Below are 279,576 nucleotides of genomic sequence, written 5' to 3'. Positions count from 1 at the left end.
GGACACAGCACGCTGGTCCAGGCACGTGGGCACAGGAGCGGTGGAGCTGCTGCCGGGCCCGCACGGCACCGCAAGCTGGGGCAACCACGTGCAAGAGGGCACGGTCCCCACCGCCGGCTGAGACATGGGGCACACGGGAGAGCTCAGCCCACGGGCGCCCTGAGGGGCACGGGCAGCAGGCCCAGGCTGCAGGGCCGCCCGCGGCCTCTCCTCGCTGGACACAGGTCATCCGAGAGGGCCCTGCAACCCCATCCATGCTGCGCGATCTGCTCTGATCTGCTCTGGTCACCCTGCGATACCAGGCTGGGCTGGGGACCTCCAGAGGGCCCTTCCAACCCCAACTGCTCTGCGCGCTCTGCTCTGGTCACCCTGCGCTACGCGGGCTGTACTGGGGGATCTACAGAGGGTCTGCAGCCCCAGCAGCCGGGGTGCTGGGATTTGGATGAGGATGCTGCTCGCCAGCGGCTCAGAGTCCCTGGCGTGGGGGGAACTGCCAGGACTCACCAACCCTTGACAACCACGGCTTCCTCCTGCCAGCCACCCCACTGCCAAGGGACATCTCAGCTGTGGCACAAGTAACCACGCTGATGGGCAGCAGCTCATACACAGGAGGGGAGGAACCTCCACAAGATAGAGCAAGGGCCTGGGAGGAACCTCACAAGCTCAAGAAAGGCAAAACACGAAGTCCTGCCCGGGGGCCAGAACAGCCCCAGGCAGGGGGACAGCGCAGGAGCCAACCGGCCAGGATCGGTGCGGGGAAACCCGGGACGGCCCTTGGTGGAGCTGCCACACCAAGAGTCAGCGCTGGACCCTGCAGCAAAGGTCCCACCACATCCCGGCAAGTGCCGCGATGGGTCGAGAGGCATAAGATGCAGCGAGGGAAATTCCAACTGGATATTAGGAAAAAAGAACCCTTCACTTGAGAGGGATCCCAGGATGTCGGGGACTGGAAGGGCCCTGGAAAGCTCATCCAGTGCAATCCCCCCATGGAGCAGGAACACCCAGATGAGGTTACACAGGAAGGTGTCCAGGCGGGTTGGAATGTCTGCACAGAAGGAGACTCCACAACCCCCTGGGCAGCCTGGGCCAGGCTCTGCCACCCTCACCCCAAACAAGTTGCTTCTCAAATTCAAGTGGAACCTCCTGTGTTCCAGTTTGCACCCATTGCCCCTTGTCCTGTCACTGGTTGTCACCAGAAGAGCCTGGCTCCATCCTCCTGACACTGCCCCTTTCCATCTTGATCCCCAGGAATGAGTCCCCCCTCAGTGTCCTCTTGTCCAGCTCCAGAGCCCCAGCTCCCTCAGCCTTTCCTCACACGGGAGATGCTCCACTCCCTGCAGCATCTTGGTGGCTGCGCTGGACTCTCTGCAGCAGTTCCCTGTCCTGCTGGAACTGAGGGGCCACAGCTGGACACAATATTCCAGGTGTGGTCTCACACCGGCAGAGGGCACAGACAGGTCTCTGCTCCTGGAGAAATGGAAAACTCACCGGGCAAGGCCTTGAGCAATCTGCTCCAATGTGACCTACTCTACAGAGGCAACCAGACCTTCTTGGGGCCTTCCAACCTGCACTATGCTACAAACGAATGCTTTAGGTCTTGCACAGCCAGTGCTTAAGAAAGTTTGTTATATTAAGACTTTAACAAAATCGAGTTTTCTAAAACCTGCTGAAAATACACATATTACCAGTGTAACTTCAGCTTGGATGTTCCCAATCAGTCACAGAAAGTTCACGCCTTATTATTTAAGACGGTAGTTGAACCAGAGACTCTGTAACAACGCACAGGGCGAGCTGCCTGATGTTCCACGGATCACACCAGCACGAGTCACTGTGCTGTAGTACTGACACCAAACCTTCCTCGGCTGGGGACTGACCATGCAGTAGGGCAGTTTTTGTTCCAAGACAGAGGTACCTGCGTTAGGCTCATCCACCCCTGGGAGCAACCACTGCTCTGGGGAAAGCCAGCGTGAAGAACAGGCCCTTCTTACCCTTGTCGTTCGTTACCCATGAAAGCAACAGGAAAAAAAAGCAGAAGGACATGCAGGAGGGATTTTCATGGGCTCTGATCACTATTCACATTAGACTGACAAAGAGGCGACACGCGACCCCGGCTGCCGCAGGTGACACGGCAGCAGCAGCCCCAGCACCGGGCTGCGGGGGGCTCTGCGAGCCCACGGCCGCGCTCGCGCCACGGACGTGTCCACAAAACCGTGGCTGCTCCACGGACCCCAGTGCACGCCAGCAACACCACACGTGGGGTCTTCTCCCAGCACTCTTCGCATTTTTCCAGGTAGGATTTTACACTAATAGCGCACAGGTAAAGGACAGACTACTGCGATGCCACTCATCTGTCCTGATGTTAAAAATGTTCCAAGAAGTAACCCATACCTGAGCAGTAAATGATTCAAAGTCAGTATTATCTCTTTCCCAAGTCCACAGAGACATTGCAGATCCAGTGACACCCATCACAGAGAACACGCTGTGATCCGCCTGCACGACGGCACACTTGTCCAAGGATATCGCGGTGCGGGTGCCTGAAGGACCAGGCTGCTGGAAGCACCTCCTCTGGGGCTCCCAAAAGACTCCTGTGGTATTTGCGATGGTGAGAGGCCAGAGCGAGCAGGAGACAGGGCTGCAAGGAGGCAGCGCAGGCAGTGGACCGTTTCACTTACGTCTCCTGCTCCTGGGCTGCTGAACGCGGAGCTTTCCGTGTCCCGTGGCGCTTCCATCCAGCTCGGGACGGAACTGGGAGGCCCCGCCTGTCTGCAAGGGTTCCTCCTGATGTGTGCTCTCCGAAACAACAAATCTGAGCCACATGAACAACGCATTCCTCTGTCGAGCATGAGCAGAAGGAAATGGGTAAAGAATTATCATATGCTCACATTTACTGTAGGCCCCTGATTACAGAGCAAGGAAGACAAAGGGAGAAAACACCACAACCTGTAGCTCTGCAAACAGTTCCAGATGTACAGAATGGCACTGCCACCTTGCCTCTGCTTGTACTCATCTGCTTGTCTTCTGCTGCTTTCTCCTCCCTTACCATGGCAGGAGATGTGCTGGGGGGTCAGTGGAAATGGGGAAAAGGTTCTTCCCCAGAGGGGCTGGACACTGAACAGGCTCCCCAGGGAGGGGTCACAGCCCAACCTGACAGTGTTCAAGAGACTGGACACCGTCCTCAGACACCGGGGTGACCTGTGGGGTGTCCTGGGCAGGGACAGACGTTGGACTCTGATCCATAAGGGTCCCTCCAGCTCAGGACACCCCAGGTGAACCAACAACACTGCACAAGTCCATGTCAAAAATCCCCAAAGCCAACCCAGGGAACCGAGCTGGCTGAGAACAATCCTGGCAAAAAACTACAAATAAAAGTGTTTTCAGCCAGATCAATTCCCTTGTCCACGTCACTTTATGGCCACGTGAACACTTGGATGGCAAGGACTGAAGCGGGGCCTCCCAGTTCCGTCCTGAGCTGGATGGAAGCGCCACGGGACACAGAAAGCTGCGCGTTCAGCAGCCCAGGAGCAGGAGACGTAAGTGAAACGGTCCACTGCCTGCGCTGCCTCCTTGCAGCCCTGTCTCCTGCTCGCTCTGGCCTCTCACCATCGCAAATACCACAGGAGTCTTTTGGGAGCCCCAGAGGAGGTGCTTCCAGCAGCCTGGTCCTTCAGGCACCCGCACCGCGATATCCTTGGACAAGTGTGCCGTCGTGCAGGCGGATCACAGCGTGTTCTCTGTGATGGGTGTCACCGGATCTGCAATGTCTCTGTGGACTTGGGAAAGAGATAATACTGACTTTGAATCATTTACTGCTCAGGTAAAAAAAAACCCAAACCCAACCGAAGGAATCAAGCTGGCTGAAAACAATCCTGCCAAAAAACCTACAGACAGAAAATGGCAAGGACTGACGCGGCTGTGGAGCCAGCAGGACACAGGGAGGGCAGGACCGACTCTTTGAGGCATCACTGGCCCAGCTCCACTCGGCGCTGCCGCCAAACCCGTGACCAGGACACCGAGCAGCCCCGGTAACGCCGTCTGAGCAAGACACGGCGCCTGCGGCACAGGTCCGCCCGGCAGCAGGCAGAGGACGGCGCCAGCAGCACTGCCCAGCTAACGCGGCCTGAGGCTCTCCAGGCTGGAACCACAGAGAATTAAGACTCTTGTGCAATTATCTGTGAGTCTCCGATTTATTGAGTCAAAGCGACAACATGGACATCAAATCCCTAAGGAGAGGTGCTGCGGGACTTGTTACGCTGAATAGAACTGTGTTTCATGTAAAACTTAAGATACCATCTTCATAAATCTGACGCTCCAAAATGTCCTTTCCAGACAGCAAGGAGCACGTACCGAACCGAGGGAAGTCCACAAAAGGACTTTTCCAGCGTAGCAACATCAAGTGGAAACGTGGCCCCTTCACAGCCCCGAGTGACACCCCCAACAGCAGCACCTTCTCATGAAATGCGGTGCTTCTCCAGCTGCACCCGGACAGCAAAGCTTCCAGCTTCCACTAAGTCACACCAACACTACCACTTGATGTCTCACCAATTGAATCGCTCACTTTCCTGCCTAAAAGTGAAGATTTCCCTTCCCAAGTGAGAGCCCACAGGGGTCTGTAAGGCTCGCTTTGTACCTGTACGTTTTCCCCGCTCTGTAGCAGCGTGTTTACTGCACGACGCACCGTCAGCGGCTCCGGGGCCTGGAGCATCGCTCTCCGCAGGCCACGCTGCTCCTCTGCTTTCACGGGAGGGAGCAAAGCGAGGGTTCTCCCCAGTGCTGCTCCTCTGGCCCTGCAGATGAGCCTCACCCAGAGCAGGCTGTGAAGGGAGAAAAACTCGTCCTTCCTGTACAGCAAACTACGCGTCTCGCTGAGATGTGTTACAACGCTGCCGGTGAAAGAGGAGGGGAAGGAGGCGGCACACGGCATCGCCTCCAAACATCACACAGCCCTGAACGCGGCGAGGGATTCAACACGTCACTGTCCCGAACGGTCAGCCTGAACTTCTGAACACCGGGAAGGATTACAGCTTGCCTTTGTCAAAGCTCGGCAGCAAAAGCAGCCCGAGTAAGCAGTGGCTGCTATATGGAAAAGGAGCTGAGAATGCTCTTCTGCTCTGCCCTGTGAGCCACAAACGGGCCGAAGGGCCAGAGGAGCCCACGCGCTGAGAAACGGTTTTCAGAGAGTGGATCCGCTCCCATAGCAAACGACAGAAACAATTCTGTTTCTTCAGGACACAAACAAACCAGCCCCCTTGTTCCCAACCTCGCAAAGGAAAAAGCGGTCAGTTCTCACGTTCAGGACTTCCTGGCGCAGCGTGGCGGGCTCCACGCAGCTGATGAGGCGAAGCAGGAGGTCCATCATCGCCGACGTATCTATGTGCTTTAGCACCAGGCTAATGAACTTCTCCTTTTTCCTTAAGAATGCAATCACCTAGAAGGAAAAGTGTCACCATCAGTGCTAACGCAAGATCCAGACGGGGCGCACGCAGCTTCCCGCACCTCGCGCTCTGCTCTCAACCAACTGAGCTCGATGTAAAACAGCAACGAAGCTGAGAAATTCTCCACATAATAGCATTCTCATATCAAGGCAATACTAAATCGAATATTTCAGGAACCTTTTCTTTCCTCTGTGCCACAAAGAGACCCAAGCCCACAGAAACAGGAGCGTCAAGAAGCTGGTGATGCTGGAGAATTTGTCATTCCACTGAGGCTCTTCACCTAAAATCTCCATTTTGATTTGGAACGTGTGTATTTCTAAAGCACCGTTCAGCTCGTGTTTCCAGCACCCATTTACAGGTGTTTATGCAATGAGAAGATTCTGGGCAACAATCAAAGGATGCAGCAATATGTTGTAGCCCAAAAACTCAAGCGTTAGCCGTGGCACAGGAACATCCTGGCTACCGCGGGTCTGAAAGCAGAACTACACAAAGGTGTCGCCGTGAGCCAGCAACGCCCTCAGCCGAGGAACCCAAGGAAACTTTCCAAGGCTACACCTCAACTGCAAGCTTACAGAGGCTGTATTTCAGCTCCAAGAACACAAGGAGCTCAAGAGGACAGCAACGCGGCGGCCACACCACACAGCCTTAGTGAATTAACTGGGGCGCACGGGGCCAACCCAAGCGTCACCTGTTCGGTCTTTCTGGCGATGAGATTCCCGATGGTCTTGCTGAAGAAGCTGGCGAGCAGGGGGTTCAGGGGGGGCTCGTGATCCAGGAACTCGTAGAGGATGTTGAGCAGAGTCTCGTCCCCGCCGAGCTTGTCGTTGATCTGCGGCACGTCCGAGGTCAGCAGCTCGCAGGCCGTGTTGGGGTATCTGCGCACAGCAAACAAGCGTCACACACCACCCGGCACACGGGAACTCGGCAGGAGCAGGAGCAGGAGGAGCAGGAGGAGGAGGAGGAGGAGGACTGGCCTTCTGGGGACGGGCAACGTCCGCACGACACACGACAAGCAAGGGCAGCACCGGCGCACTGTAAGGCAGCGTTACCTCCTGCGGCACATCACGCGCTTGGTGTTTTTTGTTGGCTCTATTTCTATTTTTCCCGCTGCAGTACACACCTCAGCCGCCCTCTAAACCCAGGGACTGCTGGTTTTTAAAAGTGCTGCTTCATCAGTTTCAATACACTTAAAATCTCAATGATAACCCATCTCCCCAACCAAAACTAACCCCAAAACTGAAGGGTGATTTGCAGAATGCGTATTTTAGAAGGTTTCTGTAATGGTTCTGAACTGTTCCTTCCACTGCTGGTGCAGGATTAGAGATGAGCAGCCCTTGTTCGTCTGCTCCTTTTCAATCAAGAGGACTAGAATTAGAGCATCAGATCTAACACCGAACCCCCAAGGAGGAGCAGACGCCTTGTAAAACAGCAAGAGACTCACACGGACCTCTGGAGCTGCAGGTCTGCAGCCGTGTCTACGATCTGCGGTCAAATTCACCCGCTTCTCAGCAAACGTCACCGTGCCTGCCTCAGAGAGTCCTGCTCGCTTCAACCGCTACCGGACATTAGAGCGGACAGCTAATGAAATGCGTTTTTCCCCTGACCTTGTTTCTTGTTCTTCCGGGTGGTGCTTTTAGCAACAGGTCACATTTTTGATCAGAAAAGGTAATAACGTGTTGGTAACTCATGTTACATTCATAATTAAGCAAAGTCTCAACTGCCAAAAGTGCACACACGCAAACCAACCATTTACAGCCAACGAGCTCAATGGCAGACACAACCCTAGAGCCAAAAGGCAGCTGGGCTTCATTTAAGCCGTGATTTCCTCTGCCCGGGTTCAGAGGCTCCACAGGTTAGAAACAGACCCCATCTTTTACAGCCTCGGCCTCTCCTCTGTGCGCGCACAGCTGGTTATCTCCATCCTCAAAAGCAAAACGCGCTATGTATTCAAAACCCAGCCAATCAAAGTGACATTCAAACCCCTACGGCACAGCCCTGCCGCAAACACGTTGGCTCTCCCAGCAGCGCGTTCGCTTCCCAAACACAAACCCACACAAACCCACACAAACCCCACACAAACCCCACACAAACCCCACACAAACCCCACACAAACCCCACACAAACCCCACACAAACCCCACACAAATCCACATAAACCCACATAAACCCCACACAAACCCACACAAACCCCACACAAACCCCCACAAACCCCCACAAACCCCACACAAACCCCACACAAACCCCACACAAACCCCACACAAACCCCACACAAACCCCACACAAATCCACATAAACCCACATAAACCCCACACAAACCCACACAAACCCCACACAAACCCCCACAAACCCCCACAAACCCCACACAAACCCCACACAAACCCCACACAAACCCCACACAAACCCCACACAAACCCCACACAAACCCCACACAAACCCCACACAAACCCCACACAAACCCACACAAACCCACATAAACCCCACACAAACCCACACAAACCCACACAAACCCCACACAAACCCCACACAAACCCCCACAAACCCCACACAAATCCACATAAACCCACATAAACCCCACACAAACCCACACAAACCCCACACAAACCCCCACAAACCCCCACAAACCCCACACAAACCCCACACAAACCCCACACAAACCCCACACAAACCCACACAAACCCCACACAAACCCCACACAAACCCACACAAACCCCACACAAACCCCACACAAACCCCACACAAACCCCACACAAACCCCACACAAACCCCACACAAACCCCACACAAACCCCACACAAACCCCACACAAACCCCACACAAACCCCACACAAACCCCACACAAACCCCACACAAACCCCACACAAACCCCACACAAACCCCACACAAACCCCACACAAACCCACACAAACCCCACACAAACCCCACACAAACCCCACACAAACCCCACACAAACCCCACACAAACCCCACACAAACCCCACACAAACCCCACACAAACCCCACACAAACCCCACACAAACCCCACACAAACCCCACACAAACCCCACACAAACCCCACACAAACCCCACACAAACCCCACACAAACCCCACACAAACCCACCACGTCGCCCGCTTCTCATCGCCACCCCAGCTCTCCCGCCTTCCGCGGCTTCAGGCACAAGTCAACTCCAAGATCAACAGAAAGCGCTCACAAGAACACGAGTGTTTCCAGGACGCACGGGCACCGTGCTCACTTGTGGAGCACACTGAAGCTGAAACACTTCAACATGCAGCAAGATTTCTTTTTCTAGCTTCAATCTCAGTGTCACGCAGTAAAGATCTGTGGAAATGAGTCGGTGCCTCTCACGTCTCCAGCACCTTTGCGGTTCGACCTGTGAGCGTGTAAGAGAACCTGGATTGCAGCACTTACCTGTTTGGGTTTGGTTTTTCCTTTCTTAGCCAAAATTAGCAGCATAGAATCATTTTGGTTGGAAAAGGCCCTGCAGACCACAGAGTCCAACCATAACCCAGCCTGTCCCTGCCCCGTGTCCTGAGAACCTCATGTCCGTCTGTCCAGCCCTCCAGGGCTGGTGACTCCAGCACTGCCCTGGGCAGCCTGTTCCAATGCCCCACAGCCCTTTGGGGAAGAAATTGTTCCCACATCCAACCTCAACCTCCCCTGGCGCAACTTGAGGCCGTTTCCTCTGCTCCTGGCGCTTGTTCCTGGGGAGCAGAGCCCGACCCCCCTGGCTCCAAGCTCCTTTCAGGCAGTTCAGAGATCAGAAGGTCTCCCCTCAGCCCCTGTTCTCCAGGTTAACATCAGATTTCTGCTCTGAACCTCCTGAACAGAAGATCAAGCAGAACCCTCCCGGCTGGCACGTCCGGCCACGTGCGCCTGAGCGTGTTGTGGTACACAGACAGGGCCATCAGCAGAACAGGAAAGGAAGATCTCTGTGTCTGATCCCACCTGGAACCTCTTCTGCAAAGAGCTCTTGACCCTAATGATTGTTACTGGTTTGGTTATATTCACTGAGCAGAATTTTCACTTAGGAGGGAACTCCACGCCTCGGCGTTGCCCACCCAAGCCCCGCTTTCCTCAGCACGGCTCCGCTTGGCTCTCAGCAAGGACAACGCTTCTTGCCCTGGTCGAACAGAAAGCGTGAAGACAAGTGTTCCGGGACAAGAGCTTTCCCAGTCCATGCACTGAACCGGTTTGTGTAGAGCCTCGTGCTTCCATCACACCCCCCTGCACTGTCAGCCGAGCATCCCCCTGCCCCAAGGTGTCAGAGCCAATTTAAAGCCCATTTATTCACACGTGTACCTCAGGCCACCTGTTATTACACAGCCAGCACTGACTGTATTTGTCGTATCACATCACAAAACCCTCCTTCTACCTTTTAACTAACCTGACTAATTTTGCATTATCTACTTTCTACGTTTGTATTTAATCTCCCGTCTTATTCCCGGTGTGAACGCAGCGAACAGCGCAGGACACGGTGCAAATCCACCGAACTGGAACCGGCCATTTTCCCCCTCATCTACATTTACATTTACTTTCTTTAACCAGCTGTCAGGCGGTGACAGAGCCTTCCCCGCCGTCCACGCCAGCTTTTCTCAGCGCTCTCCCTGTTCCATCAGGAACATCACCATGAGAACCACCCTGTGCTTCGCTGACTCCAAACTCAGGTGCTGAGCCCCAACCCGAGTTCCCTCCCCAGGCGCACGACGGGGTGACGGAATTTGGAGATGGGGCCAGGAATCATGACACCACACCGTCTATTCTTCATTCATTGACTGGCTCACAGACCTTGCTTAAGAAGCGTTGTCCTACCTGCCACTTCCATTCCACTGGTGTTGAGGTTGACCAGGTGAGCGATTTCATGTTCTAACGCCTTTAAATCCCTGGGGTGAGTCCAGTCAGTCCTAACAAGCCCTGATTTTGCTGCCCAGATGTGAGGCAGCTGCTCCAACGACGTCGCTGTAAAGCCCGACACCACCCGGGGATCCCGACGTCCCTGTCCGGAGCACCACCACACAGGTCTAACTGGACTTACTGCTCCAGTCGCACCCTCCTTTACACTCGGACACCCGCCCCACACGGCTGGGACAAGTTTCACAGAACCACAGAATGGACTGGGTTGGAAAAGCCCTCAGAGATCACCCAGTCCAACCCTTGGTCCAACTCCAGTCCATTGACTAGATCACGGCACTAAGTGCCATGTCCAATCTCAGTTTAAAACCTCCAGGGCCGGTGAGTCCAGCACCTCCCTGGGCAGCCATTCCAATGCCTGACCACTCTCTCTGCACAGAATTGCTTTCTCATCTACAGCCTCAATTTCCCCTGGCAGAGTTGAAGCCCATGGCCCCTTGTCCTATTGCTGATGCCTGGGAGAAGAGCCCAATCCCCACCTGGCTAGAACTGCCCTTCAGGTAGTTCTAGAGAGTGCTGAGCTCAGCTCTAAGCCTCCTCTTCTCCAGACTGAACAAGCCCAGCTCCCTCAGCCTCTCCCCATAGGGCTTGTGCTCAAGTCCCTTCCCCAGTCTTGTTTCCTTACTCAGAGGGGCTCAGAGCATTAACGGTTCTGCCTTTAGCAAACTGCTTCTCCTAATCCCCATCCACCCTCACACATGAACTGCCCCCTACATCTCTTTTCCGCACCGGCACACAGCTTCCCTCAGGTGGGGACGGACTCTCACCGCAGTGGGCTATTCGTTGTTAATGAAGTCCATTTACTACATAAGGGATTTTTGGATCTTTGTAATACAAGCTCTGCATTTACCACAAGCCACTAAAATGTTCCAGACCAGCTGTGAGCTTTTCACCCCTTCACAGCACCATTGGCTTCCCAGCTAGCGTCCTCGTATTGATGGAGTCCAGTCCTTGAAGTTAAAAAACAACCCCAGACCCATGATAATGCCATGCATGTCTTTCTTGCACCTGCAAGGATGTTAAATCTGAGTCCATCACGGTTACCATTACAAAGTGATTTTACACCAGGTGCGTTCCGTAGGGCTCCCGAGGGTACACAGAGAGTTCTTTCTCCTTTTCCTGGCTCACTGCAAAGGGCACTGGCGACTCCTCAGAGCCCACGTGCCGGGCGGCCCGGGACGCGTGTGCCGTCGGCAGGGACAGACGCACTGCCCGTCACACACGTTCTGCTCCCGCAGCCCTCGCGGGCTCCGAGTTTCACGCAGCCAGGTGTAATATGAACATGAACACTGGAGGGTTTCTGCCCAGCCGGGGCAGCGGGGCCGCAGGGTGTCCCTCCGCTGCCCCCGTCCCCTCGGAGCGGCGGGGACGCCTCTGCCCTTCCACACGCTCTGTTTTCATCGCCGCCTGGTCTCAACAGGTCTGTGAGACACCCGGGTACGTCGACAAGTTCACTATAAACAGCCATTACAGTTCAAACAGTTTATAGGCTGGTTGTCCCAGGTCTCCATCGGGTTGTTACGCTTACACGGGGATTTACTGCCCAGTTTTCCCCTGCACCGTTTCCTCTCTGAACTTCCATCCTCCTGGCGTTTCAGGGCTAACGCATTCTGATGATTCCATTTCCACAGCACGCCCCATTCCGAGCTGCGCGTCCTTCCAAACCTATCAAGTTTCTCCCCTGTTCCAGTTTTAAAACTTTCATAACCTTTTCTTAAGAGCCAAAAATTGGATTCCATTTGGATTTAGGCAGAGCCCATTCTTCCTGCTTAGCCTTATTTATTCCAAAACCTTCCCCGGTTTCTAATAAGCTTAAACCCTCTTTCCCCTCTCCAGTGCCTCACGAGGCTTTGAAAATGTTTCTGTGCCTGGTCTACGTATGGGACTGGATGCATTTCTAAAACAATACTTCCTAAAGACCAGCTGAACTTGTCCTGGCAAGCAGGTCAGTCCAGAGCTCCTGCTGCCAAAGACTCCGGTGTCCAAGCACCCGTCCCACCGCCAGCCCTGCTGCTCCACAGGCACTTACGGCCCACGCCGAGGAGACAAAGAACCCCAGAGTCCCCGCCCCCCAGCTGTCAGTGCTGCGGGAGCTGTGCAGGTCCCAGCCCCCCCTGCTCACGCAGGGTCCCCGAGCAGATCACACAGGATCCCAGGGGGTGCAATGGCTCACAGAAGGAGACTCCACACCCGCTCTGGGCAGCCTGGGCCAGGCTCTGGCACCTCCCAGCAAACAAGTGTCTGCTCGTGTTCACATGGAGCCTCCTGTGTTTCAGTCTGTGCCCGGTGCCCCTCACCCTGGCCTTGGGCACCACTGAACAGAGTCTGCTCCATCTGACACCACCCTGACATATTGACCATTGATCACATCCCTCTCAGCTTCTCTTCTCCGCTCAGCAGCCCCAGCTCTCTCAGCCTTTCCTGGGCACAAAGATGCTCCAGACCCCTCAGCACCTTCGTGTCCCTCCCTGGACTCTCTGCAGTGACTCCTTGTCCTTCTGGAACTGGGGAGCCCAGCACTGGCCCAGTTCTGCAGATGGGGCCTCCCAGGGCAGAGCAGAGGGGAGGAACAACCTCCCTGACCTGCTGCCCACACTCTTCCTCACACCCCAGGTACCACTGGCCACCGGGCACAGCGCTGGCTCGTGGAAAATACAAAGCCACTGTCTGAGAGAGGGCTCGGTGACTCAGACTAACTGGACGCCTTCCCAACACAAGATGTGTTTTATTTTGTACAGAGGCTGAGCCCCCCCAGCCCGATCTGGAGCCACCTGAAGCACCCGCTGCCTCCAAAACCTGCCGAAAGGGTTCATAATCCTGCACAGGGAACCCAAGAACACCTGGATGCAACCACTTTCATGATGAGCTCCCCCCTTCATCTTGGTTTGCATTAAAGATTTTGCTTCTTGAGAAATGCCTGTTTGTCCCCGCCCGTCCTTGTCCTGAGTCTGGCCGTTTAACGTGAGGAGAGGTTTCCCCTTCCACCCCTCGGCACACGGGATCAGGGATATAAACCCTGCGCTGACAGCATCCCCAGCACCTCAAAAAAGGACTCAAACATAGGGGCTGGCTAACTGTAGCAGTCGAGTGTCCTGCGGGGACAGGGACAGGGCTGAGCCAGCACCGGTGTGGGACTGGGATCCCCCTCCCTCTCCTCCAGCAAAGGCACCTGGATCCCAGCAAAGACCACGAGTCGCACATCACTCAGCACCTCCAGCGCCCATCAGCTCTTAGCGCTAAGGAAAGCGCCGCATGTAACGCCTCATGCCGTACCCGGCGTCGCGCAGGACGTGCACAAAGAGGCTGGAGTGTGCCACGTCCCCGGTTCAAACCTGTACAAATCCACGTTTGTAGGACACTAATATAAGACTAACGCTCCCGATTCCATCTGGTAATTCACCTTTTAGCACCGAAGCCTTGCAAAAGCAGCCACGTCCAGTTCCAAGTTACTGCACAAAGTACTTCCTGGCGCTCACTTACATGGAAACAGTCAGCTAAAGGGGCCGAGCAGCCTGCCCACCTCACAACCAACCTCAGCAGTTCTGCCCCTTCCTCTGGGGTCTCCAGCAACAGCAGCAGCAACCCACGCTGATCGTAACCAACGCTGATCGCTCCCACGCCCACAAACTTGCCTGTTTTCATTTATTTATACGCAGAGCAAGGTTTTATTTTTATATAAACTTAACAAAGACAAACTTCAGATTCCCAAATGTCAATATTTTCAAGTATACATTTAGTTAAAAATGTATAAACACATCTTGCTATGGGAACCAAAGAGGCCTGAAGGGCTGAGCACCATAAGGAAGAGGCTGTTCCACCGAGCTGGCTCTGCAAGGGCAGGGGCGCCGGGACCGGCCGTGTGCCGGTGCAGCACGCTGAAATCACACCTCTGAGCCACGGAACCACCGAATCTGGCTGGAATAGACCCTCAGGATCATCGAGTCCAACCATAACCAACCCTGGCACTGACCCATGTCCCCAAACGCCTTTTCAACCCCACAGGGACGGTGACCCCAGCTGGGCAATCTGTTCCAACACCCCACAGCCCTTTGGGGAAGAATTTCTTCCTGACATCCAATCTCAACCTGTGTACAGCTCATTACATTGTGGGTTTGACTGTTGAAAACCAAGTTCAGCAATTTATAACTCAGAGCAGAAAGCTCTTTGCTTACAATTTGGATAAAAACCTTCTAAAGGTACTTTTGAGATACTGATCATTGCGCTTGCAAAGTCTGGAACAAACAGCAAGAGAATTTTTGGTTTTAGACAAACTCAGTGCTGAATTACTAAAAATAAAGAATCAGCCTTCGGAGAACTCACTAGAAGCAGCGCCACGGGGGGAACGGCTCCCCAGCACCCTGTCCCCCGGGAGCGCAAAGGCCACGCTCGCCGTTTCCAGCCTCCAGGTCTCTCATTCGTACGGACAGAAAGCTGTCCTGGTTTTGTTAAAAACAAGGTTCTCTTTGAGTGAACTTGCCTGTGCGCTAAAGCTTTCTTCTTAAACGCGCTCTCCTGAAAAGCCAGATACAGGTTTTGGTAGACACAGCAATGGAATGCGGGGTCACTGACAGAATGGATGCACATCTCGCGAGAGGGGCAACGAGAAACAGGTGACCAGAAACTGGCCAACGGAGTATAACATCCCATTCACCTCATACTTCACATAAAAGTGCGAGATCACAAGGATCTCGTCCCTTTTCCTTATGGTGACATTAGCAGAGGACCTCGCGAGTCGTCCCTGCGAACCGAGGCCAGTGACAGACGGAATCCAGCTCCGCTTGGCTGCAGAGTCCAGTCCAGGACTTCGGGTGCCGGCTCTGCAGTTGCTGAGACTTTCAACATTAGTTTTGTATATTTTGTATTATTTTCTCTATCCTTATTAGCAGCATTAGTAAAACATTTTGAATGTTTCCAGCTCTCTTCTCTCTGTCCTTCTTTTCCTCCCGATCGCCTGAGTGGGAAGGGGGCAGAGGAAGGGGCTGAAAGGGGAAGGCGGGGAGCGGGGTTAGCAATACATCCGCCCCGGTTTTAGTGTCACCCCGCAATCGAAACCTCGACACAAGGCAGGACCTACTTGAAGCGGATCTTCTCGTCCATGTCCAGGGGCGGCTCGTGCGTGATGAGGGTGACGAGCTGCTCCATGCAGTGCTGCTGGCACAGGAAGTCCAGCAGCTTGCGGTTCTGCGCCTTGCACTCCTGCAGCACGTCATCCTCGTCCATCAGCTCCTGCAGCGTCACATCCTCCTTGTCCAGCAGCTTGTCCACGTGCGACGTCGTGTTCAGGTCGAACTTCCAGAACATGGTGATGGGACACGACGGGCTGCAACGCAGAGCAGGGAGTTAGTTTTCCACCCTCACCTTTTATTCCTCCCTTATAAGTGAGCAGAACACTCAATGGTTTTGCACTATGAGGCGCCACTAAAACAATCAGTTTTTTACCCTGTGCTCATAAGCTGCCTATGGCTGCTGGTGCATGAAGGCATGTGAAACCAATGCTCTGCAGAACATGCTCAATTCCGCTTATGATTAAAAGGGAAAGGATTTTATGACAGTTATTTCCCCCTAGCGCCGTTAACTATGGACGCAGTTAAGGGAATTGCAGTTTTCTTCCGTAGCGTTCTCCAAGATGAAGGGACTGAATACGGCCAGCAGACCGTCTCCTTAAAACACTGTCCTCCCCAAAGCACGGCTGCGTCGGCAGCGCCGCGGTGCCGGGCAGGAGCTCTGCTGAGAAAAGGCAGAACCGGAGCAACGGTTTGACTACAACCCTTCCCCCAGCTCCCCTTCCTCCTGCCCCATCCCCAGCGAACCCCACAACACTCCCAGCGAACCCCACAACACTTCCCAGGAAACCCCACAACACTCCCAGCGAACCCCACAACACTCCCAGTGAACCCCACAACACTTCCCAGTGAACCCCACAACACTTCCCAGTGAACCCCACAACACTTCCCAGGAAACCCCACAACACTTCCAGTGAACCCCACAACACTTCCCAGTGAACCCCACAACACTTCCAGTGAACCCCACAACACTTCCAGCGAACCCCACAACACTTCCAGTGAACCCCACAACACTTCCAGTGAACCCCACACTTCCAGTGAACCCCACAACACTTCCAGTGAACCCCACAGCACTTCCCAGTGAACCCCACAGCACTTCCCAGTGAACCCCACAACACTTCCAGCGAACCCCACAACACTTCCAGTGAACCCCACAACACTTCCCAGAGAACCCCACAACACTTCCAGCGAACCCCACAACACTTCCCAGAGAACCCCACAACACTTCCCAGAGAACCCCACAACACTTCCAGCGAACCCCACAACACTTCCCAGAGAACCCCACAACACTTCCCAGAGAACCCCACAACACTTCCAGCGAACCCCACAACACTTCCCAGAGAACCCCACAACACTTCCCAGCGAACCCCACAACACTCCCAGCGAACCCCACAACACTTCCCAGAGAACCCCACAACACTTCCCAGAGAACCCCACAACACTTCCAGCGAACCCCACAACACTTCCCAGAGAACCCCACAACACTTCCCAGAGAACCCCACAACACTTCCCAGAGAACCCCACAACACTTCCAGCGAACCCCACAACACTTCCCAGAGAACCCCACAACACTTCCCCGGAACGCTGATGCTGAGAATGTGGGAACAGAAGCACCAGGCAGCCTGGAGAGCATCAGCTCAGCCCTGCACACAAAGCGAACAACTGTGCACACCCGAAAACTATCGTGAGGTAGGTTCCAGCTGTGGAATATCAACAACACACAGTATGTGCATCTATGAACCTTAACTGCAAGTAGCTTGAACTAGAGATCAAAGGGCACGTTTGCACGCTGAAATGCTCTGGTCCCGAGCTGAAATGCTCTGGTCCTGAGCCAAAATGCTCTGGTCCCGAGCTGAAACGCTCTGGTCCCGAGCCGAAATGCTCTGGTCCCGAGCTGAAATGCTCTGGTCCCGAGCCGAAATGCTCTGGTCCCAAGGCTGTTCTTGGCCAGTGAAAGAGCAGTTTGCACTGAAGGCTTTCAGGGCTTTTTGGTATTATTTGTATTTGGCTCACAAGCCAAAACTGAACAACCAGTGATTGATGGAAGTAGAGGAAAGGCCTCCAATGTCTACATAACAGCAAGGGATAAATGGTGACATTAATTGGGAAGTACTAAAAAAACCTACGGGGCACAGTGAGCGATAACAACGTGAGCAAACCCAGAGCTGACCCGCTAATAAATATCAACCCTTTGGAATGCTAGATCATGCTATTCATTTCCAAACTCTGAGCTCTAACCTTAGAACACGGCTGAGCGGGCAGAGGCTGCGTTACCTCCGGGGTGGACGGCTGGGCAGGGAAAACGCCGGAACTGCGTTCCTGCCCACGCCGAGGCAGGACTCGTAACCCCGCAGGCCGGGGTGGCGCCCGCTGCTTTCGCTGCGTGCCGGGACTCGCGGGTTCCCACAGAAATGCCCAACGTCCCTAGAAATCCCGGCTGGACACGGAGCCCGCGGACCAGGCTGGGCACGGCCCTGCGAACAAGTGCTGCAGGGGAGGCGCCACACGGAACAGACGCCGAGCTGCCCGGAGCCTGCGCCCACGGAGCCACGGGAAACACCGCCCACCCGCAGCCGGCAACGAGGCCTCGCTACTGTCCTGTGTTTTAACAAGAACGCTCCCTTCAAGCACTGCCTGCTACAGGGAGCCCTGCACTCTGCATCGCCCATCCTCATCCCACTCCGGGAGCCCTGCACTCTGCATCGCCCATCCTCATCCCACTCCCACCCCAGCGCTTGCTCTCCTTTCTTACCCTGGTTTTTCCGAGTGAGCTCTGTCAATGATCTCTTTGCAGTTACTTTCAGAACGGTCACTAACGATGTCAAACAAGACGGCGCTCAGACTGTCCCTAAGAAACTCTTCCAGGGCTGTTTCTCTTGTTTAACAGGTCCCCTTTCCCAGCCCACCTCAGACCTCACCCACCCGGGCTGCTCCGCGAGCCCTTCACAATCCCACCGGGCCAAATACCTCAGTGGTCACCACAAAGAAACAAGGTTTACCGAACTTCTTTTATTTAGAGTATCAGCTGCCAAAGAGCGAGCTCGGATTAGCTCGGTACAGTTTAAATTACTGATTTTCACTTCATTTGGCTTTGTTGTGTTTTTGACTGTTCTCTCCAAGCAAGAAGCAGCCTTCCTTCATCCCCAGTAACGCTTTCTGCATCTTCAGGGAGTACCAGATGCCTCGAGTTCCTCATCAGCACTCGTCTGCACTTCAAAAAGCAGCAAAGCCCTTCAACCAGCTGGGAGTTTGCACACAGCCGCTCATTTCCAGCTCCTGGTTAGCGTTTCAGGTTAAACTGCTCCCCAGACACTGTCCCATCCTCCCAAGCCCCGCGGCTCTGCTCCGTGTACGGGATCCTACGGGAAGGAAACAGTAGCGTCTGAAGGAAGGGGCCGGTGGCACCACGAGGGGACGGATGGTCTTGTGGGTAAGGAATAAAGCGTCACTAATGGGAAAGACAATAAGAGGACAACGGTTATTCCCGCTGACCAAGCCAACGAGCTCAGCTCGGACACCATGAACGCCCCATCTAACAACACCATTCAGCTAAGGCACGTTTCTAACCCGCAGTAAGCCGGACGGGGCTGCCGAGGCGCCGCATCCCCGCATCACTGCGACTGCGATACGAGCGCGTGATCCCACACGCCAGGATCACGACGCTGTTTTTAACCGACCCCACGTTCCCGTTTCCGCAGCATCACTGGCTCCAGCCGTTCACTTCGCTTTCTCCAGCATCCAAAACCGTCACCGCGCCGGAGCTTTGCCAGTCCCGCCCCCAGCGACGACGGGTTTTTGCAGTGATCCTTTGGGAAAAGCCCACAGAAAACACTGCCTTTGTGCTCCAGGAAGGTTTCCTGCAGAAGGGGGAACTGCCTTCCAGCCACCACAGCAGGACAGCTTAACACGTTACGTCGAGACCCACAAGTTTTCAGTCCCATGTTTAAAGATCTGGGTCCCTGGCGGTGTAACTTTCACACTGAGCCTCCAGCTGCAGGGCTCATAGGAACTGCTAGATACAACACTTCAAAAGAAACACTCACTTCTTATTTCCTTTTACCAGTTAAGTCATTGACATGCACTTTCTGCCCTATCTCAGGTCAAGGATTCTTCACCACGTGTCTCCAAAAGAAAGAGGATTTATCCGACGACGCTGGAACAGCTCTGCTCCCGGGATATTTGATAACGAACCCCATGGAGCTCCACTCGGCGCTTCAAAACCCGTCAGCGCTCACCCTCCTGTCCGGAGCTCGCTCCCACCTCAGCCGTCTCCTTTCTCTCCACGACTTTATCTTGGAGATGGAGAAGAAACCAAGAAAACCATTGCGAACCGTTCTCTTCCGTGACCCAGCGCTGCCGATGGGATGAAGCCCTATTTGAGTGTATTGGTGCTGCAGGACTCGATTATAAAGGGAACACGGAAGGTCTGAACGATCACGCCCTGCTGTCCCACAGCCCCCAGCACCACGTTTCTGTATGCGATGGGAAGCGTGTGGTCTCAAGCAGCAGCAGCCGAGCGGGATCCGGATCAAGCGCCGCGTCCAGAAAACCACCTTACAAAGGGCCTTTTAAACCTCGGATGTCAACGCTCCCAGTCGAACCTCCAGCACCTGCTCCTTGTAAACCACCTACGGACAGCGGGGCTGAATCGGGGTGGGCCCGAGCTCAGAGGTACCGGGGGAAATTGGGGAGAAATGGGGGAAAACTGGGGGAAGGCATCCAGAGCAGCAGCCTGCGCAGCCCTCCCCGCGGTCCAGCCACGGCCCAGGTGAACCCCAGTCCCTTGGGAACTAGTCCCCCCAACACAGCATAAAATATGACACAGAAAGAAGTGTTTTCTAATTCAAACTGTTTAAATCAACAATATATCAGAATTTAAAAATACAAATGTTATTTTTTAGCACCAAGCAAGAGCTTCTGCATCCGTCCGCTCGGCGGCTGAAAGCACCCAAGCCACTGAAACTGGGAGCTGGGAACAGACAACCACATCTGAATTTGCGAGCTCGGTGACACGCGGTGATGGTGACACCGTTCGGCTGCGGAGCGTGTTCCTTACAAACTGTGCCTCGGGTATTTTTAACTGACTGTGCTCAGTTATGAATTCATCTAGTGAAAAGCTGCCAACAAAGGCCTTAAAATAAGAATGTCTGGGTGCACAGTTAACCCAAATGCATATAGATTCCATGCATGCATGTGGAATACACATGTAAACCTTGCTTTACAAATTCATACCTGTTATAAACCTGTCAATTTGACATTTTTTCAGAATGTTTTACAGGTGTATAGGAAAGCTGTCTGGTGTACAGGAGCCGGGCTGACAAGCTGTGCTTAGGAAAGGGAGATGACTCCTCTCCCCAGCCTCCTGCTCCAGACACGGGCTGAGGAGAATCACAGAACCACAGGATGTCCTGGGCTGGAGGACCCACAGGGATCAGAGTCCAACGTCTGTCCCTGCACAGGACACCCCACAGGTCACCCCGTGTGTCTGAGGACGGTGTCCAGTCTCTTGAACACTGTCAGGTTGGGCTGTGACCCCTCCCTGGGGAGCCTGTTCAGTGTCCAGCCCCTCTGGGGAAGAACCTTTTCCTCATGTCCACTGACCCCCCCAGCACATCTCCTGCCGTTCCCTGGCTCTGTCCCTGTCACCGAGCAGAGCTCAGCCTGCCCCTCGGCTGCAGCTCCTCCCCTGTCCCCGATCAGTGTCTGCACTGAGGCCGCAGGATGGGCTGGGCTCGGTGTGCCCGTGCTGGAGCTGTTTGCTGCCTGCGACCAGCTCCCTGTCTCCCATGTTCCTGCAGCTTCCAGGCAGATCTGCCCCATGATCTCCCCATGCACACGCGAGGCTGACAGGTCGGTATTGCTCAGGGTCCTCCTTTCCACCCTTTCTGAAAATGGGTGGGATGTGTCCCTTTGTGCCGTCACCGGGACCTCCTCCCCCGAGCGCCAGGCCCCTTCAGCTATGATGGACCGTGGCTTGGCAACTCCATCACCAGTTCCCCTGGGATCCTGGATGGAGCTCGGGACCTCTTGGGGCTGTTTCTCGGGTGGTCTCAACCCTCATCTTCGGACTGCCAGGAGGTTCGGGGCCTCCGGAGGTGTGGGAAGAGGGATCAGCACTGAAAACTGCACAAGAAAGGCTGTTGAGCCCCCCAGCATTCTCCATGTCAGCCATCACCGGTTCTCCTGCCTTATTTATTTGGGGGATAGCTGTGGATTTTCTTTAATCTCCCTTTTCTGGCCGATGGACCTGTAGAAGCCCTTTGCGTTATCCTTTGCATCCCTTCCTGTGGTGCTTTAACCCGAGGGGGCAGCACAACCACGCAGCCGCTCACTCACCCTCCTGCACCCCCCAATGGGAGAGACTCCAAAGGGAAGGGAGGAACTCGGATTGAGAGAAACACAGTTTAATAAAATAACAAAATACTATTAACTACTAGTAAATATATACATAAAATAGAAAGAAAAGAAAAGACGCTCAAGGCAATTCCTCGCGAACTCCGTCCACCCCGAGCAGCCAGTCCCAGGAAAGCGGCACCCGCTGCCCACGGCGAAAAAAGGAGAAAGGCAGAAAGGCCCCGAGGCCTCTGCAAAACGGCAAAAGCCAAACCAAACGTCCTGCACCAAAGACTCCCTGGGACTCGACCAAAACAGAGCGAAGAGGAGAACGGAAGAGCAAACTGAAAGGTCCCAGCTCTCCTTAAATAATTAGCGTGATGCTAATGGGCTGGAACACACTCATTGCTCAGTGTGGCTGTCAGTCAGGCTCTGTCCGTCCATCCCCTCCCTCGCTGCCTCACGCCTGTGGGCAGAGCCCAGAGTGGCCTCGGCTCCCACACCAGAGCAATCCAAGCACCAACTCTGTGCTGGGCTGCTATCTCCTGTTCTCAAACCAAGAGCAAATAACGAGCGTGCGAGCTGCGGAAAGAACGGGTTCTAACTGCGTGGAGAAACCAACCCGTTCTCAGTCAGACCAGCACACCTCCCAAAGCACTGAGACTGCACGCTTGCACGGTCCAGAAGAACTTCCCGCACCAACAGCAACGCCGCCAGCACCAGGACACACCACAACCCGCACCCCGGCGGCACCACCGGACCGAGGAGGCAGCTCCTCCAAAACCAGCAGGGAAGCAGCATGACACATATACACAGTACACCTGTGCACAACACCCGGCGCACCCGTGCACAACACCCGGCGCACCCGTGCACAACACACAGGTACAGCTGTGCACAACACCTGGCGCACCCATACACAACACCAGGCACACAACACCCGGCACACCCGCGTACAACACACAGTACAGCTGTGCACAATAGATGGGACACCCGCATACAACACACAGGACACGTGTACAACATACCTGTGCAGAACACACAGGTACACCCGTGCACAACACACAGGACACAACACGCAGTTACACCTGTGCACAACACACAGGTACACCCGTGCACAACACACAGGACACAACACGCAGTTACACCTGTGCACAACACACAGGTACACCCGTGCACAACACACAGGACACAACACGCAGGTACACCCGTGCACAACACACAGGTACACCCGTGCACAACACACAGGACACAACACGCAGGTACACCCGTGCACAACACACAGGACACAACACGCAGGTACACCCGTGCACAACACACAGGACACAACACGCAGGACACCCGTGCACAACACGCAGGACACCCGTGCACAACACGCAGGACACAACACGCAGGTACACCCGTGCACAACACACAGGACACAACACGCAGGACACCCGTGCACAACGCGCAGGTACACCCGTGCACAACGCGCAGGTACACCCGTGCACAACGCGCAGGTACACCCGTGCACAACGCGCAGGCAGTACACAGATTTCTGCATGAAGCACGCACCCTGTTCTGCAACATCCATCTGCTGAGGCACGTGAGAACGTATTCAGAACAATACAGGACAGAGGGACAGAGAAAAGCTCCACGTGATGGAGTTACACCCCTACGAATGTTCCAGTTTGAGCTGTATCAAGAAACAAACTAGTGTGCCTGTAACATAACTAACAATGTTCATCGCTAACCGAAAAATAATGCACTTCACGTCCTTCCAAAAGGCTGCTGTGAAGAACCACACTGAGTAACAGGACCGGGGCCAAGGGAAGCAGCCAGAGACTCGCTGAGTGCGAGGAGCACAAGACGCTGAACACGGTTTCTCACGTGAGAAGCGACGTCCAAAGATCCAAGACGCTGTTTCCCATATGTGCTGACCCTAAGACACCTACTTCCAAGTCATAAACATTAAACACCAGAAATCACTAATAAAGTTAGGGAATACAAGATAACCGTATGGCAGAAGAGGTGGATGAAAAAACAGCGATATGAAACACACCCTATTTCTCTAGTGATCTGTGGCACTGCACACCCCAATAAAGGAAAAAAAAGAAATTAAATCAGGGGCATCTGATGACGAGAAATTTAACAAATGCAGACTTCCACACAAAAGGCCACAAAGAAGTGACGCTGCCTGCCAACTCCAACCATTTCCCATACCTAACCAGCAAACAGAGTCTGTTCTGGGCTCCGGGCCCTGGGGGTGGTTAATGCCGTTTGATCCAACCCAGGGCTGTCCCAGGCCCCCGCCCGGCAGGAACAAGGGGCTCCCTGAGGCCACAGGGCACGTTCTCCCCCTGCTGCTGCAAAAGCTGCTTCTGGAAACGGGAGCGTTACACAGGATCACAGAACCCCAGAGTGTCAGGGACTGGAAGGGCCCTGGAAAGCTCATCCAGTGCAATCCCCCCATGGAGCAGGAACACCCAGATGAGGTTACACAGGAAGGTGTCCAGGCGGGTTGGAATGTCTGCACAGAAGGAGACTCCACAACCTCCCTGGGCAGCCTGGGCCAGGCTCTGCCACCCTCACCCCAAACAAGTTGCTTCTCATAGTCAAGTGGAACCTCCTGTGTTCCAGTTTGCACCCATTGCCCCTTGTCCTGTCCCTGGTTGTCACCAGAAGAGCCTGGCTCCATCCTCCTGACACTCCCCCTTTCCATATTGATCCCCAGGAATGAGTCCCCCCTCAGTCTCCTCTTGTCCAGCTCCAGAGCCCCAGCTCCCTCAGCCTTTCCTCACACGGGAGATGCTCCACTCCCTCCAGCATCTTGGTGGCTGCGCTGGACTCTCTGCAGCAGTTCCCTGTCCTGCTGGAACTGAGGGGCCACAGCTGGACACAAGATTCCAGATGTGGTCTCCCCAGGGCAGAGCAGAGGGGCAGGAGAACCTCTCTGACCTACTGACCACCCCCTTCTAACCCACCCCAGGTACCATTGGCTTCCTGGCCGCAAGGGCCCAGTGCTGGCTCATGGTCACCCTGCTGTCACAGAACCGCAGGGTGGCTGGGGTTGCAGGGACCTCAGGAGACCATCCAGTCCAACCCCACTGCTAAAGCAGCGTCACCAGAGCAGGTCGCATAGGACCATCTCAGGGGTAGTTTCAATTATTCCGATACAAACTAAACTAATAGGACTCCAGATTCATTACCCTTTGCACTCAAGGGCAGGCTTGCTCTGCAGCTCTAGCGCATTCTACCAAGATTCCAACACGATCTGCCATAGGCATTTCTGCTCAGAAACGCAATACAGCGCGTCCAGAGCTCTGTGACTTCTCCTGCCGTCCTTCCCTGACAACCACCAACCTCCCGCACCCCGTCCCGGCACGAGAACAGTTAAACCAGGAACACAGCAACTGCTTTGTTACCAAGAGGCTCAAGCCGGCACCACCAGGCCACCCTGCTTCCCTCGCTCCTCGACTCTAGCCCATCTCTTTGACCTTCATCTCCAGGTGAAGACGACTTGCCGTCAGGGTTTGAGCAACGTCTGAGCGACACTTTCCACAAAGGCAGGAAATAGGGAGCGAACACAGACACCTAGAAAGCAGCACAAAGAAATCTCTCCCTAAGGTTTATAAAAGTCTGCTGAGCAAACTCAGACCAACTCACCTATGGCCACATCACAGATACTTCATTAAGCCTTCTCGGTATCTAAGGTGATTTATTCTCTGTCCAGCAAAGCACCACAGTATAATTCAACAAGGCTCCGATGTGCTGGGAGTTTCAAGGATGTTACAGGTACTGGGGCCCAACAGGAGAGTCTGAAGCAGCCGCCTGAGCCAGAGCGCTGCAGGGGTGAGAACGCGGGAATGGGCCTTATAAGTACCCTTAATAGGAAAAAAGTCCTTCAGATGGTTACATTTCAACAAATTGCCTTTTCTTCGGTGCGGACGATGAGACAGCCTGTTCTGACATTGCCAGCAGTCTGGCAGTTTCCATTCTCAAAGAGCTTTCCATTCTCCAGTTCAGTCAAAGTCTATCAAATGATGAACGGCCATTTTTCCCCCAGGGTGTCACCAGGTGCCGGTGTGGGGTGGCCTTTCGATGTCACCTCTGACGCGCTCCCAGAACGTGTCCTCAGCGCTGGGAGCATCTCCCAACCACCTCTGCCGCCTCTGCCCATGCGACTTGGAAACTACTTTGCACCAAGTTACCCCAGATACGGACACCGGCATTCCAGGCACACGGGACGCGTTGCTGGCTTGCCCTCCCCTCGAAACAGGGCTGAGAGGGAAGAATTCGTGAAGTGAGCAGGCGGGGAGTCCAACAGGACCCAAGCCTCAGCTCTGGGCTGATGACAATGCCCCGTAAATGAAGAGGCTTTTATGATTTTCTGGAAACGCAGGAACTTGTTTGGTCAGGATTTCTTTGTTTCTCAGATCTTCCTAAGGACAGCGGGCGACACGCGGCGTCCACCGAGGACAACGCACACACCTCCCGCTCAACAGCCCCACTTCTTCACGCAGCATCTTCAGCCGCATCCGGAACCTCCTGTTTGAGAAGGACCAGCGAGCACACCGATGGCTGTGCCGAACCTTTCCAAACCCACAGGGGCTTAAATCCAGAGTGTTCTCCGACCTTCAACCACAGAGCTTCAAATTGTTGGGAAAGGACTAAAAAGCAGGCGGTGTGAATTCACCGAGCACCGTTCCTCCCGCCACCCACGCTGCCTTGTCAACAAAACACGCGGGGCTCGCTCGCTGCTCCAGCGCCCCTCTCGCGGCCACGGACACAACCTCTCCAGCAGCACCGGGCATGCTGAAAACGTGCTGAAAAGCAGAAGGGAATAAAGCTGAAACGCCGCGGTGGATGCCAGGGGCAGCGTGCGGGCTGGCGGCAGATCTCCTTGTGCGCAGTGGAATCATCGCTTCCACTAAAACTGTGTCAGAAGCACATGGGGACGGTACAAGTTCAGGAGCGGGAGAAGTTACAACTTCAAGCTGTGTACAGATAAATTCAAAGAAAGCTGCTCTAAGATGAGTTTTAGGAAATTGGAAAGCTTTTTCTATACATACCAAGTCAGAGCTAAGCCTCAGTCGTTATTTTAACCTGATCTCTACAATGAAATACCCGGTAACTTTATAAAACTTATTGAAAAACAAAAGGGTGCGAACAAAAAGGAGCATTTGGCAGAAGTGATGACCTTTCCTTAAAGATGACAGTTAAGTTCCCTGGATAAACTCAGGGCCGGGAATAGAGACAAGTGCTCTCTGGACCATAACGGAATAGTTACCATTCAAAATGAACGTGAAGTTTCTCGTCTCACCAGCCACCTTGACTATCTGCTTGTCCCCCCTCCACCTCACTCCACCAGAAGCTCACTCCTGCCCTCCACCACTGTTCGCGTGTTCTGCCCCTACTGAAGTTTCCAGTCTTATAAAAGGGAGGAAGCCCTGAGCTGTGCAGGAGATGAACAGCTGCAGGTATCTTGGAATAAGCTTTGCAGAGGGGGAGGACGGGCAGAGCCGCCCCGGAGCCGCCCGGGCCACGGAGATGCTGCCAACAGCCCCGATCCACAGCTCCGGCAGCTCCACCTTCCTTCAACAACAAGTGAAAAGAGAGCTAAATCGGGGTCTGGGAACACGCGGATAAATAAACATGTGAGGGCCAAGGTTCACGTTCCTGCTGCTCAAGAGAACTCCCGCTGGCTTGCTTTTAAAGCTGTTTCTAGCTCTTATATTAGGGGAAAAGAAACAAATGAATGTACTCATTCTAAGTGCTGTAACGATTTCTGTCCATTCCGCAGGTTTTCTGCAGCGGGAACCGCCACGGCCCGGCTGCATCGGCAAACTGGGGATGTTCGGCAGGGCCTGGACCGCTCGGAGGCCCAGCGGGGTGTGGGACGGACAGACGGCCCCATCCGTGGGACGGGACAGGGGGTGATGGGACGGGGGTGACGGGGACACCGCTGGACGTGCTGCTCGTACCGCGCTGCAGGGACTCAGCGCCCTTTCCCGAGTGCTTTATCGAGCTGTGAAGCAATCACTGGTGCTGACCTTGACACTCGTCATTGTCTCCAAATCACAGCCAAGGGTCACTGCTGTTCACACTTTGCTTTTGGTTCAGGAGGGTTTGTATAGATGTCAAACACAAGCTCCACGCTGCTTACCGAAGCCGGGAATTCAGCCGCAGCCACACGGCTGGTGCCCTGGTACAGGTAATTTTAGCTGGTCGACCCGTCTACTGAGCAGCTTCCTTAAGATCATGTTCTGATTTACATGCTAAATAATCCAGGTATACTTTCAATCTTCATGCATAAGGAGCAGCCAGAGCAGCTCCGCCAACACGCGTTTGGGGGCAGGTGAGCGGGAAGAGCCAGCGGGCAGGGCCACGGCCACGCCATCGCACAGAAAGAGAGCACAAGCCTGCCCTAACGCCCGCTGCAAGAAACACGGCACTTTCCAAACGTTTTGTGCACAGGACAGGTGGGATTCACGGGTGAGATGAAGAGCTCTGGAGGCGGGTGGGGGCTCTCCACACGTACAGAGGACGGGCAGCCCAGCTCCAGCTAACGGGGGAGGGAAACAAGGGGGGGAAAGGAGGGAAAGGAAAAAAAAAAATGAGAGAGGAGGAAGAGAGGAGGAAGAGAGGAGGAAGAGAGGAGGAAGAGAGGAGGAAGAGAGGAGGAAGAGAGGAGGAAGAGAGGAGGAAGAGAGGAGGAAGAGAGGAGGAAGAGAGGAGGAAGAGAGGAGGAAGAGAGGAGGAAGAGAGGAGGAAGAGAGGAGGAAGAGAGGAGGAAGAGAGGAGGAAGAGAGGAGGAAGAGAGGAGGAAGAGAGGAGGAAGAGAGGAGGAAGAGAGGAGGAAGAGAGGAGGAAGAGAGGAGGAAGAGAGGAGGAAGAGAGGAGGAAAAAGAGCGAGTGCGCTAAGCAGCTGGAGAGCAAGAGGAAGAACTGCTCCTGGTTTGGGATGAACTGTTGCCCCTTTTAGTGCCCGCATTTGGCGTCCATATTCAAAGCCTGCACGGGTACACTCGGTTGAATCCGGGGAGGCCCACACGTCCCCCCAGGAGCCGCTCCAGCTGCCGTGTGCTGCAACGCCCACCTGGAAAGCGCTCGTGCCTTTCCCAAGCCCTGCAAAGTTGCTCGTGTTATTCCTGAGCTCGAGTACCTAACTAAAGGAAAATGGGAAGAAGCCCTCTGGAACTACGTGCTGCCGGGCTTGGGGATTAACTGCTCTCTGGAGAGTTTGAGCTGGATCCGTGTGAATTAAACACCTGCCATTTGCCAACAACACAGGGCAGGAATGTTTTCACATAGAGAAGGTGCGCGGGGGCTTCACCGAAGAGGCAGAACGCGAGAGCAACCCCTGGCTGCACACAGGTTGAAAAACAAACAGAATACCATTTTCTATGTATGATCCAAAGGAATCGCTACTTTTGGCCTCATTCAAGCAGGATGTCCCAAGCCTCTGCTCTCTGTGAGGTCTGTCACGATTGTTTCACTCTGCCTCCGTCAATCCTCCCACTTCTCAGGGATTTAAGAGCGGGGGGTGTCGTTTCGCGCCCTCCCCAGCACCAGCCGGCTGGGCAGAGGGACCCCCGCCCTCCCAGAAAACACCACGGGAGTCCGGAAAGGTAACGGGCTGAAAACCCACCGACCCAAAGAGGAGCCGTTCTACTTACCACTAAACTTACCCACCTCGCAATGACTCTTCGGTGCCATAAAACAAAAACACACTGTAGCTTCTGCTCCCCCCCAAAAGCTTTGGGTGAACTTGTGTCTTCCTCTGTATGCTCTGAATGCTGTACGTGTATTATTTGGGCCAGGGCCGCGAGCGCACCCCGCTGTGCCGGCAGCAGAGGGCCCCGAGCTGCGCTGGCAATGGCCACAAAGAATCAACCCCAAAACCCTGCCAACCTTTGCCAACCTTTGCCAACCACACGGAGCGTGGAGGGGCAGGAAACAACCCAAGTGACCGAGCTGCCAACTGAAGCCCATTCCTGATAAAAGGAAACCTTTAAGACTTTCCACACAGTCACTAAGTGGAAACACATGGAAATGCTGAGACAAGTGCATTATCCTGCTTGTTTCCACAAAGAAAGTACTTTTGAATCCTTCTGACTTTGCTGTAACATCCTTTGGGCCACAGAACACAACGGACAAGCACCACTCGAGCAGCTGCGCCACCGCGGGGCCCCCCAGCTCCCTTCCATCCAGCCCGGTGCTCCAGTCCTGACAGCCACCGATTCCCAAGGGGAATTTTAAGGCTGTTTTGTGGGGTTTTTTCGCCTAAGCTTTAATAAAAAATCTCCTTTATTACCTCTACAAGCATAAATGACTTTAAGCTTTGTTACACAGACCGAGAGGAAAAATATCTAGATAATTCTCTCAAACTGCAGCATCTGCGGAACTTGTAGAACATACCTGCAAGCCGGACCGTAACGCATCAGCAGGACCGGGCGGCACCTCCACCTTCGGAACAGCTACCAAATAACCCACTGCAGCGAGTGCAGTCCCGCTGGGTGAACCTGGCGAACCTGAAGCCTAGCAGCGGGTTTTTACGTAAACTGCTACACGATCGCAAAAATGCACAACAAAGACCCGCAGAGGGACAAGGACGGCAGGACCCAGGGTTGATCTGAATTCCCATAGATGCGTTTTGCGGGGACAAACAGCAAACCTCGCTTCTCTGTGAATCAGCAGCTGGTTAAAACACGCAAAAATACATCAAAAGCTAAGAAATAATACAAAAAGGCAGTAAAGAGGGTCCCAAAGAACTAGTGCTGCTCAAGGTGCAAGTGATCACAGAAGAAAAGTGAATAGCAAGGTAAAACATTTACTAGTGACAAAAAATGAGTTCGCTTAGACCTACCAAAGGTGTCAGAGACAGCGGCACAACTGCTTCACGTCAATAACCAGCCAGGGGGTGAAGGGGCAGGTTGAACCCAGCGCTGACAAAAGCAAAGCTCTAATCCTGGAGAAAAGCCGCCACTGGACAACAGCACAGAGTTAATGAACAGCAGCCTGGGGGACCTGCGGCCACCCCGCCTGCAGACACACGGGCCAGATCTCCGCTGCAGGCACACCGGGGAACTACACATCACCAGCAGCTGTTGGAGCAGCGTCTGCATCACATTTTGTGAATCCGTCACTTTGCCCACTGTGTCCTGACTGGCAAATCCTTCCCCCCTGGGCCTGGGGCCTCCTGAGCCAGGAGCTTCATGGGACCAACGTTTGCGGTGTCCCGGGGCAGCCCCACCTGCACCGGTGCTGGAGCCAGAACGTCCCTCTGTCCCCAGCTCATCTCACATGTCCAGAGAGGGGAACGGAGCTGGTGAGGGGCTGGAGCACAATGTGATGGAGCGGCTGAGGGACCTGGGGGTTCAGCTGGAGAACAGGAGCTGAGGGGAGACCTTCTGATCTCTGAACTGCCTGAAAGGAGCTTGGAGCCAGGGGGGTCGGGCTCTGCTCCCCAGGAACAAGCGCCAGGAGCAGAGGAAACGGCCTCAAGTTGCGCCAGGGGAGGTTGAGGTTGGATGTGGGAACAATTTCTTCCCCAAAGGGCTGTGGGGCATTGGAACAGGCTGCCCAGGGCAGTGCTGGAGTCACCAGCCCTGGAGGGCTGGACAGACGGACATGAGGTTCTCAGGACACGGGGCAGGGACAGGGCTGGGGGAAGGGGTGGACTCGGTGACCTGGAGGGGCTTTCCCAACCAAAATGGTTCTATGATTCTGTTCTACGGTTCTATGGGACCTATCCCGCACCCTCCCACACCACAAGTCTGCTCCCCGCGCAGCTGTCACACACTCACTCCTCTGCCCGCCCATCCCATGCCCTGGCAACCTCCACCCCCAAATCTGCTCAGAGGACCCCAGCAAAGATCCATCTCCCTCCTCCTGCAGGGCTTGGCCTGACCCGAGTGCCACGGCCAGGACCAGCAGCCCCGCTCGGGGATGCACAGCAAGCCTGGGAAGAAACAGGACACTTTATCACACCAACAGAACCCACGCTGTTTGTTAGAGCTGTTTGGAAACTACCTCTGAGCTACTGTTGAGGATCTCAATACGGAGTAGCAGTCAAAGAGGTAAAAGTAACGTCAAAGGTTCTTACGAGAAGGAACAAGCAAGTAAACAGAAGGCAGGACATGGTTTGAGTATCGCGTGTTTGCATCTCGGGCGCTGGTCTGGTTCCCTTCTCTCTGAAAATACAGTACAGCTGGTCTGATGAGCTTCCCTTAACGAGACGGAGCAGAACGAGAAGCAGCCGAGCTTCTTGGGGAAGATGCATTAAACCTGACGTGATACAAGCCTACAGCTCAGAGAAACCCCAGCAGAAAGGCATGAACGAGGTCAACAACTCAGACTGTTATTTACAGCTTCCTACAAACCCAGGAATGGGGACACCTTAGTGAGTTATCAAGCAGCCAACTCAAAACCAGGCAGAATGAGACACTATGTTCTGCAGGGGAAGAAGAAACCCCGGGGCACTTACTGCCATCGATGGTGACGGAGTCCAAACCTGCGCTGGGCTCAGAAGCACAGCTGGCTGCAGCCGCGCCTGGGGAGCAGGTTCGGAAAGGCCCCGGTGTGTTTTACAGCCACCGCTGCTCCAGAGTCCCTCCGGGTGACGCGGCCAGCGGCGGTGCTGCCCCACACACCAAACCACCATCGGCAGGAGCCCGAGCCAGCCGGACCTCAGGGACAACTGTCATTTGGCTACGCTCCTACTGCCAACCACTGTGTTTTATTTCCATATATCTCACTGGCATAGCTGACTACAAGTGCCTGGGTACCACGCACGTGCTCCAGTCCCTAGATGGCTTCCAGAACAATTTTAAGCAGTTTCAAACCATCAGGTGTGACGTGCAACGTAACTATGGCCAGCTCCACCAGCATGTCCACTTACAGCTCACCCTAAACCTGTGATTTTCTGCAATGAAACTTGGGATCTCCAGCATTCTTCTAGCATCCTCAAGAATGCCTTAATTGGTAACCCATTCCCCCAGGAGACCTTGCTTTACGTGAAATCTCTTGCCTTTGTAGCACGAAGGAAGCTTTTCCCAACTGAATTACCGTCAGGAAAATGAGCGAGCTGCCCAGCACCAGCACTGGTGGGGCGGGCCGGGCTCCCAGCGGCAGCCGGGCCATCCCAAACAGCGCCAAGGCAGCGAACCCCAATGCGATGACGTGCAGTGGGACAGGGCAGCTCCTCCTGCTCGCTTCATACCGCCCGCTTCATAGCTTTGCTGGACGCTTCCCATTCTTGGCCTTACATAAACCAGTGAGTAACCACAGCCTGTTCACTTTCCCTGCCCCAGTGACAGAACCTTGTGCGCGTCGTTTCCATCTGAAACAGCCAGAAGGGTTCCCAGAAGTGTCGACAGCCACCAGAAAGGAAAAGAACTTCCACCTTCTTCCCGTCCATCACACGCATTCAATGAGAGCTCAAGTTTAGAGAAGCACTTCCCAGTTAAACCTGGTTTTAGGGATAACCTGACCAACGTAGCGTGAGTGGGCTGCAGGCTCCACAGCAGCAGAGCGCAGCTTCTCAGCAACACACAGCCAGCTCCAGCCAGCTCGGCAGCACCGTCCAAGTGCCAGCACAGCCCCTCTCACATGGCTCCACGGATCTAACACCAGCAATGTCACTAGCAACCGCCAGCACACAGAACACAGCACTAGAGAGCATGTTGTCATCGCTGAGCGTGAAAAGGCAAGGCGGACGAGCATACCTTCAGTAGGAGTTACTTCAAACGTGAAATCTTCTCCACGGACAGAGAAACATTTGGGTTACAGTTCCAGGAATATATCCAGCTTCAGAAAATTCTTCTCATCCAGTGCGAGTTCTTTCTCAAGCTTTCTATCCTGGAAAAGATGTTCAACAGTTACTACTGACCAAAGGGAACTGAGGGCCAAAGACTTTTCTTTGCCTAAACAACGTCCACACGACCTTTCAGCCCAAAGAAGGGCCTGAGCATGCTGTAGGTGACCAACGCTCTTTGCAAAGCCATCACTGCCCCCACACCAGCCCTGCGCCCTCCCCGGCAAACCCCGGCCCTGTCCCCAAGCTGGGACAGCGCCCACAAACCCCGGCCCTGTCCCCAAGCTGGGACAGCGCCCACAAACCCCGGCCTCGTCCCCAGCCTGGGACAGCGCCCACAAACCCCGGCCCTGTCCCCAAGCTGGGACAGCACCCACAAACCCCGGCCCTGTCCCCAAGCTGGGACAGCGCCCACAAACCCCGGCCCTGTCCCCAAGCCGGGACAGCGCCCACAAACCCCGGCCCTGTCCCCAAGCTGGGACAGCGCCCACAAACCCCGGCCCTGTCCCCAAGCTGGGACAGCGCCCACAAACCCCGGCCCTGTCCCCAAGCTGGGACAGCGCCCACAAACCCCGGCTCTGTCCCCAAGCTGGGACAGCGCCCACAAACCCCGGCCTTGTCCCCAAGCTGGGACAGCGCCCACAAACCCCGGCTCTGTCCCCAAGCTGGGACAGCGCCCACAAACCCCGGCCCTGTCCCCAAGCTGGGACAGCGCCCACAAACCCCGGCCCTGTCCCCAAGCTGGGACAGCGCCCACAAACCCCGGCCTTGTCCCCAGCCTGGGACAGCGCCCACTAACCCCAGCCCTGTCCCCAAGCTGGGACAGCGCCCACAAACCCCGGCCCTGTCCCCAAGCTGGGACAGCGCCCACAAACCCCGGCCCTGTCCCCAGCCTGGGACAGCATTGGGATGAACAGCCCCTGACTCCGCTCCCCAGACCTCGGTCAAGAACACGCGCTTGTTTTCTTGACATGGCTTCAAAAGAAACCTAGAGGTTGTGAAGGAAACCCAGGGGTCGTTTTCATGTCATCCAAGAACAACCACAGGACAATTCCCATGTCTCGGGTTGGTCTGGGCCTGGTCCTTGTCCCCAGGCCGGAGCTCACAGCAGGTTCCCGGTGATTCCCAGGAGGGAGAGCTAAGCCTGGCTTAGCCTGCTGAGCTACCCCAGGTCTGCCCAAGCGGGGTTTTACCCAAGCCTCTCTCCAAATCCAGCCATTCCTTCTGTACGCTGGGCTGAGGACCACCCAGAAAGTAACAGCCCCTCCATGGAACGATAACGTTCCCGCTCCATCCCGATCAAAGCAAATACTCCGTATCCGCAGAGCCCTGCAAGGCCCAGCGTCAGAACCCCGAGCAGGCAGCACGGCCTCACCCGCCCCAGCACAACCAACAAGCCCTTTCCTCATCTTGTCAGTAATTACTTATTTGGAGGTACAATATTCACCCGAACCTGAAGGAATTAGCTCACATGAACAGCGCGCACAATTCCATTGCACATCTTTAAGGTCTGTAAATTTGACGCCTTCCTTTTTCCCAGCGTTTGTCCTGCAAAGTCTTTTGAACATTACAAACGATAAGCTGAGCGTAAAGCAGCGCAGCTCAGCCTGAAGGTCCCAGCGGAGGCGCGAGGACTGAAGTGCTGCTCCCACTCAGGACATCGCCGCCCGGCGCCCGCGCGCAGCCAGAACCAGCACAGCGCCTGCGCCCAGCGCCGCCGGACCCCACCCGGCCCCGGCACCCGCAGCTCTGCGCCACAGGCGCCTCACGTTGTCTTCAACGTCTTCCGTTCCTAAACCGAAATAACTACTGGATACATTTCCAGGTAATAGTGGCAGGATGATGGGATCTGCTGCATTTCAACACAGATGAAAGATCAGGATAACGTGGTTAATCACTTTCTTACATTACGAACACTTACTGCTGACATTTCAGCCTCATTCTCTTCGGAGACAGGTGCTTTATTTTATCTGATAAATGATTTGAAACAAAGCACAATAAAGTAATTAAAGTAAATAAGAGTTTATGTTTTCTACCTTCTCTCCTAGCGGTAGCGATTTTTTTGCTAAGCTCACTGCATGGTCCCAGCTGAACGCACAAACTTGTGTCCCAAACTTCGGCACGCTATACCCGCACGGAAGGGCAGTTTTGAAATCAGACCGCGGACAGGTTTCTATGTTGCTAAAAAGTCTCATTAATAACAGGAGAAATCACCCACCACAAAATAACCACCAGTACCTCCAGTGATCTCCTGAAACAGGGGAGGGAGAATAAACCCAGTACATGAACCATCCCCGTACTCACGGAACTTAGAGGAAACATAAGCTGAGGTGGGCCATGAAATGTAAAAGCACAGCAAACACGGTGTGCCAGGGCAGCAAGGGGCACGCACAGCCACGGCAAATCCTCCTCAAACGCCCCGGCACGGAGCCGGCAGCATTCCCGGGTTCTATAGCAAATCATTAAGCGTGTTGGCTTCAGGAAAGCAGAACCAGCCCAAGTCTCACCGGCGTCCCAGGAGCTTTGGGAAGCCACATCACTCCAGATAAACAGCTCAGTGTGGGCTGGTGCTGCTGTGACCCCACAGGACAACACAGCCTTCCAGCCCAGAGACAGCTCTGAACTGGGCTGGATCGGAGCTGCCCGCCCTGCCCAGCAGCACAGCGCCGATCCTCCGCACGCCCATGTTTGTGCCGGGCTTGCTCCCACTCTTCACATCTCCAGCATACGCACCCGGGATTAAACCTGCAGTGAAATTAGTCCCTGGTAAGGCAACACGCTCAAACCAGTTAATAAGAAGCTCATCATTTGGAATGACAATCAGCACAATTCACTGCTGTGCCATAAGAGTTAAGAGGCTTGTAACATTCTGCAGATCTGGTTTAAACGGATAACCGAGCTTTGGGCAGCTCAAACGTGCAGATGGAAACCATGGGAAGGACCAACCCCAAATCCGCATGGGGTATGAACAGCTGACGGGAGAGAGGGGCCTGGGGTGGGATCTGGGCTTGGGAGAAGTTGTTTTGTTCTTTAAACTTCATTTTGTGCTGCACAAGGAAACGTTTTTCACATGCGCTACACATCAGTACATCACCACCTGAGGCAGGACACGGAACCACGGAATCGGGTCCGGGACACTGATGGTTCCGGGACAGCACAGCCCTGCCGCAAACACGTTGGCTCTTCCAGCAGCGCGTTCGCTTCCCAAACACAAACCCACACAAACCCACCACGTCGCCCGCTTCTCATCGCCACCCCAGCTCTCCCGCCTTCCGCGGCTTCAGGCACAAGTCATCTCCAAGATCAACAGAAAGCGCTCACAAGAACACGAGTGTTTCCAGGACGCACGGGCACCGCGCTCACTTGTGGAGCACACTGAAGCTGAAACACTTCAACATGCAGCAAGATTTCTTTTTCTAGCTTCAATCTCAGTGTCACGCAGTAAAGATCTGTGGAAATGAGTCGGTGCCTCTCACGTCTCCAGCACCTTTGCGGTTCGACCTGTGAGCGTGTAAGAGAACCCGGGTTGCAGCACTTACCTGTTTGGGTTTGGTTTTTCCTTTCTTAGCCAAAATTAGCAGCACAGAATCATTTTGGTTGGAAAAGGCCCTGCAGACCACTGAGTCCAACCATAACCCAGCCTGTCCCTGCCCCGTGTCCTGAGAACCTCATGTCCGTGTGTCCAGCCCTCCAGGGCTGGTGACTCCAGCACTGCCCTGGGCAGCCTGTTCCAATGCCCCACAGCCCTTTGGGGAAGAAATTGTTCCCACATCCAACCTCAACCTCCCCTGGCGCAACTTGAGGCCGTTTCCTCTGCTCCTGGCGCTTGTTCCTGGGGAGCAGAGCCCGACCCCCCTGGCTCCAAGCTCCTTTCAGGCAGTTCAGAGATCAGAAGGTCTCCCCTCAGCCATACGCACCATTCCTGTCCATTAACTGCTACTAGAGGAGGACTGCTTACCTGGGGAAGGCATTGGGAGAGGAAAACGTTATGAAAAATGAGAATTGCTGGACAGAGCTCTTCAAAAGGTCTATTTAACTCTTAAAGAGACAATGTGAAAGAATGTCTCTGGCCGCCTGTCCCACCGGCCTGGACCCAGCTCAGATTCACACTCGTCTTCCCCGGTGTCCCACGGCACTTGCATGTTGATATAGAAAAAATGCCATGCACGTTTTGACACTGCTACGTAAAAAGCAGCTCTTTTTAAACTATTTCAAACTCTTCCCACTGCCTTAGTTACTTTCATATGGCTGATCAGGAACATCAAGCAAGATTAACTAAATTCAACCTCTTACATAAGCTGTAATATCCCTCCAGACGTCACTGATAGAGACCGACTTTTAGTTGCCCGAGCTCAGGAAAGCAGCACTTCTGCAGGGCATCCCCCTGCAGCTCCGCAGGCAAACCAAGCGACACGCGCTGCCCATAACAGCACCAGCCACAAACAAGCCTCTGGTCAAGTTTATCTCACTCGCATATATTCTGGAATCCATTCAGCCGCTTCCCCCTGCTCTAACGGGGGTTACAGAAGAAGTTCCCATAACGTAAGGGGCAAAAAGGCCAGTATAAGGCAGGTCATCCTTTCCATCTGTGCCGCCTGGGCAGCAGTGAGCACGGCCCGGGCTGCGCGGGACACACGCTCGTCCTTTCATGGGGTGTAAACTGCCACCACACCCAGCTCCTGAAGCTGGGCTTTCTGAAACCATCCACTCTTTCCTACCGTTACCTGTGGCAGGACAACAAAACCCCACGGGGAATTCGGGGATAAGGGGTGCGACGGCTGCCAGATCATGGTGAACAACAAAATACCACAGCATTGACCACTTCCAAAAGACGGTGAAGAGTCAGGATACCTTCTGTGGCTTCTCGAAAGCTGTCAGGAGCTCACCCTGCACAAGAGCCAAGAATCTGTCCTTAGGCCTTATTTGGAAATTAATTCATATCCTGTTTCCCCCAAAATAAGACAGGGTCTTTTATTCATTTTTGCTCCAAAATTTATTACTGTTTTTGCACATCTAGCTGCCTGGACACCATTTAAATTGACTTTTTTAATGAACTGTAACTAGGGCTTATTTTTGGGGTAGGGCTTGTATTTCAAGCAACCTCCAAAATCCCGAAAAATCATGCTAGGGCTTATTTTTGGGGTAGGGCTTATTTTTAGGGAAATAGGGTAATATGGATACTTGAAATGAATTCCCAGGCACTAAGGGCAAGGCTGAGCACGGCGACCACACTAATCCCAGCCAGAAGTGCAAGCTAAGGCCAGCGTCAAATGACCAAGATCAGTACTGCAGCTATTCCAGACTAATTTTAGTCCACAAAACCCCCCGGTCTGCTCCCAACCTGCAGGCGGGATCGCTCCCACGACGGCTGCGCTCTGCCGCCTCCTCGCTGCCACTGAAAATGGAGGCAGAACGTAATAAAATAAATAAAATAAAATAAAATAAACCCCTCCACCAACTCTTCTGAGAATCAACCAGAATATGGGAAGATAAATATTGCCACCGTGGCTGGCTATGGGGGCTCGCGCAGATGAAGCAGCGCACGGCTCCCGACCTGCCGGTGGTGACCACCAGCCACTGACCACTATGCACAATGCTGGTATTTCAGGAGAGCTCCGGGGAACCCTCCTTCAACTTCCAGAGCCACTTCTTGTGGTTCTCAGAAGAGAATGTGGCTCCCTGCACATCTTCAGAGCACCTGGAATCTTACGGAAATTGCCAAAAGTAAAAATAAAACACCAAAACTAAAAAAAAAAAAAAAGGAAAAACAAACACACAGAAAAACAAAAAGCAAACCAAGAAGCTTTTCTCCGAGGCCCAGCGCGCCCCCTTCCCGCTGTGCGCGGCCTGCGGCGGCGCGGGGCGCGTTAAGGACTGACCGCCGCCCGCGAGGAACCGGGCGATGGTTTGGAAGGGGATGGACCGAGGCCGTTCCCTCCTCCCGCATGTCCATCTCCACACCGGTCACAGAGACTCCTGGGCTCTCGTGCACAGATTTGGGTTCAATTCGATACTCCCCACACAGAGCAAACCTGCAATGTCAGTGCCACCAACCCTTAGGAAAACCGGCGCTTCTGGGAGCGTTTCTGCAGCACCAGACCAACCTCAGCGATTTCACCTGAGCCCTTCAGTCACACAAAATGTACCAAATACCACTTAAAGGCCAGCAACTAGTTAACCTGAGATTAACATTTTAATATGATTGTCCTTTTCTGACAACAACGGAAGAATTGCTCTTAATAATCAGTGTGGGCACCTACCCCCTCGTTTCCAGAGCCTATAACACATTTGCCTCTTCCTGCCGTCCCCGGCGCCCATCTCCCAGCCCGAGAGCCGGACAGGAGGCTCCTCCGCACCCAGCGCCGGCCCCTGCAGCTCAGCCCTCACACTCCGCACACACACACTCCAACGGCAAATTCCAGCTCAAATCCCATCCTTCGGCAATCCAGGTTCAGAGCGACTGCACATTTCTTTTCGTCTCCACCTGGACGTCTGCAAAATGATATGCAGACCATGAGGTACATGAAATGATCCTGGTAATTAGAGAAGTAACCGAGAGCGGTTGCTATTTTGGACCTTTGGCCGAGCACCCTGAAGGTCTCGCAGAGGCTGACCCGTCCACAAAAGCAGCGTGGCACCAAATCTTTTCTAAACTATTAATTAAGTACAACCCGGGATGAACGTGAAGGCCCGGTGGGTTTCTGAGTCAGACGACAGAGCCGGTAGAAGGGCCCGTCCGCAAGGCCAGGCCTAACCAGGCAACTAAACACAAGCCCAAGGTTATCCAGTGCGGTGATTTATGGCAATTGTGGCGGAGCAGGAGTCGAGGACCGTGTTTAATTGTCCAACGTGCTGGCCGGACAGAAGCGGGAGCCCATGGTGAGTCACCTGCAGCACCCAAACCAACATCCTGCTTTTAATTACCTGCCATTAACAACAGCACAAGGGTCACAGAAAGCCAGCGATTCAGCAGGTGGGGACAGCGGCATTTCAAGCCATTTCCTCCCACTGCCGATGGACGGGCTGCTCTCCCGCACGCCCCAGCAGCTCTAATACCATCATCTGAAGAGCCTGCCAAGCCCCTCGGTAACCGAACAAGCTGAGGAAGTTGCCAGTTCGATCCACACCACCACACTGTCACCTCACGAGAATTCACATGTGCAGGACTTTTATTCACCAAGATCTTCCCAAGAAATTTGATAACTTGGGTTATCAAGATTTTTTGACTGCACGAGTGGCTGAAAAAGGGCCTGAGTTTCCAGAAAAGCAAAGTAAACGCTCTCCAAGAGTCCGAGCAGACCTGGTGTCTCCAGTGATCCCGCCAAAGTCTGCAGACACATCCCAGATCCATGAATCCGGGTGAACAGAGCCCTAACGCCACCGTCTGGACCCGCTCCTCCTCCAAACCCGCACAGAACGCCCCGGAGGAGCACCCTCGGCAGGCAGGTTAAACTCATTCTAGTGAAAAAACACCTTACACTTTTAGTTTTAATATATAAAATCCACAGTGAATTAAAAACTAACCCTTGCTCCAGTTCTGCAAAGCTCAAAGCCCGGCTGGCTGGACCTGTCAGGCCCGGCGCCACACACGCGTGGAAACTGCCAGCAAGCGCACAATGCCTTGCGAGGGCAAAAATCAGAGTCACGTGGGACCAAGACCTGCAACGTGTATTTCTAGAAGACACATAAATATGTAGAAATAGTACCTAGAACTTATCATGGTCCTGACTCAAGGCACAAAAAGAAGTCATTTCAATGCAAGCACACAGTTATACGAAAACGTGGCACCCTGCGCAGTGCAGAGGTCATTCTGACAAAACCCGGACACTTTGAGGCTTCTGTACATTGGCCCATTCTCTTTTCGGCATCACCTCCCTGGGTGCTCTCCCCATATCCCTGGGCTCTCCCCGTCCCTGGGCGCTCTCCCCCCCGTCCCCGGGCGCTCTCCCCCCCGTCCCCGGGCGCTCTCCCCCCCGTCCCCGGGCGCTCTCCCCCCCGTCCCCGGGCGCTCTCCCCCCCGTCCCCGGGCGCTCTCCCCCCCGTCCCCGGGCGCTCTCCCCCCCGTCCCCGGGCGCTCTCCCCCCGTCCCTGGGCGCTCTCCCCCCGTCCCAGGCCCGGCTGCCCGCAGCCACCAGGCTCCTCCGTTTTCACCTCCCCATCATTTGCAAAACAACCAGAGTTGTCAGTGGCTTCCATCTCTTTGTTCAATGGCATGTGCGGTGCCTTAGGTTTGTCACAGAGTGAGGAAAAGGGCACATGAGAGATCATTTAATCCTGCACCGGTGATCTGCCCCAACTTCAGATTTGCTTCTGAATTACAGCTCTACAGCAGCTCCAGCCGGTCTCCGGACTCACACCAAAACGCCTCCTCCCCTAGACCCGCATCCCCGCTCACCTGAGCCCTTGCCGTGGGCAGGAAAAACCCAGCGAGGCAGCAAACAGCCCAGGCTGGGGATCTTGTGACCCATTTAGTACCCAGGACCTCACCAAGGGTTCACAGGAAAAAGCCGTGCCAGAAAGGTGCAAACCGCTGTGGAACCACCTTAAGTCTAATTACATCCATGGGCGACAAATGGTAGGCACATCAATTTTCTATGCTTGCCCACAATCTGAACAGCGTCATTCAACACTGAATTCATAGGGAGCACCCAAATAGCTGGGAACACTGCTCAACTTAACCTTCCCAGTCCGGAAAGACTCAGGGTTGGACTTAGCAAACGTGTGGCCTGTGCCTCCTTAAGCCAGGTCTTGCACCAGTTCAGGGCGCTGGCCCTGCAGCTACGCCCAGAGCTTGGGAGATACTGTCAGCATGCAAGATTCTTCGCTCTTCCCCAGAAGCGCATTTAGAGGACACGGCGTACACTAATCCAGTGATAAAACCCGGAAGCACAGGAGATGAGCCTCAGCGCCGAGGGACGAGCTCGGCCTGCAAAGGCACTCCCAGGCAGCCCCCCGATGAGCTGGGGACGACGTCCCCTCCAGCAGAAGTCAAACACTCCTCAAAGCAAAAAACCCCACAACACGCTGTTCACACCTCTAAAACACCATCCCTGATCTCGCTTGGATTTGTTTCTAACAACTGAATAGGAAGACGCAAGAATGTCTTATTTACTTCTCTATAAGCATTTTAGGATGTCACCTGATGATGGATGCAAGATACGTGCACAGGACCAAGATTACGAAAATCCCATAAAGAATGCGCACAGAAATCATGCTGCAAACAGAACAACGAGCAGGCGCACAGGCTCTTTCCAGAGGTGCTGCGTTTAGGGTGCGTGAGCTGTGCACGGGGCGAGAGCAGCGCTGTGCGGCGCCCCGTCACCCGCCAGCCAGCCCCGGACCTGCGCCACCACCCATCGCACTCAACCAGCTGTTTCAACAGCAGCTTCCCGGTGATACAGATGGCTCTTTGCATGCCGTTTGCCCTGAAATTCAACTTGCATAACCAGAGCTCCGAGGCCATTTCCTTCTGTACTAGCAAAGCAAAAATTCTGCGGAGTAAATGCAAAAAGCACCTGGTTCGAACCCCCCGGGGCGGCTCTGGCAGCGCTGTGCCGACAAGAGCCCAGCCCCAGGCCTCGGGCCGTGGGAACCCGGGAGAGAGAACCCGAGAAAGAGATCAAAAATAAACAGGAACACTGGGAAGTTGTTTGGTACCTATTAAGAGAGTTACTGGCCAACCAGCCAGAAGAAACGCGTCTGGCGAACTCCGACAGCAACATGTTTTGCACCACCACCAAGGCTCCATGTCTCCTGGGCAGTGTTCCACGGGAGCCGGGCTTGCCAGAGGAATCAGCACTAAGGAAATTCACCAACTAAAGGGACACTTGAGCTCATTTTTTCTTCATCCCATGCTTTTATGATGGTTTATTTTAAAGAGCCATTCTCCATTTCAAAAGATCACTGTGTGAACATCACCCACGCCCCGCGCAGCAGCTCTGAAGAACAGAAACTGCCCGGTGACCACAAAGTCTCCTGAAGAGAATCTTCATAGTCCCCAAACGGGCGTTCCAGGTGAAGGGGGAGAGGACAAGGGGACGCAGGGATGGGGCAGGTCCCATTCTGCCTGCAACTCAAACTGAGCCTGTGCCGTGGCACAAGGGGCAGGTAAAGCTTTGCCGAGCTCCCCCAGCGCCTCCTGAACACGCCAAGTTTGGGCAGCAATTGGACATTTTCCCTCGAGCACTCACAGCCGCCTTCAAGCCTCTTTTCCACTCGCTCCCAGCAGTATTTTAAACCGGGTTCTCCTGCTGGAAGCAAGTTGTAGTTATGAACTTTTGTAACATCTCTGAGGCCAGTCTGGAAGCGTGTCCAGGGGCTGCGGCAGCAGCCGGAGCAGTGTCCCTGCCACCCTGCAGAGCCAGGGCCGGCCCACGCTGAGCCCGGCCTTAGAAGGCTGAGAAAGGTGCCCAGCCCAAGCCAACCCGACAAAACATCCCCCACCACCTCAGGACAGGCCTGACAGAGACGCCAGCACCACCGCAGCTATTTGTAGATGCAAAAGCATCCACCACCAACCCAGGACAAACAGCACGTCCATTAGAAGAGGCTGCTGGGTGAAGGGTCTGCCCCGCTTCTTCCCGTTTTCAACATTCTCCTGTTCCTCACCCTCCCTCTGACCATCAGGTGAGGGCATGTGCAGACAGAAAACACAGTTCCCCCTTCTCTGGAAAGAGTATTTCCCACCTGAGGCAGCTTTGACAGAAAATCAGCAAGCATGTGGACTACCATAGAACCAGGCGTTCCCCAGCTGGTGAGGGGCTGGAGCACAAGTGTGATGGAGCGGCTGAGGGACCTGGGGGTTCAGCTGGAGAACAGGAGCTGAGGGGAGACCTTCTGATCTCTGAACTGCCTGAAAGGAGCTTGGAGCCAGGGGGGTCGGGCTCTGCTCCCCAGGAACAAGCGCCAGGAGCAGAGGAAACGGCCTCAAGTTGCGCCAGGGGAGGTTGAGGTTGGATGTGGGAACAATTTCTTCCCCAAAGGGCTGTGGGGCATTGGAACAGGCTGCCCAGGGCAGTGCTGGAGTCACCAGCCCTGGAGGGCTGGACAGACGGACATGAGGTTCTCAGGACAGGAGGCAGGGACAGGCTGGGTTATGGTTGGACTCGGTGATCTGGAGGGGCTTTTCCAACCAAAACGATTCTGTGACTCCATGACCTGCTGGCAACACGGTACAGCCAGAGGCTGCTGGTCCCTTCTGCAGCAAGGGAACAGTGCTGGCTCCTTGTCCCCACCGAGACACCAAGGTCCCTCTCTGCAGAGCTGCTCCCAGCCGCTCAGCCCCGCTGCCAGGGTTTTCCCTCCCGGACAGCACCGGCATCTCCGCTGCCTGAACCTCACGAGCCTGGGCCCCTTCTGAGCCCGCGGAGCTCCCTCCGCACGGCAGCGCAGGTCTGCCCAGCACTCCTCCCCGCCGCGTGTCACACAGTGCGCCCCGCCGCGCTTCACTCCATCCGGCCAGAAGACACACTGTTATTTGCCAAGGTCAGCGCGCAGCATTCGGAAAGGAAAGAAGCTTTTGAAGATGCGAGTCCTTCACAACTGCAGTTCTGCACTGGAGGTGACCAGAAGAGCATTAAGGATTCAAGAGCAGAAACAAGGCAAGACTTGTTAGTGAATCTGCTCAAAACAACTGAAACACATACTCCAGACACACTAACAACCTGTTTGAAACAATTCTTTCTCCAGGTCCCACCACCCACCAGGTGCTGTGTCTGAAGGGAGTTTAGCCTGCTCAGGCTGATGGAAAGCTTGAGGATGGTTTAACCCACACTGCACAGAGCACGGATCAGACATCAGTATCGCCTGAACATATTTTAACACTTCAAGTTCTCTCCTGAATTACACGTTAGCATCTCCTGAACGTATTTTAACACCTCAAGTTCTCTCTTGTTGCTAAGGCCCTGTGCACTAACAGCACTCAACTATTTCTTTTCTTCTGCTGTTGCACACCTCACTTTGGTTTCTTGAGTATTTAACTGCTGTGATCTGTGAAAAGACAAGTGCAATCCAGACTCCCTGTGTTACAGTATTCTGCGTTATACCAGCTCCAGCCTTTGGGTACGGAAGCACCGATGCTGTGCTGCTGCTCTGCACATCCCCGGGTGGACCCCTTCAAACCCCACCAGTCACCAGTCCCCACTACCAGCTTACGGGGTACTACTTAGAATCATCGAATCACAGACGGTTTGGGTTGAAGGGACTGTCCCAGCCCCCCAGCCCCCCTGCCATGACAGGGACATCTTCAGCAGCTCAGGGTGCTCAGAGCCCCGTCCAGCCTGGCCTGGGATGTCTCAGGGATGGTTCATCTACCACCTCTCTGGGAACCTGGGCCAGGCTCTCACCACCCTCAGGGCAACAATTCCTTCCTCATGTCCAGCCTGAATCTCCCTCCTTTAGTTTAAACCATCACCCCTTGTCCTGTCACAACAGGCCCTGCTCAAAAGTCTGTCCCCATCTCTCTTCTCGGCCCCTTTTTAGTCCGGAAAGGCTGCACTAAGGTCTCCCCAGAGCTTCTCTTCTCCAGGCTGACCAACCTGTCACCCCTACCTGCCTCTGCAGCTCATCACAACCGATCCCTCCAGCCCCATGACTGTCCTGCCCTCAGCCCCCAGACCGGTGACCCCATCACTGCCCATTGACCTTCTCCCACCACACCATACAGCCAGAAATCTCCGGTGGTGCCGGCGGTGCTGGGACATGGTCCCGTGCCTGCAGCTGTACAGCCAGCAGGTGCCTGCCCGCCGTCCAGTCTTCTCTGGGTTCAAGGGAAGGGAACCAGGAGCTACTCAATGATTTCCAGAGCTCACCCTCAACCTCTTCAGGATTCTGCTTCGGATTCTTTAGGAATACACTCTCAGTGCTTGTTTCCACAACAAAACAACGATAAAAAAAATTTCCCTCATTCATCTTGTAAGACGGCCAAGATTAAATCAAAGATCTCTAGTGATTCCTTCTGCATTCACAGCATGCTCAAAGAAAGGTGAAATAACCCCAAAGGAGACAAGGAAAAGCTTGGTACATAAATAAACCCTATAGCTCAAGAAGAGAGATTTCTTTTCAGATCATTATGAAATTATACCTGTGGCTCTCCAGCCAAACTACAGCAGCACTGGGGATCTCCTGGTGTACTGGAGCACGGGAGCTGCTGAAGCCACCACTCCACGTGGCAGCCACACTGCTGGGGCAGCCCATGAGCCACGAGAGGGCAAAATCAAACCAGGCAGGGAACACAGAACACCTCTTCACCCACCTCATCTGTCATTTGGAAGCACTAAGGCTTCATTAACACGCACAGCTCCAAATTCAAGTTGGTATCATGGCTGCCCTTGGCAGCCATGCAATCTCCAGCAGTAACAGAAAATTCAACCTTATTACGGAGGAGCTTGTCACCTGAAAGAATGTTCTTCTCTTTAGAATCCTACTTGCAAGCCAAGCCTTGGTGGGCCTTCCATCAGTCCCTCTCCGTGTGCAGGAGCGTCCTACCAACCCACCACCCCCAGAAGCCGGCCCCACCACCCCCAGAAGCCGGCCCCACCACCCCCAGAAGCCGGCCCCACCAAGCCAAACCCCGACGTTCGGGCGTTCTCTGACACGCTCCACACGCTTTCACAAGCAACGTTTACACAACAGGTCTTATTTTCAGTGTGGTCTGCTGCAAGCACCAAAGCCCAAAGAACACAAGTAAAACAGCAAGATACAAACCTGTCTTCTGCAGGTGTCCAGAGCCTCCATCTCCAAATGAGATTTAGGCACATCTGTTCCTACCTTAGTGCCACACTGAAACTGGAGCTTAAAACCACAACGAAGCACTAAGCGCAAAGCCATGAGAAAAACAGGAATCAAAGTCTGGGCTACAGACTGCAAAATAATTAACAGTTTATCAACCATAAAGCCAAGGGACATTATCTATCAAGGATTCTCTACGCAGCTCTGTAAGAGTCATCACTGCAGTTCCAGGACACCTTTAGAAGTTGCAGGACATGAATAAAACAACTATGTAACATCACTATTTTATACATATATATTCTCATTAATCACTGTTCTCTTAGTCCCCATCCCTCACTCATCTGCCTGTTTCACTTTTCTCAACCCTGGACAAAGGCCGAGGGGGCAGAGCAGCGCCCTGGGATGCCGGTCCCAGCAGCCGCCCGCACCCCCGCTTCACACACCCCCGCTGGACACCCAGCCTCCCATGCCATCTCAGCAGTCTCTGCCCAGCTCCGACTCCACACGGACACATCAACGTCTCAAGAACATAAACACCGAAATTAATTACGGCCTTTATTCCCTCCTACAACCGAGCATACTAAATTATAAATTGTCTCTGTTGGACTTAGCTGGCTTTGTAGTTCGCTATTATCATAGTATGGAGATAATTTACACACTTAAAAGAAAACCTGTGAAAACTAATAATTTATACCATGCTTCAGTCTTAGGAAAAAAAATAATGAACTTAGTTTATCATTATTTTATTACTGCATCTTCATACGGACCTCAGTGCCTCGTGACCTTCAGAGCTGACTGGTCAAACAGTCAGAACCTTCCGCTTTGTACAGGTGAAGGACGCACCGCTAGAAAAAAGATCAAACAAAATCAAGAGAAGCTTTTGCCTCCAGGTCACCAGCAGAGCCTGCAAAGCTCCATCTGGCCAGCAGAATGGGTCATCAGGGGCTTCTGCAGGGGAAGGGGCTTCATCCAGCGCGAGCACGCCGGCCTCCAGCCAGAGCACCCGCTGCCGCCCCAGCCGCGCGTCAGGAAAGGCCGGTCCAGAGCGTAATCCTGCCCGACAGCCAAACACCACCAGTGACAGCCACATCTAACAACGGAAACGTTTCTCACTACAGCAACCTGGTGTGCCAGGCCCATGGTGCTGAACAGGCAGAGGTCACAATACAATCTATTAACGGCATTTTTGGGAAAGATTCAGTATCTGAATTTTAATTATAGAATCACAGATGGTTTGTGTTGAAGGGCCCTTCCCAGCCCCCCAGTCCCCCTGCCATGACAGGGACATCTTCAGCAGCTCAGGGTGCTCAGAGCCCCGTCCAGCCTGGCCTGGGGTGTCTCCAGGGATGGTTCAGCCACCACCTCTCTGGGAACCTGGGCCAGGCTCTCACCACCCTCAGGACAACAATTCCTTCCCTGTATCTAATCGAAATCTCCCTCCTTTAGTTTCAAACCACCAGCCCCATCCTATCGCACCAGGCCCTGCTGAAATGACGCTGGTCTGAGGTGCGTCCCCTGCCACGCGGGATGAGGCTGTGGGCACGTCCCCAGCTCCGGCAGGAACAAAGGCGGCTCTGCTGCTGTTACATGGGCCCAACCAGCCCCCAGCAGTGCCAGGACCCCCGGGATGAGCCCGTGGTGCAGCAGTTCCCCGGCCAACCAAAGACCCAGTGGGGCTGGACACGAGGTTTGTCCTCTCCCCGTCCCCTCCCAGGGCCACTTCTCCATCAGAGCTTCCCAGCCCACCCCGTCTCCTCCTGGAAATACCCGCTGGCTCCAGGTCCCCCATGGCCCTGCTGTCCTCCTGCAATGTCCCCCACAGCCTGGCCATCCTGGGGGTGCTGCACGTCCCCCTCCTTCTTTTAATTTAAAACCATCACCCCTTGTCCTGTCACAACAGGCCCTGCTCAAGTCTGTCCCCATCTTTCTTATGGGCCCTTTTCAGTCCGGAAAGGCCACACTAAGGTCTCTCCAGAGCTTCTGTTCTCCATCTGAACAGCCCAGCTCTCTCACCTGTCCCCAGCAGAGCTGTTCCAGCCTCAGTGTCTCAGCACTGCTGAAGCCAGCGCTGCGTGCTCAGCCACAGCCACACCAGCATGGAGAGTCCCGCGTTGCAGGTGGCTGTGCCGAAACCCAGCCCGCAGCACCGCTCTGCCCGTCGCTCCTGCAGCTCCCACCTGTCCTGGCACCGTGTTCTCCTGGCACCGTGTCCTCCCAGCACCGCGTCCTCCTGGCACCGCGTCCGGGCTTTGCCTTGTGCCTCTCCCCGCAGCACCAGCTAACAGGAGGGGACAATCTCCGTCCCTACTCCCCCAGAAACGCTGTCCAGCCTCCCAGGGCCGCTGTACACACACGGCACTTGCTCCGCAGCCACAGCGATCGTGTGGGGAAGATGGGAACACCCAACGGAGGATCCCATGGATCTGCAGATGTCACCATGTCACCAAAGACGCGTTTCAGCCTCCTGAGATCGCATCTATGGGCTGCTGATTTGAAAACACTTCAACGCACATTGCGTTGTTGCATCTTAACCAACACAGTATTGGCCAGCCAGCCAGGAGCCTGCTCGTTTTCCTCTTCTGAGCCGGCGATAGGCATTTCTGCGTGTTCCCCGAACATCCCGCTGCCAAACGGAGCGCCGTGGACGCCGACGCTCCTGGGCACGGGCAGCAGCCGCACGCCCTGCAGGAGCCTCTTCCACCAGCACAGCCGGGGCTCTCTTGGGCTTTTTCGCTTTTCATAAAAAAGTGCTGAAGGAGAAAAAGATGAAGGCTTGTCTGTTGTACAAATGCGCACACTAAATGAAGAGCTACTTCTAATTATTCTGTGCTTCTGAAGCTCCCTAATAGAGAGATGATATCAAGAAGTACTTTGTTTTGATGATCAACTTTATCCTCATCTGGTATCTAGTTAAACAGCCTTCTAATTGATGCCCTACCCCATGCTAAGGACAACATTTGCACAGCTTCTTCATTTAAATGTTACGTTTTTAATTAAATTCAACACACCCAGACACCGAAGAAACTGCGATGTTTCAAGAGATGCAGGGAAAACCCAGTCAGAAAATACACCAAACTCAACCTGAACATAATGGCACAAAAAAGCCTTTTTATCTAGGTTGGTCAAGAGCACTCGCAGCTACATACACCCAGGAGCTGAAGCGCACAGCCACCAGCTTTACACTGTCTACCCGGGCAGAGTCACCCCAGCCCTTCTAACCTGTCTCCTGCTCAGTCGCTGCTCATTTCAGAGTCATGGTCAAACACCTGCAGTGCTCCTCCGGGTCCCTCTCCCAGAGGAACCCTGCGGGGTTTCTGGGCTTCGCTTTACAGATCAACCTTCAAGTGTAACGTTTGCACCTCGCTTTGAATATTCCAAAGCTGACACACAATCATTATTAAAACAAACTGAACCAAATCCTGGGGAGTTTAAGCGCAGGACTCTCAGCTGCTCCGCTCACTGCTCCCATTAAACAGCACTGAGATGCCGGCCAGACTGCTTACTGCACCTTGTTTAAGCAATACATGATTTTTTCCTGGATCACCACAGTTAAACTCTTCAGAAACAATCATTATTATTTAGATTATTACTTGAGGAGCGAGCCGCTGGTGTTCACTGGGGCACACAAACGGCATCTTTCACAAAACCCACTTTGCCATAGTCATTTACCGCATTGATCGCTGGATGCTGCGCACACAGAATAAGGCAATTTTACTAGAGAAACATCATTCCGCTCAGACTATTAGAGAGTGAAGCAGCAACATCTGCAAACTCAAGTTTCCTGTTGTGCTTTACCAGATGAAGAGCTGTAGTTTCAGGTACCCCTGTCTTATCGGCACCGCAATGGCCTCAGATGAGCAAGAACAACTGCCTGCAACCCTTAATGGCCCTTTACAGCAGTTCAAAGCTCCAAACCCACTCCTGTGGCTCCATCTACGCTTCCTGCATGCTGCAGTCCTTACCAGAATATTCCGACATTGTGCCATTCTACCAACCAGACCGTATGGACACAAGGCAGATATTGCTTCACCAAAACCGTGACAAACCAGTGCTCTAAACTGGATATTAAACAACAGATCCCTTTGCATTTTCTTCACCTTTCAGGACATCCTAGAGACACAGTCCAAGAGAAACCTCACATATGCCAAGGCACTGCCAGCCTGTTTGCCTTGCATGGCGCCATTTACACTGGATTTATATCTTGAAGGGAAAACAAGTATGTGGAATTTTCAGACCCACCCTCTGGAGTTCAACAGGAGTTCATCCTGGACAGGTAAACCCTACAGCTCGGGTCGCTCCTGACATCACAGACCAGAATGACGCAATGGTGATGTCAGGCCACAGCGTGCCATGTATTTCAACTTGCACTGCTGGAAAAAAAGGTGGTTTCCGTTTCCGTGTGGTATTAGCAGAAAAAACCAGTCACGTGGATCACCCCACAATGTGGTTGGGAGCAGAGCTGCAGAACTGGCTGAGCCACAGAGCAGGGGGACAGCAGGGCCACGGAACGGGGGCGCGCAGGGCCAGCAGGGCCACGGAACGGGGCGAGCAGGGCCAGCAGGGCCACGGAACGGGGCGCGCAGGGCCACGGAACGGGGGCGCGCAGGGCCACGGAACGGGGGCGCGCAGGGCCAGCAGGAACAGCTTCAATGCATCTCCAACACTGGCGTTAGGCACAAATTCTAAGACACTGTTCACACTGTAACTAAATAGCCTTAATCATAATCCAAAACACAGATAAAAAGCACAGAATCTGTAACAAGAAGGTGAAGATTTCAAATGACTGAAAGGGATGACACTTATTTTCAAAGTTTAATAAAGAAACTTTGGGAAAATAAATGAACACCAAGCTTGCACAACAGATCGCCAGTAAGTGCTGTGGATCTCCAGAAATACCTCAGAGAACACAGGTCCCGATGGTCAAGGGAGCAGAGGATCATCTCAGCAAACACCTCTGATCCCACACAACGCCAGTTCCCGCTTGCTTGGTTGCTACTCAACATTCAGCTCCCAGGAGTCATGGTAAGATATTAATTGGTATAGAACACCCCAAGTCTATTTGAACACTTCCCAAGTCAGAACTCCAGTTCCAAGCCAAGCAGACTCCGAGCAACAGAAACGTCAGCCCCATCACTACAGACACGTTCTCTGCAGTGCTGAGAGCACCGGCACCAACCCCACAGGAACACCCGGCACCAACCCCACGGGAACACCCGGCACCAACCCCACGGGAACACCCGGCACCAACCCCACGGGAACACCCGGCACCAAATCCCTAAGAACACCCGGCACCAAATCCCTAAGAACACCCGGCACCAACCCCACAGGAACACCCGGCACCAAATCCCTAAGAACACCCGGCACCAACCCCACAGGAACACCCGGCACCAAATCCCTAAGAACACCCGGCACCAAATCCCTAAGAACACCCGGCACCAAATCCCTAAGAACACCCGGCACCTCAAGGGCCTCCCAAGCAACTTGGCTGGAGTGAAGTATCTCCCAGCTCATTTCTAACCCGACCTCTCCACCCATGAGGAACACCTTTCTAAGGTGAGTGGTTCTTTTTGCTTCCTATGAAGCCTGCAAGTAAGGTGTGCTTTTTTCTCCTCAGCTGGAAGACGCTATAGTGACATTTTATATAGCATTTCTGTTGCTCCTGTATCCGAAGGGCAGGATAAAGGCCCGTGTGCCATACGGCGCTGTGCAGACACCAGCGCAGGGTCTGCGTGCGGAGCAGAACCACGTACCGAAAGCCAGTGCGGGACTACGGGAATATAACGTGCCGAAGAACAAGAGAAAACGCAGGAAAGGCTTCTCTCCGTTCCACCAACGTACTCCCAGTGCGTTAAGGGGGCGTTAAGCATCACACACGGACAAACCTTTTCCCCTCTTACTTAAACAGGTGAAACACCCACACAAACTCTTGGCCTGATCAACATCCCTAACACCAAGCTTCACAAGTTCTATACACACCAAAAATCATCAACGAGAAATACTTTAGAATTCCACAGGTATCATCAGACTTCCCCTTGCTGTTTTTTATAAAATACACCAGTATGGGGTTTCACCTTTTCTGCCCTGCTATTTTCTTTAATCACATACCTCAGAATTGTCCCTAACGCTAACACACAGAATATTTTGCCATTTTGAGGCACAGCATCCATTCCTATAGCTATATAATCCTGCCCATGTCACTTGGGCTCATGACTGCAGCGAGATGGCTCCAGACAGCCCTTCCAGCAGCACTGCCCGGTCTCCTCCGTCGCTTCCCCAGGACTCTGAACCGCTCACTCCACAGGAACGGCAGCGGCCTCCCTGCAGCAAGACCAGCCCCTCTTCCGCAGCACTTCAACACCCAGCTCACCAGAAGCTGGTTTCTTTTCATCACCGGCCTTTGAGATCCTCCTGTTTCTCCAAACACTAAGTCCGGTGTTTGGTTGTTAGTGATTTGGTGAAGCTTCTGCTTTTCCCAAAATAATATCTCCATGACCGGGGCACAGTCCAGCAGCTCTAACAACAATCCGCGGTTATGCAACCACGTCGCTCTCGCATGACAAAGTTCGCCTGTGACTACCAGGTGATTCAGTTTCACTTCCCAGTTCCTTGTAAAAGCTCCCGCATATATGTAAACCCCAAGCAGACACTCAATATTTTTACTAGCTGCTCTCTTCTAGGACTAAAAACAATTCGACAGTTTTGTTCTTGGGAACTGCACCGCTTCATTACAATGTTTTCTGCCAGGTATTTGAGAAAACAGCCCTTATAAGTTCACTTCAATTAAGTAAAACCATTTCACTCATGCAAACTAAAGTGGAAGCGGTGAGGACTCTGTGCAAAACACGCCACTCTCTACCAGCACTGCTATTGAAAACGGAGGGGAAAAACAGGACAGTGCATGAAAGCGGCCACACTGAAAGCACTACAGATATTGACGCTAATTAACAGTTCTTTTAGAGGGACTACAGTCAGCTAAGAGAGATACGACAGAAGAAACACGAAAAACAGAAGTACTGACATTAGCTGCCTGTTTTGTAAGAGGAAACAGTGGGTACAGTGTAACATCAATGAAATCGAATATGCATTTATTCCTGGCACCGCAGCCCTAAAACATTACGCGCCTTCCTGCAAAATCTGGCATCCCTTTGTGGTTTTGTAAACTACCCTGCTCCTCCGGCCTTGAGTCTTCACAAAACTCAGACACACCAAACAGTCTCTACGCCTGGTCATAATTAAATAGACTTTAGAGACAGCACAAGGAAAAAACTCTATATTTACATTTCCTAGAACAGTGATAAACTCCTTTTCAGCCCAGGATCCTCCCCATGCCAAGCGCTGAGGAAACACGGACAAATCCTGCGTTCTGCAGCAGGAGCAGCGATCTTCCCAACCCAAGCTCGGCAGGCAGCACCCCGAGCAGCTGCCCCTCTGGTGCTGCAGCACAGCCGGGAAAACCAACCTGCTGCTCACGCACACCACTGAAAACTGCAGTCTGCTTGTTGTAGCAGTCTTAAATCGACTACTATATGATTCTGAATCATTTATAGGCACTGCTTTCGAACCTCTCAGCCAGCGATGAAAGAGGGAGAAGATTCATCAAACAGTGCTAAGGGCCCAGCACACTGCAGAACACACCCAGTGGCCTTCACCTGGAATGGAACCAGGGTGAGGAGGGGACACCCCCCCAGAGCAGGAGGGGACACCCCCCCACCCCAGAGCAGGAGGGGACACACCCCCCCAGAGCAGGAGGGGACACACCCCCCCAGAGCAGGAGGGGACACCCCCCCCCCCCCAGAGCAGGAGGGGACACCCCCCCCCCCCCAGAGCAGGAGGGGACACCCCCCCACCCCAGAGCAGGAGGGGACAACCCCCCCCAGAGCAGGAGGGGACACACCCCCCCCCCCCCCCAGAGCAGGACGGGACACACACCCCACCCCCCCCCCCCCCAGAGCAGGAGGGGACACACCCCCCACCCAGAGCAGGAGGTCCCCACAGAACCTCTGCCGAGCGTCCTGCACCAGGAGCTGCCTCCCGGAACGTTCAGGTATTTATGCTCTGGATGACTAATGTGAATTAGTCAGCCAGACTCCCCGTGCAGCAGGAGAGAAATGAGCACTTGTACAGCAAAACTCTGCTCTATTTCAGACTTTTGCACCAAGAGAAAATAAGCATCTGTTTCCCTCCGTTGACTAAAAAAGGAATCCTGAACGGGTTCCTCGGATGTAGGCATGTGCACCAGAGATAACGTGTGTGAACTCTGGGGAGAGGGCTCCAGCCCCTGGAACGTGAAGGCAGGGTCTGAAACACAGTGCTGGGGGCAAAGAAAGGCTTAGAAAGTCATGATGAAAATTAAAAAAAGTGGATATAGCATGGAGCCGGTAATGTTAAAAAGCAATATAAAAGCAGTATAATAAGGACTGGGAGAATGAAGAAGTAGTAAAAAACAACTGAGCACTAAGAAAAACAATATTTCATATTAAAAAAAAAAAGGATGAGATGCAATAGAACTAAGCTGGAATGATCATTTAGTATTTTCTAATTTGTTAAGTAGAGTGCTGACTGAGCATCTGCTGCCCATTAATCGGGTACTCAGGAGCTGAGGTCCTGGGACTGAGCATGACCTGAATATTTCATTCTAGGCTTAGTTTGACTGAATCTAGTGCAGAATCCCGGCTTTTGTCACCAGTACCACCCCTGCAGCCCCACCATTCCCAACCCGGCTCACTGTCCGGCCCAGGCTCCAGCAGCGGAGCTCATCTGTTCCCACCCGCCTGCTCAGCCAAATAAAGCAGCAGCAGATGAAGAGGGGAAGGGGAGGAAGGCCTGGGACCATGGGACAAACCAGCAACACCTTGCGCTGCAAACCTGGATTAGTTAAACTGAACCCCACCCTATTTAAATCCAGCTCTTTTCACTGCTCCCTTCCCGGCTCACACGTTCCCGCGTCCTCCCTTGTGTCACCGCCGCTTGTGCAACTCCACAAGGAGCTGATCCAGCCGAGAACCCCCCGAGCAAGGGACATCCAGGGACTGCACCACATGGTGACACAAATATTAATGCCAACACATGGCAACCTGGAGCGGGGCCCGCGGATGTCGCTGTGGAACTGCAGCCTTGGTCCTCCAGCTCGGGCCGTGAGGAGACAGCTTCAACCTGCTAGTTCAGAGTCTCAATTGTCCTTCTGAAAAAAAGAACTCTGTCTTGCCATAAAATCACCCATCAGGTGGCACACCAGAGGATCTTCTGAGAGAAGAAAAGTAAACAGCTAAAGAAATGTGACCTTTCTCACGCCACCCTGCTGCACATCGAAGGAAGAAGCTGAAACAATCTGGAGGTTCTGCAAGACTATGAGGAATGAAAAGAAAGAAATTGCTACGCAGAAGAGAATCCAAGTCGCTTATCACCAAATGTCAAGGCATACCCGTCACACGTTTTCTCAGCTAACAGGATTCAGTCTAGCAGAAAAAACCAAAGACAAAACCGAAACTGAACTATCTTGTGTTGCATTTCCCTCTTCCTCCCAGCCGGCTGCAGCGCCCAGGAGCTGCTCCGCTCCGCGGCGCCGCGGCTCGCTGTCCTGCTCCCGGCAGCAGCGCCAGGCCCCGCGCTGCTGCTCCTGCTCCTAATTCTGCCAAACAACATCAGATTCAAAGTGACTTCATGGTCATCAGTGCCAGTGCCGGCCACAGCGCTCAACAGCAGCAAACTGCCGAACTGAAACAAAATATATATTAAAAAAAGACAAGTACCATAGGCATTCCGGAAAGAGCAGCAGAGAGATTTGCCAACTGAACACAAACCTTGAATTCAACCGATCAATATTTCTGGAAAGTTTACTTTGCAAACCACGCAATTGCCTACAAGGACAAGAGCTAGTGAAGGGTTCTGAGTTTGCCTCAGTAAGGAAACAGTTCTGAGCTCTGCCCGTTTGGCTGATCTAACTTCTTGAACTTTGCCATTTCACCGCCACGGTATTTTCTCACGCCTTCCGGTTCCCCTGCTGTCCAGATGAGACCGAGTCCTTAAGCGCAGGACACGGACAGAAGGGTAAGAAACGCGGGATCTGCGACATGGTGACACGAAGAGGCCCCCGCAGAGCTCCCAACCCTGCACGGGACACAAAACGGGCAGAAACGGGGAAAAGAGATCCCGAGAGGGAGCATGACCAGCGCGGCTCAAGAGCTGCGGAGCTGCCACGCTGCGTGGCGGTTCTACCTTCCCTCCTGCCCGGCCGCTCAGCTCCCGCTGCCGACAGCCCTTCCCATCCCTCCATCCCGCAGAACCCCCTGCCAAAGACCACGATCCCAGGCAGGCTCCAGGCATTGCCACGCAGCCATTTATTACTGCAGCCACTTGCGCTGCCTCAGTTTATCGAGGGCTAAATGGCATTAACAAGCAAAAAATGGCATTAACAAATGGCATTAACAAGCCAGTGATGTCAAATTTCCCATTTGCAGACCTGACCCGAATTCCACAACAATCCGAGCTTTTTCAGCCTGAGATTTTGAACCTTGGCTATGAAAGCTTAGTCTCCCGAGATAAACAATATTTATTTGCCCCCACACCAGACTTAACACACAGGTAAAAACAGCCAAGGCATGTAATAATAATGTCAATATTGGTTATTGCACCGCTGGCTGGTTGAGCTGCTCAAAACAAGGAGGAGAAAAGTCCATCACGGGGGAGGGGAGGATGGTGGGAGGAACACAGCGAGAGGGAAAGAGAAAATCGCAATTAAAGAAACAAGCGCCCTAGAAACATGACAGCAGCCAGAAAAGACAACAGACTTTTGCTTCTAATAATATTGAATCAAAGAAGACACTTAAGTTCCTTTGTTGCTCCTCCTGGTCACACAGAGGCCACATTCTTTCCCTGAGCCTTATATAAACCCACCGACATCCGCAGATTTTCCATGAAAAGGAGGTAACAAAGTCAAACCCACTCCCGGCCCACAAAGCATAATTGAGACCAGAAACGTGTTACCCTATAAATAGGGCTGGGAGTGAACTGTGGCTCCATATCTGACTGCTTGGCCGACATCGCTCATTAACACAGCCTATTAGCTCTGCTCTCCCCAATCAGCTTCTCAATAATTTCACACCCAGCAAAACAAGATCTCCCACAAACATCCCTCCCTGTAAAGTTCTGAAGTTCTGTCAACCCCTCAGCTGCTGCTTCGCTCTCAACCCACTGACCTCACCCCTTTTCCCCGTGACATTTACACCCCAGTTTCCCAGTTCTTCTTGTCGTTCTACTATTGCCTCAGAAACTTTTACTATAACAAAATACTCTTCCATTTCTTGGCATTCCAGTCTGCCCGTTTTTATGGCTGAGCTTATAACACTGTTGTAGCTCTTGCCCTTCAGGCACCAACACTTCAGACTCCAAGCCGCGGTGTTAAGAAAACATCCTACTCGATGATGTCTCTGAAGTCATTTTCCCCAACATATAATCTACAGCTTTTACACTTACACTTGCGCACACCTTATTATCAGAAACACGGGCTAAGAAAGCTCGTCCCGCTCCTCAACGTCAAGGGATTTGCTGTATCCCCAGCACAGCAAAAGAGGCTGTGCCGCTCCCGACAGCGACCTGGAGCCTTCTGAAAACCATGTACAGACTGATGATGCTCACTAGGAAAAACAACAAACAGACAAACCTCCAAAGGCAAGATTTTACAGACAGCTTTCTCTCTGCTATTCATTTTGACAGCCTCCAACTCCTGACCTATGAACCCAAGGAATCCAGCCCGTCCCTCCGCCAAGACGGGCGGCAGAGGGTTCGGGAGGATGCTCTGGTGCCCCACGCCGCCCCCACAACAAACGCTCCCCGGCCTGAGGTTCGCAGGAGGCTCCCCCTGCCCGGCACCGCTCACCGCAGCCCCAGCTCTTCCCACACACCGCTGCAGCACCACCGATTTCCAGCATTTCCAGACAGGACATTGCCCTCGGTCCCCGAATTTGCAACGCGATACCAAGAAAGTACAAAAGTCACCAGAAATGCGTCTGCAGATCGAACAAAGCAAGCTTTCAATTTCAGAGCATTTTGTTCTTATCCAACCCTCAGTCATCTGCTCCCAAGCACGTTTATTGGGGTCACTCAAACCTGTAGAGATCATTACGTGACACTACCGCCCATTCCAAAACGCAGCTTTGCTTACCGTGCTGTCACCATTGGTTGCTATGGAAATCGCTATACTACCATCCACCAGGTTTTTTTTACCGCTCATGTATTCTGGTGGCCTGTTTGCTTTTAAGTGTCGGAGCAATAAGAGAAACCATCCACGTTTATTCTCCCATCATTCTCAGAACAGCGCTCCATCACAAAAACCTGCCGGGGAGCGCTGACATGTTTGGCCTCAAACGTGCAGCCCCGCGCAGGACCGGAATCACAACTTTCTCGGGTGTTTTGAGGGCAAAAAGAAAGGACATTAAGAAAACAAGCTTCAGTTTTTAAAACACTAACTTTTAAGTGGGAGATGATGTGAAAAATACCTCAGATGCCTTCAAGCTCTCAGTTTCTCTTTTTCACTTCCTAGTTTGTTTTTTGTGAGTGGCGTGAATCGCGGCCTTCCTACGCGGGAGGGAGCCGGCGCTGGCTTGTCAAGCGGGCACTTTGGCGAGGTGACCCGGCGGGGCCACCCAGCAGCTCCCAGCCCCGCTCAGCACAGCGGTGCCCGGACGCCGATCCGCCCCGCCCGCCGGGCCCCCAGCAGCCTGACCCCCGGCCCTGCCACCGCCCCCGCTTCGGCAGCGCAGCCAAACAGCTGCCCAGGCGTGCGGCGCCACAGCCTGGACCCCCGCGAGCCCCCCAAAAACAAACAGAAAAAAGCAAAAAAAAAGAAACCTGTGACACGTGCAGAAAGTCTGATGGAGCCCGGAGAGGCCCGGGGCGGCCCGGCGGCGCAGGGCCGGGACCCGCGAGCGGAGCTCTGCGAGCAGGGGGCGGCACGGCCGGAACCGGCGGCTCCGGGCTGAGGAAAAACGACAAAATAACAAGCTAAAAAACAAGCCCGAGGCCGGCGGCGCGGCCCTGCGGCCCCAGCAGCGCTCCGGGCGCGGCGAGCGGCTCCTCCGGCCGCGGGGAGCGGCTCCTCGGGCGCTCCGGGGCGGGCCGGGGGTGTCGGGGCCGGGGCCGCCGCGGAGGCCGGGCGGGGGGGCGGCCAGGCCTCGCACCGCCCCCGCGGCCCTGGGCCCGCCGCCCCGGCCCCGCGCAGGAAGGCGGAAGCGGCCGCGGGGGACGCAGCCCGCGGCCCGGCCAAGCCCGCTGGCAGCCCCGCTTCGGCCCCGGCGCGGCGGCGGGAGGGCGGGCGGGCGGCGCTGACAGCTCGGCGGCGCGGGCGGCGGGCTCGGCCGCGGGTCTCACCTGCTGACGGTGCGGGGCTGCCCTCCGCCCCGCGGCGGGGCGGCTGGCGCGCTGCCTGGCTGCGAGGGCCGGCGGCCCGGCGGGCATGGGCCGCGGCCGAGGCGGGGCGCGGCGGCCGGGGCTGCGCTGACAGCGGGCGGCGAGGTGCGGGTGCGGAGCTCCGGCTGCCTCCAAAATGGCGGCGGCCCCGCTGCTGCCCAGCGCCGCGCGGGGGGGCGGGAGGGCGGGGCCGGGCGGGGTGGGCGGGGCCGGGGGCGGGAAGGGGCGGGGCAGGTGGGGCGGCCGCAGCCTCGGCGGCGGGGTTGGGGACAAGGGGGCGGGTCGCAGCCTGCGGAGGCTCTGGGCGGCTCTGGGGGGCGGGCGGGCAGGCTCCCGCGGGAGACACAGCCCCAGCAGGCCACCGGGGGGGACATGGGGACAGCGGGAGCTCTTCTGTGGTCGCTGCGTTTAAGTAAATGGACACAGAAGCGGCGGGAGAGGGAACGTCCTTGTGATCCCCGGGCAGCTGCGGTGGGGGCGGCCCTGGGGTCGCCCGGGAGGAACCCCAGAGTCCCGGCCCCCCAGCTGTCACTGCTGCGGGAGCTGTGCAGGTCCCAGCCCCACCTGCTCACGCAGGGTCCCCGAGCAGATCACACAGGATCCCAGGGGGTGCAATGGCTCACAGAAGGAGACTCCACACCCGCTCTGGGCAGCCTGGGCCAGGCTCTGGCACCTCCCAGCAAACAAGTGTCTGCTCATGTTCACATGGAGCCTCCTGTGTTTCAGTCTGTGCCCGGTGCCCCTCACCCTGGCCTTGGGCACCACTGAACAGAGTCTGCTCCATCTGACACCACCCTGACATATTGACCATTGATCACATCCCTCTCAGCTTCTCTTCTCCGCTCAGCAGCCCCAGCTCTCTCAGCCTTTCCTGGGCACAAAGATGCTCCAGACCCCTCAGCACCTTCGTGTCCCTCCCTGGACTCTCTGCAGTGACTCCTTGTCCTTCTGGAACTGGGGAGCCCAGCACTGGCCCAGTTCTGCAGATGGGGCCTCCCAGGGCAGAGCAGCGGGGAGGAACAACCTCCCTGACCTGCTGCCCACACTCTTCCTCACACCCCAGGTACCACTGGCCACCGGGCACAGCGCTGGCTCGTGTCACCCTGTTGTCCCCAGCACTCCAGGTCCTGCTTCCAGCAGCTCAGCCCCGGGCTGTGCTGGAGGCGCTGGAGACCAGCACTGTTGTGGGGCTGGGGGGTGAACGCGGGGGTGACACAGTCCCCCGTGTCCTGGGAGGTGGGGATGGGTGTGGAGGGGAAAGAAGAGGAGGAAAAGAGGAGAAGAAGGAGAAAGGGACAAGCCAAGGGACAGATGGGAATAGTACCGGGATATCTCTTAGTCATGCTGCTGCTGGGTTCAGTAGATTTCCTGATTGCCTTGCCCAGATTTGTCTGCATCCCTCAGTAGACTGCTTTTAATTGCCAGCACCACACAGGAACCCAATAGGAACCCATCCAATTCTGCTCTTAATTCCAAAGTGAGCTCCTGCCCTTAGATTTACCACTGCGTCTTGTCTTCTTCGCTAGGCTTAGTTAGGCCTTGGCTCTGCAAAGAGTAATACACGTGGTTAAAATTTAACGTGGACATCTCTGCTTCAGAACCCGTGGACAGATCTGCCGTTGGAGCGCAAACGCGCCCAGTGGATGGAGCTGAGAACAAGGGAAAATGGGGGAATTTCCACCAAGGCATGGGGAAAAAATCAACGGTTTTATACCACCCTGTATAAACACTATGGGGTTTGGGGGTTTTGCCACAGAAACGCCACCAAAAAATTCACCTGTAACTAAATGGCCCAAAGTTCTAGATTATGCTTGTTTTTTACTATAAGGGCTTGAAGGGAAGGGCTCCAAGACTTTTAATGGTACCCAGGCTGGTAATTAACACTTTGCTGGCCATTAAGAAGGAAAAAATAGTACAACCTCAGAAGTTTCATTTCTCTGTTTTGCCTCCTGGAGGGTAATGAGCTTATAAAGCATTTTTGTGGCATGTTGTGGCTTCTGGGGACACGCCGCCACCTACCCAAGCAAATTCTGCAGCAAGACCTGGACAGGCTGGAGAGCTGGGTGGGCAAAAATTCAATGAAATAGAACAAGGGCAAGTGTAGAGTCTTGAATCTGGGCAGGAACAACCCCAGGTTCCAGTGTAAGTTGGGGAATGACCTATTAGAGAGCAGTGTAGGGGAAAGGGACCTGGGGGTCCTGGGGACAGCAGGATGACCATGAGCCAGCACTGGGCCCTTGTGGCCAGGAAGGCCAATGGTACCTGGGGTGAGTTAGAAGGGGGTGGTCAGTAGGTCAGAGAGGTTCTCCTGCCCCTCTGCTCTGCCCTGGGGAGACCACATCTGGAATATTGTGTCCAGCTGTGGCCCCTCAGTTCCAGCAGGACAGGGAACTGCTGCAGAGAGTCCAGCGCAGCCACCAAGATGCTGGAGGGAGTGGAGCATCTCCCGTGTGAGGAAAGGCTGAGGGAGCTGGGGCTCTGGAGCTGGACAAGAGGAGACTGAGGGGGGACTCATTCCTGGGGATCAATATGGAAAGGGGGAGTGTCAGGAGGATGGAGCCAGGCTCTTCTGGTGACAACCAGGGACAGGACAAGGGGCAATGGGTGCAAACTGGAACACAGGAGGTTCCACTTGACTATGAGAAGCAACTTGTTGGGGGTGAGGGTGGCAGAGCCTGGCCCAGGCTGCCCAGGGGGTTGTGGAGTCTCCTTCTGTGCAGACATTCCAACCCGCCTGGACACCTTCCTGTGTAACCTCATCTGGGTGTTCCTGCTCCATGGGGGGATTGCACTGGGTGAGCTCTCGAGGTCCCTTCCAGTCCCTGACACTGTGATTCGGTGGTTCTGTGTCAGCCCCCCCCATGCGCACCCCGTGCAGAGGGGCCGGGCGCAGGCCCTGCCTTCTCCAGCAGGTTTCCAGAGCACCGCTTCTGGAACAGCCTCCTCTTCTCCAGCTCTACGAAACACACTGAACCCCAGCGTACCGTGGGGGCTGCCAGCTCGCCTCCCCACCAGGACGCAGGACCAGGAACAGGGATTGCTGCTCCAGCGCCCAAAATAACCCACGGGGCCGAGCCCCGGGTTGTTTTACGAGGGCAGGTATATTCTGCGCACAAACCACCCGTCTCTTCTGCGGCTCCTCGTGCTGACATGCAGGTGCTGAATGCAGGTACGACCTCTTGCATGTTCAAACAGAAAAATCAGCGTTTTGCCTACTCATGCACATATGAAAATTTGGTAATTTGGGGTTTCACATCCCCTGCTGTTGTTAAAATCCACACCGGCATGCAAGTACGGAAAAATATTATCATGATATTGTCCTCTCGCCGATGTTTCAGCTTTCCTAAACAGGAAGGAGCGGATAATTTAGTGTCCTTCCTCCAACAGTTTTAGCATTTCCAGGGCAATTGTTTATTGAAATTCATGCTGTCCACATCCAGTCCAATGTGTACTTACAAACACGCATCTCCAGTGATCTTATGATTATTTAGTTTCCAATAGAGTGAAAATCCATTCAGAACAGTACTGCCTCTCTCACAGTTTGACAGTCAATTTCCTAAGGATTTTTTACTGTTTTGTGCCAGTACAGTGGTTTCACCAGGTTACAAAAACGTGACTTGACTTCTAAATCCTAACGCCTGTGAATAAGGAGAAGAAACAGCTTTGCTGTTTACGAAGTGTTTTCTCTCAGCCTGGTTTCCCCACCAATTGCCTTGAACGTCACTCAGAATGAACAGAAAGGAGTAAGGTACAAACGTGCCGGCTCCGCTTGAATTAACAGCAACTCAGGCGCTGGGATGGAGCCGCTGTCCCGGCTGGTGACCTCGGCTCTCCGTGTCTCGGAGTGGGATGAGGCAGCTGAGTGTGACACCTGAAGTCGACCCTCCTGCCATCGCACCCCGTCCAAAAGTCTCGCGGAAGCTCAGCCGCAAGGTCCCCAAGATGGCAAAGTTGTCACCGTGCCAGTTTGTCATGTACGTATTGTTGACACCAACAAGAATGGATACGGACAATTTAGAAACAATCCCGCTTGTGTAACATGTAAAACTCATTCTCACAGGTGCTGGAAGGGCACGGGAAGGTTTCCCAACGCGGTGTTCCCCGCACAGCTGCAGACCCGTCCCGGACGTCGCAGATTCAGACTAACGCTGCAGTTCCAGACTAACACCGTGGATTTAGACTAACGTCACGGTTCCAGACTAACACCGTGGTTTCAGACTAATGCCGCGGTTCCAGACTAACGCCACGCCCCAGCCCAGCGGTTGGCCCGGCTTCCGTGGGGTTTGCACCCCCATCATTAGCGTGTGTAATTGCATCTTCGTCCTGCATATGCAAATTTGCAGCCTTTGGCCTGCCAGGCTGGTGAACACGCTCTCACTTTCTTTCTTAGCATCGAGCATGTGTTTCCCGTCGGTTCCAAATGAACCAAAACGATGTCGTTAACATACGGCTCTGAACTTGAAAAGCTGCTGCTCTTCCACTCCACTCCATTTACACATCAAGCAGCCAGGGCATTAAATCGCGTTTGTTGTGTGACTTGCTGTACTGCCAGCTAGCCAGGGTTCCTTCGTGTCTTTGAAGCGCTGAACCCTGTTCTAAGGAAGTTTTGATTCGGAGCTTGAAGTTTGGCGAAAGAGCATGAAAACCAGAGCTTTTGTCAGACACCCGAGGATCGCTGCAGCGAAGACGTGGGCAGAGCGCGGATCCTCGTGTCTCCAGACCCACCGCCCAACGAGCGTTTCGGGTTTCAGCTCCCCGGCTCTGCAGCCGGAGGAATGAGCCTGAGCCTTACTAAGCCTCACACCTAGAGCGGGCTTAGGTGCACATTTTGCTAGGAGACTGCACGCCCAGAAATAGGATGTGGATGATCAAGAATGCTGGGCTCTATTCTTGGCTTCGAAATGAAGTGTGATCTGGTGCCTGGAGGAGATGTTATATCAGGATCGCCAAGCTGCAGTTTTGACAGTAATTCTGAGAAACACTGACGGGAGGGGGGAAAAGTCTTAGCTCGTCCTACTGGAGTCACAAGCTCTTTTCCTAAATATAATTTGTGTATTGGGCTTTCCAAACCCCGAGAATTATATTTGGCTGCTTTTTGGAGTACGTTATAAGTCCTTGTTCACATAACAAAGCTCTGAAGTGCACGGAATATAAACAGCAACCAGAAGCGAGGCCGGCGAGCTGACATTTCTTGGCTTACAGCATATTGCACGTTCCTCTGGTCTGCAGGGTATTTATGTTTCTCCTCTTGTCTGGGGAATATTATCCTGACTGGCATTGCAAGAGGAAAGGCAGGCGAACTAAAGCCGAATGCAAAATATCCTGCAAAATCTGGTAGGCCGGTTGCTCTTGAGAGCTCTGATGCAGAAGATAATTATAGATGAAAGTGTAGCAACCGCTGTGGTTGAGGTTGCGAAATGCTGTATTTACCGGGGTTGCTTAGGAGCCGTGCAAACGCGCCGCCGTGCCTGCGCAGCGCGGCGGCTCCGGCGGGGCCGCGGCTTCGGGGAGGGTCGGAGCTGCCGCTTGCTCCGGTTCTGCAGGACCTTTGTTGCCCAAATATGGCCCAGCGGCACGGCGGCGCTCCAGCGGCTGCGAATCGCGGGCCTGGGATGAGCCGTTTGGTGAGACGAAGGCTCAGAAGGCCCAGCCCTCCACGCGGAGCACATCTAAATGCTGCTCTTTTGGAGAAAATACCCTCTTGAAGCTTTCCCTGCAGAAATCCGGAGGAGCACAGGACCAGCAGCCCCTCGCAGAAGGGCTGCAGAGCCAGATACCCATCAGGACTCAGAGTCTGCTTTTGTTTCAAGGCAAGCTGAGGAAATTAATTATACAAGCTTTTGTGTTTAGACAACATTAAACCAAAACCACCCTGGGGCATGTCCTCGGCTTGTGTAAATCGTCAGGAGGTATCAAAGTAAAGATCAAATGCCCGGCCTTCCCTCAGATATCCTGTGTGTGTTGTGGCGCGGCAGCCACACGCGGGCAGAAGTTGTTTCCCAAACAACAGCAGCGATACCACGGTTGGGCCAGGGATGCGGTGGGACCATCGCATGCTGTGCTGACCAGCAGCATCCTCTTGGGGTTCATTTCTTTTACACTTGATTACCTTGACATCCTGTTTCTTCACACTTAAGCCGCACACTCCCCTTGTTGGGATGATATTGCACCTTGCTCAGCGTGGCCATGGCCCATTATTAGTGTGCTGAGGCGCTACACCGACACCAATAATAAATTGTAATATTGACTGCTAAGTAATATCGATTATTATTTACTATAGGCTCTCAGCATGCTGTATCTAAAGAGTACGCTCCATGACTTGTTTGATATTAACGTTGTGTCCGGCCATAGAGCTGTTGCAATACGGACACGTGAGGACGAGCTCTTTGGTCTTCCTGTTGTCGAGGACTTTCCTCAGCAGCCAGTTTTGCCACCGCGACCGTGTGAAGCGTTGCTGAGGTCTCTGCAGACGAGACACGTCTGCTTGGGTCCTGCTTACAACCTCAGAAAACCCTAAAGCGGCTTAATTTCTTAATAAATGTGTAGGACAAGTTATCAAAGAAAACAAGCAAAAAATCCAAGCGTTGTCATAGCTGATTCTTGACAGAGAAGGGGCGTGATGAAAACATAAGGAAAATAACCTGAATACAAAATACTGGACCTTTTTCGCCCCATAATCCTTTGTCCCATCATACAAATCACCTTTAATCTGGTTCCAAGGGGTGTATGATACATCTGGTTTCACTGCAGCCACACACACGTTGCTGGCTTGCCAAGCAGAAGAAAATTTACAGGGAATCAAGAGGGTAATAAAAGTATGTACAACATCTGAGAAGTATCAGAACAATAGCTGGCAGACTTAAAACAATATCGAAGCCCACACCTTTCCTCTGAACGGGGATGTCTCGGAGGCACGGGCTCAGCGCACAGCCGAGATCCCAGGTCTCTCTTCTCAGAGACAATTTCCGAGGGTCAAACCACGGGACAGGCAAGTACTGGAATCCTAAAACCAGGTTTCAGTCTATCAGTGTGTTGGACATACAGCCAGAAGACAGAAATTCTATAGTGCTGAAAGGATCTAATCATTAATAAGGCAAATCATAGAAATGTAGACAATTCTGTTGGTTTGGGCAGAATTGCCCCCAGTTTGTACCTTCGTGATGCAGTTTATCTAAGAAGCACACAGAAGCGTGTGCATCTTTTCCCCAAAATCAGGCATCGAATCTTTGCGTTTCGGTCCAACAAAGGGGCTTTATGGCCAAGCTCCCGCGGCTGAGGTGAGGACTGGGGTGACCCCCCATGTGAGCGCGAATGGGGAGTGGGAACGGGGAGTGTGAACAGGGGGTGTGAACGGGCTTCTCCAGCGCAAACTGGGCAGAGACGGCTCTGGCGGGTCAGCGCGAGCCCGGCGAGGTCGGTGCTGCTGGATCCCCCTCCTCCTCACGCCCTCTGTCACTGCAGCCCCGTGGCTGAACCCGCTGACTGGAACACAGGAGGTTCCATTTAAATATGAGGAGAAACTTGTTGGGGTGAGGGTGGCAGAGCCTGGCCCAGGCTGCCCAGGGGGGTTGTGGAGTCTCCTTCTGTGCAGACATTCCAACCCGCCTGGACACCTTCCTGTGTAACCTCATCTGGGTGTTCCTGCTCCATGGGGGATTGCACTGGATGAGCTTTCCAGGGCCCTTCAACCCCTCACATTCTGTGACCCGTAGCCTGGCAATAAATGAGCAAAAAAAGACGAGGAAGCAAGGAAAGTGAACGGGTTTTAGCCAGGAAACCTGCCACAAAACTGTTATTTACTGCTGATATTTTAGCATTTCCGCGATGTCACTGTCCTCTCGCCCCGACCACTGAACAAATGTGAGAGGGAACAGAGTTCATGGGCCGTCAATCTAACAACCCCGAGCAGCTAAGGCCCCGCTTTACCCTTTGCCGTTTGCTTCGGCTGACACCCGTGCGCCGAGCGCGGCTGCGGGACCTCCGCGCCGCCGGGGGGCGCGGCGGGGCGGGGCGGGGCCGGGCGGCGGGGCCGGGCCGGGCCGGGCGGAGCGGGCGCTGCCATGGACGCGCTGTGCCGGGCCGAGCCCCGGCCCCGCCGGCCCGCCGCCGCCTCCCCGCTGCCCTGGGCCCGCTTCTCCGCATGGCTCGACTGTGTCTGCGTGGTCACCTTCGACCTGGAGCTGGGACAGGCCATGGAGGTGCGGGCGGGGCCGGGGGGTGTGAGGGGGTCTGGGCCGGGGAGTGTGTGGACCCGGGGCCCGGGCCGGGCAGGGTGTGGGGAGCAGCGGGCGCTGTGTGGGGCAGCGAGCGGGCAGGGCAGGGTGGGGGCTGAGCAGAGGTGGGGCGAGATGGGGACAGGGCAGAGCTGGGGGAATGGAGACTGGGAGCGGGCAGGGCTGGAGAACGGCCTTGGGGAGGGAAGATGGGGCAGAACCAGCGACAGGGACAGGCAGGGGGTGTGTGGGGCTGGGGGTCTGGGCAGGACAGGGTCGGGCTGTGCAGGGCCGGCGGGAACCAGGACAGCCGGGGCCGGGGAGGGAGATGGAGCGAGACGGGCAGGGGCAGCGGGGAAGGGCTGCGCAGGAAGGGGTTAGGGAGCCTGGTAGAACCCCAGAATGTGAGGGGGTGAAGGGCCCTGGAAAGCTCATCCAGTGCAATCCCCCCATGGAGCAGGAACACCCAGATGAGGTTACACAGGAAGGTGTCCAGGCGGGTTGGAATGTCTGCAGAGAAGGAGACTCCACAACCCCCTGGGCAGCCTGGGCCAGGCTCTGCCACCCTCACCCCCAACAAGTTGCTTCTTATAGTCAAGTGGAACCTCTTGTGTTCCAGTTTGCACCCATTGCCCCTTGTCCTGTCCCTGGTTGTCACCAGAAGAGCCTGGCTCCATCCTCCTGACACTCCCCCTTTCCATATTGATCCCCAGGAATGAGTCCCCCCTCAGTCTCCTCTTGTCCAGCTCCAGAGCCCCAGCTCCCTCAGCCTTTCCTCACACGGGAGATGCTCCACTCCCTCCAGCATCTTGGTGGCTGCGCTGGACTCTCTGCAGCAGTTCCCTGTCCTGCTGGAACTGAGGGGCCACAGCTGGACACAATATTCCAGATGCGGGGGTGAACCTCACTCAGAAACACAGACCTGAGGTGTGGAGTCAGCAGGCGGCAAGAGGGGCTGAGGGGGGTGTCACAGGCCGGGGGTAGGGAAGGAGTGGGGGAGTGCCGGGGAGATTAGGGGATGCGGTGGAGCGGGGGCCGAGGCGGCTCTGTCCTGACCTGCGGTGTCGGGGGCTTCTCAGGAGGTCTGAGGGTCCTGTGGGGGTCACTGGGGGCCAGGGAGCGCGACCTGGGAGCGAAGGGGCTGGAATGCTTTTTCTCTATTCCCAGGCAGACCGCAGTTTGCCTCTGAAAGCGGGTTTGAAGGGAGTGTGATACCCAAGGCTTGTAACGTAACCGAGGGCAAGAGCTGGTTGGTGTTCTGAGAAAATGCAACATAAGGGGACCAGATATGTCTGGATAGTCCTGAACCAAAGGCATTGTCTCAAATTCCTCGGTATTCGTTGTGTAGTTGGGGAAAGGACTCCTCACTTTGCCTTTGTGTAGGGAGGTTGACGCTTTTGCAGAGGGTTGAGGCTTTCAGTCTTTCAAGTCATGCTGAAGCTTCTGGAGGGAAGGGAGAGCGGCAGAGATCACGTTAGCCTGTTGCCCTTCAGTTTCCTTCAATACTGGACTATGTTTCTCTCCATGAAGCCCAAAAATAAATAAAAAGTCTGCTGCAGCGCTAAGTTTCACATGCTCCGTAGTCTTTCCTGCAAAACCAGACCCGATATACCCTGCAAAGGATGTGAATACTGGGATAATAATTAGCATTTACAATTTAATGCTTCATAGGTGTGTTTTAATATGTAGCTACAAAGGTGCTTTCTGGCCAGTTTTACTACCTGTCTGGCATTATGAGGAGAGGACTTTGTGATCAAGGCGTGCAGTAACGTGGTTTGTTAATCCACGGAAAGGTTGGCTTTTTTCTTCATTTTCTCCTTTGCCTTTGTAAGTATTGATGGGAAAATGTTTCTCATGTGACATAAATGACCACGAAGCCTGGGACCACCTCAGCATCTGGAGCCAACGATGACACGGCCACGCCATCGCTGCTCCGTTGGGTGCCCATTGTGGGTTTCTGTCTCTGCGCGAAGGGTTTGGACAAGGAACGGGCTCTGTCCTGGGCGAGACAGCCGGAAGGAAGGCGAGCGGAGGAGAAGCTGTGCGCCAAGGATCCCGTGTTCTGCTCTTCACGGGGCTGCGAAACCAAAAAGGCTCAAGCTGTTGCTGTCTTACAAGGGAATTCCAAGTAAAATCATTTCAGAATTTTGGAAAAGTGTAAATGTCACTGCTGCCAGTAGTCAAACAGCATCATTATCTTCCTGCTAATTCCCTGTTTCCATCTGTTGCCTTGGTTGTTTGGATCCGGATCCTGAGGCTTGTCTCCAAGCAGGCTGATTTCTGCTGCCGGGAAGGGGGAGTTTTAGGATTTGGGCTCTCGACTGCGAGTTTCTGGGGTAAAAAATGCGTCTGTGGCACCCAGCCCCGTGGGACTTCAGTCCTGGCGAGTCTGCACGGGCAGTTTGCCACAGACACCGCCGGATCGGTGTAGCTGCTGAGATTAGATCCCGCGAGAGCTCTCTGCGGTTTGTGCGCACATGTGCATCCCTCCAAAGGGTGGTTTACGCACAGGGGCCGTTCGCACGCCCCGGGATTGCACAGACTGACCGACGCTCGGGGAAACTCGCGCAGCACACTGAGCCAAAGGAGGGAACGCTCCGCTCTGAGCTTGCACCGCACTCGTGCGTCGTCACGTCAGTCAGCGCGTGAAGATGCGGCGTCCCGAGTGCCGTCCGAGCGCAGGATGTCCCGCAGCTCTGCTCGGAGCGCGTCTGTCCCTCGGGCTGCCCTGCCGAGACCTCCTCGTCCTTTCCCGAAGGTGTCTTTTTCCTGGCTTTCGGGTTATTTCCAGATAAAGCGTCTCTTTTCTTCCCTTGCTGCCCGGCCATCCGCAGAGGCCATGTTGTTGATCAGCGTGGTTGTGTGTCCTTGGTGCGGAAGGACAGAATTAGCCCGCACCGGGGTGGACTCTGGATGCAGCTTCACAGCCCGGAGCTCGTTGAGGGCCTGCTCAGGTGTCTGGCCGTTGCGTGACTTGTGTTCTGTGCAGTTGTCTTGCCGCGTGGATGTGCCATTGGCCTGACATTCAGCGAATGCCACTCTGCGGCGATTTAAATACACGGTAGAAAAGGTGTTACAAAGGAAAACATAGGTTAATGCAGAAATGAGGTATAATTACTCTTTCTGACTCATCCACCAATTTACATTTCTTCAAATAGTCGACTACAGATGGCAAAACCACCGGGGAGAGAGAAGAAGTGTTCCTGAGACTGTTGTCTCCGGCGAGCGGTCCATGTCCTGCGGGAGCCGCCCTGCCCACCAGCCGGCTGCCCTACAGACCCGTCCTCCCGGCTCGGCAGCGGCCCTGTGCACCACAGCACCGGCCCCTCCCTGCCCCAGCCCTTCCAAACACAGGCACTTTGTGGAGCTGGGTTACTTCAGAGTCACCAGAAGTCGTGTTCGGGGATGTGCTCCGTGTTGCTATGGCAGCAGCAAGAACTTGGCACCCTCACTGTTATCAACAGCGAAGCTTCAGTGCAAGGATTGGTTTTCAACAACATGTGTCAGCTCCGCGCTCGTTAATTCAGCATTGATGGGAGGGAGAGCTGCAGCACAAGTTGTGACATGAGTTAAGCCCTTTTGGGCTCCTTCTGAGATATCCAGGGGCTTTTACAAATAAAAGTTTCCTTATTATTTACGGACATTTGGCTTTTCAGACGTTCTAGTGACTAGGATTCTAACTGGTTTAGATTGGGTTTTTTAATCTTGGAAATATTTTGTGACTTCACCCCTGCCCCAAACACAGACGTATGTGTCAGAGTGTTAAACTGAAGGGGAAGCAAAGATCACAGAATCGCAGAACAGTTTGTGCTGAAGGGACCGTCCCAGCCCCCCAGTCCCCCTGCCATGACAGGGACATCTTCAGCAGCTCAGGGTGCTCAGAGCCCCGTCCAGCCTGGCCTGGGATGTCTCAGGGATGGTTCATCCACCACCTCTCTGGGAACCTGGGCCAGGCTCTCACCACCCTCAGGGCAACAATTCCTTCCTCATGTCCGGCCTGAATCTCCCTCCTTTAGTTTAAACCATCACCCCTTGTCCTGTCACAACAGGCCCTGCTCAAAAGTCTGTCCCCATCTTTCTTCTCGGCTCCTTTTCAGTCCGGAAAGGCCGCACTAAGGTCTCCTGGAGCTTCTGTTCTCAGCTGAACAGCCCAGCTCTCTCACCTGTCCCCAGCAGAGCTGTTCCAGCCTCGGGTCATTCCTGGGGCTGCTCTGGCCCCTCTCCAGCAGGTCCCTGTGTGTCCTGTGCTGAGGACCCAGAGCTGGACCAGCACTGCAGGGGGGTCTCAGCAGAGCGGGGCAGAGGGGCAGGATCCCCCAAACCTGCTGCCCATGGGGCTGGTGACACAACGAGGACTCTGTTTGTTTCGGGGCTGCGAGTGCACATTGCTGGGTCCCGTTGAGCTTCTCATCAACCAACACCCCAAGTCCTCCTCTGGGCCGCTCTCAACCCGTTCTCCACCCAGCCGGTATGTGTGATTGGGGTTGCCCTGACCCAGGTGCAGGACCTTGCACTTGGCCTTGCTGAACATCCCGAGGTTCGCATGGCCCCACCTCTGCAGCCTGTCCAGGTCCCTTTGAGCTCAACCATCCAGCCAGTTCCTCATTCACGAGTGTCCCATCATCAAATCCATCTCCGCTTTGGAGACAGGGATGTTGTGCGGGGCAGTGGCAGATGCTTTGCACAGCTCCAGGGTGGTGCTGCAGAAGATCAGGCCTATTTTTCAAAACCGTGATAAGTGAATTTTTGCATCCATCTGTGTTTCTGTGCTCAGACAGGAGCGTTTGGGCCCAATCTTTAGTTTCAGTTTTTTCCCCCGGATGCTGAGCACACGTCTCCAGGTGAAACATTCGCTTGGCGTACCTTGAAGTTGGACCCAGGAAGGAGCCATCGGTGTCTGCTTCTGCTCTGATTGATTTGCAGAAAACCCCCTCAGAAGAGGCAGTAGGAGAATGAAAAGTCTGTCTTGACACTTGAACTTGGGTTCCAATAATCAGCAAGCATTGCAGAAAGCACGATGCTGGGAGATTCCCGAGCTTCCCAATGGATCAGCATCACACGTCTCAGTCTCTGTTCCTGCTCTGTCCATTACTACATGAGAATTAACAAAATAAATGTGTACATGATCATTAAATTGGTCATACCGACAAGAATTTATTCAGTCGCCAGATGTGAAAACCCATCAAGCAGAGCCGCGTCTTCTCCCGCGGCGTCGCTGTAATTCATCGTTCACGCTGCGGTGTCGGAGGAGCTTTGGTTCCCTCCTCGTGCCTTCATGTGCTGCCTCATCGCCGTGGCTCCTAAGTGATCATTTTGCTCTTGTGTTTTTGCAGCTTTCATCTTCCAGAGAAGCTCTAAGCGAAGGCTAATCAGCGCCGTTTTCAGTGTTCATTTGGCTCGCTGTCTGAGGCTGATGAGATGACCTTGCCAAGGAATCAGCGGGGAATTGTTGGAGCGAGCTCGCTGAGCTCGCAGCGCTGGCGCGGGGCCACCCTCGCTATTTATACCCGTGTCAGAGGAGCCGGGCGCTGAGCAGAGCCCCCACTCGAGTTCCAGCTGAGCCGGAGCTGCGGCGCTGCCCGCCAGCCGCACACAGCTCCCAGGGGCACATCTCCATTTCTCCAGGCATTTAGCACCAGCTCCTTTCTTATTTAAAGCCACCCGCAATTTCTGCATTTCCCGAGCAGCGAGTGCTCAAAAGGCCGTAGGGATGACTTGTCCAGATTTGTAAGCATTTGGGTTTCTGTCCTCTGCCCGGTGACACGTGAAACTCCGTCTTGCTGGAGCTGTGTCATTTCCCACTTCTCAGGGTGGTGGTTTCTGTTGTAGATCTTGCCAGAGGATCTTGCAGTTCTGCCCTTGGCCCTGACCTGAGAACTTTTGCACTGAGTTCCCTTTTATTGGATCGCCATAAATGCAGGAGCAGCACCACCAGCGTTCGCAGAGCTCGGCTGCGAACCTGGAGTCCTCAGATGCTTTGACATTCTTGACCACGTCTCTTATCTGAAGTGCTGGCTGACCCGTGGGGTGCGACGCGGTTCAGCTGTCACTGCAGTGCTGACCAAGCGTCAGTCTCCCAGCCCGTGCCAGACCCACCTCTTTCTGTACAAAATAAGCCTCAGCTTGTCTTTCTAACAACAGATCAAATCAGGGCAGCTAAACCAGAGCTCCAAATCCTGCCAGGCTTCTCCCGCTGCCCATTTTCTGCTTTTTGGTGACTGTGTCTGTAGCTGACCAGTCACTCAGGACTATTAAATAAGCATTTTCACCCTGGAGACAAGGCTCTATATCCAAGTGAGCGTCCATATAGCTCAATGTACGTAGGATATGTTGTTTGCTGGTCTCTCCACACAGAACCCTTGTCCTGACCGTTGTCTCTTGGTTCTTGCTGCCCCCTTTCCGCGACGGGGGCCGTGATCCCACCCTGCCCGGTCTGTGCTGAGCGCCGTGCAAAGGCCGCGCCGTCCTCCCGCGGCTCTTCCTCCCGCACTCATCGCCGATCTGCGTTACTGCCTTTTCAAAGCCGTTCTTGGTCTGTCCCCACCGTTCTCTTCTCATTTAAAGGCTCTGGAGTCTGTTTCCACCTCTCAGCAGCGCACGGCGCCAGCCTTGCTCGCTCCTTCGGGATATTTGGTGGGGTTGGTGAATTGTAAGCGGCGTTTTAGCAGGATTTAAAAAAATCAAAATAAAAAGTGAGCCTCCGCCGAACAAAAATCAGAAACATACAAGTCAAAAACATTATTTTGGGCAACTTTTAAACTCGTATTTGTGTGCAGAAATGAATATTAGCACTTCCCAGGCGTGGAGTGAGTGTGTCAGCATCGTTTCAAGCGGCACGGCAGTAGGCCTGTCGTGCCTGCCCTGGAGCAAGCGGCTGTTCGCAGCCCAGGAACCACGCGGAGCCGGCGGCTGCAGGTCCCGGGCTGTTTGTTCACTGAGCCATCGACTCGCAACTGGAAATCCCGGTGAAATGGGGCCGTCTGGGCTGTCTCCAGATGCGCTGGAATACCTGCAGATTCTGCACAGGTTCGGTGCGGTGGCTGTCGATGGATTTTGAATGGGTCCGTGGCTCTTGTAGGATGTGTAACTTTGGGGAAAATAAGGCACTTAGTGTATGGAGGCGACGTTCACACATCTGTACAGAACTCATGAGGAACAGCGGCGTTAACTTACTGGCTCTCATCTCTTTTGCAGCTGGTGTATCCTCATGACTTCAGGCTAACAGAGAAAGAGGTAATAACTATGTTTTTGCCCCTGGTTTTAAAGATCCTGCACAGCACCAGTGGAGGTTTCTTACTGTGTGTTTTTCTTTGTTGCAGAAAACCAGTATCTGCTACTTGTCCTTCCCAGACTCCTACTCAGGTAGGTGGCACCGGCCGCGGGATGTGCCTCGGCTGGGGGTGGGTGGCGCCTGAAGGAGCGAGTCACCGCCTCGGTGCAGCGGGACCCATGCGCTGGATCTTCTGCAACTGCAGCATCCCCAAGCACCCGGCCCTTAGGTCACAGCAAAGAGGCTTCTTGTCGTTTCAATTGCTCGCTGGCTGTAGGATCCGCGATCTCGTGGGCGACGGGACAGTTTCCTGAGAACCCTGCGCACTCACGCTTCACCGTGCCAATCAAATGTAAAAAATCGTCAGGAAGGGTGAATTCCCTGAGGTTTGCAGCTGTCGACTGTCAGCGATTCTGTGTTTGTGAGTGAAGTGCTCGGTGAAGAGAAATAGATGGGGACAGGATGCTTTCACAGCAGAAGCATTCCCAAAGGTTTTATTTATAGATCAGAAGGGCGGCAATGAGGAATAAGCACATTAATTCATCCCAGTGCCTGTTTCTTTGAGACCGGGTCCTGACTATTCGTTTTCTGCAGCTTTGCCCAGTTTGGTTTTAAGCGTTTTTAAGGATGTACTTTCACTAGTTTCTCAGACACTCAGGCTAAATGTCCCTTTTATTAAAGTAAATTATTTACTAGTAGCAGTTTCTTCACAACACACAGAGCAGCCTTTACTCTGCTCCGGAGCAGAGTGGCTGCAGACCGTGGCCAGGAACCGCGTCCTCTCCCCCCTCACACCTTGCTGTGTCCAGCCTGGTTTTGCTCAGCGAGCGGAGCGTGTTCAGCTGTTTCCGCGCTGCTGACAGCTTGTACGCCCTCAGCCCTGCTCCTTCTGCCCGGCCGACCGCTGAGAACCCCGAGGACCTGCCGCTGCTGTGATTCCTGCGGCACGCAGCACGCGGGGGGGAGCAGCGCGGTGTGACCTGCGAGGTGCCGGTGCCGTGCCCGTCTGGGTCATTTGCTGGAGCCATCGTGCGGGGATTGTCGGTAAAATCAGCATTTGGATGGTCTCGGACTAAGGCTATTCGTAGGTTTTTAGCGTGGTGGGTGAGAAGCGGTGGCTGCAGGTACTCGGGACGGACGGTACCGGCTGATGTCGGTGAGGTTCCCAGCGGTGGCCTGGCCAGGTTCAGCCTAATGCCTCCGGTTCCTGTGTTCAGCTGCGTGTTCTTCCTGTCTTGCACTGTTTTTTTGGGGATTCTTTATGCTGTTACTCTCCGTTTTCAGTTTTGGATTTTCTTGTAAATCAGCACTGCTGTTGATGTCAGCGTCTCAGATTTAGCCAATTTCCAGCTTTCTCTTGACTGAAACTCCTCCCTGAACGTTTGTGGTCTCCCCTGTCCCAGGTGGCCTGGGGGACACTCAGTTCAGCTTCCGCCTGCGCCAGTCGGGGGGCCAGAGGACCTCGCACTACGAGGATGGTGGCGAGTACAACAGAGAAGCGCCCCTGACGCTGCAGGTCAGTTGCCTCCTGTGCGCTGCTCAGAGCTGCTGAGCAAACCGCAGTGCCGTTGGCTTAAAAGCCAAATATACTCATGGCTGGTTTTCTCTGCAGGAAATACTCATTTTCTCTGGCTGTGGGACTAGTCAGAAAAGGGGAGAGCTTTCAGCACGGGGGCTTATTGCCATGTTAATACTTTGTAGAGGGCCGTGTTGAGAATCTCAGCTACTCCGAGAGACAGAACTGAGTCCGGGGACCTCAGATTAGAACAGTGGTCGTGTCTTCCTACAGCAAAAGGATAACGGTGGGACACAGGTGACATCCAGCAGAGTGCACGGCTACCTGTGCAGGTTTCCACGAGACAAGAATCTCCTTGTCCATGGCAGATCAGATGGTTACCTCTTCTGTTGAGGGACGACAGTTCTTTTCATTTGTTGCAGGACCTGTGTATCTACCACCAGCCAGAATAACTGGCGTGCCGCAGACCCACACTTCGGCTCGCTGTACACGGGCTGGTTTAACCAAACCCCAGCACTAATATCAGGAGTGGCCGTTAGCTGTGGTTTTTCCATCAGTGAACTGTCTGCTTCATGCAGAGGAGGGATGTGCTGAGCACTGTCGCTTCTTTTAACTGAGCAGATGGCCATCGGATCAGCTTGTCCTCTTCTGCTTTCTCCTTCGATGCGATGCTTCCTGTGCATGTGCCTGTTTAACACGTTGCGATCTTTTTGTGATCTGCACTCCAGGAATGCAGTGCTGGTCTGAGAGGGAGTAGGAGGATGTTTTCTTCCTGAATTCTGGTCTAGGGATTTCTCAGCTTACACATCATCTTTACTGCTTTGTAGCAATCGGATGCTGCCTCACAGATTCACCTGGCTTTAAAGAAGTAAGGGAAGTAAAACTGCCGAAGTACTGGATTCTGTTGTGGAAAAATAATATTTGGGAAGAGAAAGGTGACGTGACTTCAACTGTGGGGCCTCTAAAAATGACGTTAGGGATGGTGTTTGTGTCCAGCACTGCCAACTGTCCTTCCTCCCGGGCCTCTGTGGGAACGCAGGAGGCTCAGCATGTTTGAAATGGTCGCTGGGGGCTTGTACTGCATCCCTTAGTTCTCAGGGGTGCTGTGAAGGAAGCACCACTCAGCTTTGTGCTTCGTCCTGGGCAAAGTTTGGCTGGGACTGCTGTAAACGCCCGGCTAAAGAGGAACGGACCGGAGGTGGTGTGTGCCTTCCTCAGCAACAGGTTAGCCTCGAGCTGGCAAAGCAAACTGGCACGTGGAGCCCATCAGTGGCAGCGGGGGATGCCCGGGTGAGCTCAGGGGCTTGACTTAGCTGCTCCTATTAGTGGAAACCTCAATTAACCCTTTAGCTGATGGCCCTGAAGGTAGAATCATAGAATTGTAGAACAGTTTGGGTTAAAAGGACCTTCCCAGCTCCCCAGTCCCCCTGCCATGACAGGGACATCTTCACCAGCTCAGGTTGCTCAGAGCCCCGTCCAGCCTGGCCTGGGATGTCTCAGGGATGGTTCATCTACCACCTCTCTGGGAACCTGGGCCAGGCTCTCACCACCCTCAGGGCAACAATTCCTTCCTCATGTCCGGCCTGAATCTCCCTCCTTTAGTTTAAACCATCACCCCTTGTCCTGTCACAACAGGCCCTGCTCAAAAGTCTGTCCCCATCTTTCTTCTCGGCCCCTTTTCAGTCCGGAAAGGCCGCACTAAGGTCTCCTGGAGCTTCTGTTCTCAGCTGAACAGCCCAGCTCTCTCACCTGTCCCCAGCAGAGCTGTTCCAGCCTCGGGTCACTCCTGGGGCTGCTCTGGCCCCTCTCCAGCAGGTCCATGTGTGTCCTGTGCTGAGGACCCAGAGCTGGACCAGCACTGCAGGGGGGTCTCTGCTGCAGAGAGGGACCGGTGAGAGGTGCTACCCGGGGCCTGGAATTGTGTGTTAGTTCAGCTGTATCTCCTCTCTATCTGCCCGTTCACTAAACTCCGGCAGCCAGCTGAGCGCGGGTGACGTTGGTGAAGCGGAGGGAGGGCTGTCGCTGTGTCCCAGCAGGACTGGCATTGGGTTTTGGTTGGGCTGGAGGGTTTGGTGCCAGCAGCAGCGGGTTTCTCGCTAACAGTGCCGTCGTGTCTCTTGCAGCGGGAGGCAGCTCATTTCTTCGGCTACGTGTACTTCAGGCAAGTCAAGGACAGCTCCATGAAGAGAGGTTATTTTCAGAAGGTGAGCGCTGAAACCAGATAGCTTGCTACTCCTGACTGGTCCGCAGCTGTGAAAAGGCACCTATCCCCAGCAGTAAACCAGCACCGCTTCCTACGTGACACCCACGGTGTTTCTGCAGGAAACAGCAAAGGTCATGGCCAACGGGAATCTGGGGAAAGTGTAATTCCAAACAAACCGGGATGCGGTTGCCATGGTGCGTTCATCACATGAGCAGTGACCTGCTGTCTGAATCATGAGGTATTCAAACATTTGCTTCAGGACGTGCTCCAGTGCGGCAGCCAGCGCGGGGATGTACTTCAGTACTGCACCCCGTGCTCGTTGGGCCTTAACCCCACTCCTGTTATTGCTTTAATCTTTCTTCTTCAGCAGCCGTCTGGGATGGGGCTCCTGCTGGGCCGATGGCTCCCAGCAGCGGCGCCGCCAGCGCTGGTACCTCAGCAGCCTCCTCTTGCCGTACGTTCCATGAGGCAGACGCTGGAGAGAGAATACAAACTGCCTGTTTATTTCAGCACAACAATGCACGGGGCTTTGTGTTATTCCGACAGACGGGTGTGCTGCCCGAGAGCGGGATCCCAGGCTGCTTCCAGAAAGGGAAAATACTTCCATCCTAAGTCCATTTTCCTCTTTGGGTCTGTGGAATGACCCAAAGTAGTTTTTTCTCACATGAGGAGTTAAAATGCCATCCTCTCGAACAAGTTCACTTTGAACATAGGGTTTTTAAAGAGGAACACTTCATTGCAGATCACCTGGGGACCCTGCTGGGAGACGGGGCCGCCGTTCCATCCCAGCTGGGCTTTCTCTTCTCCATCTCTAGGCGGTGACAGAGAGGTTCTTTCAAAGAAAAATGCTAATACAGATGTTAGTTCTTCATCTCCACTAAAGCAGAGGATTGATCACCCCAAAAACTGGAGGATTAGGGAAACTGGCCAAGGTGGGGACCTGCTGAGCAGTTTTCATACCAGGCTGAAGCGCTTGCTCGGTGCTGGACTGACACTAGTGGGCATGCTGGATTCCTCAGCCAAGTACATTGTCACCCTTGGATGCTTTTTATTTCCAATGGCAAAGTTTTGAATTGAAAATGAGGTATTTAAATGACTATTGCAGAAATTTTCACTTAATCAGCGTAGTAATGAAAACCCCCCATGGGGCTGAGGTGGAAAAGTTGTAAAAAACAGTGATATATTTCCCAAAGAAGCATTAGAAAGAAGTCAAAACAATAACAAAAAAAGGCATTGCTGGAAACAAATTATTTCAAGTTACTCTGTTTCAGTTGTGCGCTCCTTTGCGCTTCTGCACCTGCAATAGTTGCGTTGGTCACTTTGAACCTGTTGGCAGTTTAGTTCAATTCTTGCTGCAGACGCTGGTTTGCTGGGTCCCAGCCTCCCCTGGGGCTGCAGGGCCGGACTGCCAGCCTGCTGGCTCATTTAACAGAAATCCCTCCCCTGTGTGGACACCGGGGCTCTCCCGAAGCCCCACAGCTCAACAGCGAGAATTCCACCCCTCAAAGTGCTGATTTTGAGCTCTTTCACATTCTTCAGGTTGTTTTTTCCGAGTATTGCCCTCCAGTAAGCCGTGTGAGTATCGGCAGTGTGAGAAACGATCATGTTGGGGCTCTCTGACTCCTAAATATGCCTTTTTTTCAGTCTTTGGTGCTGGTGTCGCGGCTTCCGTACGTGAACTTGTTCCAGTCGTTGCTGCAGCTGATCGCTCCGGAATACTTCGACAAGCTGGAGCCGTGCCTGGAGGCAGGTGGGCGCTCACACCCGGGCAGGGCTCCAGTGCTGAAATCTCACAGAGGCTTTATCAGGAGGCTCCTGACAGGCAGCTGAAATAACCCAAATGAGTTCCTTCTGGAACAAACTCCAGCCCGGAGAAACTTTCAGCCAAGTGGTTGGCTTGTCAAAATCATAAACAGCTGTAAAGGATGCGGTAATGGGAAGTGTCTGATAGCATTAATAGACGACACTGTCAGTTTTGTGTACAATGTATTCCCAGAGAGAGGAAAAAAACTGCTCATGCTCCATCTCTGTCTAGATCTTTATTGCGCTGTTCAGCTGAATCACGGTTTATCAATGGATAACGCACAGTGCGGTGCTGCAGCTGTCAGTCTGCTGTCGGACCTAAACCTGCACAATTATTTGATGTAGTGCTTGTTTGTAACTAGCCAGGGGGACACATGAACTAGGAACGAGTGATAATTAGGTGGGCAGAACTCACAGACCACCGGGATGAGCTGTGTCAGCCTTGGATTAAACTGTTTCCTGTGTCCCTGCACTAGAAACAAGTGATAATTAAATGGGCAGAACTCACAGGAGCACCGGGATGAGCTGCGTTGGCCTCTGCATTAATCTGCTTTCTTTTCGTGTCCCTGCAGTGTGCAATGAGATCGATCAGTGGCCGCCGCCTGCGCCAGGACAGACTCTGAACCTCCCGGTGATGGGAGTTGTCATTCAGGTACGTGTTGGTGACGGTCCGTACCCAGCAGCAGACCGAGGGAGGTGGGACATGGATTCCCTTTTCCTCTGGATGCTAAAGTTGCTGTCTACTCTAGATTGTTTCCTTTATTCCTAACCTCTGTACAATTAGAATGGGTGATGGGGGAAACTTTCCTTCGTGCGTGGTTGTTAGGGAAGAAAGCAAAGTGTGTGCCCATGCTCACTGATCCAGCCCCTGGATAATCCGTTCTTATCTGTAATGCAGGTGCGGATCCCTTCGCGGGTGGATAAGCCAGGATCAAGCCCAGTGAAGCAGTTCAACCAGGAGGTGAGCTGAGCGCGGCGGGACACAGGCAGTGCCGAGCAGGATCTCGAGTGCTGCGGCCCAGGGGCAGCAGAGCTGGAGCGCTTTGAGCCTCATCCTGCTTGAGGCCACTGCGGCCTGGGATTAGTGGTTCCCGCTGCCCATCTGGTTCGAACTGCACCCTCTCCTGCCTCTGTCTTTCAAAACAGGACTCTCTGCACAGAATTTGTGCTTCGAGTTGTGTGTGTGCATTGTTCTCACAGTTCTTGTTCGTCCTGCCCTGCCCGGGAATTCATACATAGGTGGGTCTCCACGAGACGCTGCCTTAGTCTTGTGTGGTGGTTTGCAGAATTTGCTGGCTGCGCATCTTTACAGCTTTTATCTAGCTTGGACTTTTTATTCTGGTTTATTTGATCTTTTCCCTTGGGCTTTCCTTTGACTAATGTTGTCATATTTCACAACTTTTGTGCCCATATTACCAACACTTCTTGGCTCTGTCTGTACCTTAAGCTCTGCCTTGCACCAGGGGAAACTAGAAAATAAAGGAGCGGATGTGGGAGGTCTTTCACATCTTGAAAAGAAGGGATTCTTGGCTTTCTTCTAGCAAAGGAAATTCATTTGCACCTTGAATATTAATCCAGATCTGGTCCTGGCTCATGCCTCTGTTAACCTTGTTCTTGTCTTTTCGTGCTGCTTGTGGAGGGAGCTGCTTGGTGATGGAAGTGGTGAGTTTAGGTGGCGTTTCAGTCAGGATGCTTTCCTTTACTAACAGTCCTGGCTTTGTTTGCTTGTTTGTGTTCTTCCTCATTTAGAATCTGTTACCAGCCCCAATGGTTCTCCCCAGTATTCACGAACTGGATCTTTTCAGGTGAGAGCCACTGTCCTTGCAGCCTTCCCGTCTCCATCTGCTGTGCCCTCTCCCTGCTCGGGGTATCCTATAAATGACAGGCTTAATGAATCAGAAATTCCTGCTTTGCAGGGAGTCACTGGGCTTGCAGAGCTCGCGCGGTGTTTAAACCTGTGCGCGGTGTTTAAACCTGTGTGCGGTGTTTAAACCTGTGTGCGGTGTTTAAACCTGTGCGCGGTGTTTAAACCTGTGCGCGGTGTTTAAACCTGTGCACGGTGTTTAAACCTGTGCACGGTGTTTAAACCTGTGCGCGGTATTTAAACCTGTGCGCGGTGTTTAAACCTGTGTGCGGTGTTTAAACCTGTGCGCGGTGTTTAAACCTGTGTGCGGTGTTTAAACCTGTGCACGGTGTTTAAACCTGTGCGCGGTGTTTAAACCTGTGCGCGGTGTTTAAACCTGTGCGCGGTGTTTAAACCTGTGCGCGGTGTTTAAACCTGTGCGCGGTGTTTAAACCTGTGCGCGGTGTTTAAACCTGTGCGCGGTGTTTAAACCTGTGCGCGGTGTTTAAACCTGCTCGCGCTGCCCGTAACACAACCCGCTGCATCCTGTGTTCCTTTTGTTGAGCCAAACTTTTCAGCATTATAGGTGCTCTTCTAATAGAAATCTGCTCTAATCCACATGCCTTTCACTTTGCTAGGATGAAAAAGCCTACTGAGAGCAATGTCATCAGCAGGTTGCTTTACATTGCTGAAAGCGTTTCCTTTAGACATGTGTAAAATGGTTGAGAACAGCAGGTGTAAAGACACGTGGGGTACTGTTGTGGGGTGCTCAACGCCAATCCTAGATTGCGAACTCCCCGATAGAAGCGCGTCAGGATAGGTGTACATGCGAGAATTGTGTCTGCTCTGCCCTGAGCCGCCATTCTAAGCTCAGCTGGTCGTTCTTCCCCTCGCTCACAGGTGTTTCCAGCCAGTGCTGATTCACGTCCAGATGCTGTGGGAGCTGATGTTACTGGGAGAGCCGATGGTGGTCATGGCACCGTCCCCTACGGTTTCTTCAGAAATGGTTCTGGCCCTTACCAGGTAACGCCTTCAAATTCCGAGATACGGGTAAGGGTAACGAATTCTGGCGGTATTTCACATCCCCTCTGCTGCGGAGTCGGCTGCGTTGGGTTTAGTTTGCCTGTGAAAGCCTGTAAGACAAATCCCATGGCAAGAGCGTCTTGCACGTATTCCAGCGATGGTAGAGAGGAGTAAAAGCGAATGTCCCGTGTCTGGAGACCCGAGGGTTCGTAGCCCTGAAGAACGTTGTCTCCCCAGCTTCCAACTGTACTTTAGCCAAAAGAAAATTAAGATCCTGGAACTCCTGCACCTCTGGGAGGACAAAACGCTGCTCTGGGACATAAACCTGGCACAAACACACCCTCCTCCTCTGCGAAGTCTATATGGCAACTGTTGTGTGTGTCGTTACAGCTGCCTCGCTCCTCTGCGGTACTGCTGTGACTACCGGCCCTACTTTACCATCCACGACAGCGAATTTAAAGAGTACACCACCAGGACACAGGCCCCGTAAGTAGCCTGGAGCCCCTTGCTGCGCACATGCCGCTGTCTGTGCGGAGGAAAAACCATGGTTAACACCATGCTGCTTTTTTCTTTCCCCTCTTTTTAGGCCAAACATTGTTGTGGGAGTCACAAACCCTTTCTTTATCAAAACCCTCCAGCACTGGCCGCACATTCTTCGGGTTGGGGAGCTCCGAATGTCAGGTGAGGGGGCAACCAAAGTCCTGTGGTGCTGCTCAGCCTCGTGAGAGGTTAGAAGTGATTTTACACGTCTTCGCTCCCGTGAGAGCTGAGAAGCCAAAGGGAAGGCTGGGCTGACTTGGGCGATGTGCAGGATGAGCACAAACAATGGTGAACGCAAACTGCTGAGGGGAGAGCTCACTGCCGTGTTTGTCTGAAGCATTAAGAGAAGGAGAAGTTCTTCCTGGGCAGGAAAGAGAAAGTTCCATAGAGAACAAGAAAGACATGGAGAGACAATCTCCGATTATTACCTATGAAGCCAAGAAAGGTTGAGGCGTTGCTTTTTTGCGATGCCTCCTTAACAGGTTCCCGTTCCAAAATGTCAGCAGGGAAGTGAGCGGGTGAGAAGGCTCGTGTCAGGGCTGAGTTAAGGGAGGACATGACTGAAAATGTACAGGGGTAGGACCGGCTGTTCTTGAGTGTGAAACCTCTGGTGTGCGTGCGGTGGCCGTGAGGGCAGATTCAGAGCCTGAACTCATCATTTGGTGTCGTTCCACAGGAGACCTGCCCAAGCAAGTCAAGGTGAAGAAGCTAGCGAAACTAAGAACTCTAGACACAAAACCAGGTGAGACCTTTCAGCAGCCATTTAGTTTTATTTGCCCTTCCACGCGGGGGATTTTCCAGGCTTTGCAGGCACGTGAATGTTGCATGTGTTATTCTTTGTACCTCAGTAAATCCACATTCTGGTGTTCTCTTCACACGCTTGATCTGCTCCACAGCAGTGGCATTCCCCACCTAATACAGAAAAACTGTACATCTCTACTCTGAGCTTGAAAAAGCCAATATAAATTAATTGAACAAGTTATTTTAGTGTTGGGAGAACAGCTGCTTCGTTTTCTTGCTTTTATGTTATGTATCATACCTGCTTGGTAGATGTGCTGGAAGTCAAGGGAACTTGCTTGGATACAGGCGTCTGCCGTTTGGCACGCCGCTCACCGCAGACCTGGCCCTAAGCTGGCTCCAGTAAGTTGTGTCACCATAAGCGCAGCATCAGAAGGTCCCTGAGATAGTTCAGTGTCCTTTAATCCTGCTGTGAGCAATTCTGTAATTTTGAAATTATTTTTAATACCTTTTTTAATTATCCACCCACAGCTGCCAGTGTTTGTGCTGGGAATTTCGGGTCTTATCCCCACGCTATATAATAGCGCCTCCTCCAGATACCAGGGCCAAGATTTGTTTCTAACGTCTGCTTTTCTTCCTGTTTTTGTTCTTCAATCTAGGAATCTATACGTCTTATAAAACATTCCTTCACAAAGACAAAACCCTGATAAAAAGATTACTGAAGGTAAGCAGTTGCTGCTCTGTCCTACATCCTCTGTGCTATGATGGGCAAACTGTGCTAACAGCTTGGCTTAGACAGACAAAACTCTCCACAAGGAACAGACGTTTTACAGTGTGTAATGATTTGGTCAAGTATACTTGGACATGTTTATCATGCCGGTTTTAAAATGTTTCACTTGATATTATGGAGTAAATGCTGGCGCTGATGATAATAAGCCTTATTACCAAAAGAGTCTAAAAAACCAGATTGCATGTAGTGAAAAGTGAGTGCTATGTTTAACCAGAGAGTGGAATATATCTTTTTGGGCGGTACAGTGTTCCAGGCTACTCTGGACTGGTCACTTAGAGCTGTAGCGTTTGCAAATTCCGCGTCTGTCCGCAGCACAGAGGTTTGTGGACGCTGCTTGTGCTTGCAGGGCATCCAGCGGAAGCGCCCGTCCGAAGTGCAGAGCGCCCTTCTGCGGCGGCACCTCCTGGAGCTCACCCAGAGCTTCATCATCCCCCTGGTGAGTTGAGCAGGGACGCGTCCAGGCTGTAACGGGGGGAGACAAACAGATGCTGGAGTGACAAGTTGGCACTTGCCCTCTTTTAATTGCTGATAGCTGAGCACCTGTAACGGATTCAGAATGTGGCACTTGGTAGAGATGTTTTACTCCGTGGAAAAGAACTAAATGTCTCTTGAATACAAATTGCAGTAATTAGCATAAAAGTCTGCAGGTTGGATATTTATAGAATCATCACAGGATGGTTTGGGTTGGAAGGGACCTTAAAGTTCATCTAATTCCAGCCCCCCTGCCATGACAGGGACATCTTCAGCAGCTCAGGGTGCTCAGAGCCCCGTCCAGCCTGGCCTGGGATGTCTCCAGGGATGGTTCATCCACCACCTCTCTGGGAACCTGGGCCAGGCTCTCACCACCCTCAGGGCAACAATTCCTTCCTCCAACAATCCTTCCTGGATCTCCCTCCTTTAGTTTAAGACCATCACCCCTTGTTCTCTCGCTACCTGCCCTTTTAAAAGTCCCTCTCCAGCTTTTTTTATCATCCCCTTCAGGTGCTGGAGGCCGCACTAAGGTCTCCCCAGAGCTTCTGTTCTCCATCTGAACAGCCCAGCTCTCTCACCTGTCCCCAGCAGAGCTGTTCCAGCCTCGGGTCATTCCTGGGGCTGCTCTGGCCCCTCTCCAGCAGGTCCGTGTGTGTCCTGTGCTGAGGACCCAGAGCTGGACCAGCACTGCAGGGGGGTCTCACCAGAGCGGGGCAGAATCCCCCAAACCTGCTGCCCACGGGGCTGGTGACCCAGCCAGGACTCTGTTGGTTTCCAGGCTGTGAGCGCACGTTACTGGGTCCTGTTGAGCTTCTCGTCAAGCATCATCCCCAAGCCCTCTCCTGGGGGCTGCTCCCCATCCCTGCATCCCCAGCCTGGACTGATACTGGGGGTTGCCCCGACCCATCTGCAGGACCTTGCACTTGGCCTTGCTGAACGTCCTGAGGTTTGCTCAGTCCCACCTCTCCAGCCCGTCCAGGTCCCCCTGGATGGACCCCTTCCCTCCAGCATGTCAAACACACCACACTACTTGGAGTCACTGGCAAAGGTGCTGAGGGTGCCCTTGATCCCACTGTCCATGTCACCAGCAAAGATGTTAAACAGTGCTGGTCTGTACCGACCCCTGAGGAATGGCACTTGCACTGGTCTCACTGGGACATGGAGCCATTGACCACAACTCTTTGAGTGCGACCACCCAGCCAGTTCCTTATCCGCCAAGTGCTCCATCCATCAAATCCACGTCTCTCCGATTTAGAGACAAGGATGTGAGGCAGGACGGTGTCAGGTGCTCTGCACAGCTCCAGGTAGATGACACTGGTTGCTGTTCCCTTATCCCCCAGTGCTGTAACCCCATCGTAGGAGGCCACCACATTTGTCAGGCACCGTTTGCCCTCAGTGAAGCCGTGTTGGCCGTCACCAACCACCTCCTAATTTTGCAGATGCCACACTGCGCATAAAGACAGAACATTGTTTACTGCAATGGAGGAGTAGGTGCTCCTGGTTATTTAATTCTAATGCCAACTCTTTGCTCTTTCCAACAGCAAATAAATAGGGAGGGACAGGAGTCCAAAACATTCCTCTTCCCCTCTGAGGCTGGAATCAAACGCACTGTGGGTGGGAAACGCTCCCTCTGGCGCTGGGACGCTTTGCTGTCACACTCGGGAGGTCTGTCCACGTGGTGATCACCACCCCAAGGCAGAGTTTACGAACACTTTCCTTAAGGCATGCCTGTCCAGTCCCGCTAGAAAGCTGCTGGTGCTCTTCTGGTGACTGTCCAGCGGGCCAGGTTGGGCTCCTCCACTTTCTTTCCTCCGTCCTCTTAGGAGGTGGCAGCTGGGAGGGCAGAGCATCTGCTCAGACCCCAGGCAGCCAGCTGCTTCCTGCCGCACAGCTCTGTGACCTAAACCCTGCTGGGAACCAAGCCGGAACGCTTAGACTGGTGTAAAATCACAGTATCGCAGTATCACAGTGTGTTTGGGATTGGAAAAACAGAGAGTAGGCAGCTGTTGATTGTGCCTGCGATGTACTGGAGGAAACCATCACACTCAGTGACCGCGCAAAAGGCTCCTCAGTTGTTGTAACTTTTGTTTATTGTACTATTTTTGCTTCTTTCTAGGAGCATTATATTGCCAGCCTGATGCCCCTGCAGAGGGCCATTACTCCGTGGAAGGTATGTTCAGCTTTCCAGTCGTTTCTGCTTTCCTGTGCCTGTAGGGATTGGGAATAGTTGTGCCATATGCTGATCACATATTCTAATCCTCTGCGTGAACTTTCCTCATTGAAGGAAGGGGGTTGTTACTCAGTAAATACAAAATAAGTTTGAAAGAGCCATTGGGACAGATGCTGCCTGTTTGCAGTAAGCTCAGCTATTGTGAATTTAATTTGAATTTTACTAGCAAGGCTGGTTAAGGTGTTCACGGACTTTTGGTTCTCATAGTTATTGAGTCTGCCTCGTGCAGCCCGTTCCTTTGTAAATACAGAACCCATTTTCCCCTGGTTTCTTTTGGGTGCTGTGCAATATGGTCCTTCTGTTGTGCAGAATCCTCCCCAGATTCGTCCTTTCCGTCAGGAAGATTTCATGAAGACCCTGGAGCACGCTGGTCCCCAGCTCACCTGTGTGCTTAAGGGGGACTGGTTGGGCCTCTACAGGTAAGAGTTTGGTAGTTACTTCTCTTATCCCCTTAACAGCTGGCGCAGGTTATAATGAACATCATGTTCTGGTAGGAATTCCAGGGCAGAGACTGGTCACCTGAAAAACTTATACCTATGAAGAACTGATTAATTAATGGTCTGGAAGAGGAAATAATAGAATCATAGAATTGTTTTGCTTGGAAAAAACTTTCAAGCTCACCGAGTCCAACCGTTACCCCACCCCTGGCACTGCCCCATGTCCTGAGAACCTCATCCCCATGTCTGCAACTGCCTGAAAGGAGCTTGGAGCCAGGGGGGTCGGGCTCTGCTCCCCAGGAACAAGCGCCAGGAGCAGAGGAAACGGCCTCAAGTTGCGCCAGGGGAGGGTGAGGTTGGATGTGGGGAACAATTTCTTCCCCAAAGGGCTGTGGGGCATTGGAACAGGCTGCCCAGGGCAGTGCTGGAGTCACCAGCCCTGGAGGGCTGGACAGACGGACAGGAGGTTCTCAGGACACGGGGCAAGGACAGGGTTTAACAGTTGGATTCCATGTTCTCAAAGGTCTTTTCCAACCAAACCGATTCTCCCATTCTCAGTGTCACCTCTCTTTCTGCAGGCGTTTCTTCAAGTCTCCCAACTTCGATGGCTGGTATCGTCAGAGGCACAAGGAGATGACCCAGAAGCTGGAGGCGCTGCACTTGGAGGCCATCTGTGAAGCGGTACGTGCCAGCTGCACGTGTCAAAACCAGCACCAGACTTGCCAGGCCTGACGCCTGGTTGCTGAGATCTCTGCTGCCCTGGACGATGATGGTCACGTCTCAACTCTGCGCTGATGGGTGGGGACAGAGCTTTGTGCCCTCGGGAATCACAGCTCTGCCTCATGTCCGTGCACGGGGAAAACGGCACATGTGGGGGACAGGAACATGAGCACCTCAGCTCCCCAGCTTTCTCAGCCCATGCAGGTCCTGCTCCTGCAGCTTTTATCAGCTACTTCTCATTCCTCCAGCCATTCCAAGCCAACAGAGTGCCAGACAAAGCGTCACCTGCTGCTGGCTCCCCTAACGCCTAACGAAAATAGGAGTTGCAGTGGCTGCTGCTACAATTTATTCACCTGAGCCGCTGCTGCCTGGTCCCAGGAGCTCTGACATCCAGCCCAGGTGCATCTTCAGCTGCAGCGCTCGCTGTGCCGTTCAGCGGTGCAGATCCTCCGGCACAGTGTGGGGAATGCCAAAGCTGCCTCCTTCTGTATCAGTAACAGGCCTGATTCTGGCAAATCGATGTAAATTGTGAGCACAGCACAAGGTTCCCGGTGCTGGCTGGAGGGCAGCCCGGCACTGCCCGTGTGTCACTGCGTCTCGCCTCGGCTCCCCTTGCAGGCAGGAGCTGGGTGCTGGCACGGGCAGAGGAGTGGGGAGAGCTCTGCCTTGCTCGTTTAGGCTCAAGCGCTGAGAGCAGAGTTGTGAAAGAGGATGAGAAACCTCCTCCTTGCTTTTATTTCAGGCTTTGCTTAGGGGTGTCTCTTTGGGAAAGGCTTCTGTAAAGAAGAAATGTCCCTGAAGAAAGCTGTTCTCTTTCTTTAGAACATCGTGGCCTGGATGAAGGACAAGTCTGAGGTGGAGATTGTAGACCTGGTGCTAAAACTTCGAGAGAAGCTGGTAAGTTCTCCTCCCTCATTCCTCTGGGTCTGTATCGCTGTGGCAGGGAGAGACCAGGCACAGGGATCACACTTGTTGCTTAGAAGACTTTGCTCTTGCTCCCCAATTTGAAGAAGTGGCAAACAGGGCAGTCACGAAACCTTAGTGTTTGCATAGAAAAGGATTCGAAGTTCTGACTCTTTTCATCTCCCCGAGGCTCAGGTGACAGGTTCCTCTCTCTTGTCTTGTACCCTGAAGTAAAGAGACAACGTGAAGTTTGTTCCATCAAAGGCAAAGAGACCCTGGAAGCGATAGGAACCTCCTCTGTCTCCCTGCAGGTCAGAGCCCGGTGCCAGCACCTGCCCGTGAAGGAGGAGACGCTGCAGCGGGTGGGTCTGTACATCGAGACCATCATCGGGTCCTTGCCGGCGGATCTCCAGGCCGTGCTGCACCACCACTGAGCGCGGCCCGCGGGCCGGTGGAGAAGGAAGCGCCTCGCCCTGCTCCGAGCTCTGGGCAGCTGCAGTTGCGTTTGGAAAGGAAGGTTCTTCACGATGCAGCCAGCGTGCCCTGATCTGGACCTCGCTCACAGCCGCCTGTGGTTTTGAGCATACGTGGGTCAGAACTGTGGCAGAAATGGGGAAGCACGTGCACTATTCTCTGTCTAGTCCTGCTTTGAGGAGCTGGGTTAGGGGACCGTGAAGGACAAAGCGTTCCCTGGTGGCCGCTGGTGGGTCAGAACGCGGCAGCCAGGCTGCTGAAAGCGTGGGGTGGGCTGTGCAAAACGTGAGCTGCCCGTGTATCCACGTCCCTCTTTGGCTAGTGCTTGGGCGCTCAAAATGGCCGTGTCACCGTCCTGCCTGGAAGAAGCGGGACCAGCGCTGTAGGGGGAGTTGTTTCCAGGGGAGCTCCTGATGATAACAGGAGGGACGTTGGTCCCCCCCACACAAACGATGTGAAAAAATAGCCACGACCCATTCAGCAGCCTGACTCACGCTGCAAGAGCCTCCGCGGGGGCGGGAGTGGGAGGACGAGTTGCTGGACGCGGAATGCTGTTGTTGTTTCCCCAAGGCAGAGACAGAGAAGAAGGGGCTGGTGCCTCTGCAGGGAGCAGAGCTCTCCGGAGATCGCGGCGGGGTGCTGTGCGAACGGCTGGAGCTGCTGGAGCTGCGCAGAGAGGAGCTGGCCTCCAAATGTAATTTATTCTGCTTGAAAAATCAAGTTTGCGTGCTCTAATAACGTACGAGGGAGCTGGAGCTCTGCCTTGGGCCACGAGGCATCTGATGCGATCAGCCCACTCACTGATAAAACATGTTGGAGAACCTGATTCTTGCAGCTGGTGTCAGCCCGGCCGGGAGCTGGTGGGGGGACGCGGGTCCCGCTGGGCGCTCGCCCTGCGCTGGGGGCGGTGGGGGCAACTTCTCCAGCCCTCGCCAAGCTTGTTCCCACCACATCCCAGCTTCCAGCTTGGCCATTCCACTCCCATTCACCCCTTGGGAGAGACACGCGTGGGAGACGCGGGGCTGAGCGCAGGGAGGGCTCGGGGTTCTGCCAGCGCCTCCGCGGCCGTTTCCAATGCCTGAGAGCAGATCTGCCCGCTGCCTCGGCATCCCCAGCGGTCCCTGTCCCGGGATGGACACTGTGCTGTGTCCCTGTCCCGGGATGGACACTGTGCTGTGTCCCCAGCGGTCCCTGTCCCGGGATGGACACTGTGCTGTGTCCCCATCCCAGTATGGATGCTGTGCTGTGTCCCTGTGCCAGGATGGACACTGTGCTGTGTCCCCAGCGGTCCCTGTGCCAGGATGGACACTGTGCTGTGTCCCCAGCGGTCCCCAACCCAGGATGGACACTGTGCTGTGTCCCCCGCTGTCCCTGCCTGTTGCTGCCTCGGGGCTGGGGAGGTGACTGAGGCTCAGGTGGCCGAACCCTTCCAGCCGGCCGTGGGGGGCAGCGGGAGGTGCTCGTGTCCCCTCCCCAGTCAGGAGTTCTGTCCCGTTCCCTGGGGCAGCCCTGCGGTCTGTACAGAGCTCGAGGGGCAGAGCTCTCTATAGAGCTCATCGCTGCAGTGCCTCGGGGGCTGAAGCGCTAATGTATGCTAGAAAATAATAGTTAAAAACCAAAAAAAGCAGCCAAGCTGTGTCGTGTTTTCGAGTGTTGGGCGGTTTATGGGGTGAGGCCGGGGTTTCTCACAGAGGAGCTGTGGAGCTCGCTCGCTCCTGGTCCTCAGTCTCCATTAGACATCAGCATGAGGCTCCTCTCCCTTTAGGGGATGTCACTGTAGGGTTCGGTGACCCCAGCGCGGCTGCCGCTGCACGTCCCTCTGCCCCGCGCTGGGGGTCCTGTGGGGGATGCCCTGGGACCTGCTGCCCCCCCGGCCCCTTGGGCAGACAATCCCTTAGGGAGCATCTCACAGAACTGTTTTAGATGTCCAGCATGAATCTCCCTCCTTTAGTTTAAACCATCACCCCTTGTCCTGTCACAACAGGCCCCGCTCAAGAGTCTGTCCCCATCTTTCTTCTCGGCCCCTTTTAAGCACAGAAAGGCCGCTCTAGGGTCTCCTGGAGCTTCTGTTCTCCAGCTGGACACCCAGCTCTCAGCAGCAAAGCCCAGGAGCGCCCCAACCTCGAGACCTTTATTCGCAAGCACCGCGTCCCCAGCCCTGCAGAGGAATTTGGATTGTTCACCAGCAGAAAGTGCAACCCCGAAACAAAACCAAACGCAACAGAAAGAACCACCCCCTCCCCGGGGACGGTCCCAGTCAATGTGCAGTTGCTGAAGCTCTCGGCATTGTCACACTGTCTGTGTGCCACCAACCTCGTCCCACGGCACCTGAGCGCTTCTGAGCCTGCGGAGCCGAGCGGTTCGTGGTGCAGAATGGGGACGTCCCTCTGCCAGAGCTCCTGTCCCATCGCCCGCAGTCCAGCCCCCACGCAGCGGCCACACGTGCTTTTGCTTCTGCGCGGTGCAGGCGGTGGGATGTTGGGGGCTTTGGGGGTCCCACCGGGGTAGCCCCCACCGTTGTGGGAACCATGCCCAGGCACGAGGGGCCGAATCCAGAGAGATCCTGCCTGGCTATGGAGGGGGGTGTGAAAAGGTCCCATCGAGGCTTCGGGCAGAATGGGGGGACTGGGACGAGGTGGCAGCTTAGGGGACAGTCCCCAGGGCCTCGTCGTAGAACGGCTGGAGGCCGCGGCGGGGCTGCGGGGAGGGCGTCTCACCCGCCGCCTCCTGACGGAAGTTCTGCCGCAGCCACCCGTAGACCAGGCTGTGCAGGAAGCCCTGGAGAGGGACGGTCACGGCCTGTGAGGGAGCACGGTGAGCACCACCTGAGCATCGCCTGAGCATCACCTGAGCATCGCCTGAGCATCGCCTGAGCATCACCTGAGCATCGCCTGAGCACCACCTGAGCATCACCTGAGCATCACCTGAGCAACACCTGAGCATCGCCTGAGCATCACCTGAGCATCACCTGAGCAACACCTGAGCATCGCCTGAGCATCACCTGAGCATCACCTGAGCACCACCTGAGCATCACCTGAGCATCGCCTGAGCACCACCTGAGCATCGCCTGAGCATCACCTGAGCATCGCCTGAGCATCACCTGAGCATCACCTGAGCACCACCTGAGCACCACCTGAGCATCGCCTGAGCACCACCTGAGCATCACCTGAGCATCACCTGAGCACCACCTGAGCATCGCCTGAGCAACACCTGAGCATCGCCTGAGCATCACCTGAGCATCGCCTGAGCATCGCCTGAGCATCACCTGAGCATCGCCTGAGCATCACCTGAGCATCACCTGAGCAACACCTGAGCATCGCCTGAGCACCACCTGAGCACCACCTGAGCATCACCTGAGCACCACCTGAGCATCACCTGAGCATCACCTGAGCACCACCTGAGCATCGCCTGAGCAACACCTGAGCATCGCCTGAGCATCACCTGAGCATCACCTGAGCAACACCTGAGCATCACCTGAGCAACACCTGAGCATCGCCTGAGCACCACCTGAGCATCACCTGAGCACCACCTGAGCACCACCTGAGCACCACCTGAGCACCACCTGAGCACCACCTGAGCATCACCTGAGCATCACTTGAGCAACACCTGAGCATCACCTGAGCAACACCTGAGCAACACCTGAGCATCGCCTGAGCATCGCCTGAGCACCACCTGAGCACCACCTGAGCAACACCTGAGCATCGCCTGAGCAACACCTGAGCATCGCCTGAGCATCACCTGAGCACCACCTGAGCAACACCTGAGCATCGCCTGAGCATCACCTGAGCACCACCTAAGCAACACCTGAGCATCGCCTGAGCATCACCTGAGCACCACCTAAGCAACACCTGAGCACCGCCTGAGCAACACCTGAGCATTGCCTGAGCATCGCCTGAGCATCGCCTGAGCATCACCGGAACACCACCCAAGCACCACCTGAGCGCCACCATCACCTGAGCGCCATCTAAGCACCACCTGAGCCTCACCTGAGCACCATCATCACCTGAGTGCCACCTGAGCATTACCTGAGTGCTGAGCATCAGCTGAACATCACCTGAGTGCCACCATCACCTGAGCACCACCTGAGTGTCACCTGAGTGCCACCATCACCTGAGTGCCAGCCGAGCACCACCCAAGCACCACCCAAGCACAACCTGAGTGCCACCGCCACCTGCCCCTGCAACCCCATTGTCCCCCACGCCCACCAGGAGCCACCTGGGATCAGTGCGAGTGCACAGGGTGACACAGGAGCTGGCTTTCCTCCGGCTGTGCTCAACCAAACCAAGGGGAAGAGCTGAGCGGCGAAACACCGACCGCCAAACCGGCAGGAAGAGCCAGGCTGGGACCAGGATGGCGCCAGCAACCCGGTGCCTTTGTCCCATGTCCATCCTGGTGGCACCTGGCTGAGTGTCACCAACATGGGCTGGCAGCACCCAGTAGGGACCCCCACCCAATCACCCCTCACAGGTCTGCTGGGGACAAATGTCCCACCTCTGAAGCCCAGGAAACCGGTTTTTACTTACTGTAGCTACATAGAGGACATAGACGGAGGCGGGTTTGATGCTGGTGAAGGAGAGGAGGGTGAGGAGGAAGGCTGTGGAGGGAAGACAAAGGGACGCTTCTTGGGCTCCCTCCCTCTGATTATGCTTATGGGGCTTTCCCTCCCCAAGTGGCAAATGGCTGTTCCCTGTCACAGCCTGTTGCCCAGGGCACAGAGCTCTACGTGGGACACGAACGTGTGTGTGTGTGTGTGTGTGCGTGTGTGTCTGTGTGTGCGTGTGTGTGTGTGTGTGTTCAACGTTCTTCCCCACACGCTGCCCCGGGGCCTTGGGGAGCTCATTGCCACAGGTTCCCATGAGGTTGGAGCATAAATGGGCCCTCAAAGGGATTGAGATATTGCGAAAAAGCAGGTTGATCAAACCCAATCCACCCTCCAGCTCTGGAAATGCTGCTGGAAGAAACTGGAACTGCAAGAGCAGAGGGAGCTAAACCAGCTGCTGGTTGGACTCGGGCAGCGATGGGGTCACTGTCCCCCCACGGTGGGTCTGCCCAGCCACGGGGTCCTACAGCATCACGGAGTCAGAGAATCACAGAGTCATTTGGGTTGGAAAACACCCTCAAGGTCATCAAGTCCAACAGTTACCGCAGCCCTGGGCGCTTGTTCCTCAGGAGCAGAGCCCGACCCCCCTGGCTCCAAGCTCCTTTCAGGCAGTTCAGAGATCAGAAGGTCTCCCCTCAGCTCCTGTTCTCCAGCTGAACCCCCAGGTCCCTCAGCCGCTCCATCACATTGTGCTCCAGCCCCTCACCAGCTCCGTTCCCTTCTAAACCCAGAGGGTTTGTAGTTACTCAAAGCCTCCTGTCTTGGACCCGGGCGCTGTCTCAGCGCAGAACACGAGCTGGCGCAGGAGCTGCCGTGGTTCTCGCTGCCGGGGCTGCAGGCACTGGGGACACCCCCAACCCCACTTACCTGGCGCCCAGCAGAGCAGGAAAACCAGCTGGAAGTTGTGCGAGACTTGGCTGACGCTGCGGACGCTCCTGCCCGCGAAGCCGTCCCTCTCCAGGCCCAGCAATGGTGCTCCAGCGTTCCTCCGGCACCGGAGCTTCACTCTGCGGTACAGGAGCTGGGCGGGGGGAGATGCCGCGGCCGGACCCTGCGCTCGCCCCGCGGTGCCACTGACTTACCGTGCAGCAGCTGAGCACCAGCAGCAGGTACAAGAAGAAGATGATTTTCCCCTCCAGGCCCACGTCCTTCCTACCGACGTACTGAGAATCAATGGGAAATGAGCAGGGCCATGGGCTGGCTGTGCCCCAAGCGGCTCCCTGCACGGGGCTGAGCCACAAGCCCCACGCATGGGAGCAGCTGGCGCTGGCACTGCCAGGGCTGGGAGCTGCCCCTGCAGGAGCAGGGACACCCCTGTCCCCTCCCCCTGGCAGCACCTGCCCATGCACACGGACCCGCCGCCCTCCCGTGCCCTGGGTGTCTGCGGATGGGGAACGGGACCCTGGCACCGCTCACCTGGTAGCAGATGTCCTGGGCACGGTGGATGAGGAGCAGGCAGCTGAAAGGACAGGGGACAGAATCACAAAATCATGTTGGTTGGAAAAGCCCCTCCAGATCACTGAGGCCAACCATAACCCACCCCAGCACTGCCCCGTGTCCTGAGAACCTCATGTCCGTCTGTCCAACCCTCCAGGGCTGGTGACTCCAGCACTGCCCTGGGCAGCCTGTTCCAATGCCCCACAGCCCTTTGGGGAAGAAATTGTTCCCACATCCAACCTCAACCTCCCCTGGCGCAACTTGAGGCCGTTTCCTCTCCCCTGTGCTGGTGACCATCCCCTGACCCCCCACCCAAAGCCTCTCCCCGGTGTCCCTTGTGTGCCCTGCAGGGCTGCAGCATGCCCAGGCCCCTTGGGAAGGGTGGTGGGTGCCCACCCCAGGCTCAGGGTGAGGACAGTCCGTACCTGGAGCAGTACAGGCTGTAGGTCTCGTTTGAGCTGTTGCCTTTCCCCGGTACAATGGGCTCGATGGGTCTCGGCACAATGTCGGTGACGGAGGTTCCGCGGGCGACCAGCTGCCCCAGGAGCGTCAGCACTGGCACCAGCCTTGCGGGGAGAGGCGGGGGTGAGCGCGGCCGGCCAGGGCAGGGGACGAGCTGCACCAGGGGACGAGCTGGAACAGGGAATGAGCTGGAACAGGGGACGAGCTGGAACAGGGGACGAGCTGGAACAGGGGACGAGCTGGAACAGGGGACGAGCTGGAACAGGGGACGAGCTGGAACAGGGGACGAGCTGGAACAGGGGATGAGCTGGAACAGGGGACGAGCAGGAACAGGGGACGAGCTGGAACAGGGGACGAGCTGCAGCAGGGGACGAGCTGGAACAGGGGATGAGCTGGAACAGGGGACGAGCTGGAACAGGGGATGAGCTGGAACAGGGGATGAGCTGGAACAGGGGACGAGCAGGAACAGGGGACGAGCTGGAACAGGGGATGAGCTGGAACAGGGGATGAGCTGCAGCAGGGGATGAGCTGGAACAGGGGATGAGCTGCAGCAGGGGATGAGCTGGAACAGGGGATGAGCTGGAACAGGGGATGAGCTGCAGCAGGGGATGAGCTGGAACAGGGGACGAGCTGGAACAAGGGACGAGCTGGAACAGGCGACGAGCTGGAACAGGGGACGAGCTGGAACAGGGGATGAGCTGGAACAGGGGACGAGCTGCAGCAGGGGATGAGCTGGAACAGGGGATGAGCAGGAACAGGGGATGAGCAGGAACAGGGGATGAGCAGGAACAGGGGATGAGCTGGAACAGGGAATGAGCTGGAACAGGGGATGAGCAGGAACAGGGGACGAGCTGGAACAGGGGACGAGCTGGAACAGGGGACGAGCTGGAGCAGGGGATGAGCTGGAGCAGGGGATGAGCTGGAGCAGGGGATGAGCTGGAGCAGGGGATGAGCTGGAGCAGGGGATGAGCTGGAACAGGGGATGAGCTGGAGCAGGGGACGAGCTGGAGCAGGGGACGAGCTGCAGTCCTGCTCAGTGTGGCACAGGAGCGAGGGCCACCAGCTGTCACCTACCAGGCCAGGATATAGGGCAGCCCCTGCCACACGCTCTCCAGGCAGCAGCTCCTCTCCTGCAGGGAGAAAACTCCTGGTGACCAGGGGCTGCAGGTGTTGCAGCAGCTCCGCTTCAGCCCCGCTCTGCCGGGATGCAGGGACAGCCACTGGAGCCCCATGGGAAGGGGGCGCTCCTGGATCCCCTGCTGCTCCCCATGTCCCCGCAGGGCTGGAGCAGCCGCGTGTGCGAAGGGCGATGCGGACCGCGGCTGGGGCCACCGACCTGCAGAGCTGCCACGGGCCAGGCTCTCCAGCCGTGGACGGTGCGGTACGCTTCATACGCATAGACAACCACCATCAGGAACGAGACGGCGTAGAAGGTCTGGAGAGAAGAGGAGAGCAGGTTCCTGCTGTGCCCAGCACCCCAACGGCACCTTCCCCATCCCTCATCATCCTCTGTACCCCAACATCCCGCTGTCCCCCGCGGAGCCGTGCTGGGAGCAGCTGCACAACGAGGGAGCAGCTCCATTGAATAGAATCATAGAATCACAGCATCATTTGGGTTGGAAAAGTCCTTGAAGATCATTGAGTCCAACCATAACCCACCCTGTCCCTGCCCCGTGTCCTGAGAACCTCATGTCCGTCTGTCCAGCCCTCCAGGGCTGGTGACTCCAGCACTGCCCTGGGCAGCCTGTTCCAATGCCCCACAGCCCTTTGGGGAAGAAATTGTTCCCACATCCAACCTCAACCTCCCCTGGCACAACTTGAGGCCGTTTCCTCTGCTCCTGGCGCTTGTTCCTGGGGAGCAGAGCCCGACCCCCCTGGCTCCAAGCTCCTTTCAGGCAGTTCAGAGATCAGAAGGTCTCCCCTCAGCTCCTGTTCTCCTCCTTTTCTCACACGAGCAGCTACATTGGAGTTTGTCACCCAGAGCAGGACACAGCGGGCTGAGAGGGACGATGTGTTTGGGGGAAACACTCACCAGGTTACCCCAAGGAACCAGCCTTGGTGGCTCAGGATGGTGACATGGGGAACAGGCGGTGTTTCTCTTTGTGAGGAACAGCTCCCCACGCCGGTATTTCCCCAGGGACACTTCGGCATACGGGTCTGAGCTCTGGTGCGAGCTCTGGTGACCCTCTTACCGTGGCCAGCATCAGGCCGTAGGGACAGGCCGCGTACGCGGGGACGAAGAGCGGGGCCGGCAGCAGCTGGATGGTGGCCGTGCTCAGCACCGCGGCGGCGGCCAGGAGATCGGCCAGGGCCAGGAGGAACAGCGGGCGAAGCTGGGGACAGGACACGGCGTCAGCTCTGGTGGCAGCACCGCCTGGCACAGCGGCAGCGCCCGCTCTGCGGAGCTGCCACGTCCCTCCCGGAGCGGAGCTGGGACCAGCGGCTCCCGGGGCAGCTGGAGCGAGGGTCCTGCATCTCCCGCCCTCCCGGGTCCCGCTGTGCTCTGAGCCCGGCAGCGGCGGCTGACCCGGCTCTGCCCCGAGACAACCAGAGCCAAACCCTGTCCCTGCGCCCCTGGGTGACAGCGGCACTCACCTGGATGTGACAGCATCGCCCCCGCCGGGAGGTGACAGTGAGGACTGAGCTGCTGCCCAGGAGGCTGGAAGAGACAGGGCTGGTGGTTTATGTCCCACAGAGCGGAGCTGTGTCCCAGCACAGGGTTTAATGTCCCACAGAGCGGAGCTGTGTCCCAGCACGGGGGTTAATGTTCTGCACAGCTGAGCTGTGTCCCAGCTGTGTTCCAACTGACCCCGTCCCCATGGGGACCCTGTGCTCACCTCCCCCAGGACAGGCAGGGGCCGCTGGGGGTGATGGGGTGGGGGTCCCTTCCCTGCGAAGGCAGCGGGATGGGGCAGAATCACAGAATCATTTGGGTTGGAAAAGCCCCTCAAACTCATGGAGTCCAACCACAACCCAGCCCTGTCCCTGCCCCACGTCCTGAGAACCTCATGTCCGTCTGTCCAGCCCTCCAGGGCTGGTGACTCCAGCACTGCCCTGGGCAGCCTGTTCCAATGCCCCACAGCCCTTTGGGGAAGAAATTGTTCCCACATCCAACCTCAACCTCCCCTGGCGCAACTTGGGACCTGGGTGGGTGCAAGGGCAGATCCTCAGGGCCCACATCTGGGGACACGTATGGGCAGGGGCCGTGGCTGCCACCTCCCCCCAGCACTATGGGACCCCCCATGGCCAAAGGGCCGGGGGGACAGAACCCACCTGAGCAGTGAGGCCGGCAGGTAGAGCCACGTCAGCACGAGGACCTGAGGGAGGCAGATGGAGGAGGGAGCGATGGAGGACACCGAGCCACAGGCACAGCCGGATTCGTTCCCTCGGGCATCCCCGGCTGGAGCGGCGGCCGGTGCCCGTGTGGCACCTCAGAGCAGGCAGAGCCACGGCAGAAAAAGGCACGTTCCCCAAGGGGCTGTGCCGGGGCTGGTGGTGGGCAGAGCAGAGGGGCCAGTGGCCGGTTCCCCCCAGCCCCGCGGTGCTGCGGCGCAGGACGGGCCCCTCGGCAGCGGCTGTACCAGGGGGGTCTCTGCTGCATCCTCCCAAACAGCACAGCACTGGGTTCCCGCTCCCAGGGCTGGGCAGCACCGAGGAGCCGTGTCCCACTCCAAGTTGTGCTGCCGAGAGGGGCTGCAGTGGAGAATCCCCAGAACCCCGGCCCCCCAGCTGTCAGTGCTGCGGGAGCTGTGCAGGTCCCAGCCCCACCTGCTCACACAGGGTCCCCGAGCAGATCACACAGGATCCCAGGGGTTGCAATGGCTCACAGAAGGAGACTCCACACCCGCTCTGGGCAGCCTGGGCCAGGCTCTGGCACCTCCCAGCAAACAAGTGTCTGCTCGTGTTCACATGGAGCCTCCTGTGTTTCAGTCTGTGCCCGCTGCCCCTCACCCTGGCCTTGGGCACCACTGAACAGAGTCTGCTCCATCTGACACCACCCTGACATATTGACCATTGATCACATCCCTCTCAGCTTCTCTTCTCCAGCCCAACAGCCCCAGCTCTCCCAGTCTCTAAGGAGATGAGGGGCTGTGGTGGAGGAACCGGCATCGCCCTGATCTCCGGTGGGCGGGAAGCCGCTGGGCCAGGGCTCTGACCACGGCTGCCGCGGTGGGCAGCGGTTTCCCCAGGTCTCCGCAGAGGGTTTCCCGCACGCACACGCCGTTACCTGCTTATCCGAGAGAGCCGATGGCTGCTCCTCTTCGCTCGCCATGGCCAGGCAGCTGGGAACTGCGGGTCTCTTCTCCACCATGGGCACAGCCGGGGGTGCAGCCGGTCGCACCGGAGCAGCTCCAGCAGCCAGTCCCGGCTGTGCTTGCTGTACACCAGCGCTGCCGGCGCGGTGCAGCTGGAGGAACCTGCCCGGCCGGAGCTTCCCCATGGCGAGCAGGTACGTGCAAACCCTGCGAGCAGGGAGGGACCAGCCCCTCGCGCTCGGGGGCCCAAACACGCTGCAGCTCCTTTGCACCCCTTTGCACACATGGGGAGCGAGAGCGCAGCAAGAGCCGCAGCTCCGGGGCTGCAGCTGTGGGCACAGCCCTCCCCCGGCCCTGCAGCTGCTGCTGCGGCTGGCAGACGCCGCCTTGCTAACAGGGGAAACTGAGGCACGGGAAAAGGGTCAGAGGAAGCCTGTGCGAGGTGAGCCCTGGTTCCCTGGCCAGTGCCCAGAGGACAGACGGTGCCATTGTGCCATGGCAGGGCTGTTCTGCCAACACCAGGGGCCCGGGCAGGAGCGGTGACAGGGTGACACAGGGCGCTCAGTGCAGCCGCTGCTGCAGGACGTGGCCACAATGTGGCCCCACTGGCTGCAAAAGCACCTGGAGGTGTTTAAAAGACGCATAGATTAGGCTTTTAGGGACATGGGTTAGTGCTAGATTTAGGTTATGTTTGGATTCGATTATGTTAAGGGTCTCTTTAACCAAAATGATTCTATCCTATCCTATCCTATCCTATCCTATCCTATCCTATCCTATCCTATCCTATCCTATCCTATCCTATCGCTATCCTATTCCTATTCCCATTCCATTCCTGTTCTGCTGGAGAGGGGAGAACCGACAGACAGGGCTGCGTGCGGGGGTCTGAGGACACAGCGCTGCGCAGGGAAGGGGCGCAGACCCCCCCGGCCGCGGTGCTGCCTCCCCCTGTTCCCATTGCCACTCTCCACATCCACTCGCAGCCCCAGAAACAGGACTGAAGGTGCAGAAATTGAACATCTGCATTCCCCGTGCTCACACAGGAAATCAAGAGAACTGTCTATTGTTGGATAATTTGGAAATCAGGGTTTTCTGACAAGCAGCAAACGTCCGCCCAGGCCAAGCAACACCCAGAACTGTCCAGGCCCAGCCAAGACCCCTCAGGTCCAAGCAACCACCCCTCTGCCAGAAAATGTGTTTCATCCAAGCGTGCAGACAGGGATCACCAGAAACCTGGAGATCCAACCTTCTCTCCGCTGTTTTCTTTATGCTTGAACACAGCAGCTCTGGCCATCACAAGCTGTCACCCAACACTGTCCCCAGGGCAGAGTGGGCTGTTCTGTATCCCTGGGGGGTTTCAACCCCCCCCCGGGGTGCTTCATACCCTTCTAGGGTTTTTCATGCCCCCCCATGGCGTTTCCTACCTCCCAGGGTGCTGCACATCCCCTCCAGAGATGCTCCGCTTTCCCGTGATCTAACAGCAACAACGGGTCAAACGCACAAGGTGAACAATGGTTTTTAAGGTTTTCACACCCATGCAAGCGCGGTGCTGACACAGCCACGCGTGAGCACCGCACAGCGGCTCCGCTGGCTCCGGCCGAGCCCGGCACCGCGGCAAGGCGCTGCCGACCACAGCTCTGCCGCTGTGCCAGCCCACGCGCTCACTCCTTCAGCCACCGCTCACGGAGCTGCTTTGCTTCAAACAGTTTTTCTTGTAGTTTTATTTAGGAGGGTATTGGCTGCACGAGGAAAGAGGGAGGGATGTGGCGAGGAGCAGGAGAGGGGCTGTGGGGACAGGAATCGCACGGGGAGAGCCGCACGAGGTTACAGCAGCTCTGCGTGGGTCCTGGTTTGTTCCTGCGCTCTCTCCGGCTTGGCTGGAAACTTCTGCTGCAGGAGACCCCAGCGCTGCGGGTGGGAAAAGCCACGTCAGTGTTCCCGGGACAGCAGAGTCTGTCCTGCTGTGCCTACAACACCACAGACCCCCCGGCACGGGGTCTCCCCTGGGGCAGCGCGTCCTCCAGAAGGACACGGGGATCCCTGCTCAGCGTGGGCAGCGAGGCCGAAGCTGGAGGAACCCTCATCCTCCTCAGCCCTTGTAGGAGCCTGGAGCAATCCCTGGGGTCTCAGAGGCGGCACTCCATTCACACTTTCCAAACGGGGGCTCCGAGCCGGGCTCTTCTGCGCGGATCTCTCGTCTGAGCCAACACTCGTATGGTCGAGAAGCATCTCAAAGCTGAGGAGCACGAGACCAAGCTCTCCCTGGAACAAACTCTCCCATTTCCACCCAGTCGCCTCCACCAGAGCCGCACGTGGGTCCCGCAGATGCTCTCAGCCCGCTCTCTGCACAGAGACAACGTTCAGCTGATGGATGGAGTGGGTGACCGCTCGGCTTTGTCACCGCTCCCGGGACCTCCAGCAGACACAGGGGCACGTTTTCCCTGAGGATTTTGCGAGGAGAAATTGGCAGCGGGGGTTGTGTTAGGGGGAGCGCCGCCCTCGCCGCCAGCGAGGCGGGATTTGTGGGGCAGAGTCCAGGAACTCGGCCCCGGGCAGGACAAGGACGGGTGGCACAGCACAGGGATGGAAAGGGCTCCATCTCGCTCAGCCGCTCCAGCTCTCCGTGCGCCCCGGGCACACGAATTGCCTGGGACGTTGTGCTTTACTAAGCCAAGCTTTAATTAAAAACAAAGCAGGGGCACAAAACCAAAACTCAAGTGAGATTTTGCCTACGCAGCTGAGAAAGCTCTAGAAGCTTTGGCAGCAGCTCGGGCGGGAGCAGCCGGTTCCAGCGCTGCAGGCAAGCGCCCGACACCTCTGGAAGCAAAACGTCCCCGTCTGGTTTTGGGAGAGCAGTGACCACGTAAATCCCAGCACTGACGCTTCCCGATGGGCGCCGTTCCAGGAGCCCCGGCCCGCGCAGCTCCGCAGAGACACAGGGACGCTCCTGCCCGTTCCAGAGAGCTCTGTGCTCACAGGACACACAATAGCTGGGAAATGAGTTTTATTTTCCTCCTGACCTTGCGCAGCCTTTGTCACAGAGAGCGTCGGCGCCTGCCCAGGCCTCGGGAGCAGTTTTGCTGCAGCAGAGCACATTTTGGACACAGAAACCCACTCCACTGCCCACACAGAACCCCAAGTCGCCGTGCGAGCTGCCCTCAGCTCCAACATTGTCCCCCTGGCCACAGGGACCAGCCAGGACTCGGCCGTGGCCACCGAGCCCTCCGGGGCCACCGGCCACTTTCCTCAGGCGTCACCCTGCAGAGCCAGGTCCTGTCCCAGGCGCTGGGAGAGATGCTGCAGCCCTGGCTCTGGGCTGGGTGTCCTCGAGTGGCCCCAGCACCCAGGGGCTGGACAGGGGAACCCCAGGGACGCCGTGTCCCTGGTCTCAACCATCGGCAGGGCAGGAGGGAAATGGAAAGTGAAGGGAAGGCAACAAGTTACAGGCTCGATCGGTGAAAACACAGGCTCTGAGGGTGACACAGCGCGTTCCCCGTCTCCAGCCTGCCGGCTCTCAAGGCACAAACACCAAAAGGAAAGTTAGGTTCCTGCCATGGCGGAGGGGACAGTTTTCCCGTGCCAGCGTTGCATTCCCCGCTCACAGCTGCCCGAGGACCCTTCCCATACGCTCCAGTAACATTCAAAACACACGCTCTGGTTTTAGTCTTGTAACCACTCGAACGCCTCATTCCAGCCACCTCCCTGCTGAGCTGCGGCGTTGGGTTCCGGCAACGCGCAGGAACGCGGGCGGGAGGAACCGCAACCAAAGCAGGGCTGCTTCAGACGGTTTGGCTTTCCTCCTCCTGCCTTCACCAGTTTGCAAGGAATGAGGCAAAACCTGGAGGTCCGCGCAGCAGCCGGCCAGGCGCTCAGCACCACCCGGCGCTCACCGCAAACACCAAGAGGAACGTCAGGCTCCGCTTGCCTCCTCTGGCCCAGCAGGAACAACGTCCTGCTTCTAAAAACCACACCGTGGAACGTCCAGAACTTCAGCACAACTCCCAAATGCCTCGAAAACAACTGCTGAAGGGTCAGCATCCCTACTGCAGCCTCTCCTCCGTCTGCTTTCTGCACCAGCCTGGCTCTCAAATGGGGTCAGAAAGCCCCGGTATCCGCTCCAACTGCTGCCCAGCACCTGCTGGTTTGGCACTAGTGGGGAAGAAATACTCACGACATCTTTCCTCCTTCCTGGGAAACCCCGATAAGTGCAGAGAGAACCCTGCTCAGCACTGGTAACGCACCGACACACCTGGTGCCGCGGGACCGGCCCCGGCGCCCCCGGGAGCTGCCCTATCACTGCTGGAAATTGGCTCTAGGTTAAAAATACAAAACCTTTTGAGAAAACGCTCCAGATTTTTGGCGTTTTGATGATGCTGGTGGTCAAGGCTCATCGGTCCTGCAGGCATTCAGCTCTTGCTCCGATGTGATTTGAAATCTTGCAGTCACAAGCCTGCCTGCTGTTTGAAGACAGAAGCGAGTTTCACCCTACACGCGACACGCAGGGACTCCTTAAAAATGGTGTTTAAAAAAGCATCAGGATCTTCAGGTTTTTTTCTTTAATCAAGTTCCAACTGGGAGCAAATTCTCACACCAGCTCCCGCTGTGATCCTACCGGAACAGTTGGCACAATCCCACTTTCAATTAGTACCAAGAGCAGTAGTTTAAGCCCAACTTGTTGCTGGAAGGTCCCTGCTCCATCACACGGTTGGAAACAGGTTCCACCACAAGTGAAGTGGTCTGAGTTAATAACCAGAAACGTGTGGCTCCGGAAAAGCAGCCGGGAATAAAACGCAGCATCTCATCTCTTCCCAGAAAGCCACCAGCTGCCGGAGGCCGACTGTTTGGCGATGGCCTGCTTCTCCTCGGGGCTGAAATGCAGGATAGTCAGTATGGCAGTCAGGGTCTGCTGGCGCCCCAGGGAGTCCGGCAGCGTCAGAAACCTGAACACGATGTTTTTGAGGTACTCCAGGTTGGCCCCCTCCCTGCTCTTATCTCTGAAGTTCTTCTCGATTTCGCTGTGAAGTGTGGAAACCTCCTCCCGGTGCTTCTCCTCCTCAACCAAGATTTTCTCCTGGAGCTGATGAACCTGCATTTCCAGCTTGTGCTTCTGTTTCCTCAGCGCCCCGATCTCCACTTCTTTGCGAGCCAGCTGCTCTGCGTACAAGAAGAAGGTGGGCTCGCTGCTGGCCGAGAGGTGAAGGGCCTGGGGGAGGATCTCTGAGGAATCGCTCCCTGGCGAGTCGCTGCTCGTGGTCCCCGACGCCAGGTAGTTTTTGGATCCCTGGAGCCCGTAGGGCAGCGTGAGGGATCTCAGCTGCTCCAGCTCTTGGTCCTTCTCCGCCAGCACAGCCAGAGCTCGGTCCCGCTGTTTGTGCATCTCCTCCTCCAGCTTCAGCGCCCGCTCCCTGTACTCCAGCTGGCACCGCTCTAATTCCTGCTTGTGAGTCTGCTGCAGCCGGGACAGCTCTTTGCTCTTGGCTTCCATGTCTTGCTGGTGCCGCTTCTCCGTGTCCTCAGCAGCCAGCTGCAGCGCGACATATTTCTCCTTCAGGTCCGCCAGCTGCTCCTGCGCTTCCTCCAGCTCTTTGGCCACGTTGCCGTCTTTGGCCGACTTGTTCTTGAGAACCACTTGCGCCCTCATCTTGTACCGCTCAAACTCCTCCTTCAGCTGCTTCAGCTCCTGCTGGTAGTACAAAGCCGTGGCCTTCTCGCCGTCCCCGGCCTCGCTGCCCTTGGGCAGCTCCAGCTCGCACAGCTTCTCGATGTCCAGAGCCGGCTGACTCTTCTTAGCGGCCGCCTGCAAGAGCTTCTTCAGCTTCTCCATTTTATCCTTTAGAACATTCACGTCGAGGTTGGTTTCTTCGAGGTGAACATCGGCGGGGGCTCGGCTGGAGGCGGCGATGGCCAGGGTTTTGTTCTCCAGGTCCAGCTGCACGATGCGGTCCTTGAGCTTCTGAATCACCGCCTGGTCCTTCTGCTTGGCTTTCTCGTAGGTGCCCAGGAGCTCGGACACCTGGGACACCTGTCCCTCCAGGTCGGCCACGCGCCGCTCCTCGTTCTGGGCATGCAGGCGGAGCTGCTCCTCTGCCTGCGCCGTCTGGGGACAGACACACGGACAGGGTTAGACCAGCGCTCCGGGGCTTCGCTCTGCTCTGCCCAACTCCAGGCCAGGCAGGGCCATCCCGTCCCCCAAATCAGCCACCACGTGGACTTGCCTTTGGGATTTTTGTTTCTTTGGGGGATAAAAGAAACCAAAAGGGTTTTTGCTGCTGCTCCCGGCGTTACCTGCGGCGCTGCAGGAAGCACCAAACTCACAATCTGCCACAGGGTTTCTTCAAAACACGTGTGTGCTCTAGAGCCTTCATCCTTCTAACGGCAATCTACCTAAATGCTACGCCTTGTTGCACTGATTTTAATAGCATTCAGTGGTTTCTGAGTAGCTACAGCAAGCAGCTGGTGTTCAGAGTTTCTAGGGCTATTGAGAACCGACTGACTAATAACTACTAATGACAACTCTGGACAATGGCAGGGGTCTCACCACCCTCAGGGGCAACGATTTCTCCCTCATGTCCAGCCTGAATCCCCCTCCTTCAATTTCAAACCATCACCCCTTGTCCTGTTGCAACAGGCCCTGAGATTGTCTTAAAAAGTCACTATTTTGTAAAGAATAAGCTTTCGGGTTGTTTCTGTTTACTCTTGTCATACCTAGTTTATATTTGCAGGTTGGTTTTGGTTTTGTTTTTTACTCCAAATGTGAGGGCTAAAAAAACCCCACATATTGAGAACTGAAACCTGACAATCAGCATCGTGAACTAAACCACCCGAGCCAGGTCTGCATCACCCGTCAGAGAGCAGGATAGGAAAGCTTCGTGAACTCCGCTTCACGTGTCGTAACAGCAGAGACGCTTAGCAGAGAACAGGCTGCCTGAGCTCATTGAATTATTGGGTACACTGCTCGTTGGAGAACTTGGCTAGAAACTGCTTATATAGAACTTGCTGAGAATTTGTTCAACTTCTGCAGGTTGGGAACCTTTGAACTTTCTGCTTCATTAGGGAAAAAAAGCTTCAGAGTCTTGAATCTGGAAGCTGAGGGAGCTGCGTCCCCAGAGAGGAGCAATGGGACAGAACGCGGCTGTTTTGGCTCTTACCAACAACTTCTGTTCTCCAGCTGCAGGTGCAAAGTAGCAGCTGAAGGTCCAAATTGTAACTGTCAGCCCACCTGACGAAATGAAGAGACTAACGAAGGACAGGGAGACCCCAAACTGTCATTTTGCAGCTGGCCCGGAGTGACGCACGGTGTGGGGCTGGGACTGGGGGGAAGTGGCCAAGGGCTTTTCTGCAGAGGGTTCCTCTCCAGGAGGCACCAGCTCGAGCTGCTCGAGCACCTTGCAAATAAACCAATTACTTTAGAAGAATTCCTGCAATCCACGCCTGAGCCTTTGCTATAGGAAACCTATCAAAAGGCACTTCTCTAGCAGAACAATTCCCACAAAAGAGGCAAATCGCACTAAACAAGCCTGATGATTCAGATTAGAGAGAAGGAAACTTGTTCCGGAGGGCATGGAGGTGAGAGGATCACAGACTGGGGGCTCCAGGTGCAATTTCCTTAACTGGTGCCAACCCCCGAGCACGACCCGCAGAGCTGCGCAGGGCCCTCCTTCCCACCACAGCCCATTCCAGCGCTTCGCTCCCCCCGCACACACGCGTTAGAGCTTTTCTCCTCTACTTATCTTCTTCTTTCTCTAGCGTGCTCTGAGCTTCCCTGAAGAAGGTTGGTTAGAAGAGATTTCCTTTTTATGAGCTCCTGTAATGGTACCTTGTACAGCACTGACACACTTAACGGCCTCAAGTTGCACCAGGAAAGGTTCAGATTAGATATTAGGAACAACTTCTTCCCCAAAGGGCTGTGGGGCATTGGAACAGGCTGCCCAGGGCAGTGCTGGAGTCACCAGCCCTGGAGGGCTGGACAGACGGACATGAGGTTCTCAGGACATGGGGCAGGGACAGGGCTGGGTTAACGGGCTTATTTTTGGGGTAGGTCTTATTTTGGGGGAAACAGGGTTTAAATCCTTTCAGTTTTAGGTCAGTCTGCTCATATAACAAAAAGTGACTTGCAAAACACCAAATCACAAACTACAGACACTGTTGCCCTTGCAGCTTTAGACATTTTGAAGCCCCACAATTACTTGAGTCTTGCTTTAACACAGAACTCAAGACTGTTGGGTAGAGTGTCCTTTAGCTGAACGTTGCTCATTATATGCTAAAAGGATTATGTAATGGAACATGCAAATGTGTAAGAATTGGCTCTTCAGGGTGTGAACGTAGTGATAAGATTTTGTATAGAATGCCTTTCACTTTTCTTGCTGGCGTGCTGGCTTTACTCCAGCATCCAGATTTGCACAGCTCTGTAAACAAGTATCTCGTCTCTGCGCTAATTTGGCTCATTTGCATGCACACCGAGTAAAGAACCACAGAACGTCCTGGGCTGAAGGACCCACCGGGATCAAGTCCAACGTCTGTCCCTGCACAGGACACCCCCCAGGTCACCCCGTGTGTCTGAGGACGGTGTCCAGTCTCTTGAACACTGTCAGGTTGGGCTGTGACCCCTCCCTGGGGAGCCTGTTCAGTGTCCAGCACCTCTGGGGAAGAACCTTTTCCTCATGCCCACTGACCCCCCAGCACATCTCCTGCCGTTCCCCGGGGTTGTGACATTGGTCGCTGAAGAGAAGAGTTTGGTGCCTGCCCCTCCTTCTCCCCTGGTTTTGAACAGAACCCCGGTTTTGGGACAACAGTATCACAATCTGTGCTCCTTCCACCTCAAACCCTGCTCCAACCACTCCCGATCCATCCCGGGGCCCAGCCGGGGAATTATTTACCTTCCTCATCTCCTGCAGCAGCTGTGCTTGGAAGTGGTTCTTCAGGCTGCTCATCTCCTCCTGCAGACCCTGTATCCGCGGGTCTGGCTTCTCGTTCTGCTCCTGAACAGCTTGCAGCTCTCTCTTCAGGTCCTCCACCTCCTGGCTCAGCTGCCTGATCTGCAGCTCGTAGCCCTCGGCGCGGTCGGCCACAGACGCCCTCCCGGCCAAGGCCTCCCGGGTCTCCTCCAGCTTCAGCTCCGTGTCCTGGCGCAACGTCCTCTCGTTCTGCAGCAGCTTCTGGAGCTCACGCAGCATCACAGCGTGGTCGCCCTGCTCCTGGGCTCGGTCATGCTGCTGCGTGATCAGACGGGCTTTGGTCTCGGCCAGTTGTTCCTGGATGGACTTCAGCTCCGTCTCCAACTTCTCGGTCTCATTTTCTGCTTTTTTGATGGCGTCGTCCAGGTCCTGCTTCATCTTCTTCTTGTCAGCTTGGTAGGAGGCTTCCATGCGGGACTTCTCCTGCGTGACCGTGGCCAGGGCGCTGGTCAGGGTGGCCAGCTGGGTCTTCAGCTGGAACACTCTTCTATCAGCCTCGCCGGCAGCAGGCGGCACGTCCCCGCTGCTCGTGCTGACGCCGCTCTCCGAGCCGCTTGTCTCTTCTGATTTAAGAGAGGAACCGGCGGCCGCAGGTTTGTCATCCTCAGGCCCCGGTTCACCCTTCGTACTGGCCAGGCTGGCGGCAGTGTCTGCGCTGGTGGCCGTCCCCGCGCTGTCCTCGCTGTGAACCGAGCTCTGGTCGTCCGCCGAATCGGCAAAGGAAGAGCCGGAGCTGGCCCCGGACACAGGCTGAGCGCCGCTCAAGCCGACATCTGCCTCGTGAGACACGGACAACACCTTCAAACTGGCTTCCAAGGCTTCCTTCTCCTTGAGGAGGCTCTTGTAGGCTCTGACGACATCCTTCAGCCTCATCTGGTACTGAAGAAGCTGCTTCTTCTGCGATTCAATCGTCTCTACAAGATCTTTTTTACTCGGCCCGCCTCCAAAGTTCATGCCAAACTTCTCCATGATTCATGCGATCTGAAAAGAGAAAAAACCAGCACAAAGGCTAAAGGAGCAGCAAAGACACATTTGTGATCAGCAGGAGGAGGCACTTAAGCAGGAGCAACATCCTGACCCCCCAGGACACCACAACACGTCCCTCACCACGCACTTTGCCCAGCAAAGCACCCGCACACCCCAGGGATCCCTCGAGCTTCTCAAACAGAGACAAAGCTTTAATGCCTTGCATGGCGATATCTGCCCTGCAAGCACTCCCTGTCGCGTCGGTCTGGGGGGGGTACGTCTATAAACGGCTCAATTTTTACCGTTCACGAGGAACGGTCCCTCGGGCTGTCCCTTGGCAGCGCGGCCGCCTGTGAAGGCAACTCCAGCGCTGGCAGCTCCGGGTGGGGAGCCCCACAGCACAAGACCATGGCGGGGGGGCTGTTCTGCTGCACAGGACCCCCCCCACAGGGAGGGGGTGTCAGAGGCCGGGGCAGTCACGGGGGGGCAGTGTGGGTGGGTGGGACGGGGACACGGTGGGTCGGGGGTGACAAGCTGTGGGGGAGCAACTGGGGCAGCTGCTGAGGCGGGGTGGAGCGGCAGCGCCGGAGCAGAGCGGCCATGAGGCGGGGGCGCAACGGGGTCCCGTGGGGGCAGAGGAGGCTTTTGGGCAGTGGTGGAGAAGCCAGCGGGGCAGGGATGGCCCATGGGGTTGGGGAAGCCGTGGAGCGGGGCCTGTGGGGGAGCAGAGGCTTTTGGACAGCGGTGGAGAGGCCGGTGGGGCGGGGAAGGCGGCGGGGCAGAGGGCTTGTGGGGCCCTGTGGGGCAGGGGGGGCCGAACAGGCTGCTGGGCAGCGGCGGAAGGACCGGTGGGGCGGCCGAGGCGGCGGAGGGGCCGGTGGGGCGGCTGAGGCGGCGGGGCCGGGGCAGGGGGGAATCCCGAAGGGGTCTCCATAGCAACCGCCCCTTCACCCCGGGCCTTACCTCCGGCCGGCGTCCGGTGCGCATGCGCACAGCGCCACTTCCGCCCGCTGCTGACGCGCACTGCGCATGCGCCTCCGCGGGGCACGGACTGGGCGGCAGCGGAGCGGTCAACGGGGCGGGGGCAGGCGGCACAGAGGGGGCGGGGCTCCGCAAGAGGGCGGGGCGATGCGGGATTCCCGCTCGGCGCAGCGCTCCGGGGGGCGGGGCCTGGCAGCCGCGGGGGCGGGGGAGGGGGCGGGGTCTGGAAGCCGCGGGGGCGGGGCCCGGTGCGCGGGGGCGGGGCCTGCGGAGCGCGGAGGCAGCGGGTGGCAGCGGGGCTGTCCCGTCCCGTCCCGTCCCGTCCCGTCTTGTCCCGACCCTCCGCCGCCGCCATGGGCCTCACGGTCTCCGCCATCTTCTCCCGCATCTTCGGCAAGAAGCAGATGCGGATCCTGATGGGTGAGCGCGGGGGCGGCGGAGCAGGGCTGGGGGATGGGGATGGGGATGGGGATGGGGATGGGGATGGGGATGGGGATGAGGATGGGGATGGGGATGGGGATGGGGATGGGGATGGGGATGGGGATGGGGATGGGGATGGGGCCGGGCCACGTACCGGTACCGGCGCCGGTGACACCGTCTCATCGTTGCAGTGGGGCTGGATGCTGCTGGCAAGACCACCATCCTCTACAAGCTGAAGCTGGGTGAGATTGTCACCACCATCCCCACCATCGGTGAGTGCCTTGACACCGGGCAGGGCCCCCACCGGGTACCGGGCACCAGGCAGGGTCCCCCAGTTTGGCACTGGGTACCAGGCAGGGTCCCCCGCCCTGCCTGTGACAGCTGGCACCAGGCGCGGTCCCCCTGTCACATCCTGCAGGCCGTGCCACCCACCCAGGTACTGCTTCCCTGAGCCAAGCCCTGGTGCTCCCCGATCAGCTGGGGGCTGTGTGGGGTGAGATGTGCCCCATGACACCCTGGTACCCCGTCCCCCCAGCTGTCACCCTCCCGTGATCCTGTGCCTGTCTGGCTGCTGTCCCTGGCATGGCTATCAGCACAGACCAGCGGCATCGACCCGCATGGCACGGCGGGTGTGAACCCCCATGTGCTGCCCCGTGTCCTGCCGGGTCCTGGGTGCAAAACTTCAGAGGGTGCTCAGCACCATCTCCCATAGCTGGGGGTGGGCTGTGAATGGGCTGAGCCGCTGGGTCAGGGAGGCTGGTCACCCGTGGTGTAGAATTAGATTTAGATTGGGTCTTGGGAACAATTTCTTCCCCAAAGGGCTGTGGACATTGGAACAGGCTGCCCAGGGCAGTGCTGGAGTCACCAGCCCTGGAGGGCTGGACAGACGGACATGAGGTTCTCAGGACATGGGGCAGGGACAGGGTGGGTTATGGTTGGACTCCATGATCTGGAGGGGCTTTTCCAACCAAAATGATTCTGTGATTCCTGCCTCCCCGCAGGGTTCAACGTGGAGACAGTGGAGTACAAGAACATCTGCTTCACCGTATGGGATGTGGGTGGCCAGGACAAAATCCGGCCTCTCTGGAGACACTACTTTCAAAACACGCAGGTATGGGGCACACGGCCGGGGGGGCGTGGGCAGGGCAGGGTGACCCCCCAGGCGGCAGCAGTGTCTGGAGGTCCCCAGGGCTTGTGGCCTGAACTGGGCTGTGGGTGACAGCAGGGAGCGTGTCCTGGTCTCCGGGGTGCACCCATTGGGATGGCATGTGGCTGTTTGCTCTGGCTCTGTGGAGGGCGCATGGGGGCACTTGGGGGGCATTTGGGCCGCACCCCCCATTGGTTTGGGGGTGCCTGCAGCCCGCCTGGATGTCCCCCTCTCCTCCACGCAAGCTGCCTGGTTCTCCCGCAGGGTCTCATCTTCGTGGTGGACAGCAACGACCGCGAGCGGGTGCAGGAGTCTGCCGAGGAGCTGCAGAAGATGGTGGGTGCTGGGGGGGGTTGGTCTGGTGGGGAGGGGGGTGTCCCCCAGCCCTCTGCCTGCAACGTGGAGCCAGGGGCATCCGTCTGGGTACGGGCTTGGGGACCCGAGAGTAATCCACTGGCAGGAGAGGCTGGACCTGCAGGGACCAGGAGCGATTGCAAGGGGTGAAAGAAATGGCTGAGAAAATGCCGGTTTAGGTTTTACTTGGTCAGGGCTTTGCTAGCCAAGCACCCAGGGCACATGGGGAGTGTCCAGAAATGTCGTCCAAAAGCCAGCCTGTGAGGTGGGGGGTGTTTGCTCCTTGTGTGGCTGCCTGGGGGGGACAGAGCGTCCCTGGGCAGGGATGTGGCACTGAGAGGGGACAAGGGACGGGCAGGTGCCCACTGCCTACTAGTTGTTGTTCGGAGAGCATGGTGCCCACTCTCTTGTGCTGTCCCCATGGCGGTCCCCGTGTCCCTGGTGCCCTTCTCTCCAATGTATCCCCTCTGTGAAGCACATCCTGGTGCCACCAAGACCTCTGGGCAGTGATGGGGACGGCAGGGCAGCGATGGGGCTGGCAGGGCAGCGATGGGGATGGCAGGGCAGTGATGGGGCTGGCAGGGCAGCGATGGGGATGGCAGGGCAGTGATGGGGACAGCAGGACAGCGATGGGGCTGGCAGGGCAGTGATGGGGACAGCAGGGCAGCGATGGGGCTGGCAGGGCAGCGATGGGGCTGGCAGGGCAGTGATGAGGACAGCAGGGCAGTGATGGGGACAGCAGGGCAGCTGAGATACCAGGTGGCAGCAGAACTGCTCTTTGCAGTCGTGTGTCCATGCAATGTGTGTTTGTGTGCTTATACACACCTATCTCCAAGATAAAGGAATTCTGGAGATCTTATGATATGGAACACATGCAACTTTTGCACAGATCCATGTTCTATTATTCAGGGGAGTATAGTAGTAATAGTATTTGTTTAAATCCAACCAACTTAAGGAAACCATGACAAGTATGTGCATAACTGTGGGAAAAAAACAACAGAACTTCAAAATGCCCAACGACGAGCAGAACATTAAAAATATAGAATCACAGACTGGTTTGTGTTGAAGGGACCTTCCCAGCCCCCCAGTCCCCCTGCCATGACAGGGACATCTTCAGCAGCTCAGGGTGCTCAGAGCCCCGTCCAGCCTGGCCTGGGATGTCTCAGGGATGGTTCAGCCACCACCTCTCTGGGAACCTGGGCCAGGCTCTCACCACCCTCAGGACAACAATTCCTTCCTCCAACAATCCTTCCTGGATCTCCCTCCTTTAGTTTCAAACCATCACCCCTTGTCCTGTTGCAACAGGCCCTGAGATTGTCTTAAAAAGTCATAATTTTGTAAAGGTTAAGCTTTTCGGTTGTTTCTGTTCGCTCTTTTAATATCTAGTTTATATTTTCAAGTTGTTGGGTGTTTTTTTAATCCGAATGTGAGGGCTAAGGAAAAAGTGTCTTGGGAACCGCAACCTGCTGCTCTGCAGTATTTAAGCTCCCGTCCCCTCTCTCTCGGCAGCTGCAGGAGGACGAGCTGCGCGACGCCGTCCTGCTGGTGTTCGCCAACAAGCAGGACATGCCCAACGCCATGGCGGTGAGCGAGCTGACCGACAAGCTGGGGCTGCAGGCGCTGCGCAGCCGCACCGTGAGTGCTGGGGGGACGTCCCCATCCCCGTCCCCGCGGGAGGGACCCGTGGGGTCGCTCCTGGGGGGCACGGGGCTGCAGAACCCGATGCCTTTTCCTCCGTCTCTTTCGCAGTGGTACGTGCAGGCGACGTGCGCGACGCAGGGCACGGGGCTGTACGACGGGCTGGACTGGCTGTCGCACGAGCTCTCCAAGCGCTAGCAGAGCCGGATGAGCGGGGACATCTCTCCCAACTGCTGTTTTGTTTTGTTTTCTTTGGTTTATTATGGGGGGGGGGGGTGTTTTTTTCCATTCTCCCCAGCGTGGCCTCGTCTCTGTGTGTTTATCTGGTAGGACGTGAGCTCAAGGACTCTGCAAGCAGCTCCGTTGCAAGCAGCTCCGTTTTGAGCGTCCTGCCTTTGCTGCGTGCCGGCCGCCCTCCCCACCTGCATGTGCCGTCTGCCAGAGCTTGCAGGGACCTGCCGGGGTGGCATGTCCCCAAGTGTCCCTGCTTCTCGCCCGGAGCGGTGACGGGGGCTGAGCGGGACCGGGAGGCAGCAGGATGGGAAGGATCATCCTTTTTATCCTTCGATCGACTCGATAGCTCTCTTTCTCTCGGGGAGGGGGGCTGCATAACGTGCTGTTGTATATCGAGTTATTAAACGCCACCACTTTGTACCCTGCACCCGGCGTTGCTGCCTGTGGGTGCCACCGAGAGGCCCCACGCCCCAACCTGCATCTTCCACCAGTGTCACAGGGATTTGCACCTGAATAAAACCCCGTGAGCTGTGCAGGAGCACAGGCGGTGGGCAGAGGCGCCGAGGTGCGGTTGTGAGCTCGTGTCCTCATCCCCGGGTGCCAGGAGGCGTCTGAGCTGGTTGATCCCCACCCTGGGGTGCTCTCAGGGTGGATGCTGGGGCCGCACTGGGGAAAGCCCTGCGGGGTCGGCTCAGGCTGCGTGCTGCAGCAGCACTAATTGGGTTGTTAATTAGTGGCACGGGGCACAGCCAAGTGCTGGGCAGTGAAGGGCTGAGCTGCGGGCACCAGGAGAAGGGGGAGCAGACCGGGCTGGGTGCTGCCTCCAGAAAGCCCAGAGGTGCTGGGGGAGGCAGCAGGGATGGAGCATCGTGGGGACAGGCAGTGGCAATGTCACGCGTGGCTGGGGCAACGGGGCGTCTCCCGGTGAGGTGCATTGGCAGTGTGCCCTGCGGGGTCACACTGGTTGTGTCCTCAAACCTGTCCTTGCAGGGTCACACTGACTGTGTCCCCAGAGCTGTCCCTGCGGGGTCACACTGACTGTGTCCCCAGAGCTGTCCCTGCGGGGTCACACTGACTGTGTCCCCAAAGCTGTCCCTGCGGGGTCACACTGACTGTGCCCCAAAGCTGTCCCTGCGGGGTCACACTGGCTGTGTTCCCAAAGCTGTCCCTGCGGGGTCACACTGGCTGTGTCCCCAAAGCTGTCCCTGCGGGGTCACACTGGCTGTGTTCCCAAAGCTGTCCTTGCAGGGTCACACTGACTGTGTTCCCAAAGCTGTCCCTGCAGGGTCACACTGGCTGTGTCCCCAAAGCTGTCCCTGCAGGGTCACACTGGCTGTGTCCCCAGAGCTGTCCTTGCAGGGTCACACTGACTGTGTTCCCAAAGCTGTCCCTGCAGGGTCACACTGGCTGTGTCCCCAGAGCTGTCCATGCAGGGTCACACTGACTGTGTTCCCAAAGCTGTCCCTGCCGGGTCACACTGACTGTGTTCCCAAAGCTGTCCCTGCCGGGTCACACTGACTGTGTCCCCAGAGCTGGCTATGCAGGGTCACACTGGATGTGTTCCCTCCAGACTGTCCTTATGGGGTCACACTGGCTGTGTCCCCAAAGCTGTCCCTGCAGGGTTACACTGACTGTGTCCCCAAGGCTGTCCCCGTGGGGTTACACTGTTTGCCCCCCCAGGCTGTCCCTGCAGGGATGCCCCAGCTGTCACCCAGGCTGTCCCCATGGGGATGTCCTGGCTGGCCCCTGCAATGGGTCAGGGGGGTGCTCAGAGCACCAGCACCCATCCTGCTGGGGGGCCCCATGGGGCAGACTCTGCTCGTCCTGCTCCAAAAGGGCTGGGGAACAAAACACAGCCACTCGCTTCAAGTATTCATAATTTAATGCCCCATTTAGCAGCAGTTCCTCCAGCCTGGCCTGGGTGTCACCGTCGAAGTGCCGTGAAAACACCAGTGGAAAAGCTGGGGGGTGTCCCTTTGGCACCGGCTGATGCCACCTCCCAGCCGACAACCCAGGAGCACACGTGCCATGATGCGTTTTGCAGCCCTGATGGTTTTGCTGCTCACTCTGCCCTGGTTGCTGCCAGCCTGGTGGCTTTGCCACTGGCACCGGCAGGTGACGGCTGTGCCAGGGTCCCCTCTCCTCCAGTGGTGTGGCCAGGACACGTCCCCTTGGCCACACTGAGCTCTGCTCAGAGCTGTCAGTGCTGCAGGAGCCCGGAGGCAGATGAGCAGGCAGGGAGCAGGCAAGAGAGCTTGCTGCCTGCTCGCTTCTCCAGGAGGGGGGGTTGCGAAACTTAGTGTCACAGAATCATTTTGGTTGGAAAAGACTCTCCAGATCATAGAGTCCAACCATTCTCCATCCCTGTTCCTGCCCCATGTCCTGAGAACCTCGGCGTGCAGCTGCTGCCGGATCTCCCAGGCAAAGAGTGACGGCCGCTCCCGCTTCAGCTGGGCGATCCTGGCCACCACCGCGGGGGTGGCCATGCGGGGCTTGCTGCCCCCAATGGCCTTGGGCTCCACAGCCCCCGTCCGGTAGTAGCGGCCCAGAATTTTGCTGACGCAGCCATTGGACACCTGCGGAGGATGGGGATGGGTAGATGGGGGGGGCTCCATGGGATAAAGGATTTTTGGAGGAGCACCCCCGCCCCGGGCGCACCTTGAGGCTGCGGGAGATGTCGGAGATGTCCTCACATAGAATCACAGAATCTTTTGGGTTGGAAAAGCCCCTCAAGCTCATGGAGTCCAACCATAACCCACCCTGTCCCTGCCCCATGTCCTGAGAACCTCATGTCCGTCTGTCCAGCCCTCCAGGGCTGGTGACTCCAGCACTGCCCTGGGCAGCCTGTTCCAATGCCCCACAGCCCTTTGGGGAAGAAATTGTTCCCACATCCAACCTCAACCTCCCCTGGTGCAACTTGAGGCCGTTTCCTCTGCTCCTGGCGCTTGTTCCTGGGGAGCAGAGCCCGACCCCCCTGGCTCCAAGCTCCTTTCAGGCAGTTCAGAGATCAGAAGGTCTCCCCTCAGCTCCTGTTCTTCAGCTGAACCCCCAGGTCCCTCAGCCGCTCCATCACACTTGTGCTCCAGCCCCTCACCAGCTCCGGTCCCTTCTCTCCACTCGCTCCAGCACCTCAAGGCCTCTCCTCGCGTGAGGGGCCCAGAACTGCCCCAGGATTGGCGGTGTGAACTCGTCGGTGCTCAGGACACTGCACAGAGTCACAGCATTTTAAATTTTTGTAACATCTGGGTGAGAATCGCAGCTTTTTTGCTGAGTGGTGCCGTAAGGTCCAGGTGCTGGTGCGAGTGGCAACTGGTCTGCAACCACTGATAAATACACCCAAATCTGGCTGGGTGACTCCATCTTTCTGGAAGGAAAAGTCTCCTTGGGAGCTGCTGTGGAGCATTTGGAGGTCCTGGACTCAAGTGGGTGTCTCATAGCCCATGCTGATCGCAGCCTGGAGCACCTGCAGAATTTGGGTATTGCCAGAGCACAGTGGTGTCTGCTGTGCACAGTCCTGCTCTGCCACCAGTGCCACCGTCCTGTCCCTGCCCCCAGGGCTCAGCCCCACAGGGCTGCGGGACACAGACAGAGGGACCCGCAGATAGAGCTGCAGCCCCAGGGTGCCAGGGGGTGGCCCGGGGACTTAGGGTGGCCTGCAACATCCTTACTCCCTTCTGTCTGATGAGCGTGCTTGGACATTGGAAGTGTCCCTGTTCCCCAAAGGCTTCTCCTGCAAGCTGGTTGGTAATTCATGCCCTGAGTTTTGCAGGTCTCAGCCCACCTGCTCCGAGAGCAGCAGCCCGGGATCCTGCTGTGGCTCAGCCCAGGACAGACAGCCACGGCCAGACAGACAGACAGCCACGGCGGGGCTGGGGTTGTCACTGTGTTGTGGGTGCAGGTGAGAAAAGCCATAAGTGGCATCCTCAGACCTGAGGTTTCTGCAAGACTGAATGATCGAAATAACGTGGCTCCACGATGCCAGGATGGTTTTTCACTCCGAGAAGCCCACAGGACATTTTCCTCTTACAGAAATTATTTTTTCTTGCTTAAAAAGACACAAACTCCGCTGGATCCCGACATTGTCGGGAGGAGGGGAGGGAACCCCGGGGCTGCCCAGCCATCGGGAGGGGGCCGGGGACCATGGGGACAGTGACGGCGGGGCAGTGTCCCCCTGGGCTGCGAACGGGGACAGCCGTCGCCTCGGGCTGAGCCCCCGCTGGCTCTTTCCTTTGGCTGAAGGGAACAGTGATTTTCCTCCAGATGAAGCCGTTTCTCCGGCCCGCAGCGATGCTCCGCGCCAGCGCTGGGCGCCTGTACCCGGCTCCGCCGCCAAACTCAACTGCTCAACAAGCAGAAACCCAAAACTCTTTATTTAGAGCCCGGATCGGCTGTGCGGGCGGGGCCCGTCGGCTCTGCGGGGTCTGGAGTCGGGGGGGACAGCGGGGGACAGCCACCCGGGGTGGCTGGAGCTGGTCCTGGATGTGCCATAGTCCTGCCCGCCGACGTCCCCTCTGCCCATGTCCCCTCCGCCGATGTCGCCTCCGCATGCCAGCGCTAGTGGCGCGGTGGATGGGAGTGCGGGCGTTGAACACCCCTCTTCACACGCCGTTAATTAACTTTTCTCGGGGTAATTTAACGCTATTGTAACTGGGAGGGAGGGGGGGATGCTGACTGGGGGATGCAGCAGCGAACTGGGGCGGGGTTGACGCTGCAGCATCCCAGGCGCTGGGACGGGGACAGGGACAAAGCACTGGGGTGACAAGGGCGTCCCCAAGGCGCTCGGCTCGCACTGCCCGGCCCCAGCCACAGCCCCCAGGGACGTGTTTGCGGTCCTGGTCCCCGTAAGCCACCCGAGGCAGCTGAGGAAGAGGCCGGTGGCCGGGTGCAGCCGGGCATGAAGCTTTCCTGCCTTGGGAGGGGGCAGTTTGGGGCTGTCCCAGCCGCGCGTTGCGGGCTGGCAGGGCCGTGCCGCAGCCGCTGGCACCGGGACAACCCCCCCGCCCAACCGGGAAGGGACACGCTCATCCCCCGTGTGCCAGCGAGGCTTTGAGCCAGCATCACCCCCACCTGGGGGGCACAGCGGGATGTTCCCCCCAGCACCCGCCCCCTCTGCCCCGCTGGACCCAGGGGAGGGTGATGGGGGAGTCCCGGTTTGGAGGGGACAGGCGATGAGGTGACAGTAGTGTCATCGGCACGCCCCGGTGCAGGGACATCTGTGACTCACTGCGCTTGATGGGGGTCGGACCCCCAGTCTCGCCGGGGACCCTCAGAGCCAGGAGTACCCCGGGGCGTGCAGGCGGGCGAGGGGCTCCGGTGAGGGGGCGTGGAGCGGTGGCACCGGGGGGCTCAGCGGGGGTCCGGGCAGCAGGCTGGCAGCGGGGTGCAGGGCAGCCCGGGGGGGCAGCAGGGCGAAGGGGGGGGGCTGCCAGGGAGGGGGACTGCCGGCGGCCAGGCCTGCGGGGTGGAAACGGGGCTCAGCATCGCCTGAGCCCCCAGCCCCGCTCCGCCGTGGGACTGGGGACACCCACCCCACAGCAGCCACCCCATGGGGACACGCAGGGTGGGGAACCGGCCCCTCGCACCCTCCAGCACCCACGGCGTCCAGCACCAACCCTGGTCGTGCCCGGGGGGTTCCAGCCCCACTCCCCACCCTTGTACCGCAGCAAGTGTCGTCCCAGGCGCAGGGACCGGAGGTGCAGAGGTGCAGCGGGGCCGGGGGGCCGGGGTAGCCGGCGAGGCCGTGACCGTGACCGTGGCCGTGGCCATGGAGGGGCTGCGGCGAGCCGGTGGGGATGGCCGGGAGGTGCTGCGCGGGGAGCAGAGAGCGGGATGTCACAGGGCATCCCTGGGGATGCTTTGGGACCCGGCCACCCTATTGGGGACCTGGGAAGTGTCACCCTCCAGGGTGGCTCCAGAAACGGCTTCCTGGAGGGGGCAGAGCCCAGAACAGCCAGGCAATGGGGGCTCCAGAGGGTGCTCGGAGCCTGTTGAGGTGCTGGGGTGGACCCTCAATGGCCCCCGGCTGTCTCCTACCTGTGCGGAGCCAGCGGCTGTCGTGGAGGGGGGGCGGAAAGCGGCCACGGCCGCCCGGGGGGGCAGGAGCCAGTCACACCAGGAGCCTGTGTGGGAACACACGGGGAGGGCAGCGTGAGGGCTCGGGGACCCCGCTGACCCCAGCCCTGCTCTTGTGAGGGGACAGCTGCATTTTGTCATCGGGGGCTCTGGAGCTGGGAAGCAAACCCAGTCGTCCCAGTGCTCAGTGACAGATTTCAGCCACGTGCCCTCCTGGGGTGGCCCCTGCACCCCAGCCCCCTCCCCGGGCATCAGGTCCCTTGTCGCATCCCCTCCACCCCTGGGTTGTCACCTGCACTTCCAGCCTCCAGCTTCTGCTTGGCCTCGCGTCTCCATTTGGCCCTTCGGTTGGAGAACCAGACCTGGGGAGGCGGGAGGGGGCTGAGGCTGCTGGCCCCCACCTGGGCACCGCACCCCGCGCAGCAGCTCCCTGCCACTGCTCTGCCCCAGGACACGGGCTTGTCACCCATCGGGTGCTGGCGTGGGCAAAGGACGGGGGCTGATCCTGCAGCTTCCCCACGCTGGCAGGCTGCAGGGACATGCCAGGCTCCAGCACAGGGCATGGGGGACACGTGTGTGTGACTTGCTATGGCGCGGGTGACACGCATGGGCAGCCCTGCTCTGGCAGAGGTGGGGACGTGCTGCTGTCACTGCCCAGGCACCGAGATGGCCGGTGATGGGCTGTGGTTGTGGTGGAGTGGCCAGGACCCTGGGGGAGGTTTGGCTGCAGCACAGGGACGTCTGCCCGGAGCGACTGAATGTGACACACACACACTGCGTGTCTGAGCCCATTCCCTCCTCTGCCACCACCAGCAGCAGTGACACGGTTTGGAGATATCCCTGCCAGTGAGCAGCAGCATGGCGGGTCCCCTCTTACCCTGATGGTTGTGTCAGGGAGCTGGGTGGCCACGGCCAGTCTCTCCCGGGTGACGGTGTCTGGGTACTGTCCCCTCTGAAACTCTACAAAAGGGGACTGGGGTGAGATCAGCCTGTCTGGCATGGCCACCCCCCAGCACTGTCATTCACAGCTGCAGCCAGCCCATTACCCAACCCCAGTGCCCACCATTTGGAGGGGTTTGGGATATGGCAAGGAGGGACGTGCCTTTTGAAGGGGCAAGGAAGTGACAATGCTGTCCCCTGGGAATGGCCCTGCTCCATCCCATTCCAGACATGAGGGAGAAATTGTTGGCCCTGAGGGTGGTGAGAGCCTAGCCCAGGTTCCCAGAGAGGTGGTGGCTGAACCATCCCTGGAGACATCCCAGGCCAGGCTGGACGGGGCTCTGAGCACCCTGAGCTGCTGAAGATGTCCCTGCTCATGGCAGGGGGACTGGGGAGCTGGGAAGGTCCCTTCAACATAAACTGTTCCGTGATTCTATGATTCTATGAACATCTCAACCTCCTCAACCCAGCCTCAACCTCAACCTCAACCTCAACCTCAACCTCACCTCAACCTCAACCTCAACCTCAACCTCAACCTCAACCTCAACCTCAACCTCAACCTCAACCTCATCCTCATCCTCAACCTCAACCTCATCCTCATCCTCAACCTCAACTTCTTCAACCTGATCTAGTTGAAGATGCCCATGCTCATGGCAGTGGGTTGGATTAGATGAGCTTTGAATCATAGAATCATAGAATCATTCCAGTTGGAAGAGACCCTCAAGGTCATGGAGTCCAACCATAACTTAAGCCCAAACCATCCTGTGATTCCATGATCCTGTGGTCCCAGCACCCTGCAGCAGCCTGGGGCTGGCATGCCGAACACCCCGGTGTCCCATGGGATCCACACCTTGCTCCAGGGCCTGGGACTGCTGGCTGGAGAAGACCGTCCTGTTCCGGGGCTGGATGCTCAGCTGGAGCCGCTGGCCGGATGCGGAGCCCTCAGGAGGGTGCTGGGTCCCCAGGGAGACAGTGGCACCTTTGGCAGGCGAGCGACAGCCAGGAGTGTGTGGGGCGGAGGGGGCGGTGAGAGGGGACGCTATGGGGACAGAGAAGGAGAAGGTGGGGGGGACCTGGCCCTGGGGGCTCCCTGGGTGGGGCTGGGGGAGGGTAAGAGGTGTCAAGGAGCCCCTTGGGTTTTGCATCAGTGCAGGAGTGAGCAGAGGAGCCGTGCACGTGTGTGTCTGCAGGTGTGTGCATGTGCGTGCATGTGCATGTTTGTGTGTGTATGCATGTGCGTGTGTACATGTGTGTGCACACAGTGTGTTTGCAGACGGCAGGACGCTGATGCCAGGAGCTCTTTCTCCACTCACAGCAGCTCTCTCCCCTCGGGGTGCCCCCTGCCCAGCCTGTGACCCCCCAGGCTCACCCCACACCAGGGGCTCCCATCACCACCCCCAGGCTCACCCTGTGCCAGCGGGTCCCTCTCAGGTCCCCGCTCCGTCACCAGCCGCAGGTCGCTGGGCAGGATCCGCAGCACCCGGTTGATGGAGGAAACCTGGGCAGGGGGAGAGGGGCTGAGCTGGGGCGGGGGGGTACTGGCCTGCGCCGAGGTGGGAGCGATCGAGGGTGACATTGCCAAAGCTCATCCCCAAGGTGTTCTCCCACAGCACAGGCTCCCAGAGAGGTGGTGGATGAACCATCCCTGGAGACATCCCAGGCCAGGCTGGACGGGGCTCTGAGCAACCTGAGCTGCTGAAGATGTCCCTGCTCATGGCAGGGGGACTGGGGGGCTGGGAAGGTCCTTCAACACAAACTATTCTGCGATTCTACGATTCTACACACCGGCGCTGTGCTCTTCTGCTCTGCTCATTGTTGATACCAGCAACCCTTTAATTTCAGGTGCTGACCAGTGGGACTTGTGAGAACCCCACCAAGAGTGTCCCAGCACCCGAGATGACATCCAGGCTTGGTAGAGCTGGCTGGTGGGGGTTCTGCTTTAGCTGGGAGTGTTGATTTCATAGAATCATAGAATCATTTGGCTGGAAAAGACCCTTAAGATCATGGAGTCCAACCATAACTCAACCCCTGTTCCTGCCCCATGTCCTGAGAACCTCATGTCCGTCTGTCCAACCCTCCAGGGCTGGTGACTCCAGCACTGCCCTGGGCAGCCTGTTCCAAGGCCCCACAGCCCTTTGGGAAGAAATTGTTCCCACATCCAACCTCAACCTCCCCTGGCGCAACTTGAGGCCGTTTCCTCTGCTCCTGGCGCTTGTTCCTGGGGAGCAGAGCCCGACCCCCCTGGCTCCAAGCTCCTTTCAGGCAGTTCAGAGATCAGAAGGTCTCCCCTCAGCTCCTGTTCTCCAGCTGAACCCCCCAGGTCCCTCAGCCGCTCCATCACACTTGTGCTCCAGCCCCTCACCAGCTCCGTTCCTTCCTCTGAATCCTCTCCAGTACCTCCATGTACCCAATGCGATTTTCCTCCCCCCTGACATCCTTCTCCCTGCCCCATTTCATCCTTGCACATCCATCCCCGCCTCCCTCAGCCATGGGGGTCGATATCCCCACAGTGCCTGTCCCTGGTGTCCCCAATCCCCCCCATCCCACCCTTGCAGGGCCTCACGCTGGGGGTCCCGGTGCTGGCACAGATGCCCTCGGCGTGCAGCTGCTGCTGGATCTCCCAGGCAAAGAGTGACGGCCGCTCCCGCTTCAGCTGGGCGATCCTGGCCACCACCGCGGGGGTGGCCATGCGGGGCTTGCTGCCCCCAATGGCCTTGGGCTCCACAGCCCCCGTCCGGTAGTAGCGGTCCAGGATTTTGCTGACGCAGCCGTTGGACACCTGCGGAGGATGGGGATGGGTGGATGGGGAGGGGCTCCGCGGGATAAAGGATTTTTGGAGGAGCACCCCCGCCCCGGGCGCACCTTGAGGCTGCGGGAGATGTCGGAGGTGCGGGCGCCGCGCACCGCCAGCTCGATGATCCTCGTCCTCTTGCAGGCGGGGAGGGGGCGACCGTTCACAAAGAGACCCCCCAGCTGGTTCACGCTGCTGGGCCCTGGGGACAAGGGACAGGGGACAGGCCTTGCTGTGGGGAGCAGACACCGCCTGCCCTTCCTGCCCCAGCTCTCCAGGAGAGCACCAGGGTCTGAAGCTTTGCAGGGTGAAGGACCGGTGACATTGGGGACCCCTGTTCATTGAGTGGGGTCACGTTGGGGACCCCTGTGCACTTACGGTGGCATGGGGGACTCCTCTGTATTGAGTTGGGGTGACATTGGAGGCCCCTGTGCACTGAGTTGAGGTGGGGTCCCCTGTGCCTTGAGGGGGGTCGTGCTGTGGACCCCTGTGCACTTAGGTTAGCATGGGAGACCCTTGTGCATTGAGTTGGAGTGGCATTGGGGACTCCTGCGCATTTCGGGGGGTGGGTTTGGGAACCCCTGTGCATTGCGGAGAAGGTGGCTTTGGGGACCCCTGTGCACTGAGTCGGGGTGACATTGGGGACTCCTGTGCACTGAGTTGGGGTGGCATTGGGGACCCCTGTGCACTGAGGGGGGGTGGAATTAGGGACCCCTGTGTGCTGAGGCTGTTTGGAGGGGCCAGAGCAGGCAGGGAATGGGGAGACCACCCCAGGTGATGCTGGCAGGAACGGGGACAAGGGGGTTCCTGCAGGCAGGGACAGCAGGGACAGCAGCTGCAAAGGGAGGTGACAGGCTGTGGTGGGCAGGGAAGTGGTGAACATTCCGGGGGCGCTGGGTGGACCCTCCAGAGCCACATCTGTATCAGCTACCATCATTAAATTTGGGTTTTCTGGGGGAAAATCCTCATTTGTGATGGACACAGCACCTCCCCGATGCCCCTGCACTCTGGGGTCCCCAAGCCACTGCGGTGCAGCAGCATCGCTCACCTCGGTGTTGCATGGTGAGGCTTCACGGGGCTTTGGGTGCCCTTGAATCGCCAGGAGTAGGCGGCTGCTGTCGTGAGGCTGGATAAATCCGTGATGGTGCCCAGGGCTCAGCCACGGCCCCTGCGAGAAGATGGGGAGCAAGGGCAGAAATACCCAGCAGAGGATGGAAACGCTCAAGGGCACCTTCATGCTTGGGAATTGCACTCCAGGCACAGGGGACCAAAGGGACCTGGGCTTTAAAGTGCTCACATGGCTTTGAGAGGTACCTGGGCTGTGGGGTCGCTGGGGAGACACCGGGAACCTCGGCCCCCCAGCTGTTAGTGCTGCGGGAGCTGTGCAGGTCCCAGCCCCACCTGCTCACGCAGGGTCCCCGAGCAGATCACACAGGATCCCAGGGGTTGCAATGGCTCACAGAAGGAGACTCCACACCCGCTCTGGGCAGCCTGGGCCAGGCTCTGGCACCTCCCAGCAAACAAGTGTCTGCTCATGTTCACATGGAGCCTCCTGTGTTTCAGTCTGTGCCCGGTGCCCCTCACCCTGGCCTTGGGCACCACTGAACAGAGTCTGGTCCATCTGACACCCACCCTGACACATTGATCATTGATCACATCCATGCTGCCTGTACCCATCAGCCACCAGCATCATCCCAACACCCGCGTGTGTTCCCTTGGACAGCTCCTGGAGACAGAAGGTTTCCCCGTGCCCACCACCAGGGTCCTGCTGGGTCTCAGGGACAGGAGGTGGCAGGAGCTGAGGGGACACCAGGACCAGAGCGCTGGGTTTGTGTGCACAAGCTTCCCTGCTGGTTCATAAAGTGGTTTATCACCCACTTTAACCCTTCCCTGCCACCTGCCCACAAGCACAAGCTCCTGTGTGTGGTATCACTGCTCCCCCAGCATGTTCTCACCAGTAGCATCACTCTCATGGCACATTTATTTATTTCAGAGGGGGGCCTGCCCCGCTCTCCCATTGTCCCCCTATAAACCCTGAGCGGCTCAGCTGGGATGGTGTGGGGCTGGGTCTGCAGCACTGAGGGTGGAACCCAGCCCTGGAGAGGCTGGTGAGAGATAACCAGGCTAAGAGGAGCCCCCCTCTTGCTCGGGGACACCACTGCTCTGGCGCCTCCTCCGCCAGCTCAGAAGGTCAAGGCTGGTATCCCCACACCCACACACCCCCCAGAGTTCCTGCGCTTTCCCTCATCTCCAGCACTTCTGTTCACCCCTCATGCACTTTCCCTCGCTCCACATCCCAACCTAGAGCAGCCCCATGGGTTTGGACACCCATACCCCAGCTGTGAAACATCACCACCAAACCCAGCACATCTGGAGCAAGTGTCGCCCCCAGCCCTCCTGCCCGCATCCCTCCTGCGCACATCCCTCCTGCGCACATCCCTCCTGCGCACATCCCTCCTGCCCGCATCCCTCCTGCCCGCATCCCTCCTGCCCGCATCCCTCCTGCCCACATCCCTCCTGCCCACATCCCTCCTGCCCGCATCCCTCCTGCCCGCATCCCTCCCGTGCACATCCCTCCTGCCCACATTCCTCCTGCCCGCATCCCTCCTGCCCACATCCCTCCCGTGCACATCCCTCCTGCCCACATTCCTCCTGCCCGCATCCCTCCTGCCCGCATCCCTGCTGCCCCCATCCCTGCTGCCCCCATCCCTGCTCCCCATTCCTGTTGCCCCCCCATCCCTGCTCCCCCATTCCTGCTGCCCCCTCATGCCTTCTGCCCCATCCCTGCTGTTTCCATATCTGCCACCCCCATCCTTGCCACCCCCCATCCCTGCTCCCCCACCCCTGCTGCCCCCATCCCTGCTCTCATACCCCTGCTGCCCCCATCCCTGCTCTCCTATCCCTGCTGCCTCCATCCCCGCTCCCCATCTCTGCTGCCACCCATCCCTGCTCCCCCATTCCTGCTGCCCCCTCATCCCTTCTGCCCCATCACTGCTGCTTCCATATCTGCCGCCCCCATTCTTGCCGCCCCCGTCCTTTCCACCCCCATCCCTGCTCCCCTATCCCTGCTGCCCTATCTCTGCCACCCCCATCCCTGCTGCCTCCATCCCTGCTCCCCCATCCCTGTCACCCCATCCCTGCTGCCCCATCCCTGCTGTCCTCCCCATCCTGCCCCACACCTCTGCTGCCTCCTCTGGGGTCCGCAGGGTGAATTCCACCTCCCCCCGCATTGAGGATTCACCAGCAGCCAGGGACACAAAACCAGCAGGTCCCACAGGACACCCACAGGGACACTTTGCCAGGTCCCGGTAGTGCCGCTGAGAGCACAACAGGCAGAGCAGCTGTTTGTCCTGGTGGGAACCAGAGCAGGAGGGGACGGTCACCACCGACTCATCCCTGGTGTCACCAGAGACATGGGAGGTTTCAGCCCCATGGCAGCCCAGCTCTGAGCTCCAGGCATCATTGGGACACAGGGGACATTTCCACAGGGACACTGGTACCAGCCCTTCTCTTCAGAAAAACCCCGCTGCCAGTGCCTGCCCAGGCTCAAGCACACGTGGTAATTAACTAATGAGCAGCGTGCTGAGCCACTGAGGTGCCACGCAGACCAACGGTTGCTGCTGCCACCGCTGCTCTGCCAAACCCCGGCAACCTGTCCGGCACCCCTGGTTAACCTGCCGTTTAACCTGAAACACCCCACAAATGCCTGGACACCTGAGTGCAGGGCAGTCCCTGCTACAGCCCCCAAACCCCATGGCAGCCGTGGCACTGCTGCCCTGCACGGCTTGGGAATGTCGTTTGGAGACACTGACCCTGATTAGGAAATTGAGCAAATCAAAATAAATCCAGCAAGGGGGACGATTCAGCAGATTTCTCGCTGGTGAGAAGCAAACGTGTGGTGCACCTGACCTTCTTGTTAGAAAGGGATGGATCATCCCCGAACAAAGCACAGGAGGCAGCTCCAGGAGGGAGGGGACAAGCGGTACTGGCAGGACATGTGTCCCCTCGGGGGCCAGCGCAGCCCGGTCAGTGTTCCCCAGCCTTGCCCCAGCCAGCAGCTGGGCCCGTGTTGTGCCAGGAGGTGACACAGGGATTTTTTTCCCCATGGAGAAACCAGGGGCACTGGGAAAGCCTGAGGAGATGTGACCCATGGTCATGTCAAGGGATCTCAGAGGGATGCTGAGCTCAGTCTTTGTGCAGCATGTGGAGGGAAGAAGAGGGATAAGTAAGACAGGACTTGGCTAGGCTAGACCAGAGCACAGCATTCCTGGAGGAAACCCAAAACCTTCTCAGCGTTAAGGCACCTTCCCCACCCAATTCCTACTGGGAACTGCTTCCCATGGCTGCACTGGATGAGGAATCACAGCCCCCCTGCCCCAGAGCAGCCCTCCCGCTGCCCAACTTGCCCCGTGCTACCCCCTGTGTGCGTGCAAGCACGAGGGGGTGTCTGTGCACACGTATGCATGTGTGCACACTCATCTGAGTGCATCTATATCATAGAATGGCTTTGGTTGGAAGAGAAACTTGAGACCATCGAGTCCAACCATTCCCCCAGCCCTGTCCCTGCCCCATGTCCTGAGAACCTCATGTCCGTCTGTCCAGCCCTCCAGGGCTGGTGACTCCAGCACTGCCCTGGGCAGCCTGTTCCAATGCCCCACAGCCCTTTGGGGAAGAAATTGTTCCCACATCCAACCTCAACCTCCCCTGGCGCAACTCGAGGCCGTTTCCTCTGCTCCTGGCGCTTGTTCCTGGGGAACAGAGACCAACACCCTCCATGCTACAACCTCCTTCCAGGTTGTTGCAAAGAGAGTGCACACGCTCCTTTTTGTGCACACCCAGCTGTGTGTGCACATATACATTCATATATTTATGCCCACACATATATATATATACATGTGAAGGAGAGCAGGGATGCCCAGAGGGATTCAAGTGGGTACCTGTGGAGCCTCGAAGGAGCTGATCCGAATCGTCCTCAGAGCCAACCGGGTGCTGCTGTCCTTGTGTCGTGCGAGTCGCTTGATGAGGGAGTGGGGCCGTGATGTCATGGGGCAGGAGGAAGAGGAGGATGGGGAGGAAGGGGCGGCCCCATGGGGAATGAGCAGCCGCGCCCAACACATGCCCGGCCCGAGGGGGCTCCTTGGGGGCAGCGGGGCCGGATCGGGGCCATTGGCCCCGATCCGGCCCCGCTGCCTCCAAGGAGCCCCCTCGGGCCGGGCAGTGAGTCGGTACCGGTGTGAGCTCCGGGATTTCAGCACCAGCAGCCGGTGGACAGCACAGCCCCGCCGCCCCGAGCATCCCCGGGCACCCCCGGCGGAGCCTCCCTGAGGGGGCTTCTCTCCCTCTTCTCCCGCAAAACAAACAGGGACAGACAAAGCTGCCATATGGTAAAGCGCTTGGGATTCAATCATCAATCCAGATTGGGTTTTATTACACTTATTTAATTTTTTTTTTTTTTTTGGTGTTGAACAAATAAAGGGCGGCCCCGGGGGTGGATGGGCACGGTGGGGATTGCTCCGGTGTGCAACCCGAGGGCTCGGCACAGATGGCCCCCCTCTCCGGAGATTAAAAAACAAAATAAAACACGTTGTAAACCTTTCAAGTAAAATATTTGAAGAGCAAATATTAGCCGGCGAGGAGCCCTGCACCGCGGCCCTCCGCGCCAGGCCCCGCGAGTCATTGAGCGTTATTAGCACCCCGCTCCCGGCCCCCGTGCTCCGCGCACCCCCGCCCGCCCTTGCAAAATACCATATGCTCCGAATTACACATTAACCACAGCCCTGCGGGGCCCGGGCCCGGCCCCGGCCCCCGAGGAGCCGCCGCGCCACCCCCCGCCACCCCCGGGGCACCCCAGGCATCCCCCCCCTTGCCCGCTCCTGGGAGCCGGGCCCGGGTGTCCCGTGTCCCGGTGAGAGCTGGCAGTCTAGCCCGGGCCCCCCCGCCTCGGCCCGGCCGCCGGAGACCCCTGGGCAACCCCCGCAAGACGGGACACCCCGTGCGTAACGCAGCGCCGGGAGCGCGGCGCGGGGCTCAGCCCGGTGCGGGGGCCCAGCGGCGGCTGAGCGGCGCCGGGGTTTCCTGCCTCGGGCTGGGCTGAACCGGGCGGCGGTCGGTGCCGGGGGGGCAAGCGGTGTGGGGCCGGGCGCGCCCGGGAGCGGCGGGCGCGGTTCCCCGGGGCTGTGCGCACCGGCCGGGCGCGCCGGCGGCGGGCGGGGAGCGGCGGGCGCACGGGCCGCCGCGGCGGCGGGGAGCGGGACCCGGTGCTGGCCCGGCGGCCGGACGAGCCCCCGGAACCACCCACAGCCCGTGGAGCCCGGCGGAGCCCCGGGAAAGCGGGAGCAGCGGGTACCGGGCGGTGCGTCCTTGGCGCGGCTCGGGCGCAGCGGCCGGAGCGGCAGCGGAGAGCGGGGAACGGGCAGGGCTGGGCCGGCGGGGGAACGTCGGGGGAGGCGAGGAGTGATGGGGAGACGGAGAAATGGAGAGACAGGGAGGTGGAGAGATGGAGAGGTGAAGAAATAGGCAGGTGGAGAGATGATGGAGAGTTGGAGAGATGGAGAGATGGAGAGGTGCAGCGAGACGGAGAAATGGGGAGATGGAGAGGTGGAGATGTGGAGAGACAGGAGATGGGGAGTGATGGAGAGGTAGAGAGGTGGGGAGATGAAGACATGGACAGATGGAGAGGTGGGAAAATAGGGAGATGGGAGATAGAAAAATGAGGACATGGAGTGGTGGAGAGATTGGCAGATGGAGAGGTGGAGAGATGAGGAGGTGGAGAAATAAGGAGATGGATAAATGGGGAGATGGAGAGATGGAGAAATGGATACATGGGGAGAAAGAGCGATAGATGGAGAGGTGGAGACATGGAAACATGGGGACATGGAGAGAGAGAGACAGAGATGTAGAAGGTTGGAGATGTGGAAAGGTGGAGTCTTAGAGAGATGGAGAGATGCTCCAGGCCTCACTGTATCTCTGCGTTTTGTACTTTCCCCCACATCTTCTCCTGTCCATCTTCCTCCACAGCTCAGGGAAGAGGTTTTTGCAACCATTTCTCTCGTGGTGGGAAGAGCAGCCGGTGCTGGTGCCCAGCACAACGGGGCAGCCTGGGGCAGGATAGGACACTGGAATGGGATCAGGTGGGAGCTGGGTGAGATAATGTCCACCCCTGATGTCCTGCCTTCCCCTGGGCCTGGGCACCCACCTCCTGTGCTGGGACCTGACAGGGTGCAGGGGCCCTGGGCCGGGCTCTCCCCACCCCCTGCTCCAGGACCCCACGGGCCTCTCTACACTGTGACCAGGGCTCCAAAAGTGCCAACAAACACCCAGCGCTGCCCCACGCCTCGGGGACCCACTGCAGACAGCCTGGGGTGGCTTTATCATCTCCATGCACCTGTGTCAGCTGGGGGTGCTGGGATGAAGGACGGTTATTCCCGGTGAGTCTGGCTGTGTTTTGGGCTCTGCTGTTCATCAGCATGGTGTAATTAGTGTTTCTCAGAGCCAGCACTTAATTTCAGAGAACATGTCTCGCTTTAGCCTGGCTCCCAACACTGATCCCGCAGCCTTGGCTTTGGTTTGGATTCAGCCGGCCCAGGGCAGTGACCGTCCCTGTGCTGGGACCTGGGGAGGCCAAACCGCCAATCCTGGGGCAGTTCTGGGCCCCTCACACCAAGAAAGGCCTTGAGGTGCTGGAGCGAGTGGAGAGAAGGGAACGGAGCTGGTGAGGGGCTGGAGCACAAGTGTGATGGAGACTGAGGGACCTGGGGGTTCAGCTGGAGAACAGGAGCTGAGGGGAGACCTTCTGATCTCTGAACTGCCTGAAAGGAGCTTGGAGCCAGGGGGGTCGGGCTCTGCTCCCCAGGAACAAGCGCCAGGAGCAGAGGAAACGGCCTCAAGTTGCGCCAGGGGAGGTTGAGGTTGGATGTGGGAACAATTTCTTCCCCAAAGGGCTGTGGGGCATTGGAACAGGCTGCCCAGGGCAGTGCTGGAGTCACCAGCCCTGGAGGGCTGGACAGACGGACATGAGGTTCTCAGGACATGGGGCAGTGCCAGTTGGACTCCATGATCTTGAGCGTCTCTCTCAAACAAAATGATCCTTTGATTCTGTGATCCCACTTCACGCATTTGCTCCTGCATGGTGGGCAGGGAGCGCCTGTGGAGGGAGAGGGTTTGAGGGTGCTGTCTGTGGGTGCTCAGTGGTGACACCTGTGCCAGCACGGGTGACGGAGGCACAGCAGCACAGTGGGAGCTCACCCCTGCCCACCCTCACCTGCTGCGCTGCCACGACCATGTCTCCCCAGTGGACGTGGGCAGGGCCCCTGTTACAGGCAGCGCCAGCAGCTTTTGGGCAGCACCTTCACACCATGGGAGTGTAAATGCAAGTGCCTGGGGAGGGGCTGGAGGAGGGAGGGCTGCCTGGGGAAAGTGGGGGCTGCGGGGTGACCTGGGGAAGGCTGGGAACGCTGTGCTGCCCTCAGGCGGGAGAGGGATCAAGTGCTGTTTTGGAACAGGTCTGGGGTGCTGAGCATCCTGGGCACAGGATGGGGATGCTGTGTTTCCCAGGGAAGGAAAGACAAGGATGTTCGGCATCCCAGGGGCAGGATGGGGATGCTGAGCTTCCCAGGGCAGGATGGAGATGCTGAACATCCCAGGAGCAGGATGACGATGATGCTGAGCATCTCAGGGAAGAAAATACAAGGATGCTGAGCTTCCCAGGGCAGGATGCGGTTGCTGAGCATCCCGGGGAAGAAAAGACAAGGATGCTGAGCTTCTCATGGCAGGACAAGGATGCTGAGCATCTCAGGGAAGAAAAGACAAGGATCCTGAGCTTCCCAGGGCAAGGCAAGGATGCTGAGCACCCCAGGGGCAGGATGGGGATGCTGAGCTTTCCAGGGCAGGATGGAGATGCTGAGCTTCCCAGGGCAGGATGCAGATACTGAGCATCCCAGGGAAGAAAAGAAAAGGATGCTGAGCTTCCCAGGGCAGAACAAGGATGTTGAGCATCCCAGGGGCAGGATGGGGATGCTGAGTATCCCAGGGGCAGGATGGGGATGTTGATCTTTCCGGGGAAGGACAAGGGGACACCCCCCAGCCTCCTGCCCCGCGGCTGGGCAGTGGGGGGCACAGTGATGCTGAGGATGGCCCGTGCTCTGCAGCAGACAACTAAACCCAAACACATGAAAAGGTATCCAATGACACACCTGGCCCAGGTGAAGCCTTCCTTTGCCAGGGGTAGATTTTTCCCCACCTCCCTGATAATGGGCAATTTTCCACCTGGAGCATTTGCCCGGAATGGAGGTTTTGGTGCAGGAGGCTCCTGGAGCCGCATCTGAAGATGCCCAGAGGTGGCTGGCAGGGTCACCAGTGAGGCAGGCAGTCTGCGGCACAAAGGGACTTTCTACAGGGGCACGTAGGGACAGGACAAGGGGTGATGCCTTTGAACTGAAAGAGGGGAGATGTAGGTCAGATATATGGAAGAAATTCTTCCCCATGAGGGTGGTGAGGCCCTGGAACCTGTTGCCCCGAGAGGTGGTGGATGCCCCGGGGCGCTCAGAGCCTTGGGGCTGCCATGTCCCTAGGGATCCCCCCATGGAGGTGACATCGGGCACATCTCAGATGTCCCAAAGCGGGGATGTGGCCCAGGGATGGTGCTGAGGTCTCGGTTTGGCACCAGCTCAGAAGCCAGGTGGTTTCTGCCATGGCTGCTGGCACGTCGGGGTGTTAGCATGGCACAGGGGTCCAGCCAAATGGATCCGTCACCTTCACCATCTTCATCTTCTTCTACATCTCCATCTCTATCTTCATTTCACCTTCATCATCTTTATCATCATATTCTTCATCTCCATCTTCATTTCATCCACATTTTCATTTTCAACTTCATAATCTTCATCTCCATTCTCATTTCATCTTCTTCCTCATCTTCATCTTCTTCCTCATCTTCATCTTCTTCCTCATCTTCATCATCTCTACCTCCTTTTTAGAGCGGATTTCAGGTCTGGCTGATGCAGACACCCATGTCGATACAGGGTAATTGCATTTCCGCAACACGTAGGACTTAGTACAGCAAGATGTTTGATTAAAACCCTCTCGTTACCCAAAATGAAGCGAGCACACGTTATGCAGATGAGAAGCTGTTTGTGGGGAGCCAGCAGAGCGGTGCAGCAGGACCCAGGGGACCTGGTGGTGGCATCTCCAGGTGACACTGGTGTGCCAAGGGGGAGGAGAAGAGGTGGGCGCACCTGGGACCGGGCTGTTGGTGACAGTCACGGGCCAGGGGACAGCGGGGGAAGCAGAGTCCCTGAGATCGCCGCAGAGACTGAGCTCTGAGGATGCACGCAAGCTCTGACAAGCCTTCATTAACCCATAATTGCAATCAAACATAATTGCAGGCGGCTGGGGGTTGCTGAGCAATTCCTACCTAGGAAAAGTCTTCCTCTGTGTCTCTGCCAGCTGGATTTGGGGGGCTGCTCAGCAGCTGGACCTGCGGCCAGGGACACATCTGGGCTTGGAGAGCTCCCCAGGGACATGCGGCCCCAGAGCAAAGTGGGTGACAGTGGCACCTTGAGGATGTGCTTTTGTGACACTCCTGTCCCCGTGTCTCCTGTGCTGTGTCAGGGGGAGGAACCAGGGTGGACAACCCTGCCCAGGAGGTCCCAGCCCCTGCCGGTGCCCCCCGGGCCGAACGGGAGCTCAGGGACCAGCTCCCTTTCCCAATTCCCATCCGTGGTCCCAGCGGGGATTCCCTGCCCAGGAGCAGGAGCGATGCTCATCAGCGCTAACGAGTTGTGGGGGGACCACTGGCCCCTTGGCCTCAGGCTGGGGGGTTCGCGGTGGCATCAGGTCCCCAGGTTTGCAGCGAGGAACCGGGAACGTGCCGGGGGTTGGGGTCTCAGAACGTGCGGCTGGGAAGGGACACGGGAGGGTAAAAGTGACACACAGGGACAAGGGATGAGGAGCTGGGGGAATGGAGGGGACCAGCTCTCTGTGGGCAGAGCTTGCAGTCATTTGTTGTCCTGTTGGCACGGGGACAGGGACACGGAGAGGGACAGGGGATGCAATTAGTGCAGCAGGTTTCTAGCAGGAAGGTGTTCACTCGCTGCCGAACGGCCATCGCTCATGCCAGGGGTTTTGTCCGGCATTCTGCAAGCGGCGTCAGCCCGGGGTACCACCGGTGGCTGAACCTCCGTGCTGGTCCCCAATGACATCGCTACGAGGGGACAAGTGTCACCGACCACGGGTGGGTGCTCTCTGACCAGGGAGGGGGTGGCACCCATGGGGTCCTGAGCAAAAGCACCAGGATGCCCGAGATGGGGACAGAGGGGCAGGAGGGGGACGTGCAGCACCCCCAGGATGGCCAGGCTGTGGGGGACATTGCCGGGGGACAGCAGGGCCATGGGGGACCTGGAGCCAGCGGGTATTTCCAGGAGGAGACGGGGTGGGCTGGGAAGCTCTGATGGAGAAGTGGCCCTGGGAGGGGACGGGGAGAGGACAAACCTCGTGTCCAGCCCCGCTGGGTCTTTGGTTGGCCGGGGAACTGCTGCACCACGGGCTCATCCCGGGGGTCCTGGCGCTGCTGGGGGCTGGGGGGGCCCATGTAACAGCAGCAGAGCCGCCTTTGTTCCTGCCGGAGCTGGGGACGTGCCCACAGCCTCATCCCGCGTGGCAGGGGACGCACCTCAGACCAGCGTCATTTCAGCAGGGCCTGGTGCGATAGGATGGGGCTGGTGGTTTGAAACTAAAGGAGGGAGATTTCGATTAGATACAGGGAAGGAATTGTTGTCCTGAGGGTGGTGAGAGCCTGGCCCAGGTTCCCAGAGAGGTGGTGGCTGAACCATCCCTGGAGACATCCCAGGCCAGGCTGGACGGGGCTCTGAGCACCCTGAGCTGCTGAAGATGTCCCTGTCATGGCAGGGGACTGGGGGGCTGGGAAGGGCCCTTCAACACAAACCATCTGTGATTCCATGACCACCATGTTCACCCAGAAGGCTGGAAACCCTGGGAGCTCCTCATGGTGCTCACACCCCGTACTCACCCCACACGGCCGCACCGTCCCCAGCCAGGTCCCCTCTGTCCCCCGCTGTCACAGTGATACTCCAGCCCCTGCACTGCTGGGGGTCCCCAGGGGGCTCAGCCCCAGGGGCAGCGACCGGCCCCTTCCCGCATCCCCACGCCCCCACACACCCCAGCACTGCTCCAGCATCCGCAGTGCCGCCCCGGGCTTGGTGCCTCTGCGCCGCCCCCACCCCAATTACTTGCAAACTGCATCACTCCGCTTTGTATTAAAATGTCAGCGCTTGACAGGAAATATTTATGGGCTCTGAGTTGAAATACAGCCTGGGCGCAGTCCGGCACACCAAGGATGCGGTGTCAGCCCTGGGGCACGGAGCGGGACCGTGACATTGGTGCTGCGGCAGCGTTGGGGTGCCCGGGCAGCAGTGACAAGAGCAGGTCCCTCCCTGGGGACTCCAATTTCCACCCAGGCTGAGCGCTGGTGTGACCAGCTCCCTGGAGTCCCCCGACCGCGGTGGCACCAGCGAGGTGGCACAGGGACGCGGCTGCGACCTCACGTCCCACGGCGGGACCGACGCCGGGAGCTGCGGGGGCCAGTTTGGTTCCCCTCGGCATGGGGAAGAGCTTTTCCTCTCCACAGCTCCTTTGGACGTGTCCGTGGCTGCTGTGCCTCTCGCCGGGCTCCCTGTGCAGCTGGTGACCTTGTTCCTCACCAAGCACCGGGGACGGCTGGAAAAAAAACCCTTTCTTTTCTCCTCCAGAAAGCACACGTGAAAGTTAAAAGCCCAGATGAGTCAGCCAACCAAGGAAACCTACTTTGTCTAAGAGTTTCCACCTACCTTTTAACTTTTCTTTTGATGAAAAAGATGATTATTAAAACATTCTGGCTAAAAGAGGCAATTTCAGGGCTCCAAGATGCCTTCTTGGGAGCTGGAGTAACACTGGGTCCCTTCTCCCCCCGGGCACGGTGGGACGTGGCACAGTGAGGAGGGCACCCAGGAATGCCACAAATGGGGGGAACAGAGCAGTTTTGCCGGGCTGTTGGGCAGAGGAAATAATTTCCTGCTCTTCATGTGCAAGCTCTCGCCCCGGTGCTTGTGAGTCACGGTGCAAAACCGTTAAAAGCAAAAGGAGAAAACAAATGAAGAAATAAATTATCATAAAACGGGCTGGAGGAAGAAAATGAAACCCAGTGGAGGGCAAGGTGGGGGGAGGATGCCCCCAAAGCAGCCCTGGGGCAGGGGGCTTGGCAAGGGCAGCGGGGTCAGGGTGACACCCTGGCAGTGGGACCCTGGGGACACCCCGCCAAGGGGCCAAAGGCTGCGCTGCCGCCGGGCTTCGCGTGTTGAAAACAAACCCGCGTTAAATGAACGTCACCAACATCAGGGCTGTGCCCTGGCAAGGGAGACGATGGAACAGGGCGGCACAGCCAGTGGGGTGGCCCTAAAATCCAGGCAGGAGCAGCCACTGCCCTGCAGATTCCTGATGTAGCCGGTGCACTCGCTTCCCCGGGGTGGGGGACACCGGGGCCAGCAGACGCTGCCGCCGGTCACCCCGTAGCCACCACGCCTGGCAGCGGTGTCTGTGCCATCCAGCATCGCTTGCCCGGCACATCCCAGCTCCTGTCACCTCTGCTGGGGGTTCCCCACAGCACCAATGCTGCCCTGGGGTACCCAGGGGCCGGTGCCGCTCTCCAGGGCTGGGAGATGCTCCCAAAGAGCAGCTCTGCATCCCGGTAGGATGCACCCCACACCCGAGGGGTTTGACAATGGGTGCAATAGGGTCCAGCTGCCCCGCGGGACATGGGACCGTGGCGAGAGCTCTGCAGGCATGCCAGCCTGGCGAGGGGAGCTGGTGTCGCTCTGTTCCATTCCCCAGCGCAGGGAATGCGGAGAGATGCAATTACCCGCTTCCCTACGTGACCACTCAAGAAGAGGATAATCGTTTTCTGCCACCCACAAATGACACGACTCAGCACCGGGCTGGCAGCTGCCGCGCTGGCAGAGGCGAGCGCCGAGCCGAGCGCCGGCTGCGCTGGGGTGCCAGGAGCCCACCCTGCCCCACGCCGAGCCCCACGCGCCCCGGCACCGCGGCGAGGGGCACGGCACGGGGCTGCCACCCAACGCTGCTGGGGACAGAGCCGCCACGGCGAACGGCCACGGACGGCGTCTCCAACCCGGTAAGCACCATTGGCATCTCCAAATCACCTCCCGAACGCTTGGCCATGCGTGACCCGCCAGCCGGGTGGTCGCTGCCCATTTGGTGCCGTGTCTGCGGTAGCATGGCCACCTGGGGGGACCCAGGTCCCTGACCCCTCTGCTCTGGCTGGGGGGTTTTGGGGTCACCTGAAGATGTGAGGGCTGGACCCACCGCCCTGGTTGGGCTGACGGCTGCGCCATCCGGGCATCCCTGGTGGGACAATATCCTGGAGCCGCTGCCAGGACACGGTGACAAGGGGTGACCTCAGGTGGCTGAGGCCATGGGGCTGGTGGGCTCCTGGTCACCTCAGGGCCGTGGATGCCGCTGGTAGGGTGGGGGTGTCTGTGGGGTGTGGGAGGGCACAGGGTGACCCTGGGGAGGGGACGCAGGGTGGGTATGAGCCACCAGGCTGCTGGTGGCCCATGGTCACAGCCAACACGTGGGGCGGCGGGGACCCGCTGTGCACCCTGAAACTGGCCCAGCGCCCCCATGCAGGAGTGGCTGAGCAGGGGTGAGGGTCCCCGTTCTCCTCCCCTTTTTCCCCAAAACCGCTGCCTGGGAGGTGGCAGGAGCTGCTGGACCCCCGGCAGCCCTGTGATTCTGCCTCAGCACAGGGGGTGCAACAAGGGGGGGGTGACCCTGCACTCCCCCAAGCGTGGCTGGTGGCACTGGGGGAGCTGGGGGGATGCCAGGAGAGACAGAGCTGCTGACGGGGAAGGTAGGGGGGCAGCACGGGGAGCCCACACTCCACTAACATACTGGGGGACCCCCATCTCCTAAAGCCCATGGGGCTGTGCTGGGGCGCCCCTGACCTCTCCATGAGACCGTGCTGGGAGAGCCTGGACCCCCTCTGGAGAGACCCACAACCCCCCATGAGGCCGTGCTGGGGGAACCCCTGCCCCCATGGGGCTGACCTGTGGGACCCCTGGGCCCTGACCCATTCGTGGGACCGTGCTGAGGGACCCCCTGCCCCGCAATGGGGCTGCGCTGTGGGACCCCCGGACCCTTCGTGGCACTGCACTCGTGGGACCCCCGGACCCGACCACGCCGTGGGGCCGTGCTGGGGGAAGCCCTGTCCTGCCATGGAGCTGAACTGTGGGACCCCCTGCCGCATGGGGGACTCCCGGTGCCCCTCTCTGCCCCGGTCGGTCGGTCCCAGTTCTCCCCGGTTCCTCTTTCCCCGCCCCAGTCGGTGGGTCCCGGTTCCCCTTTCCCCGTCCCGGTCGGTGGGCTCCGGTTCCCCTTTCCCCGCCCCGGTCGGTGGGTCCCGGTTCCTCTTTCCCCGTCCCGGTCGGTGGGCTCCGGTTCCCCTTTCCCCGTCCCGGTCGGTGGGTCCCGGTTCCCCTTTCCCCGCCCCGGTCGGTGGGTCCCGGTTCCCCTTTCCCCGCCCCGGTCGGTGGGTCCCGGTTCCCCTTTCCCCGCCCCGGTCGGTGGGTCCCGGTCCCTCTTTCCCCGTCCCGGTCGGTGGGCTCCGGTTCCCCTTTCCCCGCCCCGGTCGGTGGGTCCCGGTTCCCCTTTCCCCGCCCCGGTCGGTGGGTCCCGGTTCCCCTTTCCCCGCCCCGGTCGGTGGGTCCCGGTTCCCGGTTCCCCTTTCCCGCCGGCGGGGCGCTGCGCGCACGCGGGGCAGGCGGTGCCGCCCAGGGGGCGTGTCCCCGTCCTGGCCCCGCCCTCCGGCGGGAGGCCACGTGGGAGCCCGGGCGGCCCTTTGCCGACGTGTCCCTGGCGCCGCGTGCCCCGGAAGTCCCGCCCTTCGGCGCGGGGCGGGGCCTCCCGTGACGTCACTCCCCATCGCGGCTTCTCGGGCCGGTGCGGCAGCGCCGCGTGTCGCCATTGGCCGGGCCGCGAGGGGGCGGGGCGGGGCGCGCGGCGGAACGGGCCTCCCGTTGGCCGTTGGCCGCGCGGCGGGGCGGGGGCGCCGGGGAGGCCCCGCCCACCCGTACCGCGGTGCCGCTCCGCCCATCGCTCCGCCCCGCGGCTCCTTCCGCGCTCGCCCCGGGCCCGTCCGCTCCGTCCGCGCTCGCCCCGTCCGCCGCCCCCACCCCGCCATGGCCTCCGCGGCCGCTCCCGGGCAGGGCGGCTCCGCGCCGCCGCTCACCGTCCAGCGCGGCATCGTCAAGATGGTGAGAGCTCTGCCGCCCGCCGCGACCGCCGCTCCCCGCGGGCCTCCCGCCGCCCCGTGTGCCCGCCGGTGCCCGGGACCCCGCAGCCCCCGCCGGTGCCCGGGACCCCGCAGCCCCCTCCAGTACCTCTTCCCGCTCCTGTTTCCCGTGCCGGTAACTGGGACCCCCACCCCCCCCGCAGCCCTGTCCGGTGCCCGGGACTCCCCTCCGCTCCCCGGAACCTCGTGCTCTGTCCCCGGCGCCCCCCCGCGCTTTCCGGTGCACCGTGCGCGGGGCCCATGTGCTGCCCGCGGCCCCGGTGCTGCTTTTCCCCACGGCCGGTAGCCCGGGGACCCCCCGCTGCACCCCGGGACCCCCCCAGGCGGGGGTGCTGGAGGGGGCAGTGCCCGGGGCCCCGCACCCCGTCCCGGGGCCAGGGCTGGCCCGGGGGGCCCTACAGTCCCACCGCCCCGGTGTTCCCCCATGTACCGGGGGTGGCCCCGGGGGCCAGTGGTCCCGCTGTGCCCCCAGCCCAGAGGAGGCTCCGGGATTCCCGTGACCAGGGACATTCCCTGGGGTCCCCACCTGCTGCTCTCCCTCCTCTTCCCCAGCCCACGGTGTCTCCACAGGAAGGACCCAGGGTCCCCAAGACCCCTGTGTCAGGTCCCCACGTGTGCTGGGAGACCTGGGGGTGAAGGTCGGGGTCCCCGTGTACCCTTGTGGTGCCCCGGTGAGGATTTGGTGGCAGGTGCTGCTCCCCGGTCGCCTACAACTGCGGTCGCTGGTTGTGTCACTCGTGTCGGTGGCATCTGGTCCCGCTCTCCACGTGTCTGCATCGAGCCGGGCTCTTGTGCCAGCGCCGTCCCAGCTCCTGTCATCGTCCCCGTGGCCCAGCACTGCTGTTGTCACCTCTTTGCCCAAACACAGGGAGTTTTGTCCCCAAATACAGGTTTTTCCCAAGGTTACAGGTGACCCCTCAGGCTGTGAATACCCCCGCTGCCACCGGAGTGGGACCCTCGCTCGGGCCGTCACTTCACCCCAGAGCCCTTTGGGGACACTGGAGCTTTGGGGACACTGATTTGGGGATGCTGGAGCTTTGGGGACGCTGATTTGGGGACACTGCCTTCCCCCTGCTTTAGCTCACTGGTGGCATGGGGACCCCTTCCCATCACCTCCTGCCACCTCATGCCCGAGCAGCAGATTTTGGGACGCTTGGGGACAGACCTCGCCAGCTGCTTGTGCCAGCTCCGTCCGAGGGGACGCGGCTCCGCTGCATGACTTTGGGCAGGGTGGTTGGTGCTGCCGGCTGTGAGGGCCACATGCCACCCTGGTGTCCCCTTCCAGGGCCAAAATCTTTGCCCGGGGGCACCCTGGAGAGCTGCGGGTCCCCGGCTCCCCGTGGTCACTGTGCCTTGCTTCCCATTCCTGGCACTGCTGTTGTCCCTTTGTGTCCCCAGGCTGCAGCTCTGGCGCTGGCCGTGCTGGCAGGACCCTGGTGCCACCCCCTCCTGCGCCCAGGGCACGTCTCTGCCGCAGGAGCCGGGTCTGTGTGCCCCATGTCCCTGTGCTGTGCCCCAGCCTTGGCACATCCACCGCGCTCTGGGCTCAGCCTGCACTAAGTACAGCTTTTAGAGCCGGGTTTAAGCCTGGTTTAAGCCCAGCTGTCTCTGACTGGGGCACTAGGCAGCACTTTGTCAGCTAGGGGTGCTTTGGGGGGATGAACCCCGGGTTCTGGGACCATCTCCCGCTCCTGTTGCTGCCCGAGCTCGGCCAGAAGCTGCTGCCATAGAGGTGCGTGTGGTCCCCTGCCTGGGGAGCGGTGACACGTGCTGTGGCCGCTCTGTGAGCAGCGACAGGGGACACAGGGGCCACACGCCCACCCCGAAGCGCTCCGTGCACCCCTGGAGCGCAGAGCAGCGCTGCTAACAAACCCATCCCGGGACCCAGGGTTCGTACCAGTAACGGGAATAAATCAGTTACAGCACCTGGCGTGGTTCCCCACGCCCTATAAATTTAAGATTAAGGTTAATTACAGCGATGGAACCTCTAAGTCCTTAAGTAGGGAGCACTGAGCCTTTGCTGTGGGATCTCTCTGTGCGCGGCTCAAGTTTAATTTAAGCTCGATTCCCAGTGGCTTGCGCGGCGTGCCGGTCTGTGCCGCGGTGCAACCAGAGCCTTGGTGTCGGTGTCTCGGGGCTCGTTTTGGCGCAGCTCGGCGTCCCTGGCGCTGGGACAGGGGACGGATCCTCTGGCTTTGGGACGCGCTGGGAGCACCCCGGGGATTTCGGTGGGCGCCCAGCCAGGGCACGTGCTGCAGTCCAAGCCGGAGGTGTTTCCGCGAGCGCTCGGGCGGCAGCGATCCCGCGCGCGGGGAGCCAGCGCCGATCAGAACGGGAACAGGGCGATCCCCGGCACGCTCGTTGGGCCTGGCCCAGAGCCCGGCTTGGCAGCTGGAGCTGGAGCCGGTCCTGCTGATGCTGTGGTTTGCGTGTGGGTGACCTGGGGTCTCGTAGGGGGACAGAAACCCGAAATCCGGTGCGTTTTGCAGGGTGGGATGATGCCGGTTGCTGTAATTGAGGTGGGTGCAAGGTGGAGAGGTGCAGTTGTTTTTGGGGATTCTCCCAGCAGTTTTCTCCATAGGGGTTGATTTATCTGAGCTCGGTGCTGTCACTCGCCCTGTGTCCGCCCCGAAGGAGGGGACGGTGTGTTTGGCGGATGCCGCTGTGACGATGCTGGTGCAGAGCTCAGCTCCATCCTGCATCTCCGAGGAGGAGACCTGGGCAACTCCGGACCCTGCCAGCCCAGGAGGAGTTGTGCCGAGTTTCCCGTGCCTGGGGAACGATCCATCCCTGGAAGTCTGTCTGTCTGTCCGCTCAGCATCGCCTCTTGCCAGGGCTGGGGACCCCCCTGTGACCCCTCTTTCTCCCCGCAGGTGCTGTCGGGCTGTGCCATCATTGTGCGCGGGCAGCCCCGGGGTGGGCCCCCCCCCGAGCGCCAGATCAACCTCAGCAACATCCGCGCCGGGAACCTCGCCCGCCGCGCTGGCGCGGGGCAGCCGGACGCCAAGGACACCCCGGACGAGGTGGGTACCCCGGGAGCGGTGCCGCGCAGCCCCCTGCCCCGGGGGCCGTGGGGGGAGCAGGACGGGGGTGTCCAGGCTACTGGCCCAGCCCTGCAGACGCTGCAGTCTCGGCTCGGCCATTGCAAGTGGCATTGCCCATTCCCAACCTGCTGCTGCCGTCCCGGGGGGCGCAGGCGGCTCCTTCCCCACCAGTGCTGCCCGGCTCAGGGACACGGGGGTGCTGCAGGGGCAGGAGGAAAAACAGTCCCTTCAATAGTCCTGTGAGAGATCTGGCCTTTTGGGACAAATTTGGGACAATTTTGGGACAAATTGCATAGAATCACAGAATCTTTTAGGTTGGAAAAGCCCCTCAAGCTCATGGAGTCCAACCATAACCCACCCTGTCCCTGCCCCATGTCCTGAGAACCTCATGTCCGTCTGTCCAGCCCTCCAGGGCTGGTGAGTCCAGCACTGCCCTGGGCAGCCTGTTCCAATGCCCCACAGCCCTTTGGGGAAGAAATTGTTCCCACATCCAACCTCAACCTCCCCTGGCGCAACTTGAGGCCGTTTCCTCTGCTCCTGGCGCTTGTTCCTGGGGAGCAGAGCCCGACCCCCCTGGCTCCAAGCTCCTTTCAGGCAGTTCAGAGATCAGAAGGTCTCCCCTCAGCTCCTGTTCTCCAGCTGAACCCCCAGGTCCCTCAGCCGCTCCATCACACTTGTGCTCCAGCCCCTCACCAGCTCCGTTCCCTTCTCTCCACTCGCTCCAGCACCTCAAGCTCTTTCTTGGCGTGAGGGGCCCAGAACTGCCCCCAGGATTGGCGGTTTGTCCTCCCCAGGTCCCAGCACAGGGACGGTCACTGCCCTGGGCCTGCTGGCCACACCAGTGCTGGTCCCAGCCAGGATGCTGGTGGCGTCTTGGCCACCTGGGCACATGCTGGCTCATGTTCAGCCGCTGGCACCAACATCCCCAGGTCCGTTTCTCCATCCTCACACACGTGCCCAGGGCAGTGTGGCATCCCCTGCCATCGAGGAGCCGGCAGCCTGGGCAGGTTCTGCAGCACCCGAGGAGGCTGCCGGTCCCTCCAGGCTCCCTCTGCCCAGCTCTGCTTGCCCAGAGGGGTGATGGGGGGTTGGTTTGTCAGGGCGGTTGCAGGCAGGGCGGTTGCAGGCAGGACAGTTGCGGGCAGGGCGGTTGCAGGCAGGGCTGCCTGCACCAGCAGCAGGTGCAGCGGTTTGTGTCGGAGGGAGCCCAGCCCCGGCCACCCATCCTCCCAGCCCCGGGGGTGGTGCTGAGCGCTGGCGGCTAATTGCTCTCCTTGGGGAGTTTGTCTATTCTAAACGCTGCTTCAGCCTTTAAATGTCACTCTTTTATAAAAAAAATTACGCCTGTCAGGTTTGCTAATTGTTTATGAGCACGTCGTGTTCTCTCCTCCGGACCGCGTTCCCCACCCACCCGCTGCAGCGGAGCGGGCTGAGCTCGCCGGGGCCCCGGCGGTTCCTGCCGCGGTGCGGGGAGGTGCCGGGGGGTGCTGGAACCCCATTACCCAGCCAGGCACAGTCACCACAGCCGGTCCTGCTCTGCTCCTTTGCCACGGGCACCCCCGCAGCCGTGGGCAGGAGTTGGGGGCACCTCCATGTGTCCTGGGGAGCTGGGGCTGCTCCAGCCCCCACCTCACTGCTGCCCCGGAGCCTTTCCCGGGCTGGCGGGGCTCGCTGTGCTCACAACCGGCTGGGAATCCAACCATGAGCCGTTTGGGGGGGCAGAGGGAGAGGGAGGGGGTGTTTGTCCTGCAGGGTGACAGGGTGGGTTCCTGTGCCAGCTCCTGGGCTGCAAATAGACTCCTGGGCTAGAGCAGCGCATGGGGAGGATACAAGTCCCCAAGGTGGGGGGCTCTGGGCGTCCTTGGCTGCGTTTGACCCATCGGCTCATCTCGGCTTCTCTCCCTCCAGCCCTGGGGGTTCCCGGCTCGCGAGTTCCTGCGGAAGAAGCTGATCGGGAAGGAGGTTTGCTTTACCGTGGAGTACAAGACGCCACAGGGCCGGGAGTACGGGATGGTGTATTTGGGGAAAGGTGAGTGCAAAGGGGGCGGTCGGGCTCCTCAGCGCGCGGTGGGGAGCGTGCGGTGCTCGCAGCCGCGGCACTGCCTGCGCGGGTGGGCTGGGGTGCGCTGTCAGCAGCAGAAGGATGCGCTTGGGTGAAGCACCAGTTTTTGGAGGGGAGTGATGTCCTGGTGATGCCGGGGCACGGCCGCGCTCTCCGGAGCTGCAGCCGCTGTGCTGCATGCAGCACGTGGATACGAGTTACAGCATGGAGTGAATTCCCCCAGGTTTTCCTCACCGCCCCTTTTGTTGTTATAAATCCCTTGCCCGTCTCTGGCTGGTTGAAAGCCCCAAAGGACCCGGCTCACCAATGGCCCCTGTGGACGTGCCGGAGCGCCGGGAGCCACCCGGCCCAGACGCTGCGCGGTGCGCGCAGACAGCACCGTCCCCGGCTCAGAGCAGCGTGGCCTGTACGGTGCTGGCACAGGTGGCCTTTGGCTGCGGTTAAGTCCCCTCTCGTGACAAGCACGACACCGCGTTGTGCTCTGCCAGGTGCTGCGTCCCCTCTGCCGCCAGCCCTGGCTGGTTTCGGTTCCAGCTGTGCTGGCTGATGCGTTTTTGGGCTCTCACTCCTCGTTGTTAGTCCCCAGCATCACCTGGTCTGTTGAGAGTAACAGGGAGATGAAGTGGGTTATAGAGTCACAGAATAGTTTGGGTTGGAAGGGACCTTCAGGGGTCACTTAGTGCCGCATCCTGCTGCCGGCTGCACCACTGTGCTGGCCTTAGCTCTGGATCAGCCTCCCGTGCCCTCGGGTTTCGGGAAGGGGGACTGGACCCACTGGATGTGGGTTTGCTCCTGGGAGGTGGGTGCTGCTCACCAGGACCCAGCTTGTCCTCCAGTGTCACCTGGCTTAGGGTCACTGGGACAGATAGAGTCACAGAATCATTTCGGTTGGAAGAGACTCTCAGGATCACCGAGTCCAACCATAACCTAACCAAACACTGGTACTAAACCATGTCCTTAACAACCTCGTCTAAACCCCTTTTAAGCCCCTCCAGGGATGGTGACTCCACCCCTGCGCTGGGCAGCCTGTTCCAATGCCCCACAGCCCTTTCTGGAGAGGATTGTTTCTTCACGGGTGCACCGGCACGGGGCAGGGGATGTGCTGAGCGAACCGTCACCTCGGTGCTCACCAGAGAGCTGCTGCAGAGCGGGGACAGCCCTGGGACTGGCATAGCTGGGCTAGGCCCGGGCTGTAGGCCGGGCTCAGGCAGAGCAGCCGCTCTCCTGTGGGGGCTCAGGGGGTGTCTCCTCGCAGCTGAGACGGGGGGAAGGACCAGGTGTGTGCAAGGGGCTGCCGGTTTCGGGTGTGCATCCCCTGGGGTAGCTCTGGGACAGATCTGGGGCTCGGGTGCCCTCATCCCTGTGTCCCTGCAGACTCTGCTGCTGGCAGCTGGGCTGTGTGGGGCCAGGCTGGGGGTGAGCGGGTGCTGTGGGGCAGTTCTGGGCTCCAGATGCTCCCTGGCATCGCTGGGACACTCGGGACCTTTCCTGCGGTGGCAGTGGGAGGTTGGCTCAGGTGACAAACAGCTGGGACGTGCTCACTGCTGCGGATGGGGTTTGTCCTGCAGTCACAGAATCACAGATGGTTTGGGTTAGGGGACCGTCCCAGCCCCCCAGTCCCCCTGCCATGAGCAGGGACATCTTCAGCAGCTCAGGGTGCTCAGAGCCCCGTCCAGCCTGGCCTGGGATGTCTCCGGGGATGGTTCAGCCACCACCTCTCTGGGAACCTGGGCCAGGCTCTCACCACCCTCAGGGCAACAATTCCTTCCTCATGTCCAGCCTGAATCTCCCTCCTTTAGTTTAAAACCATCACCCCTTGTCCTATCACTCCTTGCCCTTGTAAAAAGTCCCTTTCCAGTTTTCCTGTAGGACCCTTTAGGTGCTGGAGGCCGCACTAAGGTCTCCTGGAGCTTCTGTTCTCAGCTGAACAGCCCAGCTCTCTCCCTTGTCCCCAGCAGAGCTGTTCCAGCCTCGGGTCATTCCTGGGGCTGCTCTGGCCCCTGAGGCTGAAAGGCACAAATGAACAATGGCCCAGGGTGCAGGAGGCTCCTCTGGGTCTGTGAGGGGAGCTGCTGGTGACAGTAGCTCTACCTGGAGCCCCTTCCCACCACCAGCCCCTTGTCACTGGTGTGAGGTGACCCAGGGCTGGCTGTATCCCAGCACACCCCAGCCAGCATGTCCCGAACACAACACCCCCACAGTCCCCAGGCTGCCAGAAAGGGGGACGGGGCCCTATGTGCTACCAGATGAGCCTGTACCCCAAGACCATGAGTAACTGGATATCGAAGTTACCCCTGTGCTCATTCCCGAGCTCCCAGTTTGCTTATGGGCTGGGAGACTGGGAAGCCTTTTGGGATGGGGATCCGCTCCTGCAGATTGGAATTTTGGAGAGGTTTTCCCCCCCCAGCAGGAGCCTGGCAGGTCCCCATGGTGCAGCTGGCAGCAAATACACCTCAAAAAGGGGTTTTGTTCAGTGTCACTGCGATCGGCGAAGCCCTCCCTCCCCGTCACCCGCAGCCTCGTCTGCCGCGTTAAGGACTCTCCCGCGTAGGTGTCGTCCTCATTGTTCAATCCCCAACCTGTCACGCCGCGGAGGTGAGAAATGAAGCAGAAAATGTTTCCTGATGAAGTTTGTCAAGGTTTAAACACGATTAATATGGAAGCGCTGCGGCAGCTTCCCTGGTGGCGCTGCGGCAGCTGCTGCGGCCCGGGGCTCCACAGGGGTGCCCGGTTTGGAACGGTGGGTGTTCTGGAGCAGGGGGTGCTCGCCATAGCTTGTGCTGCCAGCTGAGCCAGCGTGGAGCGTTTGGGGAAGGGTGGCGGGCCCTGGCAGCACCCGACACCCCCTCCCCAGCCACCCCCGCTGCTGCTTGGGGCCGTGTAACCCTGTGCTCTCCCATCCGCGGGGGCAGCCGGGCGTCTCTCCTGGGGATTCTACCCAAATCCCTGTGGCCTGGGATCCCCCCGGATTTGTCCTTTGGCTCCTGGTAGCTGTGAACCCCCGCGTTTTCTGCGGAGGTGCCCGTCGCAGGTCGTGCTGACGGCACAGCCTTTGCTGGAAATGCAGAGAGCTGCTTTGGTGATGGGGGGGGATGTCCCCTTCCCATGAAGGTGGCCCTAGGTGACAGCCAGCCTGGCAGCCCAGCAGTGCATCAGGGCAACATGCCACTAACTGAGCCCTGCGATGGGGGACATGGTGTCCCCGGGAGAGCCCTGGGTTTGGGGACACGGTGTCCCCAGGAGAGCCCTGGGTTTGGGGACACGGTGTCCCCAGGAGAGCCCTGGGTTTGGGGACACGGTGTCCCTGGGAGAGCCCTGGGTTTGGGGACACGGTGTCCCCAGGAGAGCCCTTGGTATGGGGACACGGTGTCCCCAGGAGAGCCATGGGCTGTGTCACTCCATTCATCGTGAAGGCCACATGCTGCTGGGACATGGCGCTGGTGACAGGAGCCTTTCTCTCCCGGGTTGCTCCATCTGGAATCGCCTTGGGAATCCTTTCCCAGCCCCAGGTCTGTGTGTCCCCAGGTGTCCCACGCGCCGATGGCTCCTCTCGCTGACTCCTCTCCTCCTCTCTCCACAGACACGAGTGGTGAGAACATCGCTGAGTCGCTGGTGGCCGAAGGGCTGGCGTCGCGCCGGGAAGGGATCCGAGCCAACAAGTACGTATGCGGCTGCGTTCCTGCGCGGCCACGCGGATTCTCTGCGGTTATTTACCTGGCGTGGAGCTGGTTGGGTTCCTTGGCTTGGCCTGGGCACCAGCCCCTCTCCTCAGCTCCAGGTTTCGCAGCGACCGCTGTCCCGGCACGGTGACACCGTGCCTTTCAGGTGGGGTCGTGGATGGGGGCCCAGGTGTCTCCTCTCCCTGGACGCAGAAGCACCAGAGCTGTGGCCCTGGGCTGCAGCAGAAAACCTTCTGAAGCTCTTGGTTGCTGGATAGTAACGCCCGGTGTAGGGTTGAGGTGCTTTAATTCACGCCGGAGAGGTGATGTTGGGGTGTTCCTGCCCCTCATCCTACGTCTGGGTGGTGCGATGCTCATGCTGGTGCTTTGCCACAGCCCTGTCAGGAAGAGAAGCCTGGCCCCGGCGTGCCGGTGTCCCCGGTACCCGCCGTCCCATTCCAGGGGTGCGAGTTGTTTCTGTGCCACTGCTATAAATACCAGCGGGACGCGATTTCCATGCCGGCGCCTGCTGGGCTGGAAGCTCGCCCGTGTCGCTTCCTAACGCTGCTCCTGGCACACTTGGACGCTTTCCACCCCGCGTTTTGGGTACTGCAGCCTGTGCACAGGTACGGTGAGTGTTGCCAGGGGCTTGCGTGGGTTATTTTATGCCTGGACTGGCTGCTGCTGAAGCGCCAAGTCCTGCATACTGCCTGCCCAGGGACACTGTCCCTGTCCTGACCCCTTGGGGAACGTGCTCCCTGCGCGGTGCTGTGTGATCTGGGTGCTGTTGGTAGGTTCAGTAGCTCTGCTGTGGCACGGTTGGGGACACTGCAGGACAGGGACACCCGGGGGAGGTGTGACAGCCCCGGTGCTGGTGCTGGAGGGGCTGCAGGAGCCTCCAGGCTGTGGTGCAGCCGGCAGAGGGGAGCAGCACCGGCAGGGGGGCCTGGCGAGGACCGGTGGTGTTTGTGGGGTGAAGGGGGTTCGGCTGGAGTCGGCTCCCACCAGCCTGTCCTGGTTCTGCGACTCCTGCAGCGAGGGGGAGGGAAGGAGGAAAGTCTCCCCTGGATGGTCACTGGGGTTTGTGCGCTGACCTGTCCTACTGCCTGCTGCAAATGTCATAGAATCACAGAATCGTTTGGGTTGGAAAAGCCCCTCAAGATCATGGAGTCCAACCATAACCCACCCTGTCCCTGCCCCGTGTCCTGAGAACCTCATGTCCGTCTGTCCAGCCCTCCAGGGCTGGTGACTCCAGCACTGCCCTGGGCAGCCTGTTCCAATGCCCCACAGCCCTTTGGGGAAGAAATTGTTCCCACATCCAACCTCAACCTCCCCTGGCGCAACTTGAGGCCGTTTCCTCTGCTCCTGGCGCTTGTTCCTGGGGAGCAGAGCCCGACCCCCCTGGCTCCAAGCTCCTTTCAGGCAGTTCAGAGATCAGAAGGTCTCCCCTCAGCTCCTGTTCTCCAGCTGAACCCCCAGGTCCCTCAGCCGCTCCATCACACTTGTGCTCCAGCCCCTCACCAGCTCCGTTCCCTTCTCTCCACTCGCTCCAGCACCTCAAGCTCTTTCTTGGCGTGAGGGGCCCAGAACTGCCCCAGGATTGGCGGTTTGGCCTCCCCAGGTCCCAGCACAGGGACGGTCACTGCCCTGGCCCTGCTGGCCACACCAGTGCTGGTCCCAGCCAGGATGCTGGTGGCCTCTTGGCCACCTGGGCACACGCTGGCTCATGTTCAGCCGTTGGCACCAACACCCCCAGGGCCTTTTCCAGCCGCTCGTCCCCAGCTGCAGTGTCCACGGGGTTGTTGTGACCCAAGTGCAGGACCTGGCACTCGGCCTTGGTGACCCTCAGACAATTGGTCTCAGCCCATCGATCCAGCCAGGCCAGATTTCTCTGTGGAGCCTCCTGCCATCCAGCACATCAACACTCCACCCAACTTGGTGTTACCTGCAAACTTAAAATCACAGAATCACAGCTGGTTTGTGTTGAAGGGCCCTTCACAGCTCCCCCAGTCCCCCTGCCATGACAGGGACATCTTCAGCAGCTCAGGGTGCTCAGAGCCCCGTCCAGCCTGGCCTGGGATGTCTCAGGGATGGTTCATCCACCACCTCTCTGGGAACCTGGGCCAGGCTCTCACCACCCTCAGGGCAACAATTCCTTCCTCATGTCCAGCCTGAATCTCCCTCCTTTAGTTTAAACCATCACCCCTTGTCCTGTCACAACAGGCCATGCTCAGAAGTCTGTCCCCATCTTTCTTTTTGGCCGCTTTGACGTCTGGAAATGCTGCAATGATGTCTCCCTGGAGCTTCTCTTCTTCAAGCTGAACACCCCAGATTTCCTGAGGGTGTGCTCACTCCCCTTGCCCAGATCACTGATCAAGATATTATCTTCACATAATGTCTCCTGGGACTGTGGTGGCCAGGCAGGACCTCGGTTCCTCTCCACTTGTCGCTGCTTTGAGGCCATCTGTCCCCCCAGAGTCCCCTCCCTGGCCATCCCTCATGCAGACGGTTCCGCGGTGGCTCCAGCCCCCCACCTGCTGTCGCGTGTCCCCTGGGGCAACCTGGGCATCCCCATGGGGACCTTCTGGTGGCTTCATGCTCCTGGGGTTCAGCTGTTCACTCCTGTGAGTGCACCCATGGGGAGCCACCTGGTCACCCGAGACCTGCGGTGACAATGTGGCAGCTGGAGCGCGACGTGGGGCCCCCAGGGTGGCGATGCCACTGCCACCGGTTCTGTCACCAGCGCAGTGAGTGTAGGGTGGACCTTCTGCCGTTAAATAGCACCTGGAGCGCATTGCTGTGCCACATTTGCTCTCCTAATTAAGAGGGTGTGTTAATTAATGGGTGCGTGAGGTGACTCTCAGCTGCTGGAGTTGGGTGTTTCTGCCGGGAATTCAGGAGTCGTCGGGTTGCGGCTTTTCCCTGAGCTGGAGGGTGTGAAAGCACAAACGTCACCAGATCTGTTGAAGTGGTTGTGACAGCGTGTGGCAGGGCTGGGTGTCGGTGCTGGGGGCAGCTGGCGCTCTCTGCCCTTGGCAAGGACTGTCTGCGGTTCGGTACGGCACAGGAGCCGCGTACCTGGCTCGCCCTCTTCTCCCTGGGGCTGCTTTTCCATCACGGTGCACAAAACCATCCTCTGAAACGGGGGCGGGTATCCGGACATCCATGGTGCCAGAGAAACTTAATTTGATTTGCGGCGCGTCGCTGTCAGCAGCACAAACATCGCTCAGCAGCTCACCCAGGCGGTGCCTTGTGGAGACGTGAGCGGTTAAATCACTACAGCGTCCAGAAAAGCACCCGGGAGGTGGATGTTCCCGGCAATAAAACCCGTGGGAGCCGGCGGCGTCCTGCCCGGTCTCACCGCTGCCTCTGCCCCTGCAGCCCCGAGCAGAGCCGGCTGGCCGAGCTGGAGGAACAAGCCAAGAGTGCCAAGAAAGGGATGTGGAGCGAGGGGACGGGCTCCCACACCATCCGGGACCTCAAGTACACCATCGAAAACCCCCGGCACTTCGTGGATTCCATGCACCAGAAGCCTGTCAACGGTAAGGTGTCACCAACACCGTGGCTGTGGTCACCCCATCCTCATCCTCAGCTGCTGGGGGGCTGTTCCCGGCACAGAGCCGCTCTGGCTCCCACCAAATCCTCCGCAGCGGGACCAACCTCTGCTTTTGCTCCGCAGCCATCATAGAGCACGTGCGGGATGGCAGCGTGGTGAGAGCCCTCCTGCTCCCCGATTACTACCTGGTCACCGTCATGCTGTCCGGGATCAAGGTGAGGTTTGGCCACTGGCTCAGCAGCTGTCTTTGCAGCGGGTTCCCTCTTGAATTTCCACCGTCATTCGCTGTGTGTCCTTCTCGGTGCCATTCGGCCCTGGGGCAAGTGTGCAGAGCTTGGGTTAAGGGATGTTCCCAGCTCCCCCAGTCCCCTGCCATGACAGGGACATCTTCAGCAGCTCAGGGTGCTCAGAGCCCCATCCAGCCTGGCCTGGGATGTCTCCAGGGATGGTTCATCTACCACCTCTCTGGGAACCTGGGCCAGGCTCTCACCACCCTCAGGGCAACAATTTCTTCCTCATGTCTGGCCTGAATCTCCCTCCTGTAGTTTAAAACCATCACCCCTTGTCCTGTCACTACCTACCCATGTAAAAGTCCCTCTCCAGTTTTCTTATCAGTCCCTTCAGGTGCTGGAGGCCGCACTAAGGTCTCCTGGAGCTTCTGTTCTCCAGCTGAACAGCCCAGCTCTCTCACCTGTCCCCAGCAGAGCTGTTCCAGCCTCGGGTCATTCCTGTGGCTCCTCTGGCCCCTCTCCAGCAGGTCCATGTGTGTCCTGTGCTGAGGACCCAGAGCTGGACCAGCACTGCAGGGGGGTCTCAGCAGAGCGGGGCAGAGGGGTGGGATCTCCCCAAACCTGCTGCCCCGTGTTGCTGAGGATGCAGCTCAGGGTAGAATTGGCTTCTGGGTTACAAGTGCATGTTGACGGATCATGTCCCATCTTGCACCCCAAGCCCTCTCCTGGGGGCTGCTCCCCATCCCTGCATCCCCAGCCTGGACTGATACCAGGGGTTGCCCTGACCCACATGCAAGACCTTGCACTTGGCCTTGCTGAACATCCTGAGGTTCGCATGGTTGCACCTCTCCATCCTGTCCAGGTCCCTCTGGATCTGGATGGATCCCTTCCCTCGGGACTGTCACCTGTACCACTCAGCTTGGTGTCACCTGCAAACTTGCTGAGCGTGCACTCAATCCCACTGTCGGTGTCATTGATGAAGACGTTAAACAGTACTGGCCCCAGTATGGACCCCGGAGGGACCCCACTTGTCACTGGTGTCCATCCAGACATTGTGCCATTGACCACGACCCTCTGAGTGAGACCATCCAGCCAATTCCTCATCCACTGAACAGTTCACCCATCAAATCCATACCTCTCCAATTTACAGCGAAGGATTTTGTAGGCGACTGTGCCAAAAGCTTTTCAGAAGCCCAGACAGATGCCATCTGTCACTCTTCCTTTGTCCCCTGGCACCCAGACCTGCCCGCTGCCTCCTGTTCTCCAGCTGATCCCCCAGGTCCCTCAGCCGCTCCATCACACTTGTGCTCCAGCCCCTCACCAGCTCCGTTCCCTTCTCTCCACTCGCTCCAGCACCTCAAGGCCTTTCTTGGTGTGAGGGGCCCAGAACTGCCCCAGGATTGGCGGTTTGGCTTCCCCAGGTCCCAGCACAGGGACGGTCACTTCCTTGGTCCCACTGGCCACACTGATGCTGATGCTGATATTCCATCTGGTCCCAGTTGGATGCACCCAGTGCAGGATTACACTGGGAGCTGCTCTCCATTCCCAGTTTGCTCCCGGCTGCGTTTACCAGGGCAGGTAGCGGGCTGTGCCAGTGCAATACGACACGAAAGCCTCGGTGTGCCCTGACTGTCCCCTCCTCTGCCGCAGTGCCCCACGTTCAAGCGGGAGGCGGATGCCACCGAAGTCCCCGAGCCGTTTGCAGCCGAAGCCAAGTTCTTCACGGAGTCGCGGCTGCTGCAGAGGGACGTGCAGATCGTCCTGGAGAGCTGCCACAACCAGAACATCCTGGGCACCATCCTGCACCCGGCAAGTGGGGCATGGGCTGGGAGGGGGGTCCCAGTGGGCTGTCACACTCTTGGTCATCTCTTGGTGGAGATGCTGAAGGTGGCTGCAAGGTCCAGGTGCCTCTGGTGGGGTCTGAGGGCAACTGGGAGTCGTGGGCTCTTTACTGGTGGATGTGGGAGCCCACGGTCCATCTGGGCAGCCCATGGGTATCGCTGGGGTGGTGTCTGGTAGCCCTGGGGACACCAGTTGCTGTAGCCAGGCCTCGCAGGGGTTCTGGGGAGCTGTGACATCCGAGGGGCTGGGCAGGGCAGGTGAGGTCCCGCCTTGCAGCAGGGGGTGCAGGGCTCGGTGTTGATGCCGCGTCCTGAGCGTGTCCCTTCCCGGCAGAATGGGAACATCACCGAGCTCCTGCTGAAGGAGGGCTTCGCCCGCTGCGTGGACTGGTCCATCGCCGTCTACACCCGCGGTGCCGACAAGCTGCGTGCGGCTGAAAGGTTGGTCGGACACCGGGAGCCGCGGGGCTATGGTGGGCACGGGGTGCTGGGCTGACTCCAGCCCCCCATCCCCGTTTGGGTGCTCCCGGTGCTCTCTGCATGGGAGGAGGATGCAATCTGTCCTTGAAAGGCTGTGCCAGCCCCACCGCCTCTGCCAGCGCTTTGCTGGATGATTTATCGCATGTCACATCCGTCCCTGCGGGGACACCGGCCCGGGCGTCACGCCTGTGTGTCCCCCCTTGCCAGGTTCGCCAAAGAGCGCAAGCTGAGGATCTGGAGGGACTACGTGGCCCCCACGGCAAACCTGGATCAGAAGGACAAGCAGTTTGTAGCGAAGGTGAGTGGCGAGCAGGGGAGGGGACAGATCGGGGAGGGGACAGAGCTGTGAGGGGACAGAGGGCTGGGCACCCGGCTGCCCTTGCTGGTCTGTACATGCATTTGGAGAAACCCTGGAGGGTCTTGACATCCCCTCCTGGGCTGTCACCAGCCCCATGGGCAGCAGATCTGGGGGGATCCTGCCCCTCTGTCCCGCTCTGCTGAGACCCCCCTGCAGCGCTGGTCCAGCTCTGGGTCCTCAGCACAGGAGACACACGGACCTGCTGGAGAGGGGCCAGAGCAGCCCCAGCAGTGTCTGTGTCCCTGTCACACGGTTCCGTGCCTCCCCCTGTGCTGGCACGGGTCAGGGAGCGGGGCCAAGGCACAAGGGAGGATACAGCAGCCCCATGTAACAGCACATGAACGCTGCAGGCTGGGGAAGAGCAGCTGGGAAGTGCCTGTTGGAAAAGGCCCTGGGGGTGTTGGTGCCAGCGGCTGAACATGAGCCAGCGTGTGCCCAGGTGGCAAAGAGGCCGCCAGCATCCTGGCTGGGACCAGCACTGGTGTGGCCAGCAGGCCCAGGGCAGTGACCGTCCCTGTGCTGGGACCTGGGGGGACAAACCGCCAATCCTGGGGCAGTTCTGGGCCCCTCACGCCAAGAAAGGCCTTGAGGTGCTGGAGCGAGTGGAGAGAAGGGAACGGAGCTGGTGAGGGGCTGGAGCACAAGTGTGATGGAGCGGCTGAGGGAGCTGGGGGTTCAGCTGGAGAACAGGAGCTGAGGGGAGACCTTCTGATCTCTGAACTGCCTGAAAGGAGCTTGGAGCCAGGGGGGTCGGGCTCTGCTCCCCAGGAACAAGCGCCAGGAGCAGAGGAAACGGCCTCAAGTTGCCCAGGGGAGATTGAGGTTGGATGTGGGAACAATTTCTTCCCCAAAGGGCTGTGGGGCATTGGAACAGGCTGCCCAGGGCAGTGCTGGAGTCACCAGCCCTGGAGGGCTGGACAGACGGACATGAGGTTCTCAGGACACGGGGCAGGGACAGGCTGGGTTATGGTTGGACTCCATGAGCTTGAGGGGCTTTTCCAACCCAAATGATTCTGTGATTCTATGTGAGGACGTGTCCCAGGGGCCCATTCCTGTGGAGGAGCGTCTCACCGGGGCAGGGCTGGCTGCGGTGATGTGCAGTGGGGTGCAGTGGGCTGGGGGGACCAGGCACAGCTCAGGGGGGGCACACCCCACTAGATGGTGCTGCCGGCTCGCCTGGCGCAGCAGCCGAGGGCTTGGGTTCCGCTGGCTTCCTGGGAAATGTGCAGCACAGCCGGATTTCTTGGAAAGTCAGATTAACCCCTACGCTTCCCCTCGCCCCCGTGTCAGATCCTGCCCTGGTGTATCCATCCTGCTGCTTCAGCCCTGCTTTGGAGGAAGGGGCTGCTCCTTCCCTGCTCCTTCCCTGCTCCTTCCCTGCTCCTTCCCTGCTCCTTCCCTGCTCCTTCCCTGCTCCTTCCCTGCTCCTTCCCTGCTCCTTCCCTGCTCCTTCCCTGCTCCTTCCCTGCTCCTTCCCTGCTCCTTCCCTGCTCCTTCCCTGCTCCTTCCCTGCTCCTTCCCTGCTCCTTCCCTGCTCCTTCCCTGCTCCTTCGCTCCTTGCCTTGAGCCACCAGCTGCAGCAGCAGCCTCAGGGCTTGGGGACAATCAGGTGGTGTGTCCCTGGGGTCTGGGCGGCAGCTCCTGTCCTGCGGGGTGAGGCTGGGGAGGTGCTGCTGGTGCTTTAATTCTGAGACATCGCTCCCACCCTTCTGTGCAACCAGCCCCTTGTCAGCTCAGGCTTGGCCGATGGTAGCGGACGTCCCCAAAAATGTCCCACCAGTGTCCCCAAAAACATCCCTGAGTGGTGAAGCATTTGCTGGGCTTTTTCTCTTGGTTTGGCCCTAATACCAAACCTGGGGGTTTCCGAGGGGTGCCCATCCCTGGGGGGAAGGACCGCGTGTGCTCCCTCCCCAAGACACTGCAATGAGAAATACCCCCCGGCAAACATCCCCGTGGGGATGGTGACGGCTGTGCCAAGGCGCTGGTGTGTGGGAACCGCTGGCAGGAGCTGCCGGCGCGGGGGCCGTGAGTCAGGCTGCGCTCAGCGGTTGCTGGGGGGGCGGTGGGATGCTCCACCATTGTGGCAGATGCTCTGCCGTGGCGGCGGGGTGCTCTGCCGTGGCGGCGGGGTGCTCTGCCGTGGCGGCGGGGCGCTCTGCCGTGGCGGCGGGGCGCTCTGCCGTGGCGGCGGGGCGCTCTGCCGTGGCGGCGGGGCGCTCTGCCGTGGCGGCGGGGTGCTCTGCCATCGCCCCGGCGCTCAGCGTTTTGGCAAAGAGCCGCTGTGCCGCTGCAACCAGGAGTCGCTCCTCCCGAGCCAGGAGCAAAGGGACCCACTTTCATAGACGCTTTTTCACTACACTTGATTCATGATAACCAAGGAGCATCACAAAATATACCCCCCTAACTTAATCCCTGCATCCGTATTGTGCCGTTAGCACGAAGTCCCCATTAGTCTCTTTTAATTCCAGCTTGAATATCTATCACTGTAGCAGTTTCACCTGTGCTGAAGTTCTTATTAATGAGTATACTCGCTTCTAAATATTCTCTTTAAATTGGCTTCTAAATATTCTCTTCAAATTGCTAAAAGCAATTTAAATACCCTGCGAAACAGAGGCTCTAAAATTTCATACTAGTGGGCATGTGAGCGTTGAACGTAAATTTGTGGGGGATGTTATTAAAACACAGACAAAAGCTGCTATTTGAGATCAGGCATCACCCTTCTATAATAGCGGCTGTTTGTCAGCACTGTTAGCGGTTGGACTCGATCTTAAAGGTCTTTTCCGATCAAAATGGTTTCATGGCTCTATGTGTTTGGGGCTCAGTGGCGTGTCTGGCGCGGTTCGGCTGCCCCGGCTCTGCGCTGGGTGTCCCGCTCACAGAATTCCTCCGCTTTCGGTTAAAAGCTGCTCTTTCCGCAGGGCCGTGCGAATCAGCACTTACGGAGCCGGCAGCCGAATCCCCCCGGGTGCCGCCGCTTTGGCCGCGTCAGCTTCGGTTCTTTTTCCCCGTCCCAGGAATTGGAAGTGACAGGGAAAATCAGGACAAATGCCCACGCGCCTCCGAGTGCCGGTGCTGAACCCAGAGCTGGGGACACGCCTGGTGCCCCCCAGGGACCCCGTGAGCCCCGCGTGTCCCCCAGCACCCTGCGTGGGGTCCCAGCACCCGATGGCTCCGGTGCTGCGGCTGCCTCCGCGCTCGGCACGACGCCGAGGTGCCGGTTTGCGGTGGCAGAGCTGACGTAGGAGCTGCTTGGGGGGAGGAGGAGGAGGAGGAAGATCCCAACCTGTCTTTGCACCGGCGAGTGACCGTGGCAAATCGGCTCCGGCTAATTTAGGATCCGGTCGGCGCGGCGGTCAGCTGCCGCTGCTCGGAGGGGTTGGGGGAGAAATTAAGGCTTGGCCTCGATTGTGGGTTTGATGCCTGTGAGCGGCAAGAAGAAAGGAGCAGAATGGAAGCGCAAAGAGGCTGGAGGCGCTTTCCTGAATTCCCTGCGTCAGCTCGTCTTGGAGCAGCGGGAATTTGGGCCGGCGCCGCTCGGAGCTGCGCACGCGGTGCTGAGAGCCGTCCCCTGCCAAAAGCTGTTTGTAATGTGGTTGTGTACGTGGGCTCGGGGGCCACAGGGAAGGATCGGCCCCCGGGCTCGGGGGGATGTCGGGGGGCAGAGCAGCGCTGGGTGCGCTGGGTCCCTGGGCAGCCCCCCGGCCGCATCCAGGCTCGCTGGGGGCTGAGTGCCGCTCGGCAGGAGGGGCGGCTGGGGATGAGCTGTGCCGCTGGCTTTTTTATTTTCTTTTATATATATATATATATATATGTATTCTTTTTCTCTCCCCTTTGCAAAACGTGTGGAGCCAAACCATCTCAGATCTCGGTGGGATCTGCCAGCACCAGCTCTGGAGCTGTTCTCTGGCTGAGCTGAGCGCCGGGCCTTGCCAAAACCCCTCCTAAAACAGTTTTCCTGCTTGAGGGGGGGGCAGCACCATCCCCTCTCTCAGAGCTGAGCTCCAGCTCTCTGGGTTCCCCAAGTGCCACCGTCCCTGTCCCACCAGCTCAGGGTGCAGGAGGTCGCTGTTGGCTTTGGGGACACTCCCTGTGCCTGCGCCCCCTCCCAGGACAGCTAACGAGCTGCCCTCGTTAGCGCGGTGCAGGCGGGAGCAGGGAGCCGTGGGGAGCTGCAGGGCACGGTGGCACCTGGGGAATTGTCCCCAGGGTCCCCTGCGAACACCCAGGGGAGCAGTGGGGGCAAAACTGGTGGCGGGGACAGGGACACAGGGTGAGCAAAGCCCTGGGGTGAGAAGTGGGAAGGTTTCTGTGGCCGCGGTGCCGGAGCACGCGGGCTCTGCAGGGAGAGCTGCGGAGATTGGAAAAAGGAAACAAAAATCCTCTCAATCCCTTTATCTAAGTGCCTTTCTGAGGCAGGTGAGGCCACAATAAATATTGGATAAAGGAAGAGGCAGCCCCAGCGAGCCGAGGAATTGTCAGCAAGAAAAATAGCCTGGCCGTGCAGGCTGCGCTGAGGAGGTGGCTCTGCTGCCACTGTCACCCCATCACCGCGTCCTCCTCCTGCCCGTGGGGTCCCGGGGGACGGGGGCTGAAAAATGTAATGAAATAGAACAAGGGCAAGTGTAGAGTCTTGAATCTGGGCAGGAACAACCCCAGGTTCCAGTGTAAGTTGGGGAATGACCTATTAGAGAGCAGTGTAGGGGAAAGGGACCTGGGGGTCCTGGGGACAGCAGGGTGACCATGAGCCAGCACTGGGCCCTTGGGGCCAGGAAGCCAATGGTACCTGGGGTGGGTTAGAAGGGGGTGGTCAGTAGGTCAGAGAGGTTCTCCTGCCCCTCTGCTCTGCCCTGGGGAGACCACACCTGGAATATTGTGTCCAGTTGTGGCCCCTCAGTTCCAGCAGGACAGGGAACTGCTGCAGAGAGTCCAGCGCAGCCACCAAGATGCTGGAGGGAGTGGAGCATCTCCCGTGTGAGGAAAGGCTGAGGGAGCTGGGGCTCTGGAGCTGGACAAGAGGACACTGAGGGGGGACTCATTCCTGGGGATCAATATGGAAAGGGGGAGTGTCAGGAGGATGGAGCCAGGCTCTTCTGGTGACAACCAGTGACAGGACAAGGGGCAATGGGTGCAAACAGGAACACATGAAGTTCCACTGCAAGAGGAGAAGCAACTTGTTGGGGGTGAGGGTGGCAGAGCCTGGCCCAGGCTGCCCATGGGGGTTGTGGAGTCTCCTTCTGTGCAGACATTCCAACCCGCCTGGACACCTTCCTGTGTAACCTCATCTGGGTGTTCCTGCTCCATGGGGGGATTGGACTGGATGAGCTTTCCAGGGCCCTTCAACCCCTGACACTCCGTGCTTCTGTGATTCTGTGTGGGACACTGCTGCCAAACCGGGCTGGGGGCCTGGGGTCACCCCCTGCTCCTGCCGTGCAGCCACAGGGTGCAGTGTCCTGTGTCCCTGCCGAGACCTGTTGCAGCCGGGCGATGGTCCCCGCGAGTTAATTGCTACCAGGAAGGGGATGTTCAGGGCCAGGGGAGCTGGTCCCCAGTGTCCATCCCGGCTCTGGCGCAGAACCGGGACCGTGCCGGGGGACAAATGAGCTGCGGTGGCAGCTCCACCGTGGGCTTGTGGAGCTGGTGTGATGGATGTTTGCAGATTCACCCCGGAGCTGCCCTGCAGCTCCCTCAGCTGTGGGATCTGCTTCATGACCTCTTGTTTTGCTAAGAGGGGAGGGCCGGACGCCACCGCGCTGCTGGGGTCCTGTCCTCACCCCTCCAGCCCTGAGCACGCCCTGAAGCAGGAGATTTGCTGATTCCATTTGGCACGGACGCTGCTCTGGGCTTGGTTCTGCCCATGAAAAATCCCGGATCTGGGTCTGGGGACAGGGGTGTCCCCGGGGGGTTTGCCATGCCGAGAGCAGCCCGGGTGACACTCAGTGTCTGCTTGAATTTTGATTCCTCTGTTATCCCTTTGGCTAAGCACGTTTTGAGGGACTGATGCGCTTGCTGAGGCAAAAAGCACTGCAAGGGGGGCAGATCTGTGCCCCCTCCCTCCGCACCCCCAGCTCTGCCCCCGCGGGGCTGCTGGTGTGACGGGGGCACTGGGTTGTGCTGGGAGCAGGAATGCCCAGGTGCCTTGCTGCTTGGTCTGGGCTGGAGGGTGGTGTTTAATGAAAGCTGAGGGGATGGAAGCCACGTGCCTCACCTAGCCGTCCCCCCCCCCCCGCCTTTGCCACCAGTTTGGATGATTAATTTACTCGTTGAGTGTATGGAGAACCACCAGCTGGGACGGGCTGTTGGGCAGTGGAAGAGTCTCTGCCATGGGCTGTGCCTGCTGCCTCCTTCACGTGCTCTCGTCCATCGTCCCCTATCGCTGCCCACGGTCCTGTCCCCTCCCCGGTTTTGTTTATGGGGTGAAACCCTGGGGGGCTGAGCCCTGGTGCAGAACGGTGGTCGGTGATGTGCTGGCGTGCCATGGCATTGCCAGGTGGGGATCTTAGAATCATCGAATCGTTTCAGTTGGAAAAGACCCTCAGGAGCATCAAGTCCAACCATAACCCAACTCTGGCACTAAATCATGTCCCTGAGAACCTCATCTAAATGCTTTCTAAACCCCTCCAGGGCTGGTGACTCCAGCACTGCCCTGGGCAGCCTGTTCCAATGCCCCACAGCCCTTTGGGGAAGAAATTGTTCCCACATCCAACCTCAACCTCCCCTGGCGCAACTTGAGGCCGTTTCCTCTGCTCCTGGCGCTTGTTCCTGGGGAGCAGAGCCTGACCCCCCTGGCTCCAAGCTCCTTTCAGGCAGTTCAGAGATCAGAAGGTCTCCCCTCAGCTCCTGTTCTCCAGCTGAACCCCCAGGTCCCTCAGCCGCTCCATCACACTTGTGCTCCAGCCCCTCACCAGCTCTGTTCCCTTCTCTCCACTCACTCCAGCACCTCAAGGTCTCTCCTCTTGTGAGCTCCTTGGGCTTGGAGAGCAGAACCACGGATGTTCCAGCAGGTTGTGTTGGCTCCAGTGAGGAACAGGCTGCCCAGGGGGGTTGTGGAGTCTCCTTCTGTGCAGACATTCCAACCCGCCTGGACACCTTCTTGTGTAACCTCATCTGGGTGTTCCTGCTCCATGGGGGGATTGCACTGGATGAGCTTTCTGGGTCCCTTCCAACCCCTGACATTCTGTGTGACCCCCGGCACCCCGGGCTCGCGCTGCCGCAGTGCCGGTGCTCACCTCGGCCTCTCTCCCTCCCCAGGTGATGCAGGTGCTGAACGCCGACGCCATCGTGGTGAAGCTGAACTCGGGGGACCACAAAACCATTCACCTCTCTAGCATCCGACCCCCGCGGCTGGAAGGGGACAGCATGCAGGTGACCGTGGGGACACACGGCGGGGAGGTGACCGCGCGGTGAGATGGGGGGTTGTGCTCCGCGCCCCCGCGGTGCAGCGTCTCTGCAGGGCAGCCATCGCTGGCGTCCGTGACCATCCCTGGATGGCACCCCCTCCCTCTGAGGCTCCTTTTCAATCTGCCATGACCCTCCCTGCTCAACACCCCCTTTTCCACGCTGGGGAGCCCCGTCTCACAGGGCGCAGGAGCCCTTGGGAGGGTTTGAGCGTGCACTCTGATGGCTGCAGCGAGACCGATGCCTCCTCGGCCCTGCCTCAGTTTCCCTTTTGTATCATGGGCACCATTGCGGTTCTCAGCGCCGGGGGGCTGGGAGAGCCCCATTTGCAGGACGTGGGGCTGTGGGGCGAGTCGTGGATGGGCAGCAGGGTCCGGCTGCTCCGCACCCTCGGGTGCTTTGCCTTTGGTGCTTTGCTGTTCCTGTGCTCTGCCCATCGCCCGGGGCAGAACCAGGCGGCTGTGGGGCTGCTGGAGACAGTGCAGAATGTGCAAAACCCTCTGGTCTTATTTTCCTATGTATGAGGTGCTGTGCTGAGCATCTCTCCCCTCCGTGCGGGGCTGGCTGGGGTGGGGGAGCGGTTCCCTCCTTCCCGTGTCTGGGAGGAGCGGGACCCTCCATCCTCTGCCTCGCAGGGATGCTGGGGTCTGACTTGTATGACCCGCAGCCTCAGGATCTGATGGGGAATTTGCAGACGCTGAAGCCGTCGGCGAACGCCGCATTGTTCCCGCACAGTTCGGGCTCTGTTGACCTCGTCACGGCATCTCACAAGCCGGTGATGCTCTGCACCTCGAGCCCCGCGCTCGGTGACATGAAAGTGCCCCAAATAAGCTCTGCCACGTGGCCGACGGTCACACGCCGCATCCCCTCCACCCCCACAAAGCCCCGCAGCCGTGCCGGCAGCCGGGACGCTGGTTTGCTCCCCGTGCCCTTCTTTTGGTGCGGAGCTGGCGGCGGCAGGGACACGGGAGCCCGGCACCGCGCGGCCTCGCCTGGCACCAGCCCATCCAAACCCATCCGAGAGCTCCCTGGGGCAGGGATTTCTCTGCTGCCTGCTTTTGGCTTTCTTTCCCTTTTGCCCTCCCCCCTGATGGTTGATGCACTCGAGAGCTGCCGAGGCCCCGCCGTGCACCCGCGTGGTTCTGAGCAAACCCTCATCCAGCCCGCTCGAGATGGCGGGCGGGAGGAGGGCTTCCCAAACGCAGCCAACCTTCCCCCGGGATTATGTAAACCGTGCCTTTTGCAGGGCTGTTTTTCCCCGAACGGCACGGCACGCTGAGCGCTGGCTTGGCTGCGGCTCCCGGGTTGTTGGTGTGCGCAGGGCAGAGCCTGGGTCGCTGCGGGAACGGTGCTTTGGCAATTCCTCCCTCCTGGGATGCCGCCTTGTTTTGCACACGCTGAATTATGAATAACTCCCCAGATGAGCCTGTTCCTCCCGCTGTTTCTCTGCACTCCGGGGAGGAAGAAGAGCGGCTGCGAAGCGGCCACTGGTGCCGGTGGGGGGGTCCTGCCCTGGCCTGCCCCACCGGCACCGTGCGGTGCTGCCGGGAGGAGCGTGGTTTCTTGGCGGTCTCCAAGGAGACTGCGGAAAGGCGGCTGCCCCCCGCTGCGCTGCCGCCTCCCCGGCAAAATCCTTGGCAGCCGCGGCCCCGGCGCGCGGGCGGTCGCCTTTCCCTTGCCTGCTGGGAGCTGCTGGGCTCGCCGCCGGCACCGCTGCCGCGCATGGTGCTGCCGGGGGATGCCCTGAATGTGGGCTGGTCCCCATTGACTCTGGGGTCCGGCTGCAGGTGTCCCCGCACCCCGACATCGCCAGATCGCAGCCGAGGCGCTGGTTGGTGTCCAGCTTCTTGTGTGCGGAGTGCGCTCGGTGTTTGGAATCGTCTGCAGGTTTGGGTTGCATCCAGGGTTTGCAGGCGCTGGGTGCTGCTGCCAGCCCCTCCGGTGATGTGGAGTTACCCGTCCCCACGAGCGCAGCCTGGCCAGCGCCACCCCGGGACATCCAGCACCGCTGCGGAGCAAGAGCTGCTTCCATCTGCCTCCTCTGCTTCCATCTTCCTCCTCTCCTTCCATCTGCCTCCTCTGCTTTCGGCTTCCTCCTTTAATCTTCTTCCTCTTGTTCCATCTTCCTCCTCTCCTTCCATCTATCTTCCTCTCCTTCCTCCTTCCTCTCCTTCCCTCTTCCTCCTCTCCTTCCCTCTTCCTCCTCTCCTTCCCTCTTGCTCCTCTCTTTCTGTCTTCCTCTTCTTCTATCTTTTCTTCTATCTTCCTCCTCTCCTTCATCTTCCCGCACTGCACGGGAGCGAGTTTGGCCACCGCAGCTTGTGGGTGCCCCACTTCAACCCCATTTTTCTTTCTGGGTTTTACCCACTTTAAACCCTTCTGTATTTTTATCCTTTGCTCTGCTTATGTGGTTGCTTCATTACCTGGAAGTGCAATTAACAAAATGTTGGCCCCCCTCCCCTTCCAAATCATTGACCAATTGACCAAAAAAGCCCCAACCAAAGCAACCAGGCACCTTGTCAGCTGGATGCCCCGCTCCCCCATCCCTCGGTGCTTTGCTCTTTGGAGGGGGATGATTTCGGGACTGGACCCGGCCGCACCGTAGTAGGTATCATGTAGATATTGCGGCTCCGCCGGGGAGATCCATCTCCACCCCGCTGAGCGCAAATTGGTCCCAAGGCACCTGACAGAGCCGATGGGAAATGACAAACGGAAAATTCAGCGTCGTAAAGCTCTGCAGCTTTTCATCTCCCGCCTTCATCACCCGGCGCGAAATGAATGCGGAGAGCAGGAGCGGGGAGCGTTTCATCTCTCCATCGCTCGTCTCTGTCGAGGAACGTAACGTGTTCAGATGAGGACGCGTCTCCCGCCGCTGCCGGCGTGCCGGGTCTGCGCTGCCGTGACGGTGCCGTGGGGGATGTTGGAGCTGATAGGAAAGATGGGGTAGACTTTTGAGCAGGGACTGTTGCGACAGGACAAGGGGTGATGGTTTAAACTAAAGGAGGGGAGATTTCCGTTCAATATAGTTGTTGGCCCTGAGGGTGGTGAGAGCCTGGCCCAGGTTCCCAGAGAGGTGGTGGCTGAACCATCCCTGGAGACATCCCAGGCCAGGCTGGGCGGGGCTCTGAGCACCCTGAGCTGCTGAAGATGTCCCTGTCATGGCAGGGGGACTGGGGGGCTGGGAAGGTCCCTTCAACACAAACCATCAGTGTTTCTGTGAAGCTGCCTGGTCCGTCTCTGCCCAGGCTGGAGCCAGCGCTGGTTTCTGCCACATTTAAACCCACAGCTCTGAAATATAAGCTTGTTTTGCAGCAGGACCTAACTTCACAGCTGTGCTCCACATCTGGGGCTCCAGACATTTGGGTGCTCCAGTCTTTGGGGTGAGTGAGGTGCCCCTGAGCACCCTGGCTGGGACCAGCACTGGTGTGGCCAGCAGGCCCAGGGCAGTGACCGTCCCTGTGCTGGGACCTGGGGAGGACAAACTGCCAATCCTGGGGGCAGTTCTGGGCCCCTCACGCCAAGAAAGGCCTTGAGGTGCTGGAGCGAGTGGAGAGAAGGGAACGGAGCTGGTGAGGGGCTGGAGCACAATGTGATGGGAGCGGCTGAGGGACCTGGGGGTTCAGCTGGAGAACAGGAGCTGAGGGGAGACCTTCTGATCTCTGAACTGCCTGAAAGGAGCTTGGAGCCAGGGGGGTCGGGCTCTGCTCCCCAGGAACAAGCGCCAGGAGCAGAGGAAACGGCCTCAAGTTGCGCCAGGGGAGGTTGAGGTTGGATGTGGGAACAATTTCTCCCCAAAGGGCTGTGGGGCATTGGAACAGGCTGCCCAGGGCAGTGCTGGAGTCACCAGCCCTGGAGGGCTGGACAGACGGACATGAGGTTCTCAGGATGTAGGGCAGGGACAGGGTGGGTTGTGGTTGGACTCCATGATCTTTAAGATCGTTTCCCACCAAAACAATTCTTTGATTTTAAGTTTCAGCTTCACTTTTTTAATCAGAAATTCACTCCCTCGGACAGCTAAATTACAGAATCTCGTTAGCGGCTCTGTGCTCTTGCAAGCTATATTTGCCTAATTGATGCGACGGCAGTACAAATCTGCTCCAATCCTCCAATTTATCTAAATTGATATCTTAATTGGTCATACTCTCGGAGTGGGGGAGTCAAACGCATGGCCCCTGATTCAGAGGGAAAAGCCAGCCGTCCTGCTGGTGCTGCGCTGGCATTTTGGGAAGTCTGGAAGCGGGGCGGGGGCTGGAGCGGGGCTGGGGGGATGCGATCGCTGCTGGGGGCCTCATGGTTTTGGGGCGGGAGGGAGGAGGTGGGAAGGGGATTTGGAGCAGAGACGTCCCGGCTCATTTCCCAGCTGTGCCGGGACTCGATGGTCCCTCCTTTCTCCTGCCTGCGCGGTGGAGATAAGGATGACATGGGGGGGGATTTCTTCAAGGATCATCTGGATGACACTGGGACACCTTCTAGCTGTGTCTTTTGAGGACACAAAGCCAAGGATATCTGGGTTTTATGGTTTATTTTGGCCGCTGGCTCTCATCTCTCCACCCTCTCCATGATGGGGTGCTGGGGGGGCTCTTGGGCACCTTTGGGTGCCTCCGTCCCGCTCCGGCGGGGTGCGGGGTGGTGGGTGTCCGGTGGAGCAGGACCCCGGTGCTGTGCTCGCTGTGGCTGCCGGGGGGGATGGCAACGCCGGCGTGTGCCGGCAGCGCGGTTGGCACGGCGGCAGCCGATGGCACCGCAGCGGCAGAGTGAGCGGAGCAGGCGGCGGCGCAAGCAGAGAGCGGCGAAAAGCTGGAGACGCAGGGGAGCTGGAAATGGCTTCGGAAAAGGAAAAAAACCTCAAAACCAGATGGATTTGGGCTCGGATTTTTATTTTCTCTCCCTCTCAGCTGGGTTTGTGCGCGGGTTCCTTGGCTTCCCAACGTGTTTTGGAAGGGAGGAGCTGCCGGCTGGCGTCGGGCTGCGAGCAGAGGAGGATGAGCAGCCCCCGCGCCTCCGGAGAGAGGAGCTGCCACCGGCACGGTCCCTGTTCCCGCTGGCGGGGACGCGCGCGGGGACCGGCCTGGGGACCAGCCTGGGGAGGACAAGGCGCAGCGCCAGCGTTGTCCCACGGGTGGCCTCAGCATCTCTGCTCAGCAGGGATGCAGGGCGCTGGTGATGCCGCTTCCCTCTGCTCTCCTGGTGGGCAAAACACACGTGGTCTGTCCATCCGTCTGTCCATCCAGCCAGGCACGGCATGTCCTGTCACAGAGTTCAATGATGCCAGAAGGTTGGTGTCCCTCTCACAGTGTTCGCTGCAAACCGCTGGCTCCCGGAGGTGCCGGTGTTTGAGTCCTGACAAGGGTTTTCCTCTGCCTTCAATCTTGTGTCCAATGTGACTTGAAGAGTTGTACCCCAGTGACCTTCGTCACCCCCTCACCATCACACAGTGATGGTGGTGAAGGCAGTGATGGGGGATGAAGGCAGCGATGGGTGATGAAGGCAGTGATGGGGGATGAAGGCAGCGATGGGTGGTGAAGGCAGCGGTGGGGGATGAAGGCAGAGATGGGTGATGAAGGCAGGGATGGGGGATGAAGGCAGGGATGGGTGATGAAGGCAGGGATGGGTGATGAAGGCAGCGGTGGGGGATGAAGGCAGCGGTGGGGGATGAAGGCAGGGATGGGTGATGAAGGCAGGGATGGGTGATGAAGGCAGGGATGGGTGATGAAGGCAGGGATGGGTGGTGAAGGCAGGGATGGGTGATGAAGGCAGGGATGGGTGATGAAGGCAGGGATGGGGGATGAAGGCAGGGATGGGTGATGAAGGCAGGGATGGGTGATGAAGGCAGCGGTGGGTGATGAAGGCAGGGATGGGTGATGAAGGCAGGGATGGGTGATGAAGGCAGCGATGGGTGATGAAGGCAGCGGTGGGGGATGAAGGCAGCGGTGGGGGATGAAGGCAGCGGTGGGTGATGAAGGCAGGGATGGGTGATGAAGGCAGCGATGGGTGATGAAGGCAGCGGTGGGGGATGAAGGCAGCGGTGGGTGATGAAGGCAGGGATGGGTGATGAAGGCAGCGGTGGGTGATGAAGGCAGGGATGGGTGATGAAGGCAGGGATGGGTGATGAAGGCAGTGGTGGGTGATGAAGGCAGGGATGGGTGATGAAGGCAGGGATGGGTGATGAAGGCAGCGGTGGGGGATGAAGGCAGGGATGGGTGATGAAGGCAGGGATGGGTGATGAAGGCAGGGATGGGTGATGAAGGCAGCGGTGGGGGATGAAGGCAGCGATGGGTGATGAAGGCAGCGGTGGGGGATGAAGGCAGCGGTGGGCGATGAAGGCAGCGGTGGGCGATGAAGGCAGCGGTGGGCGATGAAGGCAGCGGTGGGCGATGAAGCCAGAGCATTATCCAGGTGATGGACTGTGGCCATGGCAGCGCCGCAGCTCCTGCTCTGTGTCCTCCTGCCCGCAGGCTCCGCCACGCTCCGGCAGGTTGTAGAAAGAGCCATATTTTCCCCAAACCCCATCAAACGTTGGTACTTTCAGCTCCATTCCCGCCCCTTGCTGATTGCCAGGAGACTGATGTGAACTGGAAGCGCTTTGTAAAAACAGCCTGCCCGGTTTGCTGTCCCCTGTCCGGCACCGCCGGAGCAGGAGCTGCCGGGGGCTTGGGAAGGGCAGGGATGGACCTGGGGCCAAGGGAGCCCCCACCTCCCAAGCTGCTGCTTTTGGTGCAGTTTGAGCTGCATTTATAACCCTGCTTGAGACTGGGGAAACGAGCTGCTGCGGCAGAACCCCTCACACCTGCTCTTCGCCACCGCAGCTGCTCTAGCCCTGGAAATGAGGTTTGTTTCCTCCAGCGCTGTGACACTGTGGGGTCCCCATGGCGCGTGGGTCTCGCTGGCAGAGCCCGGGTGCCTGTGGTGCCTCGTCCTGCTCGGCCCCGCTCAGTGGGAGCCGCTGGCAGCCGGTGCCGGCTCAGCAAGAGCTGCTCGGCAGATGGTGTGCAGGTGTCTGCCTGGTGCCAGCCGCGTTTTGGAGAGAGAAGGCGGCTGCGCTCGGCTTGGCAAAAGTTTGAACGGGAGCTGTGAGCGCCCATCGGTTCCTCCCGTCGCTGCAGAGGCTCTTCTGGCACCCTCGGCTCCGGGGAGCGCGGGCGCCGCCGCGGGTGCTGCCAGGAGCGGCGATGCTGCGGCGCGGCACAGCGGCCCCCCCGTTGCCGGGGCGGCTGGGAGCTCGGGGGGGGCTGTTGGGAGGTGACACGTTGGCCGTGGAGCGAAGTGCTCGGTTTGCTTTGCAAAGTGCCTCGGAGCTGTTTGGGTGATGGCACAGATCGCGGTGGTTATGGTGCTGATGCGTCCTCTGCTATGCGCAGCAGCGAGCCGGTGGGCCGGGGGCTCTGCAACCCCCCTGTGCTGCCAAAACCCTCCAACATGGCACGGGGTCCCCCTGGGCTGCTCCGGTGCTTTTCCCGCAGGGTTATTTTGTGCCTTGCTCCTCTGTGCCTCCGTTCCGGCTGGATCGATGGGCTGAGGCCAATTGACTGAGGGTCACCAAGGCCAAGTGCCAGGTCCTGCCCTTCGGTCACAACAACCCCATGGACACTGCAGCTGGGGAAGAGCGGCTGGAAAAGGCCCTGGGGGTGTTGGTGCCAGCGGCTGAACATGAGCCAGCGTGTGCCCAGGTGGCCAAGAGGCCACCAGCATCCTGGCTGGGACCAGCACTGGTGTGGCCAGCAGGCCCAGGGCAGTGACCGTCCCTGTGCTGGGACCTGGGGAGGACAAACCGCCAATCCTGGGGGCAGTTCTGGGCCCCTCACGCCAAGAAAGGCCTTGAGGTGCTGGAGCGAGTGGAGAGAAGGGAACGGAGCTGGGGAAGGAGGTTGAGGTTGGATGTGGGGAACAGTTTCTTCCCCAAAGGGCTGTGGGGCATTGGAACAGGCTGCCCAGGGCAGTGCTGGAGTCACCAGCCATGGAGGGCTGGACAGACGGACATGAGGTTCTCAGGACATGAGGCAGTGCTGGGGTGGATTATGGTTGGACTCCATGACCTTGAGGATCTTTTTCAACCGAAATGACTCTACGATTCCATGGTTCTCCAGGGGTTTCCATCCCTTCCCGAGGAGGATTACTCGTTTCACACCTGTCTACTGGCTTCCCCCATTGCTTTGGGCTGGTTTTGGTGCCTTCACCCTTCTAGGAACAGGTGGCTCGAGGCAACCAGCCCTGTAGGAGCCTGGGGGATCCCGCAGCTCAGCCAGGCTCCCCCAGGACATCATCGTCGTCATCATCCCCCATTGGCACCATGAGGCTGGTCCCTGTCTGCAGCAGCCCAAACCCTGCGCCCGAGTTGGATTCAAGTTCCTGCAGCCGCAATGGCCCCCGCATGGCAAGACAGATCCACGTGGAGAGAGACTCTTCTTTCCCCATCTGTTGAGCATGGTTTGTACCGCGAAAAGCGCACTGCACTCAACGAGCATCAAAGATTAATGAGAAACAAACCCATGAACTCATCAGTGTCTCATCTCCGCTAAATTACCGCTACGAGGATCATCGTCGCTCGATCCGTGTATTGTGTAACAGAAGCGATTGCCGGCGTGGATGGCGGAGCCGCGCGCGTAAAGCACCGAGCGCCGGGGCGTGTGGCCTTAATGTATTCTAAATATTGGCAGAGGAGCGGTGCATCCGAGGAGAGGGGAGCAGAACGCGGGGCCACTGGAGTTCCCTGATCAATATTTAATAGGGGCTGCGATAGCTGCCGGGGAGAAGACATATGAAGTCAGCATGTTCTCGCAACCTGTTTTCTGCCCTCCGGGCAGCGTGCTTTTTCGAGTGGAAAAATGATTCGCTTGCACATCCCTCCACCGTGCCTCTCTCCCTTCCCCCTGCGTCTCTCCGCGGTGGGAAAGCGGTAGTTTGGTGTTTGATCCGGCGCTGCGGATGGCCGAGATGCTGCTCCTGGCAGTGCACGGTGCTGCCTTTTGGGCTGGGGGCCGTTGAGGGGCTTTGGGCTGATCCAGAGCTCTGGGAAAACAGCGCTTGTTTTACCACAGGTGGGTTTTCCTCCCCACCCGCCCAAAGCAAACAGGAACAGGCGGCGGCACAGCCGGAGCCTGGCAGCACAGCCGGAGCCTGGCGGCACAGCCGGAGCCTGGCGCCCGGGGAGCTGTTGGGGCCAGGTACAAGCCCTGATCCGGGCTGGATTAAGCGGTGAGCTGGCCCAGCTGGGTGCCTGGGTGGATTACAGCCTCTGGCATCCCGGAGCATTGCTCACGGCTTAGAGAGCAAACGCTTGGCAGCAAAAAAGAAAAGGACAAAAAAGCCCAAAGCAGTAAAGCAGGCAGCGGTGCGGTGATGGGCTGCGGGCACCGGGCAGCCCCGCGGCTGTGGCTGACGCCGGTTTTGGGACATGAGCAGGAGCTTGCCAGCAATTACAGAGCAGCTTCTCTACGAGCCAACGGCTCCGTGACCGCGGGCAATAACTGATTCACAGCGCACGGCTCCGGGGCCCGTGTCGCCGCGAGGAAGATGCAGCCGGGAGGAAGATGCATCTCCAGACCATATGCTCTGCGAACAGCGGCGGCACTTAAGTGCTCGGTCTTATTGATGCCGCGTAAGTAATAAGCCCCAAAGACTGAGCTGTGCTAAAACGCTTCCCCAAGAACTTCCATTTAAGTGTTGTAATTCTTCTGACCCAGCAGAAGCGCCTGGTGGTTCGATGCTTTGGGGAGGATGCAGGCACCTGCCAGCTCGCATTTAGGAGGACGATGCTCCAGCCGGGCTTGGCGTCGTGCTCTCTGGATGCTGCTTTGCTCCAAGAGGCTTTATCATCACCAGCGCCCGCAGTCCAGAAGCATTAAAGCAGCAATGGGCAGAGCTGGTGCTCCCGCCCGGCGTCTCGGCGCGGTCGGCTCCGCTGCCGTGTGAAGGTTGTGGCAAATGCGTCTCACTCCGGCGGGCGAATGTGAAAAAGCTGATGGGAGAATGAAGCTTTGACCTTTTGATCTCATCAGGAAGCTACTGCGAGTCCTCTATTGATGGTTAAATTGCACTAAATTAAAGAGGAGCTGTGCGATTCTGCCACATTGCTGAACTATGCAATTAGCGTCCTGCTTAGCAACAGCACCCTTGTGCCTCGGAAACCTAAGCCCGTGATTTTAGGTATGTGATGAACCTGCCTCTGCGAGGGCTTGACTTCATTTTCCGGGCAGTGTACGGAGCCCCCTGCTCCGTGTGGGAGGCAGATGGAGCCATATGGAGCCATCCCAGCCGGCTGCGGGAGCCTCCGCGCGGGCAGCACCCCGGTGTCACCTCCATTCCTGCCCTGTGACCGAGAGATTGTCCCTTGGGGTGACCGAGGGGACACTGGAGGGGACAGCTGGGGCACATGTTGGCTTAAGGTTGTGGCCAAGGACCTGGCATCACCTTGGTGGCTCGCTGCAGCTGGTTCATGGGGAAACCCCCTCAGCTCCGTGGGGCAGTGAAGGGATGGTGGAATCACAGATGGTTTGTGTTGAAGGACCTTCCCAGCCCCCCAGTCCCCCTGCCATGACAGGGACATCTTCAGCAGCTCAGGGTGCTCAGAGCCCCGTCCAGCCTGGCCTGGGATGTCTCCAGGGATGGTTCATCTGCCACCTCTCTGGGAACCTGGGCCAGGCTCTCACCACCCTCAGGGCAACAATTCCTTCTTTATATCTAGTTTGAATCTCCCTCCTTTAGTTTAAACCATCACCCCTTTTCCTGTCACAACAGGCCCTGCTCTAAAGTCTGTCCCCATCTTTCTTCTCGGCCCCTTTTCAGTCCGGAAAGGCCGCACTAAGGTCTCCCCGGAGCTTCTGTTCTCCAGCTGAACAGCCCAGCTCTCTCACCTGTCCCCAGCAGAGCTGTTCCAGCCTCGGGTCATTCCTGGGGCTGCTCTGGCCCCTCTCCAGAAGGTCTGTGGGTACCAGCAGCTCCATCACCACCGGAGCTGCTGTGGCGTTGGGCTGGAGGCAGGACGGGGAATGTCCCGTGCAAACCCAGGCTCATGTCCTCGCTCCTCCTCCTGCGCTCAGCTGGGTTTGGAGCTGGTCACAGCATCACAAGGCACAGCCAGGAGTGTGACACAGACACGCTCTCTGCGGAGGGGGAGAAAGACTTTTGAGCAGGGCCTGTTGTGAGAGGACAAGAGGTCATGGTTTAAACTAAAGGAGGGAGATTCAGGCCGGACACGAGGAAGAAATTGTTGCCCTGAGGGTGGTGAGAGCCTGGCCCAGGTTCCCAGAGAGGTGGTAGATGAACCATCCCTGGAGACATCCCAGGCCAGGCTGGACGGGGCTCTGAGCACCCTGAGCTGCTGAAGATGTCCCTGTCATGGCAGGGGGACTGGGGGGCTGGGAATGTCCTTCAACACAAACCATCTGTGATTCTGTGATGCGGTGATTGCTGGAGCAGGGAGCCCGTCCCCAGCCCCCCCGTCACTCCGTTGTGTTAACACCTCCCTCTCCCAGCGCCGTGCGTCGCTCTCCCAGCTCACAGTCATCATGAATATTCCCCCTGCCATTAGCACCTGGAGATCTCGATTTAGTCGCTAGACATTTACAGACGTGCGGCGCGGGGTGATGTGCGTCCCCCACTGGCACCCGCAGCCCACCCAGCTCCGTCACCCGTGGGTGGGCTGCAGGGAGGGGATGCTCTGGGACGTGTTTGTGGACTGTGGTGGCACTTCATGTCTGTGGAGACTGCGAGGGACACTGCACGCCTGGTGGTCCTGGAGGATGACATGTGAGGGACCAGCAGCTGCTGCAGGAAAGACCGACAGGATGCGTTTGGGTCACAACAACCCTGTGGACGCTGCAGCTGGGGAAGAGCGGCTGGAAAAGGCCCTGGGGGTGTTGGTGCCAGCGGCTGAACATGAGCCAGCGTGTGCCCAGGTGGCCAAGAGGCCACCAGTATCCTGGCTGGTACCAGCACTGGTGTGGCCAGCAGGGCCAGGGCAGTGACCGTCCCTGTGCTGGGACCTGGGGAGGACAAACCGCCAATCCTGGGGCAGTTCTGGGCCCCTCACGCCAAGAAAGGCCTTGAGGTGCTGGAGCGAGTGGAGAGAAGGGAACGGAGCTGGTGAGGGGCTGGAGCACAAGTGTGATGGAGCGGCTGAGGGACCTGGGGGTTCAGCTGGAGAACAGGAGCTGAGGGGAGACCTTCTGATCTCTGAACTGCCTGAAAGGAGCTTGGAGCCAGGGGGGTCGGGCTCTGCTCCCCAGGAACAAGCGCCAGGAGCAGAGGAAACGGCCTCAAGTTGCGCCAGGGGAGGTTGAGGTTGGATCCTGGGGACAACTTGCCAGCGAGGGCTCCAGCTGTCCCCTCTCCCGGGCCCCGCAGAGGGGACGGCAGCTCCATCCTTAAAAGCTTTGTGCTGCCCTACTTTTCGCCGGCTGCTGTTCTCCTTCCCCTCCGGCACGCGGGGGTTTGGCACCGCGCTCGGCTGCGGCTCCATCTCCCACTGGCGGCTCCGAGCGGGGTCCGAGCTGCTCCCTCCCCCTCGACCACCCCTGGCCCCGGCTCCGCGGGCTGCGCGTCGTGGGCTGGAGCATCAGCATAAATTCAATTAAATCCCCCAGAGCAGGGATGCTCTGTAACGAGGACACACGTGTGTCCCCCCCCCTGCTCCGCAAGGGCGCGCGACCCCGCGGCCGGGGCTGCGAGGTCTGTGAGTGACAGCCCCGTTTGTGTCCCTCGGGGATTGCGGTTATCAGCAGAAATTCAGGTTAACGGCACTGAAAACGGGGAGATTGTGCCTGAAATGGCTGCGGCTGCACAGGTCGGGAGCTGCCAGCAGCTGCTGGTGCTTTGGCTGGGAGCAGAGCCTGTCACCGTCCCCTCGGGGACATCTAGGACCAGGCTGGAACAAGGCTGTGGGTCCCAATTGTCCGTATTCTGACACTGGTGACCCCATTTTCACGCTCCTCATGAGCAGATCAGCCAAAAATGCTGCTTAAGACCTAAAACCTGCGCGACCCCTTGCTTGGTGCCCTACGGTCCTGGTGTGCCCCATGGCATTGGTGCCCTGTCCCAGTGTGGGTGTCCTGTCCCCAAAGTGGCATCGCACCCACTGCCGGGTGTCCTGTCTTCAATGTGGCATCGCAGCCACTGCTGGGTGTCCTGTCCCCAAAGTGGCATTGCACCCACTGCCGGGTGTCCTGTCCCCAAAGTGGCATCGCACCCACTGCCGGGTGTCCTGTCCCCAAAGTGGCATCGCACCCACTGCTGGGTGTCCTGTCCCCAAAGTGGCATCGCACCCACTGCTGGGTGTCCTGTCCCCAAAGTAGCATCTCACCCACTGCTGGGTGTCCTATCCCCAAAGTGGCATCTCACCCACTGCTGGGTGTCCTATCCCCAAAGTGGCATCACACCCACTGCTGGGTGTCCTGTCCCCAAAGTAGCATCGCACCCACTGCCGGGTGTCCTGTCCCCAAAGTAGCATCGCACCCACTGCCAGGTGTCCTGTCCCCAAAGTAGCATCTCACCCACTCCTGGGTGTCCTGTCCCCAGAGTGGCATCGCACCCACTGCTGGGTGTCCTGTCCCCAAAGTAGCATCTCACCCACTCCTGGGTGTCCTGTCCCCAAAGTGGCATCGCACCCACTGCTGGGTGTCCTGTCCCCAAAGTGGCATCACACCCACTGCTGGGTGTCCTGTCCCCAAAGTGGCATCACACCCACTGCTGGGTGCCCTGTCCCCAAAGTGGCATCGCACCCACTGCTGGGACAGCTGAACTGGTGCTGAGGCGGGTCTGACTGGGAGCACTGGGGAACTTGGGGACATGTGGGCAGTGCAGGGGACGCTGGGTGACCCACAGAGCTACTCGGTTTCTCTCGGGGGCACCCCAAGACCACCACCTCTTAACCCACATGGGTTTTGCCCACGCAACGTGGGAGTGTCCCAGTGTGGGGGTGTCCCAGTGTGTGGGTGTCCCGGTGCAGGGGCTGCAGCACCAGTGGGTTTGGGGTGCGTTATTCAGACCGGGGTGTCTGTCTTTCCCTCTCTGTCCCATTCCCGCAGGGGCCGTGAGGCCGTGCCGATTGTGCCGGGACAATTAGCATATTGAATCGCTTTCCTGAGAGATTTTGGGCGAAAAATTACTTTTTGATTGAAAATACTAGAAGAGCTCCATTAGGTGCTGATGGAGGTTTTGCGGAGCCGGCTGCTGCTCCGCCGGGGCGCGGGGCTTGGTAATGAGTTCCTGATCGGTGGGGTGGGCACGGGGGCTTTGTCCCCCTGCCAACCACCTCCCTGCGGTGCTTTGGGGTTGTTGGGGTGGCAGAAGGGACCCCTGGGGTCCCCCTTTGCCAGGGCAGGAGCTGTGTTGTGCCCTGTCACGTTGTGTCACCGCACCTGCACCGTCTCCTCCTGCATCGGCTGCCTCCTGCATCCCGGTGCCCCGAGCATCATTCTGCTTGGGGCTGGGTCATGGCAGGACTTGACCTTGATGTTGTTGAGGGGTCTGTCCCTTGGGGGTCTGTCCCTGGGGGGTCTGTGGGTGGGGGGATCAGCCCCCAAGGTCGGTTCCAGCCAAGCTGGTCCTTGGCTGGGACATGGAGCCCCAGGGGTGCGGGATGGTGCTCGGAGCAGCCCGGTGACCTGCGGCCGTCCCGCATGGAGCAGGTCGGGGTCTCCACCGCTGTGTCCCGCTGAGCAGAGCAGGGTCCTGGGACCGGCTCAGCCCCCCAGGGTCGGCTCAGCCCCCCGGTGCCACAGGATGCCGGGGGGCTGCGGGATTTGCCGTGCGGCAGATGAAGTGCACGGTCCCCACGGCGGCAGCTCAGCAGGGGACGGATTCTGTCCCCTCCAGCGGTGGCTGCAGCGTGCTGGGGACACGAGGTGGGGGGGGGCAGAGGAAACCCCCCCGGGGGTCTCTGCCTGGTCACGGGGCTGCTGAGCTTCACAGCAAAGATGAGCGGTTGGAAGCAGGGGGGGAAATATGAGCGCAGCGAGGGTCTGCGTTACAGGCAGCAGATGGGTGTTCGGCAGAAACCCAAATTAACCAGCGTGATTTCTCTCATTTCTTTGCACAAAAGCGCACCTGGGGAAGGCACGCGGGCTGGGGGGGCTCGGTATGGTGCTGGGAGGAAGAATGCTGCGAAAGCAAATGCCTCGTCTCCTGTTTCACCCTCCCTTTGAGGGGAATCTGGGCTTCTCCGGAGGGATGGGGGGATGTTCCTGTCCGGGCGCGGGGCTGTGGGCTCCGTGGGGGCTCCCGGTGCTACCAGAGCAGCTCCGGCACAGGACGGTGCAGCCTGGTGATGGGGTAAATCAGCTGCTCCAGGTGTCGTGGCTGCGAGACGTCCAGAGCATCTCGCCCTGAGCTGCTATTCCAGTGCTCCCTTGGCTCGACAACGGGGAACGCGGGTTCGTTCAAAATAGAATTCAAACATTGCGGTGGTGTAAAATTACGAGAAAATATAAAAAGGCGAAAACCAACAAACCGCCAAACCACAATCTTCTGAAATGAACGAGTATTTTTATACATCTCAATTTCCTCATTAGCAACGACATTATCTCCTGGTCCGTGGAGAGGTGGCTCTTGGTGCCAAAGCGCCGCCGGTTAATGAATTCCCTGCTGACGGGGAACGTCGTGCTCGGGTGATTTCCCCAATTATTTCCCTGGAAAGGCCATCGCGTTCCCCGCCGCTCCCTAAAGATGCTCAGAGCCGGGCAGAGATTTCAGCAGAGCCGTGAAACGCCCCTTCAGATGCTCTCGCTCCAGCGCCAAAGCCCGAATTAGGGAGTTCCTCCCCAAACATTCCTCAGATGGGAATATTCTCCTCTTAACGCCGGCGAAACAAAAACTTTGATTGCTCAGAAATGACTTTTCGGGATAATCTTGATGGGTTTTAAGCAGAGGCTTTCCTTGCAGAGGGGTAATCCTGTTTTTAACGAGGTAATTTGCAGCTGCTGATCAGAGCGGGAACGGTCGGCGCGGGGGACGCGCTATGGGCTGGTGACGGGATCCCGCGGGTCTGACACGGAGACATCCAGAGGATGCCCGTAATTAGCCCAAGCGTTTAATTTAATAAAACAAATGGCTAGAAACATAAGCGCGCTGTATTCTAAAAGCCTCGTGCGTAATTACAAATTGTCTTCATTCGGCACCGGCACGGCCAGCGCGGTCATCGCCTCAGAAGTGACTTTTGTGAGCTGATTTCAGCGGCCCCGCTCAGCGCTGGTTTTGGGGGGGATTCAGGGAGAAGGGGGCTCTGGGCGCTCGTGGGGCGGTGTTGGGGGGAGGGATGCCGGCACCACCGTGTTTCACCCACCGGTGATGTCCTCCCGGGCTCGGATTTGGGGATTGCGAGGGGTGTCCGGGGCATCACTGGGCACGTGTTCCCGATCCGCACAGCAAAATGTCTGTTTTACTCCCGAACCGGTGCTCATCTACCGATACTTTGTGCCAAAACAGCATCTGCAGCTTCTTTTATTCTCGTGCCAGGAGAGATGATGATGGTATCGATTGTGCCATTTCCCTTCGTCCCGCGGCTTTTCGGCTGGGGCTGGTGTTTATTTCTCCATAGACCCGGAGCAGTGGAGGCTTCGCTGTGGCCACGTGCCGGGAGCTCTCGGGTGCTGGGAGCTTTCTGCTCTCATGTCCCCGTCCTCAATGCTGCTTGGGGAGAGCAGGGAGTGAGTATCCCCGAGAGCACCAGCCCCGTGATGGACCGAGACCAAACCGCTCTGGGGGGCCAGGGGGTGTACGCCCCCACTGTGGAGGCTGCGGCTGCGTGATGCTGCAGACATGGAGCTCCCTCCATGAGGATGAGGAGGGTCATGGAGCTGGTGAGGGGCTGGAGCACAAGTGTGATGGAGCAGCTGAGGGACCTGGGGGTTCAGCTGGAGAACAGGAGCTGAGGGGAGACCTTCTGATCTCTGAACTGCCTGAAAGGAGCTTGGAGCCAGGGGGGTCGGGCTCTGCTCCCCAGGAACAAGCGCCAGGAGCAGAGGAAACGGCCTCAAGTTGCGCCAGGGGAGGTTGAGGTTGGATGTGGGAACAATTTCTTCCCCAAGGGGCTGTGGGGCATTGGAACAGGCTGCCCAGGGCAGTGCTGGAGTCACCAGCCCTGGAGGGCTGGACAGACGGACATGAGGTTCTCAGGACACGGGGCAGGGACACGGTGGGTTATGGTTGGACTCCATGATCTCAAGAATCTTTTCCATCCAAGCTGATTCTGTGACTCTCTGAAGACACAGGAGCCTCGTCCTGGGCAGGATCCGGCTCATCCCAGCGCCACAGGAGCGCAGCTCCCGAGAGGGTCCTTGTTCATCGTGTAACACGGGTTGACAAGGCAAACAACTTTATTAATTTAAGCCTCCTGCTGCTGCGACGGCGGCAGCTGCGCGTTGCGGAGCATCCTCTGCCCGGAGCGGCTGCAGCCGGCGCGGCCGCCCTGGCACGGCAGCTTTTATTCCTCTTCATAAAACCGCTCTCTTGTAGTTGAGGAGCAAAGCGCCGATGCAGGGATCTTCGGAGAAATACAGGCTATGAGCAAAACGTGCTGTTGCACCCATTTTTGAGGAGTTTGAGGTGCTGAGCACGGCAGTGACCGCAGATACGGGCTGTGCGCTCGCAAAGGACGGCGGCTTTGGTCTTGGCAGAACCTGAGCTTGGTTTTGAGCCCAAAGAGGGAGTGGGGATGATTTCCCAGTGCAGGCGGGAGTGACCAGTTTGGCACAGGCTGTTTGCCCTGGGGATGCTGCCAGAGCACCGGGCAGGATGTGCCCTTCTGTCGCTCAGACCCCGTGTCATCCCCTGGGGGTGCGGGAGGGCGGGTGAGCACGGCTGTGACCAGCAGGGACCCACTGCAGGTCCGGGCAGCACGTGCCGGGTAAAAGGCACTAACGGCAGCAGTGGAAATGCCTGCGGAAAGTGCCGCGTCCTGCTCCATCTGCTGCTCCATCGGGCGAGAGGAGCCCCAAGGTGACCGGTTACGGCGCTGTGCTTGTGCTGTGCACACCTGGGACATGGAGATGAGGTTCTCAGGGACACGGGGCAGCGCTGGGGGTGGGTTATGGTTGGACTCCATGATCTTGAGGGGCTTTTCCAACCAAAATGGTTGTGTGATTCGACGTGGAAAACCTGCTCTGTGCTATACGTGGTTTCCCCATCCCCATGTCCGGCTGCAGACCTGGCTCTGCGTTGAGGTTGGTGTTGGAGAAGAGCCTTTGGTGCCCTGGGCGGGTGGTGCTGGGGCCAGCCCAACCCTGGCTGTCCCCTGCGCTGGTTCAGGGGTGCTGAGCCCCTCGGCTGCCGGGGGAGCCGCTGCAGGAGAGGCAGAAGAGTTTGTGCAGAGCGGGAGGACTCGGAGCGGCTGCCGCGGCGTTGGGAAGGGAGGAGGGTCGGCACCGAGCCTGACCGGAGTCACTGCCACCGAGCAAAGTCCCCGCTCCCGAGGGGACAGTGTTGTCCCCACAGTGCTGATCGTGTGCCGGCATTCGGGGCCGTGATGGGGGTGATCAGCCACAGGTTTTGAAGCTGCAGCCCTCCCGCCATGGGCAGGCGATTGGGAAGAAGGTGGGAGCCGTCCTCAGCCACAGGATAATGGGCAGCCAGGAGAAGCTTCTTCCAGACCCCCTGAGTTCAGAGACGTCCTTTTGTGTGAGTATCAGAGCTCTCAGAGCTGACAGCGCTGTTAATCCTCTTATGGCTGGAACTCGGCTGGTGTCATTTGCTGCAGGAGATGCTCTGATGCTCCCGGTGCCCTCGCAGAGAGGAGCTGGCAAAGAGCTGCTCTCCCAGCCGGGCAGGGGCTGCCGGGGCTGCTGGCTCTGCCTGCACCCTGAGTCGATAGTCACAGAATCACAGGATGATTTGGGTTAAAGGGGTCTTCCCAGCCCCCCAGTCCCCCTGCCATGACAGGGACATCTTCAGCAGCTCAGGGTGCTCAGAGCCCCGTCCAGCCTGGCCTGGGATGTCTCCAGGGATGGTTCATCTACCACCTCTCTGGGAACCTGGGCCAGGCTCTCACCATCCTCAGGGCAACAATTCCTTCCTCATGTCCGGCCTGAATCTCCCTCCTGTAGTTTAAACCATCACCCCTTATCCTGTCACAACAGGCCCTGCTCAAAAGTCTGTCCCCATCTTTCTTATGGGCCCCTTTTAAATTCAGAAGGGCCGCACGAAGGTCTCCCCGGAGCTTCTGTTCTCCATCTGAATAGCCCAGCTCTCTCACCTGTCCCCAGCAGAGCTGTTCCAGCCTCGGGTCATTCCTGGGGCTGCTCTGGCCCCTCTCCAGCAGGTCCATGTGTGTCCTGTGCTGAGGACCCAGAGCTGGACCAGCACTGCAGGGGGGTCTCAGCAGAGCGGGGCAGAGGGGCAGTCACCTCCCATAGCCACTGTCACAAGTGCCTCTGCTCCTGCACAGCCCCTGCTGAAGATCTGGCTCCCTGTGCCCGTCTGGTCTTTTCCACCGAGCGCCGTGACACTGTGATCATTGCTGTGGCTGAGGATGCTGCCAGGTGGGGCTGGCAACTGGTGCAACCCCCGGGACCGGCCAGGCTCACGCTGGTGACCGGGACAGGCAGGACAGGGCCAGGCAGGGCTGCCCTCATCGCTGCCCTCATCCCTGCCCGCATTCCTGCCCGTATCCCTGCCCACATCCCTGCCCTCATCCCTGCCCGCATTCCTGCCTGTATCCCTGCCCACATCCCTGCCCTCATCCCTGCCCTCATCCCTGCCCTCATCCCTGCCCGCATCCCTGCCTGCATTCCTGCCCACCCCTGGTTGCTCCCGCAGGTCCCTGGCCACGCTCTCTCTGCCTTATTGCCATTTCCAAACCCTCTCCAGCTCTGCCTTGTCCCCCGGTGTTTATCCTGAGGAGGCTCAGGAGCGCGCGGTGCCTCGGCATCGAGTGCCTGCACCAAGGCTTCCCAGCAATTGGGGAGCAGAGAGCACTTCTGCAGGAGAGAGAGCGGGCAGAGAGCTGGGGAGGCTGAGGACACTTCACGCTTCGCATCTGCTCTGATTAGGTCAGAGAGGTTCTCCTGCCCCTCTGCTCTGCCCTGGGGAGACCACACCTGGAATATTGTGTCCAGTTGTGGCCCCTCAGTTCCAGCAGGACAGGGAACTGCTGGAGAGAGTCCAGCGCAGCCACCAAGATGCTGGAGGGAGTGGAGCATCTCCCGTGTGAGGAAAGGCTGAGGGAGCTGGGGCTCTGGAGCTGGACAAGAGGAGACTGAGGGGGGACTCATTCCTGGGGATCAATATGGAAAGGGGGAGTGTCAGGAGGATGGAGCCAGGCTCTTCTGGTGACAACCAGGGACAGGACAAGGGGCAATGGGTGCAAACTGGAACACGGGAGGTTCCACTTGACTATGAGAAGCAACTTGTTTGGGGTGAGGGTGGCAGAGCCTGGCCCAGGCTGCCCAGGGGGTTGTGGAGTCTCCTTCTGTGCAGACATTCCAACCCGCCTGGACACCTTCCTGTGTCACCTCATCTGGGTGTTCCTGCTCCATGGGGGGGTTGCACTGCATGAGCTTTCCAGGGCCCTTCAACCCCTGACATTCTGCTATTCTGTGATCTGACCGAGCAGCGATGCTGCTTCTTCCTCCGCTGCGCTGGGAGCTCCTCGTGCTGGTTTTCTCCGCAGCACGTGTCTGCCGCCCCGCTGGGCTGCTCCTGCCGCTGCTCACATTGTCATCCTCATCAAAACGCTGCCCGGCTCCTGGGACGGACCCGCGGTGCTGGTTGTACGCGTGTCACCCGCGTGCCGTCAGCAGCCCCTCAGCAGAGCTGCGCTCCGCCGCCTGCGATCTGGAGCAGCCGGTCCCCAAGCGCTCGGCAGCGGCACGTTCCCGCTCCGGCGGTGCTGTCACCCAGTGCTGAGCACGCTGCCATGTCTGCTGTCACCTCCTCACCGCGCTCCGTGATGGATTTCCTGCTCGGCGCAGCGTGCCGGGTTCAGCCTGGGATGCACTGGGTAGGGAGGGCTGGGACTGCAGTGTGACACCGCGAATGAACCGTCCCCCCGTCCCTCCTTCGTGCCACCCTGAGGATCCCGTTGCCCGCAAGAGGGATTCCTGCTTGCTCCGGGTCACATCCTTCCCCCAGCACCCTGCTCTGCCCCGGCACAAACCAAGCAGACCCCGAACAGGGTAGGTTCACCCCCATGGCTCCTTCTGGTGCTGCTGTGTCCCCAAATGAGGCAGGTTCACCCCCATGGTGTCCCTCTGGGGCTGCTGTGTCCCCAAACACAGCAGGTTCCCCCCAGAGTCCCTCTGGGCTGCTGTCCCCCCAAACAGGGCAGGTTCCCCCACCACGGTTCCTCTGGGGCTGCAGTGTCCCCAAATGGGTCTAGTTTACCCCCGCCGCGGTCCCTCTGGGGCTGCTGTGTCCCCAAATGGGTCTGGTTTACCCCTGCCGGGGTCCCTCTGGCGCTGCTGCGTCCCCAAACGGGTCAGGTTCCCCTCCAGGGTCCCTCTGGCGCTGCTGTGTCCCCAAACGGGGCAGGTTTTCCCCCAGGGTCCATGCTGTCCCCCAGCAGCCCTGGGGACACCGGGCACGCCGCCGGCACCGCTCTCGGTGGCAGCTGGTTTTCTCCACCTCAGCTTATTCTCACACACCACTTGGCGTTGCTTTGCCGTGCTAATTGCTTTGCGAATAATCAGCTTTCCCTGATTGCGCTGGTGGGGATGGGGGCGCTCTCAGGTCCCGGCCACCATGGTGCTTCTGGGGTCCCCCCAAAGCGTCCTGTGTCGGGATTTGTGGGAGAAACCCCGAAATCCCGCTCTGAATGCACCTGCATCCATCACCATCTCCTGCCCATGGAGAACGGGACCCCCGGCAGTGGGTGCGTGACCCCCATGGCAGGACGCGATCCTTGGCGGCTGCTGCTTTCCCCAAAATAGGCTTTAATTGGCTGCAGGACGGCGTAACGATGTTAATTTGACGGGGAGAGCCGTAATTCACTCAGCCCGTCAGGTGGTTATTTAAGGAGGGGGGGATGCTGGGGGTGCCCTGGGGCATCACCCGCTTCCAAGATGCTCCGTTGTTCCTTTTAACCCAAAATCCAGTTTCTTTCCCCGTGCGCGCGTCTGCGGGGAAGCAGCACGTTCCCATCGATTTGGGGATTCAAATCCCTGTTTCCACATCCCCCCCGCTCCTCCAGCATCTCTCCGAAGCTCCACACATTGACTTTCTCGTTAATAAACCAGCCTCCTCGCCACACACCTTTAATTAAATGAGGCTAATAGGTTTGTTGTTTGATTTTTTAATTATCTTTGGGACGGCTGATGACTCCCCCCAGCAGCAGGGAGAGCCGGGGCCGGCGTTGTGGCATCGGCAGCTCCCGGCAGAGCCGTGCCATCCCTCTCCGCAGCCGGACGCGGCCGTGGCCGTCGGGTCCCCATCTGGGACTGCGACTCAGAGGCATTCTGCTGCCGTTCGAGCTCTTCCTTGGCTCGAAAAGCAGCTTAAAAACGGCAATATCTTTCTATGTGCCTCTAATTGCTGGATGTTTGACGGTTGTAGAATTTAGTTAACATCCTTGCTGTTCTATTGATTTTTAATGTTTATTTGCAAAACCTCCAGCGTGTGGCCAAGCTCTTGAACGGTTTCCCAGAGCGATCTGCCGGGCCGCTTCTCCTCCGATATGAAATCTCGTTTTTCCGGGCCAGCAGAGCGGTGTTTAACGGCGCTGACGGGGCGGCAGTTACGGGCGGTATGAATTGGACACCTCGACGTTTCCATTATCCGGCTCGTGGCACAGCCCGTTGCCTTTTACTTGCGCTGGGAACTGCAGAATTGGCAGTTTTCCACCAGCGTCACCACGACGCGGCCTCGGTGGGTCCCCGGCACCGGTGGGGATGGCACCGTCACGGGGGTGTCTGTGCCAGCGGTCCCCTTTTTGGGGTGGTCCCATGTGGCTGCAGAGCTGGGAGATGCTCCCAGGTTGCTTTTATGTTACATTTTTTAAGGCAAAGATTTGCTTTAGTGTGACGCTGGGACCCACGGTTGCACCAAGCCGGCGCTGCGCCCTCCTCGTGCCAAGGCCACCGAGCTGCTCTCTGGTCACTTCACCAATGTGATTGTCACTGGCACCCAAGCCCCCCGGTGCGGTGCCACAAGCTGGTGACACCAGGGCCACCCAGGGCTTTGCCGCCTGCTCGTGCCGTCCGCCTTCCCGCGGGATCAGGGACTCAACAGCCTGTGCCAGACGCTGAAACAAGCAATAAATGTGGAGTTCGTTAGTGAGGATTAATTAGTGTTTGCACAGGGCTTTGCCTGCGTGGAGCAGCAGACAGGAACCCGGCAGCGTGATTTATCCCAGAGCTCGGCCGTGACCTTGTCAGGGTTGGGAGAGACACGTCACCACATCCCATCAGGTCCCACCGTGGCCGTGTTTTGAAGGTGGATGGTGGAAAAAGCATGGGGCCTGGGAATTGAACCCCCCAGGCTGCAAAGGGGTTTTCAGCCTTCACACGGGGCAGGAGCCTCCTCTGGTGACCGGTTTGGCGCTGGGTGCGGCACCGGCTCGCTGCCACAGGTTGGGATGCCCTCGTGGGATCCGGCCTCTTCCCATCACCCGCGCCGGCGCTGGCAAGGGCTGCAGCGCTGGGTGAGTGGCGGTGAGGGCGGAGGAGGGAACGGCTCCAAGCAGCAGCCTGGGAACAGCCTCAAGGACATAATAAACTCTATCAAAGCCTCATTCATTGCGAGAGAATGCGGAGCGCGAGTGCCGGCGTGTCTTTGTCCGCTCGCTCCCTCTCCCATCTGATTCCTCTCCTTCATTTCCTGCTGCTTTTGCCTTATCTCCCTCTTTTCAGTCTATTCCTCTCCTCCCTGGCACCGTTCCTCACAGCACCATGCCGGTGAGCAGAGTGATGTGCCGAGGGCCGTCCTCCACCGGCATGGGCTGGGGAGTTCCCAGCATTGGGTTGGGTTGGGCTGGGTTGAATTGGGGTGGGCTGGGTTGAATTGGGTTGGGTTGGACTGGGTTGAGTTGGGTTGGGTTAGGTTGAGTTGGGTTTGGTTAGGTTGATTTGGGTTGGGTTGAGTTGCGTTGGGTTGGGTTGGGTTGCATTGTGTTGGGTTGAGTTGCATTGGGTTGGGCTGGGTTGAGTTTGGTTGAGTTGGGTCGAGTTAGGTTGGGTTGGGTTGGTTGAGTTTGGTTGAGTTGGCATTGGTTGAGTTGTGTTGTGTTAAGTTGAGTTGGGTTTGATTGAGTTGATTTCGCTTTGGTTGAATTGGGTTGGGTTAGGTTGAATTGGGTTCAGTTGAGTTGGCTTGGCTTGGGTTGGGGTGGGTTGGGTTGAGTTGGGTTGGGTTGAGTTTGGTTGAGTTGGGTTGGGTTGGGTTGGGTTGAGTTGGGTTGGGTTGAGTTGCGTTAGGTTGATTTGGGCTGGGTTAGGTTGAATTGGCTTCAGTTGAGTTGTCTTGAGCTGGGTTGGGTTGGGTTGGGTTGGGCTGGGTTGGGTTGGGTTGGGTTGGGCTGGGCTGGGTTGGATTAGGTTGAATGGGGTTCATTTGAGTTGATTTGGGTTGGATTGGGTTGACTTCGCCTCCCCCTTTCCTCCTCTCACATACTGGCAGGGCACACAGCAAGCAGCCAAATCCCCTCCGGTTCCATTTCCTGGGGGTCTCATCCCATTGTGCTGTTAATCACCAGCTGCTAATGAGCTTGTGTAATGAGCAAGAGGCTGAGTACCCAGCTTGCTCAGCTCCCTTAACTACCGCGTTTTGGGGGGTGACACCTTTGGTGCCTCCCCCTGCGAGCGCAGATCCCCCGGCAGCGCCGAGCAGCCTGGCACGGGATGAGTGGTTCCAGGGGGCTATTGGCTTGTTAGGGGGACCCCGGCAATCCCCGCACCCCAAACTCCTCCCATCCCTCCCCCTTAGAGATCAGCCACTGGAACGCAGAGGAGACTCTTGGTCTGGCACTGCGGCCTCACGGGAGGACGCTCTTGCCGGTTGGGGGGTTTTGGGAAGCAGGGGCTGCACAATGCCCGGGGAGCCCCCCCTGGGGTGCAGGAGCCAGGGGGCACCCATGGGAGTGGGTAGGGGGTGCTGGGTGCACCAACTTTGGTTTATCTGCTCTGGGAGCCTCCCCGTGGGGTGCTCATTGCGGGGTGGTTTTGGGGTGTGCCCTGACCTGTCTGTCCCCCCCAGGACAAGAACCGGAAGCTGAGGCCCCTCTATGACATCCCCTACATGTTTGAGGCCCGGGAGTTCCTGCGCAAGAAGCTCATCGGGAAGAAGGTACGGAGGGGATGGGGATGGGAACGGGGTCCTCGCCTGTTCTGGTGGGGCCATGTGTGTCCTTATGGGTGACCCAGGGGCTCTCCATGGGGAATCGTGGGTGCACCCAAAGCTGGAGCACCCACTTCTGCACCCGTTTCCTTATGGGTGATCTGAGGGCTGTTGTTTGGGAACTGGGGGTGCACCCAAAGCCAGAGCACCCAAAGCTGTGCCCATTTCTTTATGGGTAGCCCAGGAGCTCTCCATGGGGAATTGGGGGTGCACCCAAAGCTGGAGCACCCAAAGCTGTACCTATTTCCTTATGGCTGACTCCATGGCTCTCCATGGGGAACTGGGGGTGCACCCAAAGCCGGAGCACCCATATCTGCACCCATTTCCATATGGGTTACCCACGGGCTCTCCGTGGGGAACTGGGGGTGCACCCAAAGCTGGAGCACCCATATCTGCACCCATTTCCATATGGCTGACCCCATGGCTTTCCGTGGGGAACTGGGGGTGCACCCAAAGCTGGAGCACCCATATCTGCACCCATTTCCTTATGGCTGACTCCATGGCTCTCTGTGATGAACTGGAGGTGCACCCAAAGCTGGAGCACCCGAATCTGCACCCATTTCCATATGGGTGACCCAAGGGCTCTCTGTGGGGAACCGGGGTTGCACCCAAAGCCGGAGCACCCCTATCCGCACCCATTTCCCAGCAGCACCACGTACCCGCGTCGTTTTCCATTTCCCTTTGTTTCCCTGGCATATTTTTCTGGGCTGGTTTAGAGCAATTCGCGGGGATGAAGAATATAATGTGCACTTAAGCGCTCAAGCACATGCTCAGGATGCAATTTTCAAATGCTCATAAAACGGTCAAATAAAATCAATTTCTCTCGTGGCGCGGCGGCTCGCTGCCGCTCGGCGAGGACTATTTCCATGCCTAATTGCCTCTCGCCGTTTCACAGCCCTGTTTATATATCACCAAAAAGAAGAAGGCAAAAAAAAAGGGGCGAAAAAAATAGCAGCTCGTGAGACTTTTCGCATAGGAATTTGTCACTTGGCGTAGCCCAACGCGGCTGCGAGGACGTTGCTGGGATGTGGGGAAAGCTCCGGTCTCTGACATGGAAACCCGGAGCGGGGTTTGCGATCTCACCCGTTGTTTCTCAAAACCGCCCTTTTTCCCCCCAAAACTGTTTGTGTTCGCTGTTGCACATTTGTAGCCAGGAGCTGAGGGCACACGTGGCCGAGGGCTCCGGTCACCGTGTCCCCAACGTGGCTGGGGACAGGGCCAGCGCTGCCGGAACCCCTGGTGCTCGTGGTGCTGCCTGTGCCAGTCCTGTGTCCCTGTGCCCATAGTGCTGGGGCACCTGTCCCCAAGCTGTCCCCAAGGCCGGTAGTTTCTCTATGCGTCCCCCATGTCGCCACAGCTGGGGGTAGGGCCACCTTGCCAGAGCCCTGGGTTCTCATGGTGCTGTTTGTGCTGGTCCTGCGTCCCCTGTCCCCAGCCCTGAGAAGCTGTCCCCAAGCTGTCCCCAAGGCCGGTAGCTGCTCTCTGTGTCCCTCATGTCCCCACGACTGTGTCTGGGTGACATGGGCTGCTGTGCTGGGGAGGAGGATGAGGGTCCTGCCTTCATCCCGAGATCCCCGCAGTAGGGTGGGCAGCAGCACTAGGGACAGGCAACGATGGGCAGGGACAGGCAGGGATGGGCAGGGAAGGGCAGGGATGGACAGGGACAAGCAGGGACAGGCAGGGATGGGCAGGGATGGGCAGGGACAAGCAGGGACAGGCAGGGATGGGCAGGGACAGGCAGAGACAAGCAGGGACAGGCAGAGACAGGCAGAGACGGGCAGGGACAGGCACGGACAAGCAGGGACAGGCAGGGATGGGCAGTGATGAGCAGGGACAGGCAGGGATGGACAGGGATGGGCAGGGAAGGGCATGGAAGGGCAGGGATGGACAGGTACAAGCAGGGACAGGCAGGGATGGGCAGGGAAGGGCAGGGATGGACAGAAACAAGCAGGGACAGGCAGGGATGGGCAGGGACAGGCAGGGACAGGCAGTGGCACATCCTTGCTGCTCAGCTGCCGTTCCACCGCTGTTGGTGACAGCAGGGACAGCTGCCACCGTCCCCTGCCCAAAGCGGCTGCTTGGGAGCCGGTGACCCCCAGAAACAGAAGCAAAACACCATTTGGCCACCAGCCCCATGTTTGCAGCCCCCAGAACGTCGCAGCCGCGTGCCGGGCTCCTGCGTCCTGGGCCGCCTCCTTTGCTTGCTAAATATTCCCTTTGTCAGCTCCACGTTCTTCACTTCAGATTAATTTGATGGAGGATAAGTGATGAAAAAAATAAACCCCTTTCCCGTTTGTGATCAAAACAGTTCCCGGCGGCCGGCGGCGCGTCCTGATGCGAAGCGACAGCGCGGCGCGGGGCGGCTCGCCCTTGCTCGGCGCTGCCGGGCAGCGGCCGGCGTCTGGAGGCAAAATCCCGCTTTTCCCACCCCTTTTTGTTCTTTAAGGTGCTTTTCCAGCCCACTCCAGCGGGGAGTGAGTGGCTGCTGAGAGCCGGTGGGACACCGGATGGGGACGGTGGCACCCGCGCTCGGGGCTGCCCGTGGTGTCGGCAGCGGCGCTTTGCAGGGGTGGCCTGGGGAGTACTGCTTGTTTTGGGGAGCCCTGCCTGCCTGTTCTGCAGAGCCCTGCTTGTTTTGGGGAACCCTGCCTGTTTTGGGGAGCCCTGCCCGTTCTGGGGAGCCCTGCCTGTCCATTTCAGGAGTCCCCGCCTGTTTGAGGAGACCTGCCCATTCTGGGAGCTCTGCCCGTTTTGGGGAGCCCTGCCCATCTGGGGGAGCCCTGCCTGTTCTGGGCAGCCCTGCCTGCCTATTCTACAGAGCCCTGCTTGTTTTGGGGAACCCTGCCTGTTTTGGGGAGCCCTGCCTGTTCTGGGGAGCCCTGCCTGCCCATTCTGGGAGCTCTGCTTGTTTTGGGGAACTCTGCCTGTTTTGGGGAACCCTGCCTGTTCTGGGAGCCCTGCCTGTCCATTTCAGGGGCCCCCTCCTGTTTGAGGAGACTTGCCCATTCTGGGAGCCCTGTCTGTTTTGGGGAGCCCTGCCTGCCCTTGCCAGGGAGCCCTGCCTGATTTGGGGACCCCTTCCCATTTGGGGGAGCCCTGCCTGTTCTGGGGAGCGCTGCCTGCCATTTCCAGGCAGCCTTGTCCATTTTGGGGACCCCTGCCTGCCTGTTTTGGGGACCCCTGCCTGTTTCAGGGAGCCCTGCGTGCTCCAAGGACTCCTGCCTGTTTTGGGGAAACCTGCCTGCTCTGGGGACCCCTGCCTGCCTGTTTTGGGGACCCCTGCCTGCTCCAGGGCCCCTTGCCTGTTTTGGGAAGCCCTGCCTGCTCCCGTGTCCCCTGCCACCCCCTGGAGCGTGTCCCCTCCCACAGAGCCCCAGGCCGATCTCCTGGGTCCCCCGCAGTGTGTCACCAGTGTCCCCTGTGCTGGCCTGGCTCTGGTGTCCCCGGGGACTGCAGTGGCCCCCGAGCTGCTGCCCCTCCGCTCCACCAAGCACCTTGTGGCCCCTTCTCCTCCCCTGTGTGGGTGTCACGGGTGATGGGTGCCGAGCAGTTCTGGCCACACCAGTGTGTCCCCAAGGAGCGATGACATGGGGGGATGCAGGGGACGGAGGTTTGGGGGCTGCCCTGTGCCCCCCCGGTGTCCCTGGATGGGGGCTCCCCTGTCCCCTCCTGCCTTCCCGCTGCCCTTGGTGTGCCCGCCGAGCGCTGGCACGGAGTGACAGTGTGACAGCCCCGCGAGGGATCGCCGCTGGCAGCCGCTCCGGCGCAGCGCGGTCGTCCCCATCACGATTGATGAATTAAATATTAGGAATAATTAGGGCAGGAGGAGATTTTGCTCTCGCTGCCGGCGCTTCAGCAGCCGCTTCCTCAGCCGCAAGTGCTGCGTCTCCACTGGGCTCGGCTGTGCCGTCACTGCTGCCTGTGCTGGGGCTGCCTGCGCCGGGGCTACCTGCACCAGGGCTGCCTGCACCAGGGCTGCCTGCACCAGGGCTGCCTGCACTGGGGCTGCCTGCACCAGGGCTGCCTGCACTGGGGCTGCCTGCACCAGCGCTGCCTGCACCCTGCGCTGCCTGCACCACTGCTGCCTGCGCTGGGGCTGCCTGCACCAGGGCTGCCTGCACTGGGGCTGCCTGCACCAGCGCTGCCTGCACCCTGCGCTGCCTGCACCGGTGCTGCCTGCGCTGGAGCTGCCTGCACCCTGCGCTGCCTGCACCAGGGCTGCCTGCACCCAGTGCTGCCTGTACGTGGGGCTGCCTGCTGGGAGGTGGCTTAGGGCTTGTCTCAGGGCTGATGTGTGATGTCCCTGCACCCTGGGGACTCTCTTCATGGTTGCTGTCCCTGCATCCTAGGGACCCACCCCATTGGTGCTGTCCTTGCACAGCGGTGACCTTGCCCCGTGGGTGCTGTCCCTGCACCCTGGGGACACTCCTCATGGGTGCTGTCCTTGCAGAGCAGCGACCTTGCCTTGTCGGTGCTGTCCCTGTGCCACGGGGACGCTCTTAAGTTCTCTGCTTGGTGGGGACCCTCCTCGTGGTTGCCATCCCTGCATCCTGGGGACAATGATCATGGGTGACATCCTTGCACGGCGGTGGCCTTGCCTCATGGGTGCTGTCCCTGTGTCATGGAGATCCTCTTCAGATCCCTGTATGGGGGGGACCCTCCTCATGGGTGCTGTCCCTGCACCCTAGGGACCCTCCCATGGGTGATGTCCTTGCGCAGTGGTGACCTCGTCTTGTGGGCGCTGTCCCTGCATAGGGGGGACCCTCCTTGTATATGATATCCCTGTGCCGTGGGGACTCTCCTCGTGGGTGACATCCTTGCACAGCGATGGCCTTGCCCCGTGGGTGCTGTCTTGTGACGTGGGGACCCTCTTCAGGTTCCTGCAAGGTGGGGACCCTCCCTGTAGACCCTATCCCTGCACTTTGGGGACTCTCCTTGTGGGTGCTGTCCCTGAACCCTGGGGACACTCCTCATGGGTGAAGTCCTTGCACAGCAGTGACCTTGTCTTGTGACTGCTGTCCCTGCTAGGTGGGGACCCTCCTCATGGGTGCTGTCCGTGCACCCTGGGGACCCTCGTGGGTGCTCTCCTTGCACCGCAGTGACCTTGCCCAGTGGGTGCTGTCCCTGCCCCCTGGGGACCCTCGTGGGTGCTGTCCTTGCACCGCAGTGACCTTGCCCTGTGGGTGCTGTCCTTGCACTGCGGTGACCTTGCCCGGTGGGTGCTATCCCCGCCTCCTGGGGACCGTCGTGGGTGCTGTCCTTGCAACACGGTGACCTTGCCCGTTGGGTGCTGTCCCTGCCCCCTGGGGACCCTCGTGGGTGCTGTCCTTGCACCACGGTGACCTTGCTCCCCAGTGCACGGTGGCAGCTTGGCAGGGCTGCTGTGACACTAGAGGGAGCTGCGCTTTAGGAATTGTGGAGCTGGGGATACCCCCCACCCCCTCATCCCACCCCACATCCCACCCCACCCAGGGAGTGGGTCCTGCCACCCCCTGCCATGGTGACACCCCCATAGCTGTCTGCTGTCCCCATCTGCCATCGCGGTCCCTTTGTGGACGCAGAGCAGGGTCCCAACAAGCTGCCCTCGCCCCTCACTGGTGTGAACTGGGAGCTGCTGGTGCACAAGTTGTCAGCAACCCTGACTGGCGGGGGACGGTCCCCAGGGCTGTCACCTGCCTGTCCCCTGCCCAGCGCGGCTGCTCCGGTCCCAGCGCAGGGGCACACGTTGTGCCAGCGAGGATGAAAGTGCCCTGGCCGCAGTGAGACGTGTCCTCAGCCGCCCTCCTGTCCCCATCCCGTCACCTCGCGGTGTCACCTCCTGTGCGGCGGGCAGCGTGCCGGCTGGCGCGGGCAGCGTGCCATTTAGTGCGGGTAGGAGCTGCCTTTGGGGTCAAATGCCTCAAAAGCACCATCTTGGCACGATGGGATCCCCTGAGATCCCACGGTCCCCTCTCCCCTCCTGTTTGGGGTCATCACCCCACTCCCAGCTCCTGGCCGGTGACGTTCATTGGAAGCTAATAGATCTGCTGGTATGTCCCACTCTGGGCTGCCTGTGGGACATCTCTTGTATTGGTGCGTGGTGCTGGGCTTTGCTTTTGGGGGTGTCTGTGGGATTTTGGGGTGAGTGGGGCCTCAGGGACACGGGGGTGGCCGTGGTGCCAAACACCACATCCCCCCATGTGCCGTGTCCCCACACCGTGTCACAGAGCTGCACCACCGCTTCCCCCGAGCCCCGGCAGCAAAAAGAAACCGCTGCCATTGCTGCCAGCGATAGTTCTTCACGACCCTTTCCCTCTGGAGAAAGCACCGAGGGGACAAGAGGCAGAAACGTCCCCGGAGCGGCCGCTGCGCCTGCGGTTCGTGCGGCATTTACCGCGTACGGGCTGCGGGAGCCGCGGCCGAATTCCCAGGGCCCGCCAGATGGATGGAGAACATTATATTTTCTCTCTCGCCCTTTCATCAAAGTTTCTAAAGCCGGGGTTTTTCCAGCACCTTGTGCCTCCCGGTAACAGACCCCATTTGTTTTTCTTGACTTCTCTGCTGGTTGTTGCTGTGCTGACGTGGCACACGGAATCACAGAATCACAGAATCAGAGTGTCAGGGGTTGAAGGGCCCTGGAAAGCTCATCCAGTGCAATCCCCCCACGGAGCAGAAACACCCAGATGAGGTTACACAGGAAGGTGTCCAGGCGGGTTGGAATGTCTGCAGAGAAGGAGACTCCACAACCCCCTGGGCAGCCTGGGCCAGGCTCTGCCACCCTCACCCCCAACAAGTTGCTTCTCATAGTCAAGTGGAACCTTTTGTGTTCCAGTTTGCACCCATTGCCCCTTGTCCTGTCCCTGGTTGTCACCAGAAGAGCCTGGCTCCATCCTCCTGACACTCCCCTTTCCATACTGATCCCCAGGAATGAGTCCCCCCTCAGTCTCCTCTTGTCCAGCTCCAGAGCCCCAGCTCCCTCAGCCTTTCCTCACACGGGAGATGCTCCACTCCCTCCAGCATCTTGGTGGCTGCGCTGGACTCTCTGCAGCAGTTCCCTGTCCTGCTGGAACTGAGGGGCCACAGCTGGACACAATATTCCAGATGTGGTCTCCCCAGGGCAGAGTAGAGGGGCAGGAGAACCTCTCTGACCTACTGACCACCCCCTTCTAACCCACCCCAGGTACCATTGGCTTCCTGGCCACAAGGGCCCAGTGCTGGCTCATGGTCACCCTGCTGTCCCCAGGACCCCCAGGTCCCTTTCCCCTACGCTGCTCTCTAATAGGTCGTTCCCCAACTTATACTGGAACCTGGGGTTGTTCTACCCAGATGTAAGACTCCACACTTGCCCTTGTTCTATTTCATGGTGCCGGAGCTGCCGCGGGACCCGCACCCTCAGGACTGACCCGGCGCCGCGGAATTTGCCCGGTGGCGCGGGGTGAACCGGCTGCCATGCCGGTATGGATTTGTCTCCCGCGGTGGAATAGATCTGCGGCGCTGGCCGGCGTGGGGACGGCTCCCGCGGCACCGCCGCCGCCCGTCGATTCGCGCGCTGGGCACGCACCGCCTGTTAAGCAGCTCTTTTTTAATTACGCCGTCGCGCAGGCAATTGAATGGAGTCCAAATGGGTGCTCTCGGCCCTTCCCTCTAATTAGCTGGGGGGGATTAATCATTTGGATGGAGGGAGACGGCACAAGATAACTCAGGGAAGAATATCCCTTGTGCACGGAAGTGACTCAGTCCCTTTCCTGAGGAGTTTTCTGCCGCTGATGGGGAGGCTGCAGGTGGGGGGGCAGCTCTCCCTGGGGTGCCCGAGCAATCTTGTGCCTCTGGTTTGGGGGTAGGTTCACCCATTCACCAGCCCCAGTGAGATGTGGGTCCCCCATCCCCAACCCCAAATGCCGGCACCACATCCTGCTCTGCCAAGGCAAAGGGGCTCCAGGGACACCTGGTGCTGCCGTGGCACAAGGACTGGTGACACACGGTGCCACACGGTGCCATAGCCAGTCCATGGGTTTTTGGGGGTGCAATCACCCCGGCTCTACGGGAAGGTTGATAATTAGAGACTGGGGGGCTGTGTGTGGCCCATGCTGAGGGTCCTTGCCCTCCGTCCCCATCCCTGCACCCATTTTTCTGCAGAGCTTCAGCTTCTCTTTAACACCTCGGTTTTCTTGGCAACGCCGCTGGGGACGGGGGCTCAGCAAAGGGATGGCAGGAACGCTCCCCGGCACGCTCCTTTGGGCTCACCCAGAGCAGCATTCCCAGCACCGGCCATCAGAGCCGGCAAAACGGCTTTAACCGCGAAAAACCACTTTCCCCTGGAGCATCACCCTGTCCCGGAGGAGGGAATGCTTTTGCAGAGTGCTTTTGTGCAGATTTTTGCACCGACAGGCTGTTCTTGCTGCCTGCAGAGCCGGCGTGAGCCGGCGGCATGGTGCGGTGATGCCACCCGCCCAGGACACGGCGTGGTGATGCCACCCGCCCGGGGCATGGCGCAGTGATGCCACCCGCCCGGGGCATGGTGAGGTGATGCCACCCACCCAGGGCACGGCGCAGTGATGCCACCTGCCCGGGGCATGGTGTGGTGATGCCACCTGCCTGGGGCACGGCACGGTGATGCCACCCGCCCGGGGTGTAGCTGCTGGATTTTTTGGCTCCTGAACCGCATCATTTTGCTTTTTGGGCAGGATTTTGCTTTTCAAGACCTTCTGGAGATCTGGCTGCTCCGCAGTGCCAAGCGGGGGGGTCTGCTCCCACCCGTGTCCCGGTGGACTTCCCGGTGCAGGACAGGAGAACCGGGCACTGCCGCAGCCTGAAATGGCTCCTGACAAGAGCAGACGGGGCTGTTCACGCGTCACGAGCAGAAATTTGGGGCTGTTTCCTCTCTCTGCATCAATTCTCCTCCTCCTGACGCTTCCTCACATGGCTTTTCTGCGGCTCTGACAGAGCTGTGTCCCAGCAAGGTCAGTCCTAGCCCGGGGCTGCTCGTTCGGCTCTGCTGGGCTCGGCTTGGCTGGGCTCGGCTCAGCGCGGGGCTGTGACCCCGGGGGGCTCGGTGGCCCCTGGTGAGGAGGGAGTGCAGAGCCTGCGGGTGCTGCCGGCTCCACTTTTGGCAGCGGTTGGGGCTCCGGGGGGGTGCTTGGCAGTGGGGGGGCCTGGAGCATCCCCGTGTCACATTCCCATGTCACATCCCCGTGTCACATCCCAGTGTTACAACCCCATGTCACATCCCGGTTCCTCACACACCCCCTGAAGAGGGACCGTGGCAGGAGGATGCGGGGAGGATTGGGGGTCCGGCTGTCCCCCCGCTGCCTCCTGCAGCCCCTCAGCCCGCTGGGCAGCTCTGAGAGGTGACAATGTGACATCATGTCCCACCACGTCCCATTGGGCTCTGTTGGGGTGGGGTGAGCCCCTCACAACAAGAAAGACCTTGAGGTTTCATCAGCGCTGGGCACTGGGGAGGACAAACCTCGGATCCTGGGGGCAGATTTGGGCCCCTCAGCTCAGGGCTCAAAATGGCGGAACCGGGGTGTCAGGATCATCTCAGTGCACAAAATGGTGACACCAGGGCCACCCAAATCACCTGAGGGCTCAAGGAAGGCCTTGAGGTGCTGGAGCGAGTGGAGAGAAGGGAACGGAGCTGGTGAGGGGCTGGAGCACAAGTGTGATGGAGCGGCTGAGGGACCTGGGGGTTCAGCTGGAGAACAGGAGCTGAGGAGAGACCTTCTGATCTCTGAACTGCCTGAAAGGAGCTTGGAGCCAGGGGGGTCGGGCTCTGCTCCCCAGGAACAAGCGCCAGGAGCAGAGGAAACGGCCTCAAGTTGCGCCAGGGGAGGTTGAGGTTGGATGTGGGAACAATTTCTTCCCCAAAGGGCTGTGGGGCATTGGAACAGGCTGCCCAGGGCAGTGCTGGAGTCACCAGCCCTGGAGGGCTGGACAGACGGACATGAGGTTCTCAGGACGTGGGGCAGGGACAGGGTGGGTTGTGGTTGGACTCCATGATCTGCAGGGTCTTTCCCAACCCAAACGATTCTATGAACCTTGCTCTTGTAGAGTGGGAGGAGGCTCCTGTACCCGCGTCCAGCTCACCCCAGCGGTGTGTCCCCAAGGCCGGTCCCAGTGCCGGCTGGGCTGAGCAGGACACGGGCGTCCCCGTGGCAGTGGGGGGACCCCATGTCAGCACCCCCTGGGCTGCGGGACCGGCCGTGGGTCAGTGCCGGGGATGGTTTCCCACCCTGTGGGGGTGAGAACAGCTACTTTGGGGCTGTCTGAGGCGCAAATGGGGGATGTGGGTGCAGTTTGTGGGTGGCATCAGCCAGGTCCCCGCTGCCCCTGCTCGTGTCCCCAGGTGGGGGAGAATAAAACAGGGAAGAATCAGGGTGGTGGGACTGTCCCGGCTCCCTCCGGCAGCCCTTGCTGGTACTTGGAGCGACGGTGTGTTATGGTGCAGATGGGCAGGACCATGGCGGAGCATCGCCACACCCATGGGTGTCCTTCCCTGGCTGGAGCTGGGCTTGGAGGGGACTGTCCCCTGCCCTGGGGACACAGCAGGGAGGAGGGGGCCAGGCTGGGTGCAGATGGCAGGGGTGGGTGGCAGACCAGACGTGCTCAGCTATAATTACCACCTGCAACGCCTGCAGATCTCCCAGCCCTTCGGCGTCACAAACTCGCAGGGACTATTTTTACCTCCCCTGCCAGCTCGTGCCGCGTGTCACTGGGACCGTGATGCTGGGGACTGTGTGCTGGGGACCGCATCACTGGGACCGTGATGCTGGGGACAATGTGCTGGGCGCCACATCACTGGGACCATGATGCTGGGGACTGTGTGCTGGGGACCACATCACTGGGACCATGATGCTGGGGTCAATGTGCTGGGGACCGCATCACTGGGACCGTGATGCTGGGGACGATGTGCTGGGGATCACATCACTAGGACCGTGATGCTGGGGACGGTGTGCTGGGGATCACATCACTAGGACCGTGATGCTGGGGACAATGTGCTGGGGACCGCATCACTGGGACCGTGATGTTGGGGACGATGTGCTGGGGACCACATCACTGGGACCGTGATGCTGGGAATGATGTGCTGGGTACCACATCACTGGGACCGTGATGCTGGGAATGATGTGCTGGGGACCACGTCACTGGGACCGTGATGCTGGGGACGATGTGCTGGGGACCACGTCACTGGGACCGTGATGTTGGGGACGATGTGCTGGGTACCACATCACTGGGACAGTGATGCTGGGGACAATGTGCTGGGTACCACATCACTGGGACAGTGATGCTGGGAACGATGTGCTGGGTACCACATCACTGGGACAGTGATGCGGGGGACAATGTGCTGGGGACCACGTCACTGGGACCGTGATGTTGGGGACGATGTGCTGGGTACCACATCACTGGGACTGTGATGCTAGGGACTGTGTGCTGGGGGCCACATCCTGGGGACCACATGCTGGGGACCATGTTGTTGGGACCGTGATGCTGGGGCCAGCTTGCCAGGGGCCGCGTTCTGGAGGCCGCATTCTGCAGAAGGTGCTGAGCTGGAGCTGGGGCTGCAGGGGGGGCCCAAAATGGGTCTGGGGGTGCAGGAGGTACAGAGCTGGCGCTGCAGACGCTCTCAGGAGTTGGTGACACTGGGACCTCCGTGTCCCTTCTCCACCCAGGGCCAGCACACGAAGCCACTGCCAGCGGGCGCTGGGCACAGTGCAGAGGGTGGCACGGCCAGGATGTCCCTTGTGCTGGGACACGAGGAGCAGCGGGGACAATGTGTACTTGGGGTGTGTGTCCCTGCCCGTTCGCTGCCTGTCATTGCTCCGAGCTGGTGGCTGCGCAGGGGACACTTGGGGTCAGCTGTCCCCAGGGGCTGCGGACTGAGCTGCTAATTATGGGAAGGCTTTAATTGCCGGTTTGCAGCCGGCTCTGGTGCCGCCCTGGGGACGGAGTTTTGCTTTTGTGACTTGTCAGATGCAGCGGCGCTGGCATCGTGTAGCAGGGGACGCGCCAGCTGTGTCACTGCAGCTGCCGCTGTGCGGGGGACTCTTTGTGATGCAACACTTTGCTGTGCAACATAATGCAACACGATGCAGCGCTTTGTCGTGCAATATAACACAATGCAACGCTTTACAACGCAGTGCAACACAAGCCACCGCTTTGCACTGCAGCATAATGTAGTGCAGCGCACCACGCTGCAACACGTTGCAATGCAACGCAATACAATGCATTGCAACGCTGCAGCGCGATGCAACACAACACTTTGCAATGCAACGCAATGCAACAGTGTGATGCTTTCTAGTGCAACACAACACGGCACTTTGCAGTGCAGGGCAACACAATGCAACACTTTGCAGTGCAACACAACGCAAAGGAACACAATGCAATGAAACACAACGCTTTGCAATGCAATGCAACCCTTTCAGTGCAATGCAATGCAGCACAATGTGCTGCAATGCAACGCAACACATGGCAATGCTTTGCAATGCAAGGCAACGCAGCACTTTGTGGTGCAGCACGACTCAATGCTTTGCAATGCAATATAACACAATGCAAGACTTTGCAAAGCAATATAATGCAACACAACCCTTTGCAGTGCAATGCAGTGCAGCACAATGCAATGCAGTGTGATGCAACGGTGTGATGCTTTGCAATGCAGTGCAACACAGCACTTGGCAATGCAACACAAAGCAACGCTTCGCAGTGCAATGCAGCCGTTTGTAATGCAGCTCTTTGCAATGCAACACTACGCAACGTAAAGCAACACATTACAATACAACGCGATGCAACACAATGCAATGCAACATGCCGCAACACAGTGCGATGCTTTGCAATGCACCGCGACACAACACAGCACTTTGCAGTGCAGCGCAACACACTGCAACGCTTCACAGTGTGGTGCCATGCAAAGCAACACGTTGCAGCGCAATACAATGCAACACTTTGCAGTGCAACACTTTGCAATGTGATATACCACCACACAACACTTTGCAGTGCAATATAACGCCACACAACACTTTGCAACGCGACATAACGCCACTCAATGCTTTGCAATGTGATGTAACGCCACTCAACGCTTTGCAACGCGGTGTAACGCCACTCAACGCTTTGCAGTGCAATGTAATGCCACTCAATGCTTTGCAGTGCGATGTAACACCACTGACTGCTTTGCAACGCGATGTAACGCCACTCAACGCATTGCAACGCGATGTAACGCCACTCAATGCTTTGCAATGCCATGTAATGCCACTCAATGCATTGCAACGCGATGTAACGCCACTCAATGGTTTGCAATGCCATGTAACGCCACTCAACGCTTTGCAACGCAATGTAACACCACTCAACGCATTGCAACGCGATGTAACGCCACTCAATGCTTTGCAATGCCATGTAATGCCACTCAATGCATTGCAACGCGATGTAACGCCACTCAACGCTTTACAACACGATGTAACACCACTCAACGCTTTACAACACGATGTAACGCCACTCAACGCTTTGCAATGCCATGTAATGCCACTCAATGCATTGCAACGCCATGTAACGCCACTCAACGCTTTGCAACGCAATGTAACACCACTCAACGCTTTACAACGTGATGTAACGCCACTCAACGCTTTGCAACGCGGTGTAACACCACTCAACGCTTTGCAGTGCAATGTAATGCCACTCAATGCTTTGCAGTGCGATGTAACACCACTGACTGCTTTGCAACGCAATGTAACGCCACTCAACGCATTGTAACACGATGTAACACCACTCAACGCTTTGCAATGCCATGTAACGCCACTCAATGCTTTGCAGTGTGATGTAACGCCACTGAACGCTTTGCAACGCGATGTAATGCCACTCAACGCTTTGCAACGCGGTGTAACGCCACTCAACGCTTTGCAATGCAGTGTAACACCACTCAACACTTTGCAGTGCGATGCAATACAATGCACACCGTGCTGCTTTGCGGTGCAGCACCCGGCGTCACTCCCCCGCTGCAGGCTGAGCTCTCATGCCCGGGGTGCTGCAGGATGGGACCCCGAGCTGCAGGGTCACGCGTGTCCCACCCCTGACACCGTTGTCCCACCGCCTGTCGCCAGACCCCGCGCCGGTTCCCAGCAAGGTGCTCCCGGTGCAGCGCGGCCTCGCCGCTGACATTTCAAAAGCCCCGGAGTAGCTCGAATTCCCTTCCCAACCTGCCTCTCGGAGTCACCCGTGTCTTTTTTTCCCCTCCAGTTGCTATGACAAGAGTTTTGCTGGGGGGAATCGCTGTAACCGCTCCCCTTAATTGGCTCGTTGCTGCCCGAGCCCCCTCTGCCGCTGCCGCAGCCCTTGATGAGCGCGGCGGAGCGCGGCAGCGAGCTGGCGGCGGGGCTTTGGCAGGCGAACCTCCCTGCTTTGCATGTTGATGCTCGTTTAAGAAGCGGGGTTTGGGAAGAGCCGATGCTCTGGAGGGTTTACAGATGCTCCTGGACGGCTGTCCGGGTCCCTTTGGCTCAAGCTGGGAGCTGGCGGCATGGGCATGATGCTGTGGCATGGCAGAGCTGGAAAGAGTCTCCAGTGCCTAAATACAGCCCCACAGCTGGGCCGGGGCAGTGGGGGCAACACCAGGACCCCCTGGAGATGCCTGTGTCACTCCCATGTCACCCCCATGTCCCCCCGTGTCCTCCAGCCTCAGCCTCCCCGGCTGAAGCGCCGGTGGTGTGGGGAGGAAGGTGCTTTTCTGGGGGGTGAGGCGGTGGGGTTGCGGTGGGTTTGTGCAGAAATGGTGAAGGCGGATGCACAGATTGAAAATGGGAGGTTTTGCTCCCATTTCTTTTTCCCCGCTGTGTCGGGGGATGGGCAGCGTGGGGACACGGCAATGCCCAGGCCCGAGGTCCTGTCTGCCGCACCAGGTTGGCACGAGCCACCCGTGACCTTGGCGGCCGTGTCACCGAGTCCTGATCAAGGAGACATGGGGCATCCAGGGGCTGACACCCGGGGCTGTGGTGCCGGGATCCTGTGCCAGGATCTCACCTGTGAGCATCTCTGCACCCACCGGCTCGTCCTGACCGCGGTGTAGCGGTGAAGCTGTAATGCAGCCAGCGTTGCCCCCCCATAGCGGACCCCCCACCATCCCATGTGCACGTGGGCCAGGTGCGGTGGCGGCGCTGGTCCCTGAGCGCCAGCTGTGGGTGGCAGTGGCACGAGGACGGCTCCGCGCCGGGGCACGGCCGGGTTTCTGCTGCTCCCAGCCTCACCAAAGCGTTTTACAACCCGGCATGGCCGCAGCACCGGTGACGCTGATGCCGGCTGACAGCTCTGGCATAGCGGGGAGCCGTGCTCGCATCTACCTGCCGGTACAGCCCAGCTCCCCCACCCGCTGCCAAAACGCGATTAGCCGTAAACCAGGATGCAGCGGGGCTGGCGGCACACTGGGGATGGCTGCCGCGGCTCTCCGGCACTCAGGGAGCTCTCTGACTTGGTACCCCCAGCAGCACCGGTGCCTGTGCCAGGAACCCACGGTGGCAGCTTGTCCCTGCTGGGAGGCTCCTGGTTTCCCGGCGGGTGTCTCAGATGTGGCTTCGCTGGTGGCACCGTTGGGCACGGGGAGGTGTTGGTGCTGGCTCACCGACAGCAGCGGTTTTGGGCAGGGGGAGGCTGGGAGTGCAGGACCCCCTGGGCTGGCCGGCTCTGACCCACTGTCCATCTGTCTTGCCCAGGTGAATGTGACGGTGGACTACATCCGCCCGGCCAGCAGCGCCACCGAGACCGTGCCCGCCTTCTCTGAGCGCACCTGCGCCACCGTCTCCATCGGAGGAATGTAAGTGGGGACCAGCGAATGTCCCGGTGCGGTCCCACATCACGGGGCTCTGTGGGGACACCAGATGGAGGGTGGCTCGGCCTTGCTGTGGGCCCTGAAGTGGCCAGACTGTCCCATGGACCCGGAGCCCCTGCACTTGCCACCCCCAGCTTGGGCACTTTGGGGGTGCCAGGCTGAAGGAACCCCCCAAATCCAGCTGCCACGGGGAGCAGCATGGATGGCGGTTTGCTCCGGAGGAACCGACTCTCTCTATCTGTCTGTCCCCCAGATGTCTGTCCCTTCCCAAGGGACACTGCCTTCCCCATGCTGCGCTGCAGCACCCCCAGTTTCCGCACCCAGAGTGGGTTCGGTGTCTCCCCAGGCCGCGGGAGCGCTCGACCCCCCCGGTGCGGCCCTACGGAGCAGTTGTGCGGGCACAGCAGCAGCGCCGGGAGTTGCGTAGGGAGGATTTGTCATAGCCCGTTTGCTTTGGCTGTTTTCTTTTTCTCATTCCTATTTTGGAACGCAACCCGAGTGCTGCAGCGCTGCGCTTTTCTCCTCCGCCATCCAGGGCTGCGCGAGCCGGAAAATCCCCCGTCACCCCGCTCCGCTCTCACTGAGGCACTCGAGGGGTGACCTTTGGCGATGCTCATCTCATGAGTGGGTGTAATTTCCACTCCTGTTGTGAAGTGGACCCGGCCCTGCCTGCGCCGGGGTGAAACCACGGCAGCGGGAGCCAAAAGGGCTTTCCCAGTTGGAGATGCTGGGTGTGCTGGAGCCCAATGGAGCATCCTGGCTTTAACCCCCCGGTTTATTCAGCGGTGCTTTAACTGCATCCCCGGGGAGCTCGTTCTGCAGCCGAGGGTGTCTTGCCGCATTGGGCAGCCAGGCTGCTGTGGTTTTGGGGCTGTTTGTAGAAAAATGAGGGCTCGCGGCACTGGGGATGCTCAAGAAGGGGAACATGCGGTGCCAACCCCCCCGGCCTCTCGCCATGGCGGTGCCCGCGGTGCTGCCGGCCCCAGGATGCTCCCGGCACGGTGTGAGGGCAGGATTTCCCATCTCGAGAGCATCTCGCTGAGCGCTGCCGCCTGCTCTTAGTGTCTCCAGCTGCAAATCGCTTCCAAACAGCTCCTGAGTCACATCCCGCTTCGGGAGGAAACCTGATGTGAATTTGCTGGGCTGCCGCTCGCCGTGACTTCATCACCGTAATCAGGCGTCACCGGAGCGAGCCGGGAGCTGGCGCCGGCGCGGCTCTGCGGTGCGGGGCAGCCAGAGAAGGGCTGGCTGGAACAGAGCGGGGTCTGTGCCGCCCGGCCCGTGCCATGGAATAAAGCCTGGCTTGTGCACTTGGCATCTGGGCTGTGCTGCTTGGCAGGCTGAGCACGCCGGCAGCTCGCCGGGGCGGCAGCGCGGGCAGGGACAACCCTGCCTGGCTCCACAGTCCCTGCCTGCATCCCTGCCTGCATCCCTGCTTGCATCCCTGACTACATCCCTGCTCGTATCCCTGCCTGCATCCCTGCTCATATCACTGCCTGTATCCCTGCCTGCATCCCTGCCCGTATCCCTGACTACATCCCTGCTCATATCACTGCCTGCATCTCTGCCCGTATCCCTGACTACATTGCTGCTCATGTACCTTCCTGAATCCCTGCCTGCATCCCTGCCTGCATCCCTGCCCGTATCCCTGACTACATCCCTGCCTGTATCCCTGCCTGCATCCCTGCCCGTCTCCCTGCCCATATCCCTGCCTGCATCCCTGCCTGCATCCCTGCCTGCATCCCTCCTGCATCCCTGCCTGCATCCCTGCCTGCATCCCTGCCTGCATCCCTCCTGCATCCCTGCCTGTATCCCTGCCTGCATCCCTGCCTGCATCCCTCCTGCATCCCTGCCTGCATCCCTGCCTGCATCCCTGCCTGCATCCCTCCTGCATCCCTGCCTGTATCCCTGCCTGCATCCCTGCCCGCTCCCGGCTGCCACACCAAACCGTCTCCCTCAGTTGGGCTCCCTCACCGGCTCCCTCACGCTTCTCCCCTCCAGCTCCTGGCATTTTCCAGCTCGATCCCCAGCCAGGAACACCGGAGCCACTGCCGGGGGGCTCTGCCCGTTCCCCCCTCGCTGCAGCCATCCCCGGTCATCTCTGCCGGCACTGTGTGCCATGTCAGCGCTCACCGCACTGCCCGCACAGCTGGTCCTGGCTGGCGTTTTCCTGCGGAGCGCAGGTGGGGTCGGCTGTTTGTGCTCGGCTGTCAGCACAAGCCGTGCTAACATGGAAAACAGGGTGAGGAGGCAGCTGTGGGGACATTGGGGACACTGCGGGCACCTCCTGTGCCGGGCTGCGCTGGCAGGAGGGTGCTCAGGGCATGATTAATGAGGAGACACCTGCCAAGTGGTGGCAGAGGGACGTGGGGACAATGGGGCAGGACTGCGGTGACCAGCGGGAGCCGGTGCGCAGCGCGGCTCTGGGTTCACAGCAACCTTTGTGCTTTGGGAAGCTCATGGTATCTCACCGCACTCTCAGCATCCTGCAGCATCCCAGAGCATCCCATCACATCCCACAGCATCCCAGAGCATCCCCCAGTATCCTGCAGCATCCCAGAGCATCCCATCCCATCACATCACAGAGCATCCCCCAGCGTCCTCTGCAGCATCCCAGTGCATCCCACAGCATCCTGCAGCGTCCCAAAGCATCCCCCAGCATCCTGCAGCATCCCAGAGCATCCCATCATATCACATCCCCCAGCATCCCCCAGCATCCTGCAGCATCCCAGAGGATCCCATCACATCACATCCCACAGTATCCCACAACATCCCCCCAGCATCCCACAGCATCCCATCACATCCCACAGCACCCTACAGCATCCTGTAGCATCCCAGAGCATCCCATCACATCCCACAGCACCCCCCAGCATCCTGCAGCATCCCACAGCATCCCATCACATCCCAGAGCATCTCATGGCATCCCATGGAATCCTGCAGCGTCCTGTGGTATCCCACGGCATCCTGCAGCCTCCCATGGCATCCTACGGCATTCCACAACATCTCACAGTATCCCACAGCATCCCTCAGCATCCCTCAATATCCCAAGACATCCCACAGCATCCCGCAGCATCCCCTCACATCCCACAGCGTCCCGCAGAATCCAGTAACATGTCGTGACATCCCACAGCATCCCACAGGATCCCATGGCACCCAGCAGCACCCCAGAGCATCCCACAGGATCCCACAGCATCCTGAAGGATCCCATGGCACCCAGCAGCACCCCAGAGCATCCCGCAGGATACCACAGGATCCCATGGCACCCAACAGCACCCCAGAGCATCCCATCACATCCCACAGCATCCCGCAGGATCTTACAGGATCCCATGGCACCCAGCAGCACCCCAGAGCATCCCATCACATCCCACAGCATCCCGCAGGATCCCACAGGATCCCATGGCACCCAGCATCACCCCAGAGCATCCCACAGGATCCCACAGGATCCCATGGCACCCAGCAGCACCCCAGAGCATCCCATCACATCCCACAGCATCCCAGGCAGAGCGTGGCTGTCACCACGTGGCAAGTGACAAGGGTGTCCCTTACCGCGGGGGGACTGGATCTGTCCGACCCCCCAGATGGGTCATGTCCCCACAGCACTTCCCCGGGGGACTCGGGGGCTGCTGTGACACAAATGACACAAATATTTGGAAGAAAAAGCTACTAAAAATAATCTAAAATAAATGTAACCAAAGCCCTGAGCTATCAGTGCAGGCTGGGGGGGTTGTGCTTTTGCTGCGGGCAGCAGGGCCAGGGTTGCTGCATTTTGGGGCTGATTTGGCACAATGACAAGTTTTGGCGATGCACGGGGCGGGGGGCTCACACGGGGCTGGTTTTGGCAGCACCAATCTGTGCTGGGCAGTGGGAGGTTCTGGTAGATAAAAACACCGCTGGAAAACTTCCTTTGGGGATTTTCAGGGGGAAAAGTGTGAAATGAGGTTGGGGGGGCGAGCTCGTAAACGGCCCTTTTTCCCTTTTTTCCCTCCGCCGTTCTCTAAGTGGCAAAAACCCATATTTCACGGCCTAATAAGATTTTTTTCCCACAGCAAAGAGCTTTTCATCTGCGTTTTCATCTTCCCATTCTTTAATCTGGGCTTAACTGGGGCTGCATCTTCCCCGGGTGCAGCAGCTCTGCCTTTCCTCCCCGGATGCTTTCCCGGTGGACGCGGGGGGGGCCGCGGTCCCTGCTCCCCGCGCAGGTTTGAGGAGCAGGGCCAGAGCGTGATACTTAATCCACGGTCAGGATATGTCCTTTTTTAAGCTGTTTTCCCTGCAGGACACGGGGGGAGCGCTGCAGGTGCAGAGGGTGCCTTGCAGCTCGCCCCTAAACCTCAGGGCACCCTTGGGTGCTCAGCACCCAGGCGAGCGGCAGGATCGGCCCCTGTGGGCTGTGCTGTGATTTCTGAGCCTTAAAAAGCTCTAAAACCAGGAAGAATTTGGGGTTCTTCCAGGATTAGTAGAGCTGGTGGGGTCTTTTTGTGCAATCAAGCAGCAGGACTTGGTGGTTTGGGGTATCAATGATACTGGGATGCTGGCACGGTGCAGGAGTTGGTGGCTGGGGCTGTTGGTGATGCTGGGATGCCGGCATGGCTCAGGATTTCATGGCTGGGGGTGTCAGTGACTCAGGATTTGGTGACTGGGCTTGTTGATGATGCTGGGATGCTGGCACAGCACCACATTTCACGGCTGGGGATTTCAGCTCAGGATTTGCTCACTGGGGTTGCTGGTGGTGCCGGGAGGCCACCACAGCTCAGGATTTGCTCACTGGGGTTGTCGGTGGTGCTGGGATGCTGCCATGGCTCAGGATTTGCTCACTGGGGTTGCTGGTGGTGCCGGGATGCCAGCACAGCTCAGGATTTGCTCACTGGGGGTGTCGGTGATGCTGGGATGCTGACATGGCTCAGGATTTCATGGCTGGGATTGTTGTCAATGCTGGGATGCCGGCACAGTGCTGGGTTTCATGACTGGGGGTTTAGGGGCTCGGAATGTCATGACTGGGGTTTTTGGTGATGCTGGGATGCTGACATGGCTCAAGATTTCATGGCTGGGGGTGTCGGTGATGCTGGGATGCTGCCATGGCTCAGGATTTGCTCACTGGGGTTGCTGGTGGTGCTGAGATGCCACCACAGCTCAGGATTTGCTCACTGGGGCTGTCGGTGGTGCTGGGATGCTGCCATGGCTCAGGATTTGCTCACTGGGGTTGCTGGTGGTGCCAGGATGCCACCACAGCTCAGGATTTGCTCACTGGGGCTGTCGGTGATGCTGAGATGGCGGCACAGCTCAGGATTTTGTGGATGGGGTGTTAGTAGCTCAGGGTTTGGTGGCTGGGGCTGTTGGTGATGCTGGGATGCCGGCACAGCTCAGGATTTCATGGCTGGGGCTGTCGGTGATGCTGGGATGCTGACATGGCTCAGGATTTGCTCACTGGGGGTGTCAGTGACTCAGGATTTCATGTCTGGGCTTGTTGATGATGCTGGGATGCTGGCACAGCACCACATTTCATGGCTGGGGATTTCAGCTCAGGATTTGCTCACTGGGGCTGCTGGTGGTGCTGAGATGCCACTACAGCTCAGGATTTGCTCACTGGGGGTGTTGGTGGTGCTGGGATGCCAGCACAGCTCAGGATTTGCTCTCTGGGGGTGTCGGTGGTGCTGGGATGCCAGCACAGCTCCAGCAGCTGCTCTCAGAGCATCCAGCCTCTCCAGGGGCCCAGGCAGGGTGACAAGGGGACACTTTTCCTCTCCCCGTTCCAGGAACAAAGCAGCAACATCCACAGAAGCTGCTCAGAGTTGGGCTCAAAGCACAGGAGGGTGGGTTGGGCTATTTTAGCCCAGGCTGTGGCTCTGTGTCCGTGGCCACGTGTTGTGGATCGGGGGCTGGTTTGGGTGTCCAGACATTGCCGAGAGGTTCGTTTCCATCCACACTGCCGTCTCCCTGAGCCCCAGGACCGCAGTTGGACACGCAGCGTCGGGGTCACGCGGGGACAGAGGGGTGGTGGCAGCCATGGGGGTGGGCATGGGGCTGCTCTTCCCCACGTCTCCCTCCTCTCCCAAAAATCCGGGTGAGGATCCTGTGCAGAGCTCAAGAAGGGACCCGTGTGGGTGACAGGGGGGTAAACGCCTTTGCAAAGGGTCGGCAGGAGGCTGGGGGGGTGGTTGGTGCCGGGTGATGCTCCGTGGGATGCAGGGGATGCACTGTTCCCTGCACGGGATGCCCGCCGTCCCCCCACGGCAAAGCCCAGCCTGGCTCTCCAGAGCGAGGAACGGCTGCGAAGTCGCAGCGTCTCCATCACCAGCCGTGCTGGGGGGGTCAGCGGCTCCCATGGGGTATTTACCCCCCCGGCGTCCCGCGGGGCTGGAGCGGGGACCGGCTGCCAGCGCTTTGCAGCGCGGTCCCGGCCTGGGCCGCGGTGCCAGGGCAAAGCTGGGCTCGTGCCCAGCAGCTCCGGAGGGGTTTTTGCATCCCGAGCTGCTGGCAAAGGACCAGATTTCGCTGCTGCTGCTTCGCAAGCTGCTCCCAGTGACGGGGAGGGGGGGCTGGGGGGGGCTGCTGCCAGCTTCAGCCCCGCAATGAGCTTTGCCAGGCTGCTGGTGGCTGGTTGGAGCTGGCAGAGCTCGGTGCGTGCGCTGGTGCAGGCAGGGTGCAGGCAGGGTGCAGGTAGGGTGCAGGCAGGGTGCGGGCAGGGTGCAGGCAGGGTGCAGGTAGGGTGCAGGTAGGGTGGGGGCAGGGTGCAGGCAGGGTGCAGGTAGGGTGCAGGTAGGGTGCAGGTAGGGTGCAGGTAGGGTGGGGGCAGGGTGCAGGCAGGGTGCAGGCAGGGTGCAGGTAGGGTGCAGGTAGGGTGGGGGCAGGGTGCAGGCAGGGTGCAGGCAGGGTGCAGGTAGGGTGCAGGCAGGGTGCAGGCAGGGTACAGGTGGGGTGCAGGCAGGGTGCGGGCAGGGTGCAGCAGGGTGCAGGCAGGGTGCAGGCAGGGTGTGGGCAGGGTGCCGGTAGGGTGCAGGCAGGGTACAGGTAGGGTGCAGCAGGGTGCAGGCAGGGTGCTGGCAGGGTGCAGGCAGGGTACAGGTAGAGTGCAGGCAGGGTGCGGGCAGGGTGCAGGCAGGGTGCAGGCAGGGTACAGGTAGGGTGCAGGCAGGGTGCAGGCGGGGTACAGGTGGGGTGCGGGCAGGGTGCAGGCAGGGTGCAGCAGGGTGCAGGCAGGGTGCAGGCAGGGTACAGGCAGGGTGCAGCAGGGTGCAGGCAGGGTGCAGGCAGGGTGCAGGCAGGGTACAGGCAGGGTGCAGCAGGGTGCAGGCAGGGTGCAGCAGGGTGCAGGCAGGGTGCAGCAGGGTGCAGCAGGGTGCAGGCAGGGTGCAGCAGGGTGCAGGTAGGGTGCAGGTAGGGCAGCTGCAAGCTCTGGGACTTGGAGCAAAGCCACTTGCACCCTGAAATTTTGCAACCGTGTGCTGAGCGGTTTTCTACACATCTCTAGGGAAAACCCTCCCGGCCCCCCAGCTGTCAGTGCTGCGGGAGCTGTGCAGGTCCCAGCCCCCCCTGCTCACGCAGGGTCCCCGAGCAGATCACACAGGATCCCAGGGGTTGCAATGGCTCACAGAAGGAGACTCCACACCCGCTCTGGGCAGCCTGGGCCAGGCTCTGGCACCTCCCAGCAAACAAGTGTCTGCTCATGTTCACATGGAGCCTCCTGTGTTTCAGTCTGTGCCCGGTGCCCCTCACCCTGGCCTTGGGCACCACTGAACAGAGTCTGCTCCATCTGACACCACCCTGACATATTGACCATTGATCACATCCCTCTCAGCTTCTCTTCTCCGCTCAGCAGCCCCAGCTCTCTCAGCCTTTCCTGGGCACAAAGATGCTCCAGACCCCTCAGCACCTTCGTGTCCCTCCCTGGACTCTCTGCAGTGACTCCTTGTCCTTCTGGAACTGGGGAGCCCAGCACTGGCCCAGTTCTGCAGATGGGGCCTCCCAGGGCAGAGCAGCGGGGGAGGAACAACCTTCCCCGGTCAGAGGTTCAGCCAAGCCTCCTCAAAATTACAATTTATTTCCTTCTAATCAGGCTGTGATATATATCTGGCCGCCTCCCCCAGCGCTCCGGCTGCAGAGGTGGTTTCACATTAGGTTTTTAATGATCCCTCCATTAATCCCTGTATTCTGGGATCTCATACTCGCTGCCCTTTGACCGCTGGAGATGATGGAAACTTTGATTTCATGCATATTGGATACTTCTGGAGGCTGGTGCCAGGAATAGCGGCTCATCCGCGCTGAGCGGGGGGGTTAAAGCGCTGGGGGGTGGGGCGGGGGGGCTGGGATGGGGAGAGGGATGGGGCTGGGATGGGGAGATGGATGGGGCTGGGATGGGGCTGGGATGGGGAGATGGATGGGGCTGGGATGGGGAGATGGATGTGACTGGGATGGGGAGAAGGATGGGGCTGGGATGGAGCTGGGATGGGGAGATGGATGGGGCTGGGATGGGGCTGGGATGGGGAGATGGATGCTGTGCTGTGGTCTGGGTAGGTGTGCTGGGGACAGGGCTGATGGCCCTTGGGGACCAGTCCTGTGGGTCTGTCCCCCCCATCTCCCCCCACAATGCAGCACAGAAGGTGCTTTCGCCCTACAAGTGCCAGTCAGGGCAGGGAAACTGAGGCAGCCGGGTGCTGCGACCAACCAGCACCCCCTGTTTGTGTGGGGTGACAGCGGCCACAGCCGGCACCTTTTGGGTCCAAATCAGTGGCTGCGCCGGGTCCCTCTGTCCCCTCTCGCAGAGCCCGTTGGGGACCGGATCGCCGGGGTGGGGGAGCGCGGCTGCCCCCCGTGTGCAGCGCCCGCCTGTCCCGGCTCCTTTAGGACCCGGCGTCGCGGTGGGAGCGAACGCCGGCAATTCTGCTTCTCTTCCCAAAAGCCATAACCGGAATATTGCTGAATAAATAAAGCCATGGAGCAGGGGTAGCAGCGAGGTGACGATGTCTCCTGGGCGCCGGGGCAGAACCAAACCCTCTGTTTCGCAAGCAGGCAGCACCCCATGTGGGGTTTTAGCTCCTTCGCTCGCCCCAAACCCTGCACCCCGCCTTGCTCTGTCCCCAGAACAGGGTGACGGATGGGGACGGGGTTGCCTGCACAGGCGGAGGCAGGTGTCACCTCCTCTGGGGGGGTGACAGGACCCCCAGCTGGATCCAGCCAGGCTTTGCGTGAGCATGGGAGTCCCATTGGGAAGAGCCACGGCTTGTCCCCAAGCCCCAGGCTGGGGACGTGGGACACGAGGGGTGTCCCAGGCTGGACGGGAAAGAGCCGTCCTGCCCCAGGGCTGGTGACAATTGTCCTTTGGTGCTTGTCCCCATGGTGGGTTTGGTTGGGGACATGCTGACGTGCTGCTCCGGGGGTGCAGCAGCATGTCCCCCACACAGGGGTGGCACAGAGGTGACAGAGCTGTCCCCAGCCTGCCCATCAGGCTCCCCGGGGATGTCCCCATCTCCCGGTGACACTGAGGGACACCTATTCCCGCTTGTCGGCGTTTCCAGCGCAGCCCCTGCAGCCGCCTCCTGCTGCAGCCGATTTCCTCCTTCACCAACCTCAGTTCTGTTATTGTTTCCCCCGCTCCGAGCAGGGACCCATTTTCAGCTCCCGGTGATGGTTCTGCCCTGCCCCCTCTGCTCCGGGGCTGCGAATGGGTCAGACCCCCCCATACATATATATGTGTGTGTGTATATATATATATATGCTTTTTGATTTTTTGAAGCAGTGAATTAGCAGTCCGTGCCCTGCCGCTGTAATTGGAGGCGAATTACAGATGTGCTCAGCGAAGTAGAATTTATGAATTTGTTGAAAGCGGCGGCGGGGAATGGCAGCCAATTTACCCGCTTGGCGGCCGCCCCCGCGCCCCGTGAAAACACGATAGGGAGCGAAAATCTGGGAGGGGGTTCCCGCAGCCCCGGGGCACTGACCCGCTGGTTCGGGGGGTGACGGGGGGTTTGGGTGCTGCCGGGAGAACCCCCACCGTGGATGGACCCCTCAGCCATCCCCATTCATTGAAAGGGGTGGGGGTGTCCCCTTGGCGACAGGGATGGGGGTCCGGCTGTGGTGGGTGCTGAACCCCCCCGTTCTTCTCTCCGGCAGCAACATCGCCGAAGCGCTGGTCAGCAAAGGCCTGGCCACCGTCATCCGCTACCGGCAGGACGACGACCAGAGGTCCTCGCACTACGACGAGCTCCTGGCCGCGGAGGCTCGGTGAGTGCCGTGCCGGGGTGGGGACGGCGCCGGGGGGCTCGCAGGGGGCTGCAGAGCTGTGCCATGTCACCCCCATCCCGTCCCATGCTGTGCCATCCCATCCATCCCGTCCCATCCCATCCCGTCCCATCTCGTCCCATCCCATCCCATCCCATCCCATCCCATCCCATCCCATCCCATCCCGTCCCATCTCGTCCCATCCCATCCCGTCTGTCCCATCACGTCTCTTTCTGTCCTGTCCCATCCTGTCTTCCCTGTCCCATACTCTCCTGTCCCATTCCATCTGTCCTGTCCCATCCTGTCTGTCCCATCATGTCCCATCCTGCTCTGTCTGCCTTGTCCCATTCTGTCCTGTCCCATCGTGTCTCCTCTGTCCCATCACATCCCGTTTATCCTATCCGATCCCATCTCTCCCATCCTGTCCTGTCCCATCCTGTCTACTCTGCCCCATCCCATCTGTCCTGTCCCATCCCATACTCTCCCATCATGTCCCATCCCATCTGTCCTGTCCCATCCCACACTGTCGCATCATGTCCTGTGTCATCCCATCTGTCTCATCATGTCCCATCCTTCTCTGTCTGCCATGTCCCATCCTGTCCTGTCCCATCCTGTCTACTCTGCCCCATCCTGTTTAACCTGTCCCATCCTATCTGTCCCATCCTGCCCTGTCTGCCATATCCCACCCTGCCTGCTCTGTCCCATCCCATCCCATCCCATCCCATCTGTCCCATCAGATTCCACCCTGCCCCATCTGCCATGTCCTGTCCTGTCCCATGCCATGGTATCCCATCCAGTCCCATCTCATCTCGTCAATCTGTCCTGACCCATCCCATCCACTGTGTTCTGTCCCATCCCATCTGTCCAGCCCTGTCCTGGCCCGTCCTACCTGTCCCATCTATCCCATCATATATAATACTGTCTGTACTGGCCCAGCTCATCCATCCTGTGCCAACACCCTCTCCTGTCCATCCCATCCCATCCCATCCCATCCCATCCCATCCCATCCCATCCCATCCCATCCCATCCCCATCCCCATCTCCATCCCCATCTCCATCCCCATCTCCATCCCATCCCATCCCCATCCCATCCCCATCCCCATCCCCATCCCCATCCCCCTCCCCATCCCATCCCCATCCCATCCCCATCCCCATCCCCATCCCATCCCCATCCCATTCCCATCCCCATCCATGTTCATTCCAGAGCTGCCGGTCGCTCGGCGGCTGAAGACAAATAACGTTTGCAAAGATGCCCGGGAGGTTGTTTGGAGTCTCACGGGCTGTCGCGTGGATCACGCCGGGGTTCAAAGGCCCCGGCTCCGCTGCTCGGGGCGCCGAGCCTGGCAAAGCGCCACCGCAGCCCTGGCCTGGCTGCCGGAGCGGTAATTGCATTTAAACCCGGTGACGTCCGAGTCGATGCGGAGGGTTGGAGACGCGTTCTGGCCTCGTGTAATTAGGTTGAGGTTATCGCGGTGAGAAAAATGTGTGTGGATGCTTCCCCGTGTCGGCAGAGGCAGCAGAAATGCTGCTGCAGAGATGTGCTGCTGCAGGCAGGGACAGGGTGCTGCAGGCAGGGACACACTGCTGCAGGCAGGGACAGGGTGCTGCAGGCAGGGACACACTGCTGCAGGCAGGGACACACTGCTGCAGGCAGGGACACGCTGCTGCAGGCAGGGACGCGCTGCTGCAGGCAGGGACGCGCTGCTGCAGGCAGGGACACACTGCTGCAGGCAGGGACACGCTGCTGCAGGCAGGGACACGCTGCTGCAGGCAGGGACAGGGTGCTGCAGGCAGGGATGTGCTGCTGCAGGCAGGGATGTGCTGCTGCAGGCAGGGATGTGCTGCTGCAAGCAGGGAAGTGCTGCTGCAGGCAGGGACACACTGCTGCAGGCAGGGACATGCTGCTGCAAGCAGGGACACACTGCTGCAGGCAGGGACACACTGCTGCAGGCAGGGACGTGCTGCTGCAGGCAGGGACACACTGCTGCAGGCAGGGACACACTGCTGCAGGCAGGGACGTGCTGCTGCAGGCAGGGACGTGCTGCTGCAAGCAGGGAGGTGCTGCTGCAGGCAGGGACACACTGCTGCAGGCAGGGACGTGCTGCTGCAGGCAGGGACGTGCTGCTGCAGGCAGGGACGTGCTGCTGCAAGCAGGGAGGTGCTGCTGCAGGCAGGGACACGCTGCTGCAGGCAGGGACAGGGTGCTGCATGCAGGGACGTGCTGCTGCAGGCAGGGAGGTGCTGCTGCAAGCAGGGAGGTGCTGCTGCAGGCAGGGATGTGCTGCTGCAAGCAGGGATGTGCTTGTGCCTCACTGGAGGGGATGCACAAAGTGTCACCTCACTCAGGCAGTGCCTGAGTTGCTGTCCTGGGGTACAGGGTCCAGATGTGCATGGTTGAGGTTGCATGGCACAGATGTGCATGGTTGAGGTTGCATGGAACAGATGTGCATAGTTGAGGCTGCACAGTTCAGGGATGCATAGTACAGATATGCATGGTTGAGGTTGGATGGCCAAGATGTGCATGGATCAGACTGCATGTTCCAGGGGTGCGCTATCCAGGTGTGCATCACACGGGCATGTGCTACCCAGATTTGCACAATCCAGCTGTGCACACTCCAGTTGCGCATGGTCCAGCTGTGTATGATTCAGGTGTGCATAGTCTACCCATGCACATTCCCAACACATGATCCAGCTGTGCACAGTCCTTGCACGCATATTCCAGCTGTGTACAGTCCATGAACGCACATTCCAGCTGTGCAGAGTCCAGCTCGCTGCAGGGGCTGATTCCATCGCCCAGCCCCCCTTGTGTCCCCTGCCCTGGGGCTGGTTCCCTGTCGCACATCTCTGCACGGAGCCTCGCAGCTCCACAGGGAGGAACTGGATCGGGCTGCACCCCATCCATCCCCCTGCATCCCACCCGTCCCCCACAACTCAGCCATCCCCCGCACCCCATCCATCCCTCCACATCCCGTCCATCCTCCCGCACCCCATCCAACCCCCTGCACCCCGTCCATCCCCCTGCATCCCGTCCAAAACCCGCATCCCATCCATCCCCCTGCATCCCATCCCTCCCCCTGCACCCCATCCATCCCCCTGCACCCCGTCCATCCCTCTGCACCCCATCCATCCCCCTGCACCCCGTCCATCCCTCCACATACCATCCATCCCCCTGTACCCCATCCACCCTCTTTCACCCCATCCATCCCCCTGCACCCCATCCATCCCCCCACATACCATCCATCCCCCTGCACCCCATCCATCCCCCACACCCTGTCTGTCCCACACACCCATCTGTCCCCCGCACCCCATCTGTCCCCCTCACCCTATCCACTCCATGGGGACAGGCAGTGGGTGCCCCCTTTCTCCTCCCGATTCAGCTCCCCTCCAGCTGCGCTGCCGCCCCCGGCACTGCTCCTGTGCACCCATGGGTGCCGGTTGGGCTCCGGCTGCACCGCAGGCGGCAGCGGGTGCTGGGATTTCAGCTCCTCCTTTGGCAGCGGCTGCCGGTGCCACCAGCAGGGGAGAGCAGCTTGGAGGGGGCGCAGCCCGCTGTGCCGGGCTCCACTGGCTTCTCCCGCAAACCGCTCGCTTTCGAGGGGGAAGGCTGAGAAACGGGCTCTCGCGCTCCCTTTCCTGCTCCCCACGCGGCGTGGGATCAGCGCCCGGCAGATTGCTCGGGGCCTCATCGCCGAGCGCCGCCGGGGATTTGCCTTTTAGCAAGAGGATGTGCCTGGCATGAAATCAGCAGCTCGGAGTGCTCGGGCGTGGGCGACGCTCCAGCCGGGCACCGGGATAGCCGGGAGGAACGTGGTGGATGGAGCCGGCAGCCGCGCAGCTGTGGGGGTGGCTCTGGCTCAGGGTGCTGAATGGTGGGATGCTCGGGTGTCCTGAGTGGCAGAATGCTCAATGGCCTCAATATTGGGAGGATCAATGTCCTCAATATTGGGAGGATCGATGTCCTCAATACTGAGATGCTCGGGTGTCCTGAGTGTCGGAATGCTCAATGTCCTCAATATTGGGATGCTCCACGTCCTCAATATTGGGATGCTTGGGTGTCCTGAATGTTGGAATGCTCAATATCCTCAATATTGGGATGCTCAATGTCCTCAATATTGGGATGCTCGGGTGTCCTGAGTGTCGGAATGCTCAACGTCCTCAACATCAGGATGCTCAGTGTCCTCAATATCAGGATGCTCGAATGTCCTGAGTGTTGGGATGCTCATTGTCCTGAGTATTGGGATGCTCAGTGTCCCACAGATTGAGATGCTGGGAAATGCCAAATGTCAGGATGCTCAGTGTCCTGAATATCAGGGTGCTTAATGTCCTGAGTATTGGGATGCTCGTATGTCCCAAGTATTGGGATGGTTGGATGATCCAAATGTCAGGATGCTCAGTGTCCTGAGTATTGGGATGCTCGAATGTTCTGAATATTGGAATTCTTGGATGTCCCAAGTGTCAGGATGCTCAAAATCCTGAACACTGGGATACTCAGATGTCCGAACGTGGGGATGCTCAGATGTCCAAATGTGGGGATACTCAGATGTCCGAACATGGGGATGCTCAGATGTCCAAACGTGGGGATGCTCAGATGTCCTGAATACCTCAGATGTCCCAAAAATCCCCGATGTCCCAGCTCTTTGGCAAAGGCCGGAGCTGCATGTGCTGGGACTGAGCTGCCAGCGCTGGCTCAGCCCCTCCTGGGGGGCTTTAGGAAGGAGATTAGTACTTTTCCCACCCACCTGGTTTTCCTGGGGGTCTGTGCACACACCAGATCGAGGGGACCACTGTTCCCCGTCACCAAATTAAATCACTTTGTTCCCCGCACAAAATGAGGAGGCGAGTGCCCTGGCAAGGCGCAAAATTAACACCGGCTTCTTCCAGCGCTTCATCACACAAAGCATTTTAAATGCAAAACAGGGGGCGAACTCTCCAATTCGGATGGAAATAAGTTTTCTTCCAGGTTAAAGTAACACGGAGATGATAAAGAGCCTGAATGAAGCGTTAGGACCTGTGGAAGGAACCTTGTGGCTGAAAAACCAGCGGCTCACCCAGCTCAGGTTGCTCAGAGCCCCGTCCAGCCTGGCCTGGGATGTCTCCAGGGATGGTTCAGCCACCACCTCTCTGGGAACCTGGGCCAGGCTCTCACCACCCTTAGGGCAACAATTTCTCATATCCAGCCTGAATCTCCCTCCTTTAGTTTAAACCATCACCCCTTGTCCTGTCACAACAGGCCCTGGTGACCCAGCAGCAGATTCGTTTGCTTTTCACACCGTTCCCAGTCGGGTCGGGGGCGGCGCTGGGGGAGAGGGCAGCGCAGATTCATTCCAGCTCCTTCCCGACAGCTCCGGCCTTTTGCAGCCTCCAAAGGTCAAGTTCGTTCTCCTGGTGCTACCAGCAGAGAGGGCATCTGCCCGCACCCTGCCTGCACGCTGCTTGCACCCTGCCTGCACCCTGCTGCACCTTGTGTCACCCTGCCTGCACCCTGCCTGTACCCTGCTGCACCCTGCCTGCACCCTGCCTGCACCCTGCCTGCACCCTGCCTGTACCCTGCTGCACCCTGCCTGCACCCTGCCCGCACCCTGCCTGCACCCTGCCTGTACCCTGCTGCACCTTGCTTCACCCTGCCTGCACCCTGCCTGCACCCTGCCTGTACCCTGCTGCACCCTGCCTGCACCCTGCCTGCACCCTGCCTGTACCCTGCTGCACCATGCCTGCACCCTGCTGCACCCTACCTGCACCCTGCCTGCACCATGCCTGCACCCTGCCTGCACCCTGCTGCACCCTGCCTGCACCCTGCCTGCACCCTGCCTGCACCCTGCCTGTACCCTGCTGCACCCTGCCTGCACCCTGCTGCACCTTGCGTCACCCTACCTGCACCCTGCCTGCACCCTGCCTGTACCCTGCCCGCACCCTGCTGCACCCTGCTGCACGCTGCCTGCACCCTGCCTGCACCCTGCTGCACGCTGCCTGCACGCTGCCTGCACCCTGCCTGTACCCTGCCTGCACCCTGCCTGTACCCTGCCTGCACCCCGCTTCACCCTGCCTGCACCCTGCCTGCACCCTGCCTGCACCCTTCCCGCACCCTGCCTGCACCCTGCTGCACCCTACCTGCACCCTACCTGCACCCTGAGCCTGGACCAGCTCTCGAGCTCGCTCGGTGGTTTTGGGGTTGTGTTATTTATTTTCTTTGGAGCCCGTCTGCAGCCACAGTGAGTTTGGAAAGCAGGATCCTGCCCAGGAGGGTGCTGTGCCCGTGGACCGGGTTTGCCAGCACCCGCAGCCGGGCCTGGCAGAGACTTTGGCTCATCCCAAGGGATGTGGGAGCCGGGGATGTCCCCAGTGAACCCAGCCCGGCTTTATCAGCACTGGTCCCTTGTCCCCAAACGCCACAGGACGCCCTTCTGCTCCTGTTGGCAGGAGATAAACCTCCTCTCCCCACATTTCACCCCCACGCCACGAGATGCTCATGTCATTGCGCTGCACCCGCGGCCCCCAAATCGACCCCTTTCCCCTCGGGTGCAGCTCCCGGGGCTCCTGCAGTGCCTGGAAAGCAAAGCTCCTCATTTTTCAAGCCCCCTTAATAGCTGCTGCCGGGCGAGAGGCAGGAATGGGCTGTGAGAGGCAGGAATGGGCCGCGAGAGGCAGGAATGGGCCACGAGAGGCAGGAATGGGCTGTGAGAGGCAGGAATGGGCTTGAGAGGCAGGAATGGGCCACGAGAGGCAGGAATGGGCTTGAGAGGCAGGAATGGGCTATGAGAGGCAGGAATGGGCTACGAGAGGCAGGGATGGGCTATGAGAGGCAGGAATGGGCTACGAGAGGCAGGAATGGGCTGCGAGAGGCAGGATTGGGCTGTGAGAGGCAGGAATGGGCTACGAGAGGCAGGACTGGGCTATGAGACGCAGGAATGGGCTGCGAGAGGCAGGACTGGGCTATGAGAGGCAGGAATGGGCTGCGAGAGGCAGGACTGGGCTGCGAGAGGCAGGAATGGGCTACGAGAGGCAGGAATGGGCTGCCAGAGGCAGGACTGGGCTGCAAGAGTCAGGAATGGGCTACGAGAGGCAGGAATGGGCTGCCAGAGGCAGGACTGGGCTGCAAGAGGCAGGAATGGGCTACGAGAGGCAGGAATGGGCTGCGAGAGGCAGGAATGGGCTGCGAGAGGCAGGAATGGGCTGCAAGAGGCAGAAATGGGCTACGAGAGGCAGGAATGGGCTACGAGAGGCAGGAATGGGCTGCCAGAGGCAGGACTGGGCTATGAGAGGCAGGAATGGGCTGCGAGAGGCAGGAATGGGCTGCGAGAGGCAGGACTGGGCTATGAGAGGCAGGAATGGGTTGCCAGAGGCAGGAATGGGCTGCCAGAGGCAGGAATGGGCTACGAGAGGCAGGAATGGGCTGCCAGAGGCAGGACTGGGCTGCCAGCGGCAGGAATGGGCTACGAGAGGCAGGACTGGGCTGCCAGAGGCAGGAATGGGCTACGAGAGGCAGGACTGGGCTGCCAGAGGCAGGAATGGGCTGCAAGCAGACTGTGACGATGATAAAAAAATACAAGGCGAAAAAATTCAAAGCCCCTCCGGAGGCTTTGTACTGCAATCAATTTGCTGAGCTGGATCATTTGAGGAGCTGTCTGGAAGGAGCCAACCTGTTAAATCAGCAAAAGGATTTCTTCTCTCTCCCTCGGCCTCCTTTGAGACGCCCCCCCCGCTCAGCGCTGCACCACGGATAAGTGGCTTGCCCAGAAATAGCTTTTTTTAAACAGGGAAAATAGCTCTTGCCCCCGGTGAAGAAGAAAGACTCAAGTTAAACAAGCACCGTAATGCCCGGCAGAGCGAGGGCAGCTGGGGATGCTTGTCCTCGGCAGGGACACGGGCGCTGTGTTGGTCCCCCCGGGACGAGGCCACCCCATGTGTGACCTCCGTGTCCCCGCGGTCACCCAGGGTGTCCCCTCCCCGCCGCGGGGCTTGTCGGGGTCAGGGAAGGGCAGGGATGCCGGCAGAGTCGGGGATGCTCGCGCCATTGACACATGGTCCTGGAGCAGCTGAGGGTGTGGGGAGGGCACAGACAATCAGGATATTGAGCATCCTGATATTTGGGACAACCGAGCATCCTAATACTCAGGACACTGAGCATCCAGATGCTCAGGACATTAAGCGTCCTGATTTTCAGGACAATGAGCATCCTCACATTCGGGAGATCTGGGCATCCCACTATTCAGAACCTCCCAGCATCCTGATATTCAGGACATGGAGCATCCCGATATTGGGGACATCTGAGCATCCTGATATTCAGGACATGGAGCATCCCGATATTGGGGACATCTGAGCATCCTGATATTCAGGACATGGAGCATCCCGATACTGGGGACATCTGAGCATCCTGATATTCAGGACATGGAGCATCCCGATACTGGGGACATCTGAGCATCCTGATATTCAGGACATGGAGCATCCCGATACTGGGGACATCTGAGCATCCTGATATTCAGGACATGGAGCATCCCGATACTGGGGACATCTGAGCATCCTGATATTCAGGACATGGAGCATCCCGATACTGGGGACATCTGAGCATCCTGATATTCAGGACATGGAGCATCCCGATACTGGGGACATCTGAGCATCCTGATATTCAGGACATGGAGCATTCCGATATTCAGGACAATTTGCTGGCGAAGGCTGGTAATTAAGATTTGCGGACTAACGAGCGCGGGGGCAGTGGGGACCCTTCCAGGTGCCATGGTGGCCCGTGTCATCTCTCCTTTCTTTGCAGGGCCATCAAGAACGGCAAAGGGCTGCACAGCAAGAAGGAGGTGCCGATTCACCGGGTGGCCGACATCTCAGGGGTAAGGGGGGATCCTGCAGGGATCTCGCAGGAACGTTTCACTGGGGAAGTTCTCTTCTCTGGGGGAGCAGGGGGGAGGTGTCACCGTGTGCCTTGTGCCAGCGTCACCCTGAGCATCGGTGACAAAGGAGACACCGCGGGGCTTTGCGCAGAACATCGTGCTGGGTTGGTGTGCTGGCTCTCGAAAACGTCCCTCATGTCCTTGGAGGGGACAGAGCCCTGTCCTGGGCACCCCGGTTGCTGTGCCCTGCCCTGTTTGTCATTGCTGGGCTCAGCAGCGGTGTCCCCTGGACATGTCTCATCCTTGTGTGGTCCCCACTGGATGGGACATCAGGAAGTGCCGTCACCCGCTCCTGGGACACCCTCATGGCAGAGCCGCTGCCTTTTAGGCTTCTAAAAATCACATATTGGTGCAATTACCTGCAGAAGTGAGACAAACCAGCAGTGGGGGGACATGGGGATGTCCCTGCTCCGAGCCCCTGTCCCACAGGGTCCCTGTGTGTGGGGATCATTAGGAGCGCCCCAATAACTCCATCAAGGCAACGAGCTGGATGGGGGAGCCCCCATTAACAAAACCAGGCTGATACACCCCGACTTTGAAGGAGATTCGTTAATATTTGTTAATAATGCCAGAGCACCCTGGGGGAAAATGGGATTTGGGGCTGTTTTGATTCTTAGGTCGCGGTGACGGGGCGGGCGCAGGACCCTCGGTGTCACCCTGTCCTGCGTCACTGCATCCCATGGGGTGGCTTCGGTGCATCCCTCTCCCATGGATGTCAGCCTGTGCCACCCACCGACGTGGCACCATCACCGTGTCCTTGTCCCCGTGTTGTCACCTCTGTCCCCACCCAGCCCCCAGTTCTACCCCATTCCCGAGCATCCCGGGATGCAGAAACCAGGGAATTCACTCAAACACAGGATTCAACCTGCTTTCCCAGCTCTGGTGCAGCCTCTTGTTCTTTCTCCCCGGCTGCTGCTGGGAAATGTCACTGTCCCATGGCTTGGGCAGCCCAATGGTGCCCACCTGGTGCCCCAGGACCATCCTGCTCCTCTCCAGCACCATCCCCAGCACCATCCTCATCCTCACCCTCCTGCCTGCTGCAAAATACAGTCAGCCTCCTTCCTCAAGGACCCGCGATGCTGCTGGCAAGAAACCCCCCCAAAAAATAGAGGCAAAGCAAAGGGAAGCACGGCAGCCACACAACCCATCGTTGCTTCTCCCATCAGCTCCAGCACGGGAGCGCGGCCGCTGGAAAAACCTCCTGTCCTTGGGAAAAGTCCTTGAATAATTTTGCATAATTACCAGAGCTTCACATAAAAGTGGAGTTAAGATTATATTATATTTTTTTTCCCCCTCGCTGTATTTATGTAGAATTTCCTTTCAATTCCCAGCTAATTAAACGCTCCGGGTGTTAAAATAATAGTAACGGGGGGTGATATCACCTGGGCGGGCAGAGCCGGCAGCACCGCCGCGGGGTGTCCCAGCCCGTGGTGAATTGGGGAGCCCCAAAAAGGCAAAGGATGGGGGTGCTGGGGGGGTTTGCTGTCTGGTTGGGACTTGGGTGTCCCGTGGGGTCCCCAGCCCTGGTGAATGGGTGCAGGGGCGCAGGTCCAGGAGCTCCTCGTGTCCCCTCCGAACCACAGTGCCCGTGTCCCAAAATTCACCCCCAGGAGCGGCTCCAGGTGTTGGCACAGCTGTCCCCTCCACCGGCATCTGCTCGCCTGCTCCGTCCCCATCCCAGCGGTGACACCGCAGCCCCTGGTCCCCCGGCAGGCGATGCCACCCCAGGGGATGGGGACAGTGCAGGGGGAGATGCAGGAGCTGCTGCTGTGACACAGGGGATGGGGACAGGGACAGGACTGGCTTTGTGGTGGCAGACATGAGATGCTCACGGCTGTGGCTTGTCCCATCGGTGGGGACAGCAGGAGGGGACAAGCGTCAGTGCGGGTGATGGATGCTCGTGGGTATCCCGTACCCCCAGCATCTGAGCCCAACTCCCCCGCTGCCCCGTCTCTGTTTCGGGGGGCACCGTCCCCTTGCTGTGCACCACGGGGCGGCCACCAAACACCCTTAGTGGCCGTTGGGGTGGCTACGGGGACTACAGAGACCAGCACAGCCCCAGTTTGGGGACGATCTAAGGAGTCAGACCCCTGATCGCATCCAGCTTGTCCTGGTGCCCGTGGTGAGCAGGTGACCCATATGCCACATTGGCATCACCCGTGCCAGGGCGTTTTGGCAGGGAGGGCAGCAAGGAAGTCACAAGTGCCCCCAAGCATCCTCCCAGCAGTGCGGCTCCGCTCGGCCTTAACGCCCAAACCCCCCAAAAAACAGGGGACACGGGGACAGGGTGGAAATCCGTCCCCCCGGCGCTGGAGTCGCTGCTCTCCACTCATTATTTTGGGCGCTGGCACATCCCAGCCCCACGTGCTGAGGAGCTGCCTTGGCTTGTGCAAATCCCAGTGGGTTTTTAAGGTCATTTTCCAGCACGTTCGAATGCCGTCAGGGCTCATGGGGCTGCTCTTCATCGCCGAGCTCTTCCTCGGCACCTCCAGCACAGCCAGGGCTTCCCCATCGCCCACCCCACGGGGGCTCCTTCCTGCAGCTTTTTGTCTTTTTTCCCCTTAAGCGAATCAAATCGTGACTGTAGAGTGATTACCGCTAATTAGTAGCCTTCATTAGCGGCTCCCATTGTCGATTTGCATATGTTAGACCTGAGCGGTTAATGTCGAGTAATGGGTTTTTCCTCGCACGCAGATTGCACTTACATGTGTTGGATTAACTTCTTGACTGCGCGGCTGCTGGAACACGCTCCCCGGGCGGGTTCCGCGCACCGAGCGCACGTGGCGGCAAGCGAGCCGGCACTGGCGAGCGATCCGGCACCGGCGAGCCATCCGGCACCGGCAGCCGCGTTTTGGGGGGTCTTTTCTGCCAACCCTGCCCCAACCGGGGTGCTGGTGTGGGAGGTTTGCCTGGGACCCCTTTGTGGCCGGATGGGTGGATGTCACTGGGACATTGGCACAAAGGTGCTGCTGGAGCATCAGTGCACAGCCGGGGCGGGAGAAAGATGCTGTTTGCATTTATCAAGCCGTTTGCATTTGTTAAGCATTCAGCTTAATAAAAGTGATTAATCCTCACTCCAGCCATGGCCCAGCTCCTGTCTCCATCCCTGCCCGGGAGCGTCGGCTCCTCGTCCCACCGAGAGGTTTTGGCCATGGCGTGTTCCCTTCCCTCCTCTGCAGCTTGTTTTCTAAATAAGGGCTGGAGTGAGATGAAAAGCCACCTGGCTGCCTTTTATCTGGGGAACTGCTTTTTCTTTAGTTCCTTTCTTCCTTGGGTAAATAATCTGGGAGCTCGCGACACGGCGCCTCTGGGGCAGGTGGCACAGAGATGCCAGGCACAGAGATGCTGGGCGAGGCTGCACGGAGAGGGTTTCCCGGGAAAAGGGGGTCACAGACTGTTCTGTTCCGGAGGGGAGGGATGGGGCAGGGTCTGGCCTCCCTCCTGCCTGCTCCTGCCTGCTCCTGCCTGCACCCAGGCAGCCGTCCCCACGCTGGGGCAGTGGGAGCCCACGCGCCAGGGATGTGGGGGCAGGTGTGGGGTGCACAGTCCATCCCCAGCTGGGAGAAGTGGGGTCCCTGCCTGCATCCCACATTGCACATCCCGCATCCCTGCCTGCATCCCACATCCTGCATCCTGCATCCCATATCCCACATCCCTGCCTGCATCCCACTTCCCGCATCCTGCATCACACATCCCGCATCCCTCCACACATCCGGCATCCCACATCCCTGCCTGCATCCTGCATCCCTCATCCCTCCCCACATCTCATGTCCTGCATCCCATATATTTCCCCACATCCTTCCCCACACCCTGCATCCTGCATCCTGCATCCCCCATCCCTGGCCCCATCCCACATCTGTCTCTGCATCCTGCATCCCTACCTGCATCCCTGCCTGCATCCCACATCCTGCATCCTGCATCACTCCCTGTATCCCGCATCCTTCCCCACATCCCATGTCTCAATCATGCATCCCTTCCTGCATCCTGCATCCCATATCCTGCATCCTTGCCTGCATCCCACATCGCTCTCAGCATCCCATAGCCCACATCTCGCCTCCCTCCATGTATCTCGCATCCCTGCCCGCTTCCCCCATCCCTCTCTGCATCCTGCATCCCTGCCTGCATCCCATATCCCTTTCCACATCCCATAGTCCCCATCCCGCATCCCTGCCTGCATCCCTCATCCCTGCCCGCATCCCACATCCCTGTCCACACCCCATAGCCCCCATCCCGCATCCCTGCCTGCATCCCTCATCCCTGCCCGCATCCCACATCCCTCTCCACATCCCATAGCCCCCATCCCCGCCTGCATCCCTCATCCTGGCACAGGGCAGGCAAGGTTGATCTGTGCACCAAACCTGCATCAAAGAGCAGCCACTGTCCCCACTGCAAGGGACATCAAGGTGCTGGCAGGTCCCCGCACACCGAGGGGTCCCCGGCATGCCACACCCCACACCCTGACCCCCTGTTTTCCCCCCAGGACACCCAGAAGGCGAAGCAGTTCCTGCCGTTCCTGCAGCGCGCCGGCCGCTCCGAGGCCGTGGTGGAATACGTGTTCAGCGGCTCACGCCTCAAGCTCTTCCTGCCCAAGGAAACCTGCCTCATCACCTTCCTCCTCGCAGGTGAGCCCCCCGGCCCCCGCACCTCACCCAGCGCTGCGGACGGCTCAGCCTTGCAGGGGGGTTAATTGGGCTGGGGAGCACTAATTGGGGGTGGGCGGAGGGTTCGGGTGTTGGTGCTGCTGCCCTTTCCCCGCCGTGGGGTTCGCTCTGCGGGGACACCGCCGTGCTGCCCCCCCCAGGGTGGGTTTAAGTGCCTTCTGCACATTTTGGTGCCACGAGACGTGGCTGCGTGTCCCCTTGTCCCGCGGGCAGGGCGGGCACCCCCTGGGGACACGTGGGGACAGGAACGAGCTCATGGAGGTGCTAGTAGATGCTCCGAGAGCGTCACCTTGCTTGCACAGGGTGCTTGTTTTGGTAGGTCCTACAAAAACTGAAGAACTCCTATTTGCGGTGCGTGTTTCAGCCAACGCATCTCAAAACCCCCAAACCTGGGTGGTCCCAAGGTGCCACCTTCCAGGGGACAGGCAGAGGGGGACAAGGTGTCACCCAGTGGCATGGGGAGGACAGGGAAGCCCGTCACCAGCTCTGGGATAGGCGAGGAAGATGTGGGGCGGCTTCATCCCCCCACCTCCCGTTTCTATGGCAATAACGGTGCAGCAAGGCTGACCCTGAACACCGATCGTTCGCAACTCGGTTATGAAAAATTCAATAAGCGTATAAATAGATCGTACACAGGGAGAAAACCACCAAGGTTTCCGTAAGCAACAGCTCTTGCCACTCCCACTCGAGGAACGTTTATCCCGGGTGGGGGACGGGAAGGAGTCGGGAGATCTTGTTCCAGGGACTCCCAGTGCCACCAGCGTCACCTCGGAGCGGTGCTGCAGCCTGGGGACAGCGCCAGTGTCCCCAGCCCCGCTCGGGGCTGCTCTGCTGTGTGGGAAGCGTGTCCTAAACCCGCCCCGCTCCGCGTGCCGCGGCGTATAAATAGTCGCACAGGCTTATTTATAATTAACCATTCTTAAAGTCAGCTGCAAAAGACGGGGAAGCGCGGCTCCCCCTTGCCTGCGACGGAGACGGCAACGGTTTAAGCAGCGATAAAAAACTCCCACGTGCTCGGGAGGAGGAATTTAGATAGATTTAAATATTTCTGCTTTAAAAGGCCGCCGCGGGGTTCAGCCGCGTTCGGCTCCTCCGAGCACGCCCGGCGCGGGGACGTGGTGACAGAGCGTTGTCCCCATGTCCCGCTGGCCCCGGTTTTGGGTGGGATTCGCTTCGTTCCCTGTGCCCATTCGGGCAGGAGTGGCCACCGTTCCTGGTGCTGGCGGTGACATTGCGGTGTGTCCCATCCTCATCCCCGCCGGCGGGACACGGTGCTCGCGGGGTCACCCCGTGTCCGCAGGGATGCCCCCCGGGATGAGCAGCGATGAATCCCCGTCCCTTGGCGGGATGAAGCGGCTCCCGCTGTCCCTCCCGTGGGGACCGGTGGTTAAATACCCGCGGTGCCGGTGGCTCCGGCCGCACCGGCTCGGCCTTTCCACTTAGTCGGATCATTTTTAAATGGACGGGGAGGGGGCGGGGAGGGCGGCCTGGAAATGGATGGCTCCGGGGGGAGCGCGCTGGCTGCAAGTTATATTTAATCCCCGTTGCTGTGGAGACCGACTGGCTGTCGCCCGCTCCCGGGGCCTGATTTTGCTCCAAAAAGTTCCCAAAGTGGTGAAGAAGCCCCAGTCCCGGCCGCCTCGGGTGGCCCCAGGGGGTCCGTGGAGATGTTGGGGTCCCCTGGAGCAATTGGGGACCCACTGGGGTGCCCATGGGGTGCAGGGGACAGCGATGGGCTGTGCCCCCCCGGACACCCCTCTCTACCCCTTGCCTGGCAGCTCAATTAGAGGGTTGGAGATAATAAGGGGGGGTGCGGCTGCTGCAAACTGGGGGCTGGGCTCTGGTGTGCACGTTTTGGGGGGTCTGGTGCCGCGGGACCGGTTTGCCGGGGCAGCCGCGGCGCTCGGGAGATGCTGCTGCGCCCGTTTGCTGCAGCCTCTGCATCTCCCGGGGTGTCCTGCAGCGCTCGGGAGCATCCTGCATTGCACAGGATCATCCTTCGCCGTGCAGCACCGTCCTGCATTGCACAGGATCATCCTTCGCCGTGCAGCACCGTCCTGCATTGCACAGGATCATCCTTCGCTGTGCAGCACCGTCCTGCATTGCACAGGATCATCCTTCGCCATGCAGCACCGTCCTGCATTGCACAGGATCATCCTTCGCCGTGCAGCACCGTCCTGCATTGCACAGGATCATCCTTCGCCGTGCAGCACCGTCCTGCATTGCACAGGATCATCCTTCGCTGTGCAGCACCGTCCTGCATTGCACAGGATCATCCTTCGCTGTGCAGCACCGTCCTGCATTGCACAGGATCATCCTTCGCTGTGCAGCACCGTCCTGCATTGCACAGGATCATCCTTCGCTGTGCAGGACCATTCTGCATTGCACAGGATCATCCTTCGCTGTGCAGAACCATTCTGCATTGCACAGGATCATCCTTCGCTGTGCAGGACCATTCTGCATTGCACAGGATCATCCTTCGCTGTGCAGGACCATTCTGCATTGCACAGGATCATCCTTCGCTGTGCAGGACCATTCTGCATTGCACAGGATCATCCTTCGCTGTGCAGGACCATTCTGCATTGCACAGGATCATCCTTCGCTGTGCAGCACCGTCCTGCATTGCACAGGATCATCCTTCGCTGTGCAGCACCGTCCTGCATTGCACAGGATCATCCTTCGCTGTGCAGGACCATTCTGCATTGCACAGGACCATTCTTCGCTGTGCAGGATCACCCTGCACTGCAGAGGATCGTCCTGCATTGCACGGGATCATCCTGCTTTGCACAGGATCACCCTGCATTGCACAGGATCGTCCTGTGCTGCACGGGATCATCCTGCATTACAGAGGATCACCCTGCATTGCAGAGGATGGTCCTGCATTGCACAGGATCACCCTGCATTGCACAGGATCACCCTGCATTGCACAGGATCACCCTGCATTACATGGGAGCATCCTGCATTGCACAAGAGCATCCCGTGCTGCACTGGAGCATCCAACATTGCAAAGAATCATCGTGCATCGCACAGGAGCATCCTGCATTGCTCAGGATCATCCTGCATTGCATGGGAGCATGCTGCATTGCACAGGTTCATCCTGTGTAGGACAGGATCATCCTGCATTGCTCAGGAGCATCCCGCATTGTGTGGGATTGTACTGCATCGCACAGGATCATCCTGCATCGCACAGGAGCATCCCATGCTGCACAGGATTGTACCATGTTACGCTGGATCACCCTGTTTGGCACAGGATCATCCTGCATTGCACAGGATTGTCCTGCATCGCTCAGGGTCATCCTGTATTGCACAGGATTGCACTGTGCTGCACAGGATCATCCTGCATTGCACAGGATTGTCCTGCGCTGCACAGGAGCATCCTGCAGCACACAGGAGCACCCTGCATTGCACAGGGTTCTACTGTGCTGCACAGGAGCATCCTGCAGCACACAGGAGCATCCTGCATCGCTCAGGATCGTGCTGCATTGCATAGGGTTGTACTGTGCTGCACAGGAGCACCCTGCATCGCTCAGGATCACCCTGCATTGCTCAGGATTGTACTGTGCTGCACAGGAGCATCCTGCAGCACACGGGAGCATCCTGCATTGCACAGGATTGTACTGTGCTGCACAGGAGCATCCTGCAGCACACAGGAGCATCCTGCATTGCACAGGATTGTACTGCGCTGCACAGGAGCATCCTGCATCACTCAGGATCACCCTGCATTGCACAGGATTGTACTGTGCTGCACAGGAGCATCCTGCAGCACACAGGATCACCCTGCATTGCTCAGGATTGTACTGTGCTGCACAGGAGCATCCTGCAGCACACGGGAGCATCTTGCAGCACACGGGAGCATCCTGCATCGCTCAGGATCGCCCTGCATCGCTCAGGACCGTCCCCCGTTGCCCATCTGCAGCCGTGCTGTGCTAACGGCACTGCTAGAGATGCCTCTGGAGTACAGGGAGAACCGTCCGGCTCCCTCCCCGCTCCCCTCAGCGCTGGGGGAGGACACTGCTCCTGCCCCCCGGCTCTTCTCCGGGGAGCCCTTCCCCAGCCGAGCTCTCTAATCAAGCTGTACACATTAATTACAGGCTAAAGAGGCAGGTAGCGTGCCAGTTAGCTGTTGCCACCGAGCTCAGTGCATCAGCCTTGTCCCCTCCTCATCCTCGCAGCGGGCCATTTGTCCCCATCGCTCTGGTTGGTGACAAACCCTCAAGCAAGAGCCGGGTGTCCTGCAGGCGCAGCCGCCCTGGGTGCGCGGTCCCCGGGGTGGAGGTTTGGGCTGCCCTGGCACGGGGACACACGTGGTGACGGGGACAGCGGGGGAGCTGGGGGGGGGGGGGGGCTGGCACCTCTCCCAGCTCGCGGCGCTGGAAAATTAAACTTTTACCCTGAGTAAGGCAAACTTGGTTATTGAAGCAGCTCTGCCTCTAATGAGCCCTGATCAATTATTCAGTGAAACAGCTAATGAAAGGGCAGGTGGCCAGGGGGGCTCTGGGAGTCCCCAGACCGCAGGGGTTCTGGGGGGGTCACCGCGGTGAGCTGCTGGAGGGTGAAATGGGGTGAGGGGAGAAGGGGGTCCTGCTGGGGGGACCCTGTGTGCACTGAGCTGAGCAGCTGGGTTGTCCCCCACCTCCGAGCACCGGCACCCTGGGGGGGTCCCAGCGCCGTGGCGGCAAAGCCTGTGTCTGGCTGAGCCCTGCGCCATGGTGCTGTGCCGTGGGGTCACTGTGCCATGGAGTCCCTGCTCCATGTGGGTCCCTGTGCCATGGGATCCCTGTGCCGTGGGGTCCCTGCGCCATGGGCATCCTTGCTCCATGGGAGTCCCTGCTCTGTGTGGGGGTCCCTGTGCCATGGAGTCCCTGCTCTATGTGGGTCCCTGTGCCGTGGGGTCCCTACGCCATGGGCATCCTTGCTCCATGGGAGTCCCTGTGTTGTGGGGGGTCCCTGTGCCATGGAGTCCCTGTGCCATGGGGTCCCTGCGCCATGGGCATCCTTGCTCCATGGGAGTCCCTGTGTTGTGGGGGTCCCTGTGCCATGGGGGACCCTGCGCTGTGGGGGACCCTACTGCATGGGCATCCCTGCTCCATGGGGGTCCCTATTCCATGAGGGTCCCTGTGCCATGCGGTCCCTCCACCATGGGGACCTCTGCTCCATGGTCCTACAGTATCCCTGCTCCATGCAGGTCCCTACTCCCTCATCCTTCTCCGTGGCCCCCCAGGACCATCATCCCCCATGGGGCTTCCAGAGCATCCCCTGCACCCCCAGCCTCTGCTCACTCCCATCAGCTGGATTTTGGGGTGTCCTCTTGACCTTCCCCACTCCCCATCCATCATTAGCTCCAGTACAGCACCGGTGTCCCAGGCGGGGCTGAGGGCTCCCAGCCCACCCTCAGCCACCCCCCTGGGTCAGTGCCCACCCTGGGGCACCCACTGCAGAGCAGGGGGGGCCCAGTTTGGGAGGGTTTCAGCAGGAGGATCCCAGTTTGGGGGTGTCCCAGTGTGGATGTGGCACCTTCCCTTCCCTTCCCTTCCCTTCCCTTCCCTTCCCTTCCCTTCCCTTCCCTTCCCTTCCCTTCCCTTCCCTTCCCTTCCCTTCCCTTCCCTTCCCTTCCCTTCCCTTCCCTTCCCTTCCCTTCCCTTCCCTTCCCTTCCCTTCCCTTCCCTTCCCTTCCCTTCCCTTCCCTTCCCTTCCCTTCCCACACATCCTCCCACGCTCATGTGGTTTTATAGGGCCAACCTGCTAATTGATTAATTGCCCGAGTTAACGACATCATATAAAACAATGGGGGCGGGTGGTAGGCAGCAGCAGTGGGGTGACAGTGTGAGGACTTGGGAGGTGTGACAATGAGCCCAGTGTGTGCTCTGGGTCTCTGCACTCACATCTACTTTTATTTTGCCGTTCTGCTCACCCATCACCCATCGCTTCGAGCCAGAAACACCATAAATCTCCGTATTTTATCAATGCTTGCGTTTTTTAAATATAGGTATCTCCAATGCAAATGAGCATCATAAAGAGAAGACAGGTCCCTTGTAAATGTGACTTGGAGGATGCTCTCGAGGGAGCCTCAGCCCATCTTCCCAGCTAAAATATATACGTTGGAGTGCTATAAATATGTGCAAATAGAGAGGCGCTAATTTAATCCCCGGGTTCCGCTTTCCCAGCCTGACGCCTTCTCAGCAGCAGGATTGGGCCCCACGGGGCAATGGGGGGAGCCTGTGCTGCACCCCTGGCACTGTTGGGGTGCGGGTGCCCCAAAATTCTGCAGAGGAGCCACGGGAGCTGCGTATTTAGGGGGGGAATGGCGATGCAGCGTTTCTCTCTGAGGAGGATGATGTTGACGGCGGATCTGGGATGTTGGTGTCTCCATGGGGAGCCGGTGACCCCGAGGGGACATCACCAGCCGTGCAGCCCCACGGTGCCAAGTCACGGCTTTTGGCAGTGAGGATGCTGCGTCGATGCCGCTCGGTCCCCAGTTGGGGTACCCGCCGTCATGGCTGAGCTCAGGGACAGTGTCACAGCAGCCCGGGGACACAGGGACATGTCCTGGGGATGGGGGTCTCCTGGGGGCTCCGGGTTGTGGGGCAGAGCATCCGCGTCTGTGGGGGATGCAGATGTGTCCTGTGGGGACGTGGTGACCCCAAACGCTGCAGTGGGATGTGGTGACACACCAGGTGCCACAGACACAGGGTGTCAGGACACGGTGACCCCAAATGCTGCAGTGGGATGTGGTGACACACCAGGTGCCACAGACACAGGGTGTCAGGACACGGTGACCCCAGAGGCTTCAGCATCTGAGATGTGGTGACCCTGAAAGCTGCAGGTGTGCAGGGTCAGGACCTGTTGTCCCTAAATGCTGCAGATACAGTGTCAGGATTTGGTGACACCAGATGCTGGAGATGCACGCTGTGGGGACACGGTGACCCCAGAAGCTGCAGCGTTTGAGATGTGGTGACCCTGGATGCTGCAGATGTGCAGTGTTGGGCTGCAGGAACCCCGAATGCTGCGGATGTTGATGCTGAGATGTGGTGACACCAGATGCTGCAGTCAGGTGTCAGGACACGGTGGCCCCACATGCTGCAGGTACAGTGTCAGGATGTCAGTGTCAGTGTCATGATGACCCCAAAGACACCATGTGGTGTGGTGACACCAGATGCCACAGACACACGGTGTCAGGACACGGTGACCCCAAAAGCTGCGATATTTGTTATCCGGTGACCCCAAAGGCTGCAGACACACAGTGTCAGGACATGGTGACCTCAAATCCTGAGGTGTGGTGACCCCAAACCCTGCAGATGTGCAGCATCAGGACGTGTTGTCCCTATATACTGCAGATATAGCGTCAGGACATGGTCACCCCAAACCCTGAGATGTGGTGACACCAGATGCCACAGACACGCAGTGTCAGGATGTGGTCACCCCAAAAGCCGCAGCCCTGCGGTTTCGGGGTGCAGTGGAGCAGCATTTCCCCACAGGCTGGTGTGTCCGTCAGTCTGTCCGTCCCAGTCCCCGGTGCGCGGGGCCGCGGTGAGCTGAGCGCTGCGCCCTCCGCCGGGTGCGAGGCCGGGGGTCCCTGTGCAGCCCCCCAGCCCTGTGCCGCGTTAGCCAGCGCCGGCACGCTCCGGCAGCCTCCCCGCTGCCGTCTGTTTGCCTGTTCCCGACAGCCTCTATTTTGGTAGGGACGAGCGTTAAAAATACGCCGCGCTCCCACGCGGCAGCAGCCAAGTCGCCATCACGACTCGGCGCCGGGCAGCGCCGGGGATGCTGCCTACGGCAAGAGGCAGCCCCCGGCGTCACCGCCACACCCCGGTGTCACCGCCACCCCCTGGTGTCAATGCCAGGCCCCTGGCATCACCGCCAGACCCTGGTGTCACCGCCACCCCCCCAGCGTCACTGCCACTCCCCAGTGTCACTGCCAGGCCCCTGGCATCACCACCAGACCCTGGTGTCACTGCCAGACCCTGGCGTCACTGCCAGACCTCTGTGTCACCGCCAGACCCCAGTGTCACCACCAGACCCCGATGTCACCACCACCCCGGTGTCACTGCCAGGCCCCTGGCATCACCGCCAGACCCTGGTGTCACCGCCACCCCCCAGCGTCACTGCCACTCCCTGGCATCACTGCCAGGCCCCTTGCATCACCACCAGACCCTGGTGTCACTGCCAGACCCTGGCGTCACTGCCAGACCCCTGTGTGTCACCGCCAGACCCTGGTATCACTGCCAGACCCTGGCATCACCGCCAGACCCCGGTGTCACCACCAGACCCTGGTGTCTCTGCCAGGCCCCTGGCATCACCGCCAGACCCCGGTGTCACCGCCAGACCCCGGTGTCACTGCCAGGGCCCTGGCACCACCGCCAGACCCTGGTGTCATCCCCACAGGCCCCTGGCATCACCGCCACCCCCCGGTGTCTCTGCCAGACCCCGGCATCACCGCAACCCCCCGGCATCACCACCAGCCGCCCGGCGTCACCGCCAGCTCCTGGGGACAGGCAGCACCATCCTGCCCCAGCGCTGCCAGTTAAAAGGGTTGGATGGGACCCGGAGCCCCTGCGCGGTGCAGCCGTCAGGATGCGGCACCGGTCCTTGGTGTTTGGGTCTCGCTCTGGCCGTGCCGCCGGCTATTCTGGGGGGATTTGTTCTGGTGGCTGATGCTCCTCTCCTCCCTCTGCCCCCCGATTTCTCCCAAACTCCATCAATCCTCCCAGGGTCGATGTCCAGCACTGGCGAACCTCACGCGGTGCCACCCCTGCTCCGCGGTGCCGGTCACGGTTATGGCACAGCCGGGGGAAAAACGCTGTTTAAAGCCCAGACAGCTGGGCTGGCAAAGCCCCTGCTCCAGGGGCTGGGAATTTCATGGTAAATCACGGAGATTTTCCATGGAGACATTCGTGGGGGTTTTTGCTGAGGGATAAACCCCTGTGGTTTATCCACGGACAAGCAGTGCTCTCCTGTGAATATATAGATATAAGCTATATAATGATATATAGAAGTAATTTATATTATACAGGGTATTTCAAAAATAAATTGAAATTACTTTGAAATTGGGTCCATCTTTTTCAAACACCCTGTATATTATATATTATTATTTATTATTTACTATTTATTATATATATAATTTATTTTCAATATTACATAGATATAATCTATTTTCTATCTTGTATATGATATATTACATGTGATATATTAGCCTTGTTATTGTATGACAGACCCCCCAACCACTGGTGAAATGAGCCGGGGGGTGGTGCTGGGGGCTCCACTCCCCGGCAGCGCAGGATCGGTCCCTCCACCGGTCTCTGGGATGCTGCGGGATGCCCCAGGATGCTCTGGTTACCCCAAGATGCTGTGGGTACCCCAAGATGCTCTGGGATGCTGCGGGATGCCTTTGGATGCTGTGGGTACCCTGGGATTCTCTGGGAAACCCCAAGTTGCTCAAAGATGCCCCAGGGTGCTACAGGGTACCCCAAGATGCTGTGGGATGCTGTGAGTACCCTGGGATGCTGAGGGAAAGCCTGGGGTACCCCAGAATTCCCAGGGGTGCTGCAAGATACCCTGAAATGCTGTAGGGTATCCTGAGATGAGTTGGGATGCTGTGGGATGCTCTAGGATGCCCCAGGATGCTGTGGGTACCCCAGGATGCTGTGGGAAAGCCTGAGATACCCCAGGATGTTGTAGGTACCCTGGGATGTTGTGAGATACCCAGGATTCCCAGGGATGCTGCTGGATGCCCTGGGATGCTCTGAGATGCCCCAGGATGCTGTGGCATTCCCCAGGGTGCTGTGGCGTACCCCAAGATGCTGTGGGTTACCCTGGGATGCTGTAGGATACCCCAAGATGCTGCAGAATGCCCCGAGATACTCTGAGATGCTCTAGAATGCCCCAGGATGCTGTGGGTACCCTGAGATGCTGCAGGATGTCCTGGGATGTTGCGGGGTGCCCCAGGGTGCTTTGGGATGCCCCAGGATCCTGTGGGATGCTGTGGGGTGCTCTGGGATGCTGCAGGTTACCCCAGGATTCCCAGGGACGCTGCAGGATACCCCAAGATGAGGTGGCATGCTGCGGGATGCCCTGGGATACCAAGGGATGCTCTGAGATGCTGCAGGATGCCCTGGTTTGCTGTGGGTACCTTGAGATGCTGCAGGATTCCCAGAGATGCTGCAGGGTGCCCTGAGATGAAATGGGATGCCCCAGGGTGCTCTGGGATACCCCGGGATACTGTGGGATGCTGTGGGGTGCTCTGAGATGCTGTGGGGTGCTCTGGGATGCTGTGCATTACCCCAGGATTCCCAGGGATGCTACAGGATACCCCAAGATGAGGTGGGTGGGATGCTGCAGGATGCCCTGGGATACCAAGGGATGCTCTGAGATGCTGCAGGATACCCCAGGATGCTGTGGGACACTCTGGGATGTCCTGGGATGCTGTGGGTACCCCGGGATGCTGCAGGATGTCCTGGGATGTTGTGGGATGCCCCGGGATGCTGCAGGATACCCCAAGATGAGGTGGCATGCTGCGGGATGCCCTGGGATACCAAGGAATGCTCTGAGATGCTGCAGGATGCCCTGGGATGCTGTGGGACACTCTTGATGCTGTGGGTACTCTGAGATGCTGCAGGATACCCCGAGATGAGGTGGGATGCCCTGGGATACCAAGGGATGCTCTGAGATGCTGTGGGACACTCTGGGATAACCCAGGATGCTATGGCTACCCCAGGAGGCTGCGGGGTGTTTGTCCCCAGCCCTTGACTTCCACCCTTGGGGGATGGGACCGGGTAGGAGCCTCCTCTGCATCCCCAGCCCCCGCCTCCCCCACCCCGCCAGCACCAGGGCGCGCTGCCCGGCCCGAGCGTTCGGCACAAGTGATTTGTGGCGGGGTCAGAGACCCCGGGGGAGAGCGGTGGCCGCCGCACGCTGCAGCGCTCCAAACCGCATCCCTCATCTGCGCAGACCGATGCGTTACGGCTTCCCGGGAACAGCGGCAGAGCCGCCGCTTCGCCTTTGCCGGGGAACTTTGCCAGGCTCGCTCCCCTCGCTGATGTTTGTGGGGCTGAGCTCGCTCGTCCCATCCCTTTGAGGTTTTCCTTTGCCTTTGCTCGTGCGGGTTTAGGAGGTGTCAGGGGCACAAAGAGGATTTGAGGTGGCACCTGGAGCTGCTGTCTGGGCTCAGGGTATTTGTGTGCCGGGATCTCCTGCAAAAACGCTGCGCTTGGCTTTTGTATTTTATTTAAGGACTCGGAGGCTTCCTCAGCGATTTCTTCAAATCGCTTTCTGTAGAGGAAAAATAAAGTCGCCGCCGCGGTGCATAAGCTGCAGCTCCCTTCCCCCAGCCCCCGCTCGCTTGCGGAGGAGGAGGAGGAGGAGGAGGAAGGGCAGACACGCTCTTGGCAGCTCCGGCGCCTCGTTTTGCAGTGCTGGAGGATGCTCATTGCCGGAGACGCCGGCAGCGTGTTTGCACGGGATGTGTGCGTGGCCTCGGCGCAGCGCCGGCCGTGCCGAAGCCGTGTGCCACGATGAGGAGGAGGAAACGGGTCTTGGCTCCTTCCTCCCACTCACAACCAGGGTCCGTGTGCGGTGCAGCTGGTTCTGGGTGGTTTGGGGTCCGGGACCCGCAGCCCACGTTTTGCTGCCTTTCCAGAAATCTCCCTGTCCAGGTGTTTGGGGCTGCCATCCTCATCCTCATCATCCTCATCATCCCTGTCCTCATCATCCCCATCCTCATCATCCCCATCCTCATCATCTTCATCATCCCCATCCTCATTATCCTCATCATCCCCATTATCCTCATCCTCATCTTCATCATACCCATCTCCATCATCCTCATCATCCCCATCCTTATCATTCTCATCCCCATCCTCATCATCCCCATCTCCATCATCCTCATCATCCCCATCCTCATCATCCCCATCCTCATCATCCTCATCCTCATCATCCCCATCCTCATCATCCCCATCCTCCTCATCCCCATCTCCATCATCCTCATCCTCATCATCACCGTCCTCATCATCCTCATCCTCCTCCTCATCCATCTGCCCACAGCTCAGGCGGCCGCTCCGTGTAATTCCCAGCACTTCATTAATAACCAGTTCTGTAAAACACAATTAATAATGCAGCACTTCCCCGTTTAATAATCTCTGCCAGCGCCAGCGCCAGCGCTGGCAGTGCTTTGGGGAGCCCGGGTGGTCACCCCGGTTTGCAGGTGGGGAAACTGAGGCAGGGAGGGGGTCTGGACGAGGGCCGGTGCCACCGCACCCTCCCTCTCCTCCCCGTGTTTTCAAGTGTTTTGATTTTTCGCGGTGGTTTACGGGGTGGGGGGGCGGGGGGATGGGGCTCCCCGTGACACAGCGTGGGGTGCCACACCCCAGCTGCACCCTGGGGTCCCCAAAACCCCCGGGGGTCCACAAAACCCCTTCCGAGGCAGCTCCTCTGGCAGGGTGGGTGGTTTGGGGACAGGGACAGGGGCTCCCCCCTGCCCCCAGCCTGGGACAGAGTGGGGAGCCCTCCCCAAGGAGCTTGTCCCTGTGTCCCCATCCCTGCCAGCTCTTGCCCTGCTTGTCCCCGTGTCCCCGTCCTTGCTGGCTCATCCCCTGTTTGTCCCTATGTCCCCATCCCTGCTTGTCCCCATGTCACCATCCCCACTGACTCTTCCCCCACTTGTCCCCATGTCCCCATCCCTGATGGCTTGTCCCCTGCTTGTCCCCATAATCCCATCCCCGCTATCTCATCCCCATGTCCCTGTCCCTTCTGTCTCCTCCACTGCTTGTCCCTGTGTCCCCATCCTTTTTGACTTGTCCCTCTGTCCCCATCCTTTCTGGCTCTTCCTCAGCTTGTCCCCATGTCTCCATCCTTTTTGGCTTGTCCCTGTGTCCCCATCCTTGCTGACTGATCCCATTTGTCCCTATATCCCTATCCATGCTTGTCCCTGCTTGTCCCCATCCCCACTGGCTCTTCCCCGACTTGTCCCTGTGTCCCCATCCCTGATGGCTCATCCTCTACTTGTCCCCATGTCCCTGTCCCTGCTTGTCCCCATCCCCACTGGCTCTTCCCCCACTTGTCCCTGTGTCCCCATCCCTGATCGCTCATCCTCTGCTTGTCCCCATCCCTGCTGGCTCGTCCCCATGCCCCCATCCCTGCTGTCCCCATCACTGTCCCAGTCTCCTGTCCCCATACCAGGCCAGTGCCAGCGCTGGGGACCCTCCTGTGTCACAGGAGCTGGTCACATCCCTCCTAGGCTCGGGTGGCCCCTTTCCTCCCCAAAACGTCCCTTCCAGGTGACGTCCCCAGCAATGCTCCCCCCGGCCCCCCAGCCAGCTCACCCTCCTCTCCCTCCTCTTCCTCCTGCAGGCATCGAGTGTCCCCGGGGGGCGCGGAACCTGCCGGGGCTGGTGCAGGAGGGGGAGCCCTTCAGCGAGGAGGCCACGCACTTCACCAAGGAGCTGGTGCTGCAGCGGGAGGTAGGGGACACGCGGGGACACGTGGGGGGACACGCGGGGACACGGCAAGGTGCCGGGCCGGGGTGTGCTGGTGATGCCGGGGGGGGGGCGGAATTTGCCGAAGGGCAAAGGCGAGGCGGGGAGGGGGCTGCACTGCGCCGGTGGTGCCGGATTTGGCCCCGCTCGCCTCTCTGTGTTGGTGCATCATGGTTTTGCTGCTGTGCTGGTGCTGGATGCTGGTGATGTCCTGGTGTGATGGGTCTGAGCCACGGTGCCGGTGCCAGGCCCTGGCGATGTCCCGGCGTGGGGAGTTCTGAGCCGCGGTGGTGGACACTGGTGATGCGCCGGCATGGGGAGTCTGAGCTGGGGTGATGGATCCTGGTGATGTCCCTGTGTGGGGGTCTGAGCTGCGGTGCCGGCGCTGGACGCTGGTGATGTCCTAGTATGGGGACTCTGAGCCACGGTGCTGGTGCCAGACCTGAGCGATGCTCCGATGTGGGGGAGTCTGAGCCGCAGCCGTGCCAGAGGCTGTGCTGGGGGGGCCAGGGCACAGCGGTGCCCATGGGACCCCCATCCCCATGGCTCCGGCGCTGCTGGGGGTGGGTGGGAGCCGTGTGCTGGTACATACCGGGTGGTGCCGAGAGCATCCCCAGGCATTTGGTGCCTATGCGTAAATCCCAGCGATGTCGTGTTTGCTCCGGCGCTAAACCTGCCCTCGCTGAAGGCAGCGATAGGGTGGTGACCGGTGGCTTCTTCGGGCAGGGGACAGGTGGGGCCACCTCTGCTGCTTTATTTTATTTTGGTTTGGTTTGGTTTGGTTTATTTTATTTTATTTTATTTTATTTTATTTTATTTTATTTTACATTAGTGGGGGTTGCACAGCAGATGCAGAGCGAATGCGCGGTGGCTGCAGGGTGGCTGCAGGGTGACTGCCTGGCAGATCCACACCAAACGCACAGTGGGTGCGTGGGAGGTGCAGATGCTGCTCGGTGGATGCACCACCGGCGTGTGGGGTTGCACAGCAGCAGCACAGTGGACACGGGACGGATGCAGCGTGGTTGTGTGGCAGATGCACGATGGATGCACAATGGATGCGTGGTGGATACAGAGTGGCTGCAGAGCAGATGCACAGTGGGTGCAGGGTGGGTGCAGGGCGCTGTTGTGGCAGATGCACAATGGATGCACAGTGGATGTGTGGTACATGTGGGGTAGATGCTCAGCAGATGCTCAGCGGACACAGAACAGATGCACAAGAGACGCAGGGTGGATGCATGGTGGATGCAAAGCAAGTGCATGGTGGATGCACCGTGGATGGGTGGGGCTGCACGGCAGCAGCACAGGGGGTGCAGAGAGGATGCGTGGCGGGCGCAGGGAAGATGCCCAGCAGAAGCGCAGCGGATGCACGGTGGATTCATGGGGGTTGCACCACAGATGTGTGGGGTTGCACAGCAGATGTGCAGCAGATGCAGGACAGATGCAGGATAGTTGTGTGGCAGATACATAAGGGATGCACAGTGGATGCCTGGTAGATGCTCAGCGGACACAGAGAGGATGCACAAGAGATGCCAGGTGGATGCACAGCAGATGCAGGGTGGATGCACAGCAGATGCAGGGTGGATGCACAGCAGATGCAGGGTGGATGCAGAGCAAGTGCATGGTGGATGCACAGCAGATGCAGGGTGGATGCAGAGCAAGTGCATGGTGGATGTACAGCGGATGCACAGCAGATGCAGGGCGGATGCAGAGCAAGTGCATGGTGGATGCATGGCGGATGTAGGGCGGATGCACAGTGGATTCATGGTGGTTGCACCACAGATGTGTGGGGTTGCACAGCAGATGCACAGCGGATGCAGGAGGGATACAGGGTAGTTGTGTGGCAGATACATAAGGGATGCACAGTGGATGCAGACTAGATGTCTGGTGGATACTCAGCAGATGCTCAGCGGACACAGAACAGATGCACAAGAGATGCAGGCTGGATGAACAGCAGATGCACAGGAGGTGCAGGGTGGATGCACAGTGGATGCAGGACAGATGCCCAGAGGTTGTATGGGGTTGCACCACAGAAGCACAGCAGATGCAGGGTAGATGCGCAGGAGATGCACGGTGGATGCACAGCAGATGCAGGTACACGCACAGTGGGTGTGTGGGGTTGCACTGCAGAAGCACAGAGGATGCCCCGTGGATGCACAGCAGAAGCAGGGTGGCTGCAGGGTGGCTGTTGTGGCAGATACATGACGAATGCACAGTGGACGCATAGTGGTTGATGCTCAGCAGATGCACAGTGGATGCAGGGCAACTGCACAGAAGATACATGGTGGATGCACAAGGGATGCATGTCAGATGCATGGTGGATGCACAGCAGATGCACAGCAGATGCAGGGTGGCTGCGTGGAAGACGATACACAATGGATGCACAGTGGACGCATGGTAGAGGTGTGGTGGCTGCTCAGCAGCTGCACGCTGGATGCACAGTGGATTCGCGGGGGCTGCACAGCAGATGCAGAGCGGATGTGCAGCAGATTCAGGGCGAATGCACAGAGGATGCAGGGTGGATACTCAGCAAATGTGTGGGGTTGCACAGTAGAAGCACAGTGGGTGCATAGAGGATCTGCATCCCTGCATGGATGCAGGGCAGAAGCACAGCAGATGCACAGCAGGTCCATGCTGGATGCACAGTGGATGTACAGTAGATGTGTAGGGTTGCACAGCAGATGCACAGCAGGTCCATACTGGATGCACCATGGATGTACAGTAGATGTGTAGGGTTGCACAGCAGATGCACAGCAGGTCCACGCTGGATGCACTGTGGATGTATAGTAAATGTGTAGAGTTGCACAGCAGATGCACAGCGCACAGTGGATGTACAGTAGATGTGTAGAGTTGCACAGCAGATGCACAGCAGGTCCATACTGGATGCACCATGGATGTACAGTAGATGTGTAGAGTTGCACAGCAGATGCACAGCAGGTCCATACTGGATGCACCATGGATGTACAGTAGATGTGTAGGGTTGCACAGCAGATGCACAGCAGGTCCATACTGGATGCACCATGGATGTACAGTAGATGTGTAGAGTTGCACAGCAGATGCACAGCAGGTCCATACTGGATGCACCATGGATGTACAGTAGATGTGTAGGGTTGCACAGCAGATGCACAGCAGGTCCATGCTGGATGCGCAGTGGATGCACAGCAGGTGCATGGTGGATGTATAGCAGATGCAGGGCGAATGCACAGAGGATGTGTGGATGCATAGCAGGTGTGTGGGATTGCCCAGCAGCAGCACAGCGGGTCCATGCTGGATGCAGAGCATATGCAGAGGATGCAGAGCAGATGCATGGCGGATGTATAGCAGATGCAGGGCGAACGCACAGTGGATGCAGGGCATATACACCGCGGATGCGGGGCGGATGCACGGTGGAGGTGTGGATGCACAGCAGATGTGCAGGGTTGCGCAGCAGATGCACAGCAGGTCCGTGCTGGATGCGCAGCAGATGCACGGTGGATGCACAGTGGCTGTGCAGGGTTGCACAGCACAAGTACCGCAGGTGCATAGCAGGTCCATGCTGGATGCACAGCAGATGCAGAACGGATGCACAGCAGATGCACGGTGGATGTATAGCAGATGCAGAGCGAATGCACAGCAGATGCATGGCAGGTACACACCAGATGCAGGGTGAGTGCACAGAGGATGTGTGGACGCACAGATGTGTGGATGCACAGCTGTGTGGGGTCACACAGCAGCACGGTGGGTGAGCAGTAGGTGCAGGGGGGATGCCCAGGGGAGGATGTGGCAGATGCAGAGGGGACTCAGTGGTGGATCCACAGCAGATGCGTGATGGATACATGGCTGGTGCATCACGGATACACGGTGAGTGTGTGGTGGATGCACAGTGGATGCGTGATGCACACACAGCAGATGCATGATGGATACATGGCTGTTGCATCACGGATACATGGTGTATGCATGATGGATGCACGGTGGATGCACGGCAGATGCGTGATGGATACACGATGGGTGTGTGGTGGATGCGTGATGGATGCACAGTGGATGCACGATGGATGCACGGCAGATGCGTGATGGATACACGATGGGTGTGTGGTGGATGCGTGATGGATGCACAGTGGATGCACGGCAGACGTGTGATGCACATGCAGCAGATGTGCGATGAATACATGGCTGTTGCATCACGGATACACGGTGGATGCGTGATGGATGCACGATGGATGCATGGCAGATGCGTGATGCACACACAGCAGATGCGTGATGGATACATGATGGTTGTGTGGTGGATGCGTGATGGATGCACGGTGGATGCACGGCAGATGTGTGATGCACACACAGCAGATGCGTGATGGATGCATGGCTGATGCATCACGGATACACAGTGGATCTGTGCTGGATGCACGGCCGATGCGTGATGCACACGCAGCAGATGTGTGATGCATAAACGGCAAATGCACGGTGGATGCAGGGCAGACACGTGGCAACCACCGGCCCGTGCAGCACCTCCCGGCACCGGCACAGGGCCCTGCTCGGTGGCACAACCTCGCATGGCCTCAGCTAATCCGAATTCCATCAGTCGCCCCGCAGGGGAGCAGCTTTATCTTCTCGGCTGAAAAACTGTAAATTACTTTCTTTTGATCTTCGGAAGGAGAACATGGCAAGCGGCGCGTTCGCGGTGCTCCCGGCAGGAGGACGGGCAGCTCCGGCTGCGGGGGGCGGCTTCGGGCGCAGATTTGGGCTTTTCCTGCCAATCCTTCGAGGAAAATGCAGGTGCCGTGGCCGGTGCCTCGTCTGGGGGCGACGAGGCCAAATCTGGGGTGACGAGGCCAAATCGGGGCTGCTGAACCCACGTAGGGATTTGCCACAAACGTGCCTCCCGTCTCTGCCTTCCCACCCTTGTTTTATTGCGCTCTCGTTAAAGTCTCTTGATATTAAAATTCCCTCAACTCCCGCAACTCGGCTGATTGAAACTTCGGTGTCACCGGAGCGCCAGCTCCATTTTGTGTAATTACGCCGTGATTCATAATTTCAATATCGGATGAAAAAATGCCCTCGGCAGCCTTTCCCCGCCTCCCCGAGCGGCTGTGGAGATAAAACTCCGCCGTTCCTGCTCTCCCTACCCCGGCTGGTTGACACCGGTGCTGCCGGCGATTCCTTCATCTCTTTACATTCACCGTCATGCGGACGCGTAAATCCCGACGCGGCTTAATGAGCCGGGGGTGTCCTGGTGTGGGTGCAGACTCACCGTGGTCCCGGCTGCGTCCTGGCACCGCACGGGCTGCGGCTGCTCCGGGGCACCGGGCACGGGGACAAGGGCCACGCCGGCAGGGGTGTGGATGCAGGTGTGGGCACGGGTCCAGATGTGGATGTGGATACATATGTGGCCAGAGAAGCAAATGTAGCTGTAGATGCTGTTGTGGGCACAGTTGTAGATGTGGCCCAGGAAGCAGGTGTAACTGTAGATGCAGATGTGGCCTGGGAAGCGGGTGTATCTGTAGATGCACATGTGTATGTGGATGCAGATGTGGCCCAGGAAGCAGGTGCAACTGTAGATGCAGATGTGGCCTGGGAAGCAGGTGTAACTGTAGATGCAGTTGTGGGTGCGGGTGCAGATGTGGACGTGGATGCAGATGTGTTTATCCAGAGGTGGATGAGGGTGCAGATGTGGCCAGGAAAGCAGGTGTAGCTGTAGATGCTGTTGTGGGCACAGTTGCAGATGTTGACAGGGATGCAGGTGTGGATGCAGGTATGGAAATGGTTGCAGGTGCAGCTGTGGATGCGGATGTGGATGTGGGTGCAAATGTGGATGCGGATACAGATATGGCTTTAGAAGCAGATGCTGCTATGGACACAGATGTTGATGTAGATGGGGCATTGATGCAGATGTGGGTGGATATGTTTACACATAAACAGATGTTGATGTCGGTGGGGCATTGATGCAGATGTGGGTGACGATGTTTGCACATATATAGATGTGGTTGCAGATGTGGCTATGGGTGCACTTGGGGTTGCTGGTGCAGATGGGAACATGGGACACGGGAACACAGGGACACGGGGACACAGGGACATGGGGACACTGGGGTGTGCCAGGCCTCTCTGTCCCTCCTCATCGTCTCACGGCGTAAACTGCTGCCAGCTCTTGGGGGGTCGTGCCCACTCTCGGGGGGTCATGCCGGCTCTCAGGGTGCTGGCATGGTGGGTGCAGCCGGGCTGGCTCAGCCCCGGCGCCTGTCCCCCCGTCCCCGGCTGCGTTTGTCCTTCCTGCGCCCACCCCGGCCATCCATTCACCCCATCTGGCCGGGACGCGCGTGGAATTTCGATGGAGCCTCGAACAAAGCCGCAGCTGCCGCCGCGGCGCTGCCGGGGCTGAGCCCAGCAGGCTCTGGGCACTGGGAGGCACTGGGAAGGGGGGGATGCTCCGAACAGCTCCTGTGTCCCCCCAGAACAGGCACCCCCAGCCCCGGGGTGGGGTGGCAGCGGTGGGACGGTCCCTTTGTGTGGTGCCACAAGGATGCTGGATTCATCAGAGGCGTCGGGTGAGCCCCACGTTTTGGGGTGCAGCCGGGGAGTTTTGGGGGAACCCCTGCAGGGGGCTGGGGTCCCGATGGCCCTTGGGGACATTCTCTCTGAGCTGGGGCAAGGTACCTGTGGTGCCCAGCTGGCAGCGGGGCCACCGTGTCCCTGCGCCCTTTGCCCCGGGGCTGGGGGGACCCCCAAATCCCACCCCCCATGGGGCTCAGTGCCCAAGTTATTTAAGCACCCTCTGGGGACAGCAGCTCAAAAATGCCCCCAAGGTGCCACCACCCGTCTCTGCCTGCATGTGTGTGTTTGTCCCTCGTCCCCAAATGTGTGGCGGGTGCATAGGTGACGTGTCCCTCATCACCAGCTCCCCCCTGCCCTTCCCAGAGCAGGGAACCCCCGTTTCCCCAGCAGATTTTGGGGCTCCAGCAGGAGCTGGGGGTCGAGGGTAATGCTTCCTCCCCTCACTGATGGGAGCAAAGCAGCCGGGTGTTTGTCACAAAATCCTTGCTGTGATGCTCCTTGTCCCCTCCCTGTCCCCCCCCAGCTCCCCCTCTCAGGAATTCCTGATCCTGCCATGAGCATCTCAGTACCGGCTTTTTGGGGGGAGTCCGTGCAACCCAACCAATGTGGGTTTGCGGTGTTTGTTCCCCTCTTCATTGCCTCCTCGCCCCCATTTTGCCTTTTTCCTGACGGTTTTAATTAGAGGCTCCAGCTGCTGTGTCAGCAGTTTGCAGGAGCCCCGGAGGCCGCGGCGCTGTGCCGAGCTGGGAAAAGGGGCAGGCGGTGCTCTGCGGAGCAGGCGGAGAACATCCCTGCCTGCATCCCTGCCTGGATCACTGCATCGCTGCCTGCATCCCTGCCTGCATCCCTCCTGCATCCCTGCCTGCATCCCTCCCTGCATCCCTGCCTGCATCCCTGCCTGCATCCCTGTCTGCATCGCTGCCTGCATCGCTGCCTGCATCCCTGCCTGCATCCCTCCTGCATCCCTGCCTGCATCCCTGCCTGGATCACTGTCTGCATCGCTGCCTGCATCCCTGCCTGGATCACTGTCTGCATCGCTGCCTGCATCCCTGCCTGCATCCCTTCCTGCATCCCTGCCTGCATCCCTCCCGCGTCCCTCCCTGCATCGCTGCCTGCATCCCTGCCTGCATCACTGTCTGCATCCCTGCCTGCATCCCTGCCTGCATCCCTGCCTGCATCCCTGCCTGGATCACTGTCTGCATCCCTCCTGCATCCCTGCCTGCATCCTTCCCTGCATCCCTGCCTGCATCCCTCCCTGCCTGCCACAGGACTGATGATGGTCCCCACCTGCCTTCAGTGCTGCCGAGCCCTTCCCAGGAATGCAGGAGCCGGAATCCTCCAGAGGAGAAGCAGCTCCGTTCCAGGAGCTCATTAAAAGCTTAACGAAGCCTCTCCAGCAGGTCTCATCCCTCACTCCTTGATAGAGCCTTTGGGAAAAAATGGGGCTGAAGGGCAGGAGAACATCACCCTGAGCATCCCCCCAAAACTCTGCCCAGGCATCCCTGGCAGCATCTCCCCAAGCATCCCCCCCAAAATTCCCCCAAGCATCTCCCAAGCATCCCCTGAGCGTCCCCCTAAAATCCCCCCCAAAATCCCCCCGAGCATCCCTTGGAACATACATGGGAGCATCTCCCCAAGCATCCCCTAAAGATCCCCCTGAGCATCACCCTCAGCATCTCTGGGAGCATCTCCCCAAAAATTGCCCCAGGCATCACCCCGAGTATCCCCCGAGCATCCCTGGGAGCATCCCCCCAACCCCCCACCCCGAAAATATCCCCCCGAGCATCCCTTGGAACATCCCTGGGAGCATCCCTCCCAAAATGCCCCCTGGAACCCCCCCAAGCATCGCCCCAAGCATCCCAAGGAGCATCCCCCACAAACATCCCCCTGAGCATCCCCCCAGGGGGTATCCCCCCAAAAATCCTCCCCAAAATCCCCCCGAGCACCAGCACGTGGCACCGCCTGGGACCAGGACGCTCCAGCTCACCCGCGGTGGCACTGAGCTCGGCAGCTGCGCCGCGGCAGCGCCGGGACATCTCCCGGCTCCGCGTCCCCCCGCGTCGCGCAAATGAGCAGCCTAATTGTGACAAGGTGCCTGATTTAATTACATCGGCCGGGCTGCCGCCTCTCCCCAAGGTGCAGGTTTATTTTCCGGCACCGGCCAGGTCCCGCCAGGCTCCGCCGGCGCGTCGCGGCGCCCGCTCACCCGGCACTGATGCGCTCCGGGAACCGCCGGCACGTGGCCGCGGCACCGAGGCCACGCGGCGGCCGGGGACATCACGGCAGATATTGGGGACCCCGAGCCCCATCCTGGGGACTGGGGGGGGGTCTCACCAGTGCCACTGCGTCACCCTCTCCACCCGTTTCGGCGTTAAGCGGATGGTGGAGGTTCCAACCCGCCAGGCCGGGGTGCGGCACAGCGGCGCGTTACGCAAATCAGTTGCTAAAGTGTTTATGCAAATGTGCTGCAATCCTAATTACGTGGTGGGGGGGGAACGGCAAATAAAATCCTCTCCCCCTTATAAGAAAGCAGCGCTTGCCGCAGTCAGGAAACGCTTCGGGGAAATAAAACCGCGCGGCACGTGGTGGCAGCTCAGCCGGTGCTGGCACAGCCCCGCGGTGCTGCCGGGGGGGACACAGGATGGTGCTGAGCCCCCCAGCCCCTTGTGCAGTGGGAACGGGGGGCAGTGCGGCGGCTCCGTGCCTCAGTTTCCCCACTGGCACCGGTGTCCCCGAGGCCCCCACGGTGACCTGGGGACACCCAGAGAAGGTGACACCCACCCCAGCCAAATTCCCCCTCAGCCTCTTGCCTGCCGGTGGATTTTTGAGGGTATATTTTTAATATTCCAATGTATTTAATATTTAACGACTGACTCACCAGCCCGGTGAAGCCGGTGGCCTGGTGACTAAGTCCCCCTCCCCCCGGCTCGTTTGGCGGCCACGCCGGCAGCGCGTTGGCACCGGATCACCAGAAAGCGGCATTTCTCGGTGCCGTTTGTCACGCTGGGGTGAGCCGAGCCTAAAATCCGCGGTCGTTAAACCGGCGTATCGCCCCCATCCTGCGCCAGCATCCCGGTGGCGCCGGGCCCGAGCGGCGGCATGTCCGGCGCGCTGCGCCGCAACAAGAAATAATCAAATAGAATTAAAACCGTAAAAAAAAAGAGAAGCCATCTGCAGCACCGGAGCCAAAAATATCCGCAGCAATAAGAATAATTAACGGGAGCCCCGCGTCGGGTTGTGGTGGGGGGGGGTGGGCACGGCGGCGGCACCGGCGCGGCCGCCCGGTGACACCGGTGACAGCACCGAGGTGACGCGGTGATGGCAACCGGAGCAGTGACCCGCTCGGGGGGGTGGCAGGAGGCTCTGTCATCCTTCCCACCGCGTCCCATTGCATCCCACCACATGTCGCAGCCGCCGGAGCGTCCCCCCCTTGTCCCCGGTGTCACCTCCGCGGGGGTTTCTCGGCGGTTTTGGTGACATTTGCTATTTTTCCTGCAAGTGCCTGTTCTTAGCGGGTAAATATTTGCCTTTTTCCCAAGTGCGGGCGCCTAATTACCGAGCGGCTCTCGCTGAAAAGCGCCCAAAAGGCCCCCGGTGCTGCGGCATCATCCCCCTCGCTCACCCAGCACCCCGAGCTTGGGGCGGCGGGGACCCCCACCCGCAGCCGCGCCGTGGGGCGCCCCGTGGGGCGCTGGGGGTGCCGGCACGTGCCGCTGGAGGGGCCGGGCCCCACCGGAGACGTTGCCATAGAAATTGTCCATAAAACGAGGATAAACCCGGAGGTTGAACCACGGGACGCGGCAGCTGCCGCGCGCCCCCCGCGCCCCTTTGGGGGGTTTCCTTGGTAAAGCCGTGTTTTTTTGGAGGCGGACCATATGTTGGGGGGTTTGGTGTGGGGCACCCGCCTGGGGGCGGCAGCTCTGGCAGCTGAAATCTTCTGTTTGCTCCCCAAAATAAAGGGGGGGGGGGGGGGGGCATGCTTTTACTGCTACCCCCTGCCTGCACTGTCACCCCCTTGCCTGCACTGTCACCCCTGCCTGCACTGTCACCCCTGCCTGTACTGTCACTCCTACCTGCACTGTCACCCCTCTGCCTACACTGTCACCCCTGTCTGTACTCTCACCCCCCTGCCTGTACTGTCACCCCAGCAAGCACTGTCACTGTCACCCCTGCCTGCACTGTCACCCCTGCCTGTACTGTCACCCCCCCTGCCTGCACTGTCACCCCTGCCTGCACTGTCACCCCTGCCTGTACTGTCACCCGCCTGCCTGTACTGTCACCCCCCTACTTGCACTGTCACCCCTGCCTGCACTGTCACCCCTGCCTGCACTGTCACCTCCCTGCCTGTACTGTCACCTCCCTGCCTGTACTGTCACCCCTGTCTGTACTCTCACCCCCCTGCCTGCACTGTCACCCCAGCAAGCACTGTCACTGTCACCCCTGCCTGCACTGTCACCCCTGCCTGTACTGTCACCTCCCTGCCTGCACTGTCACCCCTGCCTGCACTGTCACCCCTGCCTGTACTGTCACCCCTGCCTGCACTGTCACCCCTGCCTGTACTGTCACCTCCCTGCCTGCACTGTCACCCCTGCCTGCACTGTCACCCCTGCCTGTACTGTCACCCCTGCCTGCACTGTCACCCCTGCCTGTACTGTCACCTCCCTGCCTGCACTGTCACCCCTGCCTGCACTGTCACCCCTCTGCCTGCACTGTCACCCCTGCCTGCACTGTCACCCCTGCCTGTACTGTCACCCGCCTGCCTGTACTGTCACCCCCCTACTTGCACTGTCACCCCTGCCTGCACTGTCACCCCTGCCTGCACTGTCACCCCTGCCTACACTGTCACCCCCTTTGCCTGCACTGTCACCCCAGCAAGCACTGTCACTGTCACCCCTGCCTGCACTGTCACCCCTGCCTGCACTGTCACCCCTCTGCCTGCACTGTCACCCCTGCCTACACTGTCACTCCTGCCTACACTGTCACCCCTGCCTGCACTGTCACCCCCTCTGCCTGCACTGTCACCCCTGCCTACACTGTCACCCCCCTGCCTGCACTGTCACCCCTGCCTACACTGTCACCCCTGCCTGTACTGTCACCCCCCTGCCTGTACTGTCACCCCCCTACTTGCACTGTCACCCCTCTGCCTGTACTGTCACCCCTGCTGCCTGCACTGTCACCCCCTTGCCTGCAGATTTGGTGGGAGATTCAGGCAGGAAGGTTTCCCAGGCCTGGCAGTGGGGACCAACCAGCTCCAGAGCCCCCCCAGTCACACCACAGCCCCCACAGTCACACCGCAGCCCCCCAGTCACACCACAGCCCCCCATGGCTTTGCAACCCCCCTGTTCTCACTGCAGCCCCTTCATGCAGGTCACCCTGCAGCCCCCCCATCTCACTGCACCCCCAATCACCCTGCAGCCCCTCCAATCACCCTGCAGTCCCCCATGATCATGCTGCAGCCCCCCAACCACCCGGCGGCCACCCCATCGCACTGCAGCCCCCCCCGTTGTGCTGCAGCCCCTCTATCCCCCACTGCAACCCCTTGCGCTGCTCACACTGCAGCCCCTAATTGATGCTGCAACCCCCCCATGCACACTGCAGCTCCCCCAGTGACGCTGCAGCCCTCCCAGTCATGCTGCAGCCCCCCTGTCATGCTGCAGCCCCCCCGATGGCATTGCAACCCCCCTGCTCACGCTGCAGCCCCTTTATGGGGATTCTGCTGCAGCCCCCCCGAGCGCTGCACCCCTGATCACGCTGCAGCCCCCCAATGACACTGCAACCCCCCCAGTCATGCTGCAGCCCTCCAATGACACTGCACCCCCCCAGTCATGCTGCAGCCCCCCAATGACACTGCAGCCCCCCAGTCACACTGCAGACCCCAGTGACACTGCATCCCCCCCAGTCACGCTGCAACCCCTGGCACTGACTCCACTGCAGCCCCTGATCACGCTGCAGCCCCCCCAGTCACACTGCAGCCCCTTTATGGGGAAACCGCTGCAACCCCCCATCGCCCTGCACCCCCTGATCGCTCTGCAGCCCCCCCATCACCCTGCAGCCCCCCCATCACCCCACAGCCCCCCCATCACCCCACAGCCCCTCTAATTGTGCTGCAGCCCCTTGCACTGATCACGCTGCAACTCCCAATGATGCTGCAACCCCCCCGCTCACACTGCAGCCCCCCCGGTGACGCTGCAGCCCCCCGACCACACCGCACCCCTCCACCCCATCATGCCGCAGCCCCCCTGGATCACTCTGCAGCCCCCCAATGACTCTGCAGCCCCCAAATCGTGCTGCAACCCCCCTGGATCGCTCTGCAAACCCCTATCACACTGCAAGCCCCCGCATCACCTTGCAACCCCCCGATCACATTGCAGCCCCCCAGTCATGCTGCAACACCCCCAGATCACTGTGCAGCCCCCCCAGTCCCACCACAGACCCCCCCCTGGCACCCCCAGCCCTTTTTTATAGTTTATTGGCTCAGGGGTATAATTTAAGTCTAAAATTAAAGCCAAAAGTGCTTCGATAAAGCCAAGAATTCACTGCAGCCCCCCCCGGGCTCCAAATTGGGGGTTTGCATAGGGGGGAGGAGGAGGAGGCGGTGCCGGGGACGAAGGGCCCCCCTAGCAAAGCCAGGCTTGGGGGGGCTGGGCCCGGTTTGCATTGGCGGCCCGAGCGGAGCGATAAAAGCGGGAATAAAGAGCAAAAGCAGCCGCGTGTTGTGATGGAAAGCTGCCCAGATTTCACCCAAAAAAAGGCAAAAAGAGCCTAAAAAACCAACTAGAACACCTGCGCCCAGGGGCGGGGGCATGGCGGGTCCCCTCCGTGTCCCCAGGGGGGCCAATGGGGTCACCAGGGGTCCCAATTCCACCCCACGGCCGCAGGGACATGGGGACAGCAACGGGGTGGCCCTGGGGCTGCCGCTGGCACTGCCGCAAGGGCTGGGATGGGGGTGGTATCTTGGGGACACCGCTGCCCGCGGGGGTCCCCATGTCCCCACCCCCAGGGCACCCTGTGTCCCCTCTATTGGCACCTTGTGTCCTGGTGTCCCTGCAGGACTGGGGGTCCCACTGTCCCTGCACTGCCAGGGGACCCCGTGTCCCTTGCAGAACTGGGGGTCCCAGTGTCCCCACAGGACTGGGGGCCCCAGGTCCCCATGTCCCTTGCAGAACTGGGGTCCCCGTGTCCCTGTAGGACTGGGGGTCCCTGTGCCCCCACCATCAGCACCCAGGGCACCCTGTGTCCCTGCCACCAGCAGCTGGGGGGTCCCCATGTCCCTGCACGGCGGGAGGTCCCTGTGTCCCCACTGTGGGCACCCGGGTGTCTTGTGTCCCTGCAGGACTGGGGGTCCCAGTGTCCCCACAGAACTGGGGGTCCCAGTGTCCCTGCACAGCCGAGGGTCCCAGTGTTCCCACAGAACTGGGGGTCCCAGTGTCCCCACAGAACTGGATGTCCCGATGACCCCACAAGAGCTGGGGATCCCCATGTCCCCGCACAGCCGGGGGTCCTGGTGTCCCTATAAAACTGGAGATCCCCATGTCCCCCCACACGCGGGGGTCCCAGTGTCCCCACAGAACTGGGTGTCCCAATGTCCTCACAGAACTGGGGGTTCCAATGTCCCCCCAGAACTGGATGTCCCAATGTCCCCACAGAACTGGGGGTCCCAGTGTCCCCCCAGAACTGGATGTCCCTGCAGAACTGGATGTCCCAATGTCCCCACAGAACTGGGGGTCCCAATGTCCCCGCAGAACTGGATGTCCCAATGTCCCCACAGAACTGGGGATTCCAATGTCCCCACAGAGCTGGGGGTCCCAGTGTCCCCCCAGAACTGGGTGTCCCTGCAGAACTGGATGTCCCAGTGTCCCCACAGAACTGGGGGTCCCAATGTCCCCGCAGAACTGGGGGTTCCAATGTCCCCGCAGAGCTGGGGGTCTCAGTGTCCCCACAGAACTGGGGGTCCCAATGTCCCCCCAGAAATGGATGTCCCAGTGTCCCCACAGGACTGGGTGTCCCAATGTCCCCCAACACCCAAGGTCCTCTCCCCACCACGGTACCACCCATGTCCCCCCCACCCCCCCAGGGCGGGCAGCGGGACCGGCTGCGGGTGATTCATCCCACCCCCCCATCTTCCTCCCCCCCCCCCCCGCCTTTCCTGCCCAATCACATTTTTCCATAATTGGGGGGGGTAACAGGCCTGACCCCCCCCAGGCATCCCCTGGGGGGCCCATCCCATGATACCGGGGCGGGGGTGGGGTGGGCAGTCCCAACGCTTGGGTACCGGGGGGGGGGGCACACCGCACCGCCCCCCCCGCGACCCGCCGGCTCAACCCCAGGGACACGCCGTTACAAATTTTCAACAATATTTATTAAAATACAAAAATACACTTGTTTTCCTTTTTTTGTTGTTTTTCGTGGTGTTGCTCAGAGTACAGTCAGATTGTTCTGGCGTTTATATAGAGACATATAGATATAGATAGAACTTCTGCATCTCAGCCCCCCCGCCCCCCCCCCCCCGACTTTTAATTCCGATTTGACACCCTCTGGTAAATTCGGTTTTTGTTGTAGTTTTTAAAGCTAAAATAAGAAATTAAAGTAGTTTCCAGTGCCCGAGCGGCCGGGGAGGACCCCCCCGCCCCCCCCCACGGACCCCCCACAAGCCACCGCAGATGCTGGTGGCCCCCACAGCCTCTTGAGCCCTTAATTTCTCCCCCCCCCCCACTTCCCCACCCCATATCCATGGGGTGATGGTTTGGGGGGGCCCATCCTTGCACCCACCCGGGGAAGGGAAAAGGGGGGAGGGGGGGGAATAACCCCCCACTCCACCCCCCAAAAAAAAAAAACACCAAAAAGGACTAAAAACCACAGCGTGGTGCTGGGGGGGCTACAATCATATGTCAGGTCTCCCGGTGGGGGGGGCCCCCAAACCACCCCCCCCCGGGAGCCTTAGCCCTGTGCCGGCGGTGGACACCGGGTGCGGTGGATGGGGGACAAAGCAGGGGGGGCACCCTCTCCTCACTGCCCCCCACCTCAACACCCCCCCAGCACCCACCCACCTGGGGGGGGCTTTATATTTTTCCCCCCCTATTTTAATCTATTTTTTGTTGTTAATTTTTTGCTTTAATACATTACAGACGTCCGTCCCCACCCACAGGCTGCACCCCACCCCCCCAAAATAACACCCACCCCCCCCCCCCCCAAAATAAAAAATAATGAATTTCTTTATTGCATTTGGAAGATTTTGGCTCGCGCCGCCGTCCCGCTCCTGGCAGCGCCGGGGGGGGCGTGGGGTTGGGGGGGTCCCTGGGACACAGGGGGTCCCTAGGACACAGGGTGGTCCCTGGGACATTGGGGGGGGGTCCCTGGTACACGGTGGGTCCCTGGGACACAGGGGGTCCCTGGGACACACGGGGGGTCCCTGGTACATGGGGGGTCCCTGGGACACAGGGGGTCCCTAGGACACACGGTGGTCCCTGGTACACGGTGGGTCCCTGGGACACAGGGGGTCCCTGGGACACACGGGGAGTCCCTGGGACACCAGGGGTCCCTGGGACATGGGGGGTCCCTGGGACACACAGGGTGGTCTCTGGGACACAAGGGGTCCCTGGTACATGGGGGTCCCTGGTACATGGGGGGGTCCCTAGGACACAGGGTGGTCCCTGGGACACGAGGGGTCCCTGGGACACAAGGGGGGTCCCTGGGACACGGGGGGGAGATCCAGCCGCATCCTGCCCCCCCCCCCCGACCCCACGTGCTGCGCCCCCACTCGCCGCCCCCCCGCGCTGCGCCGGGGCCGTTTTGCCGCCGCTCCGCTCTCTGCAATTCCCAATTTTTCTCCTATTTTCTATAGAACTCGCGAGTTATAAAATAGTTTCTTTGTGGTTTTTTCCCTTTGTTTTTCTTTTGTTTTGTTTAAATTTTAATATAATCTGCTTATCAGCCCATAGATTTAATATATAAGCATGTACAAGAAAAAAGTCTCTCCCCCGCTCTGTACAAAAGTAGCTGTCTATTCTTTCCCCCCCCTTTGTTGATTTTGTTGTGCATTCTATTGCATTTGTTATTGGTTGTTTTTTTTTTTGGGGGGGGGTGGGGAAATGGGGAAAAAAAAGAAGCCCCCCCCAAAAAAAAAAAAAAATTGAAGTCATATCTGGGTTTCCTGCACTTTCTCCTTGGGGTGGGTCTGAATTATATAGGGGTCGGCGAGGGGGGGGTGCAGCGAGTTCCCCAGGCTGTTCTCGGTCCAGTGGGCCCCGTGCGCCGCCTTGTAGGTGTTGTAGTTGATGTGGTCGTGGATGGCGGGCAGCACCACGGCCCCCTCACCTGAGCCGCCGGCCGGAGCCGCCGGCGCCGCCGCGGCCGCGGGCGCCATGTCCTCGTCCACCTGGATGATCTCGACCGTCCGGGCGGCCGTCACGGTGCTGCGCTGCTGGTGCCGCTTGCGGAGCTTGTAGAAGACGATGAGCATGGCGGCGGCCAAGAGCGTCACGGCCACGAAGCAGCCGATGATGATCTTGGTGGTCTTCATCACCTCGTCCAGGCTGGTCTGCGTCTTGTCGCCGGCGTCGGCGGTGGGCACCGCCACCTGCTTGGGCGTGCGCGTGGTCTGGACCAGGACGGTGGTGGTGGTGGTGTAGGCCGGCTGGTAGCCCGTGGAGGTGGTGGGCACGGGCTTGGTGAACTTGGGGGAGATGTCCTCCGGGGAGATCTCGGTGGTCTCCACCGTGACGGTGGTGAAGAAGCTGTAGTTGGAGGTGTTGAGCTCGGCCGTGCTCACGTTGAGGTAGGCCGAAGCGTTGGAGTTGCCCGCCACGTTGGTCACCATGCAGGTGTAGACCCCGGTGTCCGTCAACAAGACGTGGGAGAAGTTCAAGGTGCCGTCGTTGAGGACGGAGATGCGCGGGTGGCTGGACGCGTGGCTCAGCACCGTCCCGTTAGGCAGCAACCACCTAACGGACGACATGGAAGGAGTTCGACACTTGAGCTCGGCCACCCGCCCCTCGGAGATGTTGAGGTCCATGGGGGCGTCCATGATGAAGGGCGCCGAGCACTGGAAGGAGGTCTGGTCCACCTCCACCAGGAACCTGCCCCGCATGTGCAGCGGGGCATGGCAGCGCCCGCAGCAGGTGGAGTTGGTGGGGATGTACTCCCGCAGCCACCACGACAGCCAGAGGATGTCGCAGTCGCAGTCCCAGGGGTTGTGGTGCAGGTGGAGCTCCACCAGGTACCGCAGCGGGGCGAAGAGGTCGTGGGGCAGGGACGAGAGGTTGTTGTGGGCCAGGTTGAGCTCCACCAGCGCCGTCAGGTCGTCGAAGGCGTTCCGCTCGATCAGGTTGATCTGCGAGTTCATAATCCAGAGTTTTTTGAGGGATTTGAGCCCGTGGAAGGAGCCCGGTTTGATCTCGGGGAAGTTATTGCCCGACATCTCCAGCTCCTCCAGCCCCACCAAGGGCGTCAGGTTGGGCATGTCCTTAATGTTGCACATCCCCAGGTTGAGGTACTTGAGGTTGTACAAGCCCTCGAAAGCCCCCTCGGAGATGTACTCCAGCTTCTTCAGCTCGCCCAGGTCCAGGCGCATGAGCGAGGGCACCCGGTTGAAGGCGTACGAGGGGATGCTCTCGATGGGGTTGTTCCTCAGCCACAGCTCCCGCAGCTTGGACAGGTACTCGAAGGCCCCGCTGGGGATGACGGTCAACCAGTTGTCGAAGAGCTCCAGGGTGTTGAGGCTGGCCAGGCCGTTGAACGCCCCCACCTCGATCTGCCGGATGGCGTTCCTGCCCAGCTGCAGGACCTCCAGGTGGTGCAGGTGCCGGAACGTGTCCGCCTGGATCAGCTGGATGTTGTTCTCCATCAGGTTGAGGTACCGGGTGTTGGAGGGGATGCCGGGGGGCACCTCGGCGAGGCCGCGCCGGGTGCACACCACTTTGCTGAACTGGTTACTGCAGGAGCACACGGAGGGGCAGCTCTGGGGTCCCGGCGAGGCGGCGGTAACGTATAGAATCCACGCGTTGAGGGCCAGGTAGGAGCCCAGGGCAGCTCTCCAGGCGCGGCGGCGGCGGTGGTGGTGACCAGTTACCTGCCACAAGAGCTTCATGATGTGGCACGTTCATCATTCACCATCGTCTGGGGATGTCGGCGTGAAAAGGAGAAACTGGCTCAGGGCCCCCCCCTCTCCCGGCTCCGACAAGCTGGGCCCGGCTGGCCGGAGAGGGGGGGGGGGGGTCGCGGTGTTGGGGTGGGGGGGTGCGCAGGGAAGCAAGGGGGGGGGGTGAAGGAAATATGAAAATTTTGGCAAAAAATTAAAGAAGAAGAAGCGGGGGGGGGGGGTTGGAAAGAGACGCCCGGCCGAGCCCCGCGCTCCAGCCCTACCTACCTGGGGGGGCTGCTCCGGGGGGTGCTCAGCGCCGAGCAAAGCGGGGAGAGGGGCTGGGGAAAAGGGGGGGGGGGGCTCCGAAAAATAAATAAAAATACAAATAAAAATTAAAAAGAAAAGCCAAAATGGCTCCTGGAGGCTGCGGTGCAGGGGTGCGGGCGGGGGGGCGGGCGGGGGGCGGCCCGGCTAAGCGGGGGCCCGGCAGCCCCCCAGCGCGGCCGTTCCCGCCGCTGCCCGCGCCCCGCGCCGCCCCCGCCCCTGCGGCCGCCCCGGCCCGGCCGGCATGGCAGCCCCCCCCCGGGGGAGAAACCCGAGCGGCGGAAACCCGGCCGCAAATATCGAGAGTGAATTAAAAATAATCTGGAATTAAAAAAACAACCAAAAAAAAAAAAAAATCGGAAATTTTAAAAAATGGAAAATTGGAAAATTAAAAAATCGAAAATTAAAAGAAAAGGAGAATTAAAAAAAAAAGGGATTGAAAAGGGAAATTAAAACTAAAAGATCGGAAATCGAAAATTAAAAAAACAATCGGAAAAGAAAAATTAAAAAAATGGGAAAATCGAAACTGCAAACTAAAAAAGGTGAAAAATCAAAAATCAAAATGAAGAATTCAGGAAACTGAAAAAATCGCGGAAGAAATTATTAAGAATTTAAAGAAAAAAAATAAATTAAAATTAAAAGAAAAAAAAACGCGGGGGGGGGTGTCTAGAAAAATAAATAAATAAATAGCCAAAAGCCCCCAAAGGAGAGAAAAAAAACAACCCGCGGAGGGGAAAGGCCAAAGCGGGGGGGGTGTCGCGGGGGGGGTGAGCTCCGGCACGTCTCTCGGCGGCTCCTCTCGGGGTTGGGTTGCGGGGGGGGGGGGTCCCGTCCCCCCGTTCTCGTGTGTCCGTTGTCCCGCGTTCCGTCGGCGCCCGGTGCGGGTGTCGCGTTCAGCGGGCGGGCGGGGGGGCGGTGGCGTCGGTGGCCGTCCCGGGGCCGGCGGGCATCCTCCGGTGCTAACGGGCGCGGGGGCCCCGCGGAGCCCCGCGGCTGCGGGCGGTGCGGGCGGTGCGGGCGGCAGCCGCGCAGGCGGCTCTCGCATCCTTTTGTCCTTCAGCGGAGGCAGCGCGGATGAATCGCTGACGCATCGTGTTGGGAGCCCGGCACCAGCGGGGGATGCTCAGCACCGCCGGCCTGACCCCCCCCAAACCTCCCCAAACCTCCTCCCCCCACCACCCCGCTCCGCTTTCCCCACCCCCCCCCACCCCCCGGGCCGCCCCCCCCCCCCCCCCGGCTCCGGTTTGCCGGTGCGGCGGGGAAGGAGCTATTTTGGGGCTGGTTGCTTTGGGGAGGAAGATGCGGGATGAGCTTCCTCTTCCTCCTCCCTCCTCCTCCTCGTGGCGCTGGGAATATTGGGGAGGGGGGGCTGACCCCCCCACCCCGGAGGAGGGGAGCGCCGCGGGGCGCGGACGGACAGACGGACGGATGGCCGGACGGAGGCGGCGCGGTGTGAACGGAGCGGCTTTAAGGTGATGGGGTGCGGTGGGGGGGACACGCGGGTCCGTCCGTGGCTGGTGCCCCAACCCCCCCGTGTGTGCCACAGACCCCCCCCCGTGTCCCCAGCTGAGACCTGACACAAGCTGGGACACGGGTGGGGGGATTAGGGGGTGGGCGCAGTGATGAGTGCGTCAGTGCTGCCTGCTTTTGGGGTGCAGAGTGGGATCGGGGGGTTGTGCCCCCCACCGTGGAGCCCCCCCCCCCCCGCACTGTTTTATCCTCCCCCTGTTGAGCTTCACCGGTGGCCTCGGAGGAGCCTCGGTTGAGTTTTAATTAATAAAAGAAAACGAGGACGCGGGGTGGGTGGGAGGGCAGGATGTGTCCCGGTGGGTCTGTGATGCTGTGGGGGGTCCCGAGGTGCTGGATTTGGGGGGGCCCTGGCCCCCCAGACTGGCAGTGAAGGGGTGCTGCTGGGGGTGCCTGGAGGGAAAACCCAGGAGTGTCTTTCCTTGTGGGGGGGTAAAATTCCACCCCCCCCATCTGATGTGGATTCTCCGGTGTCTGATAGAAGCCACATCCCTGCCGGGGTGGGGGTCCCTGGGGACCCCGAGCAGGATTTTGGTGTCTGTGGGGGGGGGATGTGTCAACAGCACCTACCATGCAAGGGAATGGGGCTGGGACCCCCCCCCCGGAGATCGGGGCTGGGACTCCCCCCAGGAATGGGACTGGGACCCCCCAGGAGTGGGGCTGAGCCCCCCTTGGGCTCTGGGGGTGAGGATGAGGAGTGGGGCTGGCACAGCCTGGCAGGGACCCCCCCGCACACCCTGGGGACACAAAGTTGGGGACACAGCTTCGCTGGGCACCTCAGCTTCAGGACGGGGTGCAGAGATTTGTTCCCCCATCCCCTGACTGACCCGTCACCCCCCGCCCGGGCCCCCGCTCCCCTGGGGCTGTGCCCACCCGTGACACCCTGAGCTGTCACCCAAGGTGGCTCAGGAGTGGCCCCTTGGGGACACTGTGTGTGACAGCACCCTGGGACTCTCCTGTCGTTGCTCCCTGCCCCATACTGGGGTCACTGTCCCCATGTTGGTGGCACATCCCCAGGGGGGCCACTCTACAGACCCCCAGTGCTCCCCACTGCCAGGTGTGGCAGTGACATCCCCCGGGTGCCACAGGACCTGGTGGCCTCATCCGCCCCACAAGTGTCTCCCCGTGTCCCACGCAGCACGAGTCCATCAGTGTCCCACTCGACCCCTCATCTGTAACCCCGCTGCAGGGGGTAGCACGGGGGATAGGGACACCTTTGCCACCAGTGTGTCACCCTGTGACATTTTAGGGTCCCACCATGTGTGCATGGGGTGCTGCACCCGTCTGGCAGTGGCACAGGCGTCCCTGGGGACAGCAGGTGGCCACGGGCCGCTGGACGGGAGGAGGGAATTTTACAGGTATCTTTAAGCAGCAGCGAAAGGTTCCGCCGGGATTGACGAGTGTCGGGACGGCAAAACCGGCTCCACGTCCGGCAGCACCAAACCTGATTAACCGCGCAGGCGACTGTGGCGCCACCATTCAGTTATCGCAACGTGGCACCTGTACCGCAGCACGAGGACCCGTCCGGCCCCCTCGCACTCGTCCCAAAGCTCGCCGTACCCTCCTCCGGCACCGTGGCTGCTGCCATGCGTGGTGCCGGTGTGTGCCGTGCCGGCGGCCACAGCGCCCGCCAGCCAAACCCCGTCCTGGGTGATGGGAAGGGAAGGGGCTGCGGGAAGATGGGGACCCTCTGTGGTGCCAAAGCAGCCGCCCACCACCGCTGTGGCCGGGCGGGTGCAATTAGCAACCAGCCCCTAACGAGGGATCGATGGCGGAAGGCTGCAGCTGGCGGGAGGTCGGTGCGGTGCTGGGAGGCCCCGCAGCGCCGCGGTACTGGGGGTTGGTGCTCGGTGGAGAGGCTGGCAGACCAAATGCACGCACCCATGGGTGCCCTGTAGGTGGCTGCGCTTATGGCCCGGCGCAGGGGTCGAGTTTTGGCTGGGGCATGCGGTGCCGCACCGGCTGCGCTGCGTCCGCTGCCGTGCGGTCCGGCTGCCGCTAGATGGAAACATGGCTTCGCGCCCGAGGCCACCACGGATCGGTGCTCCGGGCGGTACGGCCCCACGCACACCGGGGCTGCAGGGGACACGCCGTGGGGCACATTGCCTGCCTGCGCCGGGTGCTCTGACCGTGGGGACACATTTTTGGGGTGCTGGAAGCAGCCCAGGAGGGACCCGCTGGGGTCGGGCATGGCTGGAGGGGTCCAGGGTGCTCAGGGGACTCCGGGCTCCCTCCTCTTCCTCGCAGGCAGCAGGCAGGGCCGGCAGCGGGCAGTGCGGGCAGTGCGGGCAGCAGAGCCCATCAGCATGCCGGTGCGTGCCTGCGTGCCGGCAGCCTTGGCTCGCCGCCACCCCCGCTGCTCTCAAAGGGGCTTTGTGTGCGCGGAAGCTCCGGGACTTTGCTGCCCCGCCACCCCGTGGGTGGACACTTTTGGGGGTGTCCTCGTGCTGGGGTGGGTGGGAGGCAGGGGGACCCCCAGTGTGGGCAGGGATTGGGTGCTGCACAGGGCACTGGGCACAACTGGTCCCACTGGCTCCAGCTGCTGTATCTCCTGCCTGTACGGTATCTCCTGCCTGCGCACCATCTCCTGCCTGCACACCGTCTCCTGCCTGCACACCATATCCTGCCTGCACTGCATCTCCTGCCTGCACACCATCCCCTGCCTGCACACCATCTCCTGCCTGCACTGCATCTCCTGCCTGCACTGCATCTCCTGCCTGCACACCATCTCGTGCCTGCACTGCATCTCCTGCCTGTGAACCATATCCTGCCTGCACACCATCTCCTGCCTGCGCACCATCTCCTGCCTGCGCACCATCTCCTGCCTGCACACCATCTCCTGCCTGCGCACCATCTCCTGCCTGCGCACCATCTCCTGCCTGCGCACCATCTCCTGCCTGCACACCATCTCCTGCCTGCACTGCATCTCCTGCCTGCACACCATCTCGTGCCTGCACTGCATCTCCTGCCTGTGAACCATATCCTGCCTGTGCACCATATCCTGCCTGCACACCATCTCCTGCCTGTACTATATCTCCTGCCTGCACACCATCTCCTGCCTGCACAGCACCTCCTGCCTGTACTATATCTCCTGCCTGTACTATATCTCCTGCCTGCACGGCATCTCCTGCCTGTGTATCCCCAAAGTACCATGAGGCCACAAGCCCCTGGTTTGGGGACCAGCTGGAGCTCCAGGGGACACCAAGCCTGTCGCCAGCGCCCCCACCCTGCAGACTCCAGGGTTAGGGGGTTTAACTCCCATCACAACCTTAACAAGTGCCACTGGGGGTGTCACCCGTCCCCAGCTCAGAGCAGGACTGGGGGATCTGAGGGTGTCACCCGTCCCCAGTTCAGAGCAGGACTGGGGGATCTGGGGGTGTCACCCGTTCCCAGCTCAGAGCAGGACTGGGGATCTGGGATCTGGGGGTGTCACCCGTCCCCAGCTCAGAGCAGGACAATCTGCAGAGGTCCTGGGTGGTGTCACTGGATTTGGGGACAGACACTGTCCCAGGTGATGAGCAGGGATCCCAGAGGTTGGGGGGCTGTGGCAGTGCTGTGGGGTGATATGCACAGGGGTGCGTGGGGTGCGGGGTTTGCACACTCTGATTTAATGTGGTTTGCACACTCCATTTTACCCTAGTTTGCACACTCTGGTTTGCACACTCCGGTTTGCACACTCCAATTCACTCTCTGATTTGCACACTCCAGTTTGCACACTGGTTTTGGTTTGTACACTCCAGTTTGCACACTCCAGTTTGTACATGCCAGTTTGCACACTCTGGTTTGCTCACTGGTTTTGGTTTGCGCACTCCAGTTTGCACACTCCAGTTTACACACTCCAGTTTGCACACTGGTTTTGGTTTGTACACTCCAGTTTGCACACTCCAGTTTGTACATGCCAGTTTGCACACTCTGGTTTGCTCACTGGTTTTGGTTTGCACACTCCAGTTTGTATATGCCAGTTTGCACACTCCAGTTTGCTCACTGGTTTGCACACTTCAGTTTGGTCCCTCTGGTTTGCACACTCCAGCTGGCACACTCTGGTTTGCTTGCTCTAGTTTGCCGTTACTAGTTTACACAGTCCAGTTTGCTCTCTGCTTTGCACACTGGTTTACTCACGCCCATTTACACCCCCCCCATTTGCACATTCCACTTTGCTCTCGGGTTTGCACACTCCAGTTTTGTCTCCAGTTTGCTCTCACTGGTTTACACACCCTCATTTGCTCTCTGGTTTGCACACTCCAGTTTGCTCTCTGGTTTGCACACTCCGCTTTGCTCTGGGTGCCCAGGAAGCAGAATTAGGTGCTGTGGAGCAAAGCTAGGTGCCCAGGAGCATATCTGGGTGCCCATGGAGCAGATCTGGGTGCCCAGGAGCAGATCTGGGTGCCTGTGGATCAGAGTCAGTTGCCCAAGAGCAGATCTGGGTGCCCAGGAGCAGTTCTGGGTGCCCAGAAGCAGAGTTGGGTGCCCAGGAGCAGATCTTGGTGCCCAGAAGCAGGTCTGGGTGCCCATGAATCAGAGTTGGATGCCCAAGTGCAGAATTGGGTGCCCAGGTGCAGATATGGGTGCCCAGAAGCAGATCCGGGTGCCCAGGAAGCAGAGTTAGGTGCTGTGGAGCAAAACTGGGTGCCCAGGAGCAGATCTGGATGCCCATGGAGCAGAGATGGGTGCCCAGGAGCAGATCTGAGTGCCCAGGAGCAGAGTTGGGTGCCCAGAAGTAGATCTGGGTGCCCAGGAGCAGAGTTGGGTGCTATGGATCAGATCTGGGTGCTCATGGACCAGAGTTGGGTGCCAGGCACAACACCAGGGGGACCCTGCCAGCCTGTCCCCACGCTGGGTGGCTTTTGGCCAGGCCGTGCCCAGGACACATCCACCCGTCCACTCAAACTCCATCATCTCCAGATGTTCATTGGTGATGACGTTGGAGCAGCCAAGAGGAAGACGAGCGATTTGGGGGGGACGATGACACCGGGGTGGGACAGGCACCCGTGGTGGGGGCGCAGGGGGCTGAGGTGTCCCTGTTGGGTCCCCACAGGTTGAGGTGGAGGTGGAGAGCATGGACAAGGCCGGGAACTTCATCGGGTGGCTGCACGTGGACGGGCTGAACCTGTCGGTGGCCCTGGTGGAACAGGCCCTCTCCAAGGTCCACTTCACCGCCGAGCGCAGCCCCTACTACAAGGCGCTGGTGGCCGCCGAGGAGGGCGCCAAGCAGAGGAAGGAGAAGGTGAGGGGGGACAGGGGCGTCACCACCCCAAGGGGTGACCCCACCTCAAGGGATGTCCCCATGCCCAGAGATGTCCCCACCCTGAGGGATGTCACCATGCCCAGAGATGTCTCCATCCCGAGGGATGTCACCATTCCATGTCCTCATACCAAGAGATGTCCCCATGACAAGGGCTGTCACCACCACAAGGGATGTCCCCTTCCCAAGAGATGTCCTCATACGAAGAGGTGTCCCCATGTCAAAAGGTGACCCCACCCCAAGGGATGTCCCCATGTCTCCATGCCAAGACATGTCCCCATGCCCAGAGATGTCCACACCCTAAGGGATCTTCCCCTCCCAAGAGATGTCACCACCCTAAGGGATGTCTCCACCCCAGGAGATGTCCCCATCCCAAGGGATGTCCCCATCACAAAGGATGTCCCCACCCCAAGGGATATCCCCATGCCCAGAGATGTCTCCATCCCGAGGGATGTCACCATTCCAAGAAATCTCCTGATACCACGAGACATCCCCATGACAAGGGATGTCACCACCACAAGGGATGTCCCCTTCCCAAGAGATGTCCTCGTACGAAGAGATGTCCCCATGTCAAAAGGTGACCCCACCCCAAGGGGTGTCCCCCACCCTGAGGGGTGTCACCACCCCAAGAAATGTCCTCATACCAAGAGACGTCCTCATGCCAAGGAATGTCACTACCACAGGGGGTGTCCCCATGCCCAGAGACATCCCCACCCCAAGGGATCTCCCCTTCCCAAGAGATGTCAGCACCCACCCCAAGAAATGTCTTCATGCCAAGAGGTGTCCCCATGTCAAAAGGTGACCCCACACCAAGGGATGTCTCCACCCCAAGAAATGTCCTCATACCAAGAGGTGTCCCCGTGTCAAAAGGTGACCCCACTGCAAGGGGTGTCACCACCCCAAGAAATGTCCTCATGCCAAGAGATGTCCCCACTCCAAGGGATGTCACCATCACAAAGAATGTCCCCGCCCCAAGGGATGTCACCTTGTTCCCATGCCAAGACGTGTCCCCATGCCCAGACATGTCCCCACTCCAAGGGGTCTTCCCCTCCCAAGAGATGTCACCACCCTAAGGGATGTCTCCACCCCAGGAGATGTCCCCATCCCAAGGGGTGTCCCCATCACAAAGGATGTCCCCACCTCAAGGGACATCCCCATGCCCAGAGATGTCACCCCCTCAAGGGATGTCCCCACCCCAAGACTCCTGACACCCAGGGTGCTGGGGCCCAGCGATGCTCCAGCTGCTGGATGCCACCATCCCCTCAGTCCTGGTCACTTGCTGGTGGCATCCAGCATGGCCACGATGTCCCCAACCCCCGTGTGTCCCCGCACGATGGCAGGTGTGGTCCCACCACGAGGAGGCCCCGGCGGAGGAGGTGACACCGGTGCTGGAGGAGAAGGAACGTTCAGCCAACTACAAGCCCGTCTTTGTCACCGAGATCACCGACGAGCTGCACTTCTACGTGCAGGACGTGGAGACGGGTGCGGGGACAGCGCCGGGGTGACCCCACCCACGGGTCACACCCAGGGTGGGGGGATATTTGGGTGGGATGAGGATTCGCGGGTTTGGTGGGTGAGCGATGGAGGTGGGTGCTGGATTTGAGTGCTGCTTTGGGTGCTGGATGTGGGATTTGGGTGCTGGATGCGGGATTTGGATGCTGGATGTGAGTGCTGCTTTTGGGTGCTGGATGTGGGATTTGGGTTCTGGATTTGAGTGCTAGATGTGGGATTTGGGTGCCGAATTCGGGTGCAGTATTTGGGTGCTGGATGCAGGATTCGGTTGCTGGAGGTGGAATTTGGGTGCTCAATGCAGCATGGGGGTGCTGGATTTGAGTGCTGAATTTGGGTGCTGGATGAAGGTGTTGGATGTGGGTGCTGGATAATGGGTGTCGGATTTGGGATTTGCGTGCTGGATCTGGGCGCTGCATTCGGGTGTTGGATGCGGGTGTTGGATGTGGGTGCTGGATGTGGGTGCCGGATTCAGGTGCTGATGTGGGTGCTCTGCTTGGGCGCTGGATGTGGGTGCCAGATGCGGGTGCTGGTTTTGGGTGCTGATGTGGGTGCTGGATTCAGGATGTGGATGATGTATTTGGGTGCTGAAGTGGGTGCCAAGGTGGGTGCTGGATTCGGGATGTGAGTGCTGTACTCGGGTGCTGGATTTGGGTGCTATACTGGGGCTGTGGATGCTGTGTGGGTGCTGTACTCAGGATGTGGGTGCTGTACTGGGGCTGTGGGTGCCGTGTGGGTGCTGTGTGGGTGCTGTACTCGGGATGTGGGTGCTGTACTAGGGCTGTGCGTGCCATACTGGAGCTGTGGGTTCCGTGTGGGTGCCGTGTGGGTGCTGTACTCGAGATGTGGGCGCTGTGTGGGTGCCATACTCGGGATGTGGGTGCCGTGTGGGTGCAGTACTTGGGATGTGGGTGCTGTGTGGGTGCTGTACTTGGGATGTGGGTGCTGTGTGGGTGCCATACTGGGGCTGTGGGTGCCATACTCGGGCTGTGGGTGCTGTATGGGTGCTGTACTGGGGCTGTGCATGCCGTACTGGGGCTGTGGGTGTCGTGTGGGTGTCGTGTGGGTGCTGTGTGGGTGCTGTGTGGGTGCTGTACTCGGGATGTGGGTGCAGGGCTGTGTGGGTGCTGTATGGGTGCTGTACTCGGGCTGTGGGTGCTGTGTGGGTGCTGTGTGGGTGCTGTACTCAGGATGTGGGTGCCGTGTGGGTGCTGTGTGGGTGCTGTACTCGGGATGTGGGTGCTGTGTGGGTGCCGTACTCGGGATGTGGGTGCTGTGTGGGTGCTGTACTTGGGATGTGGGTGCTGTGTGGGTGCCATACTGGGGCTGTGGGTGCCATGTGGGTGCTGTGTGGGTGCCATACTCGGGCTGTGGGTGCTGTATGGGTGCTGTACTGGGGCTGTGGGTGCCGTACTCGGGCTGTGTGGGTGCTGTACTGGGGCTGTGGGTGCCGTACTCGGGCTGTGGGTGCTGTATGGGTGCTGTACTGGGGCTGTGGGTGCCGTGTGGGTGCTGTGTGGGTGCTGTACTGGGGCTGTGGGTGCCGTACTCTGGCTGTGGGTGCTGTACAGGTGCTGTACTCGGGATGTGGGTGCCGTGTGGATGCTGTGTGGGTGCTGACGTGCCGGCCGTGCCCCGCAGGCGCGCAGCTGGAGAAGCTGATGGAGAACCTGCGTGCCGAGGTGGGCGCCCACCCCCCCGGGGAGGGCTCCTACGCCCCGCGCCGCGGCGACTTCTGCATCGCCAAGTTCGTCGACGGAGAGTGGTGAGGAGGGTGGGGGTCCCGCTGCCCCCCGGCGTGGGAGGGGCCTGGGGGTGCCCACCCACCCCACCCCAACCCACCCGTCCCGCCCTGCAGGTACCGCGCCCGGGTGGAGAAGGTGGAGTCGCCCAGCAAAGTCCACATCTTCTACATTGACTATGGCAACGTGAGTGCCCAGCACCCTTGGGTGCCCCTGAGCCAGCAGCCAGGAGCTCATCACGGGGCTCCCAGCACCTTCGGGTACTCCAACCCAGCACCTTTGGGTGCCCCCAGTGCCCATCACAGGACCTCCCAGCACCTCTGGGTGTCCCTTCGCCCCAGCACCCTTGGGTGCCTCCAACCCAACACCCTTGGATGCCCCCCAACCCCAGCACCCTTGGGTGCCCCCAGTCCCAAGCATCCAGGAGCCTATCATGGGGTGTCCCCCAACTCCAGCAACCAGGAGTCAACCATGTAGTCTCCAGCACCCTTGGGTGCCCCCAACCCAGCATCCTTGGGGCCTCTCCCAACCACTGCACCCAGGAGCCCATCTCGGGTGCCCAGCACCCTTGGGTGCCCCAAATCCTCATTCCCAGGAGCCCATTACAGTGAGCCCTGCACCTTTGGGTGCCCCCTGTGACCTGAGCACCCTTGGGTGCCCCTGGACCACAACATCCAGGAGCCCATTACAGTGAGCCCAGCATCCTTGGGTACCCCCCAGCCCCAGCACCTTTTGGGTGCCTCCAGCACCCTTGGGTGACCTCAGCACCCTTGGGTGCCCCCAGAAGGAGACGCTCCCCGCCACGCGCCTGGCGGCGCTGCCCCCGGCGTTCAGCACCCGCGTGCTGCCGGCACAGGCCACCGAGTACCGGTTCGCATTCATCCAGGTGCCCCAGGATGTGAGTACGGGACTGGGAGGTGCTGGGGGGGGTCCGGGGCTGTTTGGGTGGGTTTGTGGGGGGCAAGGGGGGATCCAGGGAGTTACTGGGATGTTTGGGGTGTCCATGGGAGTACTGTGAAATTTTGGGGAGGGTCTGGGGGCTTTTGGGGAGGGTCTGAGGGGGGAATGGGGATGCTTGGGGGCATCTGGAGTTTGGGGCGGAGGGCGCTCCATGGGACATCCCTGGGTGCAGCAGGAGAATCTGGGGGGGTCCCCAGGTTCCCCTGGGTGCGACAGGAGGACACGGTGGACAGCGCCAAGGGGAACAGCCAGAACAGCCAGGGCTGGGGGGATTGGGGGCTCTGGGGGGTGTTTTGGGGGTGCTGGGGGGGGCTTCCAGGGAGGTGACATTGATGGGTGATTCAGGAGGAGGACACAGTGGACAGCGTGGTGGGGACATCCAGAACAGCCAGGGCTGGGGGCTCGGGGGGGTTTAGGGGAGTTCCAGGGGGTTTTGGGGTGCTGGGGGGTGGTTCAGGGGGTTGACACCCATGGGTGACACAGGAGGAGGACACAGTGGACAGTGTGGTGGGGACATCCAGAACAACCAGTGCTGGGGGCTCTAGGGGGGGCTTGGGGGAGTTATGGGGGGTTTTGGGGTGCTGGGGGGTGGTTCCAGGGAGGTGACACCCATGGGTGACGCAGGAGGAGGACACAGTGGACAGCGTGGTGGGGACATCCAGAACAACCAGTGCTGGGGGGACTGGAAGGGATTTTGGGGTGCTGGGGGGGGTCCGGAGGTGTTTGGGGGTGCAGGGGGGTGGCACCCATGGGTGCGGCAGCAGGAGGTGGAGGCGGTGGACAGCATGGTGGGGACATCCAAAACAGCCAGTGCTGGGGGGACTGGGAGGGATTTTGGGGTGCTGGGGTGGTTGGGGGGTCTGGGGGTGTTTGGGGGTGCAGAGGTGACACCCATGGGTGCGGCAGGAGGAGGCGCGGGCGGACGCAGTGGACAGCGTGGTGCGGGACATCCAGAACAGCCAGTGCCTGCTGAACGTGGAGCACGGGGGCCCCCCCTGTCCCCACGTCACCCTCCAGTTCAGTGACACCCACAGCGACGTGGGGCTGGGGCTGGTGCGCGAGGGGCTGGTCATGGTGGAGCCGCGCCCCGAGCGGCACTTCCAGAAACTGGTGCGTACTGGGGGCACTGGGAGGGCTGCCGAGGGCGCTGGGGAGGGGTCTCGGGCGTGCTGGGTGCTACTGAGAGGTAGTGTGGGGCACTGGGGGGAGATGGGGGGAGGTGGGGGGGTACTGAGGTGCTGGGGCATACTGGGAGGTGCTGGGGGGTACTGGGGAGGTGATAAGGATGTGCTGGGGCATACTGGGAGGCACTGGGGAATACTGGGAGGTGCTGGGGGTTACTGGGGGGAGATGGGGAGAGTACTGAGGTGCTGGGGGATACTGGGAGGCACTGGGGGATACTGGGGAGGTGATAAGGATGTGCTGGGGGATACTGGGAGGCACTGGGGGATACTGGGAGGTGCTGGGGGATACTCGGGGGATACTGGGAGGTGCTGGGGGCTACTGGGGGGAGATGGGGGGGTACTGAGGTGCTGTGGGGTATACTGGAAGGTGCTGGGGGGTACTGGGGGGCGATGTGGAGGTGCTGGGGGATGATAGGGAGGTGCTGGGGGCTACTGGGAGGTACTGGGGGGTTGATGGGGAGGTGCTGGAGGGGACTGGGAGGCACTGGGGGGACAGACTGGGAAGTGCTGGGGCTGACCGAGGGGGACTGGGAGGTTCTGGGGTTACTGGGAGGTACTGGGGGCACTGTAAGGTACTGGGGGCTGATGGGGGGTTGCTGGGGGAGACTGGGCAGGGGTGGGGGCACACTGGGAGGTGCTGGGGGTACTGGGGGGTGCTGAGGGTACTGGGAGAGGGTGGGAGTTGCTGGGGGGTGCCCTGTCCCCCCTAAGCCCCCCTGGGAGGGCAGGGGAGGTGACAGGTTGACCTCCGTGTCCCCCCCCAGATCACAGAGTACCTGAACGCGCAGGAGGCGGCAAAGAGTGCCCGGGTGAGTGGGGGGGCACGGGGTGCCCCATGGAGCCCCCTTGTCTGGGGGGACTGGATGCACCCCCACCCATCTCTGGGTGACACTGGACGCACCCCCTCCATACCGGGGTGCTGCTGGCTGTGCCCCCCCGGGTGACACCCCCGTCCCCCCCCTTTCTTCCAGCTGAACCTGTGGCGTTACGGCGATTTCCGCGCGGACGACGCCGACGAGTTCGGTTACAGCCGCTGAGGGACCCCCCGTGCCCCCCAAAATCCTCCTCCCCGCCCCCCCATCCCACCCCATCCCTGGGGGCAGCCGGGGGGGTCGCGGGGCTCTATGCCCGGGATGCTGGGGTGGGGGGACCCCCCTGCCCCCTCGCAGCCAGCGCTGCCCCCCTGGCCCCCCAGTCTGTATTTAAAGCTTCGGAGGCCAAATAAACGTAGTCAAGCGTTGCGCCGTGATGGTGTCACTCCCCCGGCTCCATGCTGGTGTCACCCCAGGATCCACCCACGGACCCCAAACCTGGGCGTCAAACCCAGGTTCCACCCATGGACCCCAACCCCAGGACCCACCCATGGGTCCTACCCATGGACCCCCCAAACCTGGGACCCCACACTGGACCCCACACCCAGACCCCAAACCTGGACCTCAATCCTGGGTCCCAAATGAGGACCCCAACCCCATGTCCCAGACCTGGACCCGCACCCTGGACCCCAAACCTGCGACCCAACCCTGGACCCCAACTCTGGGTTCCAACCCTGGACACAAGCCCTGGGTCCCACCTATGGACCCCAAATCCAGGTCCCACACCTGGATCCCAACCGTGGACCCCAAACCTGGCACCCAAACCTGGATCCCCACCCTGGATCGCAACTGTGGAGCCCAACACCAGATCCCAACCCTGGACCTCAACTCTGGTCCCCAACCCTGGGTCCCACCCATGGACCCCAACCTCTTGTCCCGCCCACAGACCCCAACCCAGGACACTGAACATGGGTCCCACCTGTGAATCCCAACCCTGGGACCCAACTGTGGACCCCAACCCTATGTCCCAACCCTGGACCTCAACCCTGGGTCCCACCAGTGGACCCCAACCCCATGTCCCAGCTGTGGACCCCAACTCTGGGTTCCAACCATGGACACCAACCCTGGAACCTAACTGATGACCCCAACCCCATGTCCCAGACCTGGACCCCCCATCCTGCACCCCAGACCTTGGTCCCATACCTGGACCCCAACTCGATTCCAACCATGCACACCAACCCTGGAACCCAACTAGAGGACTCCAGCCTTGGGTCCCAGACCAACATAGGTCCCAAACCTGGCTCGAAATCCAGATCCCAAACTTGGACCTCCACCCTGGACCCCTAACCTGGGACCCAACCCTGGACCCCAACTCTGGGTTCCAACCATGGACACCAACACTGGAACCAGCCCATGGACCCCAACTCCAGATCCCACACCTGGATCCCAACTGTGGACCCCAAACCTGGCACCCCAACCTGGATCCCAAACCTGGATGCCCACCCTGGAACTCAACTGTGGAGCCCAACACCAGGTCCCAATCCTGGACCTCAACTCTGGTCCCTAACCCTGGGTCCCACCCATAGACCCCAACCCCTTGTCCCACCCACGGACCCCAACCCAGGACACCAAACATGGGTCCCACCTGTGAATCCCAACCCTGGGACCCAACTGTGGACCCCAACCCCATGTCCCAATCCTGGACCTCAACCCTGGGTCCCACCAGTGGACCCCAACCCCATGTCCCAGCTGTGGACCCCAACTCTGGGTTCCAACCATGGACACCAACCCTGGAACCCAACTGATGACCCCAACCCCATGTCCCAGACCTGGACCCCCCATCCTGCACCCCAGACCTTGGTCCCATACCTGGACCCCAACTCGATTCCAACCATGCACACCAACCCTGGAACCCAACTAGAGGACTCCAGCCTTGGGTCCCAGACCAACATAGGTCCCAAAACCCAGATCCCAAACTTGGACCTCCACCCTGGACCCCAAACCTGGGACCCAACCCTGGACTCCAACTCTGGGTTCCAACCATGGACACCAACCCTGGAACCAGCCCACGGACCCCAACTCCAGGTCCCACACCTGAACCCAAAAACAAGGTGCCAACCACAGACACCAACCACAGACCCCAACCCTGGGTGCCACCCATGGGTCCCACCCATATCCCCCAGCCCCCTGGGGACACTGGTGCATGCCACCATGAGCATCTGCATGGCGGTGCCATGGTCCCACTGTCCCCAGCGCTGTCAATCGATGACCATGATGGGGGGGATGGTGTCACCCGCTTCAGGGCCCCTGTTCCCACTGGCCACCTCGCTAATCATAGAGCAGCACTAATTTAATTGAGTTTCGATAATTAACACCAGCAAACAGTTGTAATTAAAGGAGGAGCTGGTAGGGGGGTCCTGATGCAGGGAGGGGACCCTGGGATATGGGTGACACCCCCCCACCCCGGCTCTAGTTACTGTCACTGTGACATTGAGCCCCCCTGCCTGTCCCCAGCTGCTCACACCCCCCCAGCTCCCCCCATGGTCTGGGCCACCTGGACTGGGATCCCCCCACCCCAAATGTCCTCTGTCCCCACGAGCTGTCCCGTCTGCAGCTGCATGGGGGTCTCTGGCTCTCTCGGGGGGTGAGGGACACATTCTGGGGGTCTTAAGGGTCCCTGAAGGTCTTGGGGGGTCTTGACGGTCCTTGAGGATCTTGGGGGGGGGGGGGTTTCTGGGGGTCTTTGATGGTCCCTGGATGTCTCTGGGGGGTATTGATGATCTTTGAGGGTCCCTGAAGGTCCTGGAAGGTCACCCCATGGTGTCCCTGGGGTCAGCTGTTCCTAGAAGGGGGCTCTGGGCCCCCCAGGATCTTTAGGGGGCCCCTGGGGTCAGCCCGAGCTCCCACCCAGCCTGGGTGGCCACAGAGGGACCCGCTTGGTGACACAGGGACATTGTGGTTTGTCTCTGGCACTCTGACCTTGAAGCCATCATTGGAGCTCGTCACCTCTGCTGTGAATTAGTGTCCCTGTCACTAGTGGGGATGCGGCCACCAGGGGTGACACCAGGGAGGTGGCTCTGGGACCCCCAGCAGGGCAGTCAGGGGCCCCGGACCTGTCCCTTGTGTCCCTCCCTGTCCCCAAGCTCCCGGTGAGGAGGGAGCAGCCCTGGGACAGTGACAATGTCCTCAGTGCCACCAACCAGGGGACACCAGTGCCGTCCATGGCAGAGGACTGTGTGCCACCAGTGTCCCCAGTGCCACCAGCCAGGGGACACCAGAACCCCACGGCAGAGGGTCCTATCCCAGTACAGCTCTATCCCAGTACAGCCCCATCCCAGTACAGCCC

General features: G+C 58.9%; 7 protein-coding genes and 3 long non-coding RNA genes across 12 annotated transcripts in view; 4 read left to right on the top strand and 6 right to left on the bottom strand.

The window, feature by feature from the left end:
• The window catches only part of PPP6R2 (protein phosphatase 6 regulatory subunit 2), a 93,630-nt gene extending 32,783 nt beyond the window's left edge, over positions 1-60,847 (bottom strand). The window contains exons 1-5 of one of the 2 annotated variants that reach the window (XM_065049422.1): positions 60,620-60,847; positions 33,438-33,570; positions 15,411-15,656; positions 6,121-6,307; positions 5,288-5,425 (exon numbers count right to left, since the gene is read on the bottom strand). In XM_065049422.1, the coding sequence (XP_064905494.1) occupies positions 5,288-5,425; positions 6,121-6,307; positions 15,411-15,637 (552 nt within the window). In that variant the 5' untranslated portion in view covers positions 15,638-15,656; positions 33,438-33,570; positions 60,620-60,847. Of the gene's footprint in view, positions 1-5,287; positions 5,426-6,120; positions 6,308-15,410; positions 15,657-33,437; positions 33,571-59,748; positions 59,972-60,619 lie in introns of those variants that run through there. The other variant, XM_065049423.1, reaches the window with a different exon arrangement.
• A 2,130-nt stretch (positions 60,848-62,977) lies between these two features.
• LOC135578269 (uncharacterized) lies at positions 62,978-66,599 on the top strand. The gene is made up of 3 exons (XR_010469750.1): positions 62,978-63,827; positions 64,248-64,632; positions 64,719-66,599. It is a non-coding gene; the product is annotated as an uncharacterized LOC135578269 (long non-coding RNA).
• Positions 66,600-68,671: 2,072 nt separating this feature from the next.
• On the top strand, positions 68,672-92,658 carry DENND6B (DENN domain containing 6B). Its single transcript, XM_065049452.1, has 20 exons — positions 68,672-68,856; positions 76,066-76,104; positions 76,191-76,233; positions 77,545-77,657; positions 79,781-79,861; positions 81,505-81,610; positions 82,236-82,315; positions 82,562-82,624; positions 83,413-83,468; positions 84,407-84,529; positions 84,920-85,015; positions 85,116-85,210; positions 85,746-85,811; positions 86,467-86,531; positions 86,944-87,033; positions 89,185-89,238; positions 89,608-89,717; positions 90,314-90,416; positions 91,278-91,352; positions 91,670-92,658. The coding sequence occupies exons 1-20, from the start codon at positions 68,719-68,721 to the stop codon at positions 91,790-91,792; spliced, it is 1,719 nt and encodes a 572-aa protein (XP_064905524.1). The 5' UTR covers positions 68,672-68,718; the 3' UTR covers positions 91,793-92,658.
• Positions 92,659-93,943: 1,285 nt separating this feature from the next.
• On the bottom strand, positions 93,944-94,860 carry LOC135578267 (uncharacterized). The gene is made up of 2 exons (XR_010469748.1): positions 94,746-94,860; positions 93,944-94,679 (listed from the first exon to the last, which is right to left on the bottom strand). It is a non-coding gene; the product is annotated as an uncharacterized LOC135578267 (long non-coding RNA).
• Positions 94,861-101,008: 6,148 nt separating this feature from the next.
• On the bottom strand, positions 101,009-102,654 carry LOC135578270 (uncharacterized). The gene is made up of 3 exons (XR_010469751.1): positions 102,560-102,654; positions 101,605-101,648; positions 101,009-101,221 (listed from the first exon to the last, which is right to left on the bottom strand). It is a non-coding gene; the product is annotated as an uncharacterized LOC135578270 (long non-coding RNA).
• Positions 102,655-104,276: 1,622 nt separating this feature from the next.
• Positions 104,277-113,599, bottom strand: GCC1 (GRIP and coiled-coil domain containing 1). 2 transcript variants are annotated; one of them, XM_065049426.1, is made up of 3 exons: positions 113,468-113,599; positions 111,461-112,519; positions 104,277-108,681 (listed from the first exon to the last, which is right to left on the bottom strand). In XM_065049426.1, exons 2-3 carry the CDS (start codon positions 112,505-112,507, stop codon positions 107,383-107,385), a joined length of 2,346 nt encoding a protein of 781 aa, XP_064905498.1. In that variant the 5' UTR covers positions 112,508-112,519; positions 113,468-113,599; the 3' UTR covers positions 104,277-107,382. The 2 variants fall into 2 exon arrangements, with proteins under 2 accessions (XP_064905498.1, XP_005504395.2); XM_005504338.3 differs by lacking the exon at positions 113,468-113,599 and adding an exon at positions 112,807-113,290.
• Positions 113,600-113,717: 118 nt separating this feature from the next.
• On the top strand, positions 113,718-117,703 carry ARF5 (ADP ribosylation factor 5). The gene is made up of 6 exons (XM_065049468.1): positions 113,718-113,905; positions 114,097-114,177; positions 114,907-115,016; positions 115,317-115,388; positions 116,916-117,041; positions 117,156-117,703. Exons 1-6 carry the CDS (start codon positions 113,839-113,841, stop codon positions 117,240-117,242), a joined length of 543 nt encoding a protein of 180 aa, XP_064905540.1. The 5' UTR covers positions 113,718-113,838; the 3' UTR covers positions 117,243-117,703.
• Positions 117,704-121,549: 3,846 nt separating this feature from the next.
• On the bottom strand, positions 121,550-128,141 carry PAX4 (paired box 4). Its single transcript, XM_065054830.1, has 6 exons — positions 128,129-128,141; positions 127,152-127,414; positions 126,853-127,068; positions 125,697-125,787; positions 125,140-125,328; positions 121,550-124,343 (listed from the first exon to the last, which is right to left on the bottom strand). The coding sequence occupies exons 1-6, from the start codon at positions 128,139-128,141 to the stop codon at positions 123,937-123,939; spliced, it is 1,179 nt and encodes a 392-aa protein (XP_064910902.1). The 3' UTR covers positions 121,550-123,936.
• Positions 128,142-143,210: 15,069 nt separating this feature from the next.
• On the top strand, positions 143,211-276,658 carry SND1 (staphylococcal nuclease and tudor domain containing 1). The gene is made up of 24 exons (XM_065049418.1): positions 143,211-143,399; positions 146,311-146,460; positions 148,390-148,510; positions 152,124-152,202; positions 155,584-155,744; positions 155,882-155,973; positions 157,639-157,797; positions 158,164-158,270; positions 158,517-158,607; positions 165,916-166,029; positions 191,179-191,268; positions 206,985-207,085; positions 217,208-217,318; positions 226,079-226,151; positions 230,692-230,833; positions 244,211-244,320; positions 269,817-270,005; positions 271,364-271,505; positions 273,174-273,297; positions 273,391-273,460; positions 274,059-274,172; positions 275,141-275,344; positions 276,183-276,227; positions 276,390-276,658. The coding sequence occupies exons 1-24, from the start codon at positions 143,325-143,327 to the stop codon at positions 276,453-276,455; spliced, it is 2,730 nt and encodes a 909-aa protein (XP_064905490.1). The 5' UTR covers positions 143,211-143,324; the 3' UTR covers positions 276,456-276,658.
• On the bottom strand, positions 260,910-264,620 carry LRRC4 (leucine rich repeat containing 4). Its single transcript, XM_021290162.2, has one exon. The coding sequence runs from the start codon at positions 262,934-262,936 to the stop codon at positions 260,987-260,989; it is 1,950 nt and encodes a 649-aa protein (XP_021145837.2). The 5' UTR covers positions 262,937-264,620; the 3' UTR covers positions 260,910-260,986.
• Positions 276,659-279,576: the final 2,918 nt, after the last annotated feature.

Source organism: Columba livia, chromosome 1, assembly GCF_036013475.1.
Source record: "Columba livia isolate bColLiv1 breed racing homer chromosome 1, bColLiv1.pat.W.v2, whole genome shotgun sequence".
Taxonomy (NCBI): Eukaryota; Metazoa; Chordata; class Aves; order Columbiformes; family Columbidae; genus Columba; species Columba livia.
The sequence above is the reverse complement of the archived record's forward strand: the minus strand, read 5'-3'. Positions and strand labels throughout refer to the sequence as shown.

What these genes read in the sequence shown, in the direction of transcription:
- DENND6B (XM_065049452.1), top strand. Translation starts at nt 68,719, where the DNA reads ATGGACGCGCTGTGCCGGGCCGAGCCCCGGCCCCGCCGGCCCGCCGCC. An exon ending in TCAGGCTAACAGAGAAAGAG is followed by an intron (nt 76,105 to 76,190) that starts GTAATAACTATG and finishes TCTTTGTTGCAG; the next exon opens with AAAACCAGTATCTGCTACTT. An exon ending in AGAGAGGTTATTTTCAGAAG is followed by an intron (nt 79,862 to 81,504) that starts GTGAGCGCTGAA and finishes CCTTTTTTTCAG; the next exon opens with TCTTTGGTGCTGGTGTCGCG.
- GCC1 (XM_065049426.1), bottom strand. Translation starts at nt 112,507, where the DNA reads ATGGAGAAGTTTGGCATGAACTTTGGAGGCGGGCCGAGTAAAAAAGAT. An exon ending in TGCTGCAGGAGATGAGGAAG is followed by an intron (nt 108,682 to 111,460) that starts GTAAATAATTCC and finishes GTCTGTCCCCAG; the next exon opens with ACGGCGCAGGCAGAGGAGCA.
- ARF5 (XM_065049468.1), top strand. Translation starts at nt 113,839, where the DNA reads ATGGGCCTCACGGTCTCCGCCATCTTCTCCCGCATCTTCGGCAAGAAG. An exon ending in GCAGATGCGGATCCTGATGG is followed by an intron (nt 113,906 to 114,096) that starts GTGAGCGCGGGG and finishes TCATCGTTGCAG; the next exon opens with TGGGGCTGGATGCTGCTGGC. An exon ending in CACCACCATCCCCACCATCG is followed by an intron (nt 114,178 to 114,906) that starts GTGAGTGCCTTG and finishes GCCTCCCCGCAG; the next exon opens with GGTTCAACGTGGAGACAGTG.
- PAX4 (XM_065054830.1), bottom strand. An exon ending in ACATCTCCCGCAGCCTCAAG is followed by an intron (nt 127,069 to 127,151) that starts GTGCGCCCGGGG and finishes CATCCTCCGCAG; the next exon opens with GTGTCCAACGGCTGCGTCAG. An exon ending in CCAGCACCGGGACCCCCAGC is followed by an intron (nt 125,788 to 126,852) that starts GTGAGGCCCTGC and finishes CCCCCTGCCCAG; the next exon opens with GTTTCCTCCATCAACCGGGT.
- SND1 (XM_065049418.1), top strand. Translation starts at nt 143,325, where the DNA reads ATGGCCTCCGCGGCCGCTCCCGGGCAGGGCGGCTCCGCGCCGCCGCTC. An exon ending in ACAAGCAGTTTGTAGCGAAG is followed by an intron (nt 158,608 to 165,915) that starts GTGAGTGGCGAG and finishes CTCCCTCCCCAG; the next exon opens with GTGATGCAGGTGCTGAACGC. An exon ending in CTCCTGGCCGCGGAGGCTCG is followed by an intron (nt 217,319 to 226,078) that starts GTGAGTGCCGTG and finishes CTTTCTTTGCAG; the next exon opens with GGCCATCAAGAACGGCAAAG.
- LRRC4 (XM_021290162.2), bottom strand. Translation starts at nt 262,936, where the DNA reads ATGAAGCTCTTGTGGCAGGTAACTGGTCACCACCACCGCCGCCGCCGC.